This window comes from Plutella xylostella, chromosome 9 (assembly GCF_932276165.1).
Source record: "Plutella xylostella chromosome 9, ilPluXylo3.1, whole genome shotgun sequence".
In the NCBI taxonomy this organism is placed as follows: domain Eukaryota; kingdom Metazoa; phylum Arthropoda; class Insecta; order Lepidoptera; family Plutellidae; genus Plutella; species Plutella xylostella.
In genome coordinates, this window is record NC_063989.1 from 8,364,328 (window position 1) to 8,586,201 (window position 221,874).

A 221,874-nucleotide genomic window follows, 5' to 3' on the forward strand; every position below is an offset into this window, starting at 1 on the left:
TAAGTCTTTCGAGTTAGAAATGTTAGAAAATATATTTTTTTTGTTTGAATTGTATTTTTTTCAACGCAAGTTGCATTTTATATTTATTTATTGATAGGTAGCACGGGGATGTCACGGAACAAGTAATTAAAGCTATAGAGAAAATTGCTTTTAATTAATATGACAACGCTTTAATTATACATAAAAGTCTGATCGATTGATGATAGCTGGATAATTTGAAGTTGTACACTTGACATGTTATTAATATCAATTACCAACCAGCCTTCATGCAAAACGACGGTCTTTATAAGGAAAAACGTCGACACATGTCTTTTCCAACTAAGTTATGGCTTTACAAATCATAAAATCAATAAGTACAAAACCATTTTCTCTAATAACCTTTGCAGGTAATTATTGCCTACGACAAAATAATACGACACAGCACACACCGAGCCGTATTTCAAGTGAGCGAACAAAACGAAAGCGCCTGACAAATAACTATTAGCTACAAAACACAACACGGAAGCCCGTAACAAGCGCTACAGGCGCTCACAAAGTCTACGAAAAACGTGGCTCCGACTAAAAAAGCGAGGCAGGGCATCTGTTAAGCGTGTCAGATTTGCCGAGAAAGCGTCGACGGTGAGACAGAGCGTTTCATCAGCTAATAAAACATTCGGGAGGGTTACTTTTCAGGTTGAAATATGGGGTTAGGTCGGGACGGAGGCGCCGGGGTCGGGGCGCGCCATCCATCACCGCCGCTGGAGAGGATTACTTTAACATCGACTTGGCTTGTTACTACTGCGAACTTTACCACTTTTATCAATGTAGGTGGTTTAGATTGTTGCTGTGGGCACCTCAGAATTTGGAGAGTAGAACGTCATGTACCTGAACTTCTATTTATTTGTCGCACAATATATACCAGGTAACGTATTAGAAAACGACGACTTGCGAAAGGTGCCTGTTTATGATTGGATGCGGAAAGCTAAAGATCGCATCCAGTGGCGTGCTTTGGGAGAGGCCTACGTCCAGCAGTGGACTGCTATAGGCTGATGATGATGTATTAGAAAACCTGAATAAAGAAATGATTCCGTTGAAATATCTATCCATTACAATAATGCTCAAAACTCACGATAGTATTATACCTAACATTATCTATGTGCCTGCCTCCCGTGTTAACCATAAGCAGCTCCCGAGCTCATATTTAACAAACACAAAAGGCCGACACTCATAAAAAATAAGCTGTCATAAAGAATATAAAATGGTAAAAGGCAAACATCAAGCTCTAACTCAGTTTAAACGGGAAACATGGCGGTTCTGAATATTCATAAACCTAATTTATGTCACAATAAAACTCTCGCGCATGCTTCGTGAGACATGAAAAATTTATCAGCCATTTACAGGGAAATTTGTTTAGTTGACGCCTTTTATTGTTCGCAGTTAAAACTCCACCTAGTTTATTTTACGACTAAACGTTAATTTATTGTGAAAACTTTTAAATGTTAGAAACTAATTGCGTTTATAGCCACCACGCATTAAGACTACTTAATAAGTTTTTACCGCCATATACAATATTTATAATAAATCGTAGGATGACAAGAAAAACAGTGTTTTCATCACCCAACTCATAACAAGACAGCACGAGAAGCTACATTACCCGGCACCGGTCGAGTAGGGTGTCAACACGGTGTGTTTTATGAAGGAAGTTGTTTATCACACGATAAATCTCCCGGCGCGACACGGCTCTGAATATAAAATGGCCGCGTGAATTGTAGATGCTAGGTCTCACCTAGCCAAGGGTTGTGCTACAAATAGTCTACGTGATACACAGGGTGGACAAAGATAGGTGTGTGTGCATAAATAGCCTGTTGACTTAGTAAATAATGTACGGCTCTTGGACAAGCTTTTTCGTAAAACCTGATATGATTTATTCAATGCATGTCAATAAGGAAGTGAATACTTGGACTTTTCATCAAAAAGGTTTGTAACAAGTGGTCTGAAGGAAATAAATTTGTTATTTCGGATGTAACGTGGTTTTTTTTCATCTGAATTCTAAAATATTGAATGCCGACACTACAATTATTTATATCATAATAGATATTATGATGTCGTATTATAGTTATCCCCACTCAGCCTTACAAAATACAAATCTTACAACGAACGTTTTTAAATATATCCATGAAGTCGGTTAAAAACGTTAATTGTATCCTACATCTTCTCAAAAGCCACTTAAACATGTTGTTACAACAAAGTGTAAATAGTAAGGGTGTCCACATCGAGTGTAAAGAATGAATTTGTCAGGGAAGTGATTCAGTGGTGACAGATCGCCGCCCGAGCGCCGGCCTCCAAATCACCCTGTAGGGGGACTATTCTAGTGTCACCAGAGCCCGTTTAGAAAAAAACACCTTTCTTTCAAATCATAACACCACGACGTAGAAATCCTACATGATTTTGTAGGATTTCTAGATTATCATTGTAATAATAAATATCATGATACAAAAATATGAATTGCAATACTACATTATCCCTGAGATATATAGGCTACTTTTTACCTGATTTCGCTGTAGCATCAATAAGAGATAGTTTTGACAGCTTTAAATTAAATTTTGGTTGCGTAGGATATTTCTGTGATTCATATTAACGTAATTAATGACTTCATTTTCCTACGCCAAAAATGTATATATTATTATGTCTAAGTGTAAATAACTAGAATAGCCCCCTACTCAGTCTCACTCTGTTCCACCCGTTGTCCGCTGCTGTCTGCAATATTTATGGCCACCCTGGCTGGAAAAAAAATGTAGGCGACGCGAAAGAGGAAATTTCTAGTCGTTTTATTCACGCAATATATTTTATTTTGAGGAAATGACGCGCTGGCCTTTCTTAGATTAATGATCGGGCATTTGTCTTGTTGGCGCTGAATCGTTTGCTTTTGCACACATCTCTTGTATTTTTTGCGCGAAGTATAATACTGTATGTTCAGGGCGAATCTTGTATTCTCATATTTTTTTCAGTACTACAGTTACATTGCACACCCTGTCGCGTCTAAATTATAACTTGTTTATATTTATATATGTAGGTAAGTACAGGGTCATATTTTATCAGTAAGTACCTACATGATTGGTCACTGTCTTGTAAGTTCACTGAAAACGTTGTACCTACCTATTATGTTGCCACAAAACGTGATTTGTTTGTTATTTATTTATTGAAACTGTAACCATGCGTGCAAAACTTGTTTAAAAAAGTCATAATAAGAGGTTTCATGTTGTTTTTCATATCATTCCGTATGTAAATGCGTTTGCTATTAATTCGCAGTAGGGTGCCCACATTTTTATATTGTTTGATCACGCCAAATCCCTATAAACAAGGAGCGTTGTGTTAATTATTATTCAGATTCTAGTTTACGACTAAGTTTGTAGTAAAATTTCAGGGTTGCCGTAACAATTTGTTGTGACGTTATTGAATTTTATTTCAAAATAACTTGATGTTATAGATCAAGCGTTAAATACCTATGTATTATACTATAAGTACAGGTAACTGTGCAGTCATGGATCAACACTTGAACCGACTGTATTAAATAGGGAGGCTCGGTGACTTTAGCCAAGAGTATTATGAATACAAAATACAATGCTCAGCCAGAGGTAAAGATAAGTGTCTCCACTAACCTGAGAACCACGCACAATCCCGCATAGCAGGCAGCTCCCAGCACAGCATGCGCCACGTGCACACACCGTATGATGGTCTTAGACACAGTTGCAGCACAAGTATAATGCACACACTGTTTAAATAGCTAGCTAGTTTCACAGGATACAAATTATTAAGGAAGAAACGATCTTCAGCAGTTTAGATCAGGGGATCTAGGAGTTCCGCGCGACACGCGCTAAGGTTGACCGCTCGCATGCAAAAACTGGTCGCGGCATCGCAGAATTAGCAGAGATAATGATTTTTTCTCTGTATACCTCCTTTTTTTAACAAGGATTAAAAAAAAAACTTTTGTAACTAGACTTACCGTTTGCCTATGTAATTTTACAGATGAAGGTACTTAAGTAAACCTCTTACTCATCAGTCAACAGATTAAACCGATAATTTAAGAGTAAATGTGTCGCATTCCTCCTGTGCCACGATAACCCTTTCCCTCGACATGCAAGTCACAGTACAATTTCCGACCATAATTTTTAATCCAATTCATTTAAAGTCTGTAAAGTGGAAGCATAAGCGGCTGTGTAACGTTCTCTTAGCACGTTACACGCCGTGGTTACCTGTCAACGTGAAATACAGCGCACACCCCGGCTCCTTTATTAGTTTTTGCCACTCCACCTGCAGGTATTGCGCTGTTTTATTACGTGACGAGGTGAGCAACGAGGCCTTGAAGGCCTTGCAGCGGCCCTGATTGCTGGAACCTTGGAACATGAAACATTTGTTATGCCTACTCGATCTAATTTACAGTTAAACTCTACCATACTTAATAACTATAGCTTTAAAGAGTCTTTGTCTTCCACAATACTACATGAAATATATTACAACGTCGTCCTATCAAATGACTTCCCCAATAATTAATCTTCATAGATGTTCATACAATTTGTCCGTGAAACGGGCACAATGAAACATACATCACGATCTAGCTTCATCTGCGCCTCTAAACATGTCAAAAACAAACTGCTTGTCTGAGAGCTGACCGACCAACTAGTATCCGCTGTACCAGGCCACCATAACTCAACAAGCGGCGACATTTTTACGATCTCTTAATCAAGAAATATACGATTGTAGTGCACGATTAAGACTGTGCGATTTAGCCGCGGGCGTGCTTGCTAATGCAGTTGTTAAAGTGATATATAGCTCTTTGTGCCGCCTGCAAGCCTGGTAACTACCCTTCTTTTTACGTAAATGAACTGCCCGACATTTATTTGACTAAAGAGCCGCTGCTGTATTAACTTCGCTCTGTGGCTTCCAAAGGGTTAAATGGGGGATATTTAACTTTTTACAATTTGTCAGATTTTACAAATTGATTGTTATTCAGCTCAATATTCTATTTTATGTTAAAAATTCCTTCATTTACAGGTTCTAGTTTTTAACGGCTGGGTATGTCTACGCTATAACAAGTAAAAATAAGTACTTACACATAATTGGCAGTGTTTTGTTTGTAAAGTCTTACTGGTTCGTTAATAGGCATCTCCATAGCCCCCGAGGGAGTCACTAAGTATGAGAATATATCTCTCGCCCCACAAGCGTTAATTATGTACCAGGGCGGCATAAAACTGCAGGATGATTTACGTCTAATGTTTTATCGCTATAATCTTGCGAAAGGAAAGTTCTTCTTCCTGAAATATATGTGAAAGTTTCAAGTGAATAACTTCTGGGTCCAAAACGACTACAACTTCTGAATTATGAATACGTACGGTGTAATTATGAAGTTTTTAAATTTCCATTTTTCAGGTTTTATGTGAAAGTGCCAGGGTTTTACTGTGAAACATTCATGTAGGTAGATTTTTATTAAGTAGTCGTTATGGTTCAGCAAGTCTGCAACATAGTAAAATTTATATACTTAGTAATTAGTAGCCAATCAGTTTTAAACTTGTCAATAATATTCCAATTCTTAATTACTGAAATGGAAGCAGACTGATCTACGATGCCTGTTTACCACGGCAGTGTTTACCTCGGTTCCCTCTGCCCACTTATCATCCGTACAGCGAGTTCAAACTAAAAAGCCATAATTTTACGTTTCCCGCGCACTCCTGGCGGAGGCAAATCGTCCAAAATGAGCCATCTTTTCCCCTGGAATGGAACAATTTATACCAACTTCACACATAACTGCAGTAATTCACTGGAAAGAGACACTTTTATGGTTATTTAGGAAAAAATCCGCTTTCGCCCCGCGCGGGGCAATTTGCAACTTGTTTGTGGCGTGAATTGAAGCTGTGGTGCCTTTGAGTGGTTACTGAGAAAATTGAATTTTATCTTCCGTATACCTTCCTACTTAGAACTAAAACTAGAAATATGAACCGGGGAGACAAACGAAAGGAGAAGAACTGAGAAAGGGCAAAGTGGTCGCTAAACAAACAAAATTTTAACACTAGCCGTTTTTAACACTCGATGTAAAAAGAGGGTTATTATTAAAAATGCAAGATAATGTAAGTACCTACTTATGTTTTTAATTTTTCAGTATCATATTTGCGTGAAGATAGTATTGGAGGCTGGGAAGGTAATACATCAAAAGCAGTATTTTATCTTGGTAGACACGTTTTTGACTACTTACTTTACGGACAAAAAAAAGAAAATGTTGTATACAAGTAAATGATTTTATTAACCTTATAAGCTCCTTTTCGATGTGCGACTGACGCTATAATCTAACTTTCCTAATGCAACACTTTTCGCGACGCCGACAGGGCCGCACTCTATAAGATAATAAAATGTAAATCCAAATAGACAGACAGGTCTCCAACACACGTAAAGGATCTTACTACAAATTCCTGTATACATTAGAACACTAACACTTCATCTATGCTGATCATAAACATATCTTACTGTGATAACATTAAGGGTCACAGGCTGTTCCAAAGAAAACTTGGGCGTGGGGTTACCCTAATAACGTCTGTCGGTCGTCAATATTGTGAACACTTCACCTCTGCTTGTATATTTTTTTGTCGTCAAGTCATCCCTCTGAGATGTATCGAGTTTTTATTACGATATGAGAGTATTCCGACGTTTTCCATTACGGTATCGGTTACTATTCCTCGGTGGGCTTTCAATTTTTATTGAAGTTTTTTTTCGCAAGTGCCTGAAAATTTGATCAGGATTGTTGGCACTTTGGAGCTTTCTCAGGTTTTCAAATATTTTTTTTTTATAGCGTCAATTTATTTAATGCTTACCTATCTGATTTCCCTCTGAAACTACATATTTTTTTCTGCAAAAGCTTGGGTAATTTTCAGTTCTAATACATGGTTAGGCAAATCACATAAAACCTAACATTGGCAGTTTATTGTGCAAGGAAATCACCACCAGCTAAGAGTAGAGATTATTGCAATTTCTAGGCAAAGATTAATGTAAGGTATGTAAATCTAAATATTGATTAAAATCATAATTATAGCAATAGCGTGTATTTTGCAACTAAAGTTTAGCAAGTTAGGCAAGCACCGTCGCTATCCGGTGAGAAAATAGATTAACTGCCCTCTAAAGTTTGTCCATCAAGCTTTTAAAAGGATTTGGAAAGTCCCAATCAAACACAACGAAGACAATAGAAAATCAAACACAGCCGCGCCATTTCCCGCCACTCTATCTGTCGGTAAAAATAAAAAGGTTGAAAACAGCACAGAAGCGACACATTTCGAGAGCGCCGACAGACGGCTGCGGAAGGCTTTACTACTTCCGCTGACAAGATGGCCGCGCATTCAACGACACCGGAAACTGCGGCGGCCGCCCCAAACACGATAAAACACCCGCCGCACCACCCTAAACACCCCAACAACACCACACAATTTTCAACTTAAATTCACACTGGACAGAGTTTGTTTTCAGATGATGTTTGCTACACTTTTAAGTTGAATCCGGCGCAGCTTTGAAACGATTGCGAATGCCCTATTCCCGACAAGTGAGATCGGTTATTTCCCCCATTTTGTATGATGTAAAGTTTTCCGCTGTCACTGATAAGCTTTAATGGCAGTCGTTCGCCCTTTCATTGGGGCAAACTCGGGAAGACGTAACGGGAATAAACTTTTGAAGTGTTATGCAGATTGAGACAGATTCCTATCTAGGTCATTGTTCTTTTTTAATGCAACATTCAAGCTCATTTTATTACGTTGGCGAAAATCAGCGGTGTAATATTATTATGATGCACTGCTCACGTAAATATGTAAATCTGAAAGTTACTTATTATGTGTGAACTTTCTTTGGTTTAATAGCTTCAGAATGGATAAACCTTGCTTTGATCTATTGTTTCCTTTCTAGATTTATAAAAAAATATAATGTGAAAGTTATGCTCAAAACCTTGATCGGGGTTTTTAGCTGCAGCCATACGTTTTCATGGTGTGAAATTATTATATTATTCCATAGAAATATTTCTAACTGAAGGTGCTTAAAAGTGTTAAGGACATTTTGTGATTTTTTATGCTACGGAACTGCTACGCCGTAGCTCGTAGCAAATGCTACGAAGCAGCGTAGCATGTATGGTAAAATGAAATTTTGAATTTAATTTGTTATTGATTACTATGTAGGTATTTAGATTTAGAACAATGATTGTTAAAGTCATTATTATTAAAGCATGCCATGACTTCACATGACAAGGTACGCAAGTAAGCGTACTTGCGTACCTAAAGGTTAAACTAATTGTTTCAGTTATGAGTGTTATGACCTAGTCCCACGGTACCATGAATAAGTAGTTTCATTAAATTCTGTCCCAGTATAATCCGCACGGTTAACTAATATAATAACAATAAAATTACAGTAGGCATTTACCAAACATTGGAAGGTAACAGTTAAACCATAATAAAATGGGCTGTGTATTAATATTTGGGTAGATTCTATCAGCGTTCAATGTAAACGAAGTAAGTGGACTGCCAACACAGCAGATTTTATTTCTTTATTGCAGAAAAATGCTAACGCTGATGTTAGGGTGTAGTGTGACCATGATTTAAACATATGATAATGAACTGCTGAGTAATTTAGAGTTCTTTTTCAGATTTCCGTCCGCGTTAAACTTGGGAATTCTAGTGTAAGATAGACTGTGCTATAGCTTATATTTTAACAATCCGTATAACTATAATGTACACGAAAATTTGTCCAAATTAGACCAGCCGTTTGCGCGTGCAGAAGTAACAAACAATAATCACTCACATGACTCACACTATTTATTTAATTTTTTTTTACTTAATAACCTTTACCCGAGCCCCAGCAGTGGGGACGTGATGGGTCGTGATGATGAACATTTAATTAACTTTAGTACCTATAGCGTGATGTTTGCTAAATTGTGTGATATCTCCAACCCGACTGCCAAACGTGTAGATTATGGCTTCAGTCTCGGAGGAGGCCCATATAACTATAACATGTCCACTCGCATTCTCTGCGTTTGTCTTTTTTTTCGTTTCGTGCGCGATGCAGCATGGTCACCCTACAGCGCTCCCGTTTAAATATTCAGGGCGTATTTGAAATTAATTTCGCTGTTTAAATACTTTGTGTGGATACCGCGGGGTGTACTTTATAGCCGTTAATGACTGTTTGAACCGGTGCCGGTGGGTGAATTGGCCATTTTTATAATTGCCTTGGTGTGTTTGGCCCAGGATTATAAGACCAAACGCAGTTATTGACAGAGTAAAGAAAAAGTAGTAGCGTTCAATTAAAAAACTGATGTTTGGTGTTCTTGAGGTCGACACGGGGACAATAAAAAAACAGGGTTGACCCTGTTTTTTTTTTATTGTCCCCGTATTACTATGGGAGCCATATGCCTTTGCCCAAAAACAGTAGCAGTGGGACACATAGTACCTAAGCTCAATATTAACTGATTGAAAATGTAAAAGAGTAACGTGAATGACTCCAACGCTGCACTTTAGGTACCTACGGAAAGGAAATTTTGACCAACAACGTAAATCTAGATTTGCTCCGAAGCATACATAGTTACATAAGTGTCAACACATCGTATCGTATGGGCGTGTTTTGAAACTATACAAGGCCAGAACGCAGAGGTTGGGACTGCTCGCGTATATTTTCAAATTAAAATGGTGCCATGATTTACTTGAAAGTATACAAGGCCATTACGCACTAATCGCGTATATTTTCAAGTAAGTTGGGCCAAAATTATCACTTGAAAATATACTGCAGCAGTTACCACTGCGTACTAATCGTGTATATTTTCAAGTGCCAAGCGGCCATGCGAGCACTTGAAACTATACGTGATTAGTTACCAGGTAGATATTTTGAATTGTTGCTCTCTCTTTCTTTCATGCGAAATAGTAATAAGTCTATTGCTTTCTAAACATTGTATCATCATTCCGCACTTGGCATTGATTTTGTAACGTGTTTTTTGTTTAAATCGTACAGTTAAAAAGTAAATTGATTTAAATTAAACCGTAGAACTTGTGTAAATAGTAAAAATCTCAGAAGAGGGTGTAGAAAAATTCATAAAAGACAATTACGGTGAATTCAAAACTTGATGAAAAATATGTCTGTTATACTTACGAGCAATGAATAAGTCCAACTAGCAAAAAGTCAACACCAAATTACCCCAATTTTTTAAAACATTTAATTTAGAATTTGATCAAAATGTACGTTTATAGTTGGTTACAATAATATTTTGATGCGCTGTTAAATGTAGTTTAATATTGCCGACGGCGTCATTAAGCTAGTCTTTTCCGTTCAGGAGCTATCGTCACTGGAACTTTTTTATTGCTCGTGAGTTTAGTAGGTATTACTCTTATTTCATATAAATAATAAGATATTAGTGTTCTTACTTCCAAGTACGATTGATATAAATATCATTTTATTATTAATCAAATTAGAGCTTGTTCATCTTTATTTATTAACATTCTATAGGTATGACAGGCAGAACAAGTAAATTGTAGTTATGTCCTACATGTACCGAAATAGTTAAGTAAATCAGAATCAGCATGTAGGTATAAATTATATGCGACAAGTACGCCAATCAAGCAATGTGCGTAATAGCAATGTATATTTTCAAGAACGATTCCGTAAATCCCAACTTGAAAGTATACGCGATTAGTACGCACAAATCGTGTATATTTTCAAGTAAAATATTAATTTTTTTCACTTGAAACTATACAGTGCTAGTACACTATGGGTGCGTTCTGGCCTTGTATAGTTTCAAAACACGCATCGTATGGATTACTATACATATAAAAACCTACTTACAGTTCTCCCATATAATGCGCATGCAAATCTTCGAAAACTGTCGTATTCCCGGAAACACCCGAATCATTGAATCGTAAGAGACTTAAACAATGCACTTGGATTTTGCATCTTGTTTGAAAGAAATAGGAGTCAATATCATGTGTCACATAATCGAAAACAATTCGGGCTGTCGGCGGCTGTCACCAATCAGTCAAAGGTCCTTGTTCTCTTGTCAGTCAGTTCTTTGGAATTATATGTATAGAGCTGTTATTACACTTCGTTCTTGGTTTTGTTTTCAAATGTGAATTTAATTTCAACTTTAATAAAATTATTGTTGATGACGCCTTATTATGAAACAAATTAAAGAATAAAGTATATGTCACATCGATAGACTTCACTTTGTAAATAAAGCCACACCCAAAATACCAAGTTTGTAATTGTAATATTAATGTGAAATAATCAATGCTGTAAATAATTTTGAACTGAGAATTCATATTATGACAATATTATGAATTATCGAATAAAATTTCGTTACTGATAAATCAATATCTCTTTTAGCACCAAATACATAATTCTACTAAAATTGTATGAAGAAAATGCACTTAACCACTCTAAATACATATAGTTCTAACGCTCGGTAATACGACCGTTGCCGAACAATGACGAAGATTTATATGCGCATTATCTATTTTGGGGAACTGTACCTACCTAATCATTAAAATATTTTCAAGAAAATAATATTCTTATTTATTCTGGCCTAGCCCATTGTTTTCTACTTTTAAAAGAAAACTGCATAACAAAATAATAATCAATGTAAGTATTTAATTAATGTAAAATCAGTCAGTAAAGTTTTTCTATCACAATTTAACATCAGTCTTAATTTTGTCAATAAACATTTAAAACGAAAAAATCTCAATAGTCTCTAATTCTTCTACACTGGACGTTGCATTTGGGAAAGCGCTTATCTTTGGACCTTGTATCTAGGGAGCCAAGGTCCAATTTAGCGAGGTGTTCGTGTTTGCTCGCTCCCTCCTTGACTGCCGGTATATCTTCCTTCTTTATCACTCCTGCTTGTAAATACCCCAGGAGATGCGGCACATGTTCAGAGACCAACTTCTCTCGTTCTTTTCTTACTTCATTGTCCCTTAACGAAAAAAAAATTAGGTAAGTACCTATACTCTGTCCATTATATTATTTATTGGTTTTTAGACAGTTCAAATCCTATACATTTTTGGCGACTGCAAAGGAAAACCAACTTTACTTACCATACATAAGGAAACGTCAAAAATACAATAAAATAGTGGAAGCTCTATAAGTAGGTATATATTTTTTGTCTAATAGGTACTACTCCTCCTGCCCTCTGGACTGACGACCTTAGGCGGGTAGCCGATAGTGGTTGGATGAGGAAGGCCGAGGAACGAGTGTTGTGGCGCTCCTTGGGAGAGGCCTATGTCCAGCAGTGGATGACTATTGGCTGATGATGATGATGAGGTACTTCTGGTGCAAGGAAGAAACAAATTTGTCAGGCAGTAGAATTTTTTGGCAATTGAATAAGGATCATCATTGAAACATGCCCATTTTATGAACGAAGAACAAGATTTTTTAGCGCAGTACCCATAAAGTGAAAAATATATCAACCATAAAGTGATAAATAAAGCACCTTACCAAGAATTATTAAACTCCGCCACGTATTTAGACCTCGCATTATCATCTTGCTTATTCTTCTTCTTCTCCATCTCGCGTTGTTCGATTTGTTCCTTTAAATCAATGGCGTACAGTCGCATTTTCTCCTTTCTCTCGAGTTCTCTCTGGCGCTCCTTTTCGTTGTCTGAATTCTGACGGGCCTCGATCTGGATACAATAAATCATGTTAAAAATATTCATCATTATCAGCCCGTAATCGTCCGATGCTGGACGGAGTTAGGACCTCCCTCTCTGTAGCCGTCCACATCTAGCCACGAGGTAGTAAGTATCTATTTGTAGTCTCCATTCGAAAAGTCGGCTTCTTCAATGGTCATCGTTGCTTCGGGAGATATGATAAGACAAAAATCAAAAGCATTTATTTAATTAAATGGTTTCATTTCATCGGAGTTACATAGCTTCATAGCCACATTATGCTATAGCACTAAGTTTCGGTTGTAAGTTATCTAGGAAACAACAGTAAAACTTACAGCCTTCCTGTAATTCTCATCTCTGATCCTCTGTTCCGTTTCCTCTATCCTCCTGTTCTCCATCTGCAGAGAGAGAGCCGTCTTCATCTCTCTTTTAGTTCGTTCTTCTTTCTCTCTCTCAGCTTTCTGATCGTTTATTGTCTTCTCGAGGTACTCTTGCTCTTGAAGTTGTTTTATTATGTCTTCACGTTTCTTGCGCTCATCCTGAATAGTAGAAGAAAATATATTATTATTTAGTTATGCTGACTGAACTTTTAAAAACTTATGTCTGAACCTTTACAAAGGTTACCAGTTGTAACTTACAACTGTGCATTAATACATTGAATCGCATTGGACACAGTAAAAATTAAAACTATCCTTTCTCTGGAAAAGCAACCTTCAACACTTTTCGTATTTCTACTATTTTTCCTCTAGTCAAAGGGTATATTTAACAGTATACTATAAGTACCAAATTTATATTACCTCTTCAGCTTGTGTTTTGGCAGCCATTCTATAATTATTATCTTCTTTTACTTTGAATCTGCGTTCTTTGTCCGCTAAGCTGTAAAACAGAAAATGGATTATAAGCATATTATTATTATGCAATAGACGACCAATGACACAAAATTAAAAACACAAAATCAATCAAATACCTAAGTATACAGCTTAATTGCCAAGTCGATGTACACCGTTAAATTAGTCATAGAGGAAGGTATTTTAGTCGATTAAACCCTATAATACCTTATCCTGGTCTTAACTATTTCTTAAATATTCAGGGTGGAAAGATAAGACGGGCCGTGGAAGGAGACCAAACTTTCTGTTATCAAATTTTCATTTTATCTTAAATCTTGTTTCTTTTTAAAAGTAAAGATTTAAGCAAAATAATTTCATCTATAGCCCATTTTATCTTCCCAACCTGTATATCTTTTGCTTATAACTAGGCCTAACACCCTTCCTTCATCGGAAGGAGACCCGTGCCCCAGCAGTGGGGACGTGATGGGTCGTGATGATGATGAATCAGTGAACCTGTATATCTAACATCACACTCACTCAGTAGTCTTCCTGTCCCCGAGTTGCTTCGCCTGCTCTTCTATCCTGCGCTCCTCGGCCGCGACCGCCGCCCGTTGCCGCTCCCGCCACGCCGCCTGTGAACAATACATGAACATAGATTATATAAATATATAATATTATCTATAAATATATACTATAATACATCTCACACACGGCCTTCCGACCCAAAGCTAGACAAAGCCTGTAATATGGGTATCGGACAGCTGATATATCTCCACAAATACAAAGATAGATATTAGATACGTATTAAATATAAATATCAACACCCAAGTCCCGAGTACAAATATCTGTCTTTAAACAAATATCTACCCCAGCCGAGAATCGAACCCGGAACCTTCGGCTCAGCAGTCAGGGTCACTAACCACTACACCAGTCGGCCGTCGTAGATTGGTTCCTAATTCCGTCGCATTAGAACCATAAAGTACTCAAAACCTTAATATACAGTCCACTATTGAAACTTATTTATGTGGTTTTAATTTCAATGACAATACGCCCCAACCTGCGCCAGCTTGAATGTCTCCATCTCGCGTTTCAGCTTCTCAGTGGATTCCCGCTTCTTTTGCAGCTCTCTGTAATGTAAAGATAAAGCTGTTATAAAACCTGCAGGTTGACTGGCAGAAAATTCGTGTACCATTAAGTTCACCTGATTGTAAGTACATCGTTATTTCTGTAAATTGTTCAATAAAAGTAAAAATTAGACAGAGCTTGTCATTTCTTGAGTTATTTATCCAACTCATGACAAAGTTTCAGAAGGATAATCCTAGCCTAAGGCTGACTACCCTTCATGACCAAGCAAATTTTTTAGTTACTACTTCATAAATTTATAATGTTACAAGGTTGATCGAATATAGCCTAACAGTGTATATTTCCTATCCTAACAGTGGTCACTTCTAAATCTAAATGACTCGCTGTTACTATAATAGTGGCTACCAACTAATAAATCGTTGTTAGTGATCCGATAATATTAAAATAAAATAAATAAAATAGCTTATTATACATATAATATCTACCTCGCATCCTCATCATGAATGGTCTGTATGACATCATCAAGCATCTTTTTCTCAATCAATGTCTCTTCATATTGACATTGCTTCTGTTTTTGTCTGTTAACGAGTTGTTGTTGCAACTCCTTGCAATATGCCGCTTTGCTGGCCATCAGGTCTTTCTCCTGTTGATGAGCCTCCTTGTCATTGTCAAATAGAGCATTTGTAAGTAGTTGGTTTGCGCGCATTTCTTCAGCCTGAAAAATATGCATACCACTGGGATTAGAACCAATAAATACACTTACATTAGAAACCAGTTTGTATGTTTATGTGTGGATGTTTCATAATCTTTCATGGGAAATTGAGCTGATTTTTTTTTTGATGAATAATTAGGTATGTAGGAGGATACCCTGGATTAACAAATAGACTATTTTAATCCAGGAATTCTATGCCATTTAATGTCATGTTCACAATATAAAAATAATATCACATATAACTAATTGGTGCCTATGTAAATAATATACCTTATCCTGCAGTTTTCTGTACTGATTGTGTAGAATCTGCTGTTTCTGATCTCGGCAGAGGTACCCTCGCTGGAGCTGTCCGATGAGCTCTCGGAGCTCCGGGTCTTTTTCACGCAAATAGTGTCTTCGGAGTAACTCACTGACCTCCTGCCGGTGGACTTTATCCACTTCTATGCCTAATGCTATTTCCTTTTTAGCTTTTTCATTTACAAGGGCAGCGTGATCTGTTTGCTGAAAATAAAATAATAAGTTGTACATATAATACATGTTACACAGTTGCAAATTATCGAAAAGATTTGGTAATCTTTCGTAAATGGTTCTAAGAAAGACAAACCCAAGAGTACTCAAGAAAACAAACATACAATGTAGCATATTATTATTAAAAACATGATTGAAGGTATCCTACCTCCTGAAAAGCTTTTTCCATGGCTGCTTCTTTGTGAATGAGGGCGAGACATCTGCTCATGCCGCTTCGTTCCATGCGGTTGTTGATCCATTGCAGGTCCTGGGCTCTTTGGTACGCGCTGAGCTCCTTGCTTCTATTTTTCACATCATCATTCTGTTGTAACTCCGACTTATTTTCCTGAAAAGAGATAATTACAGAAGGCGAATATTAATGAAGTAATACATAACCTGATTTAATAGCAATGAATATACATACCATTGTTTTAGGGTAATAGCCTAAATTATTCAATATAATATAAAAACGATGAAACTGTTTCAGTGATGAAGAATTTGAAGAAACAAAATAAACTTTCAAAAACAAAACAACAAAATCAGAACCATAGACTATTCTCCTCTTTTTACCCACAGACCAACCATTGTTATTATTTTTAAGAATGGCAACATTTAAAATATTACCAACGTAAGAAAAATAAATAGTAATCGATTGTATTCGTTGTCTATGAATCGATTCAAGACGAATCTCAGAATACGGACTTCTTTGCGCCATCTATTATCGAGTAGATGAACCGCTGGTGGTGATCAAGCCGCGGCATCTATTGTAATTTATTTGAACTAATTCATTTTAATGCAGCAGTAGCGCCACCTGGGTAACATGAAGCAAGTTAATTTCGTAATTTTGATTCAGTCCGCCAGGGGAGACTCTTTTTGAAAGACGCATTTGACGTGTGACAGCGCCTAGCGCACAGCTGCAACCAAATCTGGCTCGCAGTTCACGGTGTTTCGGTAATTTGTCGGTCGGTAATGAAAAAGTGATTGAAATGGCTGAAAGTAAAGGTGCACTAATTGCTAAGTCTATGCAAAAACATGCAGGAAGGGCGAAGGAAAAGGTATGTAATGTTTTTGATAAGTAAATAATGCTAGCTACCTACTTTAGTTTCCAAAAGGCAATGGTGTTTTCATGAGAATGCTATGGAGATGTGGCGTGAAAGTACATCTCAACAGGTTTCGTAGGACACCTGTTTGGTGCTGGTGCTTGGTTGAGGTTCTTATTCTAAACCGGTACTCGCATGGTTCCAGATGTTCACCTGTTGATTAGTAGTGGTTGACCAGCTTTACCGCTTTTATGAGGATCTACCAACAAGCAAAGTGTTTGTTTATGTTAATTAATTTTCATCTGAATCAAAGTTCAACCTCAAGTTCAAGCACTTATTAGCCCCATAAATGTTATCACTTCCAGGGTAATACAGGTCCTATTTTTAGTCACAAGCGGATGAGATGAAATTGAGATTGAACAATGTTGGGATGTGTTCCTTGAATAGATTTTTGCACAGCTATGCTCATTTTAACATTGTGGAATGATTGTTTTACTAATTCATAGTTTTTCATTAAACTTAGAATGGTCTCTAAATACAAGATAGCTAATTTAAAAATAACACAAGTGACTGTGACTGTGGCGGAGCTTGGCTGTAGATAAAACAGTATGAATGTCCTACTTTCGCAAAATATTCACAGTTTGCTACTTTTATATCATTTATTTAAGCAAACATTATGACATGCTATTTTCTTTTGGATGTTATTTATCACATATTTTTGTGTAAGTACTATGAATTAAAATTATGTTTTTTTATTAAATTGGCCTAGATCACAAGATTCAACATTGTCTACAAAGCCATGATTAGAATGTACCATCAGTGTGTTTAATGTGTTTCTATTGTTCATCATCTCTATCAATAACTTGTAAGTTGTAGAGAAATGATTGAAGTTTACGCTCCACATCACTTTTTAAAGTTCTGCTTCCCCGTAGATATTCTGGGGGATAACAAATAGCCCATAACACTGATGTACAATGTTTTTAATTAAATATAAATACATAATTTAAAAAAAAACATATCAGTCAGGTAGTTTCAGAGCCTAAATACAGTTAGAGTACCAGCAAAAAAATCTTATTTTTTTGCTGTACCTAATCTGTTTTGCTATGATCCTACCTAATATTATTAGTAAACTAAAAAAAGATTATATTTATTTTGTATTGTTACTGATGGCATGTACAAAAAGCTGATGGTATTTTTTTGTATTTAGTCAACCAATAAAAAGGCTACAGTTTTTTCTAGAGCTACAACAACTTGCTGCACCGTCCATATTGTCCAGCTGCAGTTTTGTACATCTGAAAAGACACTTATTAATATTCAGCAAATGTTGAAAATAAATACAAGACCTACCCTACTAACTAACTACCTACTCAAATAACCAAAACCCAAAAAGTTAACACAAATTAGAGGCAGTCAATCACTGAAGCTTCATCGTCAATGTGATGACAACAGGTACTTACCTACCTGCGGTATTATCCTACTGTGGGTTCGTTGACCTACATGTTATTTCGTAAGCCGTAGCCCGGCCACTGGCATTTATTAATTTTTCATTGGACTGAATGTCCGAACACCGCACCGGGACCTGCCGACCTCTCGCCCGCCAACTGGCTCTGCTAAAACAATTTCATTCATTTTTTAGCGTTTAGTGCAGACACGCAAAGCGTTTTCTTTTGCACCTTTGTCGTGTACAGTCAGCAGAACAGATAAGGTACCTAACTAATAAACTTAACCATTCACTACAGTTTCATACATACTTATTCTAATCTACTGATTAGAATAAGTATGTATGAAATAATAATATAATAATAATATAATTTTTATGGTACACGATTTTAGTTGATAATTGTTTTCTGAACTAGAATATAACTTTAACAGTTTTTCAGAGGACAAACTAATTAATAGAAAGCTTGGACTACCCAATGGCATTAAAAACTATGTTATGATTTCAAAGATAACGTCGGTTTATTTCCAACCGATTGAGCATCCGACAGGAAAATAGCTGTAATTCGTAATAAACGCATTACAACATACACACGTACACTGACGGTATTCTGTTGCCAATTGCGGACTTTAAAACCTAAAAATTATACTGCACTGCAGCATTATTTGGTATAAGTATATAAAAGTTAATTTACCTAACTTAATTCACACATAGAATAACTTAAGAGTACCTATGTTCAATACCGTCATTAAAATGTAAAAAGTACAATTTCTTCTCTACGACTACGGGTATTTAATTTATGATGGCGTTTTCAACTTTGACCTCGGTAATCGCTCTAGACTTTCCACCTTCTCTACCTTTATATACTATACCTACATACCTTCCTACAACTATAATGATTATAATTAATCATTTATAACTCGCAGATTTCTTTATGAGATGAGCAAAGAGAGATCACGTCGTGCTCTTCCACCTTACAAAGTGATCTAATTTCGCATTATCGCTTCTTGACATTGCATGGTGTCTAATAACTAATAATAGTAATAGTAGGTACTAAGTACCTACATACAATAATAATATTAGTCAGGTACCTGTTAAGTTTACGAAAACTTCATAGGTTATTTCAAAATTACTGTTTACATTTATGCCTTCAAAACTATATAACGCGAGCAGCGGAAACGTTTGTCGCTGTTTAAAAATAGAATGTTTTACTTTTCATCATTTACGTTCATGCATTGCTTTGCATGCCGTAAGCCTGACGTATCCCAATCCCAACGAAGGTGATTAAAGCCCTTTGGTATCCCTTACAGATGTCCTTTACTCCATTAGAATTAGGACCAATTTCCAATGGCTGCAATGTCTTTGATATAACATTGATTGTTCATGTTGTGAACAGTTGCTATAACTGTCGTCTCGTCATGGGAAAGCATATGAATGGCCTGCAACGCCCACTAATCTATTTTTATACATAACATGTTTTTTTCTGTTTGAAGAGTTGTCATCTACTCATCAGTAATTGTTTAAATTTTCACGCCTCTGAATTCACAAATAGATCAAGAGTATTAATTCATAATTTTTATACATTTCTAAAAAATATAGTAGAACAATTTTACTTTTATCATCCTCGTCTCATTGTCACAATTACCATAACAATTCAAAATTGGCCGCATCCAATTCATCTTCACATTCCCATCAACTCGAAAGTATCAATCGCTGTGAGGTTCTAGTTTGAATACAATCTGACGTGTGGAAAGTGGGAGCCAAATTAAAATATCTTGTTACAAGCGTTTTGTGATGCAAATCCACGCCTGCCCGTTCACGTATGGTCATTTTTAGCTTTGTCAAGATGAAACTTTCTTCGACCCCGTTGCGCCCGTGCTGTGTGGACTGCCAATAGTATCTAAACAAACAGATACTTCACCGTATGGTAATTTTACTATGTTTAATTTTCAACAGTGTGCTAACAACAGGACGGTTCTTTCTATTCCGTCGGTATTGTGTTTCGGATAGGACTTTGTGTGGCCTACTGGAAATGTTCCATTGCCTGCTATGCCACTTCTATTACATAGGCTGAGATTTTCTCTTTACTGTTGTTCTGACAGTTTTAATATTATAATCATAGCAGCCAATGCAGAGTAATGTATGATCAGGTACAGTAATTATTGCAGGTTTTATTTAAACAATCCAATTCAATTTACCAATAATTTGCGACAGTATTAATTGTTTTCTAACCAGGTGCTCAAATGCAAAACACTGATGATTCGGTACTTAGCTCTTTGGCCCAGTTTTATGATTCCCATTCACAAATATAACGACTCTCGAGGTCAATTATCTTACTACGGCTTCATTCATAGCTACAATCTTCACTTATTCTGATGTCACCGTTCGCACGATAAGTTTCTTCGATTCATTGATCATTTAAGGCTTTCTTGGCTAAAGAATTGTACATTTGATTGGTTTTAATTTCAATCCGTAGGTACTTATTTTTTTTTCATATCATAGTCTACATAAAAAGTGTGTGTAACATTCAGGCCAACATTAGGCCTCTCTCTCTCAACGAGCTGCACCCCCCTCGGCCTTCCTCTTCAACTAGCCGCTACATTTTCAATTTGCTCTCTATTTTTTTACATTCCCCACGAAATTACTTGAATGCTATGAATAATATTAATCAGCAAATGCCCGAATATGCCTAAAAGGTCTTCGACCGATGACATCACATGACCAATTTCGCGGAGTCCACTGTTTTACATATCGCTCTTGCTAAACAGCGGCGCCGTCCTTGCAGCCACCCACATGAACTTGAATCTACTGACTTACCTGTTCATCTGATACAAGCTAAAACTGATCTTAACACACCGTGTTAGATAATATATCAGATTAAAAGAGTAGCCTTATTGGACCATACCTTTGGTAACCACGCACCGCCCACTTGTAGAATCAGCAATAACACTTTCATTCTATCAGGTTGCCTAATGACTCCTACTCGGAATGAATAAAGCTGCTTTCGGCAGTTCGTAATTGCGTAAAAATATAATTTTATGCCATATTTAACCTTTATGGATGGGTTCGTAACTGAAATAGAATCTCGCTTTGCAATTATAACAGACGGGTGGTTGCCTGCACGCCGCTAGTGAAAGTAGAGATGCTTTTTGATTAAATATACTTACCTACTATCTATAGACTACTCATATCTTTATGCGTACTGTTTATTAAGAATTGTAGCGGTATCCAATGGAGAAAAGATTTGACTACACAAAGTATACTACTATTCTCTAGTTATCTTAAACGCAGCATTAGTATCTTATCATTAGCAAATACAAGGTTATCTTTTCGAATCTAGTGTTTGAAATATTTGAATCATCCTGCGCAAGGCATGTGACGGCAAGGCGTTTAGTGAATTGGGAGAAATACTCAAATTTGTACACGTGAACACCTTCAAAGACCTATGGTAGGTACCTCAAAATACAAAATGAAATTGAAAATGGTCGTGAAAGCGGTGCAAGTATAAATTGAACGTGTACCTAATGGAATTTTATTTCGCTTAAAGCCGATATTTCCATCAACATGTCTCAATGTCACCGACACAAGAAATGGCTACAAAAACTCTATAGTAAATTAATAGGTCGTCGAGGAGATAGAAATAGTTTTAGAAACGTCTTGCGCGCTCTTCCTATGCCTCGTGCCAATTGGTTCACTTTCATTCCGATGGTCACTGTGTGATTAAAAATATATTAAAAAGAAAAGATCACGGCTTGTCCCCGTTTCGTATATTACTTTTTCTTTCAGTTGTGTCCGAGTTGACACAGTTCAAGACTACCTGCGTGCGCCCGCGCATGCATCTTCCGACAAATTCTTGAGCCGCATACTTTTATCGAATTAACATTTATAACCGGTTTCCATGCCTAATGCACTATCGGAGAGTATTCAAATTAACAAAAACACGAAAAAAATAGGATTCTTGAAATGATTATTAAAATTATATAAACACTATTCTTGGTTACTTTCAAATATTGTTTTTTCTTAGAGCTCCCTTTAAGACCTTTCACTTTCAATTCCCTACTTTTATCCCCCACCCAAAATCCTAGCATCCTCTACAGATAACCCTTTGTAATCCCTCCACCAGCGGGCAGCTTGGGTCCCCCGGGCCCCCGGTCCCCGGCACACGTCAGCACCGCCACATTCCACTCGGCCTCCGCCGCGAACTTTCTTCTCTTGTACTTTCTCTCGAGGGACCGAGCCTTTACTTACATATTAACTGGTAAATGTGTGAGCCGCGCTTCCCACGGATAACGTTTCATTTTGGTATTTGTCATTTGTCACGTTTATTGTAAATGTACCTATTAATTTCATCGTCGATTATGTTTTAGTTCTCACTGAGCAATGGTTGATAGTTTATGATATTGTCATCATAATTTATATTTGAGTAATGAAATCAGTCAAATCAGCAGTAGCAGCACAGTATGGTGTTCTTTTTTTATTTTTATTGATATGAACACCGTATTGTTCCGGCGGCAGGAAAAGTCTCTACATCCGAGATAGAAAACAATGATATATTATTTGCCTCGTGTTAGCCAATTACTGGCAGCGTAGCTAGTTGTTATTATTAAATGAACAACCTGTCATTAACGATTTCTGTTTTTCCTTGCAGGTATGTGGAGGCTTAGGTGTTGAAATGTTTAGCACCGAGAAAACAGGTTAGAAACACTATGCCGTACTGGGTCACACTGTAAATGATCTATTATAGATACGACCAGCTCCTACTCTTCTAGAAAGGTCTTGTGGATCGATAAAATTGAAAGGCATGTCTGGGTTTTCTACATAAACTGGATTTTTAGCGCTGTTTTTTCTCCTATGTCGCCTATTTTTTAGCTGGATTGCCATCTATGCCGTGAAAACTTGCTAAAAGTGAGTGCCTACAGTAGGAGACTTAGTATCAATTTTTGTTTGTTGTCTTATGTGTCGACGTAAGCACATAATTTTTCCTTGTCGTTCGCTATCTGATAAGATTCACCTGACATCTCAGTGATGGCTTGTGAAGTGCCTCTGGTTCTTCAAGGCTAAACTGCATGTACTCTTGGATAATTATACAATTTTTCTTGGGGTAAAGTCAAAGTCAAGAATTATTACAATAAATCGAGACATGTTTTTAAAAGTAATTCTATTCTCACTTAAGAATTTGCCGTTAATATTTCGTATATTTCCATATTACCTATGTAATTTCTTCTGATGTATATTTTCATAGTACTCATTTAATTTCTTATGTAATTTCTTTAAAATATGTAACAGACAATGTTATTTATATTATGATCATTGTTTGATCTCATCGTTCTCTTTTGTGATTGTAAATTTCAAGGTTCATGCAAATATCATACGAGTATAGTATATGAATACATATTTATGTGACATGTACATTACATATGAATCATAAGTAGCTACCGCCTTTTCATATAAAACTTTTTGCCTTTTTAAGGGTTTTCGGAGTTCTTAGGTTAACAAATAAATTGTAATATTGATCTCATAATATTTTATATTCAACTCCCGATCTCTTTCACATTGAAATCCTACTCTTCGACCGCATTTCGTAACTCTATAAAATGATTAGCACGGTCTGGCTAACATGTTTTTAGACACATCTCCTTTTTCGTCATGTTGTTGGACGTGACCACTCCATTAGTCACTTTCCTACTGGTTTCCCTGCAAAATTGACGTTCACGATTTCAAATGTTAAATGTTAATATTGAATCGGCTCCTGGCTTCTATTGGTTAGATTATGCTTGATATTTCATTTTATTATTGTCTTTGTATTTGCTTGCATTGCACAGATGTTTGACGGTCAAGTCACTTACATTTCAATAAAATAATATATTTTATGTAGTAATAACAATTTTACTCTGAATATCTAACGTTACACTGAATAATACTTAAGTACTTTCACTAACTTTTAATTATATTTTAAAACCCGATAATGACTGTTAGTTTTATAACATCGTGTGGTTCGTTCTTCAAACCGCAAGAAGCCTTGAACTTGAACAAAAAAATCATTATTAATAATAATAAGGTAAAACAACATCTGCCAATACCCATTTTAGCAAGAGGACAATCTAACCGGCATATTTGTACATTATCGTGTGGGTATAGGGACATTCACCTGAGCCCTGACTCAAGTAAGCCAGCTTTGGACCCTTTCCAAAAACAGTAATAAGAAGATTTAAAGACGTCAAGCTGTTTTTTTTATCTTCATAATTTGAACTAGTTGCTTAGCTTTTGATCTGTTCAACAGATGCATGAGTAATGTTATGAATGAATACTTCAAAGCTGAATTATGACGAATCTCACTGCAGCTCTGCAGCTTTCATAATTTATAGATAGCACTTGGTATTAACTTCACGCCTTCTGGTATTTATCGGAATATAGTTCATTGCATGCAGCTATGAATACTGTGACTTTATTATTTCTTTGCGTAGGAAAGAATGTTGTTACAAGATGTTGAATTGGTAATCAATAAAATCAATATGAGTCCAATACAGCTTCGTACGCAACATAGATTTGTCAATAGCAACTGTTATCGGTTATCCTCTGTTAGCATAGATTAATGTATTATGTACACATTATATTTATTTTCATTGTATACTTGTTATAAGGCCGCCCAAATAAGGTTCAATTCATAGCATATAATGTTTGGTCCACATCATACCTATATGGATGTGTTTCACGTTACGCAACTGGTCAGTGTTAGAGAATGTTCTAATTTACATAAGGCTCTATCGTCCTTTTAAAGAACAACGTCGTCGTTATGTTATAGGCCTACGAATAGAGAACACCAGAAAGTTTTTTTCATTGAAAATATAAACCCACATTTTACGTTTCCCCTCTGAATATGAATGTCTTCGGCCAGTCCGGTGAATTGATCGTCTCCCAATATAAACAAAGCAGAACTCTGCATATCTTAATTGATACAAAATTCAAGATCAAGTGGCTTGAATATTTCATCAATCCAATCTTAATGGTTTCTTTGATGGCGAAGTATTTATAAATACACCCGCATTTCAAGGGTCTTAGACTACCGACCTTGTTCCTTATTGTGTCCTTTTGTCTGCGACATTTATGTCCGCTGCTGCCATCCGTCATCCGGAAGAGGCGTCGTGACGTATCGAGCACAGCGTGGAAAATTGCGTAAGGACCGGCGCAGACGACTAACAATACATCCGTCCCTTTGCCGTATGTGCGGTGCGTTGCGTTGAATATCTTGTCTTATTTCGTTGGTGGTTAGAATGAGTGTTGCAGAGTGTGGTGGTGGAGTGAAGTTAGTTGGATGGTGTTGGGATGTGGACTCGCGCCAGGCCGGGCGGTGACTATTCCCGTCTGGTCCGCGGGACGCCTCGGCCGATGCTCCGGCGCAGCTTTTTGGCGCGTCTCATTAAATTTTAGCGCCGTTTTACTGTCATCGGATACCATGCCGTACAGACACTGTTTACATAGTTACAATGAAATAGTTTAGATTAAGAATGAGCCCAAACATTCTTAAACGGTATTTCATGTTGTATTATGCACGAATAGCTCTTCAACGTCCTACGATTATTAAGTGCTATATTGTCGATATAGTCAACACTAATTTGACTCCGTACCAATTCAAGTCCATCTATCTATGTCTTTGATTGAATTGATTTCTATCTCTATTAGTGTCGCATTAATATTTAATTATGTATGTATATTAGGTGATGACCTTATTAGATTTGGCAAAGGCTTTCAAAAATGGCTACTACCTATATACAGATGACAACTAAAATCAATGTGGATGAAGTTAAATTATGTCATTCGTTAAATTTTTAATAGTTACAAGTCGTAAGCATTTCAATTCCAAATTGTGTATTTCTTTTCTAAAAAGGTCAGGAGAATTTTTGCTATCACTACTTTACAAGTTAAATTCGAACATATTTTTTGTGCTTCCTAAAATACTAAGAACCGAATTCATTATCCTTGTCACAATCGCTTGTTTACAGTCAAAGACCTTATAAAATATTTAAAAAAGAAAGCACACTAAACCTGTCTTATAGCTAAAGTCAACAACTAGCTAGTCTAGTCGAACGAGTTTCAAACATTATTCGTTTTATTTTCCAATACATTCTACTCCGTTGGCCTAATAGAATTTTGTACAGTCTGTCACAAGACTCACAAGCTTCCAATAAACTTGATATTTCTTGCTTTTTTTTGGATTACCATGTCGAATACGATGTGGAAGTATATTGTTTTACAATATTTGCATCATTTCGCGTCTACTTATTACTTGCCCTAATCAATGCACAGTGTACTTATGTATATTTTTTGCAAACATACTGTATTTTAATTAAACATTTAGCCAGATTACATCAGCATTTCTACATCAGCATAACCTTTTCCTTCGAATACTATTCCAACTATTTATGATTCGAATGCCGCCTTCTCCATGTTATAAGTATTGCAAAATAAAAATAAACTAAATTTTATGTTGCCATACTCCGTCTTGGTTCTATAATGTTGTGCTTTCTATACAGTTTTAAATTGGAAGATTTTAATCGTTTGTAAATATACTTACAACATGAAATAAAGTTAACTTACTCCTAAATCTTTATGCTCACATGGTTCTGGCCGTAAAACATATGTAAGTATTGCCAGGTCAGTTTTTGTTTTCCTTTTCTGGTGCTTGTGAATAGTTCATCGAATACTGTGTCTATTATGTTATGTCACAGATCGCCTCTTTGAATACAATCTGGATTAGCGGAGTGAGGCTAGTCACCGTCTCTTCGTCTCTCAACGAAATTGAAAACAAGGTCGCCACGCCAGGTGGATATTTAGGCCGTACTCACTACAACATGTACCTGTCGCCTCTTGAGGCATTCGACCATGATCTTTTGATGGTGTTATTCATTTGTATACTTTTTCTCGTCTTTGTTAGCTAAACGCAATTCTTTGATTCTATGATGTGATGTGAGTCACCTCTTCTGAAACCAGCATCATGTTTGTATGCAGTCTACAGTTAAAAATATAGGTCAAGATCTTACTCAGTCGGAGTATTTTAGGAACAGAAAATGGGTAAATGTCTTTAAATTAAATAACGATCACTTATTTAAATGTACAACATACTTGTGCATAAAGTGCATCTTCTTCTTATAGTGCCTCTCCATCATTGAAGGTTGGCAGTCAGCTCTTTGCAGCGCTCTCTATTCCTGGCTGTGCATAGTGCATAGTGCATAGCATACATATTTATCGGTCGATGACTTTTTATCGATTATTCAAGATGTAATATTATTTATTTATCAATATCACCGAATCAAATGAATAAATATTGGTGATACCAGTGTAGTTATTTGTTTGTATACTTACAGTATATTTTATGATTCTGCAATTCCAAATATTGTTGTTAATGTTTTTGAAATACTATTCACATCCGATTTTACTGTAGTAACCATTATCCGATTTCTTTAATGGTATCAACTTCGGGTGGTACGCAAAGATCTTGAAATTCCCATCGTATCTGGTAACAGAGTTTTGCAACAAGTAGTCGGCCGCAAGAATGCTGTGGGTGAACGTGTACTGCGCAGGGCCTTGTGGCATCCCAGAGCGTTGCCTTTGGCTCAGCTATGCAGTCAAATGTCACAGAGGCAAAAACGTGATCCTTTGCTCCGGGCTAGCTATGCTATGGCGAAATTCGTCTAGCCTAGGCTTTAATGTATCAGGTGGTTCTGGCACAAAATATCCAAGATAACATTCTCAAACTCACATTCCCATGGATTGAGTTCTTCCTATTTTGTACCGTGCTCAAAAAATTTCATGTCACATATTTTAGTATACGTCACAATTTAAAATATTCGTGACAGTACACATGGTGTGGCCAGCTGCGAAAACATTAGCACTTTGTCAGGCATTAGCTCTATTGTGTAATCGATGTTGGGACTAATTTAGTCGCTTGTGTAACTATTTGTGAAGCTGCTTGCTGTTGTGACTGGCGCTACTCTCCATTTATTTAACTTCATTCCACGTGTATGTTTAACTAAACCTTTTCCCCTGACGTTTGTGTTTACATTGTAAACATAATCAATCTGTTAATTACGGTAATGTTGCTTCCTATTACCTCGAATTACACATCCAAGCCATATAGAGTCCTTCCTTCAGTGAAGCAAGTTTTTCAATTAGACTATATTTGTCCTCAGCAATTTTCTCTCGACCACAGGCTTATCAGGTTCCTAATTACACTGACCACCGATAGTCTCTATAGTTTCTCAGAAACGACGAGATACACTGGACTTGTAAAACTAGGTGCATCTTGCGTCCCTTTTGCTCTAATGCATGGTTCTGTTGCTGTATCTTCTGTTTCTGTCGCGCCCCTCTCGGATTCACCTGTGCCGGCATAGCGACACACATCTCACGTCTTCCGTCCATTGCTTTCTATTTTCGCCGGTCGCCGGTCGCGCTCAATCTTCCGCTGTGATTGTGTGCGTGTTCTCACACTGAGCTATTTTATTTTGTACATACAGATATCTGAAATGCTACGTCCTTGATTGTTTTATTGATGTTTGTACTGCATTTCAGTTTAATTTGAGAAGAAAGTGAGAATTATTGAATGCTTTTTGTTCAAATGGAAGGGCTTTTTACTTTCTGATTTAATAGATCGGTATATTTAATTTTGAATAGTATATAGTTTTGTGTATTAATATAATCATGTTTTTTTTGCAATTAGGTACCTTGTTACGTTTTTAAAGTCAAGTTTACGGTCAACCATTGTTCTGTTTTGTCTGTTATAGTTTCATTCAAATTGTTAAAGCTCGTTATTTGCCTATTGTTATTTTAATAGAGTTACATAAAAATGTAAGTATCCAATACAAATTAATACATATGCTAAATTTAAATTATTCGTCAGTTTAACCGAATCTATCAGTGTAGTCAAAAGTTTATCATGATATAAAGGTCAAATAAGCAATAGAGCTGTTCCACATCACTTGTCCCGCAAAGACCGTCACAAATACAAAGGGCTGACATTGTACCAAGTACTAGCCAGAGCTAAATAATCACGATAGTAAGTACTTTATCACAAACAAATAAGTACATTATCATAAAGAAGTAGCACACAAAATATTAAAGGAAACTTCAATGAGTTTTTTCCGGGACTGTCGGAAGTAATACAAGGCTGCAGTTTAGATAGCAACCCTGAGTAGGCTTTTGTTTATCAGACATCGAGATTTCATGATAATAATAAAATGAAGACATTGGCTCAAAGAAATCTCCGTTCCAGTCAACAAACCGTAGTCAGGACAAGGTTATCCTATGCTAGCCAATTAGTCATTAAATATATGGTAATAAATACTTATTATGGTGAATATTAACAAAATGCGCGTCGAATGCAATGTAAAGCCAGCCACTCACCATATTTGATAGACGTTTGGTTTATGAAATCGAAATGATCTAAATACTCGTACAATTAAGACCATTACCGGTATTACAAAACGTTGTTCACGCTAGCGTCATATCATTATTATGATATTGGTGCTGACGTGAAATGAGCCTATAACAGTATTTAACTGGAAAGAGTACATGCGGCGATTAAGGTTGATTAACCCGTCGGAAAATCGGCGAAATCCATACCGGTATTTAATATTTTATTTGTAACGCTTGCTGAAACTGCATTTGCAATTAGGTTATGTATGTTTCCGATATTGTGTCTGTAGTATTAAAATAATAGAAAGTTTAACTTTATATTTTATGTTAGCCTTTATACAAATTTAAAGCACTTAGACCAACAAAAATCGTTATATTTTTATAGAGGTATGATTAGTGTTGACGATAGTTGTGCCATCGTAATAAAATCTAAACCATCTAATTAAAAAAGTATCCTTAAGATTTAGTTTAATATTTAGTCCTATTTTCGCATTTATAAAAGAACTAAACTGAAAATCTAAAAAAAATATGCTGTGTATGGCAGGTACTTTGCTGTTTAGGCAATTATGCAGCTTTCAGTAGAGAACGAAGCCTAGCTTTACAATGCTCATGTGATTTTACATACCTCATGAATGAGCAGCAACAAAGACTTTGTTAATCTCCTGGCAAATGTCTGTAAAAGTGAAGTGTAGAGTTACTCGGCGACTGCAGCAGATAATGCAGTTATACGGGTGCCTGGTTTAGCCTCACTGGCTCGTAAGCAAAGGTTGTTACCTCATGGCCTTGCGTTTGTATCGACTAACTTATCTCTACAGCAACCTGCTCCTTATCATAAAGCAACAAGAACTATTTCGGCACAAATAACAACCGATAGAAATTTGTCAAATATAACTGAACAAGTGAGCGATTGCGGCTTACCATACCATTTAGATAATTGAGCATTGTGTTTGACAAAAATATCATCAGTGTATATGCTGAAATAGGTCAATGGATCAAGGGAATGTCTATGTTACTGTGAAACCTTACGTGTTGATTATCGCTAAATCCGTGTTAAAGTTTAATAGGCAGGCCTATGACCTCATGTTTATGTCCTTGCAATGCCATCGAGAGGCAGGTTTATAGGAATCCGGTTATTTCTTATGATTTGCTACCTACCTAATATTATTTTCTCCTTTCATTTCTATCGTTTATCATCAAATAATCGTGTAGCTAGGTTAGATTACCGACTCAACAGTTTTTTTTAAAATAAGGAATACACATAACGCTAACATATTATTATTTACCTACTTTTTATGTTGCGAAATAGGTAGGTAGGTAACATATATTTTAATTCTTGAATAGTTACATACAGTGTTATCGTTACATGAACAACTGAACACACAATAATATGAAAACTAGTGTTTGCTGGTCGTGTCCATGTTTGTTTGCGTTACAGATAATTAGCACCAGCAAGGGGTACCGCAAGGTCGTCACTTGGCCCACTATTGTTGCTTGTTGAGGTTGACCTGCGTGTCTAGGACTGTGGTAATACGACACTGCATGTCTGATTACGTAAAGCTCTCCGGATATTTTTGCATAAAAAATACTCGTATACATATTGAATATTGTCATGGTTATTTTTGAAATAAATATCATGTTTAGCTGGGCAAAATACACCACCATCATCAATAAATATATCCAAGTACATACGTTTAATGAAATAGCCGCAAGCGTCGATTATATGTTTTCATTCACAGTTTATCGACAAACATTTCTTAAATCAACAAGCGAGCATTATCAACGCACACGAATCTAAAATAACGGTTATGACGTGGTAATAAAACCGCCTACCCTCAGCATAAAGTCAACTATTTGTCTGCAGATACATCGGTAGCGGAGTAAGTAACCGGCAACTAACGAGAATAACTGCTTTTGACAACTAATCCTAGAGAGTCTGTTCGACTCGGAATGGTGCCAAAAGTTGAATCTATATAAAACGTACACATTTTCAACCACGTTTATTATTTAATAGCCTTGATTTTTTAAAGAAATGTGCTTCATGCCGCTATGATAATGACGTAATCTGGAGCATAACTATTTTGATGAGGCGCAGCAAATGTAAAAATAAGCGCAGAACCTTATAGGCACGTGTCAGATACTTTTTTAGCCGGCCAATGCCTCTACGTATGACCATAACAGTATGTAGGATCGGATTAGTAACTATGATGTCACAGACTTTAATTTATTAAAATAACATATTTTTTTGGTTTATCATGGAATTAGGAAATATCTCTTCATAAGGTACTTCAATAAAGTAACCATGTATAATTATAAAAAAAAACTCATTAAACTATATCAAAAATTACCGACCTTAAATAAAACAAACTTGGTTTTTGCTGCAAACTTTACAACAAAGTTCTTGCTGAATTTCAAAGTCTAGCTCGTTGCAACCTGTATTTTCAGTCGGTAAAACTGGTAGTAAACGTTTTAAATGGTCCCACTGATTGATAGTTGTATTGTCAGGGCAACAATAGGCGCGGCGATACAGCGCACATAGGGGTATTTGAACGATCTACGCGGCCAAAATTATTTTTGTTGTTTGATGGATGCTAAAGACTATTAATAAGTAAAACCAAATTAGTTATTCAATTAAAATCATTTATTTACAAAAATTTTACATATTTAGTATATATTCAGATAGTAAAAAATAAAATTAAAAAAAAAACACTTTTAAACACAAATAAATCTTAATTAATACACCAAAAAAAATATGTAATAAAATATTACATAAAAAAATAAAATAACAATATTAATTTTTAATAAAAATCGTTTATTTACCTAAAAATTTACATATTTAACATATATTCAGATAGTATAAAAAATATAAAATTATTTCACTTTTAAACACAAATAAATCTTAATTAATACACAATAAAAAAAGGATGTGATAAAATATTACATTTACAGAAAAATATATATTATATTGGTCTTAAAATTAATTTTCTTCGTCGCTTCCAGAAGAAAAATGTGATGGGTTTGGGTCGGCAGCTATGAGCATTTCTAACGATTCTGGTAGAAAAGAAAGCAGTTTCCTTTTTTTTATTTTCCTTCTGGAGCTTATTAGAGGGTCGGAGCTTAAAAGTAGACGATTAAAAATATCTCTGTTGCAGCTTTCCCGTGAAAATTTTCGAGCGAAATCTTGTCGGTAAGATCGGAAATGCTTGTTTCGCGCTTCTGCTGCCTCTTCCGATAACTGTCCTATTGGTAACAGAGCACTCTTTATAATTATCGAGCCATGGACGAGAATTTTGTGCATTGTGGGTGTCATTGGGTGCCATGGATATAATTCTACGTATAAACGAGCAGTTTCTGTTGCGTAAGTATCATATTTTTCCGCATCAATTTTATGTCCGCTCGAAATTGCCTCTAAAATGACCTTTAATCTATAAATCAGATCATAATTGATGCCCGTTATTTCAGATGCCAGTTTGGGATCCTCAAAAAATCTTCTACTTGTATTACCATCATTGGTGTTCCCAAAATTTGCCTTTGGCATATCTATTATTAACCCTGTTGCTTCGCGAAACTTTAGCTGTATTTCTTTTTTTCTTTCTGTTTCAAGTTTTTTTTCATATTCTGTTTTCCGTTCCCTATATTTTTTCACCGGCAATTTGTACGCTAAATGTAAAATACTCTCAAATAATCTTATTCTAGCATGTAATACTGAGAGGCCAAACTGAATAGCCTCGAAGTTCACATCTTTTGCACTATCCAAATTGTTAAAGTCTTTTGAGGTTGCACCGCAAATATAACATCTACTTGTCGATGTGGTCCCTGTGGCGGCATTGCAGACTTTTCCATCCACCATAGTCATTATGAATGTATGGTTCACTGTAAAATGTTTGCCACATAAATCGAATTCAGTTGCAGTTAGACCGTTTATGCTGTTGTTTATGTGATTGATTTCTTCTTCCGTAACTTGCGTATTCTCTCTGATAAATCTAAATTTTATAGGCCGACAAAATCGAGGTGAAGAGGATGTTGGGTTTTCCCATATAGTTTTTTCACCACACACTAATTTCAAAGGTACGAAGCAGCTTTGAAATATGTTCATGTCCGAATCTAGATCATTGTCAAGCTTTTGTTTGAACTGAGATTGTTGGGACCCATCACAACCCCATTTGCAAATTAATTTTAGAGTTTGACGTTCCTGAGCATTTAATGTAATCAGTACTTCTTCCAGGTACTCCGATAATCGCCTAATGGTAAGGTCAACCAAAGGCTGCAATTCAGCTTCCGCGCCTGTACTAGTTACAGTGAGCTTTTCTGGTGGCGGATAACACTTCTTCTTTTCTTTTTGTAGAAGACTGTAACAAGGAAAGAATTTCTTGTTTGTTCGTCTTATAATCTCATATTGTTCTCGTGTTAGGTCCGCATCGGTGAACATTTGGATTGCTTCCTGGACAGTTAAGGGGCTAGTTTTATCTTTTGAGGACTTCGTTCGAAAATATGCCCTCTTATAATTAGTTGCACGAGTCGGTGAAGCTGTTATTTCTTTCAGCACATTCGAAGCATCCCGCTTTCCTGACTTTCTCAGCTCTACTTGCGCTGCGTGCATTATGATTTCCTTATCAAAGTTGGAGCGAATCGCCTCAGTTTTTCTCCTTTTACTTCTCTCGCTCAGCTCTTCGAAAGATTTCTCCGGTCGGCCTAATCGATTTAACGGACTATCCGCAACAGGAATTTATTTATTTATTTATTTATTTATAAAATATGGAACGCCAGCAGTTTACACAACACAAAATACAAAGATAAATTAATAGGTAACAATTTCGTTGCGAAAACCATTTATAGGCGTACACATCCTTTTTAAAGAAATTATCTTAAAAACAACAGAATATTAAAGATGGAAATAAACAATATAACAAACATTAAAATAATTTGTAGCAAAACAAATTGAAGAAAAAAAATATAACTATTATAGCAATTATTTCTGGCATATTTTTTTCTTAAAGATATTAAAGGAGTCGTGAAAGATGTCAATGTTTAATTTATTATTATACATGAGTGAGGAATGGCGAAAGTTCCGTTCAGCCAAGATTCATTGTATTTAAGGAATACGTCTTCTTTATTGTGAGCTTTAGTCCATCGACTTTTAAACTGTGACTTAAAATACGCAAAGTTTTTTTTCAATGTCTCAATTTGGTCATTGTTGTATCCTTCAGTAGAAAAAAGTTGAACTTTCAAGAAATCAAATTTTTCTTCTAAGTTGGGTAAATTTGCACTCGTCATGCGGTCAAACAAGTACTTTCTAGTCACGATTCTCATCCCCGATGTACCCAGTGACCCTAAAACAAAAAAACAATGCGTTTAGTACCATAAAATGAAAAAGTATTTTTTATACGATTTTATTAAGAATGTTCAAAGTACCAAAAGTTAGTCTATCCGGACGAATCCGGATCCAATTTTTTGATTTTCTATTAAGTGAAACTACAAACTAAACAATACAAATCAAATTTTTGCTTGATCTACCTTGATAGTACAAGAAAAAGTACTTTCAAAGTTTTTTTTTTGAAAAAAAATTACTGAGTGACAGGGTCTACTTTAGAGGTCAATATATACGTTACTAACAGTAAATTTCGAAATATTAAATTGATTTTGTATAGTATTTACCTTGTGTTAGAGGATCCATTAGTTTTTTTCAACACTGAGGAACTTAATAACTTAAAATTTCACTTTCAAACTTCAGGTTTCGTAAGAGCGCCGAGAACAGATAACGTACACGAGGTGACACGATCGAATTCCGACTGACATTACCGGTCCGACATGCACTTAAGGTTAATTAGAGGCATTGCATATTGTTCCCAGAAGGGTCAGGTACCCCAGGTACCCGATTTCGTGGAAGTATTTCATATTTTGATAAATTGACTTTTGGCCGCGTAGATCGTTCAAATACCCCTATGTGCAGCGGCGGCGGCGGACACACATGCAAAACATCATGGTATTGAGTGGAGCTACATTCATTATTGTGAAATGCTACAGCGTTTACCTTTTAAAGGTATACTTCGGTTTTTAAGTAACGAACGTTGTGCACTTTCTAATTGACGAACTTAAAGTACAATTCAATTATCAATCTATACACTCACAAGCAATGAAAAAGTTCCAATGACAAAGCTCCAATTTACACCTTAAAGGAAAAGGCTAGCTTAATGACGCCGACTGCAATATTGACTAAGTCCTTCATTTAATTTTGTAATTGTGAGTTTTCATACATAATTAAGCACGTTTAATGTTACGCGCACCACAATGTACCGACAATTATAAGTCATTCAAATTCCAATTTTCTGGTAGTAAAAGTACGAAGTAAGTATAATTGAAACTCGATAGCTATTTCTATCATTTCAGTTACAAACCCCGCGTATCTAATACCTGTGTACGCATATTTGCTTGCGGTAACAATTGCGCACTTGTTCCCTATGCTCTAGAATATCTGTAACTCTGTTATGAAATCGTAACTACCTCGCAGTCACGTTTAACCTCAGTTTAACTCGTAAACCGTTGTTTGGTTTTACTAGGAAATCATTTTAGATCTTCTACATAGCTATTTGTTAAATTACTAAATTTACCGATACCTGTTGTTTGTTGTGTTGCTTTATTAGCTTTAGTATTTCATGAACGCTTGCATGTTTTCTTTCTGCATGACGATCGGCCTCCATGTAGGTACTTATTCACTTGTCTACTCAGGTTTTATTGTATGATTGTTCGTCTTGTTGCCAACACAAAGACATCAATTACGAACTCCGTAGACCGCGTCGTGTGCATGACAATTAACCTTGCTATTGGTAGTGTAATCTACCTTTTCTATCCTTCCTTTAAACCTTACCTGGTGTTTTACTTCATCTTCGAAAACACTCAACGGTACGCACTATTTTTTTTCTGAAACATTTATGTTGTCTGTCATGCTATAGTTGGTACAATCATGAATTATAATGATGAATAAAGTGAGGCAGGCTATTTGTAACAAATTCAAATTAAAATCATGTATAGATTTCACGCCAAAATCGGAAATGATTACCGACATTTAAAACACGATGTTTTTAAACTCCGTTGCAATTTCCTTCCTTTTCATAAAGTTAAGTGATTCTTCCCTTTTATATAAGGTAGATATTGTACGAAATATTATATTCTGTATGTTCTATACCTATTGCGGTGAGTAATATTTTAAGACATTGTTGCAAGTAGTACAGTTTTAAATCGTCCGTAAATTTAGTTTCAGCTGGACGTTAGGTTTTATTCGTTCATTGTGTTGCAATTTCTTTATTGGCTGCTTTATTTGAGTGACCTGTATGTGTATGCATGGATTCACACCACAATGCAAGACGCCTATTGTCGTTGAATTCAGCTAATGCTCCTTGCGTCTAAAAGTAGCCGTTGCGTGAATGAGGCAACCATTACTTGATTAGATTATAACAGAACATTTTATGAATCAGAAGCTGATCTTAATGCTCTCCCAGCAAATCTTAAGATCACAATATCAGTTTTTATTATAGTATAACTTGACGGTATACCTACGTGAATATTTAACATTACCTAAATGCCGCTTGTATAGTCTTTGAGTAACGACTAAAGTTTTAACAATCTAACTGTTTGAACATTGATAAAGCTAAGTAGTATTTGCGATAAGCATGTTGCAGCTCCAAAGACCAAACTTTACCATCAAGAATTTAGATAACTAAAGGGGTCCAGCCAGACTCGTCCCATTCCAAACTCGACCCGGCCAAACTCGACCCGAATTTCATAATTTCGATAAGGTTCATTTTTGTTTGTATTTTTTTTCTTATCGCAAAGTACAGTCGACAGAAAATGTTTATGGATTTCTTAATTGATTGCATATAAAGTGATTATCACTTAAATTTAAGAAATATGTTGACTAAACTAGCCTAAAGTTTGACCTCAGTAACAGAGAGAGGTAGTTTACCCTTCTCATTGTTTTAGCCTGAAATAAACGGGTTATCGATAACAATGGTCAAGATTTGGATGGCCTGCATCCATCTCTTTCGCGCACTTACTTGTATTGTAATTTATACATTTGATAAGCAAGGGCTACTGCGAAGTAATTATAATTTTATAAACAGCAAACGGATTTTATAAAAAGGATTTTATACATATTTCATTGTAAAGATATTTTGTTTAACTGTGATTTTAGCACACATAATTATTAATAGTTACTTATTTTGTTAATATTTATTATTACTTATTACGTTTATAATTCAAAACATGTGTTACCTACTAATAATGTTTATAGAAAATGATAAATAAATGATTAAAAGTACAAATTATTACTTTTGTTTGAATTAATCAGCACATAAAACACCTAACTATAATTTCAGTAAAAAAACTCTTGTGGCTGACAGTACATTTCATACATTTCAACAAAAGTACCTAGACCTTATCGTATTTTAGAAATTCGGGTCGAGTTTGGCCGGGTCGAGTGTGGAATGGGACGAGTCTGGCTGGACCCAACTAAAGTACCTATTTGTAGGGCTGAATGAAGGATGCAGCACTGGTCTGCGGCCATGACAGTTTTTATTTTTATGCACATGACATAAATATTTATTGGATTTGTGTATGTCTGGTCGTTTGCCTATGTATTTTTACCGTTATTTGAGAATAACTTCTTATAGGTTCTACCTTTTTTGGCATAAGATTTATTTGCCTAATCTCGTATTGCATAGTAACGTTTGGTCAAAGTCTCGTTACGCCGAAAATCGTATGGCATAAATCTCGTTTAGTAAAAAGTTATTTCGCATAACATTGTTTAGCCTAATAATGGTATGGCCAAATCTTGAATAGCCTAATAATGCTATGGCATAGGTTTATTAGGTTTATACAAAGTTATAATATTCGTTTGGCTTTAACTTTGACGGAGCGTCTCCCTACATAGCGCAAACTGGTGCCTTGTATTGTTTCCGCTGTTTGGAAAACGCTCCGCTCCGCTTCGCTGCGCTCCGCTTTGGTTTTGATGAACATGTGCACCTAACACGCTCCTCCTCGCTTTGCTCGTCGTCGCACCTATTTTTAGGTTTCGATCTCATGGGGTTTGTAATAATTATATTGGTCGTTAACTTTCGATTTTTTGATCATACAATATCGTGATTTTCGGGATGTAGGAGAAAAATACCACAATTTGTACATTTACTACGTACTTAATATATTATTTATTAAGATAACATTACGAGAAACAAGATTATACATAGGTATAGACGAATAAAAATTTGAGCAAACGAAACTTAGGTGTTTAAAGATTGTGCCTAAAGAGTTTTAGACGAAACGAGCCTTATGCCACATAAGTCTTGGCAAAGTGATGGTTCGGCCAAAAACGTTTAGACCATACGAGTTATGCGAAATGAGTTTTGGTCAATAAAGATTATGCGAGATGAGCGGAACCCCTTCTTATACTATTTTTTGTTTATTTACAGAAATCATCACAGTATGTCTTTTTTGCTTTTAGATATAATTTTTAGGATAAGATTCTTATATAGGTAATGATTTTGTATTTCTATAATTTGATACTCGACAGCTAATTTGGTTGGTTACATTGTAGTTAAAACAGATTCAGTCAATACTATTGCACAATTTTGTTCTCGTGATATGATATTGGTTAACTATCCAGTTTATATGTGGTCTGTTTTATAAATATTTAATAGCCAGAACGCAATTTACGGTGGTGCCTTTAATTTTTAATACATTTAAACTTACCACACAACCCATAAACAAAACAGTTAATCAATCTGTTTTCGTAACCTACATGATCCTGCTATTCCTACTACCATGCAAGATGAGCAATAAATCTATGAAGCAAATAGACATTTTTATGATGATTTTTCGAACAACAATGGTACTTATAATCCGACTCACCGTGTCGGTCAAAGACAATCGAAATCGAAAGGAAAGGAAGCGGCGGCGGATGTGACGTCAGAAGATGAGTACGTAACAGCCGTAATGACAGGTTAGTACACCTGATTGCCGCTTCCGAAAACGGTGGCATTGAATATGATTTCGATTATGATTACAGCGCCTAATTTAAATATTGTTAATGTATCTTATATGTAAATAATTGTTTGTCTACATTGTACGTTTAGTTTCCAAAAAAAGTATAAGCAACGAACTATGTAAAATATCTACTCACAGTTTAAAATGAGAATTTAGTTCACTTTGGCATTTTATAAAAGGATTTTTTACGTTTGCGGTGTATTTCTTCACGACAGTTTTACTAGTGCCAAGTTCATCAACCTCTGTGAACCTAGACATTCTAGCAAATAAAGGCTCACCATTTCCCAGTACAATCTACGTGCCTAGATACCTTGGTAACGTCGTCGGCGGAAACAATGAGATACCTGTATCGGTAACAATGCCTTATTAGCATTGACTTGATCTATCGTGTCGGCAAGTGTATCAAATTCTGCCACAGATTTTGCACTGAAATGGGAACCTGGGTCTTCGTTTGTTTTTGTGTACTCTACGTAGTTTATGTTTTAACGAATGATAAGAAAGGACTCCGACATCCTTACTTCAATAGACGAATAGCGGCCGACGATCTGCATAGCGCGGACCAATGGCGTAGTTTTGTCACGTTCCATTATCATAACCCCGCAGCTCCTAGTGACCTGTAGCTGCTGACAGGTGATGCGCAGTGGTCATAACTGCCTTGGTTCTTGCCAAACTATTGGTTCTTGGGATTTCTTCATACTGCTATACGTGAAGCAAATGTCAACATGTCTACGTACTTAACTTACTCTGTCTACATGTTTACGTTATTTTATATTCAAATGCAGTTCCAGTTCTTTTCCTGCATCTTATTAGCCGATGCTATCGCTCCTGCCGCAGTCATTATGAGTCAAGTTTAATTATTATCATTTGTTTCCATACTAGCATCCTTTGCTGCATCTATTTTAACTGCTTCATCCAGTCACGTGCAGTGGTTACATAATTTCCATCTGTACATTGTTTTCTTTTCGTACCTTTAACTAGCTTTGTTATCAAACAATTTTTTACTTTAGTTTTTGTTATCAAACCATAAATTATTCATCATAAAGATTTGCATTGTACAGACATCTTGAAACCAAACATCTATTATTTCGTAAGAGACCAGCAATTTGTCAGAATGTCAAGCAGCGACCTTGTGGAAGTACTTTTGTCTGTAACTTTGTCATAATAAGTTGCATTGGTGACTCTGACATTGTGTGCAAACGAATTGCTAGTATAGTCGACTGTATGGAAGTAGGTATATGTGTCTTCATTCAATGTTTTACATATAGGTAGTTTCTACCTAAGTTAGTCGATGAGGCTACATCATAGTTAGCAAAACGTCCAGCATTAATTGGTAGTAAATCAGAATAAATTTAGTCATTGTTTCACTATTGAATTCATCGTCCATCTCGTAAAATAACAAAACATATTTTATTGCATATTTATGTTTAAAAACACACAAATTATCATTTAAGTATTACCTTCCTAGAATATGATTACGTGGTACGTCCTGAAACAGTAAACACGTATTTATTATTGTTCTTGAAGTTTCTACAAGTTAGTGAGACAACTAACACAGTAAATAAATACTTGGTCTTACACTTACACATTTTCAATTTACATGCCAAGAACATGCACATATTTGGTATTTCGTAATCCTCAGTATGAATATACTTGCCAATTTTGCTTGCATATTAATGTGATTAAGTAGGCGTTCCCTGATTTTATGCTGAATTTCATAAGCAAAGCAACTGGCTGACTAATGCTATATGGTGTATGTCGAGGTATTTGACACCAGTATCTGATATCACCAGGTCGGTACAATCATGACATGTATATTTATACGATATCAGCATAGAGAATGTCAATCACTCACTCGGGATGATACTGTTGCAAAATAAGATAGATATAATATCAGACAGTGTCTCATTTGTTTATATGTAAACAAAAATATATTGTAACAATATTGAATCATACATATTTTGCACTCGTCCAAGGACAACTAAAACAAATTGTTATGAGTCGTTCAACAAATATTCAGCCCCTGTCCGGATTTGAACGAGCCTCATGTCATAAGCCCGATAAGGTAAGCGTTCACCTATCGGTAACGCACCCTACGCAACGGACGCATCGCATTCAGTATTCTTTGTAAAGAAATTCACACAAGTGCGTCCACTTTATCGGCATTGCTGACGCTGCTGTTTCTCCATACATTTATTAAATGACAATCCGTTTGGTGCGATAAATACGATACTGATGATTGAACGCTTACCTTTATCGTCCACCCCCAAGGAGCGCTACTCTAATCCCCATTCTATTCTATTCTCTGTGGCGGTGTAAGTATCTGCACCTGGCTCTCTCGAGTTGAGCCTTTGTGCATATACCCAAGGTCTAAACTGCGTTCCTAAGCTTGGACCATTTCCCACCACGCTGGTCCAATGCGGGTTGGTGGGTTTACATATCTAGATTGATATCCTAAATCCCTATCTATAGACACTTACTCCAAGTGATTAACCAGTGATTCCTCCCGCAGCTGCTGCAGAACCTGGGCAAGGTGGACCGCACTCTCGATGACATCTTCGAGGAGCACCTGCAGAACTTCAACCGCCAACACCAGCAGGCCACGCGCCTGCAGAAGGAGTTCAACAACTACATACGATGCGTCAGAGGTGAGAACAATAGCTATGTATTAACTACTGGAGGCCGTTACAATCAAGAAATGTATGAGTTTGATAAATGATTAACTGATAACGATAACTGCAGCCACGAGGACTACTGTTTCTTCACGAAAATCACGAAATATACGAATGATAGGAGAGCAGGGTGCCTGTATATTTAATGCAGGAAAATAGAATCTTGGTTAGCGCTCCGAAATGTTGTTTTTGTGAGACTACCGACAGTTTTTTTCATACATAGCTCCGTAATGGACAGATCATAAATTGTTTTTATAAGACAAGCCTGACAGATTCAGCCGTATACATTTATCCACTAATTTACGCACGATCTACTCATTTAATAATAATAATCATAAAAAATATGCGATACATACACTATTTTCCACTTGAAAATCAGCCGTACCCTTTCCATTCCAAACTCAAAACTCAAACTCAAATTTTTTTATTCATCGTACAAATATAAAATTTTCTGATGAACGTCAATTTTTACAAATTACTCTCTTTTTACTCTCTCTTCCAGCGGTGCAGACAGCGTCCAAGACCCTGATGGAGGCCATCACAGAAGTCTACGAGAGCGGGTGGTCGGGCCACGACCTGCTCTACGTTCAGGCTCAGAACATGGAGATGCTGTGGCAAGACTTCTCGCACAAGCTCGGCGACCAGGTGTTGATCCCGCTCAACACTTACACCAACCAGTTCCCGGAGACCAGGGTTAGTAGGTTTTTCTTTTGTTAGCTGGATCTATGCCAAACCATCCATGCGATCGCAAGCGACAAAGAGCTTTGACATTCGTCATGCTGCGTGCTATTGGTTCGTCTGGTGTGGATCCCGCTATCTAGACCTTTTCTAGCCAGAAAATTGGCAAAACTACTACAATACAATAAACAAAAAGTAGTTTCTTACCATTCCAAATTTACTACGACCTACATAAGGTTAGATTTCATGGCGTAATCAACCATATATGGAGTAGGCTCTAGAGTTAGAGCAGCATTGGATCGCTTCTATCTGTTATGTCATTTTTGCGTAGGCAAGATCAAGCCGGTATAAGCGTTCTGGGCCAACCTTTTCCTAGGCATGACCTGTGTCAAATTCAAATTCAATTTCAAATTTATCAGTGGATGATAACGGGTTAATGACGGTCATTTCCATTGTTTTTTATCAACTGTGCATGCATAGCAACAGTTTGTACTCGTACTTCATATCTTCTTGTTTCTACAACACAAATATTTCAATTTACAGAAAAAGATCGAGAAACGCGGACGTAAACTGGTGGACTACGACAGCCAACGACACAGCTTCCAGAACCTACAGGCCAACGCTGCTAAGAGGAGGGATGACGTCAAGGTATGTGACCTATCTAATTTCTCAGGAAAGTTTTTTCTTCTTCTTCTTCTTAGCCTGTCGGTTGAACTCTAACACTAGAGTTGGACTAGCGTGTATAGCGTAGAGTGTGAGGATGAGAAGAATTAGTCAAGAGACTCTCATTAAAATAAAAACTAGCACGTGTAGGTATGTCAAGAGAAGAAGGCTAATATTATTCCAATGACCTATAAACAGCCACCCCTAGGCCCTATGTAGGCGAGAGAGCATTACATAAGTGATTACTGACCTTTTACTAATGTAGATCGATATTGTGGAATGCGGTTTTTAACGGAGATATATGTTATGTATTGTGCTATCAGCTATCACATATTGTTTCGCAATGTGCATTGTACAGTCACAATCATGGACATGTATGTAGATCAGATATATAATAGTTTATTGTACGGAATGTCGTACCTTGTCTGATATTACCCCCGCAGATAAAGAAAGGATATCAAAATGGCGGCCGTTACATAGTTGGGAAAAGGAACGAGTATTGCCAGACACACGAACGAATAGGGCGAGATAGGTAGCATTAAATTCGTATAACCCTGGCAAATAAAGAAACAGTAAGAAAATGATTGACGGAGTCATTTCATCACAATGTTAGGCCAATAATTCTGTTTAAAATTAGATTTTAATACTTGCAGATGTATGTACTTAGGTACTAAGGTTTTAGCGAATAGGCCTAAAAACATACATATTTCCTTGTAAGTACAACAAGTTTGTGGTTTGGTGGTCGTTCGCTTAATCGTATTACATTCTATCCGTGATTTGAGTCGTTTCAATATTGATTGCGAATTACATAAGTAATTACCTACTGTATGAAATGGCGGAACTAATGTAGTTTTGGGGTCATATTACTGCACATATTTTTAGTAAAAGAATGTCATCATCAATATAAAGTAAAATATTATATTTCATGTTAATTACCTAACATTACTACCTTATCAATGTTAATATAAGCTGAGCATAAATTATGTTATTTGGTCGAGCATGAAACATGAAATACGATATTTTAACAACTATCAATTCATTTTACCATCTACCTATCCATCCTTTTTATTTCTGAATGAAATATACATTCCTCATTGCTTTGAACTTTCTGGCAAATTGTCCACCCGATAGATTTTAGAATAATTTACTATTAAACGGATCGAACAGACCTTATACTTTTGTAAAATTTAGTTCACAAAAACGATCAATCATTTGGTAATTTTTGTCAACGTTGGTTTGTTACGCCGATCCCCTCACCATCTCCATCTTGGTATTCTTGGTCTACTTTATCATACAATACCCCCTTCCTTGCATTCCAGGTGACGAAAGGCCGCGAGCAGCTCGAAGAAGCCAAGCGTACGTACGAGGTGCTAAACTCGGAGCTCCACGACGAGCTGCCGGCGCTGTTCGACTCGCGCGTGCTGTTCTACGTCAACAACCTGCAGACTCTGTTCTCGGCCGAGCAGCTGTTCCACAGTGAGAGCTCGAAGGTGGGAAGTTTAACTAGTTAGACAAAAGTCTTTCTGGTGACGGTATTGTCAGAAAAATTTGCTATATGTAGATACCTATAGACCTATAGGTACACCAAACCTTACAAAGTTATATAATATATAAGGTTTTTAACTGAAAATTATTCATTTTCAGTTAAAAACGTTAAAAGTTGGTCGTTAATATTTTTCTTTGAAATTTAAGCTAGTAATCGTCTACTGCTCTACACAGGCCTCTCCTGAAAATGGGCAATGTCCGAAAAAATTCGACAATGGTCATAATTTTTCTGATGATAGGAATAACCCTCCGTATCATCCTAAAAAAATCTCAGATTTTTTCTATGCGTTAGTAATTTTATAAAAATAAAAACATTTCAAGTTTCACAATACGGGGATTCTACGGACTTTAGGACTTTTTCCATCGTCTCAATGAGCAATAAAAAAAATATGACAGGCGTCACATTAGCGTTAGCTTTTTACATACTCTTTGGTCACACGTCTATCCATAGACCCATAGACCTACTACGTCTATTGGTGCCAAGGACTTTATACAAAGTCCTTGATTGGTGCTCACATCAATATGACAGGTTACCTGTCATATATTTTTTATTGCTTATAGCGACGATGGAAAAAGTCCTGAAGTCCGTAGAATCCCCGTTTTGTGAAACTTTAAATGTTTTTATTTTTATAAAATTACTAACGTATAGAAAAAATCTAAGATTTTTTTTGGATGATACGGAGGGTTATTCCTATCATCAGAAAAATTATGAGCGTTGTCGATTTTTTTCGGACATTGCCACAACACTCTGTCCTCGGCCTTCCTCATCCTACTTTAGGTATGTTGAGGTGCGACGATATAAATTAAAAGTCCGAACTCTAAATTAATATTAAAAGTTTATTATCGTCACAATAACACACACAGGAAAGATAGAAAGATAGAAGGTGTGAAAGAAGAAAGCACGAATAGTTTTTACATAAGTTAACGAACAGTTTTTACACAAGATACACGAAACACGAACAGTCAATAGTCCTTATCACAAAGGCATACGGTTGATATTCGCGTAACAGGCGAGAGCGCAAACAAATAATGTAATAGCCGCGGAGGTGTAGTTCACGACTGGCGACTGATGCGCGCTTGCTCGCGCGCACAGAATTCGCGGGTAAGCGCATAATAAAAACGGCAAAGTGTGTATCACATTTTTAACCACTGACAACAAAAATAAGGTGTTATAATTTTGTCGTGTATTTGTGTGTAGGTAATTATGATATAAATAGATAATGTTTTGTATAATATAATAATATAGGTGTAGGTATATAAATAGATATTTTTAGATTGTAATTTTATTTCTAATTTTGTATAGTGTAAGTGTAAATATTTGTAATAGGTAAATAATTAAATATAATGATAAATATATTAGTGTGTGGTGAGTACGCCACATCACCCCCCTCCAGAGACCGGGTTACGGGCGATAAAAATCAGGAAACCGAACTCTCCGCCCAGAACGAGTCGTTTTAATGGGAGGTTGAGGTGGAGATGCACGAGTGACGTCAGGTACCGGTGCAGGTGTGACGTCAGGTGCAGGCGTGACGTCAGATGCAGGTGCAGGTGTGACGTCAGGTTGCTGGTCAAGGGTGTCCGAGTCCGTCAGTATGTAGGCTGGTTTGATGCGGTCTACAGATACTGTTACGGCTTTGCCCTTGACATTTAACTTAAAAACTTTGGCACTGATGCGCTCCAAGACTTCGTGCGGGCCCGTGTATGCGGGTTGGAGTGAGCCTCGCAGCGCGTCTTCTCGGAGGAATACGTGGCTGCAAGTGGCGAGATCCTTATAAACGAAGGTCTTGTGATTGACGTGGTGCGAAGTTGGAGTTGGTCGCAATTTGTTCGCGAATGACTTGAGTCGGGCGGCGAATTCAGTCACATCGGTTGTATGACCAATGGCTGTTGAATTGAAAAACTCGCCCGGCAGACGTAATGGTTCGCCATACAGCAGCTCGGCAGAGGAACTCTGGAGGTCGTCCTTGAAGGCACTCCTTATGCCGAGTAGAACAAGTGGGAGCGACTCGGTCCAGGTGGTGTCAGCGTGGCACATGATTGCAGCCTTGAGCTGCCGGTGAAAACGCTCCACCAACCCGTTACACTGCGGATGATAAGCGGTGGTCCTTCGGTGCTGGAAACCGACAAACTTGGACAGGTGCTGGAAGAGAGCAGACTCAAACTGCCGGCCCCTATCGGTAACGATGGAGGTTGGGCAGCCGTACCTGGATATCCAGCAAGCTAGAAGCGCTTTAGCCACTGATTCCGCTGTGATATCGGTAATTGGGACAGCTTCCGGCCATCGCGTGAAGCGATCGACGGCTGTCAAGCAGTACCGGTATCCGTTGGAAGGAGGAAGAGGGCCGATGAGGTCTATATGGACATGTCTAAATCGCGTTGCAGGTACGTCAAGTGTGCCCAAAGGCGCGGAAACATGTCGGGTAACCTTGCAACGCTGGCAGTCTAGACATGCCTTAGCCCATTCGCGGCAGTCTTTCCTCATCAGTGGCCAAACGTAGCGCTGTGCTACAAGTTTGGCACTAGCATTGGCTCCAGGGTGACTCATCGAGTGTAGGCAGTCGAAAATGGCCCTGCGCAAAGGCTTAGGTACGAATGGCCTGGGGGTCGGTGTGCTGATATCACAGTACAATTCAGTACGACACCCGGGAATTGGTACCTTTGCTAGCCGAAGTGATGATTCACCCTGCAGCAACTGGATAAGTTCCATGTCTGAAGCTTGGAATTCGGCTAATACTTCACCGTTGACTGGACTTTGCAGCTCCTCAACGCGAGAGAGTGTGTCAGCCACCACGTTATCCTTGCCAGCGATGTGCTGGATATCGGTGGTGAACTGAGATATGAAGTCCAGGTGTCTATACTGACGTGGCGAACAGTTACGCTTCCGTTCGTGGAAAGCGAAACACAGCGGCTTGTGGTCAGTATAGATGGTGAAGTGCCTGGCCTCTAGCATATGCCGAAAGTATCTGATGCTCTCGTAAATCGCAAGGAGCTCCCGGTCGTAGGGTGAGTATTTCACCTGCGTAGGGCTCAATTTGCGGGAGAAAAATGCTAGAGGCTGCCAAATCCCATCCTTGTACTGCTGCAAAACACCGCCCATCGCCGAATCAGACGCATCCGTGACTAGACTCAGTTTGGCCTGCGTATCCGGATGAGCCAGTAGCGCTGCGCTACAGAGGCTGTCCTTGATGTCGCTAAAGGCCTTCAGCGAGTTTCCGCTCACGTCGACGGGCTGTGATGCCTTTATGGAACCTGTCAGCAAAGCGTTAAGAGGAGCCTGAGTTAGGGCAGCATTGGGCAAAAATCGGCGGTAGAAATTGACCATGCCGAGGAAACGCCTGAGCTGCCTTGCCGTGGTTGGTACAGGAAACTCCCTTATTGCCTGCACTTTGCTTTCCAGAGGTTTGGTGCCGTCTTTGTTGATCGTGTAGCCTAGAAATGTTACCTCAGGAGCGCCGAAAACACACTTCGCTGTATTCAGGAGCATGCCGTATTCCTGCAGCCTGGAAAATATTTGGCGTAAGTGGTTCTCGTGCTCTTCCTGGGTCCTGGAAAATATCAGAAAATCGTCCAGGAATGGGTAACAAAAATCTAGGCCACGAGTCAGTTCGTCAACAAATCTCTGGAAAGTTTGACCTGCATTCCGTAAGCCAAACGTCATGAACGGAAACTCGAAGAGTCCGAAGGGTGTAGTGATCGCGGTTTTCGCGATATCCCCTGGGAAAACTGGGATCTGATTATAGGCCTTAACCAGGTCCAGGGTGGAGAAGATCGTACACCCCGACAGACTTTGAGAAAAGTCATGGATGTGCCTGATTGGGTATTTGTCCGGTACCGTTCTGGCGTTCAACGCCCGATAATCACCGCAAGGACGCCATCCGTTGTCCTTCTTCGGCGCCAGGTGAAGAGGAGACGCCCAAGGACTCTCGGAGGGACGAGCCGTGCCATTCGCCAACATTGCCTCGAACTCCGACTTCGCAATTTTGAGTTTGTCCGGGGCGAGTCGGCGCGGGGAACACGACACTGGAAGACCTGGGGTGGTGCGGATGTGGTGTTGTGTGTTGTGTTTAGGTGTGCGTGGTGAGCCGGCTGGCCGTGTAATGTCAGGGAACTCTGAAAGGATTTTATGATACCTGGAGTCGCCAGTCGAGACCTTCACACTGTAAACACAAGAATCATTATCATCAGCAGGTACAGCTATACTAGATAGACTAGTGGTGTTATCACATAGGCGTTGATTTCTTATGTCTACCACAAGGTTGTAGAATGATAAGAAGTCAACACCTATGATGGGCTTGGTTACATCAGCTACCGTAAATGTCCAATTAAAATCACGGCGTAAACCTAGATTTAGAGTGAGGTGCACTGAGCCGTATGTATATATTGTCGAACCATTGGCGGCACACAGTTCGTAAGTAGTCTTTGCACGTCGTTCACTAAGTGCCGATCTGGGGAAGACGCACAAGTCACTTCCGGTATCGACCAGATATTGCAGTCCAGATCGACGGTCTGTCACGAAGAGGCGACTTGTGGCGGTGGCGTTGGAGGGTACGGTCGTCGCTACTTCCGGCCCTCTTGGCCGTTTCCCGCCGTGAAGTCGCAGGGCTGGATGCATCTGTTCGCCTGGTCCCGGAACCTCCAGTGGTGCCAGCAGATCGGGTGCTTCCGGTAGCTGGACTGGGAGCGGGTCGAAGGTGATCGGCGGTCACGTCGCTGCGCTGGTCGTCGGTTGCGGGATCGGGATCGGTCGCCGTGGACGTGGGCAGTGAGTGCGCTGACCTGCTTCGTCAACGCTGCGATCTGCTTCGCCATCTCCTCCATTGCCGACGTCGGCCTTGAGCTGGCCACGGCTGAGACGTGGTGTCCTGGCACGATGTCGTGGATGCGATCCGCTAGCTCAGCCAGCGCATCGAGGCTGGAGGTCGCCTGGGATGCCACGATGGTCTGCATGCTGCTGGGGAGACGGCTGGTCCATATGGTCTTGAGGAAGTCCTCTGGAACGTCAGGACCACCGAGGTGACGCAGGTGACGCAGGAACTGTGTGGGCTTGCGGTCGCCCAGCTCCTCGTGCATCAACAGTTGCTTGACCTTGTTCTCCCTGGAGACGCACAACCGCTTGATGAGCTCCGACTTCAGCTTCTCGTACTTGTCGGTGTCGGGTGGCGAAGTAATTATGTCTTCGACCTCTGCCGCATACTGGTGCTCGAGCTGCCCGATGACGTGGTAGAATTTAGTGTTGTCGTCCGTTATTCGTGAAATAACGAATTGGCCCTCGAGTTGCGCGAACCAAATCGCCGGTTTCTCTGGCCAAAACGGTGGTACCTTTACGCCCACTCGGTACACGTCGGGCTGGTCTGCCGCGGTCACCGGGGCGCGCTTTCTCTCGCGCGGCGTCGGTGGCTGTGACTCTGCCGTATCAGCTTCACTGTCCGTCATCTTCTTTTTATTTCACGGTCCAACAACGGGGTCACCAATTTAGGTATGTTGAGGTGCGACGATATAAATTAAAAGTCCGAACTCCAAATTAATATTAAAAGTTTATTATCGTCACAATAACACACACAGGAAAGATAGAAAGATAGAAGGTGTGAAAGAAGAAAGCACGAATAGTTTTTACATAAGTTAACGAACAGTTTTTACACAAGATACACGAAACACGAACAGTCAATAGTCCTTATCACAAAGGCATACGGTTGATATTCGCGTAACAGGCGAGAGCGCAAACAAATAATGTAATAGCCGCGGAGGTGTAGTTCACGACTGGCGACTGATGCGCGCTTGCTCGCGCGCACAGAATTCGCGGGTAAGCGCATAATAAAAACGGCAAAGTGTGTATCACATTTTTAACCACTGACAACAAAAATAAGGTGTTATAATTTTGTCGTGTATTTGTGTGTAGGTAATTATGATATAAATAGATAATGTTTTGTATAATATAATAATATAGGTGTAGGTATATAAATAGATATTTTTAGATTGTAATTTTATTTCTAATTTTGTATAGTGTAAGTGTAAATATTTGTAATAGGTAAATAATTAAATATAATGATAAATATATTAGTGTGTGGTGAGTACGCCACACTACTATACCGGCTACCTGTCCTTAGCCATCAGCACTAATGTTTGCTCAGATGAGTACTTCTATTAAAATAGGACACTTGCTACTTATTTCCCTTAAGCCCTCTTTGACCCGACCACATTACCCACAGGTATTCGCGGAACTGGAAGCCATAACGGACAAGCTGGCCGGCGACTGCCAGCGCGGCTCGTACAAGAAGATCTCCAACAACATCAGCCCCGTCTCCTCGCCCAAGACCAACACGCTCGGATCTGTCAACGGGAACTCGGTCGCCTCGCCTAATAATACTATTCAGAGTGAGTAAAGTTATTCTGATTGAGTAACAGTGGTTTTACGGTGACACGTACGCCGGCGGCGCGGTTAAGGGTTCATACTCTCGCTTACTAGGTACTCGCTTTGCGTACTTTGTTTAATTTACTGGCTTACTCGTTGGTATACTCGTCACTGTAAAACCACACTAAGGGCTTGAACACAACACGGCCAATCGATCGCTATATACGATGCGACTTTGACTTTGAAGTCGCCTCAAAAATCGTTTCCCTCCAACTTCAAGTGTTTCATAGGAGGGAACAGGATGTCCCGTGTGTTGCAAACCGTGCCGCAGTTTTGTGTCCGTGTCCTAAATTGATGCATTAATGTAGGACAAATGTCTGGTCTGAGTGTCTTGCATTACTTTAGAAGTGGCCGAGACCATGATGAAAACTTCATCTCAGTAAACCTAAAATGCCTTCTTTTACAACCATTTTGACACTACCACAGTTTAGATGTTAGCTAAGTTCTAGTTTTGCTAGTAGGCGTTGTTGAAAAACTGGCACGATCATCTGATGGTTTGTCTGTCCTTCGATGTACAGTATATCCCCAATACGATCCTAAATTCAAATACATAGCTAGAAACACTTCAGAAAATCGTCAAACAAAACTGACAACACTAACACACCTTTGGCTTCGCGTTTCCTAAACGTTGTACTTGTGACACATTAACCGAATGAGCATGTGTTTGTGACTGTGTGCGTGTGTGTGTAGCCCGGCCGTCGCCGCCCGCGCCGCGCCTCAACGGGTCATCGACCCCGCCCTCCTCACCGGAAAAGGAAATAGAGAAGGAGCCACTACCTGACCACGAAGAAGAAAAGCCGCCAACGCCCATAGAGAAAGAAAACAACAACATCGAAGAGAAAGAAGTCCCCGACAAAAAGGTCGAGGAACTCTATGACATTCCTGTCGGTAAGTGTTTTTTTTTTTTCTCTAGTCTATGACGCGGGATTGTCTATGATTGTAGAGGAAGCCAAGCGAGATGCTAAGGTAGTGGTACTTGGTGGTATTAATGTGCTTTTGATGGAGTCAAAGCATGCTATGCTATCAATATTGTGAGCTAGAATAACGGCATTAGGTACATTCCATTGAAATAATATTACATTATGAACTCCACTCTTGAAACCCTTCACTTTTTAAATCGTAGGTAATTTCAGTCTTTTCAGTCTAACTTGTATTACAAACCCACCCCATACGCTGTCTAAATACTCCATTAAACATGTATCCCCATATTGTTGAAAGTAAAATTCAGTTGCAATCCAACATATTACAAAGAATACCAACCAATTACAATCCATACTCAATACACAACCAAAAACCAAATGCTACCCCTGTGTACATATTGTACATACCTATGCACTTTAGTTTTGGTGTGACCATAGACTAAGTAGTTGCACGCTAGAACCAATCAAAACCGTTACTACAGGGTCCCCTATTCCGCCCGAGAAGCATTCGAAACAAGAGAGGGAAAACAATAATGGAGAGGCCAAGGAAAAGAAAGAAACGCAAGATAAAACAGAGAATGAAGGAAAGGATGAAGTGTACGATATCCCGAATGGTGAGTATTTGAATGTAATTATTTCGTATCAAGTCGTTTCATTGTTTGTTAAATATCTAGATCCACATGTAATATAAATATTGATACTTATGTTATATCATAAAGGTGTTCTGGTATTAACTTGGTGGAAAAATATTTATTTATTGGTTGAAACATCAGCATGGGACACAGACCCAAGTAAATGAAGTTACATTATTATTCAACAAAAAAACAAAGAAATCATGAACTATTTTGATTACCTATAATAATATATCATTTTGGATATTGTGTCCATGTTCATACATCAATAAGTTTATTGAAAGTTAAGAATATTTATTTTATTAGATAACTTATAAAATATTATCATATTATATATTTTAACTATCTACTTAATTACTATTTATATATTTCAGGTACCAATCAATGCTTATGAAATGTGCTCTAACCTTCTTGTGTTATTCTATGTATCTATTTGTTGCATTGTATCTGGATGGCTTTTTAATGTTCTTTTTTTAATAATATGAGTGTACGCTTTGTTTATGTACCTAGGATAGACTAATGATATTAGATACAATAGGTATTATTCTTAAATAAATAACATTAGTATGTGTAAAATTTGAACTAAAATACCTACTATAGTATTAATAAATAAGATAAGTCCGATTACGGAACAAATCACCCTTGTACTGTTACTTTCACCAAAATTAGCCAACGGAACTATTACATAGCGAAGTGGCTACCTACAAGTGAAAATAACTATCTCAGTTCTCAGTATAATTGCCATTATTATTTTGTCAGTCGCGATACATTAACTTCAATTTCTAATGTTATTCTCACCTCACTGAATCACAACCTATTCAGACTCTCCCAAAACAATCCAAACTACTCACATCAGAAACCAACCTCATAATATTCAAAAAGCCATACACCCAAAAATATCTCCCTGGTTCTTTCTCTAAAGCGGGGTTTACACGATAAGAGTAAGTAAATACGGCCCACGTGACCGTTTGAATGCTAATGCTACTATTAAAGCGGTGGCGGCGTTTACACGACAAGAGTACGCATGGACCAAGGGACGTTTTATAGCAAATACGTCTCGAACAGACGGTCAGTCAGTTCAATCGGACTTTAAAGCCACTTAAAACACCACACCACGCCTCATTAAATTTTCCTAGCCACAAAACACTACACCCCCAAATTTTCCTCCCCCTAAACCCCTCATCTCCTTCCAGGGGCCACGCTGCAAGGCCTGCCGCCGGGCGTTCTGTACCGCGTGCGCGCGACCTACCGCTACACGCGCGAGGACAGCGACGAGCTGTCGTTCGACGTCGGCGACACCATCCGAGTCGTGGAGTACGACGACCCCGAGGAACAGGTGCGTGTTGCTGTCTCTCTCTGGCGTTCAGTTTTGTCATTGCCAGGCAATAGCGAGAAAAGAGATAGAGATGGATCTAAGCGCCTGGTCGGCATCAGATTCCTCGGAGAAGGAGCGGGAAAGAGAAAGGCAAAAATCGTCCAACTGCTGGACATCCTATAAGCGACCCACTCCCAAATAACTTTGCAGATTTAAAATCTTATGCTGGGTTAAAAATAACCTATATAATACCCATCCCATGTTTGTGCCGTGGGCAACTATTCAACTCTACTTATCTCTGTCCTCTTCAGGTTTTCGATCAAGGAAACCCTGTGTCATTGCATAACTGAACATGGTGGAACTCACCTATTTCATCGTCAATTAAATTCTATTTCCATTACGTTTCCAGGAGGAGGGCTGGCTAATGGGCATCAAAGAGGGCACCAATGAGAAGGGCATGTTCCCTGCGAACTTCACACGGCCAATATGAAGCGGCTAAATAACATCGTAGCTATAGCGAACAGTGCACCGCGTCTAAGATCAATCGAATGTAATCTATAGTACCATCCCTGAGACCCTCGAGTTTCTTACAATGTCTCCGGAGCGAAACTCGACGGTCGAACAAAATGTCTTGTGCAATCCGAGCAATAGAGTTGTTGAGACATTTCCACATGACATGTCTCCTGAACAATTCGATTGTCCTCTAACATCATATCGGAATGAACACTACATTTTCTAATTCTAGTTTTAGTTGTTGAATGTTAATAGATATTATTTATGTTATTACAACGAATATTATTATTATCCAATGACCTTTTAAATATCAATTGCTTTTTAAATTTTGTATATACAGTGGTTCATATGAGGCAAATATAGTCATTATCAATACGGTGTAGGGTGCAAATTAATAATGTTTGGTGACACAGTAATCAATAATATTATGTCATAATCAATACGACAATAACAGTTAAGTGTAAAGCGTATATTTAGTGTAAATTTGCTCAGTGTTATTGGAAAGTGACCTTAATATATTGAAAGTACCTACAAGCTTCTACAATATTCTACATATTTCCTTTACTCTGATATTTACTATCTTCACCAGCAGTATTAAAATGTTTGCTTGAATTTGAAGTTAATAATAATATCTACGTTGTTTACATTCACTTCATCTGAAATTCCATCAATTTATTGCATTTCATTTTATATTTATTGTATGTACTGATACCGCCACGATAGATACAGGTCTTCGGGCTCCAACAATGGTCGAAATCATCAAATCGCGATTTGTATGTCTGACTCAAGTCATTATTATTGGTTCTTATTTATAATTTGGCATACAAGCTACTTCGTATCTTTGGTTTATATTAAGTGTTAAATGTATTTTGTTAACCCTCATTCGATTTATTTGTTAGTGCAGTTCTAGGCAGTAGAACAGTAATTTATTCAAATATGTCTCTTATTATTTTATCATGGAATATTGTTATTCGGATAAGTAGTTGTACCTAACATAAAGCTATTGTTATACATATTTATTAGTTAAACCGAGTACATACTAACTTTGATCATATTTTTAAGAATGCTTTTCATTAACTGTAAAATCCAGAACTAAAACTCAATTTTCCCTTGAAATTATAATCGCCTGTGTGTCAAAAACGGTGCTTTGATAATGTGTACATATTTAATAAAAAAACTTTACATTTTTACCGATTTTTAGAGTAAGGTGTGATTGAATCATGTGTTCTATTTTAATGTTCTTATGCATCTTATCAATTTATCAAAATATACATAAATATTTCATTACGATTATGTAAAATATGATTAATAAAAATGAGGCAATGCCGAAAGTACTGGGTTTGTCAGTATCAGTAATTAGAATGAAGGATAACATCAACAATGTCTTACGTTGAACGTTGAGATTGATTTAATATATTAAATAAATGAAGAAAATAGCAATTGACTGATGTATAATGAAGAATATTGATATGATAAATAATTAATTGCGACGTACTTGAGTAGAAGACTCGAATTTGTTGAGTTGTCGTGGCTTAGCTCATGTTATAGAAATAAGAATGCATGTTTTGTATAGGTACTATAAGAATTTTATCCACCAACATGTATCAAGCAGCACAATAACATTATACGAGCTGTTTCGTAAGTTTGAATTGAAATAAGAGCATACACACAGCATACATGCTTGTTTCTACAATATGAGAGGCTTACAGCTGTGCCATGGAAGGTCCATAGTAGGTTTTAATATAAGTTTGTTAGGACTTGTACAGTTTTTACAACTGCGAATAAAAATGTTTCTCACAAATTATGTGTTATTTATTTACAATCAAAGGGAAATCGTAGTTTTAAGCTGCCTCAGATATACCTACGTATAATGAAATGATACAGCCTGCGAATTTTGACAAGTGAGTACAGTGAAACTATAAAGTCATGAAATTAAATGAGGGCATTGCTATCTTTCATGTAGCAACCCAACTTACCATCCACAAAAAAGCTCTTATACAAGCTAGAAGGTGTTAATATGAAGGCTAATAGTGAAACCAATAAATATTTATTTAGATAACGTTATTACAACTGTATAAAAAAAAACTGGATCTGTTGACGAAGGGCACACATAGTAAAGACATCAATTTCTCTTTTTGGACGGCCACTTCTGTTTCTTCCAGGAGTTAGAAATATTCCATATTTTGCCCTCTTTGGCACGCTGGTCCGATATAACTATAAAAAAAAATAAAAAAATCTTTTTGACTTACACAATGCCCCCCAAATTCACACAATGTGAATTTAGTAAGTAAACAAAAATATATCTTCAAGTATCAAAATGTTAAGGTTTGACTCAACTGAAACCAGATGAAACCTACAATCAGTGGTATGTAAACAATGTTCGACTTGGGCTCTAAACCTAGGTTTATCGATAAATGAAGCGTTGGTACTAATATAAAATGAGTTATTATAATTTGTACAATGCTACATACCCGTCATAGACGCTGTACGAGCGTAAAAATCCTCCAAATTCGACAAAATGTGTCCAGCTTGATGTTCCGCTAAACATTGTATTAAAACTCGATAAATAACTTCACTAGCTTGACTACGAATATTTTTCTTCATCTTCCTAATCGCAACCAAGCGTAAATTATTGCTTTTATCTAGATTATCCTTATAATTAATAAGAAAATTCAAAAAACAGCCAACCGCCTATTGACATAAACAATTGTTATGACTTTTATGTTTCTTTTCTAATGGTGCCAGGCTCCTGAAAATTTTAGTTCCTAAAACATTAATTTCAGGACTTTATAGTTTCACTGTAAAGTTATAGTAAAGTTTATTACATAAATACATATGCTCACGACTGTATTCCACGTATTCCCCGAAGGGGTAATCAGAGGTAACCCTCAGCTTTTCGCTGTACATTTTAACTCAAGTGATAGGTTTCGAGCCGTATCACCGCTTTTGAATGAGTACAATGCACTGGAAGTTGTCGGGTAAGTGGGCAACCCGACTGTCAGATGTTATCAAGCTGCCCAAAGGCCTCTGACTAGGCTTAACGACTGCTGCCGAAACAGCAACCGGGACCCACGGCTTAACTTGTCGTCCGCATCCGAAGCACGGAAGCGTCCAGAAAAGGACCACTTGAAATCGGTCACCCATCCAATGGTTGACCGTGCCATGTGTTGCTTAATCAAGTTATCTGAAATAAAATTAACCTCAGTGTTTCGGCTTAGTATACCCTATTTGCAATATTATGTTTCGTTTTGCCAAATTAAGCGCGAAGCCGTTATTATTCTGAGTGCCATTGTAAATTACTGGAAATGAAACGTTATCTGTCAATGTCATTGTCATTTTTCCATTGTTTGCTTTTCTTTCGATTTCGTACACTGAAAAACTGAAAATGTACTAATAAAAAAGTTTAAATAGTTTTTCACAACGAAGTACTGTGAAAGAACATACTTACAATATAACCATTGGTTATTATGATAGTTATTACAAAAAAAAGGTTTATTTTTGTTCTAAATACTTGTTCAGTAACACCGGTTTTTTATATTAAATAACTGCTCAAATCTGTATTTGATTAACATTAGTTATTTTCTATCACATCACAGGCTACCTCAGCTATCTCCACCATCTAGGAAAGGTGAGTAAAACCACCTTATATGTAATAAAACATTAAAATTAAGTTGACTGTTTTGTGGCTAATACCTACCCTTTATTTTCTGATTATTTGATCAATTCTAACAAATCTGTTTTATTCTGCAGGATTAATTTATTGTTTCTTCTAACTCCACTTCCTCACTATCACTACCAAAGATGGCACCAGTTGAATTCTTATTTCTTGTAAGTTGTTTTTTTTATTATTTTGTTTAAGTACTCTAATGTACTTTCTATGTTTTAATCCTTATACCTTTTTAGACATAAGTTATAAGTTAGTTTCGTGTACCTAGCTGTATGGATTCCTTCAAAATCAGACACAATAGAAAATTTTATTGACTGCACAAAGCAAAGGGTTTATAGTTTTGTTTGCATGAGGTGATATAGCTATATAGGGGAAACACAGCTGCCACTAGCAGTTTAAGTTATTAAAACATTAAAATAAAAGAGAGCCCTTACATTGTACACACTCACTCACAAAGTCATATCATCAACAATTGTTAGATATATTTAACAGCGTCTGTTAGCTAATTAGCTTAGTTCCACTGGATATGTATTATGGAGCTTGTTTTTACATTTATTATCATTTTTTGTACAATTAACTATAACTGTATCACAAATAATTATGTTCAATTAAGCATATTCATGCTGCAATAACTTGCTGTATTAACGGTAGTGCACAGGTGGTACCTGCTTGTGGTAGTATTACTTTTTCGACATCAGCTGATTCCCCAGTTGCTGATATACTCCCATGCTGTGTTAACTCCAATGGAAGTTCAATGGGTTCTTTCTATACTACTCAGTATATGTGCTACTCATTACCTCCTGTAGGTTGGCTGGTAGAAAATGCTCTTAGCATTAAGCCCTCCTTTTGTACATTTATTTCTTATATTCGTGCAATAAAGAATTAAATAAATAAATCTGAGACTATGTCCTAAATGCTGAATACAAATAAAATGAAGGGTACAATTTAAATCATCACCAAAAAAAATAATTGTACGCTAATACATTGCACCAAAAAAAAAATTAAAACCAAATTAATTAAATCAACTCCAAAATCGAAACCCCAAAAAAAAACGTTTACGTTCCAAAATAAATAAACACGCCTCCAAATAATTGCAAGTTTACAATAGAAAATCTTTTTCGTCGCCAAAACGGATAAATCATCACCAAATTATGCTATACTTACTAAAATATAAACATTGACACCAAAACTAAGTGTTCAATTTTTTTTTATATCACCAAATTATCCTGCCCAAAAACAATATAAAATATTATTATAGTATAAAGGTAATCGATTTACCTGTTAATTTTAATATGTAGGCATTTGCGGCTTTAAGAGTGGTGCGGCATGAATTTTGAATTTGCGCGATGCTTGTGGACGCAATGTTGATATCTAGTACATCGACCTCAATACATCGCGGCAAATTCACCCCTTCTGGACAAGGTCAAATTTGAGTGGTGCCATCCCCCCGCGCCCTGCATACTCATATACATACATTTTCCTATCATCATCATGATCATCAGCCAATAATCATCCACTGCTGGACATAGGCCTCTCCAAGGAGCGCCACAACACTCGGTCCTCGGCCTTCCTCATCCAACCATAACCCGCCTAAGGTCGTCAGTCCAGCGGGCAGGAGGGCGTCCCACGCTGCGTTTGCCTGTTCGAGGTCTCAACTCGAGAACTCGTCTACCCCAACAGTTATCGGTTCTTCGGAAGATATGACCAGCCCACTGCCATTTCAGCTTGCATATTTTGACAGCTAAACTCAAACTCTCAAACTCAAACTCAATTTTTTTTATTCATCGTACAAATATAAAATTTTCTGATGAACGTCAATTTTTACAAATTACTCTCCGTTCGGATAAGGGGGGGCTCTTTCTGTCTAAGGAGAAGAACGGAGGCAAGAAACTCCTGAGCCATCTTTTCAAAAAAAGACTTAAAACTAGTTGGTATACAATACATATAAGCTTAATAATTATTATTATAATAATATGAGCAGAGCTAACTACTTATCACAGCCATGCATTAACGTCCTCTAAGTAATCATCAATTTTATAATAAGCTTTTTTACTGAGTTTCTCTTTAATGTAACACTTAAACTTATTCTCTGGCATTTGAGCAACTTCTGCTGGAAGCTTATTATAAAATCTAATACAGTACCCTAAAAACGATTTATTAACTTTCGCCAGACGCATCGCTGGAAAAGCCAGCTTATGCTTGTTCCTAGTATTAATGTCATGATTACTGCCAATTGTATCAAAAGTTGAAATATTCTTTCGTACATACATTAAATTGGAAAAAATGAACTGACATGGAACTGTAAGGATGTTAATTTCTTTAAATAGTTCTCTCAATGAATCCCTGGAACCAAGTTTGTATATAGAGCGGATGGCTCTTTTCTGTAATACAAATATAGTTTCAATATCAGCTGCTCTACCCCAAAGCAAAATGCCATACGATAATAAGCTGTGGAAATAACTAAAGTAAACTAATCTGGCGGTTTCAACGTCGGTCAGCTGTCTAATTTTCCGTACAGCAAAAGCTGCGGAGCTCAACCTTCCAGACAATTTTTCAATGTGAGGTCCCCACTGTAACTTTGAATCTATAGTCATCCCAAGAAAGCAGTATCATTAACTAGGTCCAATTTATTCCCATCTAGAATAATGTTAGTATCGCATTGTCTAACATTCGGCAGTGTAAATTTAATACATTTCGTTTTCTTAGAATTCAATAGAAGATTATTAACGGTAAACCAATCGTGTATGTCAGATAGAATTGAATTAATTTCATTAAAATTATTTTCTCTTCTTTTAACTTTATGTCAAAAGCCTTAGTCCTCTGACAGATAAACTCATTTCTGATACGATCCATCAGGGAAACCCCAAGCACCAAGCACTTAACTATAATAAATTGTATTTCAATTCCTTATTTCTATAGAATTTATTGGTACATGGCAAAATTCAAACCCTCGGCCACACGAATGGGAGTCGAGATTTTCGATGATTTAATTAATTCATAAAGCAATTTAACAAGTGACTTTGTTTTGGGATAAGCTATTTATTATTTGGTATAAACTTAATTTTTAATATTTACTTTAACTTTTTTTGGTTAGAAAGGATTATTAAAATGATACTGATAAAAGAATATATTGGTTACATCTATATAGCGATGATATACTTTATTTCGTTTGAAATAAATTTTAATGGTGTCTATATAGTTTTACAGTATGCAGTAAAAAATAATTTGGTTCATTTCAAAAATATTTTGGGAAGCATGATTTGGTGATGATTTATCCGTTTTGGCGGAGATTTCGAATTTATTGGCGGCAGTATCATATAATTTCTGGTGGAGGTTTAAATACAAGCCTAAAATGAATAGCTGGCCGTACAATTGTACAATATCACCTTATTTCATTCAACATACTGAACTCTTGATAATCAGAACTTTTCAAGTACCTCTGTATCAAAGAGGCTTTGTCTCGTCTGAATTCAATTCCCTCTCTGCCATATACTTACTTACATAATGAAGTTGAGTAGAGGTAGAGCTACCTTGTTACTAGAAACTGGTGCAAACTTATTCCTTTTACAACTTTGTGAAGGAATTTAAACAGGGTAGAGATAATGCACCTAGCATTGAGTTTGTAAAGTTGTTTGATTTTAAAGATTTCTGGAGTGGTTTTTACTATTAGAGAAAAGTTCGTAGTGCAACTCAATATTAATATGTCTGCAGTTTTTATTTTTTGGTTTTTATTTTTACATAAACGTCACTATATCGCGATTCGCCTTAAATACGGCGCTGTTACTGGTGGAACGCGCATTCAACGAGTTGTCGATAACGAACTCGTGTAGCAGCCGCAGGTATAGTTCTATTCATACTTATGCTATAGGTATCACTGTCGTGCTTAGTACTGACTGAGTCTGTATTATACGACATGTTAGACTGACTCAGTATATCACACGACTGCGCGAGACATAGGCCTAAAGTGATCCTGCTAGTAATTTTTCCCATGGAAGCTCTAAGTTTACCTACAGTTATAGGTAGGCACAGTAGAAAATATTTAGGTATAATTACATAAGGCATAGGTGTTGTTCACCAAATCATCATCTCATTTAATAAAACGCTTCTCTTACCAAGACTACAACGCAAAGAAAGTATCAAGGAAATACCGGTTCATCGACCTAAAGCGGATAGGTAGTGAATACTCCGACAGATATGGGGCGCACTATCGACCCACAATATCGTCCATAGTCCGTGGTTGATAGGAATATTGTAGCTATGTATCACATTATTATTTAATAATAGTGACAGTGGACCACCAGCATCGCCTCCAGTTAAATCTAAAATGTGTACCGATACCGGCACGGCTAACAGCCTTTCGGCCAGCAATTTTCGGTCATCCGGTCTAACACACAGTTCTAGCGGGGAATCGAACCCGGTAGTCGTAGCATAACAGCTTGAAAGATTCGGCCGGATGATTTGGTCGCACGGGTCGCACCTGAATTTAATGCTTTTAATAAAATCTTAAATACAAGTAAGTACGTAACTAGTTACTCCTTTTTAAGGTTCCGTATCTCAAAAGGTAATAAGCGGACCGTCATACGATCACAGCACAGCGATCCAATAGGATACATACTTACAATGTACCTTTGGAGCACCGTCTAGCTAGAGACTGAAGTGTAGTTTCATGGGTTCATTATATTTCCAACCCAAGTTTTCCGGAAGGCTGAACGGAGCTCAGTCTGTGCCCGGCGCTGGCGTCGCGCGATTGGCCCGTCAGTTTCCCACCCTCGCTGAGCTTGTTCGATTTTTCGCGGCAAAGTGCAAAACGAAAAAAACTACGAAAACTCAAAGAATAATTGGTTTTGTTAGAAGTGGGTAAATACTTACCAACGTGTACATAATTATCGTCGTATTGTTATTGCACGTCTGATAGTTCAGTTACAAAACGTAAGTGTTTAGTTTTATTAATTCATACTTCACGATGTATATTTGGTAGCATTGTAATAACTTGATTCTCAGTTGACAAAGCAGTATACTCGTACTAAAGAGACTTGCTAGCTATTGGATAACAATTAATAAAATGTTACATATGCTGGTCACGTAGATTTCGCCTTTTAATTGTAATAATAAACAACCGAATGGAATTAACATCGATCGTATGCGTAGGTAAAATAAATTTGATACCGTCATATTAAAGTATAGGTATACCTGAGACACATAATAATATTACCGACGTAGCTAAGTAATAAAATAACCAGGTAGGTGCTTATTTATCACGTGTTTAAATTACTATTATGGTCACACTACTTATTCTACTTACTGCGGTATATGTATTGTTTGGCAGTATAGTTAATGCCACAACCACCACATACTTCCTATAGCATAATGTCCACACAATCAGGTGGAATTCAGGCGAAAAGTATTAATTAAATCTGCAAGTTAACCTACAGAAATTAGAGTATTATTAAATTTATAAACACTAAACGGATCAAAATCAAATAATTATTTCGTTTTTATTCCTGACAATAAATGTTTACAAATTTCAATTAAAAAATATAATTTAGTCGCTACTATGCATGCCTATTCATTTTAGAGTATAAATAAACTCATATTGAATTAATCTAGATTACACAATGATAGGAAGTGTAGTGTAGTGTGCGCAAGCAGGCAGCATATCGAATGAAACAAAGCCCTGCCGCTTGCCGGTCAAAGGCCAATGAATTCGATAGAACAATGTCATGTATCATCAGTTCATCACCGATACCGGATGCGAATATTATAAAGTCTTGGTTATACTAGGTGATACACATTAAGTACTTGTGAGTAATGTACTGTGCAATTATAGTAAGAGTAAAAGAGTAAAAAATTGCGTTAGCGCCGTGCTAGAGCTCCTGAACTGTACATTGTTACAGAGAAGACCTAGACGTCCTTTAACCTTTGAACCAACAACCTTTCAACTTTACGACAAGACATTTACGACTGAAACCTAAAAGGGCTGCACTATAACTATATCGTACTAAAAATATTTATAAAATTATTGTGTCCGATTATAGTTAATGAAACTAATCGGTAGCGAACAAATGAAGCTATTGCTGACAAGACGATCCCTTGGACTATCCACGCCAAGCCAGGATTATTAAAAACCTTTTTCGGGTTACGCTTTATCTGTTTGAGTTTCAGCCAAATGCTTTCAGCAGTTCACGCAAAATATGCAGAATTAAGCATAATAGAGATTAGGGTACAGTAGGGGGAATATGTTACAATTCTCTTGAAATTCCTAACATAAAACGCATTCATATATTCAACTCTGTATTCAAAGCACAAAGATACTTTTTCAAATGCCTGCATCCTAAAATTGAGTTAAGAATTCATAGACTTTAAAATATAAAACAGTAGGTACTTATAGGTGGGTAGGTACCATAGAATAACGAGTACTAACTGTACTTGTTATTTTATGGTAGGTAGGTACACATGAGCTTAGTAAGTTTGTATAATAAATACTTATGTGCAGCATGCAGCTTATGCTGCTTAGATGCTACCTCGCATAACGTAATCTAAATTGAAAACCGGCTAAGTGTGTGCCTGACTAGCATAGGAAAGGTTCCGTATGGTAAAATGTTTATGACTGTGATTATTTATTATGTCTCCACTCTCGTTACGTTATTCACCGGAGGTAATCACTTTTAATACCTAGTTGTTATGTATACCTACCTAGATAGATTTAAGATTTGCACCCTCCTAAATCATTGATGTCAAGACCTGCCCCCTACTCTTGAAGGGCAATGTATTGCGTCTGTCTTGCGTTCTCAACATTAAAAAAATCATAACTTCTGGGGTACTGGACGTGTAGGGGTCTAGGTTAGATTGGAATCACTTTCATTAAAAGTAATATGGTATAAGTATATGTTCGTATTTTTTTCAATTCATAAAAAACTACAGTACCCTAAAAACACATTCAAATACAACTCTATCTGTTCAAATTTGGGTACCGCAGCTTCGCTACTAGCATAGACAAAGACATACAGATCTCGAACTTTATAAACGCATTTTTTCAGTGTTTAAACATGAGTATGTTTAACAGTCTCCTACTTTGCTTAATGATATTTTTATAAATATTTACCTAAGTACCTACTTACTTACGAGTAGGTAATATTGCATTTACCAATAGAATACTCCGCTGCACCTTCTACCAATCTGTTTTCTTCCATGAATATTAACATAGAATCTGCAACGGTCCCTGCAGACGTTATGAGTCTGTTGAACTTATACATTATTCTATTATGTCTTCCATTATTTTTTGTAAGAGTCCCTCGGGGGCCATTTCATTTTTATTTAGTCCGTTTGTAAGTCTAGGAAAGTTATGCACATTCTTTTTTCGTTGCTGATGGCAATAAAATATTTGATTTGATTTGATTTGATTTGAAATTCTGTCTCGACATTTTCTAAAATATTTTGCAAAGGTAGAATATTTTTATATTTTACCTACAGAGTATAAAATATTATGCTCCTCACATCAGTTCCTCCTTTACGTCGGTAAGTACTTAGATTATGTTGTGGTAACATCAACTTATGAAATGCATTTAGTAAATGCAAGGATTACGAACAAGCGACCACAATTTCGCAAAATGTTCATGTGTGCAACGTACGTAACACAGTAAAGGGTAATTTACATCAATCTCTGTTAGCAATACGGTTGTTGGCCACCAGCTTCGTATGTATTACAATAGATGCCAGCTGTAATACTACACTTTCAGTTCAAATTTAACTTTTATGAAAATAATCAAACTTAAGTTTCAAAACGATTTAAAGTTTAAATAAAAAAAATATATTTAAAGACCCTTTGTAAAGTCATAACATAAAGTACCTACTTTTGTATACCAGTACTGCTACTCTTGATACGCAAGACGGTTATTCATATTGCGTTAATATTGTGCTCGAGTCAGAACCAATTTCAATTTAGATTTGGTACTCTTGACGTCTATTTGGTTACAATTCGGTTTCACTTAAAATTTGGTTATGATTGTTTGAAACTGTTTTATCGACTTTGTGAAAGAATGAATGAAAAGGAAAAAATATCAAAAACTGTCGTGAATAGTGTCAAGTTGACACTATCGAAGCGTCTGTAGTCGAGCGGGCTTCAGTGATCGTAACTGATCACTGAGGTTAAGCAACAACTGGCACGGTCAGCCATTGGATGGGTGACCAATTTCAAGTGGTTCTTTTCTGGACGCTTCCGTGCTTCGGACGGCACGTTAAGCTGTGGGGCCCGGTTGCTGCTTCGGCAGCAGTCCTTTATCCTAGTCAGAGGCCTGTACTGTATTTTATTTATGTAGCCTTGATGTATGTAACAAGTGTATCATTTGTTGTTCTTCAAATAAATAAATAAACTCTTTCAGCACAAGCTTGCTTGTGTTGGGGTCCACCAACCCGCACTAGGCCAGCGTGGTGGACTAGGCCTAAACCCTTCCTTCATGAAGGGCTCTATGTCTCCACATAGTTCATCAAAAAGTTCTTTTGTGAAGCGGTAATTATCGACGAACTCCGCCTGTCCCATTTCCACTGCTTCGTCCAAATATCTCACCATTCGCCGCTGATTTTTGCGCCTCCGGATATCTCTTCGCTGCGCATTGCGCTAAATAGCTATTCGTAGTGCTAAATAAGCCATAACACAGCATCTTTAGTCTCAAATACCAGTACCACACAAAACCACACAAAATCGCCACTCACAAGTACAAATACAAGTAATAAAGTTACTTTTTTCTTCTTGCCTTAGCGATTGCGTATATCCAGTTTGTTCAATATTGACAACTGTCAAAATGGCGGTCAAGAGTACCAACTTGCGTTCGTAACCGAATTTAGACTAGTTCACCCCAAAACCACCAAATACGGTAGGCAAGGTGGCGCTACCATCGTGTTCCAGAGTGCCAAATGACTCGAAGGCAAGCGTGACACAATGGATTGCGCGTCGAGAGTACCACTACAGAGCTATACCGCGATATGTGTCCTATTTTGCTCTACGAGACGTCATGCGAAATAGTGCATTAAAATTAACGATATAAAATGTGTATTATTGTGTATTATCAATTTCATGTTATTCCTTTTCAATAACGTTACTTAATAATGCATAAGATAGAGGCAATTTACTAAAGCATAAGCGTATAGTATGTAGGGTAAACTCACCGTTGTGGCCCAACTCACGTGCGGAGTCACTTCGATTTCGACCTTCGTCTCTTGTTTGTTTATGCACTTGTGTTAGATTTTATCCTGTTTGTGTTTTGATATTTCTATGTTATACTAGCTTTTCCCGCGAGCTATGCTTTGCCATAAAAAACCGTGTATTATAGGTATATTCTGGGAAAAAATGTAGCCATGTAATCTAATCCAGGGAGTTTTCTTACTACATGCAAAATATTATGAAAATTGTAACAGCGGTTTTCAAGAAACATCCATCCATCCAACCATACTTTCAAAACTTTCATGTTAATCATAGTTAAATGAATGAATAAAAGATTATATGTACTTTTGTTGTACTTTACCTATCGCCTGGCTTGCTTGACCGATAATATAATTTACACACATGTGTGTGTCTATTACCTCATACATCATTTTGTCTTCATATTCATTATTGGGTTTCCAAGAAACGCAAATAAGAATACAAACAACATCGCTATTTGCAGAAGACAACTACCTATTGACTGGTGTTGAATAATGTTGATGTCACACACGTACCTACAACGGAAAATCTGCCTTCTCTATTAAAAAGAATATGCTTAAAACTTCTAAATTCTTGTATTATTTACTAACTTGTGCGTGTATAATTGTATATTTAAAGGAAGCAACTTTCATACAGGCTCTCGCTTGTTCTACGACTCTTGGTCTTATGGAAATACCTGCACATAAATCTTACCGATCGCTCTACTCTACAATAGAAAATCTCATAGGTAGACGTTATTCTGATACCTATCTTGGATAGAATCGGTGGCTCAGACACGCTACAGTATACTCCATTACACCTACATTATCTGTAACGACTTCAACATCAGATAGTTGAAGATTTACTGTAGTACGTACGGTAATGTCTGCTCCATTAGAACCGATCATTGCCGTATTATTTAACTTATGTGCTATAATATACCTAGAACGTACTACAGATACAGATTTATGGATAAAGTAATAGCTTTTTTTACAGATTGTTGCATAAGTAGTATGGACAGTATGGTAGACCGAAAGGAGGTGACTCAGAGATTATAAACATCTTTTGTCCTAGACTTTTGGAAATTCGGGAAAACTACTTTTGTAACAGCCTGTATAAATTTGCGAGCGCGTACGAGACGGCGACGTTTGTTACCCTTTGTGATAAGACCAACTTTTGTTCATGAGAAGAGACACCAATACCTTCCATCTACTTCCAGCATGGAGGTTGGAGTGCGGATCATAGGGGTGGTGCTCCGCTTGCTGAACCTGCTCACCTCTATCATCACAGCCCCATACTTCTGGCTGTACGGGAGGCAGCTAGCGCGACCGTGCCCCGGTGATGACAACCCTATTCTCATGTACAGTGCCGTTGAACTGGCGCGGAAGATTCGGAATGGAGAGGTGAGATTATACCAGTTTATTAGTATCGTATAGTATAGTATATTTAGTATACATCTATCTATGTGTTTGTGTAGATATATCAGCTGTCCGACACCCATAACACAGGTTCTGCCTAGCTTGGGTCGGATGGCCGTGTGTGAGATGTCCCCACATATAATATTTATTTATTACTAGCTGTGCCCGCGAGCTTCGCTTCGCCTTAAAAAGTTTTCCCGTGGGAATTCCGGGATAAAAAGTAGCCTATGTTCTTTCCCAGGGTCTATACCATATGTATACCAAATTTCATTCAAATCCGTTCAGTAGTTTTGGCGTGAAAGAGTAACAGACAGACAGACAGACAGACAGACAGACAGACAGACAGACAGACAGACACAGTTACTTTCGCATTTATAATATTAGTTAGGATTATTTATTTTTTACAAAGGTAGGTTAGTCGCAAAATATAAGGTTAACTTTAATGTTAAATTGCCATCTTTACGACTTTTATGAACTCTATGAGCTATGTCTTGATCTAGAGACATGGGCAATATGACCATAGTAAGCAATCCCTAGTAGCTATGTACAAGGGTCTTATGCATGGAGTTTTGATTTACCTTTGGCAGATACCCAAGACATCAGATAATAATCTATCGTTTGTTTTAACCGGATTTAGTTACCGATTAAACACTGCACGTCCTAGATAATTGCATTGTGTAGGTTTCCTGACCATGTTTTCCTTCCTTCAATCGGCGCTACTACCTCGGTCTAGCGATGTACCATATGGTTAAATTTATCTACTTTATTACTCGTATATTGACTACTAGATATGTTGTCTGTATTAGTTTCTTTCACCCTAGTTTTTTTGCTATTAAAAAGTATCTAATAGCAAAAAAACTAAAGTCTGCAACATGTTTTCAAATCAGTAGGTGAGCGCATTACCTATTCTAGCATTTTAGATCAGTTACCTTACATAATTTAATAAGTATATAACGGAGAGTCCCCTGTACATGAGGTTATAATTACGAAGCACTAGACTGGGAAATTGCCACCTGCAGCCTATTACATATTCTACTGTACTGTTTCGATTGATGACTTTAGAAACTATACGTGTAATTTACCTCGGAATAGGCACGTTATAGTTTGCGCTGTTATTAAAAATTCTATAGTACCTACCTATCCTTCGGTGCCTAGGTTACCTATACAAAATTTTCAAACCTTCGTTATGTTTTTGATACCACAACAATCTCATAGAAAATCTGAAAACTTATAAGCGCTTGACAAAGTGTGAAAAAGTAAGAGCTTATAAGTTTCCAGCAATTTCCCTGTATACTTATGGCCTTAGTATTTACATGTCAATCTTAGTATTTTCAGCCAATAAAATAATCTACCAATTACTGCCCTTTAGCTACGGAGCAAAGACGTGGTCTCGACCTACATAGCCCGAGTGAACACAGTTAACAAGTACCTCAATGCTGTGGTAGAAGAGCGGTACAGCGCGGCGTTGAAAGAGGCTGATGCGGCGGACCGACTGCTGGACGAGGCCAGGGCTTCTGGGGACTGGGCGAGGGTCGAGGGGAAGCCGCTGTTGGGCGTACCGTTCACGGTTAAGGAGAGCTGCTCGCTGGCTGGTAAGTTTGTTAAGTCTTTATTTCAATAGGCACATAAGAAGCAAAATAACGAATACAAACAATGGGCTTTCAAAGTTTTCGTAAGTCTTGATTGAATTTAAATAATGTGACTACTTTGCTTTTGTTAATGACATTATTTGTTATGAAAATAATGTCTTTAATATTCGTGGAGAGAGGTGTAAAATGTGCCGTGATAGTTTTACAAACACATCCATGATCCAGGCCCTCAGCGAAACTATTAGGGCTATTATATTACCAATCATCATTGGTTCACAAATCTCTGCATTCGGCCTTCCTTTACCCATACACTGAAATGTTGAAGACGGATGCTGCCCTGATGCATACACCTATAGTATAATCTTAACAATACATGCCATCTTCTCTTCCCCAGGCATGTCTAACGCAGTAGGCTGCCTCGAATTCGCCGGCCGCCGCGCCTCCACGGACGGCGGGGCGGTCCGCAACGTGAGACTATCAGGCGCCATCCCGCTACTAGTGTCCAACACCCCCGAGCTGTGTCTGGGGTGGGAGACGACTAACTTACTGCATGGGACCACGAATAATCCGTACAGCTTGGATAGGACGCCTGGCGGATCTTCGGGTGGCGAGGTTTGTTGCTATTGCGTTTTTACGTAGGTTTGTATATCCGTATCTCTCTCGGTGCTATACCGCTACTAGTGTCCAACACCCCCCGCTGTGTCTGGGGTGGGAGACGACTAACTTACTGCATGGGACCACGAATAATCCGTACAGCTTGGATAGGACGCCTGGCGGATCTTCGGGTGGCGAGGTTTGTTGCTCTCTTTGGTTTAGGGCTTTATGCTCTAGGATAGGATTTCATTTGCGGCAAAATACCGGTCATATTTGAGGAAGAAACGATAACCGTTGAGGTAGATAAGTAGACACTATGAACGTACAGGCAATCGTACAGTCACATAGATATCTGACCGAGAGTCTCCACCAGCCCACTGTATAAACTTAGACAGCTGGTGGTTGGATGCCAACGTGCGGCTTTCAGGCGCCATCCCGCTACTAGTGTCCAACACCCCCGAGCTGTGTCTGGGGTGGGAGACGACTAACCTGCTGCATGGGACCACGAATAATCCGTATAGCTTGGATAGGACGCGTGGCGGATCTTCGGGTGGAGAGGTTTCTTGCGTTTTTACCATCTATGCGCTTGGCCAGTATTTTATCGGTGCTGGTATGGCTGAAGTTGCAGTATGTGGTTCATATCTGCCGAAGACCGGATAGCCGTTGAGGTACACTAACACTAACAGGCAAATGTAACGTCATCGAAAGGATGCCATCGGTGGACCGGTGACCTTGCTTTTGATTCGGAGATGATAAGTAGGTGTTATTTTTATTGTTAAAGTCACGTATCTTTAAAAGTATTGTTCATTATCATTGTAATGATAGGATGAATATTTTATTTGATACGTGATTTATGTACTTAAGTAGGTACATTAATTTAAAATAATATAATATATAAGAACAATATAAAAAACAGGGTGACAAAATTTTAAATCTTCAAATGTTAAGGAACATTAGAGATAACAGAAACACTTGAAAAGTGACCTTGTCGTCGTGTCGTCGTTTGTTTGATAACTTAGATGTTTGTGTTCAAACAAAGAGTATACAGACACATTCCCCATTTGGTAATGTTCACATTTGCTTTACCTATTAGGTAATACGAATTGTTCAGTATCAGGATCTATGTCATTTTTAATAGCTCAAGTTCTGTTTTACCTAATTGTATTAAGTTTGGACTAAGCCGTTGTCACATGAATAAATAAATAACTATTTATACCGTATTCACGTTACAAATTAAACCAGTGACGCCACTTCCTTGCTCAAATGATCACTAGCTAAACAATCACAGACATCAATCGCTGCCAATTACCATGTATTTATCAAAAATTATACTGACCGTGACGATGACGTGACATAAATGCTAAGAACAACTGCGAATCTGCCATAATCTTATAACGACGACAATTATGTGTTACTGTCGTAGTTTAATAAACTGTCTATTTTTAGCCTGTCTACTTTTAAAGAATGTGAGAAAATTTGTGCTTAAACACAGCAAAAACACATAATATATTTAGTACCTATTTTAGATACCTCTTATCTAGTTACAAAACTGGTACCTTAGTACTGTACATAAAAATAGATCCTTTGTTATATTTTATTGGTGTGAGTCTTGTTCCTCTCGAATATAATTAGATTCTTTTCGGCTTATATAACCTTTTGTCCATAAAAATGCAATTAAAAACCACAAATTTACATTGCTGCATCTGATCAAGCTAAGTACCTACCTATGTCTTTTTTTATTAAAGTAACATGTATAAACATAAATTAAATAAGTTTGCAACATGTATTTATGATTGTTTCAGGCAGCCCTAATAGCGAGTGGGGCGTCTCCTTTCGGAGTAGCGTCAGACATCGCGGGCTCCATACGCATACCGGCCGCCTTCTGCGGGGTCTTCGGACATAAACCTACACCGGGTATAAACATTTTTTTTCTCCCGAGTGGAAGAAAGGAAAATAAGAAAGATGTTCTGTAAATATGTCAGGTTTGGAAAGCATCGCATCCACTGGCGTGATTTGGGAGAGTCCGACGTCCAGCAGTGGACTGCTATAGGGCGAATAAAGTATTGGCCAAAGGTGTTTGGATTCTCACACACGCCTCACTGTTTTTTTATCCTCATCATCGGACTGTAATCTCTCACTGCTGGACAACTGGACATAGGCTTCTTCCTTTTTTTATTTATCTTTCGCCTGTTAAAATGAGTGTCACGTGACTATACATTAACCATTAAATCAAATTCCCGTTCCTTCCAGGTATAATCCCGATAGACGGTCACATCCCGTCTCTGACTGACCCCAACTACCCTCGCTTCCTCACCGTGGGTCCGATAGCGCGCCGCGCCGACGACCTCATAGCACTCACTAAGATCATGGCCGGAGAGAACGCACACAAACTGCAGTTGGATAAACCTGTGGACTTTAGTAAACTTAAGGTGAGCTGGAATTAAGATAAAATATATTTTCCGTAGCTACGCGTATAGTAGGCTTCATAAGCAGCTTTACAATGTTGTTTCAAACTCACAATGGCAATGATTGAATGAATAAATAGGTGGTTAGTGGGTTTGACAAGGTGTAAACGTGTAAGTTTAGCTATATACTTATGAAGCTGGTACTGTACTATGTAGAATAGAGCCTTCCAGAGTGAAATCATCAACTGTGCCATATATGTGTCCGGCGCACCTTGGGCAGTCACCGACTAACTAGTTAACTACTAATCTGAGTCGTGAGCACAAGTTTAGTCCAAAAGTTAGTTCCAAAAGTGACATTTGTTTTTTCCATATGTTAGGTGGAATTTCACCAAACGCTAAACGTATTTAGTAGCCTGTCATACGTATGTCAGTTAGTACAAAATGTATTTAAAATTTGATTTAAATACGTTTAGCGTTTGGTAAAAGTGACCCTTCGTGTAGATTCGAAAATAGTATCGAATCACGTGCTCGCTGCACTGACTGTCAACTGTAATTGAACAGTTTCTTATTTCTCTTTCCAGGTTTTTTACATGACTGAATCAGCAAAATCAATAGCTTTAACGGACACAGACCCTAGTATAAAAGATTTTATAATCGACGCTGCCAACTACCTAGAAAAAGAATGCGGTGCTACTATAAGTGATGTAAGTATGAACAAATTAGGTACTACCTGTCCTACTACTAAATACGAGAGAAGATTTATAATACTTTAAATAATACTTAATCAATTTTACTAATATGAACTATACCTAAGTAATTGTGTATTTTCTTTTCTTTTCCAGAAAAAGTTTACAGCTATGGAGGATTCCGTTGAAATATCAATATCATTATTCTTTGCCATGAAAGATATTCCTAACTTATTAGCTGACCCAGCAAATCCAAAAGTGAGTATGATAGATACTTTTTTACGACTGTGTTTTAGATAGAACTTTAAACTGCTAAAATGAATAATACCAAAAGTTTATTTACAGAAATAGTAAAATTTCTTATGCTTTTCTCGGTCCCGTAATTTTAAGCATACCTCTAATAGGGAGACGGCTTTTCAAATATGCAAACTTATCCTCTTTTACAACACCATGAGTATAACCTTTTATAAAATGAATTGCCACACCAACAGAAAGACCGCAGCGGTCTCCTCGAGCTACTGAAGCTGCTGCTCGGCGGCGGCTCGCGCTCGCTACAGGCACTCGGCTTCGCTCTCATCAAGAGCACGCAGCTCTACATACCGACATCGCGGCGCCCGCACTACCACGAGCTCGCCACACTACTGCGAGAGGAGATCATTGTGAGTAGTGGAGATATGATGTAAGTAGTGGAGATATGGCGGCTCGCTCTCATCAAGAGCACGCAGCTCTACATACCGACGTCGCGGCGCCCGCACTACCACGAGCTCGCCACACTACTGCGAGAGGAGATCATTGTGAGTAGTGGAGATATGATGTAAGTAGTGGAGATATGGCGGCTCGCTCTCATCAAGAGCACGCAGCTCTACATACCGACGTCGCGGCGCCCGCACTGCCACGAGCTCGCCACACTACTGCGAGAGGAGATCATTGTGAGTAGTGGAGATATGATGTAAGTAGTGGAGATATGGCGGCTCGCTCTCATCAAGAGCACGCAGCTCTACATACTACATTCATTTGTAAATGTAAGTGTAAACTGGCTGGTGTGTACTCGGGTTTATATTGCAATGGCCTGAAAGCATGAAAACTCATCATCCATATACCATCATACCGTAGTTACTTGACTGATATAACCGGCCCACTGTCACTGCCATCGGTATGACCTGCCCGCTGCCATCATTCCCGAACAAACTACCTCACTAACCCTCAACTAACCCAACCAACATCTCCTTCCAGCAAACCCTGGGCTCGGACGGCGTATTCCTCTACCCAGTGTTCTCAGCCCCGGCTCACCGCCACGGCGGCGTGTTCGCGAGAGCCGCCGGCGTCATGTATACCATGCTGTTGAACGTGCTGGGGTTGCCGGCCGTGGCTGTTCCACGCCGGAGTGGGGTTTTGCCCACAGCCATACAGGTACCCACGAACACTGGCTCCCTACGCACAGACAGGTTTGCTTAGCGCCTAGAGAAAAAACGGAAAACTGAATGTTTCTACTATTAGGCTACGACCGCACAGGCAGGAGGCTTACTTAGCGCCTAGATTCTAGCGACTTAAAGAGTAGCTCAATAAAACCAACAGTCTATATAGAATCTTCGTGAACGGCCGCATTGCGCGCTTGGCGCCTAGCTTGTTGCGTAGCGTGTATCTGTGCGGACGTAGCCTAATAGTAGAAACCATTCAGTTTTCCGTTCCGCTCATGCAACTCACTCAAGATGGCATGAAGAAAACCCTGGGGTCCTCGGGCATATTCCTCTACCCAGTGTTCTCAGCCCCGGCGCACCGCCACGGGGGCGTGTTCGCGAGAGCCGCCGGCGTCATGTACACCATGCTGTTGAACGTGCTGGGGCTGCCGGCCGTGGCTGTTCCACGCCGGGGTCAATCCGTGCCCGTAGCTATACAGGTGTGTGAGTAAGGACCTAAAATTTACGGCGTTTAGAGTAGAAACGTTGCTCACGTGACTCACGAAAAATGAACTAAAATATGTCGGAGGCGGAGGTGGAGCAGGTGCACGTTCCTGGGGTGGCTGGGTGTCAGGATTGTCCGACATCGTGTTTCGTAGGCGTAGGAATGGCGATTATAAGAAAAGTCTCTTTAAATAATCACTTCGTTTAATTATCGCACAGTTACACAACACAATAACACTTAGCAATCACACAGCAAGCCAAAACACAGAAAGGGTAACGTAATGTCACTAAGTAAGAGAAACGCGGGACAGTTTCTAGACGTGTGCGCAGTGCGCAGAACGACGGTCAAGTACAGACTGACTCGACTCTACGTCTTCCCCCACGATCTAGACTCCGTCGAGCGCCACTAGAGGCGCTGGCGTTCCCATTGTCACTTGTTTCGCAGAGACTCCGCTAGGTGGCGTGACAGTTGACGTCTGTTTCCGACAAATAGTAGTCGCTTTGAGTACTTACCTAGTAACCCATCAATTTAACGATCGGCTGATGCAACTCACGAAAGATGACCTAAACTAGTCGACGGTTAGAGTAGAAGACTCACGAAAGATGGCATAAAGCTGGCCCTGGGTTCCGCGCACCGCCACGGGGGCGTGTTCGCGAGTGCCGCCGGCGTCATGTACACCATGCTGCTGAACGTGCTGGGGCTGCCGGCGGTAGCTGTTCCACGCCGGGGTCAATCCATGCCAGTAGCTATACAGGTGTGTGCATAAGGACCTAAAATTTACGGCGTTTAGAGTAGAAACGTTGCTCACCAAAGATGAACTAAAATAGTAGTCGCTTTGAGTACTTACCTAGTAACCCATAAATCTAACGATCGGCTGATGCAACTCACAAAGGATGACCTAGACCAGTCGACGGTTAGAGTAGGAGACTCACGAATGATGGCATAAAGCTGGCCCTAGGGTCCGTGCACCGTCACGGGGGCGTGTACGCGAGAGCCGCCGGCGTCATGTACACCATGCTGTTGAACGTGCTGGGGTTGCCGGCCGTGGCTGTTCCACGCCGGAGTGGAGTTTTGCCCACAGCCATACAGGTACTCACGAACACTGGCTCCCTACGCACAGGCAGAAGGTTTGCTTAGCGCCTAGCGAGTCACCAAGCGAGTAGCTCAGTAAAACGAACGGTCTAGCTAGAATATTCGTGAACGGCCGCATTGCGCGCTTGGCGTCTAGATAGTCGCTTAGTGTGTATCAGTGGATAAGACTGCCTTTTCTCAATAAATTGTTATTCATTTGTTTGATGTACAATTACAGAGTACTCTATCTATAAGTATAATATCTACAGCACACGAAAGATGACTTAATATCTGCATGCGGTTGTCGGTTAGATTAAAAATAATCCGTGAGTTTTTCGTTTCGCTTAGGGCACCACCGCCGCAAAACGCTGCGCGTGAATTTTATTTTACACTCCAAATTAGGCTGTTGACATTCTTGTGTGTTTATTTATTTTGTGCTTATTTTCAGGTGGTCGCCGCGCCGAACCAAGACCGCCTATGTTTAGCTGTCGCGAAGAAATTAGAAGAAGCTTTCGGCGGATGGCAACCAGTGCCGAATGACCCGTGAATTGATTCATTTATGATTAGATATAGCCTTAAGAATATCTAAGGTTTTATGGGATAGACTTTGAAGAGGGTATAGTAGGTACTAGGTACCTAACGTTACTGATATTATTTGTATGTAACTTTCCTATGTACTCTATGACGTAAAAAAATCATCTGTTACTGATTGGTCAAGAGGGTATAAATTATTTTTATGAGTAAATTCAAATCCTTTCCTAACCCTTATTATATCATAACATGTCATAAAGTAAAAAAACATGAATAATTAGTTGGTATTACCGACTTCATTATTGAAATCAATGTGTTTGGCATTGTATGGATTATATATTACTTATTTATAACTAATGTTATACTGTGATGAAGCATTAAAACATAACTGGGGATGAAATGTGCAATATTAGGTAAATTCGGTATTTTAATATCGTAAGAATATATATATACTTAATTATGTATTTGGTAAAACTACAGATTATGTATAAATAAAATAAGCTGACTTTATGTATTTTTGTAGATCTACTTTTTTATTTTACATTGATGAAATGAGACTTTTTACCGCTACAGAAACTTTAAAATAAAACTAATTCAAATATATTATTTGGACAACTATAAAGTATTGTGTGTAAAGAACTAATTAATAATATTTATGTACTTATTAGTGTAACTCAAACCACTGGTATTGCGTGGAATATTTTTTTGATCAAAACTACTATTTATAAATCCTGACATAATTAATTGAATGTTGTTTGTGCAAGGCATATTTTGTAAGGTCGTGTGTTACGAATATTGCTACACGCAATTTAAGAATGTTATGCAAATTAAGTAAGTATAAATAAATGTATTCTGGGAAACTTTCTCAATTCTATACTATTTCTCTTTGTTTTATTTTACGTCTACTAAAGAAAATATTTCTACGTAGGTTTGCAAGTATATGAGGATATCACCCCTAAAAGTTATGCAGAGTTTACGAAAATTTATAGATTAGCGACATCTATTGACAAGTAGAAATCTGTTGAAATTATACTTGGAACAATAACTTTTTTACAGTTACTAGAAAACAGCCAAGCAAGTTCTTATAGAAACGACACATTCTTTTTTTTACCTGTCAGCACCGCGAATCGGGAAAGCTGGGAAAGCTACTTGAGTGGCCATGTGCTATGGCCAGCTATGGCCTTTTTTTAGCATAAAAAGTGGCACCCCTATTTATTTTTTCTTTCTGTTTTATTTCAGTGGATCATTATTATTCTGAGGTATATTTTTATACTCTGTGTTCTGGCTCTATTCTATTTATTTTTGTTTTTTTTAGATTGGCAACATTTATTTAACGTTCGCGGCGAGCGTGCGACATGACGCGCCGGTGAATTTAGAAATATTGAATTGACGTAAATTCCGTGTGCATTTATTTTAAAAAGGTACGTAATAGCACAGTTTAAGTTTTTTATTTACAAACTAAAGAATACCAATAACTCTGAGCTAAACTTTTCTGTTGATCCTTCCAGATTTCACAATGGCCGATCAGGTTGACTCAATGTCAGATGCCGAGCTCCGGACGAAATTGGCGGAGCATGGGTACCCTGTTATGCCCATCACAGCATCTACAAGGAAGCTGCTAGTGAAAAAGTTAAAACTAGTGCTTGACAACAAAACTAAACCCCGTAACAACACTGACAGTAAAGCTGACAACAGGCGTTCCTTGGCACGTTATTCCAGCGGTGAGGAATCTGACTTAGACACTACGAATAATGGGAAGGAGAAGCGAGGACGGCGCGCCACCACCGGCGGGGCCATGCTGCCGCCGGCCAGCAGCAAGGCCCGCCGCGGGACGCCCAAGAAGGATTCCCCCGTAAAACGTGACTCTGACAAGGGCTCTGAATCTGAGGAAGAAAAGTCGCCGGTTCGTACTCGCGAGGAAGTAGAAACAGTGACCACCCGCCGTGTCACGCGCACGTACGCTAAAGACGCAGATGACTATGAAACAGGTTCAGACAGTGATGTTGACACGGATAGAAAAACAGCAACACCATTTCGCAGCAGTTCAAGGTCAAGTGACTATATTTCTAGCACATTGCCGACAGTTGATGCGGCTACTAGTCCCCCCAAGTCATCTATTTTCTCTCGGCCTTCCATATCTCCTACGGGCTTTGCCTCTACATTATCTCCTTCTGAGCAACTAACCTCTATTAGAACTAGGCTGGGGCTGACTACAAACTTATCAGACCGTCCAGCTGCCAGCACCTACACACCAAGTTTCTCCACTACAACATACCGGCCATCCACTTCCACTATTGATGAAGTTGAATCTCCATATCTCAGTAACTTCACTCGTCGCTTGTCAGCTCTAAAAGCAGACCCATTGAAAGCCACTTCACTGCTTGACCGTGACACTAACAATGGATCAAGCTTGCCTCCGCGCCGGTCCTATGTTTCAAGTGTTTCCAGATCTGAAGTTGGTGACTACAAATCAACTAGTGACAAGAAATTTTTGAAAAACAATGTGGTGTCACTTGCTCTTGTTGGCATTGCTGCACTTTTTTTTTTTTGCTTATTTTTTATGTACATAGTTAAGAAAAACGATATCACTTCTGTGGTGGATGACCAGAACAGTGTTATCCCAATTTGTCAGTTGAACATTCCTGGCAATAGACCTGGCATCAACTGCGTGCCCAAGGAACAAGTGAGCTATGCAAAAGATTTGTTAAAAGTTATACATCCAGAACTGACAGTGCGGGCCGCTGCATTTAGATGTGGAAAGCCTAATGCTCTCCCTTATTTGACTGAAAGGGAAATTTTGGACATGGCAAGTGCTCGTACTGATTCCATAGACTTGAGCCAATGTCGCACTGATTTGAACAATTTACAAGTACTGCTGGTCCACAACCCTCGCTGGGGACTCAGTGTTGTCCAGCTCAAAAATGTGTACACTAAAGATGCAGAATACACCCCTCTCACTTCAACTGATGTTGTAGTCCGTGAACGCAACAAGGGCAGTGTTGCAATTGTCATCACCGAGCCATCCACTCCCCTGACTTGTTTGGTAGTAAACACCCTCTACTCTGCTGGCTCCACCCTCATCATAGTAGTATTGCTCTCTGTCCTTATCATTGGTGTTCAAAAGGCATGGAAATACTACCAGAGCTACCAGAAAAAGAAGAGTGATGAGATCTATTCCATGGTGGAACAAATTATTGATGTCATCTCCCAAGAAACAGAGGATAGTGGTGATCCCTACATTTCCATTGATCATGTTAGAGACACTTTGATTTCGCCTCCGAACCGCGAGAAAATGCAATCCATTTGGGACGCGGCTGTGAAGTTCATACAAAAGAATGAGAGCCGAGTTCGCATGGAGGTGCAGTCGGTGGACGGGGAGGACTGCCGCGTGTGGCGGTGGATCTCGCCGCACGGCAGCCCCAAGCGCAGCGCCACATGGCAGGGGCAGGCGTTCGAGTTCCAGGAGGGCTCTGTGAACAACTTGACGGTATCCCCGACTCCGTGCCTGAAGATCCGCAGCATGTTCGACAAGAATGACACGAACCCGAACTTGCGCTCGGTGATCCAGGAGGCCATACTGGAGAAGTGCGGGGAGGCGAAGATCCTGCACATTGATGTGGAGCGCGCGTCGTGCTGCGTGTACGTGAAGTGCGCGAGCCAGGCGGACGCCGGCGTGGTGTACCGCTCGCTGCACGGCTGGTGGTACGAGGGCAACCTCATCACCGTCAAGTACCTGCGTCTCGAGCGGTACATGCAGCGGTTCCCTGACGCCCCCTCCAACGGACCCTATCTGACCCGGAAACGCAACCCTTGGTAATATGCTTCCAGGCAAAACTCGTAATGTAGCCACTTACTCAAGTAATTTTGTATTTACGAAATTGGTGTTGTCATGTTTGGGAGACTTCTACTTGCATGTTATTTATTGTCAATTAATTCTTACTAGCCTTCAGTTGATTTTGATACATTTTCTACCATCCAAGTAAAAGATTTGTGAAGGCTTTATGCCATTTATTTTGTATTGTTATAATTTTATCATTTAGAATAGGGCTAATCTAATCACTGTGACCTTTCCCAATAAAATTTAATGTAGCTATTTGTAGGAGTAAGTCAATAAACTCCCTTGAGCTGTGTCGTTATCTTCTTAAACAGGTCTGGTATCTAATATATTTTTTGTGAAAAAATTATTTCATTTTGTAAGAGATAAGGAAATTAGCATAATATAAATTCGAATGAATGGGTAACAAGGTTTCCAGGCTCTTTACTCTGGATGGATCGAAATATATGATATGCTTCTATGAGACATACATATCAAAAGTTGGTTAGTTAGTAAACAAGCCTTGCTAAGCTGGGATTTTATACAACAGGTGCTTATTAAATTGTTATCACCGCACGTTGTCTGTTTCATTCAAATTAAAGTTTGTGTAGTCACATACAATGACATGGGTGTAAATATCTGACATCACATAAATAATTTCTAATATTAATTATTCTTTAAGTTTCTTGTATTTGCCAGTCATAACAGCTTATGTTTGATAATGAATTTTGGAACAAATTGTTAAAAGTAATTTAGTTTAATTAGATAAGTTAAAGGTATTGCCGTCACATACCATAATTTTGAATTGATATTTTTGTTATGGGATAAGTTTATGTTGCGAAGGCTCAGCAATCTGATGTCTGTTTTTAATCTTTACGGTTGACATATTTTTTAGTTGTGTATTAAGTACTAACTTCTCTAATGTCTAGACTTATTTTATGGATTGATTTTCATTTTTAATAAATAATTACTGCAAATTTTTCTTTTCTTTTACACTTCATTGTTTATTTATAACGTATCTAGGTAGGTCTCTGTACCGGATAGAATAGCTAGAAAGTTTTTAGAGAGGTCCCTTATTTGATAGATAGGTTTATGGAGAAGAAATAAAACAAACCGAACTAATACTTCAACAAAATTATATTTTAATGACTTACGAACAAATAAATACAACAACCATTAGATTCCAAACAACAGATCTTCTCCGATATGTCGAGTGTAAGTTTCTATAACGAACATGTTTTCTTACAAAGATAACAAACTCCAGTAGGCAGTATGCTAAGAAACAAAATGACGCTGAAAGCTGAAAACTTTATTTTGTCATCCAAACTTAAACTCTGCATATCGTGTTTATAAGTTTCAATAGCGCACAAGGTCCACCAAGGCTTGGTAGCATCGCCACTTGTCGGGCAAGTAGAAGGGCTCGAACACGTGCGGGAAGGGGGTGTCCCACCCGGCCACGCGCGCCACGGGGGCCTCCAGGTGAAGGAAACACTCCTCCTGTAACAATAAGAAAATATATTAATGAGACACTGTGACACATAAATTCAATATCATTATTGTTCACTAGTTACGAGACATAGCTATCGTTATCATGTCCCAAGAAGAGCCATAATGCTCTGTCGCCGTTATCCAGTACGTACCTCTGCTAGCTCCAGCAGACGAGGGCTCGACAGAGAGCCATTTAACTTAGTGGGTACATACACATTATAACTGACAGTTACACAGTTGAATGTAATTCTCTCCCACCCCAACTAATCCTAATGGAAATTGGGGGTAGAAAAATATTAACCTGACGGCCAAAACGCCTAGTTCATTAGATGTCACGGTGTGAGTTGGTCGTTTACCCCACGGTCCCGTCTGCGCGCCTTGTTTCGAAGTCACTATCCGCCACGTCTTCAATATCCTGTATGTAGGCTGTCCGCCGCGCCACGGATAATCAGCCCCTTAACCTGATAGTGGGTGAATAAGGAACCGCCTGTATGTTAGCACCCTGCACATCGCCCATCATCATCACAACCCATCACATCGCCACTGCTGGGGCAGGGGTCTCCTCTTCCATAGAAAGTGTTTAGGCTTAGTTCACCATGTTGGCCTAGAGCGGTTTGGTGGCCCCAATACAAGCAAGCTTGTGCTGAAAGAGTTGTCATGTAAGTGGTCAACCCGACTGTCAGATGTTTTCAAGCTGCCCGACCACGCACTAAGCACCCGATGATATGAAGATGCAACTGACCTGTATAGTGGCTGCGAGTTCAGCGCCGAAGCCGCTGGTGAGGGGGGCTTCGTGCGCGATCAGAGCTCGCCCCGTCTTCTTCACCGACTGAAATGTGAGGAAGTATAAATTGTTAATTCTCTATGTTAATAGTACCTACCTTATCCCATATATGCCCATAACTAGTTTTTATATGAAGTTGTTTTACTTTGGGATATGATTAAGATTCAGATTCTGAGTTCAAATATGCAAAAAACTCAAGTGGGTCGTTAGCGACCCTCTGGGCATATATGGGTTAAGTACGCAATGTGACTACCAAAACCTACCCTAAAGTAAGTAGCTTCTTATAAGTAGGTAATCATGCAGTTAAATAAATACTATAGAACTAGTTCGTTCCTACATTAATTCATACACATAATAATAATTATTATCCTAATTTGTCGAGGATATTACACATATTATTATGGAAAACATGAAAGTGCAACAATACGTCGTTTTTGGTAGATGTTTATAACAATAGTTTCCTCGGCCACTTTGTACGCAATTTAAATATTAAATCCTTCCATATAACATTCCCAAAGTCTAGTCAAGTCTAGCTAGTTGTTTACCACCGATACAGAAGTACACTCACATTACAAACGGTCTCCTCGTCCCACGGCAGTATGGACTGCAGGTCGATGACGTCACACGCGAGCCCGAGGTTGGTCCTCGCCATCTCGGCCACCTCCAGCAGCACGTGCACTTGGGTGCCCCACCCCACCAGCGTCGCCGCGTCGCCTGAATATGTAAGCTTTTATTTAAGTATTTGTTTAAATCTTTATTGCACAAATATTATAAAAGTACAAAGGGCTTTTTCTGACCAGTCAAGCTACAGGAGGTACATGAAAATTATGTAATATGGTGTAAAAAAATAAATGGTAAGGACTTTTGTTGAGCCGAAGCGTGCCGGCCCGCAGCACAAAATACATTATATTAGTGCAGTATGCTACCAAGTTAAATATGAAAAAAAGTACCTACTTATAATTTTATGTAAACATTAGACAGTAAGTTATAGGCTTATTGGGAAGTTGAATTGTATCTATAGACTCCGTAGGTAGGTAACTTCGACAATAAAATAGTAGAATACAGTAGTAGAATGAAAGATCAAACAGAAAAATCTGCATGATATGTAGGTATGCCCATAACAACCTAATAAAAAAGTTTAAACATTACTTTACCTTATCATTATCACGATAAGAAAATGAAAACAAATGGTATGGTGTAATATATTAGCAAATCGAAACATAGGGTAGTGCAACTTTAAGATTGACACTACACTACGAGCATAAAGTACATTACACCTCGTAACGTTGGTCAGTACGTGGTCAGTACCCAGCTTAATCTTCACCTACTTTAACATACCTTCTCTCAACACCTGTGCCTTCCCCAGCGGTATGGTGTAGTCGACATCGGGCACCTCCTCCGTGGCGGATCTGTACAAGATCTTGGGCTCCAAGAAGACGCAGGGGTCTCGCTCCCTGATGCAGGACAGAAGCAGGCCCTTCGCCGAGATCGGCCCTCTCGGCACTACCACCTGGAAAATTATATTGTAATTGTAACTATGAAATTATTTATAACAATTTTTTTATACTTTAGAAGTAGGTAGGTATTTGTTTGTTCCTTAATGTATTAACTATGAAATAGGTTGCTGGGTATATTTAGATATATGCCTATTTACTGACCTTTTGAGTAGGTAAACATGTTGAGTTTTTCAGAGGCCACCATGAACACATGTACAGACAAAAATAATGTGGGAAATTCTCCCTTGGAAATACAATGGTTAGAACAAGCAAAGAATATTTATAATAACATGGAAAATATTTGGTTGCTTCAGAGTGAATCTCATGCATTGCCTATTCACAGTGATTAATAAAAGACATCTATTATTTTTCTATACCTTAAGTCCCGGTGCATGTGAGAAGAATGCCTCAGGGCTCTGTGAGTGGTACAGGCCCCCGTGCCCCACGGCACCGCACGGAGCACGGACTGTCAGGGCTCCACACTCGAACTGGCTGGCTGAGCGGTAGCGAGCCTTGGCTGCCTCATTCACTAGCTATAAGGGAAACAGATAACATGAGTCATTGTAGGATATGAGGCCCATATTAAGGGATTATAAAATAACAGGTACTCAACTCACTATTTGGGGTATCTTCTTTGTATTTATCATATAGCCTTATTACTATAATTAAATTCTTTATAGTACCTGATCAAAAGCAGGGAATATGTAGTCTGCAAACTGTATCTCGGCGATGGCGGTGGCTCCAGCCGTGGCCAGGCCTATGCCAAAGCCTGCAATGCCCTGCTCACAAAGTGGAGTGTTGAACACTCTCTCTTTGCCAAATTTATCCTGGAACATTAGTAATTTGGGAGTTATTATATTACACTTTTGTAAATTATTGTAAATAATTTTATTATTATACATAACATAAGTCACAGCTACTGTTGCTTATGAGGAAAACTATCAGGCCAAATTCAGCTTGAAAGGTTTCAGTTAAGTATGTTTTATCAGCTCATATACAACCACTGTGGCCTGTATAGATAGTACATGTATAAACAAGTTACCTGCAATCCTAAAGCACATCTGAAGACTCCACCAAAGGCAACATCTTCCCCGAACAACACAGCCGAGTCATCAGTCTTTAATGTGATCTCCAGAGCACTGTTGATGGCTTGCATCATATTCATCTTGGTGGTTTCACCTGGAGGGATACCATTGTTAATTACATTTAACATATATAAAACTAGTTCACATCACAGCAAAAACAAATGATAAAATTAACCTAACCTATAAATACTTGAATATTTACCTTCAATTGGTTTCCCATTATCAGGAAAGTAAGTAAAATGTGAAGAAAGTCTTTTTGTACATCCATTGAAGCGGCTCACGAATCTTGTGAGCAGGACACTCCCATTTGTCACTAAACCACTCATTTTTAAACGAAGAAACCGTAGGGTACCACGTCCGAACAGTATTTGAATAACAAGTTAAATAATTCATGTTGCTATCTAAAATTGTAATTAGGTAGTTTTGTTCAACGATAACTTCTCACTGATAAGAAATGACGAAATACTTTTTGTAAACAATACCGATCGTAGCGAATCTTTCAGTTCGACTTTTTGTAATGTTAAATCTACTTTTCCCGATTACTCTGACACTTAAAATTTGGTATATATTGGATTGGATTATACTTTAATTTAATATTATTATTAATTAATGAATATTAAAATTCTATTCAGGGGTTTATTCAGTTTTCACTTTTCAGTGTTGTTATTGTTTGTTTATTTACGCAATTTTCACTGACAGATGTCAATGTCAAATTGAAGTGAGTTTGCCAAAGTCTTGTTGCGGGAGAGCAGGAAGAGACAGGAATTTTCCGTCGTTTCGTCGGCTCGCCACTCACCATTGCACTGGTGATCATGGGTCGATTACACCTTACGAGTACAGTGGCGAGTCAGGAGTCCTCGGCCGCGCACTCGGTCATTTGCAAGCCGTTCATTGATCGAGGATCGGCCGAGGATACTGTCTCATCACTGTACTCGTTAGGTATAATCGACCCATCACCGCCAATATCGGTAGAATCGTGGTAACATCCGTTCCAATCAATCTAGTTAATTTTTAAATTTAACTTTTGGTTTGTAGTTCTTAATCTTAATTTCGTTCACGGCTTCACGGATGTTGTTTTAATTGTTGGTTGGTTGTTAAACAATTGGTACTAAGTAAACTTACCTACTCAACGCTCAGCAAACTACAGTTCGCTGATTATACCTGCTAGTTAGTCCCCATGATTTTTAATATAAAAATATCATGTAAGCGTAGTTATGTATAACTTACTTATAAAAGTTAAGTATACTTAAATAGTGATAGTCCTTCAATTGGATCTTTGTAAACCCCTAGGTATACTAAGAAATAGTAAAATATACCAAGGTACTCTAAAAACGTTGAAAACGAATTAGGTATGCCACAAGTTTGCATGTAACGAAGCAGTTGTTTCCCAACATTTCGTGAGGAGTCTTGTGTCGATATCGCCCAATTAATGACTGCAGCAGCTCGGTCCTGTAGTATCTCTGTCACAATGCCATCACGATTTTTATGTTCGTTTAGATTTACGTTGTAAGTGGTACCTAGTACCTACCTACGATGAGACAAATCGAAGGTTTTGGATAGTGAATAGTAAAAACAAACACAAATAAAGGGCCCGTAATATTCTAATGTGTAGTATGGAGGTTTTTTTTCAGTTTTTTGTCATAATTGCCATGCTTGGCAGGCATGTTGGATGTATCATATCATACTTTTAAATCCAAGAAGTAAGTATACACAATCCTAACCATAAAAACTCACACAATTTACATAATGAAATTCCTCCCCTTAGGCAGTGCAGAGGTGCATTTGCTGTATCCTCCTAGGTCGTAGGTAGTCTGTTAGTCACACGTGTTAACTACCTAGTAGGTATACTAACCGAGTAGAACTTTCAAAATGTTAGATAAAGAAAAGTAACACACTGTAACAATATATTTTTATTTCTGAGGGGTTTACAGTATATACTTACTCACTTAAATTTCTTATACCAATTAGTATTAGGGAATATGTTAAATAATAAGATAAGTATAATATTATGCTTCACATGGACATCCACAGATTGTGTATAATTTCAACCAGTATATTTTCACTACATTATAATGTGTAGCTATATCCGATTAGCATCTACATATGCAACGTAAACATGGGTGATATGTACACTGTGCAGTGTGTAGATATTACGGACAAATGCATCCTTGCCTGACCCGTAAGGGATTAAGCAAGAGTGCATCATATGTAGGTTGATGCTATTTTAGCGTTAAATCCTTCGAAACAAATCTACTTCATCTACCTACCTGCTGAAATGCTATGTGCTGTAAGCTTTTAAGATTAGGGAAGTCTTTTGTGCCGTTGTTTTCTTCGGGATTTCAGTGTTAACTAACATCTTATCTTAACTTCGATACGACTTGCTCACATTCGATATTTTCATTTGCCACCGAGAAAGTTACATACTAGTAAATTCCACTTTGTATTTTATGATATAAGTTTACTTAATGTAAACGATAATAAATAAATATGTGGGACATCTCACACACGGCCATCCGAACCCAAGCTAGGCAGAACCTGTGTTATGGGTGTCGGACAGCTGATATATCTACACAAATACATAGATAGATAGATACTAAATATAAATATCAACACCCAAGACCAGAGTACAAATATCTGTCTTTAAACAAATATCTGTCCCAATATAATCTCTCTACGTCTTTCTGATTCGATATTTTTTCTATACTAGGGTTATTTAGTAATGAAATTAATTATTATTAGTATTATGTAGAACAGCAAACAGGTTGTCCTGGCAGTATTTTGTAAACATGCGCTAGTTAGCCTAAGGGTCAATTCAGACGTACCACAACCACACCACAGCCACAACCACACCACAACCACGCCGTGTGGTCGGGCGTATATTTTGTATTGAAAATGAATAATCCAATTCACACCTGCTAGTTAGCCTTAGTAACAGCCTTAAATAGTTTCGTCTTATGATTTGTGCGTGTGAGTGCAAAATAGGTAGGTACTTATAGATATTCGAGCATGACTTTTACTTTCTGTGGGTGGAACAATCACTTTACGATCGGGGACGTATTGCACCTAAATTTACTTTTACAACACACAAAGTATAAGGTATAAGGAAAATTAGTATAAAATACCGATACATGTAGGTATTTTTTATTAACAAAAACCGTTTTTTCGCTAAAAGCAAGTAATGTGGAAGACGCTATTGTTTTTCTGAAATATAATGTGAAAGGTCTGTGCATACAAAAGAATTCAACGCGCGAAGCTACGAAAAATTCGTAGCATACTTTGCTACGAGATTTTGGTTACGCTCTTAGTATTTATATTTACTATACTTTGTAAAATAAAGAAGTAGAGTCCTATAGCGTTTGACTGAATGAAGCTTATGTCACGCACCAATGACAAATAAAATGTATGGATGAGCTATCGTAGGACGCCTGCTTTATATGTATTTTATAAAGTATAGGCAATTGACTACGTTTTTTTTAAAATTTTCTTGGAAATTTTATCAATTTAAGAAGTGTATAAAAAGCATGAGTTCTCTTTTTCGGTAACTTTAAATACCTTTACAATTTTCAGGAAAATTAAATGTATATCAGAAAGAATGTTGCGAAAGACATGGATAGATCCAAATAATTTATGAAAATTTGTTCAAGACTATAATTTTACCACCCTATTACTAAACTTAACTTATCGTGTCTTAGGTTATAATATATACTTGTCAAAAAAACCAAGTCTCATAACTCAGTTGTTCTACGGTAAAAAGTTGTGAGATCCATGTAATACCAAGTCTTATCCACGCACGCATCTCAATCTTAAAAATCTTTTATGTTTTATATAAATATATTAACTCGGCCATCGCATGGAAACACGTGTTAATTAAATTATTTAGTGCGATGACCAAGTCAATATAGATAAAACATTAAAGATTTTTAAGATTGAGATGCGTGCGTGGATATGACTTGGTATTACATGGATCTCACAACTTTTTACCGTAGAACAAAAATCTTTTATGTTTTATATAAATATATTAACTCGGCCATCGCATGGAAACACGTGTTAATTAAATTATTTTGTGCGATGACCAAGTCAATATAGATAAAACATTAAAGATTTTTAAGATTGAGATGCGTGCGTGAATAAGACTTGGTATTACATGGATCTCACAACTTTTTACTGTAGAACAACTGAGTTACGAGACTTGTTTTTTTGACAAGTATTGTTTTTGATGGGATCTCATTTCTTTTTGTATTTTGTAGACAGTTTTTCTTTTTTTTCTTTTCGGTACCTTCTAGGTACGTAGGTTCGTTAACTTCGTTTGGTAGGTACCTACCTACATAAATCGCAAACTTGAGATAAGAATCAAGAATCTTTATTTTTGGCTACGTAATGTACGTAATGAATAAACGTAACTTAGATACTTCGTACTGCATCAAATTTCCCTAATTAAATTTTTAACCTTAGTTTCCAATACACAAAGTTCATTGTACATTAAGAAAATTTGACTATAAGTGGTAGCACTGGTAGCCTGATGTGCTTTGTCCGTAGGTAGGTAATCCATCCTTTGCGGATTTAATTTGCTTGACGGGAATTTTTTGCTTGATTTGGCAGGGGCACTACCGTGCGCCTAAATTTACTTGGTGGGGGCACTGCCGTGCCCCCAGATATGTGATTATGAAATTATTTAAGCAGTTATGTACCTATCTAGAAAACTGGACCAAAATTGAAAAATTTTACTCGAGTTGGTGGGGGCACGGTAGTAAATATTTTAGTTTTCCCTTGATTCATACACCAAACACTACTTATTTTCCAAATTTAAAGCTTCTAGGTCTGCTAGAAGTGCCTTAGAATTTTTATGATCGGTGAGTGAGTGAGTGAGTGAGTGAGTCAGTGACAAAATTAAGAAACTTTGACCCGTTATAATTCTTAAACTACTGGTTCAAATTAAATGAAATTTGAAATATACAATGCATGCATGGTTAGTGAAAATTCGGTCTTCTAGTTTTATCCACAACGAAGTTACAGGGGGTCGAAAATGGCCTGACTTGCTTCGAGAAAAGGATGGTACGGCCGTGCCGCTTTTTTTCTCGACTTGGTACTACTTATATGTAGTAGCTAGGTATTATAAGGAAAAATATCTATCGATCCATCGATCATTAGGGCATTCTCAAGTGAAGCATTTGACATTATCGATCATAGTTGCCTAAACTCAATCTTACAAAATGTAAAGATCAACAATCGTAAAGTGCATAAAGGTCAAGTGAAAGTCATGAACACCGCACTTATTTCATCACTTGATCAAATTTTAATGTAATATTTGCTGAATAAAATATGATAGTGTCTTTTTATCTACATCAATTTTGATGCACTCGACTTATACCTTTCACTAGACTCGTTTCTAAGGTGCATATTAAGAAAATAGAAATTGTTATTGTAACTTAATAAAATATGAAATACACAGGATGTAACGTTTAAATTTATCAGAATAGGAAATTTGGGTTACCTACATAAATATATTCGTCATTTCAATTGCCCAATATTATTGAGGGTCCATCAAATAGTTGTAAATTACTATTATTATTAATTATTACTTTACATCATGTGCTTCCTCTAGTATTATAATTTTACACTAATTGCAAAGAGACCGTCGTAAAATAATAATAGTTTTAACACTACCATTATTGCACCTTGATCAAATGTTGTAATTTAGATTACAACACAACATAAATTGAAATCGGACTTCACAATACTACAAATTAATACATACTGAATATTATAATTATTTACACTCCCAAACAATGAAAAGGTTCCAGTGCTATTGCACCGAATTATTCCTAAACGGATAAGGCTAGCTTAGTAACGGTAGCGTTACTAAAGCTAGCAGCATTAAAGTACAGTATACATAATTTAACATGATATTAGTATTTGCAGAAGTAAAGTACGTAATACACTCACGTGCAAAGGAACAGTTCCACTTATAAAAATTCCGACACTAAATGGGCTCATTTTTTTTTGGAAATTTGAACAAAATGTTTACGTTTTTATTAGGGAATATTCTGGTGAGCTAGCCTTTTCCGCTTAGGAATAACTTGGTGTTTTTCTGACTGGAACTTTTTCAATGCCCGTGAGTGTATTTAACAGAATATTATCAACTAAAAACGTAAAAATATTCATTGCTCGTGATCGTGGTATAGACAAATCCAGCTGCAGGTACCGGCTTTTTGTACCTAATATAAAAAACACACTGCAACATTATCATTTTATGGAGGCCAAAAATAAGTAAAGTGTGGAAAGTGGGTATAAGGTTACTTTCATTGCTTTATCGAGTAACAATTTATTATTTGACAGTGAGGGACAAAACAGTTCAATAGTTAAAACGTCTTATAACCTTTTTTTTAATAAGGGGGTTACCTTTTAGGGTTCCGTTAACACGGACACTATTACTGTTCTTTAGCAAAATCCTGGTTGGTCTTGTTTGCTTTGTTGCAGACAGAGATGTCATGGGAAAAGTATTGAATTTTCCGGTATTTCGGCATGTATTGGGTATCTGCATTCTGTATAGGATAAGGCAAGGAAGAAGAAGAAGAAGATTCTGTGTGGTTTTGGGAAACCATTTTATTGGGACGGGCGTATTGGGAAACTGATTGGACATTATTACTCTGTGTTTCGAAAGGGTAGTAGTACTAATGTGCGTCCTTATGGTAGTGTGCTGTGTGTATCTGTCCGTCTGTCCGTTAAATTCATAATAGCATCAAAACAGGAAAACATAAAACTAAATGAATAAACGATGATATATTTAACATCGTCTGGTGTTCAGTTTTCTTATCTGAGTATTGTTATATCGTGAACAGTTGGGTGAATGAAAATAAATACTAGATTAATAATGTAATTGGGCTTTTAGACGCCACCCAATGCCCCGCAGCGATCTACTTTACATAAACCTTTCCTCCACTCGACACTGTTTCTCAATAAATCCACACACTTTTATGACGTCACACTACTTTAATAGCTTTTCTCGGTTTTAGGACAGCTATTTACAAGCAATAGCGGGTACACCCGAGTCCACGTTGTTCTATGGCTACTACTCACTTTAATTTGTGGTTTGAGGTGTTAACACATATTTTATTGATTTGATATCGAAGGAAAATTAATTAATAATATAAATAATTAATTAAATTTAAGTCTATGCAAGCTACCTAACTAATAATTGAATGTCATGGAAAGAAATCCTTGGAAACTGCGAAACCATTGTTGTATAATATTTCCGTGAATATTTTAAGCGTCAGTGAGATTTTCTTAGAAATTTAATAAACGCGCGGGTACAAACTTATAATAAGGTAGGTACAGTATGGGGCAGAGAAACGCATATTAACAAAATATTACAACATAGCAATAAATTCATGAATTTCAGGAGCCATGGTGGATAAGACCTCGACTCTCAATCGGATAAAAATCAAATCATGGCATGCACGCAGTCAGCAAAAGAGAGGTATGCCACCCCAGCCCATACAGTTTGATACTGGACTGATGGGTTGAAGATAGATGAATCAAATAATGTTGTATCGATACATTCAAACAAACTCAATAGGTTTTACAAATTAAATTTACCTATAGAAAAGCCTACAATTATTCATAATGAATATTGACTATCAAGGCCGTAAATCAATTGAATACTTTAGTACTCATGAATTAAAAGTAGATAGTAAAATAACTTAAATTTATCTATTAGTCGTAAATTAGGTACCCCTTCTAAACATCGAAGTACAGAATAATCTTCGGAGTTAGAATTTATATATTAAGTGTAACAAAACTATTATTTAGGTACATTAAATAATTATATTGTTAAAGTAAAAATTACCTACGACCTCTGAAAATAAACACTCTTCGTGAAGAATAACACGAAAGGAAACAATTCCAATAGTCGGTTCCAATATAAGTTAGAAAAGTGTAGGTACACAGGATGGCAATAGTTGATATAAAGTTTGTAATGTAAAGTGAAAATGTTTGTACAGTTTATAAGTATATTGCGTAGGTACTCGTACTATGTGTAGTGTGCTTCAATAAAGTGGTTTCAAACTGAAGAGGTACCTACTTAAATATTGTAAAAAAAAGTAGTGGTGGTGTGTGGGTGGAACTTTTTCATTGATCGCGAGTGTATATTGTCATGTTGTTTGTTTGGAGACACTTCGGAGACTCAGAAAAGTGACAGGCTACTTTTTATGACGGAAACCCCACGGGAAAACCTTTTCAGTTAGAGCGAGCAAACGTTAATTCATATGTATATTTCCCAGGAATGGGGCTAAATACGTAGGCGTTGGATCTAGTCTACGCACGTAGGTACCCACAAAAAGTACTGAAATGTAGGCGTAGCTCAGACTGTCTGCCCGAGAATCTCATCTCAATTTTACCAAATCAACCGCTAACGTCACTCCTTGTCACTGTCGAAACGAAAACTAGTCGGATAAAATGTTCATGATAGGGACTGTCTATAAAATGTATATTCAACGTATTGGAAAGGGTGTAAAATTAACATTCATATAATATGCCAAAGTATGCGCTTTCTCATAGCAATAGTTGGTAGCTTTTAAACTTTTTTCCGACATCGGCAAACAACTGAAATGTAACCAAAACTTATACGTATTTGACATATAAGTAAGTGTATGTATGCGAAAAGTAAACATAATGTGTGTTCGTACTTTTCTCGAAATAAACATTTACGTTTAGTACAAAGATTATGTGTTCACTTAATAGCGTAATAAGGTTTTATTAGATCTCACTTGCCTGCCATGGTTAATGTGTTTCCCAAAGCACTTCCCTTTATTTATATGGAGCGGGAAAACAGTAGACTTCCACGCCATTCCTATGGGCCTCAGATTCAACGAACGAGTAAAATAAGAACTGACTTTTCATTTCCACACAAATTAATATTCATGAGCCGTCGGGTCGTTATTTTCCATTACCACGTTGTATTGACCGCGTGCGAGCATCCAGCAGCAGCCAGGCCTGTCCGGAGGGACACGCGGACCACAGGCTTTGATTAGTCGAGGACGGCAAGTAATCCAGTAACACGGTTACGAAACTATAAAGTATGGTATTAAGTTAGGATCGATGTGTTTTGCGAATCGGTGTTGGTGTCGGTGGGACGGCGGCGGCGGCGGCGGCCACTCCGCGCCAGTGCCGCGCCGCCCGCCGCGACCGCCGCACGCGAACCCACGCGCGCCTCGCTCGAGCAACCCTCTGCTCTACTGTGAAACATCTCAAAAGTACGTAAACAAATAAAACGGCAGTTCTCCCCCAAAATCGGATGCAACAGTGTGTTCCGAGTGTTCCCATTCTACGTGCGTATTGCCATTTAGTTGTTGCGTTCGGTGTGTATTGCTTGCAGGTGGTTGTTTGTGAGTTATTAATTGAAAAGTGATTGTAAGGCGGTCACGGCCGCGGCACACATGTCCGGCCCAGTTTTCACGATAGTTGCCTCCGTCGCTCAAGAATGCCTCTTAGTGGGTCCGGCGTCGCTTTGTTTACCAGGTGCCGCTGGGCAGGCTGCCCCGCCGCGGTGCATGCCCGAGTCACTCCGCAATAATGGCACTTGCGTCTGTAATCCACTCACGTTAGCGAACAGCTTCAAAACCAGATTCCAACGCTCGTCTCAATGCGGGTAGATTAGAAAAGTCTGCGTCAGTCATGCAACTGCTGCAGATAGAACTATCTGGAAAACACAATTTATTACTTTTCCGTTCCGTGCCTTTCCAGAAAAACTTATCAGGAAAAACATACATTTAACCAGCTAATTAATTTAAGAATCGACTTCAGTTAAGACTCGGTAAAAAGGTGCAGTGATGAGATGATAGGTAGCTTCATTGTGATAAATGTATTTTTACATTTTGAACATAATGAACAGTATGTTAATTGCAAAAGCAGTCTAATGCATGAACCAAAACTTAAGAAATAACAAATTGAATCCGGCTATAGCATGCATAATGCGGCAGTGATATAGATAACACAACTAAGACGTTTGATATGAATGTTACAATTTCCAGTGGCATGCGTGTCTAAGGACTGAATACTATTGTTAACTACTCTTTTCTATAGAAGATTGTTTAGTAAAGTAGATAACAAGAACTGATGTGTTGCGGGTTGGACATCCGCCTTGGTTCTAACTGGAATAAATTATTAGATGTCCAAATTACAATGTCCGCTTTCATAGTTGTCGGCTGGCGAGGGAAATCGTCACTAATGATGATGTGTGTTGTTAGTTCTGGTGCCGGCAAATGTGTTCGGAGATGTTTTTGAAATTATATTTGCCATCTGGTAGGTACATACATAAAAAGCTGGGTAGTTAAGTAAGAGCCCGCTTGTAAACTCCAATTTATGAATTTATACAAGTTTGACAATAATATTAACTGGCTTCACGGTTATTATTATTTTTTATAAGAATTAACGTAAATCAATAATACAATTTTTACGAGTTTCGCGACTGTGCCTACCTAACAGTTTAACCCCCTTATTCATAGAAAAGTTACAATACGTTTTAACTAATAAACTGTTTTGTCCCTCTCCAACAAAGAACAATTTGTTCTTTGACAGAGAGGGACAAAACAGTTTATTAGTTAAAACGTTTTGTAACTTCTCTATGAATAAGGGGGTAAGTATGGCGACACTCAATAAGTAATTAGTAAGTTCTTACAGAATTTTTATAATTTCTTTGAAGACAGCGGTATTGGGGCAATAGCGGAGTTCCACAGGGTTTATTATTAAGACCACTTCTATTCGTGGTTTTTGTACTCATACAAAAATGGTCAGTTATTTAAGAGAACAACTGTGAGGCAGTCATACCAGCTGCAGTTATCTAACATAAAGAAATGCAAATTATGAAGTAGACTTTCACATGCGCGGGGTCGAGGGGTCTTCTGTTTTTCTAGTAAACTTGTAAACCCAACATTCACACACATGCAAGTGTGACACTAATGGCAAATCAGAACTAAGAGTCCAATTACACATTTTACATTGATTAACGATTTTAGCAATCTACATAATAAACCAATTACGTATTTGCGACAGCTTTATATGCTTAGGTTTTAACATTCACAGCACTCGCTTTTGTTTTTGCCAACTTATCATTAAATTAAGTTAAATTGCTAAACACTAAATGGGGGCAGAATTATGAATTCCTTCACTAGAAGTAACATTATGGGCAGTATGAATTTGTGTGGGCGGCTTGAAGTGCCACTCTCGATCAACTTATCAATATATTTGATCCTGATGTAGGTTAGATAAAAGAAGGTTGAGCAGGAAACTCGTGGATATTATGGATTATTAAAATATGCAGTCGAGTGAAATGCATAAATTCATTTATCTCGATTAAGTAACAGATCGAGATTCAGTATTGAATCATTTGGTCTCAGTCTCAGCACGTACCTAACTACAACAAGTTTTCCTTAGTTAATATTTTCCTGTACGTTTTATTTTCGTTATAGAGAGTAGGTAGTGTTTACATTTTAATTGTCTACAAGCTGCAATTTTATGATTTGCAACATATTTGGCTCATGACAGTCTAGCAACAGTATTCCAATGACATAGCTGCGTATGCGAAATTTCACCCGCATGTAGTGTCTTTTTACTATACAGCTAGTAATCGCTGGTTTTAATTATCAGCAAAGTCATAGTCTGACGGCAGCAATAACTAGCGTAGTAGCAACCGGGGGGTTACTATATGACGAAAGGTTCGTTTCGGAAGGCTGCTACGGGAGCCACGACTCTATCTCGTTGTATTAAACGTGGCAATTGTACGACAGCTGTTGTTTATTAGTTTTTCCTTAGTATAGAGTAACCCCGCCGTTACGGCTCTGTTATCGACGATAAAGAGCATTTGCCAATCGATTACTACAACGCATCGGCGCTCCGTGTGATTACTAATTTATAATTTTCAACATCGGCCCGGTGCAGTCCGAGCCTATTAGTAGAAGCTGAGCGATGCAATGGCGATCATGGAATTGTCACCTTAGATTAGAAAAAAGACATGTGAGGAGCCTCCCCTTGACGTAAAGCAGCTGCTGTCCTCATGATTTACTGACGCTAATCTGACTGGCCAATCCTTTCACCATGATGACAATACCTTGTCTAGCTCTAATTTTTGACGAAAATAATTCTACTTAACAAATCAATTTTATACTTAATTAATACAGGATCCTGAAACTGTCAAAAAGCTTTGTAAGCGTCGCTGGTTGAGTTTTCAGTTGTGCCTCGCTTTGCTGATCTACATAGGAGTGACCCTCATAGGTAGTACCATTAAAAAAAGGTATAACGAGAAATTGGTACACCCGAATCGTTCTAAATTCAAATTTTAAAAGCTTAAAGGTGTTTTTCTGTGACATGCAAAATTTACATTCGTTTGATAACGTTAGGCAAGGAAAATTAAAAGGTACTAAACGTTTTATGACTTTTCTCAACTATTGTGTAGTTAGTCATGCAAATAAGTTCAGGAAACTAGTACTATAGTCTATCTGAATAATGTATAAATTATTGCAACTATATTATTCTACTGAACTCTTAACAGTTTTTTTTGTCTTTATTTCAATTTTAAATATTTAACTTTTTAAATAAATGATTGAACTGTGTAATTCTCGCGTATTACAACGACAACAACGTAAAAAAAGTCGAATAATAAATCCTTGTTTTAGTAATAAAGACAAAACGTCGCTTTTCCATCGTCAAGTTATCGTCCCCGGTCGAAATGAAGGGTAATTTTAATTTATAGCTGGCAACCCCGGGCTGCCTCAGATACAGCTGAAGTTTAACCTTTTCTCCGTGACTCTTTGCCTTTTTATCATAAATTTCGTTACTAGACCTTTCGGCATACCTTTCCACAATTATAATCAGCGTTTTTGTTAATTAAGCAGCTTCCAATTATACAGATCACGTTATGTTTGCTTTAATTTATACACTTCATCTTAATGTTTGCTGAGAGCTGAGTTATAGGTGAGCTAACATTATGGGTTGGTACTACTTACAGACAATGTTTTATTGGAATTATAATATTATGATTATGATGTTTTATGATATTATTATCTAAGAAACGAAAAAAAAACAGTTAAAGAAAAATAACCAGTTCTAATAAATACATTTCATGTTTTATATTTTATGATGGAGCTGAGTAGATCGTGCTAAAAAGGATATATTTATAAGAATAATGCTAAAAAAGGCTAGTAGGCACTTCCTGTATAGTAGATCCGAAGACCATAGCCTGTGCGACATTGAAAATATAGGTGTAACATTAAAAATAATACAAAAAATAAAAATTAAAAGCTCCTCCTTTTTTGAAGTCAGCTAAAAATATCAATTGCGGACGCCGCGTGCAGCGTTCGATATTCGAATATGGCTCGGAGCAAACATTAAGGAATAATCAAAACAAAAGTGGACCGTCACAAGTGGCACAAAGGGCTGTCTGCAACAGGTTGAGCATTCTAGATAAGCGACCAATCAGCTGTCTGGTACTTTCACCGCCGCGCGTGACGCAACTCCGGCGCTGGACTCAACTCGTTTTTTGACCCCAACTTGCCAATTAGGTAAACTTATAATAGGCTAAAAGAGAATCTTGTGCGATCTTCGATTACGATACGGTATGTTAAACTAGTAACAGCCTTTTAGGTGAACGTGTGGAAATAACGAAATAGCGCATTCTTTGGTGATTGTGGTGTGCTAAGAGTGGGTAGGGCCACGCCAAGTTGATATTTCATATTATACTTAGGAGCTTTAATAAAATCGTTAAACTTTATAGGTTCACTTTTGAACGCTTTTAAAAATGATTCGTTCGATTTGCTTCCAATAACAAACTGGAATAGGTATATACTTAAGTGCGTACCTAGTTCCTGTTTTTTTGTTTGAAACTTGGTGGTTAAAATTTAATATTCTTTTAAAAATCCTAAATTTATGTAGAATATTATGCGATCATCACGCCTAATACAAATTTGTAGACATATAAAATTAAATGTTAGTCATTAAATGTCAGCTAACATAGTCCAGATATTAGCGGGACATGACATTCTTGAGAATTTTAATTCACATGCTATTTTAAAGATAATGAAGTACTACCTACATAAGCCAGGCCGACTTACGTCAGGAAAAATAGTTTACAAGTAATGTGTGGTTTTTAAAACAACAGTACCTACACATTAGCACTCGAACAATGAGTAAAGGGCTGGCTGGAGCTGCGGGGCAGAGCCAGCCTAGAGCCTTAAATCGACATTCACAATAAATAAGTGGATATATAATACTAAAGTGAGTGCCTCAAGGCTGACCGGTGTTCACGCCACTATCGTATGCTCGAATTTACGACTCCGAACCAAAATACTCTCTAACACTACATTGATAAGGACGAATATGATTTTTCGTGGAAAACGCGAACATTTGCCGATATGTGAGTACGGTGCCATGTATGGAAGTCGCTTTCCTTGTCTAGTTTTGTCTATTTGTGTTTGATATATCGCGTGCGAGGCTTTACGATTGTTTTACGATTTTTAACCATTATACATCATTCAACTGACAAGATTATATCAACAGACACACCGCCATATTTAAATAGTATTGAATACAGTCAACTATTTTCATAAATTTTGACTAGCGATGGAAACAATGAAAGTAACAAAAACACCACAGACGCGACCTACATTTATACATTTTATATGAAAGTAAAAATTAGAACCGCCGCCGATAAAATATACATAAATAAAAGTGAGATGATATTTCTAATACCAATATATAGGATTTAGGAGACCGTAAAACACAAAAAAAAAACTTGAATGTTAACTGGAAATATAGGCAATAAAGGTGTGTATATATGCATGATTTTATAATAAATAATGCAGATGCGAATATAATGTCGCCGGTTCCGTTCGCAAATAATCTGTGATGTGGTCGACGGTCCGTACATTCAAATATTTTGATTCGCATAACAGATGTTCCAAATGTCAAGGATTACCGTTCTATTTGTCTGTTTTTTTTCAAGCAAGTATGACGTGCTCTTGCTATTACAAAAAAAACAACTGCGATTAAAGTCATACAAATTAATACATACACCCATAGACTAGAATTGCATACACCATACACATACACACTCATTCGTACCACTAGAGTCTTATAAGCTTAAAACCCTATAAGCCCTGAGAGTGTTGATATTTTTTTTTACAATTCCCTAGTAAGTAATTCTGCAGACTTTACAACAGTATTACTATGTATGTATTCCAGTAGCTAATCATAATAAATTTCAGGGCTCCTTGGCAGATGCACTGAAACTTATATAATAATTTATGATTTTACGTATTTTTTATATCGTCGTTAATTCATCCTCTCACTTTTAAGTTAATTGATTTGTTGATATTTATTAACAAAGTTAAGTTATTACTAATTTGTTATAATACTATCAATGTTAAAATAATGTAGGGAAATAAATTGACTAGGCATGATTAGATTTGAATTCAGAACAAAGCTTTGTAAAGTTCTATAATGTTGTGAATTGTGATTTAATAATTGTAATCCGCTTTGTGTTACATTAATTAAAATGACATAAATTTTAGCGCTCACAATGGACAAAACACAACTACTTTTAAATTTAGTATAATAAACGTAACTATTGTGCACATAATGCTATGAAATAAAAATAGGATTAAAATTACTATCTCTTCTTAAGTTTAACCATGTTTAACTTGAATATTATAGTTCTAATTTAGTATACTTACCCGTGTGCTTATTGTGCACAGAGTCAGCCGGTCCCTGCAACTGGTTCCATCAGGAATCCTTCAGGAAACTGGTCCGTAGCAAACGTGACACGTGTGTCTTTTGTCACGTAATGTATGACCCATTTAATGAATAACTAGTATTGAGTTAGCTTGAAGTTAATTTTATTTGAAGTGGTTTTTTAAACGGATGTATCTTATGATTATAAAAATACTTACCAACTTAATGTCAGGAAATTGTGGCTACGATTTAGGAATTTATCAGTCAATTTTTTATGTCTTGTTGAGGATAAAACGGTACCGAGAAAATATAAATGCAGCGAGGGCTTCTACAGCAGGTAGGTAGGTACAATGACAACACTTTGATTTTAAAAGTCATAAATAAATTGAGGAAACGTTAATCAGTAGCGCTTACATGTGTAGTATCTATCTATAAATTAAGTTCAAATTGTATGATTTCACCCAGCTTACCCTACCTTTTTTGTTGACAGTACACAGAGAATTTCTGGGTACACTGCGGTGTTGGTAACAAGGCAACAGTAGTGTCCGTGTGAAACTACAGAATTGCTTTATTTTCCGACAGCCAGCTATGTACCGTACATAACTAGTACATAGGTTGAAGTATGTGTCTGGCGGCCTTGCCATGTCGCTTGCACAGGCGGGGCCGCGCTGTGACACTAGTGCAGTGATGCGATATGGTTTCATGGTAAATTATAACTAGGTTTCATGAAAATATATAGTTACTTATAGATGAGGTTAAAGTTGTAATTTTATTGTATATTTTTCTAATCAATACACAAGTGACAAGACTTCCAAATACGTAAGTTTTTACAGTACTAACATGTGCCTGCAAACTCCATTGTTCGTTCGGCGACCACTCGCGAGTACCCGCACTACTTATGCAGTTCAGTAGAAATAAAAAAATAATGAAGTAATTATACAGCCAAGGACAGGAAACTTTATCATTATGTATTCATTAACCTGCTCCACGTCTATTGCGCTTCGCAGCGGATTTTAACACGTTATAGTAGCAGTTACCACGTGACGATAAATCCCCCATTTACCTATAGTAAAAAAAAATCGCATGTGGTTCTCACTATGTTAAATTACTCTGACCCATTTTATATTTAAAATACTGCCTTGTTACCATACTTGCAGAATTAGGACAATAATAACACTAACCTTGCTAGTAAAAAAATATGAATACTTTTATACATTGCTTAATGTCCATTATGATCTTTAATGAATCATTTAATAGTAAAAGTAAATATAACATGTACAATCTACCACCTTATTTTTTGCATAATACATAATTCGATTAAGATGTCAAATGAATAAGTAAATAGTTTACTGGATGGTCCGAAGTTTACTCAATAATTTGCACTAAAAGTTTTGCAACAAGTTTTTGTGATGATTGCAATTTTAATACATCTTTGTTGCACTTCATTGCGTAAGTATCGAGTATAACCTTTTAATTAAATAATCCATATTTATGCGACAAGAAATGTTTTATACGGTTGAATGATTATAACTTGTGATTATTGGTAATGGGATATTCCATGTAATGTTCATTCATACCTATAAAGACTGGCATTTACTTAACTGAATGTCTATGTTTACTTAGATATTAATAAACAATACTTTTGTGGTTTTATGAATTCGTGTAGATGTATAGCCCTGTGATGATGAAGACGATGAGTTAAAGTATCTACTATATGATGGCGTTTAACCTTAAACATTTTAAATATTATACAGCAACTGAAAGAATCTTATACTAAAACTAAAAGCCATGTGTTGAAAACGTGAATTAAACGTCTTGAACTAAACACAGCGCAGTGGCGTGTAAATAACGATGTAAACAAAACAGTGTTGCATAACGGGAATGTGGGGTGAATGTATGAATGACGAGTCGCACCAGAGGGTTACTCTATACTGGCGAAAAACGGACGAACGGGAGCTTTTATGCGATTGAAACGTTTGGTACAACTAGATAGAGCCGTGGCTCGCACAGCATCGCTCTGAAACTTAGTTTTTCGTTTTATAGAGTGACCCCCCGTCTCTTGGCTCCGCGCCAGCGCCACAAGTGGCGTGGCCTTGGGCGACCTTCACCACTGCACACTAGACGATTTGGTAACTGAAACACTGATCACTGTAACTTTAGGTGTAGATCTAAGGTATGTTGAGCACGGTAATGTGAAATGTGTTCTAGGAATTGACATAGTAATTATTGAAACTTGCCGTTTACAGTTTACAGTTGTTATATTTTGTTTGCGGCTAGGAAATTTTTTCTTTGGCTCGACCACTAGTGAAAACTCAACCTGTATCTGCGTACAAACGGTTTTATGTTTGGCAGCTCTGCATTTCACAATAATTTGTAATTATTATTTTGTGTGCGTGGACTTTCGATTTTAAACTGTACAGAAATTCTAACATTACCGATTTAGAATTTTGGTAGATATGGAGATATATTTTACTTGTAGTATGAACGGTTACAAGCTTTGGAAAAAAGTTAAGGAATGCCCAAGCCTAAAACTCTGTTTCCCTCGATCGATACATTCCGGGAACCTGTATTCTAACCATCCGTGATCCGACCCATTTTAATTATTCTTCAGATCCAACGACAATCAGTATCCCTTTTCTCATGAAAATGGCCGAAGCTGTAATTAAAAGTACCGAGTGTCCACTGTCCAATGTCCACCACTTCAGTTAAAACAACAAATAAAGCGTGGAAGTGAGCGTTACCTTTATTATTTCGAAAAAAACAAGCTAATACATACGTAAAGATGGACAAAAATGTAATAAAAGAAATCCAACGACTTATTTACGAAGAACCTTTGGCAATATCTAAATCAACACGCAGAGCCGAGCAGATATCGAAACAAGAACCGCTCACCGCGAAATGAAATGACTTCGGATTCCGAACCCCTTGAAAGCGGCCCTATTCTATTTTCTATAGGCATAGGGGTCGATATGGGGCACTTGTTGCATGAGCCCGTGACCCACTGCGCAAGGTCACGGGGGCACGGGACCTACCTGTTGCATCCGCGAGATCGAAAGTTGAAGCGACTGGAGTCGTTGGTGAAGCCAGAATATGCAGCTTTGTAACTAAAGTTTGAGACACAGTTCTTGGCTCTTGATGTTTGCTGGGATTTCCTCTCCGCCTTTTCGTTGCAGGCTTTATTGCGTTTGTGTTTAATGTCTTATATACTTACAGGTATTATGTAATGCATTGGTAGTTAACATTTTGATTAAATTAATTTGATTTGTTGAAATAAGGACAATAAAGCGCGAAGAAACTGTTACATTAGATTGTCTTTCATCATTTTTAATGGAAGTGAATGTGCGTCTTAATTGGAAATGCAGTGTTATGTGCATTTGCAGTATTTGCACAATTATTTTATATTTACTACAGAAACAACTGAAATTAATCACAAATCTTAATTTACACTCTCATCTATAGGTACTTACCTACATATAATAATATGTAATTAGGTACAGTAAATGTTAGCTGTGGCGCGGGTTACCTAACATGAAAATATAAGCGTAAACTTAACTGTTGCAGAGCATGATGCAACTTGGCTAGACTCGGAGTAATCAACTCTAAATACTATTGAATGTCTTTCAAAATTAGTTTTTATTAAGATACAATAAGGTTTACTGCAACATTTCGTATAAATTGCTATGAAATCATCTTTACTTCGACTTAAACTATTGAATCTACATTAATTTAATACAAGGATAGTTTTAGAAATGTGTGGTGACCTTGCTTCTTTAATAACATTTCTGTAGGTTGGACGGATGATCTAACACCTATGTATGTACCTACCTGAGCGCCGCCAGTTGCGATAGAGAAAACCTGTCGGAGGAAGTATTTACGAGAAATGTCTAGCTGGAGTTGGATAATCCTGAATAGGATTCAATAGAGTCAATCAATACGAATAGTCAGAGAAAAAAAGTCGGAAAGTTATTAATAAACACAATTTCTGGGAAAGCAATTTCCCCAACGGTGTACTACGGCTGCGTTCAGAATACTAGGTCCCGTAGAACCGCTTGGATTTACAGAGAAACTGTCTTTATGTCAGGAGCATAAGAGCCGCAGACGGTACGATTGCGGGACTAGTGAGCATTATGTACGATGCGTGACTAAATCAGTGTACGACATCAACAATACTGAATAATGGTATTAATTGCAGAATTTCACTTGTGCGCGGGCAGCAGACCGCGACAAATTATTGTTAACACGCCCGTCGTGTTCTGCCGATGTCGCCAACATTGCTTTATTATAAAAATGTTATTACATTGATGTACATTTTCGTAAGATACTGTCGTGTATTAATTCAGGTTTAAACAGACATTATTTTGTATTTCAACAAAAACCTATCTAAAATGTTAATCTGATCTGAGTATAAAAAAACACAGAATTTACTGATAAAGAGAATCATATAAAAGTAAAAAAAAGTCCCTGATTGTGACACTTTAAACTAATTTAACTACATACGATACGACAACACTCACTATCATTTTACCTTTTATGGGTATGAAGTGTATTAGAAATTTAGAACACAACATAATCATTATGTTAGTATGTTGCTACATTCGGGCTAAGTCGCGTACTTTTTGCGTTTGCTAACAAGACAATGACCTAAAATTCGTGACAAACTTATGAATAGGCGAAAAAAACTGCATTCGCCAAAAAATATGTAAGTGTTTAGTTTTAGCCACAGGTTGTTCTCATTAAGGGTTATTGCCAGACTGACCTATATTAAGGTCGTATACCTGTGCTATAATTATAAACATTTAGCAGACAGAATATAAGATATAAATTTCAGATGAGCCTGTCTCGAAATGAAACGTTAAAGGTGACCGCATTAAAATGTAAAATAAGCCGGATTTGTTCAGAGATTTATCATTCTCTGCCTAAATGGACGCTCGGGTGTGTCCTAATATAATATTGATAAAAATATTCTGATTTTGGACTCTTAACAGAAAAAGGTTATTCTTTTATGTAGTAACCATTTTATTTATTTTCCCGGCTTTATTTTCTTTCATAAATATGTGAAAATAATGAGCCATTAAATTTATTTATCTACCGCCCTCTATAACCTTCTTTTGTTTTCGTTTGTGTACTTAACATCACTCAAAAATAGGTGAACAAAGGCATACGTTTTTGGAACTGGTAAAGCGAAACTACCTACATAGTATTATCAAGTTGATTTGTTTACGTAGTTTCAGTTTTATCGAGTGAGTGGCGTCATAGTGCATGAATGAGTTTGAGAATATATACTGTAAAAGTTTGTAAATGGCAATATACACGTCATCCCATTGATTAAACAATGTACAAGAATAATACCTTTCGTTTACAACTTCGTGTGTAATATCAACCAAAACAACACCTACTACTTTAGTTTCCACGACCAAATACACACACGAGCCATGGAATAGTTCCAGTGACACATAGAACATCAATGACAGGTGGAACTTTTTCCTTGCTCGTAAATTGCAACCAATAACCCCGCCATGTTTGTTGCAGGGCGCTACTAGTGAACCCCAGTGTCGCGAGGCAGCATGTAGCGGAGTGCACGCAGCACAGTCACAGTGTCTCTGACCCGCGCTAGCCACGCCATGGAGCCCGAGGTCGGCCTCGACGACGACGGCTACGAGTTCGACTCCAGCAAGATCCCGGAGATCGTGACTCCCGACGAGATGAACGAGAGCGGCTACCAGGAGGGCTCCGAGCAGAGCTACGGGGAGCGGCGGGACTCGAAGGAGGGGTTCGGGGGGGAGGGGGACTCGGACAGCGGGGTGGACGGGGTCAGCAGCGGCTGCAGCGTGGCTGATGACTGCCCGGTGGTGTCGGTGAATGACGTGGTGGCGTACTACGATGACATCCGGCCGCGCCGCCGCGCCGCGCCGCTCAATTACTACAGCGTCGACATCGAGCGGATGGTGCTCGACACTGCTCAGGTCTGTACACGTTTTTTTTTCTTTTTCTAACATATATTATTATCCTCACGAGCAATGAAAAAGTTCCGGTGACGTATAGAAGTCAATGGCAGGTGGAACTTTTTCATTACCCGTGAGTGAGGGTACATGGGCTTACTGTCTGTAAGTGTTTTATGAAACAATGTTCCATACTTAATAAACGCCGGTAAACATAAGACTGAGCTAGGGTTTGTCTCATGACCAGCTTATGACCTTTTAATAATGTCAGTGCGTTTACATCAATAACAATCAGTTATGTTTAACCATTTATAAAACTTAAGTAGCTATTTGTGCAGGGGCGTATTTAAAGATTTTGCGCCCTGGGCTCCTGTAGTTTTCCGCCCCATCACGGAATGAAAGAAAACAAAAAGAGCAATTAGTGTAGAGTACCTACCGACCTACATAAATATATAAGAACATTGTGGTGATAGATTTGCCTAAATAATGATATCGTCCGAACAAAAAAAAAAGATTTTTCTGGTTAGACGAGTAAGTACATTTTAGAACGTTAAGAAATAAACTTGTGCAGGGCGACTGAGTGAGGCTATTTTTTTTCTTTAGATTTCCTTAAAAAAATACAGAGGCGGAAAAAAATAGACTATTCTACCGGATCAGAAAAGAATAAATGCCGGCTTTCATACTCGAAAAATCCAGCACTGCTCGTCACTAAAATACCTCGGAGTAACCCTCACGTACAAAACCCACTGCCAAAATACCAAGACGAAAGTCAGCTCCCAAAACAACCTTCTGCGATGGCTTACGTCTACCAGCTGAGGCACCTCTCCGCAAGTTCTACGAACAAGTAGCCTAGCACTCTGCTGCTCAGCCGAATTTGCCTGCCCCATATGGGTAAGATTTCCATTCCTCAAAGCCTGAAGACAAATGTCTTCAACCAGTGTGTCCTGCCAGTGATGACGTATGGTGCAGAGACGTAGACTGGGGACTGGTCCACCGATTGAAAGTCGCTCAGCGTGCTATGGAGAGAGCTATGCTAGAGGTTTCTCTGATGGGTTATATCAGAAATGAGGTTATCTGTCAGAGGACTAAGGTTACCAACATAGCTGTCAAATATGCAAGCTAAAGTGGCAGTGGGCTGGTCATATCTGCCGAAAAACCGATAACCGTTGGGGTAGACGAGTTCTCAAGTGAACCTTAGCCGGGTAGAGCCGGTAGTGGTTGGATGAGGAAAGCCGAGGACCGAGGTTGTATGGCGCTCCTTGGGAGTGGCCTATGTCCAGCAGTGGATGATTATTGGCTGATGATGATGATGATGGTGATGATGATATGGGCAAGGTCCGCGCATGCTAGAGAAGTAGATTTTGCTCTGAACGACACAGTTTGTATAGTAACGGGATGCCTCAAACCGACACCGCTCTACAAAGTCTACTCTCTGGCTGGGATAGCACCCGTTAGCATACGGCGAAAAGTGGCATGTTCTGTTGAGAAAGCCAAACAAGAATGCGACTCCAGACATCCACTTTACTCACATACTGCCGCACCTTCCCGCCTTAAGAGCCGCAAAGCGTTTCTAAATAATGAGGTGTCCTTAACGGATGAAAACCCACAAAATGCAAGGTTCTGGGAGGAAAAGCAGCCCCAGGATCCTTTCCTACCTCTTGAGGTAAAACTTGCTCCCGGTAACAGTCTTCCCTGGCACATTTGGAAGACTCTAAATCGGTTGCGAGCAGAGGTAGGCTGCTGCAAGCACAATCTTTGCAAGTGGGGCTATACCGTTGGTGCCTACCAACCTATGCGACTTTCGTACCGCCCCCCTGACTATGGAGCATTTACTCTGATGTCACATGTGCCCTTCCACCTGCACTCGGGAAGACTTACTCCAGGCCAACCAGAATGCTATCAAAGTTGCTTCTTTTTGGTCTAGACAAATTAAAATATTCGCATGTTCACTGACACGAAAGAAGAAGAAGTGTATACGAGGACCTACCGACCTACATAATAATATGTATAAGAACATTGTGGTGATAGATTTGCATAGATAATGATATCTTCCGAACAAAAATAAAGTTTTTTTCTGTTAAGACGAGTAAGTACATTTTAGTACGTTTAGAAATAAACTAGAGCAGAGCGACTGAGTGAGGCGATTTTTTTTTCTTAATTTTCCTTAAAAAAATACCGGGGCGGAAAAAAATTACACTATTCCACCGGTTCAGAAAAGAACAAAGGCCGGCTTTCATACTTTAAATCATATTTCTTATTAAGACATGAAATCAACACGTGGAAAGATGGCTCAGGGCCGTTCTAGGCTTGCGTCCTAAAATATTGTTCTGTACCTTTTTAATCCTCCAGCCTAAGGGCGGCCTACCGGCCGCCCTTTGCCGCCTGCCGCCCCGGGCTGTAGCCCTTTTAGCCCTAGGGTAAATACGCCCCTGTATTTGTGTTACTAACATTTAATATGTATATACTAAGTAAATAGCAGTTACAGACTATCATTAGCTAAATAATCTGGTATGAGACTGTAATGTTACACCGAGAGTGTCCTAGACCACAATCACACAGGTGACGATCAAAAAGCGGTTTGTGCCGTGTTCATTACCTACCTCAACCTATATTGGAGTAATTGATTTTGTATTTTATAGTCCAGACCGATACTTTGTAGACATAGATATAACTTCTACAATGTAACTTTTGTATTTGATTGACTTACTTAAGCCATATGCCATTATCTGTTAAATTGTAATGTGTACAGTTTATTTAATAAATGTAATGTCGTGTCGGCGGCCAAATAGAGTTTTCACCAAAACAACATTATTGTATGCTCGCGGGGTTATTATAGGTACATACCTAGGTCAGTAGAGACTACCCCAAGAGACGGTTGTGAGTGGCGGTGGCGTGACGGATAGTTACTAATACTATACTACTCACAAAGTATAGGTACTTGAAGATGCGTTATATCATACCTACATGTTCAAGCAGAAGAGACGTTACAAAACTTACCTCGAATCGCAACGCAGCGATCATTACCTTTCCAATCTAAAATCATTGCCTTTCTATTTGCCACTGAAGTAAATAATTACCTATTGTCTGTGTACAATAGTAGTTAAAATAGGGTTTTGAAATATATGTCTTACATTCACTATGTAGCAGCTTGCAGCTGATAAAACCTAAACACCAGATGAATTCAGCCAAGTGTTTATCACGTTTATAGTCATTTTGAGTTCTAAGCTATTATTGTATCCTAAGATTCGAATTTGTTTTGTAGGAATGCAAATGCAGTCAAAGGGTGGAAATTTATAAAATCTATTGGGACAAATTCATTTAAGAAAAGGAATATAAACCATTCAAATTATATGTAGTTTTAGACCAAGGAAAAGATAGGATAAAATGCGAAAAAAATATTATATACTTACCTACATTTGATTTCTGAAACATAAATATCAGCCTTTGATTCAAGTATTCTCACATAAAGTCTATCTACAAACCGAATCGGTTGAATAGAACGTCGTTACCAGACCGAGACAGGTTACATCTTTACAGCCACTAACACTACACGTGTGCAGCGTGTAGCGTGGCCTCACTAGACGGTACTGGAGATTTCTCTGTTACTCATCGCCATTGCACACTCAAATGTAGTCTAGATATTCTACACAGTAGTACCTATAGTATGAAGATACTTGTATTGCGTTATGAAATAAATAACATACTTGATGCCAAATAAATTTGTAATGCGATTTGAAATTAGCTGTGTAATGTTATGTTACTCGTATAATGTACCAAACCGATAATCTCGAATCGATGTGGAGGGACGTTTCATTGACGTTATTCTTTGGAGCCTCGGAGCTGCATCGCGCGGCGGAGGAAAGAAAGCAAATCTCGCACAAGGCCGGCGACGAGCCACGAGAAAACATGTTAATGCTGACGACTTAATTAATGGTACCTGGTCACTACCACGTCACATATCGCAACAAATCGTCACACGAGCCATCGCGTGGCGGTAGATACTAACTTTTATTACAACAATAGTAAAGTTCACACTACTTTCTTATTTACGAGCGTGTTGCGCGCAAAGGGTGTTGTTACAGGTGAAGCCTTATTGAAGCTGGCTAGACCGACCAAGCGATCGTGGTCCGCCGCGGAGGCACCACGCGGCCGTGTGTGGAAGGTGTTGTTAGAGATAATGACAGTTCTTATTTTGACCATGGGTCAACAATGCTTGGTCGGCTAGATAGTGCGTTGAAAATCGATATTCGTGTTGGCGGATGTACTCAAGGGCAGGCGTTGTTTGTAATCTTTCGTTTGATAAACCGATTTGCATATTTATGTATATAATGTTCAGTGTTTGTGACAAGACAATGGAAAGTAATGAATTTCTGTTATGCCGCAGAACATTTTCTTGACAGATTCTGTCTATACATGCTTGTTTCATTATCATTGTTACTACGCAGTAAATAGTAAAATAATTATCGTTTAACTCTCCGAATCATGCTCTCAGATAGGTATTGATACAAAAGGATGATTAAGCAATAATCTTTCATTAAGTCTTCATTACTCTGAATCGTATGCCATAAAACGGATCTAACAGTCTAACAAAAAACATTAATGTTTTAAGAACAATTCTAAGAACACCATACTTGGTTACATGTTACACATCTGTAGGAGCTCTCTATAACTATCGCTATAGGTACCTATATTTTCCACGAATTAAGACCTTTATAAAACTTCAGTAAAGGAATAATATAACAAATGTGTATTGTTAGCACATTGTTAGCGCTGTTTACCAACGCTTTTCATGGAAACTTAATTGTAACAAGCGTTTTTTTTTTCACAACTGTAGAAAGAAAAGTTTGGGTGTGATTTCGCGAGGTAAAGGGTGAAAAAACAAAATTCTAGGTAAACACCTAGGTAAAACTAAAGTTTGGTAACATACCAAACTTTAGTTTTACTTCAACGATTTCTAAATAATTCTAAGGTGTTTTCGGGGGGTATCGCTCACAACACAGTTTTGAAGTAGTGTAATATAATGATTCATACAGGTCCACAGGTCGCCAGGTCCGACACAACATACTCGCCATGTTAATCTCGTTAGTCTTGTCTCGGCCCGCGCTCACTCGCCAAGGAAATGGTGTCGTTAATATGATTATAATATGTATTATGTCGTTTTGATGATGATTAATGTGTACTGTACCTAATAATACATTGCAAAAATCTCAATATTCTTAGCATAATATTATTAAGTACACCTTTTTGTGGCATATTCCTACTAGGAAAGGCCTCTCTATGAATTGAGCTTATACCTATGTTGTTTTTTGCCTCGATATATAGCTGGCTGCATTGAGTATCCCGAATCCGCGTTGTTCTATGGCTGGCTGACATCACTCAGACTCACAAGGGGTAGTCAAACCCTCAAATCATTAATAGGCCGTGTTGTAAATTCACAACATAGTTAAAATTAACTTTGAAACAGACGAGTTTCAACTCTTTGAGTCAGTCAGTCAAAGTTGAAATTCGTATATCACAACATAAATTTTAAACCTACTTTAAAGTGTCAATAAGCCCTATAAATTTGGGGAAAGGCTTTTGGTAAAGTTTAGGGGACTGGCAAAACGAAAGATCCGCTTTTCACTGTATATTATTTTGTACGCAGGAGTCGAAAGTAGCACTATTATTTTATCAATATCTGTACATATAGTTTTGAAAGGTTTTACAAAATATATTATTATCACTTTTTCCTTTTTTGTATGTATAATGATAGTAGTTATACTATTTTCTTTAATTAAGTCTTCTTTGAAGTAATTAGTTTTTATTCAGTATAGTAATTAAATGTTCTCGTGGACAAGTAAGTAAGATGATGACGTAATCCATGTTGATAAAACATTGGCTGGTTGTAAGTAGTAATAATGTGGAATTCTTTTCTTATAAATCCCGCCACTTAACCGTCTAGGTTTTATGTTAGTATAAAAAATCCACTCGACTACGTCTTTACGATTCGGCCTCAGTAATATAAAGTCATAAGTAAATAGTGTATCGCCCATAAAGGTCAAATGAACGAAACATTTTCTTACAAAATAATCGTCGATAAAGTTTATTGCAATCCACTTTAGTACATCAGAATACATAATTAATAATTAAGTATACCTATTGTGATTTTGTACTATAATAATGGATTTTTTGACAGTACAACTTTTATACAGGTTGTTGCAAACTTAGAAAGCAGTAAACCGAAGGGACTCAGGGGGTCATTTTGAACAAATTTCGTTCTATGACTTTTGGAAATTCGCGTCACTATAATATTTTATATGTATAATTTACCCATAGCGCATGTCATGACATGTGACCCAGAATGTTTCTCTAGAGAAACTAAATGCTTATTGGCGAATTTCCAAAAGTCGTAGAACAAACATTTTTCAATATATCCTGAATAACCTCTTCGGCTAACTATACCTCCACTTTTTCAACATCCTGTATATTTAATAGGACTAAATAAGTATCTAATTATGGAATACATGACCGATGTGTCTAATGCATTGTTTACGGAGATAAAGTGCGGTAAATCACGAACATATTGATGTCTATTTTGGTCTGTGGTCTGTGGTCGCAGATTATAAAGTATCTATAAGTAAGAATAAGGATATTCCTTTGTTACTAGATCACGTTTAGTGTTCTTAGGTTTTTCTTAATAACTATAATACTCGTATTTACTGCGAATTCTTTCTGGATAATAAACAAATACTTACCTAAATTAATATTTTTTACTTAACATATACTTAATCTAAATTTTGCTATATTTGCTTTAAGTTGCAAATTTTCTATATTCCTCAATTATTAGATTAGAGCATATTTGATCTAAATATGCTGGTTTTACCCTTAGATATAACTTTACCCACATTACCTCATGATTCCGAGAATTCTGAATATATTACAATGAACAGATATTCTTGCGCGAACGCGAAGCCCATCCCTTTCCTCGGCTCTTCGAAGAAATATAACTCTTCAGCGTCTTTAGAATAGGTTAGAATGTTATTTGACAAGTATTTGTAATACTGTCGATCTCCGTAATGCAATAACCGTGATCTACAAGTATGCGCTCTACTAAACCCACGTTTCCTATGATGTTACATTTAATGCTCACGTCTCTAATGTTTACGTCAATAAATATTTTACTACTAACTTTCAAACTATATTTGTCTTGGTAATTTGTGTCCGTTAACTATTCTAATACTTATGCGCTTTTTGTTTACTTCTACACCATTTTATTTCGTCGGGTTAACCACTAATAAAAATACATATTTCTATTGGATCATTCTTATATTATTATCCAATCCAATGATGTTACACGTTTGTAACATGGTAGTTATTTTAGCGACATCGTCCAAACAATAGTCTGAGCTCGGACAATGCAGCAAGTCACCTAATAATTACATTGCTTCAGTAAGCTGCAATCCACGGGGTGTGGGACCTAAAACCTATGGTTTAAGTAGTACTTACCTAGTACCTACTTATTTTAATATTCCCGACTCAACAACTTACAACGTACACGGTGTGAAAATATGGAATGTTTCCTTCTTTGATTATCGGTATAATAACTAGATGATAGTACTAAAATAGATGCAAAAAACTGCCAGCATTTTGTTTACTTTACTTTGCTTTACTTTTTACCGATGAATAAAGTCAGTCTTCCCAACCCAACCCAACGTATCCTAACTAATATTATAAATGCGAAAGTAACTGTGTCTGTCTGTCTGTCTGTCTGTCTGTCTGTCTGTCTGTTACTCTTTCATGCCAAAACTACTGAACGGATTTGAATGAAATTTGGTATACATACGGTCTAGACCCTGGAAAAGAACATAGGCTACTTTTTATCCCCGAATTCCCACGGGAAAACTCTTTAAGGCGAAGCGAAGCGCGCGGGAACAGCTAGTTCAAAATAAGAGCTCTGTGGTAGATGTGAGGTTTTAATAAAATTGTCGAGCCGTTTCTTTTGCAGTTACACTCCATCTAGGCCCTATTAAAATATCGTTGGGTTCCTCGCAGCAAAATTTGCTAACTTGCGAATTTAAGGTACCTAGTTTCCCTATAGGGCACGTCTTATCTTCCCATCCTGTATGCATAAATGCTCACCGGCATTATGCGGGTTCGAATCCCGGCGCTGACATGTACCAATGAGTTCTTTGAATTTAAGTACAACGTATACCATCGCTCTTACGGTGAAGGAAAACATCGTGAGGAAACCTGCATATCTAGATTTAGCACTCCTAGATATGTGAACCCACCAACCCGCAGTGGACCAGAGTGGTGGGAAATGGTCCAAGCTTAGAGAGTTAGAAGTTCCACTCGAGAGAGCCAGGTGCAGGTACTTACACCCCCACAGAGAATAGAATAGAATAGTTTGAATGACTGTGGAAAGTCTGTCGGTACGTTACGCGATGGGTGACTGTTTCAGTGATAGGTATGGTGGTGTTGGCGTGGCTCCAAGCCCACCGGTGCACTGTTGTTCTAAATGTTACTTGAATTAGATACACACTGATCTATTTATGTATAAATGAATTCTTTTTAGCCATCGCGTATTTTCAAGTAAACATAGAACTAAATTTCCTGATGGAATGGTACTTATACCTGAATTTGTTTAATAATGTGGTGTTTATTATAAATATTTGAACAAATACTTGATGTCGGATGATAATATGGTCAATTAATCTTTCCGAACGTATTTTTAAGAATATTTACAGTAAATGCCAAGGCGACCACTCATCAGGTCTATTTTTGATTAAAACAGGTTTTGGCATAATTCTTTTTGGGGATATTTATAGGTATCCGACTGTGGTTATGTCGAAGGATGTTCAATCACATAGGATCGGCGCAACAACTCATTAAATAAAACGTTCTTAGTCCAAAACATTCAACCAAATCTTGAGTAGAGCTTTATAACAACCACAAGCATGTTTATGACTCTCGTTCGTCGGGTAAAAATGAGAAGTGTTTTCTTGTTAGCATGTTTACTTCAACAAGCTTTGGAGCGTTCATTAATAAAGTACAAGAATAAAGTGGATAGTGTTCATAATGGGAATATAATTTCTCTCAAGTTACTCTCCGCGTTTTACTCCATTTATTCTCAAACTGGGGCAACTCCATCAATCATCTTAAGCGTTGTTGTCGGTAGTTAACATATTTTCTATTTATAGGACAAAAGAGCCCTCGAAAAGTTAACAATTGGGTCAATATTTATCAAATCAATTCATAATGACAGTGATTCATGTTCACCTTCAATATTTTCGAGAAAATCATCCGAATATGTATTAAATAGTCTATAAATAAACAGACATACAGATTGATTTACCGGAATAGTGAACGTTAGAAAAGCGTGTACTTAGACTTAGTACCTATTGGTTATTTTACAATACATAAGTACTTGTTTCCATTCCCATCTACATCTTAGTCGTGTACTTGAATTACATAGTTACTCTTCTTCGTACACGAATAATCTACCTTATCCAGCAGGTATCATTCACTATTTGTTAAAGAAAAGCACATCTTATCATTCTTCACTTCAAAACACTGCCTGTATACATTAATATGGACATTTCCATAATTTCATTTTTTTTAATAACATTAAATCACATTTATTGCTTCTGGAGAAGTCTACGGGGTTCCTGGCGCCATCGTTCAGAAGAACCGGCGGCGTAGTACTTCCCAGTATCTTTATAGCTCGCTTTATTGAGTGAATACCGATAAATGTAGTTTCAATGCACGTGTATCTTGGAATAGAATTTAGATATTTTTATTACACAATACTATATGTGAAATATTCAATGTGATATTCTCGTGACTCTTTCGGTATTGTGACCAACTGTGAAATCTCAAAAAGAGCTGTTCAGTACATTTTGGTTCCAGGTCTCTTTACAGTGCTTTTTGGCACCATACTGAAAGTTGCTGAGTAGGACGATCATGATTATTATTCACCGTACATGAGAATGTCGTACCTAGAGGAAATTTCGCAAATATTTTTTCGAACTTTGGTATATTATTATAAATACTATTGGTGAAACCAGAATGTGTTTATTAATATTGTGCAGAATCGCCACAAGGAAGAAACAATACTGTGAAATAAAGTAAATCTAAAAACCATTTAGAATATTAGCCGTATTATGATATAATAGGTCATACCTATACATTCCTAGATATGCAGCGGAATATGCGAATCTCTAAGGAGGAGTACGAAAGGCGGCTAAAAGGCCAATTCCTTTTTGCTATAACTGAGGAAGTTGCCCCCATTTCCCATTCCAATTAGGCTCGTGTCTGGTCTAGCCTCCCCCTGGGTCCATCCGTGGCTTTATCTATTTGTTAGACTTACTAGTGGCTTTCTTAGCGCTAAATTGTCTATAGATATACATTATGTAGCATGTGTGTATGTGCAATGTGTGTATGCACTCAGTCTAATGAGAGTAATGGGGTAGGCTATTGCAGGAGTTGCACGGAAAATTCTGATAGAAATTACTTTTAGAATAGTATTTTTGATGAGCGTCTGATAAAGAAATAGCTCAGCTGCTTGTTATAATCACAGATCCACTCTGATTTGACTTTTTATTTTTAAAGAAAAGCAAAGGTTTTTCCTCTGAAATTGAATAAATCTTGTTTTTATAGGCACTCTGAATGGCTGCTAGACCACATCTTTGTTTGTGGTTCAGTATTTGCTTCCTGTGGATTGAAGTGCAACTTAACGCAGTGTTACTTTACTTTCAAATTGAAATCACTCGTCAGTCCGTGCTGCACGGCTCCTTTATCGTAGTAGATAAACGTTACTATATCAATAGACAGAAACGACTTTAGTCTCATTGTTTCATGGCATCTTTATCGACTTACGATAAAAATCTATATAGGAAAATATAATTATTTACTCGTCATAATACTGTATATGAATGAAGTTATATATATACGTATTATCGTATATTCGCCAGTTTTGCTATTATATACAGCTATTATGTTTTATGGCGCAACTGGTTCATAGCTATAGAATTTCCATAAAAAAATAGTAGCAAGTGAAAACGGACTGAAAGCCGGTGGCACGGACGGCCGAGTCCGCTAATGACAGATGAATGAGATGCAGAGGAAGTGACGTCACAAGGTCACGGGACACAGCCTTTTGCGTTGTATGATTTGCCGGGTCTATGAATGCACGATGTTTTTGCCGTACTTATTTGTATATTTCTAAAAAAGTTATTTGTAGGTTACAAAGGTCGCAGGTCTTGCGCCTTTTTTGCTAAAACGTTTTATAGATCTGTACAGCTTTCGTGAGCTGAAGCTAAAAGAAAATACGTATATTTTTAAGTACATTAAGTACTTTCTTTATATTAACAATACATAAAATTGTTATATGACCTATATGATCCGCAATTAACAATTATGAAATATTTAATAGGGTCATGAAATTAAGTAGTTGGCAAACAGCGGTATTATTTAATGAACACGTCAGCATTTACAGAACAATAGTAAATGTTGCAATTTAAACGCGAGGTGTATAATTTCATACTGCTAAATTGTTACTGATATTGAAATACTTATTTTTGAAAATATAGTTAGGATAGCTTAGACTTTATACTTTTAGAGTAAACCCCTTTCTCTTAATTGAGACTGTTAAATGATCTTAAGTAATTAGTTAAATCTATGCTAGATTTTGTCCGCTTGCTTTATTTTATTTAAAAAAAACCACGTGGGAATAATGGGATGTAAAGTACTCAGTATAATGTCTATCATAGAAGGTGTGTTTGTGTGTGTGTATAGATACTATAGATGTAGGATGAGCTTCTCAAAGTGACCGAATTGTGACTTGGGTTTTCCTAGGTACATCTACTTTTTTGCTGATAAGTGTAACTTCTTACTAGTCATCTTTATTTTTAGATTTGATATACTAATAATAGAATTTTAGGTTAAATCACTGAGAACTGGTTTCACAAAGTGAGAACGAAGATTTTCTGTATAATAAAAAAACATGATGCCACTCTCTGAAATTACGTAGTTTTTCAACAGAGCTTGATTTTTACACATTTACAACTTTTATTCAGACATTTTGAAACGCAAAAGGCTGTAAATGGTAATAACAATAACTGTACCTACTTACGGTTGATGAAATTTATGCAACGGCATTATTATTATTAGATTTATCGCAAAAAACAATAAATAAATTACGTTATTTAATTTGCAAATCTATTGTAAAGTCATCCATAGTTAATTATTGTGGTGATACGTAATAGTAATCATCCATCTGCCGCCGTAATGGATTGCTATATTTTTCACGCCGTGAAATAATCACATCTGTACTTAATTGCTAAGTGCTTTTAACTTTGATGTGATCAATAATCCATTAGAAGTGTTTGTTTATCCATGATGTTATCATGTTTTTTTTACCTTAGTGTTCTATATTATAAAGTTATAAAATTTAAAAAAGGCTGCGATTTTACTGATTACTTATAAAAAATTGTCAAGACGATGTTTAGTATGTATAATTGCAACTAAAATATTTGAAATAGTGTTGTTGATTTTTTTTTAAACTAAAGTTGTACCTATCTTTTAAAAGTTTTGGGACATGCATTCCTCAGATTTGACTTAGTAAACTTACATTTACTTACATACACAATAAAATTTTGATTAAAAAAACCCGTTGTCACTAGCTGAGTGCAGACTGCAGAGCTGACTATAAAGTAGTGGACTCCCGCAATCTCAACAAGCAACATCGGATCATTTTGTTCTATTTTCAGCTGAAGTGGAAAGAATATTTTTGTTTTCGCAGGCGTGGGTCTTTCAGGATTGTTGAAATGGATACTTCGTTTGTATCCTTTATTACTGGTTCTAGGTATAGTTTGCTCTTTTGTGAGAATATTTCAAAAGGATCGGAACAGGTGTCGTGTCACAATAGCTACTAGTACAGAACGGAGGAATGATTTCTTTGCCATAAAATCTCTTTGTAGTTGCGAGCTTCGTTCGATTTCATATTCGCTTTACATATTTTAACGTCTGTGCTTTGAAAGATCTGTGTTTTATTTAAAGTTTCCTTCAGTGTTGCATCTTTTATATCGGTGCATACGATATCTGCAAGTTGTTGTGACCTCATTAAACCGCAGTGAAAAGGGGGTGCTATAAGTTTAACGTGTCTGTATCTCTGTGTGTGTGCATCTGTCTGTATTCTTAGCCATATTTTATCAAAATCTGCTTAGCCGTTGACAAGTTATACGACTTTTCGTGTTGATTGTCGAGAATTTTTTACGTTGGTTATTGTTAATAGTTTTCTTGCACAGTCTGAGCCGTATTGGTGTGTCTCATGAGGTTGACATATCTCTGGTCTCATGTCGTAATAACGTACATATTTAAAAACAAACAATCAAGAGTCTGTCACAATTGTAAAAATTGACCTAAATTGAAAACAGAAAGTTAATTTCAGCATTAATAATAGAGAAGTCGATCAATGCTCGTTGTCATGGAGCTAATTAAAATGAATCGATAGCAGTGACAATCAGCAAATAATTAATTTGCTATATAACTAAAATATTTACGATGATACAGGTACTTACTTAACTTTTTATTAGTAAAAAATATCTACTGATACCCAAATACCTAATCACTATTTTTTTACAGAGTATTGTAAAAGTTGTAGGTAATCAAACATACCTACGATCATTGGCATCAACTTGGACTATCGAGAGTGCCAGATAAACAGGCAGTACTTTCGGTTAGTGTTTTAAGAGAAACAATATACGTAGTTCCTCTTGTTTGTTTCACTGCTTCACGCCGCCAGATGGCGCCATGATCGATAAACCTGTTGCGCGAGTGAAGGCTGCTCTACTGAACCCGAACAGCCTCCGATAAAGCAAAAAGCCACTTTCTTACCCCCTTCGTAAGGCCCAGTCTCCGTTAAAGCTGAAAAGAAAAATATTTCAAATAACTGAAGGTTGATTTTACACCCTGCTGCGCCAGATATAAAATTACTTTTTAATCATCCGTTCCCGGAACAATATTGTCGGGCGACTGCTACAACAAATAAGTCTGTTGTTTACTTCGTCGATCATTATTATTGTTTTCGGCGATAATTGTTGTTTGATGTGTCTAATGTAGTTATGTTCCCAATTGGTTTGGAAACAATGGTTTTGAGTATTTACAGGGCAAATTAACCATTTGGTAAGTAGGTACTTGCATAATTTTATTATGTGTTTGCCTATTTGTTTTAAATTGCATACCTTGATAAGATCTACGTCTTATTTATAACAAAAGTTCCCATGGCGATTGGAACAATTGAATCGAATACTTACACAGAACGTGCGCGTTTCAACGACTCTAACCAAGATGTAATAGAAGTTTGGCCACTATTTATGTTTTTTATACGCCCTAAAAACTTAAAATTTCACTCAGTGAGATAAAAATCACTACTTTCCATGGAAAAAACTACCCATACAGGGTCTTTGCAACACGCTTGCTATATAAAGCAAGTGGATAGCAAAATCAGTGACAACTTATTTTCATATAATGGAGTATTCGTCTGGTAGCAAATGTATTTTTATAGGTCTGGGAAGCGTTAACAAAATTAAACAAACAAAAATTCTTGGTCACAGAGAAGTAACTAACAAAAAAAGTCACGATGAACAGGGGTGGTTACGACCACCGGGGCACAGTGATTTCAACACTCAAAATATTCCATTGTTGTAGTGAACAGTGCGAGATGAGTCGACGGGCGAAGGGCCAGCCTTCACATTTATATTGACATTCAGCGCCGTCGCACAACCAGTTCACGATAATGTATAATAATGTTCGGGCCCTAAATAATTGTGTACGAAACTAGGCAGACGCCTCAAATGTCGGCTCCGCAATTTGCAAAGCTAATTTTGATCCGTGGTAGAGATAATGTCTACTAGTTACTGCGGAGCGTTTGTCCGGCAATGATTGGGGACTAAATTGTGTATCATTATAAATATTATTTATTTATGTATTTTAAACATACCTACTAATACAAACTGTTTTAAGAATTTGTAAGGATGAAAATCGATTTCAGATTTAAGTGGTTTCAGCCTGTGCCGTGTTTTAAATTAATTGTTACCGTGTTTTTAATTAAGTATTTTTTTAAATTAATTTTAAGTCATAGTGTTACTACTAAGTATATGAAACGAAAGTAATATTATTTCAGGTATTGACTTCCAAAGGTTGGCAAAGATGTTCGTATTGTGTGTTTAACTAATAACATAATTGGTTAGCAACTTGTTAGGTACCATTGTATGATGAGCTACACAAACGTCTTCTGAGATACATGATCTTTTCATTATTACATTTAGTGCCACTTTGAACATGTTTTGTGGTTTTTATTAAACATAAACAAGTCTGAGTAGTCTCCTTTCCTGTATGATATTGTTATGATCCTTCATACATTCTCGAGATAAATCTATCATCATCATCATCATCAGCCTTCTACCGCCCACTGTTGGGTATAGGCCTCCTTATTTATACTCCAATTCTTCCGGTCCTGTGCCACTCTGGTCCACTGCTTCCCGGCAACCCTGCAGATGTCATCGGAACATCTAGCAGGTGGTCTGCCAACCGCTCTTCGTCCGTCTCCAGGCCTCCATCTATCATATTTTGGAAAATTTTAAGGGTGTAATTCTGAGGGTGTCCTTACTTGTTAGCTGATAGCTGTACCTACATTTACATATTGAGTTAGGTTACGTACGACTTAGTTGTAATGTTGAATCCCCACATTGCTGGCAAATTACTGTCTGCTGTAATTGATGTTGCAAACGATTCAATTATTTATGTTTTCTGTATGCAGGTATGGCCAGCAAAAGAGATGTGTATATTGTATACCTCTCAGCGCAAACAGAGAAAACTGATTAATTTTACGATACACTGACTAGTGATAGGTGACATAGAGATAAAATACTATTTGATTCATCTATCTTTCACACAAAAGTCTTAGGATCAAAGTGTTTGCGCGGGGGGTGGGTGTTGATATTTTTTGCTGACTGTACTTTATCCGGTAATTCAGAGGAGGAATCACGTTTCACATTCAATATTTTGATCACCGTGGGAGCACCTGTGTTTGTTTTACTTTGCCTGTACCTGCCTCTTCGAGTTTGTACACTTACTATACAGATTACACGCGTGATTCAATAACAGTCCTGGCGAAGATATATGCCTTACCTGGTACCGTTTTTGTAAGTATAAGGTTCACTACCTCATATTAATAGATACATAAGTACCTTAGCACTGAGTTTTTTGGATTTTGATCTGTAATTAATTATAACTATGTGAAATCATACTGACTGATGTTGCTGACGATTGCAAGCAAACGCAATATTATTAATATTCTATTATTATTGAACTTTTAGAAGAGGAACTCTCAGTTGAGGCTGCCTAGAATGAATGAATTGGCAGACTCCAAAGTCAATAAAAGGTTTAAGAAAGCGAATAAGCCTGTATTACTTAAATCTGAGCTACGGACAGCTACAGATATAGTTTATACAACCGACTGTTCTCATTTAACATAAATTACTAAAGTTCAAAGATATCTTAATAGGATTATTTATTTAAGTCCTTCGTTATAGACGAGACAGTATAATAATAGTATGCAAATTGTGGAATTAGCATTAAATATTACTCAATTTACCAGTAACGTTCATTTATTGTACTTAAAAAAGTTATTAGAAAATCATTATGAATGAATTGGGTAGAAAAATACAAATATACATAAGAAAAGGGTGCCATTTTTAGGTCGACGGTTGGTCAACCAGCGCTTAGTAAATAAATTTTATTTTGATAACTCAGGAGTTAATGAATAATTAATAATCCTTTCTGTCAACTGATATATTCAGCATTACCTTAAAGTATCTAAATAAAATTTTATCATGGAACCTTTTGCTTAGTCCCGTAGTGAGCCTCAGGGTTCTACCTTTTTTGGCCTAAGATTTATTTGCCTAATCTCGTATTGCATAGTAACGTTTGGTCAAAGTCTCGTTTCGCCGAAAATCGTATGGCATAAATCTCGATTAGTAAAAAGTTATTTCGCATTATCTTGTTTAGCCTAATGATGGTATGGCCAAATCTTGAATAGCCTAATAATAGGTTTATACAAAGTAATAATATTTGTTTGGCTTTAACTTTGACGGAGCGTCTCTCTATAGCGCAAACTGGTGCCACAAATTGTACAATTACAACATACTTAATATATTATTTATTAAGATAACATTAGGAGAAACAAGATTATACATAGGTATAGACGAACATACATTTGAGCAAACGAAACTTAGGTGTTTAAAGATTGTGCCTAAAGAGTTTTAGACGAAACGAGCCTTATGCCACATAAGTCTTGGCAAAGTGATGGTTCGGCCAAAAAAGTTTAGTCCATACGAGTTATGCAAAATGAGTTTTGGTCAATAAAGATTATGCGAGATGAGGGGAACCGGAGCCTCAGCTAGCTATAAGTAGATACTGACTTGTAGAATACATAGCTGGTGACAGTGCCTATGCACAGATGAGTTTCTTTATTTATTTAGAAACTATAGTTTCCACTATTTGCCAGTCTCCATTCACGCATACAAAATGAGTGGCATGCGCGTCCCAGGAGGGTCACTCTATATGACGAAAAACAAACGGTTTCGGAGTGCTGCTGCGGGAGCCACGACTCTATCTCGTTGTATTTAGCGTGCCGACTGCACGACAGCTCTCGTTCATTCGTTTTTCGTCAGTATAGAGTAACCCTCCAGCGTCTATTTCTAGCATATTCACGCATCGCGCAAACCGTGAGCGTACGGCGCAAATTAACTTCACTATTCTCGCTTGTGCTCCCTTACTTTACAGTCTATCTCTATTAGATGCATCACGACCTGCGCCAGTTTACGTTGGCCCGATGTTTTGAGTAAGGACAATGTTGCAAGGGGTCTGCTAAGATAAGTTTTTCGTACCGGCGTGAGTCGGCTGACGTTATTGTTGTGGTAGGACGGTGCAGTGATGTCTTACATAAGGGGGGTTCCGGGGTAGGGGCGCGGGGGGCGAGGGTTATTAATAAACATGACCTTCAGGCAACTTTGGCCGGCTTGTATGTAAACTAGGTACTAGTTAGGAGAAAAGTTGAGGTTGGAAATTCAACCTGTATGTTGTACAAAGCAAGCTTTATGCACCCGTTTCCGTATTTTACTTTGTGATAAAGTAATATTCGATTCAAGTGCATTGATACGTAATTTATATTTTAAATACAATCAATTACGTACATAAACACAATTTTACTTTCATAAATCCATCGGAGGAAGTAACAGAATATCAAGGCATGCATACGATAAATCATAATGTAAAGAGACAAGTGAAAAGGTTTACAAGTCTTCAATACTTGTCGATATTATCTGGTCGACAGCTCGGCACGGGGCAACAAACAACTTACTGACGTATGAAGTCGCAGGGATCTTATGCGGTGATTTGCGTAATTAAATGCAATTTCCTGCATATTTCATAACGTAAAAAACTTTATTATTATTTTGCACTGTCAAGTGTACAATATTTATCCTGAGAAAAAGGGGACCGTGTAGCATAGCTACACATCAAATTAAATGGACTATGTTTTTAGTGGTCACTTGACACAGCATTGTTATCTTTTCTTAGGCATTTAAAGTTACAAGACGATTTCGTATGAATGAAGTTTAAAATCACTTCGGTTAGGCCATTGGGTACAATTCTGTGATGGTTTCACGTCGACCAATCTTCTAAAGCATTTATTTAGTTACCACAAAACTTAGCCACAAGACTTGTTCTACGACGGCTAAACTATTCGTGCAAGTATTCAGTTAGAGATATTTTACTAGTTAGTGCCGGCCTTATGCCTTCCGCTTTCTGGTTAACTTAACTTAACTAACTGGTTACTTCGTATTTTGGTTAACCACAGCAGTGTTCCTCAATATTTTCATTCACTATTTCCCAAAAGTCCTATTACCTAAATAGGTTATACTAAATAATTATGTGGGTATGACCAAAAACCCATCCTCACTATTTACATGTTGGCGCTAAAACGTAAACATAGCTATTTGGCGTGACACGTGACGTATGGCTCCCTAAAGGCCAGGTTAAGTGTTAAGCGGATCTTGATGATGATAAATTGATGAATATACTTACCTAATACAGCCAGGCGTCAGCTGATGACCCGCGTGATGGATAGATTCAATAAGAGTCGCTGTGGTGCAACAAGACAACATCCAGTTAGGACATTACCGATGTACAATGTACATACTATCGGCAAAACGTTCCCTGTTCGAAATAAAATCCTTTGTTGTTGTAGTCTTATGGCACCCCAGAGGTGCTGAGGGTTTCCACTAACTTCTGCCACTACCGCCTATCTTAATTCGGCGTGATTTGGCTATATTTTCTATTTCTAATCCTCAGCGCTCATCTTATAAGTAGATATTATAGGTAGGTAAGTACTTTTATTTTTTAAGACTGTTATAAACAAGGAACATAATCTAGTTCTCTAACGTGAAGGTCTAAAGCAGGGATGCACAGACCGCGGCCCGCGGGCCGCATGCGGCCCGTCGGTCGAATACTGGTGGCCCGCGGACAGCAAAAATAATACTCTCGTACATTCAAAAATATTTAATTCTAAAAAAAGTACTCAATCACTTGATGACATCGAAAGCGAATATAGATATTTATTGTATTATACAGAAATAAGGTGGCTAAGTCGTGGATTGACACTGGAACGATTTCTTAATTTAATAAGTAGAAGAAATAGATTTTTTTCTGACAGAAAAGCAAAGGGATGTCTAAGAAAACTTAAAATCCTGATCAATGCAGTTAAAAATTATCGACATTTAAAACGACCAAGATTTACGCAACAAATCCAACGAAAGAAAATTACTGAACTTTCATTAGGTACAAAGAGTTGCGTATAAACTCTGCTCTAAAAATGTGCTACCTTATTTGGATGTACCTATATGTGAAAAAACCTTTTCAATACTAAATCGATAAAAAAATCGAAACCGCATTGCAAACGGATGTTTGGAAGCAGTTTTACGAGTAAATTTAAGCCAAATAAAAAAAAATGTAAGCACTATGCAGCGCCACGCTTCAAAATTAATCAATTCTTTTTCAGTTTTAACATTATTATCAATTCTTTATTGTCTTTAATTACCTATACTTCTGCGGCCCGCCATCAGTTCATATTTTGTCCGAGTGGCCCCTAGTCTTGATAAGTCTGTGCATCCCTGGTCTAAAGCTATAGGGCTGGCCGATGCCTGCAAAGAAAAATAGAATCGGCTCCATTTTATTCGACAGAATGTAGAGCGGATGCTACACTAAATGCATCACTATTTGAATTTTTAAGATGTCACACTATTAACCTGGTGCTTGGTAACCTAACTACAATAATATATTAAAAAACCCTGAAAATGATCAATGTGTTCCTAACATTCAACTGCTGATGTGATTAACATTATAAAACATCAACATGAATCAGCCAACTCATAGCAGACGGCAGATATTTACTCTGAACTGCTACGGCGGCTCTATTTACTGACTAACATCACAGTCGTTTAAAAAAAAAGCAGAAAACGTCTTAAAACATGAAGCTCGCGACCGCCCGAGGAGATCCATCTGTGTCTCGGAGCAAATCTTTTCCTCTGCCAATGATTTGAACATGGCTGTTCGGACAGTCCGCGTGTCCGCGTAATCTGGTTACGCCGCCGCCGGTCGTCCCGCGGGTGTTGCACACAGTTGCGTCACCGCGCATTCCGCCGATGTCAAGAGACGCTTTGTGCACCAACCGACCATTCACTATTACCACCAGTAGAGCCTCCCGCAAAATAGCCTCTATGCTAAGGAGATAACAGCAGGCGGAAACTGCAAAGGACAATGGAAGGTGAATTTTAGCAGTGTATTGTATTCGATGTGTATCGGTCGGTAGCTTACAATACACCTGCCATATTTCGGTTTGTTTAAGGAAATATGCGTAGTTGCGTGTTGTTTGAGCGCACATACAAAATATATGGTTTAAAATTTCACTCGTACAAATCTAATTTATACGTTTAAGTAGATACTTTTAAACCATAAACATTATCATCATCATCATTATCAGCCCGTATCTGCCCACTGTTGGGTATAAGCCTCAAACCATAAACGGTTTCTCAAAATAAATAAAAATATGTTCTCAAATGCCTATTGGGGATGGACTCACGTGGATGATTGAAAGATTGATACTCCATGTCCCCATAAATGTCCCAGCAATACAACAACTGCATTATGCTAAAACCTACAAGATTTCCACAACTTTCATATTCTCACCATTAGACCGTCGAGTGGAATTTCTATAATGGTGTAATGACGGTAAGTAGCGACGTTGACACTGGCACTAGCAGGACAAGCACACTTGCTCATAATATGGAGAATATCATGATATTATACCTATTGGAAAACTCCATACATATTGCGACATGTACTATTTGTACATAGATGTGTTGATTACCAAAATCCGTATAGAAATTGGCAACAGCACAAGTTTACAATGTATACTACTATACTACTACACTTACGTCTTGTCATACTTATATATATGCATCTCACCGTACCGTGATAGTACTGTAAATCCTATGCAGTTCAGTAAAATTTTCCGCCTTTCACGAAAGCGAAGAAGAAAGCGAAAGATGTCTTCCGTTGATATATGAAATTTATAAAATTGTCATTCAGTTATTAGTTCCATCGTCTGTCGCAGCGCTAGTGTTGCTGAATAAACTTTTGTCTAGAGCAGAATTTACAGTGAATCACCAAACTGAAGGTAGTGGTAAAAGCGCACTCTCCAACCAAATTTTGCCAGAATGTTAATCCAGCAGCGCACTCCTAGTTACGGGCCTTTAGACATTTCGGGAGCATACAAAACCTGAGAATAGATATCTATCCCATACAGGAATAGAATCTCGACCAGGCACTTCAATCTGCGACCACCCTTCACTAGCTAATTAATTACTAACTTCTTTCAGCTGCACTGAAATGAATACTGAAACAAGATGCTCAGAATTTTTAATTAATCTTTGAGTATTCCCCTTTGACGCATTCAATGGCTAGTTAAATGGCTTCATTTGCGTCTATGAAAGCGTGGGTTTGCACTTCGCCAGAAGCATTCCAGTGCAGCGATTGAAGCCACCGGGTGGGGGCGAGCAGGGTGAACTGCAATGTGTGGAATGCGCAGAATTCACAGGCCAGTCAATGAAATGGACAATGGTGCATGGTACACTTTTTATTCAAGTTTTGGTGTGTGAACTTTTTGTCCATGAAAATGTTTTTTTTTTTAAATCCTTTTACTATTAAATAATCGTATATTATTGATACGCAGTTGCACCTGAGAAAAGTATTTCGAAAACGCTTGGATATTAATCGCTTTCAGACGTAAAAAATAATAGATCTAACGTGAGTTATTGCAAATTCCTTTGGAAAAAATGCATTTTAAATTTTCAGTAACGTTCATAAATAGTGTTCGGTGTGGAGAAACGGAAATTAAATACCTATCCGTCGTGATATTACTTCCATATTCATTCCTGGGGGATTTCCAATATTTTCTTCAGAAATAGCACTCTACACTACAGTATGGATCCATCTGACATATCTTAAAATATTAACTATGCCCTGATTTCTGTATTTATATTATTTTAGGCATAATACAGTAGGTACTTTTTTTCATAGAAAGCTAATAATTAGTATGTTCTCGCCAAAAAACTAACTTGTATTTCTTTCTTACAGGTACGCAATTATTTAATTTGGTTTCGAGTAAGGTAAGAGTGGGTGGCGAAAAATTTAACTTATTTCGACGGGTCAGTCGGTAGTGTTGTGTTGATAAATAATGTTGAGGAAATGTATTATTTTTGCTCACGGTAAATTGCGTTACAATTCTTAATCAAACGTACAAATTGTTTGTACAAAACCTTTTTAAGCGAAATACAAACAGTGGCTTATATCCATTGATTTCATTCAGATTGGTAAATAAGGTACTCGGGGGCGGTTGAAGATAGGAGTTGCTATTTTATGTTAAAAGATTTTTATTCACTTTGCTGAGAAGCTTATTTGAAAGCTAATTTATGAACACTTATTGACTAATTTTGAGCTACCTCTAAATAGCGCATTAGGAAAAAAGGGCAAAATTTGTTCTTCGTTCATATTATTATCGTCTTGACGTTTTTCTTACTCGCGGTTGAATTTGAGATCATTTTTACAGTGACTTTTTCATGTAAGATAATTGATAAAGATTCAGTAGTCGAATCGGATCATTGGATTCAAATTAGTTGTGATCGATCGATCTACTGTAAACAGTATGACATTTTTGCAACAAAGTATTGCTACTAAAAATAGTTTGGCCCGCCGCGCTGCACACTCAATCTCTTAATGCCAGTCGGAGCTTATCAATGCGCTCGTGTTTGAATCTTACTTTATCATAATTTACTGTTTAACTTCATTGCCATTAAAAACTATATTATTTTGTTATTGGTTAAATTTATGGCTTATTTTATTACATTTTTATAAAATCATACGGAACGGTTATACAGAGTGAGTCTTTCATAGGTGCAAATCCGGAAGTATGTTACAGAGCTCTTCATTCTGGACAACTTTTGTTATGAATGAAAATGTGCACCTATGAAAGACTCACCCTGTATTGTAAAAGCAAAATTTTGAGGAATAGCCGAAGTGAATATAATTATAACGAAGCTCCTCATATGTGCCCAGCAGCCATCTTGTCAACGTTGCTTCTGCCTATTCGCATTTATTGTCTTCCAGAGGTAAGTAGATATATTCTACTACTATTCATGATCCTGAACAAGTTTGATTGTTGCATTTCCCAAAATTACTACTTAATATTTCCAAGGAAGTTGATATATTTAGGTACTAAGTAAATATGGATGAAGAATTCTTTATTTAGGGTACTTTAATAAGCTAGGGGGATACATAAGCAAAAAAGGATTATTGCGAATGTATCCCGTTTGAGAACAAGGTTATGAACGATCTTTACCGTGCCTTTTTATTTTAATGGACTTGTCTAGACTTATTTGATTATCCTGTAATACCTAAGTAGGTTCAATAAAGAAATGTGAATTTCTGCTCATTATATTTTGATAAAAAACTCAATTTGTCTCAGGATTCCTACAATAATAAGTAACGGTTTTCTAAATACAATTTGATTACAAGTGTCTGTCTATTCCAGTGCAGTATTAAATTTTATTTACGAGTAAGTTATTGTGACAAAACACCTTTGTGGTTAATTAATACCATGAATACCATGATATTTTAAGCAATACCTTTTTAACCTCAACGTATTCCCAGTTTAAATGAGTAACTTCACGTCTCTAGCTGGACAAATACTGTTTGTGTCAAACAAATCGGAACACACAATCGAAGTGTCGGTCGGTTAACCGCGGCGCTGCGCAATCATATCGAGTGTCGGCGCCCGAAACGAGATCCGGACGGAACGGATAGCAACCGGATTTATTGGGTCATAGTGCACGGGGCTTTATACTGTGTATAGGTTTTTACAAAGATAAACTACGCAGTGATGGCTCGGAAAGTTATGCACTAATAAAAAATCAGGCAAGGAAATATTACTTAAACTACTTTTTTTCAACCAGCCAAAGTAAGAGCTGAGCAGATTCCAGGAAAAATCACTTATGTCCATTCGTACTTTAAATCACGAACTAATTTAACTAACTAACACTCAGAGGGGAAGACGAGACATAGAAAACTTTTCCCCGCGAAGTTAGCCCGCAATTGCCTTTAAGGTTTCGTTGGAAATGGAATAACAATACGCCCCCGACTGTCCGGTGGCGTAGCGGGTGGACTCGCTGATGATCTAGTAATTGGTGTGAATTGGAACACCCACGCGCGCCGCCGCCGCCGCCGCCGCCCACTGACAAACAACCCCGCTGCGTAAACACTCGCGTCTGTTCGCGGAATTACAGCTTCCCTGACTGGTAGAAAGAACATGAACAGAATAGTTTACACATTTTGAGATTTTTTTGCCTATCACTCTACATATTTTCCTTAAACTTTTTATTGTGATTGACTAACTAAACATGTTTTAAGTACGTTAAATACGTGTAGATTATTCTTTATTACACACACAGACATTACAAAAAAAAAAACACAATTATTTCTTCCAGATTAGATCGGATGAGGTAAATTAGAAACAAGAAAAGGGGAAAGTACAAAATGAACAGCGAAATGCTGGTTGGGTGGCTCGTTTGCGAGTCACCTCTGACTATCTCTTCGGGGGATTACAGTCGTGAGCATATGCCGAAGAGGGATACATACTTCATACAAGTACAACTAATTTGTATGTATGAATACTAAATAATTTTAAAGATTTTCAGGAAAAATCTATTTTTAAAGCTGCAGCAAGCTTTGAAACTTAATCGTTATTCAACGACCCTTTTCCTCGGTCTTCTCTTTAATAACCCCGGTTTTCCTTCTATAAGAATTCAATTACAAGTTATGATGAGAAAATTAACATTAACTGACGGTGTCAGCACTCAGTGTCTGAAATTAAATTTCCTTATTTTTGATTTACAAATTATTTACTTCATAATCACATCGATTTATTACGTAGGTAGAGTAGGTACCTATGTCCTCCAAAAAATAGCAAAGGTTTATATGGACCTATGCTACGACCTCTTTGATGCAAAAATGAATTCAGCACCAGCTGAAAATACAAAAAAAAATATCGATTCTCGATCAATTCAATTCGATATCGATCTTTTTGTGATTTTAGGGTAAAAAAATAATTACTGAATTATAGGTAGAAGTAGGTAGATTATAGGAAGAAGTAAAAAAAGATATTATTTGGCTAGGTAGGACACAAAATTAAGTGTGAATATATACTGATACTCGATGCGAGGAAAGAATGAATGTTTTTATTACAATAGGTACCCATTCTAAATCTATTTTGCTCTCGGTAATGTAATGAACTCAGAGCCACAGCCATAATTGTTTATGAACATCTTTTCTTATAAAAACGCACGAAGATAAAATATTCAAGGCAGACCTTACAAGCTGTTTTCTTTTCGCCCCACAATATAATACATAAGTAATATATACAGCGCGCGTCGCAGGGAACATTATGTAAATTAATCTACGAAGTGGGATATAGTGAAATGTGAGATTTGAACGCGAGATACGAAACAAAAAGTGATTCTCATCTTCTGAAAGTAGGCGAGAATTGCCTAAAAAGAGAACTGGACTTTACTGGCGAAAATTGATATCTAAAACGCGATTAATGATGACGAATTTAAACTTAAACACAGCACCTAGTTAATAGTATTTAGGTAGTGATGATTTTTAAAAACGTTTTATAAATATTATAGGAACATAAATTTGAATGAAGAAAAAGATAAAATCTTAAACACATTTACTGAAACAGAGCTACAAAGAAAGACAGGGGCAAGAATAATATATTCCTGAGAGGTAAACGGTAGGAAGGTAGGTAATTGGCAATTATAAACGTTCTAACCCTCAGTATAAGTTATGTTTCGACTGATTACTTCATCATAAAGGTACGCTACGACTGTATCGAAAAGAACAAGCATAGGCTTCTGTGATATTTATTCGATTGACTACATGTGTACATAAATAAATCCCGACATGATTGCTTTTGAAGTTAGAAATAACATTTATTTTGACGGCAATAGACCGAGAAGTCAAAGCTTTATTTAGGTTTTTCATTGACGTAGAGTAGCTATAGCTACCCACATTATAATGGTAACGATTTGTGCAATGCGTAGCTTATCAACTATCATATTATTCTAGGAACATTTTTATGTAATATATTATACATATGACCGAAAAAAAATTATACAAATACATTCACACTGAAAAGGGAAGGTAAAATACGTTTTCTTAAGACAGATTGCAGAACAATGAAAAGAGGCGTTTCATAAAAAAATCGTTGGGGCTTTCTGTTCGAAAAGTTTCCCTATGTATACATTGAGCCTTTTTTATTTCACATTTTACAGATTTATGGCAAATTTTTCAAAGGTCAAGTAAAAGTTACCTACATAGGTATATGCGGAATAATTCTGATGCTGTCACTTCTGAATGTTTGTATTACTAGACTATTGAAAAATCCGCCCTTATTATCACAATGCTATCTTTATTATGAAGATATTAAGTAATTATATTTCTATATATTGCATTATTTTATTTTTATTTACACTACACAATTTGTGTGTAAACGTGTATCCAACACGTTTCTTCCTCATGGCAACTGGTTCTTTCGCGTAAGTGGGCGTTATATTGTTATATTATATTACCGAGCCGAACATTTTACTAAGAGCACAACTAGTGCGGGGCGGTATGAAAGCGTGTCCCGTGTGTCGTTTATTATCCCTATAGTCATTCCTACTTCCCGCTTTTAAACAGGGAGTAGAAATCCTGCTGTATATAATATATTTTATATATATGTATTATGCTTAGTGCAAACTTTTAAAAGAAAACTTCGGTTCTATACATATATGTCTTATATACTTAGTTTTCTCGGTAGGTGTTTGTTCTAAAACTTCACCTTTGCAGCAGCAATTTAATATTTCGACCTATAACTTATATTATACAGGTGATCATTGTGTAGAAATTAAGTAACCAAAACAATTAACGAATTTTCATGACTCTCATGATTTGAAATTTCACGACTACTATGGTAACTCCTAGAACTTAGCTGATTAGTGTTTTTTAAACTTCTGAAATTTAAGTACGTACTACGGTTTAAATAACCGGGTGAATTTCCCGCGGCCAAAATTTGCGTGGCATCAATGAAATCGGTACTAAAAAACAAAGTTATTATTTTTTTATATTTTTTTCCGGTTATTTGGAATAGTAATCTATATGAAGCACTAAATATTTTATCATTAGGATTAATGGATACTTTACAAAAAAATATTAAACCTCCAAATCTTTCATTGCCGTGTTTGTCCCCAGGTCATCTCGTTTTGTATTATTCTTCATTGATGAAAAAATATTGAGTGTTTAGATTTAAACTTAGTTTCATTTGATACATTAATAGTTAAAGTATTGTTACGAAATACATTTATTCAAATAAATAAAGAATATAACGATCGGTAAGTGAAAATTCATGTGTCCCAGAACTACATTTCATCGCCGTGACCTAAACATGATCAAGGATATTGTTTTATCTATGAACTTGAGTCCCCCCCTCGGTGCGCTAATCGTTTTTTACAAGTTTTGCCTAACTACTCGACGTGGAAAGAGGTACACAGGTGCCCACGTTTTCGCGCTATAGTGAAAGTTATATTTGTTTTTGGTCACTGGACATTTTTTCTTTCATCGCCGTGGATAGATATAACTTCTATAAAATTAAGTTTGTCTTCTTGAGTAAGCATTCAAAAGAAAGCATTTAGAAAATAGTTGTCTTATAAAGTGTTTGTTTCTCCGAATAGTTAATACTTTTTTCGTTATTTATATTTAATGGCTTGATTTTCATCGCCATGCTTTCATTTCCGTGGTTTCCGTGGCCAAAATTTGCTATGGAAATGAAAAAAAAGTCACGGCAATGAAAAAAATTTCATCGCCATGTCTCGTAAAATAATGTGTATTCATTGCCGTGGCCTGGTTATTAATTTCTGTGGCCAGGTTATTCATTTCCGTGGCCAGTTTATTCATTTCCGTGACATATGTTTTCATCGCCATGGTATGTATGATTAGGCAAATAAAAATATATTTACCATCTTTTGTAATATAGGTAATACCGATCATTGAAATCACCTACAGGACTTGTTAAATTACCTCTTTTTGCAGTTCGATAAAACGGGCGCGTATCGCGATGTATAAAAACTAAATGTATAATTTATCAATAAAAATCACAAAATAAGTATTATAATTAATGTAATGTATAAATAAGATCTGTTTTAGTGCAAATCTCGGCGCTGGCATGTACCAATTAGTTCTTTGAATTTAAGTATAATGTATACCATCGCTCTTACGGTGAAGGAAAACATCGTGAGGAAATCTGCATATCTAGATTTAGCACATCTAGATAGGTGAATCCACCGACCCTCAGTGGACCAGCGTGGTTGGAAATGGTCCAAGATTAAAAAGGCAGTTTAGACCTTGGATATATGCACAAAGGTTCCATTCGAGAGAGCCAGGTGCAGGTACTTACACCCCCAGCAGATAATAGAATAGCATAGAATATACATCTCCGCAGGAACTCAGCTGGATGCTAAGTGGCCTAAATGCTGCTTGCCAACGTGTAGGCCTCGGTATGAACTTGGGCAAGACGAAAGTCATGTAGAATGTTCACATCAAACGGGAGCCGGTGATCGTTGGTGAGACAACTATATGTCTACCTCAAGCAGACTATTCGGCTAGGCAGAATCAATTTCCACAAGGAGGCTGAAAAGCGCATCTAACTGGGTTGGGCTGCATTCGGGAATTATCGTCACATATATATGCTCCTCGGCCATTCCTCAGAGCCTGAAGACAAAGGTCTTCAACCAGTGCACCCTGCCAGTGATGACGTATGGTGCAGAGACGTAGACACTGAGAGTGGGACTGGTCCACCGATTTAAAGTCACTCAGCGTGCTATGAAGAGAGCTTCGCTTGGGGTTTCTCTAATGGATCGTATCAGAAAAGAGGTTATCCGTCACAGGACTAAGGTTACCGACATAGCTGTCAAAATGTGCAAGCTTAGGCAGGTAGCCGGTAGTAGCTGGATTAGGAAGGCAGAGGTCCGAGTGTTGTGGCGCTCCTTGGGAGAGACCTATGTCCAGCAGTGGATGATTATAGGCTGATGATGATAAAATACATTCCATATTATTATATCAATTAAAACATACTTTCATTTAGCATAGAGCTCATAAAATATTCCATCATATCACATAATCTGTGTAAAATAACACAACACCATCAAAACCCCTAGCACCAAAACCTTAAGATAGGTGTGATGACGAGGAAACCGAGGAGGAGCGGTTAAGTGCACATGCTGCTGGTGGTTTGTTCGGTGATTTGTAATTCAGCTGATCAGCACAGATCATGTCATATCATAATATATTTTATGAACTTTACATAAAATTAACAGTTCAGTTCAGTTTTTTAGGACTTGTTGAAATCCACCCAACCATTAAAATATATTAGTAGCTGGTGTTAAGTAGAAATGGTGACAAGCCAGGAGACACGAGATGAATGGTTCCTCCCGCCATGGATGTGGCAGGCACGTCCAGTTTACTGAAGACCTTGACCCGTTTGCATCTCAGCTTCGTCTTGTAGCGATCCAGGGTAATTGAGAAAGATTATCTGTTTAGTCCAGACCTTCGGGTAACTTTCTTCTGGATTAATGCCGGTCATTCTGGACACTTTCATAATAGCTTTTGAGGTATGTGCCATCGAATTACAATAAGTACCTGCCTATTCGAATTGTTTGCATATTCTCGGCCAAATCCAATACCAAGACAGAATTAAGTTTTTTACTCGTACAAAAAGATTTATTATAAATTTAGTTACCTATATGTATATATTTTTAGTAGAAGCCAATTTACTAAAGCGATTCATAAGTTTATCATCACTATTACTGTATTAATTTTCAATCAAAGATGTATTTTATAACTGAATACCAGTCATCCATAATTTGTAAGTTAGCCCTTTTGGTAACCAATCAACGCGATAATCATTAATTAAAGCCATCCCAACAATGACTATATAATCTAAAGACTAAAGGAACATAATAAGAACGGTCGCCGCAATAGTTAAAGGTTCTCAATCTCAAAGCTCCAAGACCTAAGTCCTAGGTCAACACGGCAGCGTCTTGTAAAGACTCCTCTCCACTCTGTTAGATTCTTTAAACACTCCAGCGCCGGACTTGAAATAAAGGAATCAAATATTTGCAAGTCCTCGCCTGTGAAGTGCGGTCAGAGTTCGCGTAGGAAAGGAAATGTCTAACATAACCCCTTAATTATAAAACGAGGAATAAATATAGTTCTAGTTTAATCCTTTGGTTTAAGACAATCGATTTATATTAAATATTTGGACGATAACAGGTTATAAACCTAAACTACTTTCAGTCTGCATTTTTAATATGAGGGGAAAAGCTTTTTCTAAAAAAATAACCTTAATTGGTATCGAAAAAAATACACGTTATCCTTAGGTCTAGATCTAGATGTTACCTTTACGTCTAGACGTTTTCGTTTTCGTAAACTAAAAAACCCGTACTAGAGGCTCTTATTGCTAAGAAACTCATATCAAGTACCCTAGATAAAAAATATACTATATTTTGTAGTAAAATCTTGATGCGTGATATTTAAAGGATTAGTTACGTCGTGTCGGTAGTATAATAATATACTCTGGTTTTCTATCAGTGCAGGTCACGAGCATCGATGAGTTATTGAATAAACCTAGAAAAACAAATTTACACCTTCACAAACAAGTTGAGCAAATAATTTGATTCAACTACCTACTATTCAATAGCACAGTGCACCAGGTGAATCAACATTCAACTTGGAGTTAACTTGCGCACTTGGTTTATGCAAAGAATAAACAGGGTGTAAATGACATGGCCTGGATAACTTTTACCACATAGTTTACTGGTCAAACTGAACAACTTTCGTATCAACGTGTCGTAGACTGAAGATTTATGTTTATAAAAAAGTTCAAAGTAGATTTATACATTCAGTAGGTATACATTGGAAATAACACCTACACAGTTCAGTCATACATGAATTTCCACGTTTGATATTTGTAACTCAGTAGAGTACCCAACTATACGAGTAGATAGGTTAAATTTTGATCAAAAGCGGAAACATATAACCGGAGTTTAGTAACATCCGTCCAGCAATAATCCCATTGAGCCTGAAACTCAGGCTGAGCGATAAAAATAGTTGCTCGATCGGACTAAAGTAGATTACGAAGGAAAGTTTGAGGCCCATAATGTTGGATAATGTCTGCAGCGAGCGAGTGAACTGTGGAAATGAACCAACTTTGGCTTGCACTGTGGTCGAGGACAGAGTCCGAACTTCAGGAAATCTCAGTGCATTTTTCAAAGGAATAACTGGTAGCAAACTATTGCTACGTTGAAAAGTTGTGTTTAGTGCCCTGTAAGTATTGTCGTATCGTCGACTTTACTTAATGTTATCGCAATTCGACTCGAATTGATTTTAAATCATTTTTCACTTAAATTGGTACCTATAACGAGTCAAGATATTGATGATGATAATGTAAATAGTTACTTCAATTTGAGTTTTATCACAGAAAAGAAAATGTTCCTTCCTACCCACGTTTGCACGTAATACGAGGGTAAACGGTACGTGGTATCTTTGCGTAAACAAGTGAATGATAATATGATAAGTTAAATTGATTGTATGACGTCAGCCACCAGACTGGCTGCCATGACGTCACGCACCCACTCTGTGATCCGTTGACAAGTGGTTGTTAATCTGTGAACCATGGTGACAGTCATCTCAATCAAATGTGGTTATTGATTGAAGATGCATGTGAAGTGAGATGGCCGTTACAATTTAAACCCTCTTTACTAATGTTTATGAAGAATATCTAAAACAATATTCAAATAAATAAGAAAATAACCTTAACTATTTGCTAAAAGCATGACATTACGTCCTGACCACAATATTCACCCAATCACACCGCAGCATTACATACTTAAGTTGTGCTTAACTTGACGCTATCTGTTATGAAACCGGCAGTAACTTGCATCCCAAGGCTAAGCTTAAAGTTAATGATCAAAAGTCTATCCCAAAGTAATTACTTAATTTATACCGAAGCCATTATGTAGATTTTCCATTATTTCCGTGTCGTCCCAAATAGGATAATACGCTTGTCATTAGTTTAACGGAGTCATGAAAAATTCATCGCTTAGTTACAGTGCTGTTTTATTCGATGTGGCTGATAAAGTACTATGGGATACGATAGAGGAAGGCTAAATCAGTTTTACTGTATTTTCGGATTGCTTTGTATTTTCCGACATTATAAACTTTACATTTATGACGGCATTCTACTTTTCTGCTCGTCTTATAGGTAATACTTGGACTTTTTTTTATAATATTGTTAATGATTATTTATCAAACTTTACGTCAATTGACGTATTATCCTAGAAGAAGAAAGGGAGGAAGAGGAAAGGGTGAAGCGCCGTTATTACCCGTAATTATGTACCTGATAAATATCACATCTAATTGTTTGAACCTACCAATGGTCCAACCTCAGGAAGAAACGTTATTTACGTCAGGTTCAACTCGAGAGAGCAAGCAGGGTGCAAGGTATTTACAAGCCCACAGAAAATATTATAGAATCTAATGTACCGTACCAATAGGTAGTTGGTAAACAAAATTATATTTATCCAAATTATTCTCAAATATATTTCCATGTTTGATAAACAAAGCCTCGTCCGGTACGTCACAGTATTAGGAGGGTTACTCTATACTGACGAAAACGAACGAACGAGAGCTGTCGTGCGATCGGCATGTTTAATACAACGAGATAGAGTCGGGGTTCAGAAACTTAGTTTTTCGTAATATAGAGTGACCCCCTGAACTAGATGGAGCCTGGCGGCAGGCGCCGCGTCGTCGCCGCCATGATTACAGGGTGTGTCGTCAACTGTCGGCTCTGACAATTAACAGACAACACAACACCCTGTAGATACGCCGCCCACGAGACACTTGTTGCTACGCGAGACACGATAAGGCCTACGGGGGTTGTGTTGGGTAGTAGGAATTGTAATAATGCCTTATACGACTTGGGGCTTCAACTTTTAAAATGACCGTGTGATAATTGTGCTGAAACGTTTGATTTTAGTTTAATAGATTTTTCTTCTTAGAATAATCGCAATCCGTAAGGTTTTTTACAGTTTTGATTTTATGTTATAAAGACGATATTAGTGCACCTTAATATCCTTACTGAAAAGCAATTTTCATGGTTTAAAAATAATGAATTCCAATGAACGTTTATTACGCTAAAGAATTCTCCTAAATGACATCCGAGACCTTAATCTAAATACTTCGGCTTTGTTCAATATCAGGAAATGGCACTTTGAAATTGATCAATAAAAGAGGTATTTAAAAAAAACCGGTACACTTAAGTTACGCGGCGTGCGCAGTGGTGGCAACCTGAAATAAGCAAACGCCAGAAGTAAAACATTTATTCGTGTACATATGTAATAAATTCGACGGTCGAATGGCTTAGTGGTTAGTGGCCCTGACTGCTATGCCGAAGGTCCCGGGTTCGATTCCCGGCTGGGCCAGGTATTTGTTTAAAGACAGATATTTGTACTCGGGTCTTGGGTGTTGATATTTATACTTAATATCTATCTATGTATGTACCTATTTGTATAGATATCAGCCGTCTGATACCCATAACACAGGCTCTGCCTAGCTTGGGGTCGGATGGCCGTGTGTGAGATGTCCCCACATATTATATTATATTATTATTATATTATTATTATAAATGTATTATGTAGGTAATGTTAGGGCCTATTTCAAAATGTCTGGATAAGTGCTACCTGTGTAGGATAAAAGACAATACTGTCACTCTCTATAAGAATTATTTTTTTGAGTGACTCGGTCGAATCGGTCCTACATGTAGTAAATAATCTTTCTTTTTGTTTACGTATTCCAGTAATTAATAAACAATATGTAATATTAGGTAAGTATATATTCGTTAACCCGAGTCGAATGTACTCCGGAACAAACTATAGAATATGACATCAAATCGGGCCTTGATACGAAACTTGTTAGCTCAAGTCGGTCAGCAAATAATTTCATTATACTATTAGATGAACAAACATGATAAAGGTTTTTTTTTTCCGTACATAGAAGATTATGTCCTTTTGCACTCTATTTCTATCAGATTAAAGAAGAAAATCGAGAAAATTATCTCCTAGTAATATAGACTGATTTACTTCGTCGTGATGGCCTGAATTGGCAGTTTTTTACAAATTAATTAAGTTGGTCAAATAAAGCTCAAATAATTTCCTAGTTATTTTAATGCGGTTGTTCTATTGATTGATTATAATTACCACACCATGCTGGGCCCTAAGTGTATTATTTGTTGGGTAGATGCGGTTGTTCCCTCATACATTATCGAATCTAGATAATTACATACTTATTGGTTTGTGCTGTAGTTTACTCCACTTTTAAATAACCATAAGGACTGCATCTATTAGTTCACCATAGGTGGCACCCTAGCGTACGGAAAACGAACCTATTAGTTACATTAATCGTACCGATTGCATGACAACTCTCGTTCGACAGTTTTTTTGAAAAGTAAATTAAGCAATTAACCCTCTGCATAGGTAGGTGCATAGTGCTGCCAACATAGCGTCAGATATTCACTAGAGTAGCTAGGTACCCTCACGTGTGCCCCGCGGTCGACTGAACTGACCAATCACAGCTAGTCTGCGCAGAGTAGTACTCGCTGAGTAATTAACCGCTAATTAATTTGATCAAGAGCTATCTATCGACTTGTTAATAAGCTAAACTGATAAGTTCAATTATTTAATATGATTTAATGGAGTAAGTGCAGTTTGATTTTGATATATTAGCGTTTATAAAACTGGCAGTAGAAAAGTAAATACAGTTAGTAGTACAAATAAATGAATTTTCTTTCTTTCTTTCCTTTCTTTCAAATTTAATCTTAGTCTATTATTATAAAATTTCTGCCAAACTGCATAACAGTTTGTTGGCATACGCTTAGTATATTCTAATTGGTTATATTATAAACTGTAATAATTGTCATCTAGACACACAATCAATTGTACTTACATCACTATAAGCAATGTACCAACCAATCATCAAATAGACTTGGTAATGAAATGTACTGAAAAACTACCTGAAACAAACCGGACTAAAGATAACTAGAAATACATACTTGTGTAAAATATAATAAAATCGTGAAATGCTAACATTTATATTATGTAAACCAAATATACTTACTTATTCATAATTTATGGCATCATAAATTAATCTTTAGTTAGATTAAGCTCTTAATCGTTGAGTTGCGGTGTCCGGACCTGCATTTTCTAGGTAGAGGTTAGATCGGCGTTTAGCAGTCTCGGTATATAAACCTAGTTTAATTTGTATGTACCGGACGCTTGGTGACCTAGATCGCCTAGGACACAGACACACATAGCTTAGTGGTAATTACATTTATATCTTGAATCGAATACCTTTACGTACCCATATTTGAAATCGATAGTAATATATAATCTATGAATGAGATCTAGGAATCATTATTAAAAAAACCGGCCAAGTGCGAGTCGGGCTCGCGCACAAAGGGTTCCGTAGCAGCAAAATTACAGTTAAATCAACCTATCTCAAAAACTATAAGAGATACTTTGATCAAACCAAAAATCGTTGAAAGAGTTAATTAGCATGCATCACCTCTATTTTTTTTAGAATTTTATACCCCGTAGTTATAAAAATAGAGGGGGGGGGACATACTTTTTACGACTTTGAGAGCTGATATCTCAAAACCCGTTCACTTTAAGAAAAATGTTTTTTAGAAAACTTTATATCATTTTAAAAGACCTTTCCATTGATACCCCACACGGGTATGTACATCGAAAAAAAAAAATTTCATCCCTCAGTTACATGTATGGGGGGCCCCACCCCCAATTCTTTTTTTTACTATTTAGTGTCATATTTTTGTAGCGGTTCATACAACACATATTCCCATCAAATTTCATCACTGTAGTACTTATAGTTTCCGAGTAAATCGGCTGTGACAGACGGACAGACGGACATGACGAAACTATAAGGGTTCCGTTTTTGCCATTTTGGCTACGGAACCCTAAAAACCAACTGTTTTTTGGAAGGGAAGTTCTTATCAAACGCATTATTTTTTATATCATAAGTGGCAAATTACTTATGTGTATTGAATATGAATGTATACTTCGTACATACTCGTATTAGCCCTAATTAAATACGATTAATTTATTTATTTATTTATCTTTATTCAGAAAACCAACAGCGTTTTACAGTAGTACTTATGAACTAGTTTAGAAATATTTAACAAGGCTAATAATAGGTTTTCCTAAAATAAAAGCGGTTGTGCATTAGGTGCTAAAAACTGAAAACATTACGTATGCTAATGATATTGAATAACTTATACATATATAATTAAGCTCAACAAAAAGTTTATCAAAAAGTTTCCTGATACAATTACATATACAACTAATATTGAATTGTAGGAATGGATGCCATTGTTGTGAAAAATAATGACACATTTATTAAAAAGTATTTTAAATTGAAATAACAAAATAAAATCTGTGAGGTTTAAACGCTTAACTTAAATGATGAAAATAATTTGAACACTAATGTAAAATAGTCCAGATAATACATAGGTAGTAATAATTTGGTGCTGTTGTCAATGGAAATTTTTCATTGCTCGCGAATTGTTGTACATTTCCTTGGCTCATTATGCTTCTCGTGCAGTCTCCAAGCAGCTATTTTCATGCGGGTCTGTCGATATCGACTCATTTAACAAGGGTTATGACCTGTTAGATTGTACATTAGATCCCTTCTTGATCGGAAAAAACATACTTTGAATAGTGTGTCAGCCAACGTTATTGTCGTTTTCTTTAATTTTAAATTTAAATAGTTCATTATTAATTTTGATGATAATTATGAAGGTAACTTATTACTTACTATTTTCCTAAACTTACGTTCGGTTGTATTTCATTTCATTTCGGTTCTTAGGATATACATGTGTATGAAATTAAGATTAATGGAGGAAAAGAAAGCTACATTAGCCAACGAAATACGAATTATCAACGTCATGTACTAGACCTGCTATAATACATAGAGCTTAGGAGATAGGCAGAGTGAACAATTAATTAAGTTGAACTTAAAACCGTAAAGTTCAGATAAACCCTAAGGTATAGTTAATCCCAAACCTTAAATCGACCTATCCGATGTTCCACTAGCGAATAAAGTAGTAATCGATACAATCGCATAGTTATCTCGTATCTGGAACCCGCATTTAGTGCCGAGCCACGAGAAACAAGAAGGTACTGTCGCGATTGGGGCCTCAGATAGTAGAGGAGAAATAAAATATATTTTATAATTATAATTATAATTTAAGTATACTTAATTAGAATTTACATATTCATCATCACGACCCATCACGTCCCCACTGCTAGGGCACGGGTCTCCTTCCAATGAAGGAAGGGTTTTAGGCCTAGTCCACCACGCTGGCCTATTGCGGGTTGGTGGACATTTACATATTCTGGGTAAAAAATAAGGATATTATAAACCCACAACCAATTTAGCAATAATACTAATAAGTAATAACTTATATACCTATCTGAAATGAAATAGTACTTAACTATGTTCTTGATCTAAAGTCGTAAAGATAAAGGCTTGCTCCAGGTTATTGCCGTGTTTAATATATTGCTATAAATTCTGTTTCGTAGACTTGAAGTTACGCAGTATAGTATCTGAGGCCAATTATTTATCAATAGGCTGGAACAGAGCTATATACTTATGTATATAGCCTATTGATATATTTTATGAATATATACTTACGTAAGATTTATTAAAATAGTTTAATGCAAAACAAACAAACAAACTCTTATGTACCTATTATAAAATGTTTTTGGAAAATAAACGAAATAATAATAATAATAAAACAGTATATTTAGATAATTTATATCAAAGCCGTGGACAAGGAAAACTCACCATAAAGTCCGTCGAACGGATCAGTGGAAGCGATATCCAGTTTCCAGAGCAGCGAGTCAGTAGGTTGCGAAGATCGAAAGTCGGCCGGCGATAAAAAATGAAAGTTCATAGTTTAGCGACCGGCCTTCGCGCCGTCATCGGCCAGTGAATCAGCCGCATCTATCTGACGAAATATACGGACCAACAGAGCTACACTACTCGAGCTAAACCCAACCTTCATTGCATGTAAACTACGAGGATTTTAGAGTGCAAACGGTGCGTTTCTGGTTGCTGGGGGATCACTCTATTATATGACGAAAAACTTAGTTTCAGAGCGCTGCTGCGAGCCACGACTCTATCTCATTACATTAAACGTGCTGATTGCTCGACAGCTCTCATTCGTTCTTTTTTCGTCAGTATAGAGTAACCCTTCTGTTGTATAAGAAATAGTTGTAGATGGTCGACCGCGTGCCGCGAGATGTGAGTTATATTCTAAGCGGTTCTCGAACGTGTGGTCAGGCTGGTAAAGTCTATTTTTCAATTGGAAAATAAATAGAGTATTCCGTATTGCATTCAAAAGCAATTACATAAATCTATGTAGGTATATCTCTGTACATAACCATATTTTTTTCATGAATAGGTACATTTTACCTAATTAATACAATAGAAAAGTTTTTTTGTCGTTACTTATTACCTTTTTATAATTATTGAGATGTAAGTAAATGAAGTTTTAACATTGCATTTTCTCTTTTCAGGTAATTAACTATATAATTTCTAAGGACGACTACTAAAAATTTGGCGTAAGTATGAAAAAAACTTGTAACCTTATCAGTGTCGAAAGATAATAACTTTAGCTTCCGATGAAGACAGTTTTTCCCTTTGAGAAAAAGTTGTTTTGTGTCTCACTCAAGGACCTTAGTGACTTGTGAGTTTGTGACTGGGTCAAAAGAAAATCATTTTCTTGTACAACAATTCGCGAGCAATGGCAAACTATTTCATTTCTTTTAAGTACCGCAACATTCCATACATGAAAAAACATGTTTTCATCAAATGTATGTGTGTATGTGTACGCAAAAAAAAAACTACATATTTAATTTAGTCCTTTCTCTGTCATGTCGACTCCACTGCACATGTGCACAGGTACTCGGTACTTGTGAAACTAATATAAATTCCTGGTACGAGTCACGTGCTGAAACAGCTGAATGCCGGTTCCATTTTGGCCGCCTCTCCCCGCGGCCCGGCGACGTATATTCCATTTGTACCCGGCCTCCCCTCGGGGATACAAATCCTTGTATCAAAGTTACATAAAGAAAATGAATGGCGCTATGATTTTTTATGTTTTGCTTTGTTCAATTTACTCGCATGTACAAAATTTGTTATAATTATTTTCTACGTTTCCCCAAAAAAAAAATACAATTGAAAATTAAGGGTTTGCCTTTAAAGTTTGAAGAGAATTTATTTCCGATAAGAACAAATGGTTTTACCGATCATATTTTCATTAGATGCATTATCCAATCAAGTTGTATTTTCCTTCTCTACCGAACTATATCTAAAGCACTATCCGTAGCACTTAGTCAATGCTCATAACAAGGAGTTCCTAGAAGGCAACTTGGGGGAAGAAATTGCAAAATATTGTTGAGCTCACGCCGCTCGCGTCGCATCCACAAATGGCGCCGTAACTAGGTGACTGGGGGCGGCAACAGTAAAAGCTTGCGAGGACATCGCAGATACGTTTTTCTTTTGTTTATCTCCGTAGGTACAGTCAGCTGCATAAGTAGCTGTACATTTTTGTACCTTGTCAATCTGAATCCGCCTATCCTTTCATTGAAACATTGACGGTTCGTCACTTTGACAAGGTGCAGAAGTGTATAGCTACTTATGCAGCTGACCCTACTTCCGTTGTAAAGTTGTAGCTATCACTAGTGTATCAACAGCGATACTAGGTTCTTAGTACTGATTTAGAGCAGTCATAGATAGATGTAGCAAAATAAACAAAATTTTAATAATCTCGCATCTTCTGTAGGTCCCAAAATAAAAGCAATATATCCATGTGACAACTCGGCTTATTATTTCCAGTTTAATTGCCTATCGAAGGCTGTAGTTGCAGGTCCTATATCGCGGGAGTGGGCCCGGCGAGGGCGATAAATTCATATCAAATGACTTCGACGGATCGTCATATTAGGATATGTATGTAGATTAGATGTATTACGCAGATACGAGCCACCAATGCTACTAGAAACGCCTGGCCATGGCAAAATCGCCCGTTCAGCTACGTATTTAAGATCCACAGCCGACGAATGTGTGTTTTAGCAGAATTAAGAGAGCGTACGTGATAAGCGAATTTCAAATTTATTCTGATAACGTCACGGTTGAATTTGCGAGGCCGTGGGCGAGTGCCTGGCGAGTCCGCCGCGCAAGTACTAATTTGGGCGGACGTGGGCGCGCTCCTCTACAGGGGCTAATTGAGTTGTTTCTGAACTAATTACAGCAATAATTCAGTTACGGACAGGTTCAAAATCAAATCTGCATTAAGCTTCAGTAAAGCAAAGAACATGCATTTTTTAAAGAAAAGAAAAAAAGCGGTATGTGTGAACGTGTTAACTCTATCGATTGATATCGTAGAGTTTTGAACCAATTGAAGTAAATACATATTCTTTTATTCAATTTTTTTTTTAATTAATCTTTGTACTTAATCGTATACTTGTAGGTTTGTTACGTTGACGCTGTTTCATTCAGCTGATATCCGACCGAAGAGAAGACAGATGGATACAACCATAGGTAAGATTAACAAAAATGGAGCCATATATAGTACCTACGTATGTACGTAGGTAGGTACTATGGCATAGAACAACGCGGACTCGGGTAGTACTCAATGTACTACGCCATAAGGTTATGGTTCCCTTTAGAGCCTTTTGTTACGGATCCCGAAAAAAGATGCCCTGGCTATAATCTACTTCAGGTAGCACAAAGGCGAAAATTCTATTCAAAAATATCGTATCTAACGACGCAGAACTTCGACAAAGGCAAAATAGAATTTTAAGTCTGATGATATAACCTAGGTACTTACAGGTCTTCATTAATTCAGAGGAAAATTTACCGAGAAATACTGGAATGTACGAAAATATCTTGATGAACCTGTCAAGTAATTCTACCCTGAACTGAACATTGTCTTTTCTTGGCTTCCTTATTCTCTTGTCAAATAATCCCAGTAGGTACACAGATTGAGGTCACGAAACTTTCCGGTAGGTATACAGTAGGTGGGTAATAAGTACCTGAAAAGGGACTTATTTTATTTTTTATTTTATTTTATTTTACATTCAAGGAAAACTTACAGCTATTAATAGTTGGATAGCAATTTTAAAGTATAGCTAAAAGCCAATTATCAGTTTTCACTAATACATAACTTAATAATATAAAAAGCACAAGATTGTACACTCATAATTAATTATGCTAACAAAGTTTCTGTTAAAATTGTACTTAAATAGTAATTTACTGTAATTACTACACTACAATATGATAAATAACTACATAAGTATCTCAATCTTTTTACTAAATAAGTGAATTAAACATGGACTTATATATTAAGTTGAACTAGGCTTAAAAATAATTCACTACTACTGCCGCAACGCCAAAGACGATACGAAATTGCGTATATAAGTTGCTTTAACCGTTTCTAAACTACTGCCAAATATATCGACCTCGCTTGAGTTGCAGAGACTGTTAATTGTATTACTTGTCCGTATAGAAAAGAAATTTTGCCGGAAGTTAGTGCTGCAGGCGGGTATGTGGAGGGTTTTGAATTTCCTGGATGGTCTAGTTGGGACATTGAGGTTTACCATTTGAAGCAGCTCCGCATGCTTATTATTATGCATTGGATAAGACATCCATTAGGGTCATCTTAAAAAATCTAAATCATAGTGCCTACGGTATAGGCTTGAGGCACCGATTTAAATTACCTACTGAAGTAAGTACCTACCTTTTTATGTATATCTTGTTGTCTCTCTTTTATTTAGATAGGTACTACATTTCATGTTGAAAGATAATTACCCAATTATGTTTTGTCCAATTCTTCCACATGCTTTGAACCCTACTTCCGTAAAAATTCAAAAAATATGCGAATATAAACAACATTAAAATTTCTTAAAAACCCACTTTCCTGAAACAAAATATTAATAAAGCCGGAACCATCCACGAAGACTTATTATCAAAGGTATTAAGGGTACTTACACAGAGTTCTTTTAATCCTTTACTTATTTATAAAATGACAACAAAACCTTTTTTCTATTTTGTAAAAGTGTTAGGGTCAGTGACCCTCCGGTCAATATGTTTAAAGTTAATTTGACCTTAGCTTCTCCCCTGTGACGGGCAGCAGTCGGAAGTGAATACAGAGTAAGTTCGTAAATTGCTACTTACTTTTTTTAGTTTACTACCTAACTGCTCATGTCAAGGTATATTCCAACATTGATAATATACCAACATATATGCTGAGTATCACGGCATTTGTCTATCAGTTTGCCTGTAACATAATTACTATCGTATTATTAAATATTAACATTAAACATTATTATAATTAAATATAAACTTGGAAATAGATACATTATAAATAGTGTGAACGTACCCATAAACAATGTTAGCTGTTGCGCGTTATTGTTGTGCACTAATATAATACCTAATATGCAATAACCAATATTATAGCGTCGTGTGAAAGGCTCTTAATACCTATATACCTAATAAACCCAATTAATTGTAACAAAATGCAATATTCGGGCGTATAGACACACACTTGAGAGACGAAGTTGCATGTCACCGCCCCAGAGGGGGTCACTATGAAAAACTAAGTTTCCGAGCGACGCTGCGCAAGCTACGACTCTATCTCGTTGTATTAAATCTGTCGATTGCACGACAGCTTTCGTTTCGTTCGTTTTTCAACAGTATGGAGTAGCCCCCCAGTGCCTCCGCGGTCTCCGATGTCGTTAGGGACCTAATTCAATGACAGCCGTCGGAAAATTTTCTATCAGACAGCGTGTTATATTATGAGATGCTTTGATAATAATATCGTTAACTTACGCATAAGAAGATTGCGGTTGTTCGTAAGTTTCTACCTATATCATCTTCAGAATGCAAACGGTACATCTATATTTTTTGTTACAATCATAAATACTTGGACTCTGTAGATATGCTATATTGTATGGCCGGCTATCTAAAATACTACATTTCGCCTAGTCAAATTAAAAAAACCTAAGTAAGACAAAAAAAACTTTAAAAAAGTGATAAACCTAACTCAGTGCCTGCGCGACAGGCCTAGCTATTCCTATCATACTCAGGTAATTCCTCCACAGTATAAAAGAAAATTGTAACCGGATACGGTTAGGTACTTACCAACAGATAATCTCAAACAGGTTTAATTTATGACAAGGTGATGATATGAAACACGGCATGTGGCCGTATCGGGGTATCATCTCCTCTACAACCTTCTCACACCTTAACACCTCGTCTGTCCGCTGTACATATTATTTATAATTAGTTGATGAGTTTTCTGACGCCGTATAAATTACATTACAGTAAGGAGTAAATGTACAGTTGTGCATTCAATGGAAGAACACAAGCAAAACAGAAGTGCTCAGTGATTGAATCCAATGGCCAAAGAAAATTTATCGTGATCAACTGGTATCAAGTAGGTACCTGTAATCAATACCAATATAATAAGCGAACTAAGGAATCATTTAAAAAAATAAGAAAAATACTAAAATAAATACTGAATAGGAAACTTTAACTGTAAAATGTTAAGTAAAAAGTATGAAACAAGCAAATATTCACATCTGAAATTGTTCAGGGGAGCGTTATACCCGAGCTAGAGAGCCATTCAGCAACTTTAATATTTATCCTACTGTGGGCTAGTGCCTAAAACTATTTACATTTCTAATTTTAACAAGTTTTTTCGCAAAATTGGGAAGCTTAATTCCGCGTAGGTTTTAATTGCTATTGGGTTTTAAATATTCCAATTAGAACAAACAAAGCCTCTTTTTAAAATACGAGACCAAGTTTATCTTCGACTAAAATAGAATTATTAAACAAAAAAAACCGGCCAAGTGCGAGTCGGGCTCGCGCACAAAGGGTTCCGTAGCTTAAATCAACCTATCTCAAAAACTATAAGAGATACTTTGATCAAACCAAAAATCGTTGAAAGAGTTAATTAGCATGCATCACCTCTATTTTTTTTAGAATTTTATACCCCGTAGTTATAAAAATAGAGGGGGGGGGACATACTTTTTACGACTTTGAGAGCTGATATCTCAAAAACCGTTCACTTTAAGAAAAATGTTTTTTAGAAAACTTTATATCATTTTAAAAGACCTTTCCATTGATACCCCACACGGGTATGTACATCGAAAAAAAAAAATTCATCCCTCAGTTACATGTATGGGGGGCCCCACCCCCAATTCTTTTTTTTACTATTTAGTGTCATATTTTTGTAGCGGTTCATACAACACATATTCCCATCAAATTTCATCACTGTAGTACTTATAGTTTCCGAGTAAATCGGCTGTGACAGACGGACAGACGGACAGACGGACAGACGGACATGACGAAACTATAAGGGTTCCGTTTTTGCCATTTTGGCTACGGAACCCTAAAAAGATCTACTTATTTTCTAAGTACTTAATTACTTACTTATAGTCCTTTTACTCCCCTGTGGAGCTTAGGGCTGCAGACATTCTTCGTCACACTTCCCTATCTTGAGCCGCCTTCTTCACTTAGGCCCACGATAGACCTGTTATCTTCATTTCCGCCTCCACGGACCTTCTCCAGCTCTGTACGGGCCTAGGAGACCAGGTCTCTTTCTGCCGCCGGACTGTCACTCGAAAGCAACTTACGATTAACGACGTACTTAAGATTTAGAAAATACCTTATTTTCTAAATCTTGAAAATTATTGTCTGACGTCATTCAAAGTTCCAAGCCAATAAATACAGACAATAAACACAACGTTTCTCGTCGGATGCCGTACTCTTCAAGTAGCGAGTGATATCTTGGTGTTGCGCAAGCCGCCCGGCCTGGGGGGTCACTCTATATGACGACAAACGAGCCACCACTCTACCTCGTTGTATTAAACGTCAGCTCTCGTTCGTTCGTTTTTCGTCAGTGTAAAGTAACCCTCCAGGCCCGGCAGGGTGCCCTGGCGCTGACGGGGCGAGGCTCTGACAGCCCCCAGTCGACAGCTACTCATTACGGGTGACAATTTTTAGGGTGCTTTTCCACCAGATATGAGCTATGCTACGATGCTTTGGTTACCGTTTGATACACACACACACACACACACACACACACACACACACACATGCCTGTAATCCCCGAAAAGGTAGTCAGAGGTGGCTCACAAGCGAGCCACCCACTTTTCGCAGCACATTTGTACTCACGTGATAGTGTGCGAACCATATGCGTTTGATATCCAAAACGAAAACGTATTAAAACAATGCAAGTGTGTGTTTACACCGGTTCAAGTGATTTTGTGTTAGCTAGTTGGTATAGGATTGGAAAACATTTTGACAAGTACCTGCATACAATTATAGAAGCATACTATAATGTACATACTTTGAAAGCCTAAACCATTCATAATGGATGTAAACATACAACTTAAATAAAGTACGAATATTGAATGTTTTGCCGACACCAATTACTTATTGCATAAATTAGCCCAAGTTAGATCAAAGTAATTGTAAAGTTGGTCGCTCGCTAGTGAACTTCACACTACTGAGGTTTCGGCACAACTTCGCTAATAGAAATGGAACCCGCAACCCTCCGTCTGTTTGCCCATTAGTTTTATTGCTTCTGGTAAGTTTGCGGCGCTTATGAACGCGTTTTTTATAGTTGAAGAAAACTTTGGAGGTCTTAATGTTGTGATAGTATCTAGGAGCGTTGCCAAAGTTACGATAAAAATTGTTGGGAACCTATATTATTTTTTTTAATCTGTACTACATAGGTATAAATAAGTGATAAGTATACATCATTGAATCTATTGTACAAATGAAAACAAACGACGACGAATTTGGCAAACCAACCCGAGTTCAACCAATCAATGGTTTTTGTTGTAAATCCAAAATCTAACAGCATGTTTACCGTAATCCAACGTCACGTCAACGTTGGCTATGATTTCCCTCGAGCTTCAACTTACGTACGTAATGTACTTTATGCCACAAATGTGTTTGCTCAGCCTGCGCAATAGTTTTTGCTATACACACCAACTACTTCGTTGAGTTTGGTCAAACAGATTGTCTGGTATGGTTTTGATTGAATTCAAATTTAATAGTTAAAATTAGTAGGTATTTAGCTGACCAACCTATGTATTTAACTGGTTAATGCATTTTAATGAATTATGTTAAAATAATCAGTAGTGATCTGATTGCACTAGGCCTAAAATCCTTCCTTCATTGGAAGGAGATCCGTGCCCCAGTGGTTGGGACGTGATGGGTTGTGATGATGAATCAATAATGGAACCTAATCTATTACGATCGAAGTATGACTTAGATTACAAGGTTCCAATTACCTTTTAGTAATATACCTTGGGCCCATACAAACAAGAAATAATAAAACCTATTCGCAGCGATTACACTAGCGTTTTTATTATTGAACTGAGGCACTGAAATACATTACACGTAGTCATAAATTTTAATGTACAAAGACAAAGTCTATACAAACACACACAAAAGAACGGTTTGCAATAAATCTTTAGTTATGTATCGCTATTATAATTCTAATAAGGTAACGGGTCCATATTCCGAGGTAAATAACAACATTTGAAAGTAAGTAAGAAAAATAAGCATTTGTAACCATCAATATTGATGTGAAATATTGTCTTCTGTAAGAATATACGTTAAATTTTATATTTCTTAACACAGATTCATTGATAACACATTAATTATTATACTTAAAAAAATATAATTTATTACACATGTCGATTTGCCCTTATACCGAGGTAGGATTATGGTTTCTTCCATATACCGAGGTAGCCTGTTCCATATTCCGAGTTAGTCCTGTCAGTGGCTCCATGAGTGTGGCCATGAACATAAGGAAATTACAATCTAAAATATCGATATACTTTTTTAACCCTAAAGTACTCCAAATAAATTTAATTATTCTAAATAGTAGTTGAAAATAATGAAAAGAATTAAATACTCTCCATTTATATTGGTTTTCGTGATAATTTCTATTATTTATGTAACATTTTCATAATTCATTATTGCAACTGGTAACATTGGCTAGAAAAAATATTCATAATGCTTCTATGATGTTCTATGGACATTTCCAAGCGATTAAAAAAAAAATAGAGTAGAGATGGGGTAAATTGATGAAATAGTGACAGTAATCGAATATAATCGATTATTGAACTCGAATGATTTAAACATTTTTTACTATAGTTTTTATCTAAGTAAGGTCTAAAATTTTTCCACGATATTTTATGTTCTTACTTAAATGTTTAAAAGTTGATGATACGTAATAAAAGTAGATGTGTAAGGGATGAGGAAAAGTATCGAATAATTACAAAAGCCAAATACCTTATCAGTACTAATTTCCGATGAGTACCTAATGTATTTACCATAAACGAATATGATTATAATAAAAGTATCTACCCAGGAATCGATCCAGCATCGATTATTTTTTCATTCAAGCATAGGTCGGAAGCAAGGAACATTGCACTAGGTACATCTCTATGGCGCATGCGCGCTGGACTGGAGGCGCGCCGGCGCCATGTTCAATTTTCCGCCGAAAAGTTTGCCGCTATTCTTTGAAAGTATTTTTGTTAAGTCTTTACATTAGAAAACAAACATCTTTTATTAAATTATTATGTTTGTATTTGCAATATGCAATTGGAAAATCGATAAGGTAAGCTTGTGTGCGAATTATTTTAGGAAATTACGTAAAATGGAAATATTTTTATGTTTTTATCAGTAATTTGGCATCAGTTTAGTTACTAACCTAGGTTTTTGTTCTAGCGTTTTCGTTTCTAAACTCACTAAGTTTTGTGAAAATGGGTACCAACTTATAAAGTTAAGCTTAATTCTGTCAACTATCCATACAATTTACCTACTTACTTTATTTTTCAGTGACAACAACAAGAAAATGAAAAAATCAACCAGACCCCTAAACCAAACATGAAATGCAGTATACAGGACATTCATTTATCTGGGAATTCTGGGATAACAATATTACAACGGCCATCAGACCTCGAAGTAGAAGGATAATGGAAATAAAATACAGAAATGAAATTAGGCAATTGTGTATATAAGTGTTATAAAAACTCCACGGTCGTGTGTGTTATTTTATTCACCCAAATAAAGTTTTACGTCTACAAATTTCTTTCTTTCTTCTTTTATAAAGAGTAATAAGTAGGTAGTATCTAGTAGTAGTTTCGTAAAGTCAGGCATATCTATCCACACCCCTTTTATATTTAGGAAGAAAGTCGCTAATTCATCTTGATTTTATGGTTTGATGACGGCATCGGATGACACTGCGAAGGTGTGATGTAGTCATATTCCGATTTCCGAGGTACCTACCTATGTAAAATGTCATACTCCATATTAGGGGTTCAGCAAGTATTTTAATAATCCATATTCCGAGTTATCAAATTATCGATTTAGAAACAACATAGATTTGTTACTCAAATAATACATAAAATATTGGTAAAATTATGTATCACTTACGTTAATAGCGATGAAATAACACTGTTTTTTATCATTTCAAATATACATACTAAGTTAAGGTTTTCTATGTAACCATGATTTTTGGGTCAACAATTATCGTGTCATATTAAGATTCCTAGAGGATATTTTGTACCGCCGAATTAGGTTATAAGCTTGTCACGTTCATCATTATTATTATGTAATCAAGCATATACTTTAAATGTTATTATTTGTAAAGTTATAAGCTAAAAATCATGACATAGTATTTTTCCTTATACCGAGGGTAACTCGGAGTTAGGAGTTAGGAACAACGTATAAAAATCAGGCCCTTATACCGAGGTATTTTGTTTTTGAGTTTAAAGGGGTTAAATTAGTTTAAAAAGAGTTAAAATTTTAATTTAATGTAAGTATAAGAATATAATAAACTAAATATAAATATTATATAAATTTACAAAGTTGAACGTCGTATAAATATTAAAAAACACAATTATTAAATATGGCTGGCCTTACGTAAGCCGGGTCGCGTTTGTATGAAAAACATGGCGGCGTCGCCCTCACGGCACATTACATGAGTTTTTAGTAATTTTAGGCAATTTTAAACATATTTACTACATCAAGTAGTTTGAGTAATAATCATGAAAATAAATATAACTCGAAATAAGGACGCCATTTTGAATACCGCGATATATGGACCCGTTACCTTATTAAATTAAATATTATAAACTGAATTAAAATCAGCTCATCGTTAAACAGTAAGAGTGAACTGCGCAATATTTTATATAAATAAGCGTAGCCTTGGAACCTAAAAGTAATCCTAGGATTAGGTCACACGATTTTGTAAGGTTTCAAGTATAGTACCTAACTTAGTCGAAGAGGCGCACTCGATACAAGGTGACTTTCATACAATTTATATTTACAACTTGATATTTAAATGAGTGTTCTTTGTTACTGGGTCGCTGTCTTCTATAAGCAGACTAGAGTGGCAACATTAATCATGAATAGCTATTTGATGAGGAATAACACACAATTGACATGCATAAACAACTATTTTATCCACCTAAAGGTTGATTAGACGAAATCGCTTTTAGTCAGCACACGCTGAGCTGGTGCCTTTTTGACGCTCTGGACAGCAACCGTGTTTGTTTGTATTATTTTCTGTTTTTTTTTTTCATTTAATTTTTTTGTAGTATTCTTTTTCTTTTTGTTTCTGTTTTTTATTGTTCAGTGTGTCAAATAAATGTTTCTTTCTTTCTTTCTTTCTGTTTCTTTCTTTCTAGTCATAGGACAGCCTTTTGTACCTTTAAAGTACTTTAGTAATAAGTGATTTAATTACGTCCTGTTTTGTGTACAAATAAAGAATATTATCTATCTATCTAAGGACTCGTAACGTAACTATCAATTTTCCGATTTAATCAGGAAACCAATCAAAGATATCTTATTTGTTCAGAGAACTGCAATATAAAATATCTACTCATACCTATGTGCCTTTCTTTTCAATAACGTCTCTAATGTCGCTCAGAGCAGCCTCGTATATTTGTAAGCTGAGCGGTGCGATTATGTAACCTGCAATTTTCGTCTCGTTCATTTTAGACCTCCTCCTTGTAGAATGGGTTCACTTTCAACCTCAAATTTATGTGTGTTATACGAGATTCCAGCCGTTTAGAGTTTCTTTTGTTGCCAGTATACATAATATTTTTATTAAAATCATGGTAATAATTCACATCCTACGGCTTCCTTTATAAATAATTACAAATTTTATAATCATTATGGGACACTTTTGCCAAACGCTAAACGTATTTAAAATTGTATTTAAATAAAATTTTGTACTAACCGACGACAGTCGGCTAAATACGTTAAGGGTTTGGTGAAATTCCACCTAAGAGTGCTGTGCTGGACATCACTAGGTCCCCAACTTTCATAATACATCCACTACCACTGTAAGGACTTCGTTCCATCAGCCTGGAGGGCGTCCCACGCTACGTTTGCCTGCCCATAGTCTCAAACTCACCACTGAAGAACTCTTCTAGGTACCACAATGAACACATGCTTGGCAGATATGTCCCAACCCTCTGAAACTTACCTGGTTTTAATGGATTTCAGTATCTTCCAAACCTCTGGCTATGCTAAGCAACTGAGAAATATCTCCCGAAGCTATTGATCGTGGTGACCAGACGTCATGTTGCCGTGACTCATGCGTGGGTCCCGGACAGTTGTACTGATTCGTTATATAATGCACTTAGCCGAGTGTGGAACCTTTGCACCGGTGCACCGGCAGCGGCAACGTGAGAGTGCGGCGAGCGCCCTCATCGTAATAAGATTAAAATTAAAACTCAAGTGCCCGAGGAAATGCACAACAAACATACCCCCGCTAGTCTCATGCGTCACCGCTGTGATACGCGCTCGCTCAAGATACTTTGATTTATGTTACTTCATCTGAAATGCAATGGCGATACAATATTTTTACTAAGACTAGGACTGGGGTTTGACGTGGGTTTGACACAGGTGACAGACACTAGTTTGAGCCGCGAGCACAGGATTCGATACTATTTTGGAATCTACACAAACATATGGAAAATGCCACTTTTGGAACTAACAAATTTGCCTTACATTTTGACAGTGACATTTGACGATACGCAACGTAAACGGAGGTTTCGAATCCTGTGCTCGCGACACTGTTTGTCACCGACACGATATACAGTAGGTACTTACTGATAAGATTCTTGTATTTGAATCATTACTGTTAAAATCTATAAATAGATTTGTAATTATCATTATTTCATGACAAAGCACATAAGACTACCTTTGAGTAATGTCTATACGAATTAAATGGGGAGTAACGCGTGTGAATTTGCCGCTAGGGGCGCTGGTGTCGACTGAGGTTAAGTGACATTTTACTTTTCATATAATTTGTTTGGCGGGCTTCGTGATAAATTATATTTTCGTTCATTTCCCTGTTGAAAAGTGATCTCTTTTCGCGAAATTATCGCAAATATGGATTATTTATCGATGAATGTGCACGCTTTGAAAGCTGAATTAAGGAAAAGAGGCGCATAAATAAGCGGTCTCAAAGAGCAGCTAATTCAGAGGTTAGTTTGTTTACTGTTTACAAACTTATTTTTTACGAAATGTATGCTTGTTTGCTTAGGTAACAGCTATGTTTTTGCTTTTTACAGACACCAAGACTATGACCGTAACAGTAACTTGGTTGTTAACGTAGAGGACAGCATCATACAACAAAATGATTCAGTGTATACTGTTGAGTGGCCTTAAGAAACTTTGTATAGCAGTGTAAACACTAAAAATGAAACTCCAGATCTAGATATTGTCACCAATGAGTAACTACTTTGGAATTTATGTACAGTGTACGTACATACCATCGCTCTTACGGTGAATGAAAACATCGTGATAAAACCTGCATATCTAGATTTTCGAACCCACCAACCTGCAGAGGACCAGTGTGGTAGGAAATGGTCCAAGCTTAGGAGTGGAGTTTAGACCTTAAGGCGGACATGGACAAAGGCTCCATTCGAGTGAGCCAGGTGCAGGTACTGACACCCCCACAAATAATAGAATACTTAGTATACTATACTACCATTATTAAGTTTCAACTAACAACTCAACCAGCATTCGTTGTGTGGATTACTAATGTGTTATATTTTTTGTATAGCAGTGTGTTTAAACGGAGAGGATAAATAAAAGTTAAATCAGTGTGTAATTCTTTTATTTTTAGTGTATTTATTAAATGCCTAATCCTTATTTACATTATGTTCTTTCTGAAATTGGTTATAATGATTTTCACAAACACGAGATTATCGGATAATAATTATTTCACAAGCCACTGTTTTAGAACAGTTTTATCACTTGGTAACATATGTCCTCCTTTTCTTTCCCAATATAACGGATCTGAACAACATTGCGGCATAGTAACTCGATATGATGATAGTTATTTTATAATTAATAAGCTTATAAGATTCAAGATTTAAAAACTTTATTTGGCGCCAATTTGATAAAGTCGCCTTTGATAAATTTGACAGCTATGGTACCTCTTTACCTCAGTCGACAGTGGCGCCAACTGGTGAGCAAAAAAACGGTAGTCCCCATTGTATTAATCTAGCACTATACATTATATTCAAAAGCGGTTAACAAGGACTCAGTATAGCCCTTAATTCGTGCGGCGGAAGAGTTAAATTAGAACTGCCATTGTAACTCAATCTGAGTTCCTCTGTTCTATCTATAACTTTTGGGTTGATTATGTTAAGTGTTCTGCTTCGAAATTAATATTGTGCAAAACAAGTTCCAACGGTGGGTAGCTGAAATATTAATTAAATTTATGTGGATACGATGTAAAAGTTACATGGCAGGTTACACCGCATACACATTTAATGAGGGATATTTATATTTGTATTCATTTTTGTGTCTTCTTTAACTTTGGTCAAGTACATCTGCCAAGCATATGTCCTGTACTGTATTTATTTATTTTTTGTATGTTTCTTTTCTATATATTTATTTTTGTTTTTTGTTTTTTTTTGTGTACTATCTGTGTTTGTGTTATTAGGGTATATTATGTAAATTGTTTTTCTGTGTAAGTGGTGTATTCGTGTAGCTCTGAATAAATGTCTTTTCTTTCTTTCTTTCTTTCTTTACTAGACATAGGCTTCTCTCCAGGAACGTGACAAAACTATGAAACTCTCTATACCTCTTCGTACTACCTTCAACGGGAGTTAAGTTTACCATTTAGAACCTTGCATAATATGGTTAATTCACGTGTGCTAAGAGTTGCATTAATTTCCATACGCGACGCTCAGGCTAAAATCTGATAAAGCTAATTTTACTAAAGGCTTAGCCTGACTTCAGTATCAAACTGCTGACGGTAATTATATAGGTACTTACACATTAGACTAAGGCATTTAGACTGCAACAAGATTCTAGCTAAAACTTGTTACCTTTACCTAATTTACACTTTAAGTAAAAGTAGTTTTAGTAAAAACAAATAAATAGGCAACGAATAGAGTATTTACTTAGTATCATTTGTATAAAATGAGGGCCCGTCGACTACTCCTTCGGGGATTACAGTCGTGTGAATATTTTATGTAGTAAGTAGATATGTAAAATCGTAACGTAACTCTGATTTTCCGAAAGTTATGTGAATTTCATGCAACACATTATATGCAATGCATATTGCGAGCGCGTTTTAATACAGCGAATTTTAAATGCTTGGCGAATGTGATTCCAGCCAACCTGCAGACTGCAGGAGCGCAGTTACGAGTAAACGTTCACTTGGAGGTATGGAGATGAGTATTTTGTAGCAAAAATACAATGGAATGGTGAGATAGATATACATAGGGAGTGCAAAAAATTCGCCGCCATCGCCAGTGTTTGAAATGATACGTATTATTTTTAAAGTAAGTAGGTACGTTACATAGAGTCTTTAGAAAAAGGTTAAATATCAACCAAGACTGAGAGAAAGAAGTTAAGTTATTCCAAATGTGCCAATCAAAATTAAATATCCAGCTTATTATATGAGCAAGTACAACTTATTCACATAAGTATCGTTATCGTCATTGATGGGGGTTGAGAAGGATAAGAACTAGTGCACTTCCTATTTTAAAATGTATTTTATGTAATTTTATTAATTTACCTGACATTTATCTTTCATAATTGTTCTATATACCAATCACACTGTAAAATAACTACCAAAGTTATCTTGAAGCAGAAAGAAAGAAGTTGTGACAGGTAACTTGTTTAAACTTCAGTTGAAGTTTAATTACATAAATGTAAAACACTCTTTGAATACCAAAGTTAACCCTCTGAGAACCATTTTTAAAGGTATTATAAACATGGTCGCACTATTTTTTATAATTCTTCGTTAGATTAACTTTATAAAACAGTGATGTAATCGTATATGCACATACTTTTGAGTTTGAGATGCAAGCCTAAATTGGTACTGAAAAGTATTAACTTTCGATACAAATATAAAATATAACCACCTTTCAGTGATCGACATAACAATAATAATGCTCTCATTACGACGCCATAATACCATTTATCGGTTCATAAAATAAGAAAAAAGTTGACTCAATTAACATCAGTTTTCGCTTTGTTTTCAATGAATTAATTGCTTACTAGTCCATGATATCATTTAAACCGCACATTTGGGTTACTCTAGCTTCACAAAAAACGAGAACGAGATACGCAATCGATACGTTCAATGAAACGAGATAGAGTTGAGATTAGTTCAACGTTGGTCCGAAATTCGTTTTTCCGAATCTAGTGTGACCCCTTGGCTCGTGTTTCATGCACTCAATCGCGGGTTATAATTGACAAGTAGGTAAGCGCAATTAAGTTTTTTTTGCTTTGTCCGTTTGTTTGTAATTACTGGTAAAGATGCATTGTTTATGCAATTAATGTGATGTCGATAGTGGTGCATCTGTTTGAGTTATAAATAGAGTAGATGTGCTATTTTCATTGAGTCGTGTACCCTGCGAGGGTTACTGCAGCTTTGCAAATAACGAGCTAAAGTTGCCATTCAATCGGTACGTTTAATGCAATGAGATAGAGTCGTAGTTAGCGCAGCGATACCAAGTAACTTCATTTTTCGTGCCGCGATATCGACGACGACGCGCCGCTAGCCGTGTGATCATGCAGGAAAACAATGTCTATGAAACATATTATTATAAATTACATATTATTATAATCATAGGTGTTTTTGTTTCGAAATATGTATTACATAAAAATAATGTTTAACTATATCATCACAAAATTTAATTATTGTTAGTAAGTATATCCATGAAATTTCTGTGCAGTATCTCCATAACACATTTCTCATTGCTGTTCTCGGGTTAGGTTATTAACATTATTATTGAACCAGTCGTTCAACTGTGACATTTGTGGTTTAGTGAGTTTTCCGTAGAGATCTCTTGGGTTGCCGTTTTACGTTATGTTATAGACGAATTGGATATCCTCAAAGATAAATGACGGTTTTGTTCCTAAATAAACTAAAAAAAAACCTTAATCAATAAAAACAATCATATTTTAAATAAATGCAACTCAATATTATACTGTATAACAAACTGTGAACTCGTGCTAGACGCCCTGAGCCTACTGCGCGTTGCTACTCTATGTTACAAATCAGGCTTAGCTACAAACAATTCGAGAGCGTACTAATAAAGTTACCGCTAGTACCGGACTAATCTTACGACTAATAAACCAGGTTAGTGCTACGTGATCCAAATCAGCTGTGCGTTTTACTGATTAAAGCCTCCATCGGTCTCTGGTAGCATGACCCGAGTGCCGAGGCCTGTTTGCATTGCGTGGCCAATGGGCATGTTATGTTTAATTTGTAGTATTTTTTTAAAGTTCGTAATATTTTGCCATGTTTTGTCATGTGCCACTAGATGTGAGGGTTTCCTCACGATGTTTTCCTTCACAGTAAGAGCAAGTATTATAATTAATTACTTAAATTCGGCCTCACAAATGAAAGTCGAGATCTGATCCATTAAACCACCACGGCTCTTCTACTGCTCTCTACTCTTTGAGGTAATTTATTATAGGTACCCACTTATCGACGCAGTATGTATTATTATTTATTATTAAATTCTTTATTGCACAAAGTAAATTGGTACAAAGGCGAACTTAATGCTAGCAGTATTTTCTACCAGTACTTGATAGTACTCTGATCATAAAAATAAATACTATACCATCTGCCATACGGAGGAACTAGGTCGTTTTCAGATTCGTTTAGTGTAAATCTAGCGGCGAATTGCCACTTTAGAATTCATAGCTAATTACTAAGCAAATGATTGGTAATAATAGCTTCATTACTGTGATGGACAGAATAAGGTCGGACGTATGTTAGAAACGCATCGAAAATCTACATTTTCTTTCCACTTTTATGTAATTTTGTCTTCTTGATTACTTATTTGGTTAGACATAAGTATGCGTTGGTTGTGTATGAGGTTACTACGAATATAATTTTTAGTAAGAATATATTGATCCTTAGATGTTAAAAAGATTATGGTAGGTATTCAAACTAATTGAATTAACGTCTTAAGTACCTACATTTTGTGGGGTCTTGAAGTTGATTAAAAGTTTCAAAACCATTTGAAGGCTTTCCGAGTATGAAATAAGGGTTTTCATGTTCCGTGTACTAATTATGATGCAAATCGGTGGAACGAGCTTGCATTAAAGATATAAATGAATATGCCATTTTAATAGTTGGTAATTATGAAAGATGATTTAAAGTTAAATTAACTTATGTTGCATCTGGCGACCTGAGAGGTTGACACTTGACACACATGTGTTTAGTTTTATTTAGTGATTATACATATATGTCTTAAGCTTTAGCGATTTATTTCTTGATTGTTTACTGAACTTGGGAGGCATCTTGGGATTTATACACCTACACCGCAGTTTAGACATTGACAGATCTCACGGAATTCCGGAAAAAAATACAATCCTGTCACTGTTATTGTCAAGTCCACGTAATCCTTGTTAGATATAGGTAAAATTGGTATGTATACGAGTATCTCGTTCTCGATGTGTAACAAAATATTTGGTGGATAAACAAGACACACTTTTGCACATATTATGGGGATTGTTTGGAAAGACTTTGGGGATGTATCTTATAGGGATTGTTTTATCAAAATTGTTATTAGCTAAGTTGTAAAATATACTTGTATTGTTATGAGAATTGCAGTAGACACACAAAGATGAAGTAAGGACTTCTAATGAAGCCCTTCAATGTAGTATTTCCTCTTGTCCGCTCTACTTTAGTATTTATCGACGGGGCGTTGAAGTTTTCAAGCCTCCTTGATAAGAAAAGCCCGCAATGGAAGGCGAACAGGAAAGAGAATCAAACGACGTAATAAAGGTTTCAATCTAAGGCTATTTTCTATTTAACTTTATTGAAGAAAATAAGTACCTCAGTCGAAGCTTTTTATTTTGATTGGAAATTTGTTTTTCAATTGTTGCCGTCTTTCGCCAAAATGATTTCTGTGAGTTTAATTAGATGTTTAATTTTTTTGTTCAAATACATTGGTTAAAATTTATTAAAAAGAGACTCTCTGCTGACTGATATACTTATAGCAGTTTCGATTATAAATATAGCTAGATGTGCTGCCATTGCAGTTACGGACTAATAAACATAGTAAATTCTTAATAATGAAACAATAATTGACTATAATCGTATACACAATTATGTTACTAATAAGCAGATACTTAAAGTTCCATTAGCGTATTTTTTTACATAATCTAGGTTTTAATTAATTGCTGAGTATCAAAGATGGTCCATTCAAACATTTATCATGCTGAAATTATGTCATACTTCATAAGTAAATTAACTTTCAACAATTCTATTCATTTTTTTCGCATCAAGCTTGAGAATCAGCCCAATCGATGTAACAACAACTTAAATTTATCTTAACAATTACCATTACCTTGAAGTTAATGATCATGTCATTTTGTTGCAGGTAATTTCAGAAATACGCAGCCCCGATGTAATGACAAGGACTGATAAGAAGGTATTTAAGTATTTACTCAGAAACCTATAATTTGCACTCATACAAAATACTTGTCAAGATAACGTGTGTCAAATTATACTTTTTTAAACTGATAGGTAGGTACTTCACCAGTTTACTTATCTAGAGCACCATTTCACAAAGTAATATTACATCAATACAATTACATATATAAGAAACGGGAAAGACGTTTTAAGCAAATGTTTTTTTTTAAATAGCGGCGCTAGTTAGCTTTAATTATTGCCTTTACATGTAGGATATTAAAACGAGACTAACAGAATACGTTTTGTTTAAAAAAAGACATAGATAAGATTACCAAAAATATAAACTTGTCACTACTTTTAATTCCCTTTTTATTAAATTTTTATTAATACCCTTATTAACTTTAATACCCTTCTTAAAACCTAGTTAGATATTCCTTTTTGTAGAAAAGTAAGAGGTTTGTTAAAATAGAAACTACGAGATTCGGATTAGGAAGCACATTATTTATTTAAATTCCAATTTTTCCATCCTTAGGCTGTACCTAATTGGAAATTCCTGAATACTCGATGTACACAGAAAATATAAATAATCTTGCTCCCACAGCACGCCGATTAATTATCTACAGATTCTTGGGCTTTTGCAATATATATCTCACAAAAATGTTTCACATTACTCCATATTCATTACCATTGGAATGAGGAAACCTTCAAAAATTTTAAGAAATTGCCGTAGTTGATTACTCGATAGATAAGCTGATAGTTTGTACCCAGTACCTACGATGTACCTACGCAGATGTGCACAGCGATGTCATATCATGTTGCGCAATAATCTAAAATACTGGTAGGAAGTTTTGGGTACTGTTTTTTTTTTATTTATACTATTACAAGAAAATCTAAGGCACTAATACTTATGTTTTTTTTATACTTTACAAACATAGTACCTACTAATCGAGAAGTTAAAAAAAAAAAAAAAAAAGTTCAATCATCAATATATTTTTGAACTTAATATTTCACATGCTCCACCCTGCATTTATGTAGCAGTAGGGTGGATTTCAACAAGTCCTAAAAAATCTTCATTTCCGTGGACTTTTTTATCTTTAGGTTTTTTATATTGAAAAAGCGCTTTTATTAAAGTTTTTGTTAATGTTAGTGTTCTTACTTAATGGCTATCAGATAAGTTAAAAACTTAACGAGATACAGATGATCAAAATTTTCGTGCCACGGCGATGACACATGCGTTCACGGAAATGAAATAAGCGTCCACGGCAATGAAAAGAACATCCACGGCAATGAAACTAACGTCCACGGCAATGAAAGAACTGTGCTATGGATATGAAAGAATCAATCCACTGCAATAAAAAAAAACTGTGAGGGAAACGCAAACTTAGACAGATTCTGTATGGTAGAAATATTTGGATAGATATTAAAACGAAAGAAAGAACGACAGTATGTATAAAATAATGAAGAATGTAGTACGGAATTCTTTAAGTAGTATTATGAGGTTCGTATTGCAACTTATAAAAACGAAATGTTTGATTTCACATTAATATCGTTCACAACATATAATTGATAACATTTCAAATAAAATGCTCACCGATTTTATTTTATTTTCGAGTAGATATCACAAATTTAGATGACCCGTATTTTTTTATTTCTTAATATTTCTATGTTTTAATAGGTATATTTTTTTAATTTCAAAGTTCAAAATATTTATATTATTAGTGACGTCACGTCGAGGCTTTGGATAAAAATATTTTCGTTGCCTGCCTAACCTAAAAAAAAAGTTGGATGACATTAACTTGACATGAACAAAGGACCAATCAACTTCAACTTCAACTTTATTTTGTGTCAAGGACCAATCAAAAACTTCCGTCATTGACAAGGACACATAAAAGTGACAGACATTTGAGTGACGTTTGTCATTGTCAAAGTGACGTAACATGTTTTTTTTTGTTCATGTTTTAGAAGTAAAAGCGCGTTTAATTATTATGCCACATCGTGATGTCACGAATGATAATTTAGATTTTTATGTTTTTCTCTGAAATAAATCAATAGAAAAATCGGAAACATTTTTTTTTGTGAATATTAGAGCCATATCTCTAAATGGTTTTCGAATTTCAACTGTATAAAATTTTGAAATGTTGTCAATTAACCTTACCTAGTATAACATCTATATTTTCATAAAGTATAATATTATACATGTTGCCAGTGATGACCTACGGTGCCGAGACGTGGTCTTTAGGCCTCTTAAATAGGCTCGGAGTCACCCAGCGAGCTATGGAAAGGGCTATGCTCGGAGTATCTCTACGTGATCGAATCAGAAATGAAGAGATCCGTAGAAGAACCTAAGTAACCGACATGGCCTATCGAGTCAAATGGCAGAAATGGCAGTGGGCCGGACACATTGCTCGAAGGACTGATGGTCAGTGGAGCAGAAGAGTCCTCAAGTGGAGACCACGTACCGGCCGCGGGGAAGCACTGGATGCGGGCCGCCTCCGATCGGACAAGGTGGAAATCATTGGGGGAGGCCTATGTTCAGCAATGGACGTCCTATGGCTGAGATGATGATGATGATGATGATGATGATGATAATATTATACAGTATACGAACTGTTAATTTTAAAATATATTATGATGTGACATGATCTGTGCTGAATTACAAATCACCGAACAAACCACCAAAAGCACGAAAACCTAAAGATAGGTGCAGTTAGGTGCACATGTTCGTCAACAGCGAAGTGGGGCGCAGCATGTGCACTTAACCGCTCCTCCTCGCTTTCCTTGTTATCGCACCTATCTTAAGGTTTTGGTGCTAGGGGTTTTGATGGTGTTGTGGATGTTGATGGATTTTACACAGATTACGTGATATGATAGAATATTTTATGAGCTCTATGCTAAATGAAAGTATATTTTAATTGATATAATAATATGAAATGTATTTTATCATCATCAGCCTATAATCATCCACTGCTGGACAAATGTCTCTCCCAAGGAGCGCCACAACACTCGGTCCTCAGCCTTCCTAATCCAGCTACTACCGGCTACCTGCCTAAGCTTGCACATTTTGACAGCTATGTCGGTAACCTTAGTCCTGTGACGATAATAATACTTATTTTGTGATTGTTATTAATGATAAATTATACATTTAGTTTGTATATGTCGCAGGCAACTGGTTTAATCTCCTGTTTGATTGAACCACTAGCCCGTTCATTGGATGGCGCTGTTCAGTTGTATGACTAGGCCGAACGTTGATTGTACAAGCGTCACAAAACGTCCAACTAGTTAGCTGACTTAAAATCAGTCAGGTGGTGAATAAAACAAATATGGCGTCTAACAGCTAACAGCTGACACAAAAAGCACCTATATTGTTAGTTTTTTGCAAATAAATTAGCTTTAAAGTGCGTTATTTGTGTTAAAATAGTGTGACAACATGGATTTACCTATTATTACGCCGCGGGCGGATAGTTTCAAAGAAAAAAAGTGGCGAAACTGGATAATTATGAAGAACAATATGAAGATACGTTTATTGTTATTGTTTAGTTAATTTGTAAGATAAGAGCTTTGTAACATAGTCTTTTTGTTGACTCTTGTCTGGTGATGTTCACCCTAACCAGACATTACAAAGTTGCTATACTATATCCCATTCAACGACTTCGCTGAATGACGTTCAGTCAAGACGTCGAACGTTACAATCAACGACTTGACGAGTTGTCCTTTAGTCATACAACTGAATAGCGCCATCCAATGAACGGGCTAGTGGTTCAATCAAACAGGAGATTAAACCAGTTGCCTGCGACATATACATCGCGATACGCGCCCGTTTTATCGAACTGCAAAAAAAGGTAATTTGACAAGTCCTTTAGGTAATTTCAGTGATCGGTATTATTAACTGTATTACAAAAGATGGTAAATATATTTTTATTTGCCTAATCGTACATACCATGGCGATGAAAACATATGTCACGGAAATGAATAACCTGGCCACGGAAATGAATAACCTGGCCACGGAAATGAATAACCAGGCCACGGCAATGAATACATATTATTTTACAAGACATGGCGATGAATTTTTTTTCATTGCCGTGACTTTTTTTTCATTGCCATAGCAAATTTTGGCCACGGAAACCACGGAAATGAAAGCATGGCGATGAAAATCAAGCCATTAAATATAAATAACTAAAAATGTATTTACTATTCGAAGAAACAAACACTTTATAAGATGAATATTTTCAAAATGCTTTCTTTTGAATGCTTACTCAAGAAGACAAACTTAATTTTATAGAAGTTATATCTATCCACGGCGATGAAAGAAAAAATGTCCAGTGACCAAAAACAAATATAATTTTCACTATAGCGCGAAAACGTGGACACCTGTGTACCTCTTTCCACGTCGAGTAGTTAGGCAACACTTGTAAAAAACGATTAGCGCACCGAAGGGGGGACCCAAGTTCATAGATAAAACAATATCTTTGATCATGTTTAGGTCACGGCGATGAAATGTAGTTCTGGGACACATGAATTTTCACTTACCGTTCGTTATATTCTTTATTTATTTGAATAAATGTATTTCGTAACAATACTTTAACTATTAATGTATCAAATGAAACTAAGTTTAAATCTAAACACTCAATATTTTTTCATCAGTGAAGAATAATACAAAACGAGATGACCTGGGGACAAACACGGCAATGAAAGATTTGGAGGTTTAATATTTTTTTGTAAAGTATCCATTAATCCTATTGATAAAATATTTAGTGCTTCATATAGATTACTATTCCACATAACCGGAAAAAAATATTAGAAAATTAGAACTTTGTTTTTTAGTACCGATTTCATTGATGCCACGCAAATTTTGGCCGCGGGAAATTCACCCAGTAACTGTGAAATAGATTGAACCTATAACGTGGTCGTAAATCTAAGTTTCGTCCTACATTTTTTTCTTATGTGTACACGACAACTTTTGAGATATAATGTGTTGCAAAATATAGGGCTGGGCAAGGCCAAAGCATTCAAGCGCATGCTCGGAAAATTCACTCGCATGGTTGCAGCCTGCGTGCCACTGTCATAACATGTATAATTCATGCTCTGTGGGCGTATTGGCATACATTTCAAATCATTTTATTTTGAGATCGAACTGTGTCCGTATAATATAATCGTATACCTATGTAAAACGAATATATTTATTAAATTCACTATACTTTAAATTGTTTGATATATTATCCACATAATAAGTTTTAATTTCTCAACAAAAGAGGGCTCAAACGTTGAAGTATAATGTACTTATTAGTTCAATGGATTCATGTTATTTTTTCTTGTTCATTGACACTGTATTACTATTGGTCTTGTTTATTTTCATATGCCTAATTTTTTCACTTTTTTTCAAATACGTTTTTTATTAACGTAATTATCAACATAAAGGGTGCTGAACAGATTATAATACGTTTAAATGTTTCGTGCAAGTCACCCTAAATAACGAAATGAGTACCATTAAACATCATGAAGTACATAATTATAAACACAAAATCATAAGGTGTGAACTTAAAAAATCACAGTATGACAATATTGGGATTTTGTATGAGTAATGGCTTTATTGTATGCAAATGTCTGCGTGGTTAGTATTTAGGTATGTTGACTACCTGTTGAGGTGGTAGCAGTTCATCAAATCTTTTCATTGGGTTTGTCTAGGAAAATCATTGATAACATGAGTAGTAAAGGCGTAGAATAAAAGTTGTTCAGAATATGATTGCACTAATCCCCTTCCGGTTCTTACAATACCATTTTTCTAACACCCTGTACCTACGTTAAATCACAAGTTCTGTCTTGACATAATATACTACATAATATTCTAAAGTGCCATTAATAAAATCATAGTACAACATACACTAGTAATAGTTTAGGCCTACTCAACATTACACGTAGGCACATACCGCGTAGACTAGACACAGGCAACCTAGAAACCTAGGTAGTGCTGATAAACAGCTAGCCGATAACAGAGTGTGTGGTAAGAACTAGCTGGCCCTGGACGGCGAAAGGACCCTGTCACTTGTATTTTTGTTTAATGCCCTATTTAATTAAGTAGGTATACTATTATATGTTACGTACTAAGAAATATATTTCGGTGCGCTGTGTTTGAACTGTTTGAAGCATACACTGTGACCATACTGTAACAGATTGCTAGTGTTGCGAGTTAGTTGTCAAACGTGTCAAGCTAGGTTTAGTTCTGTTCAGTCTGATTCGGACGATTCTGACCAAAGGAATATTTACTAACTACTGGTAAGGTATTATTTATCTATGCAACAGCAACATAACATTTTTTTAAATTATAAATAAGCCGAAAGGGGAACTCTGGGGGTAATTCTGAACAACAATTGGTCGGTCACTTTCACTAGTAGAGCTTTTTTTTCGCGAAAGTTGCTTAAAATGACAAGCTGAGTCAAACACTTTCTGCGTACAATGTACATTACCACTTTAGAAACACCCTGTATAAATCGACTAACAAGAACTTCATCACCCAATGCTATAAATAACCTTCCTACCTGCTCTATTGTATAAAGTTGGGCCATTTAATTTATTACGCGTGTGAATGTGATAGATTGATATTAATCGATTACGTTTGTGGGCCAGATATTACAATCCTTTCCTTTCTAATCCGTTGTATTGTGGTTACAACTTATAATACCCAGCATAATAACAATCATGTAAACATTATTATAAATTATAATTTAGTACAAGTATGTACCATAGCACATTTATAAATGCATAACTCAGAAAAAAAACCTTCTGTGGAGTAACTGGCAGACAATGCTAAAACTGTTAAGTCCACCCTTTGTACCCACCATCTGGTGTGGAAATATCAAGATCGGATTCATTCAATTTGTAAATAATATATTAAATTATAAAAATATTAATGGACGACGACAAGGAGTTGATTAGTAAAATAAACGAAACGATACGTTTGATCCGCGTAAACACTCGCATCTCATTGAACACCACGCACGACTCCCCAGGCGGCCGCTGACGCAAACTTCTGATAGCTCTTAACTGATCGCTGATTGGACATCACACTGACATAGATCTACGTGTTAGTTCGTAATTGGTCAGTTAATAACACCCGAACTTACCCAATTAATATCACGGCACAGGAGGGTTACTTTATATTGACGAAAAACAAATGAACGAGAGCTGTCGTGCAATCGGCACGTTTAATACAACGAGATGGAGTCGTAACTCGCACAAACATCCCTCCGAAACTTCTATTTTCGTCGTAAAGAGTGACCCCCAGTTCACAGGTCTATCGGAGCCCTTGAGAGTATTGTGAAACGTTGTATGTACTACTACACTACCTACGTCAACAGATATTATCTGACACTTTCTTCGCACATTATAATATTCGTGCGTTAGCCGATAGGTAGTTACATCATTTGCGTTATGTATATTTTTTATTGTTGCCAGGGAATGCACAAAAATACTATAATACCTGTGTAGGGAAAATAAGGGACTAAATAATTAATATTGTATACTTATATTGCACGACTTGTAAATTAATTATGTAGGTACAACGGTCGAAAGACTGCTGAAATATTTTCTACCCATTTCTACCAATCTGCTACTACAGGTTATTCCAATTTGTTGTAAAACATAAATTATAAGTTACATACTTACTCATACATAAGATCCTCTTTTCGGACTTTAATACACAATATATCTATATATAAAACTTGCTCAAAGGGCTATTTTATGAACATAAATTCATAATATTTCAGACGGGAATAGAACCAGCCCCTCCTTACGTATCTACCACTAGACTACGGAGACAGTACGCACATTATATGATTAAGGTAAAGTAAGTAATTTCCTCATAACAATACACTTATCTACGCCCAATTTATCATGATAACATCTCATACATATTTTCACCATTCTTCCGTGCAACAAAGCCGCCGTCTAACTTAATCTAGTGACAAACAATTCGGACTCGGCGTAGGCCTTGACATTCATGCTGTTCCTACACACGCGTTAGCCAAATGTGGTTCGTAGTGGCTAAATCCTAAAGTCTAATTTGGATGTGTGGCCGATGCATTAATGCTGTTTCTGTTTTGATTTCGTGTCCGGTTTGCGGCCTTTGTTTCGTCTGTGACATTTTCCCGACAGCGGCGGCCGTGGTGGCGGTGATGCTGACCAGTCTGCGAGGCTCTGCACGACAACTCTTCAAATGATAACCTAGCCAACTTTAAAATCCTCCGAAATTTAACACTAAAAGTCGTATAACTTTGAAATGGCAGAATCGATTTTGATAAAATATGCCTAAGAACACTTGGGGTAACATTTTACATATCACATACCTGTTATTTATACGCAGATACTCATTTTTCGGATCTAAGACCAATTTGCCTTACGATGTTTATGATGTGCGATTTTACAAACAACATGAAGTGTGTGTGTGAACGCACACTATAATTATAGTATAAATTAAATATTCTACTAAATGACTAGTGATCAAATGGTCTAGATAGTGTGTAGCGACCTTTAAAGCAGTTAAGCATGTACAGAGGAAATGAGTGATTTATATTCTCTAACTAGTTTTCGAATCAATACAATTTGATTCCGCTATTTGGTGCAGCAAAAACTAAATAATTGAGACATGCATAATGCAGTTCAGTAATTGAGATAATGGGTATCGTTAATACGTAGGCAAGTAGGTATTTATTTTTGCCAACACGGATCTAAGTAATACAATTTTAATTGTCTAGTTAGTGATGCAATTATATTTATACACACACATACACACAGCCCATAAACATTATATCATTAGCTATTCCCGCGAGCTTCGCCTTAAAAGTTTTCCCGTAGGAATTCCAGGATAAAAAGTAGCCTATGTTCTTTCTCAGCGTCTAGACCATATGTATACCAAATTTCATTCAAATCCGTTCAGTAGTTTCGGCGTGAAAGGGCAAAAGACAGACAAACACTGTTACTTTCGCATTTATAATATATAGTTAGGATTAGGATTAGTTAGGATAGTAGTACTTATATAAGTATAGGTCTCTCTCTTGAGATAGCCATAATCCCCAGGTGAGCTGTTTTTAAATAAATATCTGCTCCAGGGATCGAACCCGGTACCCTCGGCACAGCAATCTAAGTCACTAACCAATGCGCCAGACCCTCGTTAAATCATACCATGTACCAATCATATATTTTTTCGAACACTGTCCTATGTGTTCATCAAAAAAATGAAGGTACCTATGTATGTTTGTATTAATTATATGTATTTTAATGTAAATTATGTCTATGAATTATTATTAGGATACAGTAGCTAAATGTCAACGGTGAACTCGCCGTGCAACTTTGACCTTTCATCATCAGGTGTTAAGGTTCTTGAACTATTATGTTTATGTACAGTCTAACGACATAGTTGGTTTCAATAACTCTATCGATGACTGGTAGTTCTCACTTTCAAACGATTATGAAAGATTGTAACTTAATTTATAAAAGTACCAGTCTGTAAAAAAATTGAGTACTGCCTTTGCCTATTAATTTATCTATTATTTATTTATTTATTCTTTATTGCATAATATTACGAGTATATCCCTACTTAAGGGCCCGTACAGGGTGACGTGCCCCGCCAAATTTGGGTTTTCAATGCTCTTCACACAGCACACGCAGTGACACGCACACATGTAAGTTTGCACAGTGGGTCATAAACTTTTACTCGCCAACTTTATTGACAATTATTTTCAAGTAGTGATTTGAGGGTAAGTATAATTTTTAATTACACTGGTAAAAGCACCAGGAAAGAGTAGAAATTAATAGGGGTGCCACTTTTCTCCATACTCGGAACCCGATTAGCTTTCTAAACAAATGTAGTATTTACTTACTTGTAGAAAGGTAACTACAGGTATTAAAGTGTAGATACTAAGGGTATACTAAGCCGAAAGGGGATGACTCAACTCAAAGGGTCATTCTGAACAACTTTTGTTCTACGAGATTGCAAATTCGCGAAAAAAAATATTCGTTTTCCATGGTAAAAAGTCACGTGTCATCAAAGTTTCTATGAAAAAGGTTTTTTTTTTGTTAATTTTTAAAACTCGTAGAACAAAAGTTCAGATTGACCCCCTGTCTCACTTGTTTTTACCCGACTGCCGAAGGAGGAGGGTAATATTTTTCGATTGTATGTTTGTAAGTATATTTTTTGGTGGCAGAATAATATTTTTTCATATTTTTAGAGTTTCGTACCTCAAAAGGAAAAAAGCAACCGTTATAAGATCTCTTTGTTATCCGTCTGTCTGACTGACTGTCTGTCACTGCCCTTTTTCTCAGAAACGGGTAAAGATATCAAGCTGATATTTCGCATAGATATGAGGAGTACCCAAAAAAAATTGGGGTACTCCCTCTCCCATACAAGTAAATGGGGCTGATATTTTTTCCGGTTATTTTGATGGTGTAGGTAGGGTATCGTTGAATAGGTCTTTTAATATAATAGGTATAAAAAAAGGTTAAAATATAATTATTTGGCTTTTACCCTTAAATTTGGGGACCACACCATAGACAAATCCTAATTTAAAAAATGATTTCAATAGATGGCGTGTTTTTATGTTGGGTAACTCAGAATAAGAAGCTAAGCATCGAAACTGGTGGGACGCTAATGAAAAGTGGTCATGGAAATGCACCAGGGTAGACCCTGCTCCTAGAACAAGGCATGAGTTTGTGATTTGTGTGCGTGAAAAGCGAGGATGGAAACTTTGAATATTTTCTTGATTTTTTTATTATTGATGCAATAACATATAATTAGTATTATTCTGAGTTAGCCACCGAAGTCACCCCGTGGCAGGTTGACTAGATAGGTACTTTTGCAAATCACGCCATATATCGTTGTTGTTTTTATTAGTGGCTACTGTCTATAGAAGAAATTCCGTCATTGACAATTTTACGTTACGAATGAATTTAGTAAACCCAGTAAACCTAACTAATCCAGAGAAAACCTAAAATATCTTTCTCTCTCTCTTTGAAAAACATACTTAATAGCCCAAACTCGATTCTATTCTATTCTCTGTGGGGGTGTAAGTACCTGCACCTGGCTCTCTCGAGTGGAACCTTTGTACATATCCCCAAGGTCTAAACTGCCTTCCTAAGCTTGAACCATTTCCCACCACGCTGGTCCACTGCGGGTTGGTGGGTTCACATATCTAGATGTACTAAATCTAGATATGCAGGTTTCCTCACGATGTTTTCCTTCACCGTTAGAGCGATGGTATACATTGTACTTAAGTTAAAAGAACTCATTGGTACATGTCAGCGCCGTGATTCGAACCCGCATCTCTTGCGTGAGAAGCGGGCGCTTACCCGACTGAGCTACCACCGCGCCCAAACTCGATGCTTTTAGCTATTAAATCTTTGAAATAAAAGTCAGTCACCTCCGTGTTACTGCCCTCATCAGATCCTCACGAGACCATGCCTCAACAAGCACCATGAGACTGTGTTTTTGAATCCTAACCTAATCTTCCTACATATTGTCATCACTTAGATCCATTCACTATATTCCTGCTCCTCATCCCAGGGCCGTGGGGACCGGAGGCACGTCAGCTTTTTAAAGACATCAGCAGCAGACTAATAGAAGTCTCAAGGGACCCTAGGGCTGGCACTTACCTATCACAAAGGCTAAGCATCGCTATATAGCGGGGTAACGCGGCCAGCGTCTTGGGTACCCTACCCGACAGTGGCAGCGATCTGGCCAGCATCTTCTTTTTAGTTTAATTTTAATTTTATATTAGTTAGTTTTAGTTAGGCATTAATAATTATAATTTAATCAAGAAGTACCATGGACTTAACTAATAAAAACATTATCATTTAATTTATTGAATATAGTATAAGAATTATGCTTCCTCAATTTCAAATCAAATTATGTTGGTGTCATAAAAGTTGAAAAAGTGCAATGACAACCAATGTGCAGTGATTTTGTGTCTGTACACAATTAGATCGCGAGCTGTCAGTGCCGCCTAAACCGACGTGACCCCTCTTTGGAGGCCACCGGCCGACTGAGTCAAACGTCGCTTGTGTTTATGATTTTATAACACAGAAAGCCGCCATAGATATTTGTATGAAGATTTGAGGGAAAAAAATTGCTCAAGTTTGGGATTAATTTACACAAAATAGGTGTGTGTTTATTAAAAAACAAGGTATTTAGCGCCTAGTCCAAGCATTTATCTTTATAATTTGATAAGAATCATATGAAAATTCTTGATAATTACGACACAGTTGTTACAATACGGGAGTGTGATTTACTGGTTTTTCGTAATTAATTTACAGTTATCCATAAGCATTTACTTAAATTCGAATGATTCAGCACCTAGCTAGACTCTTCGGCTACCTGTGTGATTTTTTTCAAGGCTGTAGAGCATCATTTACTACATAATTCTATGACAATGCCAACCATCGATTGCCTATTGCAGACCCTTAAAGTTGAATTTTGATAAATTATTGAATGATTTAAGTTTATCGTTAATCAAAACCAATCAAAACCAAAGGCAAAATATATAAGACCGTGGTCAGACCCGCACTAATGTATGGCTCAGAATGCTGGACTATGAAGAAAGCGCATGAACAGCAAATGCACGTGGCCGAAATGAAGATGCTGCGCTGGGCTGGTGGTGTCACGCGCCTTGATAAAGTGCGAAATGAGCACATCAGAGGGTCCTTCAAGGTCGCACCAATCGCAGAGAAGCTAAAGGAAACCCGACTGAGGTGGTTTGGGCATGTTATGAGGCGAGAAGATGACTACGCGGTAAAGAAAGCCATGCACATCCCAAGTCAATCGAGAGGAAGAGGACGACCACCAGCAACATGGTGGTCCAATATCGAGAAGGAGATGAAAGCCCAAAACCTGACCACATCGACAACCCGGGATAGAATATCCTGGCGCCGAAGTACGAGGAGGCCCGACCCCAGCTGAACTGGGAAAAGGGCAGGAGAAAGAAAGATTTAAGTTTATCGTTAACTTACGACATCATTTTGAAAATATTAATTAATGCTCTTAGTACGTAAAAGTGTGTTAATGTTGAAATGTAAGACCAATTTTGTTAAGTTAACTTGCTAATGCTATTGGGAAACTGAAGTGTAATTCGGTTTAATATGTTTACAGCAAAATGTACTTACTTAGTTGATTGAAAAGTAAGGGTAACATAGGTGCTATGAAATTTCTTTACAGAATACTCTGCCTTGGGAGCAAATAGCTAGACTTATTAGTACACTTGCGCAACAAGCAACAAGGCTTTACATCTTCTTGTTAAATTAAATGTACTTAATTGCATCCCATCTGACAATATTAGAGTATACATATATACCTACTAATACATAGAATATAAAAAATAATCCCGGTCCGTAAAACGTTAAGGATTTAGACTTATTTAGGGACTGTCCACTAATAAAAGTATTTTTTGTTTGTTCAATTCACAGTGAATTTCGTAGCTTTGATGCTACGCTTTTATTAAAATTGGAAATTAATCCCAGGACTTAAGTAGTCCTTTACTTTTATTTCGGCCGCAATTTTGAATATCAAACAATTTACGAGGTTTATTTCGTTGTTTTATTAAGTACGTATTTCTTTATTTAGATATTTTTGCAATGGAGTCCAATATACACCAGCCACTTGAATATTCATGATTATTGATCACATAAAATTAACCCTACTTCTTTGTTTGTGAATTATACATTCTTTTTCTAATTTACATAAATAAAGCACCCGAAATATGTTTGAAAGCTGAAATAATCTGGCCACATGATCAAAATCAATTATGATGGTGAAGAGACCGCTAAGCAGTGATAAAACAAACAAAGCATACTTAAATACGTATACCTTACCATCTGCCTTGCTTGGGTTCGGATGGCAGAGTGGTTCCGTGTGAGATGTCCCCAAACATTTTTATTTTTTTAAATTAGAAAATAAATCTGGTAAAGATTCAAGAAACCGTGAATATGTGGAAATAAAAAAAATAATATCTTGCTTCTTCTTCAAGTACCTCTCCACTACTGGAGGTTGGCGGTCAGCTCTGAATACTCCTCTCTATTCTTCGCCAAGCGCATCAGCTGTTCCACGCTGGCCACTCCCGTCCATTCTCTTATGTTACGGAGCCACGACTTTCTGCCCACACGTCTTTTCCCCTCTACCTTGCCCATCACAATGACCTGAAGAAGTCGGTCTTTGCAATAATCACTATTAGTCAACTTGATAGATTTAGCTGCACAGAAAGTACCTCCAAAATTCACTCACATACATAAAATCTCGCGGTTATTTAACCAGTGATGCTAAAAACGACACAAAATGTTTACATTGAGCAGTGTAATCTAAATAATCAAATTAGATTTCTTTCCGCGGCGCTGGGATAATAAACCAGAATCCTGTAAATCTCACATCGAAAGAAAGCTAAAGGTAATTCCGGCTGGTTTAATCAGATGTGTTCGGGAAAAAAATGAAGACTGACGTGGCTTAGGAAACGTAATTACTGTAAAACTGTTTTATTTAAAGAAAAAAGTCATAGATAGAAATCATGATTTATATCTGTAGCAGTAATAATCGGTCAGTCATCTACCTAATCATAATCAATGGAACGACCGACTAGGCTTCGGCTTTGTCACATTTGTTTAACTTGATTTTGTGACTCGTTCGATTGCGATTTTAATGGCATGGGCCTATCTTCACAGAAATAGACTCCTCAAATAGGTGTTTCTATCACAAAACACTCTCTTGTTTATTTTCATACCTAAGTACATACCTCAACAACAGTGCTTAAAGAAAAACAGCACAAGGCTGTCCTTTTCGTTGCGAACGACAATGAAACGTAATATTTCAAACTGAATCCCTTTCGCCCGTCTTCCCGCCCCCCAGTGTTCCCGCCACCGGCACCGGCTAAATGTGGGGGGGCGCCCACGCAGGACAGAAATAGAACCACCCCCCTGACGTCACGAGATGCTGCGATTGTATTTATATTTGCATACTGCTCGGTGAGACCGCCACGCCATACACACACAGATATGTTAATAATTTTACCCTATGATAGTCCGAATAGTATAGAATAGTGTCAAACCAACATTGTCGTGGTTCGATTGGTGGGACAAATACAGTCTACGCGTCAACAGGGAACCAATCATTAAAACCGTAAGTACTTTCTTAACTATGTGAGTACTTTCTTTCTTGAGTATGTGGGTACATTTGCATAAAACACGGTATAGGCACAGATAATAAAATGTTTTAGGAAACTCTTGTGCTTGAAAACATGAAAATGTTTTCAACCAACGTTTCTTAAACAAAGATAATTACACATAATTATTTTATTCAAATAGGGGGTGTCGATGTTTGTGCCTAAGTAACCAAATTTTAAGCTTGGTGACAATAAAGTACTTATTCACATGTAAATTTAAAAGCTTCATTATGAGTTCTTAACATACCCAGCCCACGCTCTGTAGACATAATTCAATACTTGATGCTGTTTGTCTTTTCTAAGTTACTGCAGCCCTTTGAAACTTGTGTATACAAATTATGAAACTGTTAAATAAGATAAATAGTTATAGAAACATAATTTATTAATTAAGCAAATTGTAAGTATTTTTATTTCCCACTAGTTAGGAAAATAACCATGGAAGAAAATACAAGGCTTAAATAGTTGTTATAATTTACATAATTAAACGATACTTTTTGCTCAGTTTTCAAACCAATTTGGTAGGCCTTTAGCAACTTTATAATTTTTGTTGAAGTGTACTGGCAAAATATTTAACTTTAGTCACAAAATGCCAAGTCATCATAAAAAGGCATTTCCATGAATTTGTTTGGTTAATGAAACAACCTGCAAGATTGTAGGTGTTGGGGAAGTTAAGTAATTAACGACTACCCACGTACCAACCATCATTGACGAAAGTGCTGACTGACTCATATTTCATTGGTTATATACATAGTAGGTACCAATAATTTAATAATTATATAAGTAAGTATACTATAACCCATGCCCATGGCTATTGCATTACAAAACTAATAAGACAAGATTCGCAACGCCTATGGTTCCCGAATGATAGAAAATGGAGAAAACAGTCCCAGTCATGCTGAACTTGTAGAATCGTGCGATAAATCTGTGTTGCAAAAATTACCAGTCATCTGATTTCCACCTTAGAGGTCCCGACACGTCGCCACTGAAGAGTTTACTCTAGCTTTACAAAAACGAGCCAACAAGAGCAGCTGTAATTCCGTCGGTACGTTTAATATAAACAGATGGAGTAGTGGTTAGCGCAGCAGAGCTCTGAAAGTTCCCTTTTTGTAAGCTAGAGTGGTCCTCCCTGGTCTGACAATAGGAATGTATCAATAGATTGTTCCAATGTTTGTCCAATGTCCGGGCTGTTTGCTCAGGACCGACCCGAGGAGCCCAACGTTCTTCGTAGAAACTACTGTACCTCTATAACTGGAATTCTTAGTATAATACCAGGAGAAATATCATATTAAAACCGTATATTTCATCCCATAATTTCAAGAAATGTAGGGTCAATACTGTTTTTATTTTTATTAAAAAAAGGAATACTTTATCTAGTTAGCTTCTTTTTGTACAGTAATGAGTTTTAATATTCACTGTAATCACTCAGCCAACTCAGCTCTCCCAGTACAATAATACATAACAAAAAATGGGACAACATAAGAATGTATAAATAAGTACACGCTCAACAAGTATGTATACTACAAGTCTAGTACAAAAAGCAAATAGCTTACCGCCCATTACCCAACTCAGTACCATATTGCTTATCGCCACATTAAGCCGCATAAATTGCTTCAGGCAAAATCAGCCCGCCCTAGTGTGTAGGCGGCTATCGCGGCAAGCAGAAACAAAGTTCTGAAGCGAAAAAATACTTATAGACTATGACGTATGAGGTCCCGTGACGTAGACCTCCAAGCTGTGACGTCACGTCGCCCCCTGCGCCGGGAGGGGGGCGCTCGGCGAAACATCTTGAAGTGCCTGCTAATCGAATGTTTAGTAGACATGGCAAAAGTTTGGCTTTTGATGATAAATGACGAAATAATTTGGCGTTTCGCTGTTTTTAGCGCGATTGGTTTGGTATTCCATTCTACAGTGCCACAAACTTATCTGTTCCGGTGGGAGCGAACTAAATTGATCCATAACTCATTACTTACTAATGAATTGTATATTATAAAAGATTAGATGGGTTTATTAACACCGCAAGAGCGAATTAACAATACGAGCAAACATAAAATCTTATAGAATTATGAAATATTAGACATTTATGTGAGCTGTCACCGGAACAGATAAGTTTGTGGCACTATATTTTGTTTTTAGGAACTAATCTGTCATTTAATTCAATGATGACATTTAATGCAAGTGGAAAATCCACTAGCGTTTTGCTATAGGTTAAAGTTAAAAGCTATAGGTAAAAGTTTAGCAAAGGTGTGAATTTTCAATTTCAACAGAAACCGTTAGTGAAGTTTCGTTTTAGTTCTTGGAGGAAATGTTTCCCAGAATTTTCATTGCCAGGCATCTTTTATTTAAGTATTTATTTTCCAATAAAAAATAAGACAATGTTTCAGGAAAACCCAAAACGTTTAGGGCCTTACCACAAAAACTTAGACAGTATTTAACAGATGTTTACCGCTGTCAAACGCCTACGAAATCTGTCAAATTTCCTTTTAAACACTTACAAAACAGTGATCAAAGTTTTTTGTGGTAGCACAGTTAGTATTTGTGGTGTGCTTGTGAAATAGCCATTTTAATGTGATTTAAATTGTGATTCTGCATACATGTATATTTACATAAATTTAGATTGACTTAATTAACATAAATATAGGTTTTAAACGTAGTTTGAGTACTAAAATGTAAGATTCAATCGCATGGGTGTATTCAAGCAGGTTGTAATTCAGATGTCCTTCAGGGAATTCAAGTAAAAGTATTTCCATTTCATGCATAACGTGCTCGATTGTATATAATTTCGTTGTTCTCATGGTGTGGAGCTGTGGAGCCTATTGTTGATTTAGGTGATTGGATCATGCGATACGCATCACTTCTTCACTTGATACCTACTTCGCCAAATGTTTGCAAATAAATTGAAGATATACTCATCAATTCGCAGTTGGTAGATAAACTAGGTCTCACACTTACGGTGCTGATCTTTGAAGAAGAACAAAAAAAGCGATAGAAGGACAAATAAAGCTGAAAGGAATATTTATATGCGAATATTTACATAAGCGTGCGTAAAGGCAGTAAAGATATACCATAACAATCTTCTTTGTGATCAAGGGTTTACTTTTTGTTGTTATACATATATTTTGCTAACACCCAAAACAAATGACTGTCACATCATCATGAGGCATGTCCGCTAAGCGCTTATCTCTTCTCTGCCTCTTTCCCTCTTATGTAAGAGTACGTATAGTAGTTTCCCTTCTCTCACGTAGCAGTGAAGAAAATGTATTAGGGGAAAATAACCGTGAAAAAGGTATAGGTTAAAGGTTGCTTGTTTGCGATAAAGATGCCTGATAAATAGTGGGTTTATTTTTAGTTTACCTTATTTTATGTTTGTAGGGATAGAGAGGGAAAGAGTATATCGCGACCATTATCCCCAAGCTACACACTTTCTGCCCATTTACTTATACTCTACTAAGTGCCCACGCCTCGTACCGTATCGTTTTGTAACCCGTACTTTTTTAACAGATTAGTACTTATACGTATAGTCTGGATCAAAGAAACCAGATCCCACTCATAGCTTCTCGACCACTTGCATTGTTTCTATGATCCATTCATAATCATAGACGCACGTGTTTATTATTTTTATTTGTATTTTCACTCAAATAAAACAACCACTTTTTTAAGTAACTGAGTCTGTCTTGTCTAACAAGCAACCTGTACAAGTTAACTAATTTAAACAATTAACGTAAGTTAGAGCAAGAAAGGAAATGCGCTAAAACAGTAATTACTTTTCTTCCTCTACTCCTCCCTACCTCGGTACTTTAAAATTGTGTTTGTATACTAATATTCGTGCCAATGCCAATTTTCTGTTCAGGATACCGAAATCGGAAATAATAAACATTCTGAAGTGAACAAAAGTTACTTTGAACATCGAAGACAGTTTAATTTGTTTGACAAAGAATTCGATCAACAACAATATTTGGCCCATCTGAAATAGACTTAATCCTTCGAAATCAAAATCAATCAACGAACAGCAAGCGAAAATAGGCCTTATTTATCTGAAATTGTTTTGTATTCGCGAGCAACAGTTTGCTGCGTCATCCATTGACCGCTTTGTTTGGAACCTCTAATCAAAATAAACTGACAAAAGACATTCCACTTTGGACCTTAACTCTTGGGCAATAACAGCTACGCGGAGCTGTAAATATGTCTGGTTGAGCTTTGCAGGTTTACGTGGGTTTTCCACCCGTTTGGAGTGGGAGGGCCTCCCTTATCTCTCCCCTCCCTATAGGGTACTTGCATACTCCACGCTATGTTTATAATCTCTATAGCAAAGCTACAAAATTACAGTTTTCCGCTTATTATTATTACATCCTGTTATTAATCGTGAAACAAGTGACTACATTTTGTGAGTCTGACACAAATGGTTTTTGTTTCACAAAACCGATGTTCGTTTTACTACCTATTGGTAAGAAGTAAGTAAAGTTAACAAACTAAAAGTTGCGAGTAGTCTGAAATTGCCGAAACATATCCCCAAACCACAGCAGATTTTGAATAAAATGGTTATTGATTTCCCAGGATGTGACAGAAAATTCTCCTATCTGGTTACAAATAATTTCAAATAATTATTTATGGCTTTATGAATTTGATTATACTATGGTCATATTATTTCCCCAGTATCTGACGTCACAGTGGGCGCGGAGCCTCGCCACCCTGCACCCCCGCCACCCCCCACCTCCCCCCGGCCTACGCTTCCATTCAGACGCCTACGCCCGGCCCCATTCACGTCCCAACCTCTACTACTTACCATGCCAACTTACATTTACACCCTTTCACATCCATAAATCCACCTCTATAGGAGCCAATTTTCAACGACAAACGTTCCGGGAAAACTTTGCAATTTCCATCGCTGTAAAACGAAGATATGTTCCATCATTGCGCGAATTGTACTAAAGCAATAGCGATTTACATTATTGGGGATGAATCCAATGACACGGTGGGAGCAGTTGGAGTCATTGCTCGGAAGCTGTCATTTGTGCGGTAGACTAGCCCCCTTATTCATAAAAAAGTTACTGAACGGATTAACTATTGAACTGTTTTGTCCCTTTCTGACAGAGAACAATTTGTTCTTTGACAGAGAGTGACAAAACAGTTCAATAGCTAATCCGTCCAGTAACTTTTTTATGAATAAGGGGGTAGGTTTTTAATTTAAGGATGTCCAGCATTACTTTAGCTGATCTATCTATATTTCATTTTCATTGCTTCATGTAAAGCTCTTTCAGGCTTCCAAACTTATAAATATTATTAACCGTGAATGTTATAGTTTTAATAGTAATTGAAAGGCAGACACCTGATATCATGAGGTAAGGTAGGTCATTCATGCAGCGCAGCGGGCGGGCTCAATATTGCGCAATATTTGACCTTCGCGCGACCCCGACCCCGCTGCACCGCCCACGCCGACTCCAAATACCAGAGTTCAACCTCCTTGCTGCGTACTACTGATACAAATAGTTTTCCCGCTTCGCACTCCGTTGCAGGCTTAAAAAAGAAAAATAGAAACGAATTCAAAAATGGAAATAATTATTACGCCCGCCAACCGTTGGTTGTTTTGTAGTTTGTAGCAATTCTCAAGACCGATGGCGTTGTAGAGTCTACGTTTTGCTTTTGTTAATTTAAAACTTGTTAAAGGAACTGGTTACCGCTTTTTAGATTTTTGATGCGTTTTAGTAGGCAGGTAGCTACGTGTTTAGGTGGTTGGGGACAATGTAAATAAATATTCAGGATTTTGTGGAAACAAAGTGTGTAAAGATTGGATCGGACGGTAATCCCATGAAGTATTAATAAAAGTTAGAAATGTTAAACATAAATCTTTATTCAGCACTTCACATTTATGAATTAATACATATTTATTGATTAACCTTAGACACCTATAAATCTCTTAAATAATGTAACATGCTTAACTTACACACCTTAAAAACTACTAGTGCTAACATAATAATTTTGATAATAGCTTCAAAAAGGATAAATGTACATTTTGATTCAAAAAATTATCATACCTATGTACGTAGTTTTCATTATCTGCAAAATACAAAGGTAGAGGTCACCTACCTTAGGTATTATTTTATTATCCAGCTACATCGTAATAAGAAAGATGCGCGTAATTAAATTAACATACAAAAATAAACAAATTTATCGCCTGACCATGTTGATAATACCACCGCCATGATAACATAGACCCAGATAAGGTTTCGTTTAGTACGTTTTGCAATAAGAGTAGTCCCGAATATTTAACATAGTCCCCCTCATTATGAAACGTCGACTAAAAATAGTTTTGGAACCAGATAAAGTCCAGAATATTTCATACAACTCAGTAGTCTAAAGCCGGGTTTAAACTAGAACTTTAGTTACTTTTAATCTTTGGTCTTCGTTTGTTGTAAGCGGGAGTGTGGCTGAACTAGATTTGCTTAATGGTCATTGGAAACCTGAATTTACATTTAGTGATTTGATTTAATAACTAGGTAGGTACCTATTTAGCAATTAGCCATGCCATTAGGTACCTGCACGTGGTTTCATTAATATGTTCGTCAATAACTATGACCATGGACGTTCAAAAACCGATATTGGCGGCGCCAATATGCGTGATAGGGATGTCTCTAACCGCTTTTAGAATTTGCATATAGATTAAACAATTTATTGTTCGTTAGGCATTCTATTTTCGGTAGCGAGATCGGTTGTGGATTTCGATTGTATTTTTACATAAGGTGTTAATTTGTTTTGGGCAAGATATGATTAGCATATTATATGTGTACCTTGGGTATACTTGTTGTTTATCAAAATAATATAATTATATTATATCTATCTATGAGTGAGTGTAGGGAGTTCAATCAGCTTTCAGATGCCCATTAGTGCAGGCTATGCCTAGTGTACGGTCGGATAAACTTGTGTGAGCTATCCCCATTCTACAGATGTATAGTGCTTGCCGTTGCCCAGCACACAAAGCCTAGTCCCAAGCACTCCATATATATTACATAAAGACGTATGACAAGATGAGATTTTAGGTCATTTAGGTGCACTATAAATACCTAGGTAATCTAGGCACTGGCCGGTACACGGGGTGTAATTAAATTTGCTCGGCCGGGCCCGCGGGCCGCATAACTAAGCTCCGTTACATCCCGTGTCTTATCCTTAATGAAATTTTTAATAGTATTTTGTTGCGGTTTTTCTACTTTCTGTTGCAGCCTTTTTTAATTTTTATTTAGTGATGAAGCTGGTGCGCTGTATTGCTGAAGGCCGGGGTTCTAATCCAATCCGGGCTAGTTACCTTCTCAACAGTTTTTTTACGATTGAATATGAATGAAAACAGAACGTTTAATTTTTGGTAGTAGGTATATAGTTTTTTTGTTAAATAGCCTTTTTAGAGAGACGTGGTCTTTTGGATAAGAACTATGAGGGCTAACTTACTTAAACTTAATATCAAAAAACCAAACTGCTTCAGATAACCAGCTAAAGTATTTGTTATAATATAAGTATAAAAAGAAAAATAAAGTTTAACTTTAGTAAAAATATTAAAATAATGAAAAAATACTATTCAAGTCGGTTATTTATTATCTTCATACGAGTAAACCATTTATTTTACGACGTTTTTTTATGTCTAAAGAAGTTGTTTATGCACTTTATCAAAGTAATATACTTACTGCTTATCAGTTTACGAGAGGTGAAATATCGACAAATTGTTCATTAATACCTATGACGTACTAACTGGCTACAGCTGCTTATTAGGAATTTAATAAGTGCATGTAATGATATTCTTGCATTCATTTTGTGTTTGTTTTATTGTTACAGGTAAGATTCGAAGCATAGGTTAAGTACTTATGGGTTTCATGGAGCGGCAGCGTAAGTAAATATATTTTTATTTTCGGTGTACCTTTGCAGTGAAGATAGAGCTGCATCTACATAGTTAGTGTTCACCGCAATATGCCTAATAAGGGGTGGGCTTATTATTATTACATTTAGGCATATTTCAAGTTAGTTAAGTAACGGAAAAGAGTTAATTACCTATGTTTGAACACGTCAGATAAGTTATTTATCTACCCATTTTCTTGCAATTTTATAGCACATAGTAACTACCATAGTCTCTATCTATTTTCATTTACTCACATCGATCGCATTAATACTAATTTATGTGACAGCAAACTTTGCCATTCTCATGCTAACTCTGACAAATCACGACTCGCTATTAAATTCAGTAAATTATGGATTTACTTGCAATATTTCGCCACAGTCATTTTGCACCTACTGTGCGAAATATGGACATTTTCGTTAGTTACGACATGAAATTGTGGCAATCTTATCCCATCAAAAACTGATTCCTGTAAAACGTAATGTCAAAAAAAAGATCTCTCGGTGAACCATGATACCCAATATCGGATTTACAGATATACTTGCATTTACTAGATATAGTATAGACGCCCTTTGTATGCACCCATCATTAATTTACTAAAAGTTTGAATATAAATAATAAACTTAAACGAAAATTATGTAATCGTCGTAATTAAAAGATGTTCTATAAAGGCCATCATAGCAAATGCATGAGTTGTGATGGGTTGGTATTGGTACTTGTTTTTTTATCTCAAAATTTTTACGGGGCTCGCCGAACTTGGTTTTACTATGTGATTTTAATTTATTTATTAAGAAGAAGAAGAAGAAGACGAAACATACAGCTTTATAATATGTCACTTATCTATAAAATAAACTTAGCTTACACAAGCCAATAAAGTGAATAAAATTATTATAATTATCATTACATTGATATTGGGGGATCTAAACATTAGCTCACTGCAAATTGTTAAATTTATAGTATAACTTACTTCGTAGTATACGAGTAGTAACTCATTGCACTTGGATTGACACTGGCTGTACTTCCGGGCACGCTGCCCGCGGCTGATCCGAGCGACTGATCCAACCAATGTTTCATTTTACATTATTTACATGATTGCATAATCCCATACATGAGATTAGCGGTCGCTGACCCCGCCGCCGCCGCCGCCGCCGCCGCCGCCGCCGCCGCCGCCGCCGCGGCGCTATCGCGTCGTGTGCGCTTCACACGTGTCTTCTTACTCCTTCATATGCGCGGGGGGCTACTCCGAATTTGCGAACATGATAAACAGAGCAGTCCTGCGACTAGCACTATCTCTAACTCAAATGGTCAGCGTAGTAGCGCTAAGATGTATCATATTCGAGAGACTAGAGTTGCTGCCCACAAGCCGGTGACCTTAAGATGTGCAATCTTTGGACGACATTGATCTAGTGTCGTTGGCCCTTCAGTGTTGTGATTAAACTACTGACCTCTTTCGCTTCATCGAAGAGGTCGCGCTACTAACTACGCAAACTTAATAATAATATGTTTATACCAACGTGCTTATTCAGAATCAGTATAATGTTTGTGATTAGTTGCAGCCTGCTGGTTATAGCATAGCTATGTGTTCAGACAATATGCGCTGGTAGTGCATGCTTCGATGGCAGAATTGATAGTCCTATAGATATTTTTACAGAATTTTATCCACTCATGTCTAATACAATGTTGATGCTGTGGTTCTAAAGGTTGTAAAAGTCTGTGGCAACCCGGAATGTGCAACTTAAAGCCAAATTACCCGATTCACTTAAAATAAATAACAAAATTACAGGTGAGATTTTAACGAGCTGCCGGTACGTGCCATTTCGCAATGCAAACAAAGAAAATTATGTATAATCATACGTATTTTTTCTTATTTTTTATCTCATTTACGCTTCAAGGAGCTAAGACACATAGACCTTGGTGGCGGCGACCTTGCCTCGTCGCTTGAATTGCACCTTTCTCTTACGCCAGTTGCTCCATAATAAAACTTGTTTTTTTTATTATTAATTAGCACATGTACTTACAATTGCATTCTAATAAAGGAGATACGCCGTCATTAAGTTAAAAATATAGTATATGAACAAATGCAACGCGTGTTGTGATTCTAAACAGAGAAAAGCAAACATGAGTAAGCAAAATATAATGCATGTACAATATACACTTGTACATGGTTAAGTATAGCAAATACCAGAGGTTATAATAATAAGCGCATGCGTGAACATTAATCGCACTATCATAGGAGACACGGTCTATCAATACAGGAAGTTTCTAATAGAAAAGAGAAGGATAAAATAAACTAGACGCCGTTGCCGAAAGATTAAATCAGGGACATCATGGTTCCATTTTTTTTATTAATTACTTATATTATGAATCTCAACAGTAGGGATATTTTTATCGAGTCCCTAGACCAACATCTTACTTGTCTAATATCAAACTGCACTGTTTGGGGTAATTACCATACTTAGGGTGGGTTGCACCATTTAACTTTAACTATTACAAACGTCAAATCCCTTGACGAGAGAGATCAATCTTCAAGAGATTTGACGTTTGTAATAGTTAAAATTAAATGGTGCAACCCACCCTTAGTTGTTATAGTGTAAAAATGTTTATATAATACCCACATGTCACACTATAACGTCGACTGTGAAACTGTGATGTAAATAGTGTCAGATTAAAACACGCAGTTTGTGTATAGAATAAGGATACATCATAACATATCAACAAGACATCAGAGAGAGTGTAAGAAAGTATTACTTAAAATAAAATAATCGGTCTAAACTTATCCTAAGCACGCGGAACGCCCGTCACTGTAGAGTCTGAAGACCTACTATTAGCAGCGACTGGCATTTTGGAACCTAAATTAAACCAATAACAAAACAAGAGTCTTCCGCAAACCAACACCGTCCGCGGTAGTTTGGTGGACAGAAGATCGGTAACCCGAGCCAGAGAGGTCACTGTCGAATCCTGGAAGGTTACTCTATACTAAAGAAAAATGAACCAACGAGAGCTGTCGTGCAAACGGCACGTTTAATACAACCAGATGGAGTCGTGGCTCGCGCAGCAGCGCTCTGAAATTTAGTTTTTCGTCATATAGTATATGTAGACTTGTAGAGTGGCCCCGCTGCGCCCGCGCCGCCGCCGCCGCCGCCGCCGCCGCCGTTCTGCAGACCGTGATGTCGCCGGTGTGGCTTACCACAGAGGAGGCCAACCGCGGGCCGCTCTGAAAAGGCTTGTCCTTACGTCCAGTACTAATAGTTTTTCATCTCCTACTTCGTATCGACTATACAGTAGGAATGTTTTAAAATGTGAAAGAACTTTGTAATTATTGGTCTAGTAGTTACATAGTCTATTCAATATTAACAAACAAAGAAAACTTGCAAAAAAGTAGAAAATCTACGGTACTTCCACTTGCTACGCAGCTTTAAATTAATACCTGTGGTCATTCATCTCCAGGCGAGATGCATCTGACTACCTCTTCCGGTATAATATCGCACGGATTATGAACTAATAACTTAGTTTGACGGTTTTATTGTCACATTCTGTTTCATAATACTTTATCAATGCTGATAAAACGTTTCTTCAATAGTAGACGTGAATAGAGTAGCTACTCCGATGTAAACCATGATTGTAAATTAAATTTGTGCGCAGAGCATATATGTATAAGAAGCCCTGATTCAGCTACCGATTTAATACAACTAAACTAAAACAATTGTACTGTGCGCAGCAACACAAAAGAAATAAACCTTTTGTGCTGAAAGGTCAATGAACAAATGTGTCAAATTCGTTTTCGTAACAGAAATGTAGACGTATATATAGAAGTTTTCCTGACAGTTTTTAAACAAAGGTTTTTTCCAGGTTTTTTACCTTTTGTACACAAACAAGTTATGCTAGACAGTTTATTTTCTGAAAGTTTCATAAAATCCTGCCACATTGTACGTATATTTTAACGTACTTATTACACATCACAGAACCATTAAAAATATCAATTACAACATCTACACACTGGTTTTCTTAAATAAGCATCTTACCTCGTTATAAATATTTAACCTGTTAGGCATTTCGCGAATGTTTTTATGACTTTATTCTAGATAAGATAAGGAAATTTTATCGTTATCCCTGCAAGTGCCTTATATCTACAAAACGGCAATTTATTATTCAAGTTCAAGGAAATTGAGTTAAGCATATTATATGGAATCAATAAGTATTTATATTTTTTTATAACATATACTTTATGTGATCCAACTACTTTAAACCTACTCAACTTAAAAATAACATCCTCTTAAAAACTCTAATAATATGTACCTATACTATTCCTCACAAATAATATCATCTACAATAATAATTGTGTTCATTGTTGCCATTAATTAAGGACGAATAAGATGCTGATAATTAACATTACTTCGCATAATAGTAAAGTGTATAAACTTGCTCGATCATGATTTAATTTATGTGTTATACTTAACAAATATAATTATAATCGAAAAAAACAAAAATATATCAAAATATATTTTTGCGTAAGTGCAATCGATTAAAGGAAAACACCGTGACCATGGAATATTTAGGAATCCCACATCGTCACCGCTGAGACTGATAACGTGTGATAACAGTTCAGAAATATTGCACAATATGTTGTGCATAGAATGGATTCCACAGTAAATTACATCAATATCTATAAGTACCTGTAAAATACTCGTATGTGTACATTTGACATACTATTCGGGATATAGACAGGCCTATTCATCTGACTGGAGACCATGAAAGTTCTATTCCTAAATCCTGCTTCTTCTAAAACCCAATATCTAGTATAGAGTGCTTTGTTTAAAGTTTAGATAGTGATAAGTACTTTGTCAGTTTGAATTTCAGTTCAGTCTTAGCTCATACGAGAATATACCACTTCACGATAAGAAATGAACAATGATAAAGTGTAGAAAAGTTATTTTCTTGCCATACGGGAGTAGTGTTAGCATGATGATGAATTATGAGCTTAGCCCTTAACTTTCCGTTATTGTAGAGTTAACTGCACAACTCCGCAGATGCGTCTACGAGTATTAATGTATGTGTCCATAGCTGGTTCTCTTTAATAATATTAATTACATACTTTGATAGGTTAACATATTTACTTGCGAAATTTTATTTTATGGTACGATGATTACTTGCAAAACATGCTAATTAATGAAGTGTGAAAACATCACATACTACCAAATAATGTCGTAATTTTAACTAAAGGTACAAACACATATATTAAAGTACATTCCGCTATTCCTATCATAATACATATTATACACTCGCAAGAAATGAAAAAGTTCCACCTGCCATTGACGTGCTATGTCACTGGAACTTTTTCATTGCTGGCGAGTGTATTAATAGCATGTGATTTGTTTGTGTTTAAAATAAAACAAGGTTCCTATGCGATTGTCATTAGTCTCAAGGCTTTATTCCTGTTTCAACAATAAACCGGCTAATAGCGAATCACTTCCGCTCTACTCTACCTATACCTACTTGGAGCGGTCTGGCTTGATAAATCCATCTCAACGAAGACGAATATCGGAGCTGTGGGTTTACCACCACCGAACAATCCTTATCAAATATGACGTAACTTGATTGCATCTGACAGATGTTTGACAGGCGAGCGACGCTGCTTGTGGAAGTTAATTGCTAATGTCGATGGTGGTATGGTAGCTGGACTAGAGATTGTCACCACGGTGGACTAGCTATTCAGATTCGTATTAGGTAGTAGTTGATCGGCCCGGATTTATAAAATAAGATACCTTACAATATTTCTATTTACCGTTGGTAGCTAGGTCACTTGGGAATTCATTCGGGGACCGTGGTTTATTAAATAACCGTATTGACTTTAATAAAACAGCCATTCTTTCACTTTAAGATATAGAAACTTGTTCAAAAACGTTTTGTCTGTGCATAAAGCATTTTAAATCACATATTCTAATGCCTTTTACTAAAATAAAATACACACACGTGCAAAGAAACCGTTTCACTTACAAAATTCCAAAACTAAATGGCCTCAATTTTTTTATACATTTCATTGGATATTTGTACAAAATGTTTACGTTTTGAGTTGGTAATATTCTGGTGAGCTTTTAAAAGTCCTTCTATATCGCAGACGGTATCATTAAGCTAGCTTTTTCCGCTTTGGAATAACTTGGTGATTTTCTGAGTACAAAACTTTAAATTGATAGTATAATTTCAACGCCAATATCCGCTATATAAATGCCCAGTTTGCAATTAACATTAATATATCATAATCATGTTTCATAAATCTTTTTGTTTTATACCGCTCTTGAATATTTTATTCTAAGCATAATAGGAACATTATTTAGTCTACGTACCCAAGAACGCTTAAGAAAAAATCTCTGTGATTTACTTATTTTTTAAAACTTTATTATAAATATTAAAAATACACATATTTTATGTAAATATACCTTCACAAATAAATCTACACTTTTGTCCTTTTTGTCGTCGAATGTAGGACGTGGGTAACCCTGACCTATTTATGTCCAATTCCTGTAATTTACCTTACCGACAACGGATGTTACAGACTACCGGATTACAGGATGTTATACATATACTACCTTTTTTTTGCATATATATTTGTTAACTGATTGTGTGAGCTCTTGTATGTCAACTTAGAATTCTTGTTAATATACAAATGCAATGAAACTTATTCTTATATCTACATTGTATATTATTATGACGATTTCATACCTCAGATCATAAAAACTTTTAAAAGTCAGACATGTATGATGATAGTTTCTTCTTCTATTTATTAGTATAATATATCTAGTATTACCAAATCACCAAATTTATAATAATGTATATTGTATACAAACAAAAATGCGTATTACAGGTACCAGGAAAGCATAAGCGTAGCTAGATATTTCAACAGCAGCGGCTAGTCGGTCCACCTTGTCCGCTGCTCACGGATGTACGCCGGCCTTGCCGCCCTAGTCCTTGTTCCACCGACATACCAGTCTCGACCAGCCAAATGAAACAATCGATTACCGAACTTAACACCTCCACCGAGATACCAAGTTAAATTGTAAGCCAGCTGATACAATTAGTTTTGTTTACTATTTTGAATTGACGCCATCAGGTTTCTTAACATTGAGGAGCTAGATAAACGAGTTCATTGCAACTTAATTACAGTTTCTTTTACTGTAGCAACATGAGCTACTTTTAAACTCACCAAATGATAGATCATAACAAGCAAAATGATTTAAAAATCACTTGAATTTATGTGATTGCCAAAATGTATTTTTATTTGCGTACTTAAACTTAACTTAGGTTGCTCGTGTATACTTCGATCGATAAACCACTGCTAACCTTGTACGGAGATGACTTTGGCCCACTTTCGTGTAGAACCACTTTTGGCTTCGAGTGTACCCGAATTGGGAGCTCTATGTCGATTTTGCCATAATAAGCTACATATTTAAGTGGCTTTTTTAACCCCAGTTAATATTGTCATTCTTCTTATGTAAGCTGTAGCTTTGTGCATGGAGCTATAATGAGTGTGGTACCTACTACCTATGCTGCCAATCTATCTATTCACCCTCATGGGCATGAGTACCTAGTGAAAATAAAGGTAAAAAACTTGATGAAATAAGGTTTTGTTTCTACATAATATTTTATTATTAATATGGATACTGTCTTCCTTTTTGCACTGGAGCGCCATAAATAGAGACACAACTTTGCACACAACAACAAAAAATGTTCACACGTGTTTGTTGGCTAGAGTGTACACAATAAAGCACTGCTAAGTGCGCGCGCGCACGATCCGCCGAAAGTTCAAGGTCATTCAAGATCATGAACGACCTTGGACTGCCATTGCTCCGTTTAAATTTAAAAACTGAATGGCTTCTATTTTTTATCTCACAAGAACGCAATATCTTTATGTTTATATTTATGATTAGTCTAAAAGTTTATTTATATTATTTACCAAGCGTAATGTGTACAACGACGTTAGTAAATTTGTCAGTGACGTCACAGTGCTCGTCGTAGCAAGGCTCGTAGCAGCTCGTAGCAAATGGGCCCCGTAGCCCTTGCTACGAAAAGTCGTAGCTGTATTTCGTAGCCAACTTAAAATAAATAAGACGAGACATGCAAATTCTTGGCTAGGTTTTTACTTTGCCGAAATAGCAATTGAAATTTTCAACGCTTACACTTTATATTATGAAAAATCAGTTTTCAGTGAGCGAAGCACAGCAGTTTGATAACGCGCGAGTTTAGAGAACAAACATGTCGCTTGATCAAGCCGGTTGGTGTCAAGTCATTTGATTAGACAGGGACAGGTATAGTTTATCAGTATAGTGCGAGTGAGACGGATCTATAGCAACAAGTCCGGAGCGGAGTGGGGGGCCGGCGTGTTATCTTGTAATGACGTCAAGACCCTTTCACTGTTCTGTGTTTGTACGCAGTGTCAGTCCGCGAGGCTCAAGCACGGCGCGAGCACGACTGACGCGGTTCGCTTGACACACAGAACAACACGCGTCTAAGATTTACTTTTTAAAATTTTAAATTTCGAACTCGGCCAGGATTCCACGCAAAGCGGTCCGCAGTCTGTTGGCCTCCGTGTGAATACTGACGCCCATTCTGTGACCAGCCAGCAGTTTGCATATCCTAGCACCATGGGAGTGATCAAAGTGACTCCGGATGCCGCCTCCCTCATCTCCGCCTGTGACTTGTTGGACGACATGAAGGTAATATCGGGTTATTTATTAAAAAAAAACATATATAAATGTTCCGATTCTGTTTGTAATAGTAAACTGTTAATTTCACTCTCAGTGGCTCGTTAAATCGGTTAGTTACGGTAATTATATTTTACTTGGAGTAAACAATAATATATTATATTTTACGCAAACAAAAGAAACACTAGATGACGTTACAGAAAAAAAAATCACGAAACTACCAACGTATTTAATTAGGAGTACTAAATACTAACCTGTCCTAGTTTCAGGAACAGAATAGTATTTTAGTAATTACTAAATTGCTATTCTATTCCTGATGTGCTAGAGTCTATTACTGCCTCTGTTCTTTAACGTATTTTTACGAGCTATACTTAGTACTCCTACGTAGGTAGGTCAGGTATATCTTATGCATCATAGACTTTTTCTTTTTTACAAAGACACTTTATGTTTTGTAACAATCCTCACTGATATTGTAAAATAACTGCACTGCGTAATAAATCATACAATATAGATGTATGAACTACATATAGGTACTTTAATACAAAGTGTAAATTGATAATATTATTTTTTGTATAAAAAATATTAACAGCATTTAATTGATTACCAAGAAGCCCAGAGATATATTTTGAATCGACAATAAAGATCGATTGTAACGATGAACTTCTCTGCGAATGGAAAATTGAATCCAGGCGACCTTTAAAAAGATTTAAGACTATAAAAAATATGTTATATGTAAGTATTATTTATCTTTATGCAAAATCAGATTCAACATACAACACCTGTTGCTACAGTATGACATTCATGTTTTCAGTGAAAGTTAGCCTGAAATTAATAAACAATAATCGGATCGCATAAACAAATAAATATTTTTAGTAAATCTTTGTTGTTTCTTTATAGGTTACGAAAGAGAAGTTAGGTAGGTACCTACTTGGCGGATTAAAATTGTCAAAAGAAAATATTTAAATTTTTATAAAATTATAACACATCATTTTCACATTTTGAATCCGAAAATGGTTGTCAAAACTAGTTCGCGATAGGCCCGCTGGCCACAAACCGCGAATTTTTTTTGCGGTTGAAGTTGGTTGAGCACTATCGTGATAGTAACGGAAGTGTCGGAATGTTCGCAGTTTTGACACGCTTGTAGTGAAACAGTCCACTGCAATATCTACCAGTGCTTTAATAATGTTTCAAAGAAAGAAATTCTAGTAATGTCAATCATAGCCCGAATAATACTACTAACTTTACATTTATAAAGAGTATAAAATGCCCCCCTGGGTGCCCCCTGGGCAGTTATTTTCCTTTTTTTATAAGTTTTTTGTATTCAATGTCACCTGATAAGCGAATCTCGTTCCAAATTTATTTATTGTCGCGATAACAATATCACTGGCCGTGACACTACTTATCAGTTAATAGCTGTTTCCCTGATTAAGTGATTCTTTAATCCCAATTACGAAATTAGAAAGAAAGTTCTCGAAAGTTGTTATACACGTGACCACAAAATATTTGAGTACCCATATACTTAAAAAATATCAGTAAAAATTAAAAGTAAATTCTTAAACAGCTTACGCAGATTGTGACTGTTCAAACATCACAATTTACGTAACGCATATTATTAAGTGTTAACGAGTAGGTACGTGGGTACGTTAAATAATAATATGTCGCCTGAAATTAAGTGTTTTCACCTACAAATTTCCATCTGTTTCGCTGTTGACTCTGATCATGACGTAGACGGCTAACTGACGACAAAAATAACGAAATAGCCTGCATGTAGCGAAATTTTGGAACACATTACCTAAAGGCAAACTATACCTGCGTATACTTATATATAGAATTACAATTAGAGAGATAGTTTCGATCGCCGGCATCCGACATGTGACTCGCGCAGATAAAGCGAGTATCTCCGCACGTGAGCTTCGCGGTGCCAAAATAACTCGCAGTGGCACACCGGCGACCACCGCAATACCAGTTGTATTGACTACGCATTGTTCTAGCTCGGTGTTCTTACGAGTGGCTTCTGATATATTCCACTGTTATTTCAGGACAATTTCAGCAGATTATACTTGCACATAGTTAGGTGTCTTATGATTGTGACACAGAGTTTGATGAAGTTGAATCAAACTTTCCATTAATTGAACTGTAGCGCCGTAATTGACATAGGATAAGTGCTTTAGAAAAGCTACCTCCGAATGTTTTAAATTTAGAACGATGGTTTTGGTCTACAATTAGTAGCAATGCGCTCGGATCTCTTCACGCGCACGCGCACGCCTCGTGCCCACATTTATGCATAAAATAAATTATTATTCCTATTGCGGTACATAATGACGTCGAATCTTAATTCTACCAAGGCTTTTCAAATTAAACCTTTGTTTTATATTTTAATTTTAAACAGTCTGATTCTAACGTTCCGTGGACATATTTAATGATAGATCGGTCCCAGTTTGCATTCGCACTTCTGTTGTTTCTAAAAATTCTTTCAGTGGAATTTTAGACACCTACCCGGCCGCAACATTATCATCATTTATTTTAAAACAACTTCTTCTTCTAACTTCATTCTGTATCTATAGACAACAATGTTTATTTATATTCTACATTAAAATATGACCTCCCGTTTAATGATTTAAATACTTTTTCAAACATTCTAAGTTATTCAAAACTTACACGAGGAGTAGAATATCCACGAAGAACTTATTTCATTTATAACATGCTCACTTAATTTTACCTCATAATTAAACTTAATAACACAAAAATGTAACAGCAATTTAGACATTCCTCGGCGTTATTACATCAAATTTAAAAGAGCGCTTTGTTTAAAGTTCGATATCTCAATTACAATCTTAATTATTTGAAGCACTGGCAACATTTTCTAATATCGCGGATGCGCGCCGCGGTATGTGGGTCAGTGCATTTTGAAACCACTCAATGTCGCATTGGCGGCCTTGTGACCGATGCGCCTATTATTTCACGATTCGGACGTTTATTTTATTTTATCTAAAGCCGTTTTAGAATGCATCCTTCATCGATGATGCAATCCGAACCGCTTTTATTTTTAAACCTGCCAATTTAAGAATGCAGTCTCAGAGCGTGCAAAAGGTTTGCGTTGTGTAATAAAATCTTGAAATTGTGTTGTAGTTGTAGTGTTCGAATTGCATGGTCTTCTTTGTGTTATTGAGAGATTGCAATAGCCTCACCTACCTTTCTAATTTATTGAGGCTTGTACTAAACTTCCAGGCATATAATGACTTGAGCTTTACCATTTCAATGTGTACATGTAGGTACGTTTAGCTTAATGTAATCTTGTTCTTCTTCTTCTTCTTGGCGTCCTATGACCCCCCCGTGGGGCAAAGGGCAGACACAACGGTTCTCCATCTCTGTCTGTCGACGGCAGCGAGCTTCACCTCGGACCACGTCATCTCCATCCATCTTGTTACCTATATGTAATTGTAATAAAATTATTATTTATAGGTGCATTACATGGTGTAACTGACCTAGTTAGCATTTTTATCATACTTTGTAAGTGCACTTGATATAGGTACTATATCATGCATCCCACTCGTGACCTACCAACAGTATGTACATTATATTAATATAAAAGTGGTATGTATAGGTACTATGCGGGATTCCGATATCTTATCATTTGAAGATAAAATGTTATAACAACAATGAAAACAGGAAAATACGCTTCAAGTATTATTTTCAGAAGCCTAGTTGTGCCACCGAATATACTTTTTTTTAATTTTAAATACAGAAAATTACTCTGAGGCAGGGATGAGAACAAACCAAATATTTATAAAGCCAAGAGCCTCAAAAATAGTTAAAGCTGGTTTTAAGTCAAAATAACCTTTTGATAGTTCTAAATTGAAGTGTAGTTGCTTCATAAAATCGTTGTGGCAGCTATTTATAGAATCACGTCGTGACGAAAGTATTCATATAGTTCTGACATATTGTCGTATTATTAAATTAAAAGGTTGCTGACGTGCGATAAATTACAACAATGTTGAAAACACCACGTACAAGAGATTGAGCGCCATCGGTTATGAAATACATATAAAATTGGTATTTGTCTGTCATGTGCAATAAACAAATACAACTTGAAGTACAGGCTGACTGAAGTAGCAGTGGCATGCTAACCATATCATACAACTTTATTAGGTAGGCACATAATAAAAATGATAACACATTAAGCTACGGCATGATAACGTAATTAATTAATAGAAAGGTATTTATATTTTAAAGAAATTGTTAAGTGTTTTCTTTTCTATAGGTACCGTGTTGTTTATTGATGGTGATGATGAACTAATTGCTTCTACTGGTGTGTTCAATAAACATAGATAAAAAACGGGGTATGCTGTCAATAACTAACCCCCATCACCTGTAGCAAGTGCCTTGAAACGTTCAGGTACGATTTATACTACGCCTTGGAGCGTCGGCCAGGAGTTGCCTCACGCGCAGGCATGGGGGCACTCTACCTTACAAAGAACGAAGTTACCCATCGCTGCTATTGAACTAACTCACAGCTCTAGTTCTTTCGTTGTCAGTCAAGGTAGAGAGACCCTCCAGGACACGATTAGTATGCGGTGCAGCGACCAGCATCCTTCCACGTTGACACACAAACACACATACACGCCTGACCACTCTCATTGAAAGTGGACATTCCGAAGGTTTTCATACTTCTGATGATGATGCTGATGCAAGAGGTGGGAACACAGGAGTAAATAAGTCGTTTATCAGGCCTGGTGAGGCGAAATTGTAATTGTGAAACTGGATCGTTTCTGGAGGTTTAGCTGCCGTAGGTAAATATGGTTGTGAATAGGCATAATCAATTTGATAACTGTCATTGTGTGTTGGGCAGTGTTAGTGCTGGAGTGTTCAGATTACAGAATTGAAAAAATGACTTTAAATACGATGTGAATATGTGATATACTTACCTGAAATTCACAGGTATATCCCATATATATTCGTTGGCATTTACATCATCTGCCTTGCGATTCTGTAAAATCAGACATCTCACTTCGATCTTTATTCTCCCTTCACCTTTCACTGTGTATATGTCATCTCATACATTATTTGTCAAAATCTCGAAATTCGATGTGTCAATTTGAAAACTCACTCCGGATTCAGAATCGAGTTTTGACAATTAGCTTTATAGAATCGCAATGCAGAACACTATAAGCATTTCTTTATTGTATCAGCTGTTCTATTACTTTTGTTTTCTGTCGTTGGCTGGTGGCATCAGTGGGTAAATCTTCATTTGTGTTTGACCGGAATCGATTCCCCCATAACCAGTTTTAAGGCTGGTCATGACATTAGTTTTACATTATCTACTTCGGTATTTGTTCAACGATCGAGCACCAATAAATTGTGTTCATTAATGAGCGTCGTACGATACACCTCAAATGTCAATTTAAACAATAACAAAGATAAAAAACCACACCACTCCAGTCGCTTTTAATCAAAACTCGAATAAACTTTGTTGCCCACTGGATGTATTTATCGCATCTTATTACTCTTTTGTAAATTCATTTTTAATGACCCCACTTTTTAATCGTCTGGTTTTATATCTGAGGTGTTACACTTGCCTGTTCTTTGTTCTTACAAATAACAACTGTAAACTTGAATTAAATCACCTAAAGCAGATAAGCGTTTACCAAACTTGACCTCTGCAATCAATCATGCAAAACAAATCATAATCTTTACAACTCAATTTAAATTTAGAACAAAAGATCGATGTTCATCGATTCAGTATTATTGCGTTAATTAATTCGATTTCCACTTTGAATTTCTAAACGTGTGCCTGACGCAAGAATGTCAGTCCGTAATATTAATCAGCTGGCCGGTTAGAATTTAGAACGAAACTTACTTAAATAATTTAAAAGAAAGTGAAAATGTGTTACTTTCCGACTGAACGGAAGTCCTCAGCCGTGGCACAGAACCACACCATGCATGGTGCCAGCGTGTGGAAGCATCAGGGGCCAACGTCGAATCTAGCCACGATAGTCATGCGAGTGTGGACTGCCGTGATATTTTCAGAACGAGGCATAGCTTCCTCACTATAGCTGTAGTAGCTGCTTTCAAGAGTGCAGAGTATCGTTCGGCGATGGGTGCGGAATGTGCGCAGTTCCGGCGCACGGACTGCGCAAACATGCTAATTACCTGCGTCACGAAATCGAAAGTAACCAACCACTTCTGTCTAACTAGATACAAAGAAAACCAGGTAACTACTTTTGCATTCCGAATGCCAATCCTTATTGAATCAAACCAATAAAACCTAAACGGTCTAATTCAATAGGAACATTTATTTCCAGTGTTTAAAACTTGATTATAAACGTTCCCGGACACGGCCGCGCAATAAAGTACCAACGTAAATTAAACGATCGTAAATATGAAACCGGATCGTTCATTGATATGCCGGCGACAGAACCGAAGCCGAATAATAATTTAGTGTTGTAATCGAAAGTCAAGATTTAGAATACAATAGTGTATTTTTGAATGTTAATTGTTATGTAATGGATGTTAATGCGTTGTGTGTTTAGTAGTGGATGGAAAACGGTAGTTCGGTCGGCAAGGTCATGAATGGCCGTCACAGGAATGCCGATCGCCGAGTGGGATCAGGCGTGAAGCGATCACGTTCTCACTCGCTCGGAAAAAATGTCGACATTTTCATTATTAGCATAAACATTTGAAGCGTTCGCGAATATCGCGGCGACGATTTCGTTTTCGTCTCGGGTAGAGACTCGCGGCGGCGGCGGCGGCGGCGGCGGCGGCGGTGCGAGGTAATGATGACCGACAAATTCAAAAAGCGTGACAGCACTCGCCTCGTGCAGCTGACGCACTCGCTGCACCGCTCTTGTTCGTGCATACATCGACATTATTCTGCTCCAGACACATTCTACGACTGGAGACTTGATGCGAATTCTGTTTTGTTTCATTTTGACGGAAACCAACCAATTTTGTGTATGTTGTTCTTCTTATCGCGTCGACGACAAACCAACAGAGTCGCTAAATAATGGGTTCCGCTCATCTGGCATAATCTTTATTGACCAAAACTCATTTCGCATAACTTGTATGGTCTAAACTTTTTTGGCCGAACCATCACTTTGCCAAGACTTATGTAGCATAAGGCTCGTTTCGTCTAAAACTCTTTAGGCACAATCTTTAAACACCTAAGTTTCGTTTGCTCAAATTTATGTTCGTCTATACCTATGTATAATCTTGTTTCTTCTTATGTTATCTTAATAAATAATATATTAAGTATGTAGTAAATGTACAAATTGTGGTATTTTTCTCCTACATCCCGAAAATCACGATATAGTATGATCAAAAAATCGAAAGTTAACGACCAATATAATTATTACAAACCCCATGTGACCGAAACCTAAAAATAGGTGCGACGACGAGCAAAGCGAGGAGGAGCGTGTTAGGTGCACATGTTCTTCAAAACCAAAGCGGAGCGCAGCGAAGCGGAGCGGAGCGTTTTCCAAATAGCGGAAACAATACAAGGCACCAGTTTGCGCTATGTAGGGAGACGCTCCGTCAAAGTTAAAGCCAAACGAATATTATGACTTTGTATAAACCTATGCCATAGCATTATTAGACTATTCAAGATTTGGCCATACCATTATTAGGCTAAACAATGTTATGCGAAATAACTTTTTACTTAACGAGATTTATGCCATACGATTTTCGGCGTAACGAGACTTTGACCAAACGTTACTATGCAATACGAGATTAGGCAAAAAAATCTTATGCCAAAAAAGGTAGAACCCTAAATAATACATGCCCAGAACTGGGCAAATGATACTGCACCGCTATGGTAGCGGTCATGATATGAGCTCTTCCCGCGTACAAAGTTGTATGTTGTTAAAACGATGACACCTTTTTGGCCGAGGTTCACAGTGACGACAATGACGATCTATCCCCCGATTTAATAAAATACCTTAAAGAAAAAGACGGATGTAGGTAGATAAATGTACAAGACATTTATAATAATTTTACCATAAAATACTCATAATCGGTATATTAACATGAACACTTTCTTTTTCGATTGAAATTTATGTAAAGATCGTCATTCTCTTCAGGATCTGTCTGCAAATCGAATGAGGTACTTACTAGATCCGGCAGAGTCAGTCGTGATGTCTTGCGCCGCGAGGACGACTCATCTTGCCTCTCCTTTCTTCTCTTCCGCGGTCCATTGTGTGGAGAAGGATAAACACAGTTTGCTCTACTTCGTGACATAACAGGAAATCGCTGCACTATTGTTGGGTTTCCATTATTTTCCGCACTTGGCTCGGCCCAATGATAACGCTACACTTATTTGCATATTTTACAACATCCGCTTTATTTAGAAACGGATGTGGATTTACGTTTTTTAAGTGCAGTGTTTAAACATTATTATAAACATTATTATTATATTACACAATGCTAAGGAACCAATATCACATTGGAAATTATAACAAAAAAATCAACACCTTTGCATGAGACGTTCTTACACATAAGTAATATGAAAAACGTTTTTCATAGTCCCGTGCCGGTTTTCATATTTAGTTTAATAAATTTGCCTAACACGACTACAGTCACGACAAATTGAAAGTAAACACCTATAAGCATTAAAAATACATTATTTTACTAAAACATTACCACTAAGTTATTTCTAAGGCTGCAAAGTATTAAAATACTTGCATTCCTGCTGGTCATACCTACCTAGTAAATGACTAAATGTACATAATAAAACACCCAGTATTTACTCTATTTCCACATGATAGAGTCATTAACAAAGCCTGTAATTCTATGCATAACTTTACTCATACCATTACTATAGTTGAAAACATTATTCTATAATTTTACATTGTTGGTATGTACCTTCTACATACCTATAATCATGTGTTCGTTCGTATGTTCAAGGTATTCCTACCAACATATTTAATTTAAACATAGTGTGAATTGAGTTAGCAATAAATTGATACCCATTCCTACCACAATGAAATCCTATACGTTCTATCTATCTATCTATCTATCATGGCGAGCTGATTTTCCGCATTTAGCCTCCAAGGTGGGCCATTATGCGTGAAATACCTATGGGGTGACTAGCTATTAAGCCACCCAAGCTCACGCCAGAAAGCCAGTAGACGACCTAGGTTGCTCATGACTTCCCGGAGGGACCCCGGAGATCCGAGGATTTTTGATCGTATTGTCTCCACGCCTTTGCAATGTAACAAGACATGGGAAGCTGTTTCATCTTCCTCCATGCAACTTCTGCAAAGAGGAGTGGTGGAGATTTTCATGCGATATAGGTGTTTATTTAACCGGCAGTGGCCTGTTATGGTACTTATCACGACACGTAAGTTTGCTCTGTCCAAGCATAATAATTTGCGTGTTAGTTTAGTATTAATTAGTGGTACAAAAGCTTTTGTTTGTTTGCACTCGGCACTGTTACTCCAGAGATTGGTGTGGCATTCTGTCGTTCGGGAACGCAACCAAGAGCGAATTTGGTTGAAAGGGATCGGTACTATCGGCTCTGGGCCTATTGGTGCAGTGTCAGATCCCTTTCGTGCAAGTTCATCAGCAGCGTCGTTCCCCAGCGACCCGCTGTGCCCTTTTATCCACTGGAGGGTTATGGTATTGTTTTGTGAGGCAAGCGATTCTAGAGCTGAGTGACACTCTAGTACTAGCCCCGAAGTTATAGTTTTGCTAGACAAAGCTAGCAGAACTGCAGCACTATCAGATAGGATACGAATACGTTGATTCGTAACCTTTCTAGATTTGACTGCGTTAGCGGCCCGTGTAATAGCAACACATTCAGCCTGAAAGATTGTGTTGTATTTGCTTAGTGCCAGTGAAAAATGAATGTTTAGGTCATCGGAGTGGACACCAGCACCCGTACCTGACGTTTTTTTGGATCATCCTATACGTTGTACCTAGCTACTTCTACTTATTTACTACAATGTAATATGGAAACGATTGCATTCATGTTAAACCTACCTCAACCTACCATTTAATTACATGAGTGTGTTAGAAGATAAATGTTGAGTATCTTGTTGAATGTGTGAGGTGCTCATACTAACTACGTATTCCTAGGCGGCTCTACGTCTAACGTCAACATAATTATATCTAGTTATGTATTTTATATACATATAAACTTATGTACAAAATATGTTCTTTCAGAACAGGTTGGAATTTTATCAGTAGATACACGATCCACTGAAATGGATGCAGGAATGGATCTTTATCCATTGAAATTTGGCATAACGTGGTAATTAAAACCTACCTTTGCAAGTATATCAAGTTTACATCAATTGCTTATTTTATTACCCGTGTTGAATTGACTGACTTTTGAATGTATTTAATTTATTAGGTACTTGTATTTAGTTAGTTAGATTGTAGAAGTACTTGAGCTAATATTTATGATGATTTAATTTATATTTTTATAATTATCATTTGGGCCAGAAAGGTACCTTAATATCACCTTATCCAGTATACTTTACCTCTGATGCTCCAAGTGTCTTCAACATTTGTTTAAATAGGAATTACTATTCCTATTTAAACAAATGTTGAAGACACTTGGAGCATCAGAGGTAAGTTCTAGCGTAGTTTTTTTTCGTAGTTGTTCTAAGCTGCCGTGCGCGCTCAACGCTCGTTCAACACGCGATCCACAAGTTCACGATCGTGGCGTGTCTTAATACACTTCTTGTACACTTTTATATACGATTATAATAGTCGTTAAGTGTAATTACTTTATATAACTTTTCTAAACGAACACTTGTATACTTTATTGTATTTCTTACGTAAGTTGTAGCTGTAGCCCATGAAATTTCGCATGAACCAGGTTTACCTTTTTATAAAAAAAATATTTTCCAAGAATCGAATTTATCATTATGAAATCGGTAATCTCAATAAGACCATCAAAGTTTCTTCTCAATAAGCCTGAAATAAATGAATATTTTATTATAGGCAATTATTTTTTCAAGAATTTTCAATTTGTTAATGAAAAGTTCTAAATAATCCCCTAGCCTAAGTCACCCCCATTCGGTTTTTATAAAACTCTGTATAAGTACTAAGATATATTTTATAACCAGTTTAATTTCATTGTTAAATTATTACTAGTGAAACAAAAATGGCCATGCATTTTTTACGAACTTCGTGTCAAATTAATTGTAAATAGCAACAGTTTCTAGTCTATTGTTGTATTCTAAGAACTGCGTTTCCCGAAGTGTTGCACCACTTGACCTTACACCGAGCCATTTCCAATACGGATCGGAAAATCGACATCAACACTGTCTTGAATACTTATTACCCGGGTTTAAAGTCCACTTTTACGTGTGATTTGCACTTTTAGAACATCCTTGAAGCTTACCAATAAGGTGAATGTGTTTTTGGTGTTGGAATGTAGGTACCACACGATAATAGTTACGTGGTCCATTGCCATGATATTGGCATTGTCAGATAATTAAGGTTACCGAGTCTTATAATCTGGATGCCTATCGAGAACTCAAACGAATGGAACATTTAATAAGTAATTTGTGTCAAATTCATTCCAAATTCAGTGGTCATAAGAACTCATAACTCATTCTTTATTTATTATAATATATATCTTCGCAGTCATATCCATACTTGATTTACAAGACCACTTACTACATTTTCCTTTTTGCACTAATATTTTTTTCACGCGGAAGTATTTAAACTAGTCAATAAATCTGTCTATCGTGACATTTGCCAAACAAAACACACTTTAATTTCAAGTTTGAGAATAATTTAAATGGAAATACTTCATTCAAATATCAGTTTCTATTTTAAAGCCATCTGCCCTTGTATAAATCTTAACGTAAATAGAAAACGCTACATTATTTATATCACCTCCTTCAGATGTCTCAACACGCCTTTCCAAGTTTGCGGTTTTTCATAAAATGCTGCAGGATTTTCCTCAGTGAAATACCCAGAGGAAAATTAGCACAAATATTTCTATCATCTAAGTATTTCAAAAATAACGTAGCTCAAGAGCTCTTTGCCCAACGCAACGCGTCCCACATCATTGTAAACTATGTAATGCAGTTCATACTTACCTAGTCATTTATGTATGAACTGCTGCACTTGCACTGTCGAGCCGTGTGTAACGTGTGTGTTGTGTTGTTGCAGAGCTCGCTGTCGCTGGGCCCGAGCCTGTCGGAGCAGGGGCGCGGGGAGCGGCTGGCGGTGCTGCGCTACGAGCAGGTGCGGCGCCTGCACGACGTGATGGACGACGTGGTGGCCATCCCCGGCCGCTGCGGCTTCCCCACGCTGCACGTGCGCCTGCGCGAGCTGGTGGCCGGCGTGCGCGCGCGCCTGGAGCTGGCGCAGGCGGAGGGCGGCGCCGGCGTCACCGTGCGCGACGTGCGCCTCAACGGCGGCGCCGCCAGCCACGTGCTCGCCGACCGCCCGCAGCCCTACTCCGACATCGACCTCATCTTCACCGCCGACCTGCCTACGGCGCGCCACTGCGACCGCGTCAAGGCCGCCGTGCTGTCGCACCTGGCCGCGCTGCTGCCCCCCACCACCCCGCGCCGCCGCGCCTCCCCCGCCTCGCTCAAGGAGGCCTACGTGTCCAAGATGGTCCGCGTCAACGTGGACGGCGACCGCTGGTCGCTCATCTCGCTCGGACACTCGCACGGCCACAAGTCCGTGGAGCTCAAGTTCGTGGACACGATGCGGCGCCAGTTCGAGTTCTCCGTGGACTCGTTCCAGATCGCGCTGGACTCGCTGCTGGCGTTCCACGAGGCGGCCGCGCTGCCCATCGGCGAGAACTTCTACCCGACCGTGGTGGGCGAGTCCGTGTACGGGGACTTCCACGAGTCGCTGCAGCACCTGCACGAGAAGCTGATCGCCACGCGCCAGCCGGAGGAGATCCGCGGCGGCGGGCTGCTCAAGTACTGCGCGCTGCTGGCCAAGGGCTACCGGCCGGCGCGGCCCGAGCGCATCAAGACGCTGGAGCGGTACATGTGCTCGCGCTTCTTCATCGACTTCCCCGAGCTGGGCCAGCAGCGCGCCAAGCTGGAGGCGTACCTGCGGAACCACTTCGTGGGGCGCGACGAGGAGGCGCTGAAGCCGCGCTACCTGACGCTGCTGCACGGGGTGGTGCGCGAGTCCACGGTGTGCCTCATGGGCCACGAGCGGCGCCAGACCCTCGCGCTCATCGAGCTGCTGGCGGCGCGCGAGCTGTGCGCCGCGCGGCCGCCGCCCGTGCTGCTGGCGCCGCCCGGCTACTACGTGTGCGTGTGCGCGTGCCAGCTGTGCGCGTGCGCGTGCGCGGACTGCGCCGCCGCCGCCGCCGCCGCCGCCGCGCAGGCGCCGCGCGCGCTGTGCCTCGCGTGACCGCTGTCGCCGCACCAACCCTCCTTCGATCGATGATGAATTTAGTGCCAAATGTATATAAGTACGGATATAAAGATATATGTATATGTATGATTCTCTATTGTCCCGCTGGCGAGTGTCGTTGTATATAGGGATCCGTGTCTATGATATAACGATGTATCTTCCGCTTCTCGTTGTCGGCCCTGCGCCGGGCGGGCGCTACGCTCGTGATGAGTTTGCCATACGACGTGACGTGACGTGGCGTGACGTGACGATTTCATCACCAAATGTGTGGAGACAATTTTGTGGAGTCAATTCGAGGTTTGCTCACCTTTCAAAGATCAATTTAGTTCCGTCAATTCCGCGACCCCGGCCCGCCGTCGCGCGGCGATCATCACACCAAAAACTGCACTGCACTTTTTGCCAATTATTTTTAAATCTATTATTAGGTAGAACTATTATCTACTATAGGGAGACTGTAGTCTACGCTTACTAAACGGAACTAACGTGAAATAATTTCTAGTCGTACTCCTTTCGTGTTGATAGATCACTTAATATGTGAGCAGTACGAAAATTATTATACACGTTGAACGCTATAAAATGTAACAGTGTCTATAGTACATATTTCAGACATAGTCAACTCTATTGTGTAACCGATATTTTAGATAAAAAATTGTCTCCATAAAATTAGTGATATAAAGTTTTGAGAATATTTTATTGTGTATAACTTTTGGCATTGTTACTGTTAGTGCATTCGCGGGCGAGTGGTGTTGAGCCGCCGGCCCGCGCGAGACATCTCTTATAAATATTTATTGTTACTTATATAAAATGATTGTTGTCAATATCAAGTTACAATTCAGACAAGGAAGTTTAGGCCTATTATATACATCGTGTAATATTGTAGCGTTGTTGGGTTATTGAAGGAATGAGCGTTCCGTTTATTGCTATGGGATACATATATTATAAAGATGTATTTTACTATGTATTTATAAACTAAAGAATAGTATATTATACAATTTCTCCTATTTCTTGATTGCTATAGTATTGTATACGGCTTGGCTCGATCGTAATATTAAAAAAACAAAAATCCAAAAAAAAACTAAGTTGTGTACAATATTAAAGATTATTCACATTTAAAACAAATATTTTAAGAGAATTTACAAGTAGCAGTCATGATAGTAACAGAGTACTTATGATTTTTAACTTTTCATTCAATTTCATGTAAACGAGTAGATTGTTTGAAAAAAATGTGATTTAAATTGTTGTAGTGTTAACTTACTGTTGTCGAAGGATTATTATATAATTACATAACATTTATTATGTAGAATAAATCCAATAGAGAGATATATACTATTATTGTTGTACTTTAAAGGATTCTAGTTATACGAATGAAGTTTTAACAGTCCGGCCAAATCGTGCATGTCATATTAAGATGAATTTGCCAATACATATTCAAAGAAAAAAATATATGTATACATACTAGTATTGCATGGAAATCTTTATAGCAAGTAAGCACTTTGTTATTCAATTTTTGAGTAGATTAAATATATTATTATCCCGTGAATCAAGTACAAGCCGCTTCTAGTATAATCTCTATCGATACTTCGAAACAGTGTCAGGACTTAAATGTTGAACGAATTTCTTACTTTGCTCACTGTCGAACCAAAATTGAGATCTCATTTTTATTAATTCCTCAAAAAATATATATAAAATCAACTTGTGAAGATCGTTGAGTAACTTGAGGTGTTTCAACAGACTGTCTAAATTCAAGTGTATATTGTTACTGGACGTAGTCCATCACGACACGACCACTGATGATGAACCTCGAACTCAACTTCATAGTTGTCTGTACTTATACATAAATGAAGTACATAATGTGTAGCTAACAGAATCTAAAACATATTCCATTTTGAATAAGAGTGAATATAAGTTAATTATTACTCTAGCTAGTATATCGACTCGCTATATCGAAACAGGCGCCTAAGTTGTGAATTGTAGTGTTTTTCGACAGGTATTTTTAATGTCTTTTATAATAAATATGACTATTATAAATAGCTGTGATTGTAATATTGTTCTTCGTAGATCAGGTTGACGTTTGTCTCCTTGTGTATAATCCCGTCAGTTCGTAACTTAAAGCTTCATTTAGCGAACACATTCAAAGACAGTTTAATCCTACATAATTATGTCCTTTCACTAGATGTAAATGAGTAATGTTACAGTTATGATATTGGTTTAATAAATTTGATGTTTTTGAAAAGTACATTTGTCCAGAAACAAAAAAAAACACTAATAGATCTCAGCAATCTTTGCTGGTAAATGGCCGGTCAGGCAATAACCTCGCCCGTGGCATGTTGAACCCTGTTAAGTCTCAACTCGACCCGAGGTTTTCACCATGCTATGGGTCCCAATGGGATATTCTAGTTTATGTTTCTAAAGTTACCATCAGTTTTCAGCTAGCCTTATTTTGTAATTTAACTTTAAATACATTAATCATTCACTTAATATTACGTTCATTTGACGCTTGCATACATTTTGTTTTGTTTTACTAAATAATATATCTGTATATATTGCATGAAGTTCTGTCGGAATGCTAGAAGAAAGACTTACGAGTATAAACTGGCGCTTTGTGTCTATTATTTAAGCGATTAATTCGATTTTAAATCGAAGAGAAAATTATAAAAGACGAGTCCATAAGGTGACCTGACTAGTTAAGAGATAGGAAGAGTCAACGATTGTACGTTTTCGTTTATTTAATGCTAAACATGCTTATACTTACTTAATTATGTATAATAATATTAAATTATGCATTAGTCTCTTCCTGCATATTACTAGTTTAAAATAAAATATAAATTTACACTTAACATAAGTAGGTATAAGTATCTTATCATTAATCGAAAATATACGAAAACTGAATTCTTGTATTTAGAATGATGTATGAGTAGGCATGGGGAATGTTGTGACGTTTTAGTATTTTAATTGTTAGAAAAAAACTGGTAACATTTTATATTTGTATGCAAGCGTCCGAAATTGTAGCGTCTGTTCAAAAATTCCACTAAAAAAAACACTTTCTTTATTTTCTATCCATATAGCGTCGTCGGTTGTAATTTATAACAAGCATTTTTGGTGTGGGCATCAGCTCTTTCTTCAAAATATATGGATCAGAAAATAACGAAGCCGAAGTCGAAATGTAGTAACGAGCAGGTCGTTACCGTTACACGCAACCTGACGCTGGCAGGCTCGGCAGGAGATCAGGACACGGTATTCGCGACAACTCAGCGATTTCACAGCGATTACGGATTAGTGGTACATTGACGCTCAAGCTTGAATTCAAGGAGACCACAGTTGTTCGCGCAGCAATTTTATACAGATTCACGATCGCTCTGGAAACTCTGAGTTTCCAGAATACAGAACGTTTAGAGCTACCTAAAAAATACAAAAATGGTTGAACAGGCGCGGGCGCCGCCCGCCCATATGTTCCCAGCGCGGCGGCGCCCACCGACTCTCTAGGTAGGTACTTGTAGATCATAACATGCCTTACGTTGTATAAGCTTAAAAGTTAGGTTTTATCATTATATTTATAAGTATACAATGTTTTTTCTTAAGTTGCCTGTTTCATGTAACCACGAGGCGTCGAGTCGCTATGTCGCGATTATTACATTAATGATTACTTTATTTTGTGAGAAGTCTTAAGCTATTGTAAATTTTACAGAAAATTAAATAAAAATGTTGTGAAAAATAAATTATAAAAAGTGATATAAACAGTGTTCTGCGCCTTTTTATTTATTTAATGCCCTTAAAAGTGAATACGTATGTTTAAGTTAGTTGCAAGTTAACTGCATAAGCGATATCATTAAACCGCTATCAGTACATTAGGCACACAATAATAACTCATATGAGGTACTTAGGTATGTGATAAATTTGGTGATGACAATGCAAGAAGACTACATTGATTGTTACTTTAAAAGTATAATTTTAAGCTGTGAGAATCAGTTGGATGCCGGCATGGTGCAGGATAGCTTAAGGACTCATGACGTGACAGGTAAGTTAACATAAATACTTACATGTAAAAAGTTAAAAACAAAGAAATTAGATAATAATATTATAAACATGAAAACGACGACCACCTTCATAATTATTAAGTAGGTATTCCACCAACCCGCACTTGTAGTAGGCCTAAGATCCTTCCTTCATTGGAAGGAGACAGCCCCAGCAGTGATTAAGTGATGGATCGTGATGATGATGATGTAAGTATTATAGATCAGTATCACCACCAGTAAATATATAGCTATCAAATGCTGGACATGCTCTCCCATCAACTTCCATGATACTTGGTGATACGCTATCAACACTGACCTCTGCTCTCCTCATTAAACCACTATACTGACTTTGATCGCCTATTCCAACGGCCTGTAAAGCATCTCCCTCTACGTTTTACTGTTCTCGGTCTCGCTCCATTCTGGAACTCAAATATACGCCAACAGTTATCGGACCTTTGGCAGATAGGGCCACTCTCACTTTAATACATGAATTTTGAAACTTTAACACATTTAATACATGTAACACCTACAAATATATCTATATTGGAAGTAATAAGTGACCTATACTGATAGTGCCTTGCCCACAAAAGTATCTAGATACAAAGTAAACAAAAGCAGGCATAAATTACTTCAATAAATAGTTTAGGTTCCGAATGGCCGAATCCTAGTACAGTTCCGGTCTGAATAGATAAGATATTTGGGCCTGTTTGTATTTCGTAGGTACATTAATGCTATAGTTTGTATACTCAATTTAGTATACCTAATAATAAACTTTTGTCAAATTCACAAACCGCCTTTGTCACGTAATGGAGAAATCTACTCTAAGATTTCAAGTTTATCCATTACATGGATACGTAGATACATACTTAAGTAAAGTCAGCCAAAGAGATATATCCTAATTATTATCTTTTTAATTTATGCATATACTTAGATAGCATAAATGTATAGGTACCTAGTTTTGAAGCACCTACATAGGTAACTAACTAACTTACGTATATTTTCCTAAGTACCTATAGGTAGGTACATATTTGGTTTCACCTCTGCCAGAATAATACAATTCAGGATCCATGATTCAAAAGCTGCTTGCATTTATAAAAAATCGAAACACGTCAAAAGACTACTTATGATTTGGTAAATTCACGGATTTGATGATTAAAACATTTGTCTCCACATCACCATCTCGTTACGAGCCGCGACCTAAATTCACTCATCTTTTAAAGATCCAAGATTATGGGGATTGGCATTGATCTTGCTGTCGAATTTTGGTTTCATTTTAAATGAATCTAATAAATATAGGTGTTAAATTAACAAGTGCATTTGTCAAGTAGTGAAATACACTGGCGAGTTAAATGTAGGTACTGTATACCTATCGCGAACTTGTTTTGACAATCATATTCGTATGTAGAATGTATTAAATTTTACACTAATTACTTCGCAAAAGTTATTTTGTTTTGACTTCGTTCGCTATAAGGCGCCTATATGTTCTGGTGCGCTGTTAAATGTAAGTACGGTGGCCTGCGCCTAAAAGTATACAGGCGGAGTTTTTAAAATAGCGATCTCAAGCTCACATGCTGCTCAAGCACATCCAAATAAACACCACTGCTACACACATCACACACAACACGTCCCCGGATTTATAACAGATGTAGCTGGTCCCTTCATCATCAGGGATCGCTATTTTAAAAACTCCGCCTGTATACTTTTAGGCGCAGGCCACCGTACCTATGTAGGTACTTCAATATTGCAGGCGGTGCGGCGTGTCTATAAGCTAGCCTTTTAAGTTTAGGAGTAATTTAAGGTTTTTTTTTTCTTCCATTGATTTTATATTTAACCCAATGCAAAGTTAGCATTACCTGAAACCTCTAGCCAACGAAGTTCCATCAAAACAAATGTCAATTATGCGTGGTGAGAATTCACCGCTACGTCCATTATACAGACTTGCCCCGGATCAACACTGGGAACATTGAACCTGAAATATTCACTCACCAGCTTTTTGAGGCGAGAGAAAACACTCAATAGGATATTCGATAGGCGGATTTGTTTCCGTTTTATTATTTTCAAACGTTACCGACGGGATCGCTGATCAAGTTGTCTTAAAATCGAATCAAATCCGCCAGAAACAACTGTTATTTTTTTATTCTAGGTACTCGATATTGGGAGGTCGGTTCTAAAAATTTTAATAAGGTAAGTACCAAGAAAAGGGCGTGAAACGAAACGCTTTGGCGGCGCTTGGTGGTCTTACACTTTACCTTAAAGTATTGATAGAAAAGTGTGAAGTTCACCTGACCAAAGCTACTTGTAAGTACATGAAACTTTTAAATTAATCCTTCCACACTAACCTATACCTCCGTCGAAGTAGCTTGGTGGAAAATTGAAAAACTTCCACGTTCAAAGGACGATCGCTTTAACACCCACGCTGAATATTATAAGATCAGTCATAGCAATCTACGCTATAAATAAATCATTTTCTACAAAAATGTTTTTAATAACTTTACTGTTTTCTCGTTGGTTTTCGGAATTATCCTATTTTCGTGTCTAACCGTGGATTTATTAACATAATAACGTAGTTCACGTACTGTGTTTATTAAGCTACACTAAGCGGAACGAATTAAATAAGCATACTTACGTCGTTGTATAATTTTAATATAAGTAACCCCAAATTCATAGAACGAAGAGTCTTGCAAGCGTCATACTACCTACTGAAATTTTGACTTTCTAACACAAAGAGTAGAACTTTGAGTAATAAAAAAAAGACAGCCATGCCGAAGCTGCAGCTTTATGAAATGTGTTGATCCACTGAACACTAGCCAAGCGCAAGCGAGGTGTGCTCTCTGGCGTCAAAAAGTGTCCCTTCCAACCCCATTTGTGCAGCCGTCAGAGAACCTCCCACCTGGACATAAATTGCCTTGGGAGACCTGGAAGTCTTTAAACCGACTTCGAACACAGGTCGGTCGTATATAGTAAGGACAATATGGCTAGGTGGGGATTCACGGATGCACAAAATCTGAACTGCTTGTGTGAAGCGCCACAAACTATTGTGCACCTCACTTCATGCCCCGCGTGTCCCTACACCTGTACGCGGGAAGAGCTCATGACCGCTACCAGCGGTGCAGTATCAGTGGCCCATTTCTGGGCATGTATTATTTAGCGACTTTATTGGTTTGTCGTCGACACGATAAGAAGAAGAAGAAGTAATAAAATGACGCTTGCAAGCCTCTTGTAAACTGATAGTTTATTTTATGAAATCGGGGGATATTACAAAAAAACAATAAGTAAAGCATCATCAAGAAGTGCCTAGAAAAACCATGGATCATTCAGCTCAGAGTGACCAAAGTTAAATCCTGACCGAGGAAAAACTTCTTTATAATCAGGTAAGTACTAAGTACCTATTGGGCGTGTTTGTTGCATGTTTAATGTGGTGTTAGATGATAACTATAGCTCCAATCCGTCTACCAAGCGTGAAGATGTCTCCATCTTCTGGTCTCTTGGTAGGCGGTTGTCTTCGCGTACTAGCCCTTCTACAGGGGTATAGGTAGTAAGTATGCATGCCCCGCAGGTGGGCTAGTACGTACCTACTATCAGGGATGTATAAGTATTACTTACTATAAAATTATCTAGATTCTCCTTCGTAGGTCATAGATAGTGGTTTTACCTCTGTTTCAACAAAAATGATCATTACAATCAGCTCGTAATCGTCAAACGATCAGGTCAACATTTACAACAAAATATATAACTACCTACCTAAGTAAATTACCACTGTAATCAATAAATATTTTTTGGAGTAATATTATGAAACTAGTCTTTTTTATTAACAATGAAAATGAAACGGTGCGGGGCCGATCTAGTTATTTTCCATAGTTGACTGCACCGTGTGTTACACTACGTGCGCCTGATTAGGGTGCGATATCGGCATGTATCTATCTAGTGAGCGAATATTGCCTTCCAGTTCCAGGAATAAGATAATCCTCATCTTCTCTGGTTTTGTAACTACATAAAATACAACTATTAGGTAATTACCATGCCACATCGCTCAATCTTCCACCGTTGTGTATCCATAAATTTTACAAATTTCATAATCAATCCAATCTTTATTGAACTAATTGAAATGTGTAATTCAACTACACACAACCTATACATAAATATCTAAAGTTTTCATCAGATTGGTACTTTACTTACAATCTGTTTAACCCAATCTCGTCAAACCAATCTGTTTAACTACAGAACGTAGCAATGTAATTTCAAAATCTAACCAAATGTGGTATTTGTACTAGGTATATTACGTGCAGCTGATTAAAGGTCCTTTCAAATGTTTTAATTAAAATTAAGGTGATAAAGAGTATCATTATCATTAAATCGATTACTGAATAGCCTTGCGTAAACTATCGATTAACTTCTTGAAATGTAAAAGGATAATCTAAACACGATCCCGCTTAATATTCTGCTCACTAAATCATCAGACGAGTTGTAGTGTCACGCAGCTCGCAGCCGCAAGGTCGCTCAAGGCAGTTCGGCAGCCACGTGGGAACACCACTCTCTCACCAGCCACTGCCTACACCAGCTGGACAAAAACTACACTTATTACCAAACCATCAAAGTGCATTACCCACTCCTACTGCACCACAGTTATTCAACATATAAAATTAAGCTTTACGTACTGCGCGTAGGGCTCAGATTATAAAGGGCAGCCGGCCGTGATTGTAAAAGCTGTCTGCGTACTGCCTTCATGTTTCTGGTGCCCTGGTACTCGGTGGGGCTGAGCCGCCTACAAAATGGTCCGAGGCTCGTGACAAGCGTTGAGCAATGTCGGGCTTGTTGGCTTATGTTGAGAAGTTGTGAGGTAAATAATTCAAGTTAATTTGAGTAAGGACAATCGCTTACTTAGCTTCCCTAAGTTTTTTTCAAACCCTTTGAAGTCGCATCTACATTGGAAATTGCAGGATTTTTCTTTTGTCTACACTACAATAAGAAAAAATACGATCATCGTGCTAAAGATAACTAAAATGAACTAACTAATCAGCTATTTCTCCAGTAAGGCAGTAGGTAATTGCCACATTATTTTCTTACAAGGCTACATTCAAACTGGTAAGGCCAGTGTATATGGGAGACCTAGATCATAATTGGAATAACATTGCGTTCACTTGGTGATAAGAACTTAGCGCATGCAGCTAGGTAACTGCATTACTGAATTGTATTTTATAGTAACATTAGCTACATTAATACTATAATTAAACTTACAGCGCCTACGCTTAGAATTTTAACAACTACCAAGTTACAAACTGTGATTAGCACAGTAAAACTAAAAAAAATAAAGAAAGAAATATAATTAATAAGTAATAATTTAATAACTCAAAACCGGCCAAGTGCGAGTCGGGCTCGCGCACAAAGGGTTCCGTAGCTTAAATCAACCTATCTCAAAAACTATAAGAGATACTTTGATCAAACCAAAAATCGTTGAAAGAGTTAATTAGCATGCATCACCTCTATTTTTTTTAGAATTTTATACCCCGTAGTTATAAAAATAGAGGGGGGGGGACATACTTTTTA

The 221,874-nt window shown here is 37.2% G+C and overlaps 6 protein-coding genes and 1 long non-coding RNA gene across 15 annotated transcripts; 4 read left to right on the top strand and 3 right to left on the bottom strand.

Moving 5' to 3' along the window:
- Window positions 1-11,608: 11,608 nt before the first annotated feature.
- On the bottom strand, window positions 11,609-16,317 carry LOC105386605 (meiosis-specific nuclear structural protein 1). The gene is made up of 10 exons (XM_048623028.1): window positions 16,195-16,317; window positions 15,940-16,116; window positions 15,534-15,764; window positions 15,037-15,266; window positions 14,526-14,595; window positions 14,006-14,100; window positions 13,439-13,517; window positions 12,977-13,180; window positions 12,472-12,656; window positions 11,609-11,950 (listed from the first exon to the last, which is right to left on the bottom strand). The coding sequence occupies exons 1-10, from the start codon at window positions 16,195-16,197 to the stop codon at window positions 11,719-11,721; spliced, it is 1,506 nt and encodes a 501-aa protein (XP_048478985.1). The 5' UTR covers window positions 16,198-16,317; the 3' UTR covers window positions 11,609-11,718.
- Window positions 16,318-16,602: 285 nt separating this feature from the next.
- LOC105386604 (myc box-dependent-interacting protein 1) lies at window positions 16,603-56,834 on the top strand. 3 transcript variants are annotated; one of them, XM_011557207.3, is made up of 10 exons: window positions 16,604-16,825; window positions 42,199-42,334; window positions 42,861-43,051; window positions 43,580-43,684; window positions 45,019-45,189; window positions 51,451-51,616; window positions 52,344-52,541; window positions 53,056-53,187; window positions 54,399-54,541; window positions 54,930-56,834. In XM_011557207.3, the coding sequence occupies exons 1-10, from the start codon at window positions 16,757-16,759 to the stop codon at window positions 55,008-55,010; spliced, it is 1,392 nt and encodes a 463-aa protein (XP_011555509.3). In that variant the 5' UTR covers window positions 16,604-16,756; the 3' UTR covers window positions 55,011-56,834. The 3 variants fall into 3 exon arrangements, with proteins under 3 accessions (XP_011555510.3, XP_011555511.3, XP_011555509.3); XM_011557208.3 differs by lacking the exon at window positions 52,344-52,541 and having other exon boundaries at window positions 16,603-16,825; XM_011557209.3 differs by lacking the exons at window positions 52,344-52,541; window positions 53,056-53,187 and having other exon boundaries at window positions 16,603-16,825.
- On the bottom strand, window positions 34,817-35,602 carry LOC125488923. Its single transcript, XR_007266595.1, has 2 exons — window positions 35,310-35,602; window positions 34,817-34,984 (listed from the first exon to the last, which is right to left on the bottom strand). It is a non-coding gene; the product is annotated as an uncharacterized LOC125488923 (long non-coding RNA).
- Window positions 56,835-58,500: 1,666 nt separating the features above from the next.
- LOC105386603 (fatty-acid amide hydrolase 2-B) lies at window positions 58,501-78,952 on the top strand. 4 transcript variants are annotated; one of them, XM_048623169.1, is made up of 12 exons: window positions 58,501-58,661; window positions 58,784-58,861; window positions 69,095-69,278; window positions 70,663-70,885; window positions 71,277-71,494; window positions 73,279-73,390; window positions 73,727-73,905; window positions 74,463-74,585; window positions 74,724-74,825; window positions 75,059-75,226; window positions 75,801-75,977; window positions 77,989-78,952. In XM_048623169.1, the coding sequence occupies exons 3-12, from the start codon at window positions 69,096-69,098 to the stop codon at window positions 78,085-78,087; spliced, it is 1,584 nt and encodes a 527-aa protein (XP_048479126.1). In that variant the 5' UTR covers window positions 58,501-58,661; window positions 58,784-58,861; window position 69,095; the 3' UTR covers window positions 78,088-78,952. The 4 variants fall into 4 exon arrangements, with proteins under 4 accessions (XP_048479126.1, XP_048479128.1, XP_048479127.1 ...); XM_048623170.1 differs by lacking the exons at window positions 58,501-58,661; window positions 58,784-58,861 and adding exons at window positions 63,401-63,629; window positions 77,096-77,223 and having other exon boundaries at window positions 75,801-75,849; XM_048623171.1 differs by lacking the exon at window positions 58,784-58,861.
- A 424-nt stretch (window positions 78,953-79,376) lies between these two features.
- On the top strand, window positions 79,377-82,862 carry LOC105386602 (inner nuclear membrane protein Man1). The gene is made up of 2 exons (XM_011557204.3): window positions 79,377-79,492; window positions 79,580-82,862. The coding sequence occupies exon 2, from the start codon at window positions 79,588-79,590 to the stop codon at window positions 81,886-81,888; it is 2,301 nt and encodes a 766-aa protein (XP_011555506.3). The 5' UTR covers window positions 79,377-79,492; window positions 79,580-79,587; the 3' UTR covers window positions 81,889-82,862.
- Window positions 82,863-83,004: 142 nt separating this feature from the next.
- LOC105386601 (2-oxoisovalerate dehydrogenase subunit beta, mitochondrial) lies at window positions 83,005-87,236 on the bottom strand. Its single transcript, XM_038106886.2, has 8 exons — window positions 86,941-87,236; window positions 86,696-86,832; window positions 86,337-86,480; window positions 86,031-86,186; window positions 85,496-85,667; window positions 84,726-84,871; window positions 84,116-84,202; window positions 83,005-83,382 (listed from the first exon to the last, which is right to left on the bottom strand). Exons 1-8 carry the CDS (start codon window positions 87,062-87,064, stop codon window positions 83,242-83,244), a joined length of 1,107 nt encoding a protein of 368 aa, XP_037962814.2. The 5' UTR covers window positions 87,065-87,236; the 3' UTR covers window positions 83,005-83,241.
- An 8,606-nt stretch (window positions 87,237-95,842) lies between these two features.
- LOC105386600 (terminal nucleotidyltransferase 5C) lies at window positions 95,843-216,057 on the top strand. Of its 4 annotated transcripts, none has more exons than XM_038105339.2 (3): window positions 95,843-95,989; window positions 107,988-108,421; window positions 211,103-216,057. In XM_038105339.2, the coding sequence occupies exons 2-3, from the start codon at window positions 108,080-108,082 to the stop codon at window positions 212,312-212,314; spliced, it is 1,554 nt and encodes a 517-aa protein (XP_037961267.2). In that variant the 5' UTR covers window positions 95,843-95,989; window positions 107,988-108,079; the 3' UTR covers window positions 212,315-216,057. The 4 variants fall into 4 exon arrangements, with proteins under 4 accessions (XP_037961267.2, XP_037961271.2, XP_037961276.2 ...); XM_038105343.2 differs by having other exon boundaries at window positions 95,898-96,064; XM_038105348.2 differs by lacking the exon at window positions 95,843-95,989 and adding an exon at window positions 96,080-96,094.
- Window positions 216,058-221,874: the final 5,817 nt, after the last annotated feature.

Coding starts and splice junctions, on each gene's coding strand:
- LOC105386605 (XM_048623028.1), bottom strand. Junction 14,596..15,036: donor ATTCATGATGAGGATGCGAG/GTAGATATTATA, acceptor TTTACATTACAG/AGAGCTGCAAAAGAAGCGGG. Junction 12,657..12,976: donor ATGAGAATTACAGGAAGGCT/GTAAGTTTTACT, acceptor TATTGTATCCAG/ATCGAGGCCCGTCAGAATTC.
- LOC105386604 (XM_011557207.3), top strand. CDS start 16,757: ATGGCTGAAAGTAAAGGTGCACTAATTGCTAAGTCTATGCAAAAACAT. Junction 52,542..53,055: donor ACTCTATGACATTCCTGTCG/GTAAGTGTTTTT, acceptor CCGTTACTACAG/GGTCCCCTATTCCGCCCGAG. Junction 53,188..54,398: donor AGTGTACGATATCCCGAATG/GTGAGTATTTGA, acceptor ATCTCCTTCCAG/GGGCCACGCTGCAAGGCCTG.
- LOC105386603 (XM_048623169.1), top strand. CDS start 69,096: ATGGAGGTTGGAGTGCGGATCATAGGGGTGGTGCTCCGCTTGCTGAAC. Junction 70,886..71,276: donor GGAGAGCTGCTCGCTGGCTG/GTAAGTTTGTTA, acceptor TCTCTTCCCCAG/GCATGTCTAACGCAGTAGGC. Junction 75,978..77,988: donor TTTTGCCCACAGCCATACAG/GTACCCACGAAC, acceptor GCTTATTTTCAG/GTGGTCGCCGCGCCGAACCA.
- LOC105386602 (XM_011557204.3), top strand. CDS start 79,588: ATGGCCGATCAGGTTGACTCAATGTCAGATGCCGAGCTCCGGACGAAA.
- LOC105386601 (XM_038106886.2), bottom strand. CDS start 87,064: ATGAGTGGTTTAGTGACAAATGGGAGTGTCCTGCTCACAAGATTCGTG. Junction 85,668..86,030: donor CACATGCACCGGGACTTAAG/GTATAGAAAAAT, acceptor ATAATTTTCCAG/GTGGTAGTGCCGAGAGGGCC. Junction 84,872..85,495: donor GGCACAGGTGTTGAGAGAAG/GTATGTTAAAGT, acceptor TTACATATTCAG/GCGACGCGGCGACGCTGGTG.
- LOC105386600 (XM_038105339.2), top strand. CDS start 108,080: ATGGAGCCCGAGGTCGGCCTCGACGACGACGGCTACGAGTTCGACTCC. Junction 108,422..211,102: donor TGGTGCTCGACACTGCTCAG/GTCTGTACACGT, acceptor GTGTTGTTGCAG/AGCTCGCTGTCGCTGGGCCC.